We start from the raw sequence: 252,377 nt of genomic DNA on the forward strand, positions 1-252,377 counted from the left end.
TGCTCGCTGAACACTACAGGCATATGAGCTTAATGTATCCTGACGGGCTGACAGTGAACTAGCTGAGGGAGGAGGTGGCAGCCAGAGCCAGAAGGGGGAAAATAAGAGGAGGAGGAGGATGAGGACGTGGAGGAGGGTGGGAGGAAGCAGATTGCGTCACATGTTCAGTAGGAGGGGTTTGGAGCTTGTTTTGCCCAGACTAAGACTACAGACCAATCACATGAGATGTACGAGCAGCGCACTGCTGCTCCAACAACAACTTGTTTTTGCTCCTGATGCCTCTGCACAGACACAGTGTGAATTGGCTGTTCTTCAGCCGGTGAAATAAAACCACTTTTCTGTTTTTTATAAAATAATTTTACATAATCTGTCTGACAGGATCGAATATAATAAGCAGGAGGTTGCAGTGTTATTTATAATTGTGTGAAAGCACAGAGTGTCAGTAGGTTTTGCAAAGCACAAAGTGTATGTTGTCAATGCTGAACATGAAAAACAACCCCCCCCTCCAATGTAACTGAAGGAAGACTTTGTTCAGTGAAAAGATGATCGTTCATAATGTATTGTATTTGTTTTTGGAATATTTTATAGATTTTATCCAACAATAAAGAGAAAATACTTGAACCGCTTTGTGCGAGTCTTTTAATCTTTCATTGCAAGACATCATGCAGACCTGACTGTGTCTTTGGCACAAAGACACAAACGTCACATCTCTATTACAAAAACTGAACATGAAGTATTTACTATACAGACATTCCTGCCGACCTCTGCACACCAACCACGTACACACAACAGGACATTACTCAATACGCAACTGACTGCATGTGGTCTGTGGACCTGCAGGAGTATTTTGTCTTGTGTGTTGCCTCCAAGGCAACAGTCCCTTTTGAGCTCAGCCAAAATCCTTCTAACCTTTAACTGCTTAACCTCAGTAATAGTATACATGTATAAGCTAAAGCATGTCAATGATACATCATGCAAAAGGGCATTGCAGCCTGGAAAGCAGGGCTGAGGGCAAAATTTCCCGCAGCCCATAAATATATATATATATATATATTTTCCCAAATGTGTCTAGAGAGTTAAATGGATGCCAACACTTCCCTCTGGTGGTCATTTGATAGAAAAGCAGGTGTTTGTTTATGATGAGAATGACAATGCACATTCAAAAAGATCGGTCCTGCAGTGTTTGTTGGTGTTGTAATCAGGTGTTTCTGCAGCTTCATCACTAAAGCTTGGTGTCATTTTCAGAAAACCTGATCTGTCTATGAAGCCAGTACAGTAAGTATCAGTGTTTCTCACAGTAGGGGACTAAACTTCCTGTGAATCTCACTCAATTCACTGGCAACTCTCTTAGTCATGGAAATTCTGGACAGAGAGGTTTAATCTCATGTTTCACCTTTACCTCTGCAAATGCAGTGTAGATCTCTATAAAGCTGTATATGCAACATTACAGATCAATACTGGTGTAAAAAAAAAGGAAAACCTTCAAAGCCTTTTACTTATGTAAAAACAGCAATATTATACCAGAACAATATCATCAAAAGCACTGCTCTTCTCCTCTGCCTCCTTTTCCCCCTCCCTCACCCTCAACTAGGTTGCGTGGAGGAAGAGCTCCTGTTAAAAAGGAGTTCTTCCTTCCCACTGTCGCAAAGTGCTATCAAATAGTGAATCAATGGGCTTCTCTATAATCTATAGCAGGGTCTTCACCTTACATTGTACAGATCCTTGAGAAGACTTCAAACATCAAAAGTTTTTCAATTTCAATTTTCAAAGAAAAATTAGTTGCATTATTTTTATTAGGTATTTTCAAGAGAAGAAAAGCTAAAATGACTGGAACCGAAAAGTCTCACAAATGAGAAACAATTACACAGCCTGTCATTCCATTAAACCTGAATATGAGTACTTTACTATAAAGCGAGTTCTCAGCCTCCTTTGTTCCCTGTCAGAGAAGCATCTTTTTGCTTGGGATCAAATATAATTACGCGTCACTCCATGAAGTGCCCCTTTAATGGCTTGTTGATTTATTACTTTCGGTATTCATCTGTTTCCATATTAGTTGAACTATAACGACAGAAGACAACACATGGAAAAAAAGAAAAGCAACATATGTTCTATATATGGCAACAGACTCAAGCTTAATTTTAGCCTCTAGCCCTGGATGGGATCGAAGGACAAAACATCACGGCATACAAACAGATAAAACCCACGATATTCTGCTACATTCTTCCCTCTCTCAGCAAAATTATGGGTTTGATCTCAGCCCAGGAGAGAAAGCAGTAGAGTAGATGTTGTGAGCGAGAGGCCTCTGGTGCAGGAATTCAGGGAGTGGCCACACACAAGGAGGAGCAACACGTGCAGCACTGCACACAGCCACAGCCAATACTACCATTTTAACACACCAGAACTGCACATCCATCCGTCTGTCTGTCTGTCTGTCTGTCTGTCTGTCTGTCTGTCCGTCCGTCCGTCCGTCCGCCCGCCCGCCCGCCAGCCAAACCAAAGATTTTGTGAAAGTATAACTGTGTATCTATGGCCCAGCAGAGTGCTGTGGTGTGTCAGTCTGGGTTTAATGTTTCTCTGCAGGCAGGCATCAGTCTGCTGCGGTGCAGTAAAGCCAGGCTTTGGCTCAGAAAGCCTCGGTGTACCAGGCTGACTCAGCACAAACGCGCACACACTTACACACATTTGCACAATAAACCGCCTGTTCTGCTACAAAACAATGGGATGGACCAAAGAGCGATGGGCAGATAGAGCCTGTAGCACTTCATAATTTATTTTCTTTAATGCAAAAAAAAAAAAAAAAAAATCAACAATTTATGAGAGGTATGAGGTGCACAGTGGGACTGCATCTACAGTCTTCTCTTTTATTCTCAGCGCTTAAAATGCATAATGGAAAATGACTCAACCAGCAAAAGGCTGCAAGTTGTCCAAAAAGCTGTTAATGCTTGTATGTTAATTAGTTTTTACTATCAACACAGCAAAACAGTAAGCTAATAAATAATTATTATTCAGTGACATTCAGGTATTTTTTCAGAAAGAATGCGGTGTCTAGCTGTACATTCCTCATATTGTAATTTTACAGACGTATTAGTCCTATATGTTTTCACTGACTGCACATGCTCACTCTAGCAGAATATTATTATGAAGCTAACTGACTGCTATTTTTACATCAAAGCTCATACACCAGATGATAACTTCAAAAGAAAAAAGTTCTCTATTCTACTTTGTGAATTATACTTTGTATCTAATATGTGAAAAAAGCTTTATTTTTCTCCAGGAGTCACATGGATCAGGACAATTTCAAATCATTTTATTTATACAGCACCAAATCACAACAACAGTCAAAGCGCTTTATATTGTAAGATAGACCCTACAATAATACGTACATAGAAAAACTCAACAATTATATGACCCCCTATGAGCAAGCACTTTGGTGACAGTGGCAAGGAAAAACTCATTTTGGTGGGAGGGGGGATCTGTTAATATTTTCTTGATAAATTTATTGTTTAAAGCATAAAACGCCAGGAAGCAGTGAAAACACTTTGTTTTGACTAATAAACATTCGTAAATCACGTAACTGAAAGCAAAACAGCTAACTCTTAAGAATGGATAATGGAAAATGGATAGTTCTTTTGTTTGCAAAGTGACTTAAACATCCATACATATATTCAAAGACACACAATATGCATGCTTACACATAACACTGCATATTCTTAAACATATTTTTATTTTGGGTGGGAATGTGGGGGATCAGAGTAAATAAGTGATTCGTGTGCTCTGCTTGAGCAATACTTGTTTTGATTCAGCCTTAGTGTTCAGCAGAAGGGACAGACCCAAGTAAGTAAAGTAGTTACACAGGCTGAAGACCAGCCTGCTAAAACTGTATCAAAAAGCTCTTTTATTCAGCTCTAAGGATGTAAAGTAGGTTTGTTAGTCAAAGAAAATATTAGTACAATATTACTACAGCAATTGTTAGCAACTATTAACATTTAGCTACAAGCACCATTGTGCTTACAAAATCAGAGATGTGTGTTACATTGTTAAACCTATTAATAATTATCTTTAAGCAGTTTCAGAGAGTCGGTGCTGTTGAACTAACGACTACCTTTTTTCAATAAGACCTTGATTTGGCTCAATACTTAAAGGGATACAGCTGCACATTACACATCTCTACTGCTCAGTCTAATCAGTGCAATGCATTCCACTGAGCAGGAAATGAATTATTTCTTAATGCACATGACATGACTTCATTCTCCAAACACATAAAATCTTAACTGTGGAAAGAAACATGGTCAAACTCCTGCTGTGTCATGCATGATATGGATTGGTATGGCGGTGAAAAAAAGTCAGATGGTTTCCTTTAAGTATTGTTATTTTATAATATGGTTTGTAATTAATTAGCAAATAGGATTTCTAGTATTATATATATTGTCCTAATTTAGTATAATAATCAATGATTTAAAGTTCTATAATAGACTATTAGCCAAGTCAACATTTTTATCTGTATCAAAGGTGAGCTGGCCACGACCATTTGCACCACCACAGATTTGCATTCTGAGAGCAGCATCTTAACTTTTCTAAAAGGAAAACAGTGACTGACATCATTTTGTACTTGCCATTACCTCTGCAGGCGATTTGAAAAGGTTAAGCATTTTATGCCGTTATTGTTGACTGCATTCAAGTTTTATTGACAAAGAACGCAAGACAGGTGCACAGAAAATGGTCCAAATAACTCTATAACTGCCCCCCAAAGGGTGTAATGACTTCATTTTAACGAGTATAGTCTGAAAAATACTCAACCTGCAGTCACTTTTGTCACCATCTCTCACGTGCCTACTTTATGTTGGTCGGTGACACATGCTGGTAAAAACCCCCAAACATCTGTTATATGAATGTGTCTCATCTACATGCGACCACTGGCAGACATGGTAATAGCTTCTACTCTGCCTTTAATTACCCACATTTATAATTCATTTGCAGCTAATTAAATTGAACTGAGTAGCGAGTAGCAGGCATGCATGCAGCACAGTGTCACTCTTGTTCATAGATTTTGGTTGGTTTCCAGTCAAGACCTTCTATCTTCATCATTATTACTGTCATCATGTGAAAACCATGTAACTTGATTCTTATGGATTCTTATGTTGTAAATTTGAGAAATCCTACAGCTGTTGGTTTAATTAAAATTAAAATATCATAAGTTAAGCGGAAAACAAGTCAATTTAGAGCAAATAATCAAATAAGCGAGTCGCTGACTGAAAGAACATTAACCGGAAACTATTTAATTAACCCTTGAAAATACATCTTCAAACAAAATTAGCCCAAATTTGCTTGATAATTTGATTTTTTATTTTATTATTTTATAATTAAAAATGAAATAAAACAGCTGACTTGTGAGTTTGTAGTCTTGTAATCATGTTTGAACCTCAGGGCTTTCATGTTGTAGCAACAGTATTGATCAGGGCTTAAAGTAGTTTATGTTGGTTTATATTAACTAACCTCAAAAGGACTTCTGTCCGTGGTATTAACACAAAACTAATGAGATCTTATACTTAGACCGTGGTAACAGTATGTCAAGTTTAATTTACTTCATTGTGAGTGTAAGTCATACATTTAAAAAAAAAAAAAGTAAAACATAATTATACTTAATGACACAACTCTTAAAAAATCTAAATTTACACAATATCCAGTTACTACAACCAATACAGTTAGTAGAGACAAAAAGCAAATATTTCCATTTTAACCCTGGAGAACCCATGGGGTCAGATCTGACCCCATGGGTTCTCCAGGGTTAAATGTAAAACAAGTATAAGTATAATCACCTACAATTAACGTAAATCGTTGGGTAAATGTAAAACATCATAAACTGAAAATCCAACAAAAAAGCTGTATTTCTTGATTTTTGTTTGTCGAAATGTAAATACTTTCTGGCAGGAGTCTTAGTGACTGACCGGGTCACTAACTTCTCCTTATTTCCCGCTTTTCAATTAGCTGGTCCACATGGTCTGAGGTCAAAACCTTTCCAAAAATGCCCTGTTACAAATCACCACAATCTGTGCTCTGTCTTACAGTCAGTATGTACTGGTAGTCTAGAAAAACAACATACCAGCAGCTAATTTGTTTCCCCGTGAAAAATGAATGGGGGTCTATTTATTGGGACGATACCCTTTCAAATGAATTTCTACTTAAACACGAAAGGTCATGTTGCATCTTGGGCCTATGCTTGAATCAGCGCACTGTCCAGAGGACCTTGGCGAATAAGCAAACAAAGCGGAGTTTATCCTTCAGGGACATGAGGTTTGTAGACACATTCACATCGGTCTTCATCTGGAAAGAAGTCAAAAGTGAGGCATTACCAAGCGGGTCACAAGATTTCCGCTGTCACATACGGATACACTTGTTTCATCTCAGACTGGTCACCTGATTAGGTTTTAATGCTTTCCTGTTTTTGATTTTCTGTGATCGTTCAGTGAGTCGCTTTATTCATGTCACATTTGAAACCTTATGTATGTGTGTAAATGGATTTAAACCACATTTAAAAAAGAAAGTGGGGGAACGTTTCTTGAACAATGCATTTCAAAGGTACAGGTGCAAATAAAGGACAACGGGATGAAAACATGTGGAAAACTATTAGTCAGTCAACAAACTAAAAGCAAACAAACAAACAAACTACTACATGTGATGCTGGCTTTCTCTGGTATCATCAGGTCTGCATTTCACACTAGCAACATGTTCTTCTCTGGGAACTGAAATGCACTCAGCTTTTCACAAAATTGCTCATTAATTGCATCAAATCCATAAGCACGGCTTCAAAACAAGAATTTGGCATCTTGAATGTGTCATGAGCCCAACAGAATGTGCTATTTTTATTTGTTTTAAATGTTTAAGATTCAAAAGTTGGTACATTTTCAACATTATCGCTTTAGTTTACTTGGAAATACTCTTTTAACTTGCACTTTAAAGCAGCTACAGTCATCAGCATATTAAGCTTATACTATACAAACAAATTTTGGGCCATTGTAACAAGGGCGGCTTTTTACGGCAGGATTTACAGTGAGGCATTTATTTGCCCATATAACTCTACAGCTATGACAATGACTCACACGTCAAGCCTTCTCACAGCACAAACAATCACTCCTTCTAATGACAATTGGCAGCCTTAAATACTCTCAGCTGTTAAGGACTAACCCATTATTTTACTGTCAGGTGAGTTCACCAAATTCTAACCTTCCACCAACATTCTACATCACACCATTTTATTAAATAAATATATACATGCACTTGACCATTTTCATATGATTAAATATTTTACATTTAAACTTACACCTTAACAATTATTTTAAAAACACCAACAACCCCATGCACAGAGATTCCCCCACACTCCCTTAACCCGTGGTTCTCCTGGAACCTTTAAATGGTGTCTGGATCCCTGGGGGGAAGCATTTGCCCAAACACCCTGGAGAGGGCACAGAAACAACAGGTGTGTAATCACATTTCAACGGCCACTTCTTTGCACCACCTTTACCTCTCGACTTTGCACACTTTCTCCCTAATGGTAAACCTTATTTGCTCCCAGTAACAATTCTTTCCTCCTCTCAGATGACCACCACATTTCTTGATGAGGAGCACCTGTGCAGGAACTGGAACAAAAGGCTACTTCCTAATTATTAAAATACTCAATAAATATGCAATAAACAATTAAACCTCTAGTGTGCAAATATTATTGATGTGCAAATCTATGCTTAAAGTGCAATGCTAAATAAGTGCTAGTTAAAGTGCTTTTAATAAAGTGCAAAGGTGCTCCTAAAGTGCTGTAGAAGTTATGATACAAATAATAGTAGGTAAGGGAGTCCTCTTCCTTACATCACCTGCACATTACACCTGTGGGATCTGATTGGCCATGGAAACCCACGCTATGAAGCTCCTGGTGCAGAGTTTTTGTGCTGATGTTAATGTCAGAGTTTGGAGCTATGGTGTCAGAAGAGCATTGGTGACTCTGCCCACTATGCGCCTCAGCACTCGGTGACCATGCTCTGTAACTTTACGTGGTCTGTCACTTTGTGGCTCAGTTGCTGTGGTAACTAAACACTTTAACATTCAGTAACACTACTTCAGTAAAACGTCTTATAAACACTCATCATATGTCTTTTTTTTTTTATTTTTTTTGTAAAATATAAAATACAGTAGTTACATTATGTGATTGACCAGTAGCACCTAGACTGCTTATAGGTGTAAATGTGTCTCTCTACGTTTGAGCGACATCATGTCAGAGTGCATCTCTTGTTAAAATGTAAGTTCCAGCTCTAACCACGACCTTCTAAAGGATAAGCAGGTGTTTATGTACGGATGACTACAAAATAAACCATGGAACTGCAGATTTATATTTCATTTTTGTCATTTGTGAACAAGGACTGCTAGTTTAGAGAAGTGCCAGTAAATGTAATTTGTTTTGCTTTTTTAAATGTATTTTTGCTGACCTACAGCTTCAGGCTGTTTACATAAAATCAATACTGAGTGTGAATGCTGAAGAGATTTCCAATAAAGTTGAATACTACAATCTGAGTGGTTCATCAGGTAGGGGTTCCTGCAGTTTGCCTGAACAGACAGTTAAACTGTACAGTGCGTAACAAATCTATTAGACTATAATCCAATAAAGCCACAGCTGCCCCAAATTAGCAGCACTGATAATTAGCAAAACCATGTTTATGCTTCTGTGATTATTAGTCCAGCAGTATGCATAAGGACTAAAATATATTCAGTGCTAAAGTATAACCATTGTTGTAATGCACATATTTTAATAATAATAATAATGATAGTCATGACATTTACTTGCAGTCTTGAACAGGAAAAATAGTTTTAGTGGTCGGGCGTTATGGTTGATTAATTTATGACTAATTTATTGTTCCGTCTTTTGCTGCTAAAACCTGCCTGTCCTGTTGACCCCTGAAGATGTGCTGTGGTATCAACACCAAGATGCTAGCAACAGATCCTTTAAGTCCTGTAAGTTGTGAGATGAGCCTCCGTGGATCAGACTTGTTTGTCCAGCACGTCCCACAGATGCTTGCTTGGACTGAGATTTGGGGAATTCGGAGACCAAGTCAACACCGTGATTCATCAGACCAGACAATGGTCTGATCCCCTTATATTGGGAGTCAGCTGAAAAAAATGCTACACAAAAAATCAGCTGGACCAGGAATCAATGAATCCCCTTGTACATTATAATGTTATGCTTAAAATAAGAATTGGGATGAATTGTAAAGGTGATTACCTGATGTGTTATGTAAAAAATGACATGGTCTGACTCTCATCTTTATGTCTCATGTAGCATACTTGAGACGTATACTAATACATATCTAGAAAATAGACAATAATCCTGAATGTGGGGGCTCATTTTCTTGGAAATGACAAAGAAGACTGCAGCTGTTTAGCTTGTGGTGAAGTTTTTTTTTCATCTTCTCTGCAACCAGAAATTGATTTAGGTTTGGAAATGTTTTTTTGAACCTGAGCCAAAGCTAAATGCTGTGTCATTTTGGCTGCTCATAGCCAAGAACACAGAAAAGAGATGCAGAAAGATTATTCCTCTGTCTGAACTTGCCCTGACTCGACTGTAGATTCAGATTTAAAGAATAAAAAAAAGATAAAATGATGAAATAAAAAGAAACCTAAGCTACAATCAGGAAAGGGGAACTGTATCAGATACTTCCCTATTAAATTAGTTTTAGTGACCAGTGCTAAGTGGGATAAATTAATGGCAATTATTGTTGCTCAATCGATTCAGTGCCATGTGAAGTAAATGCTTTCAAAGTGAGCAAAGATTAAGTCTGCACCTAAAAATATTTGTCCTGATACCTGATATCTTTGTTCCTTTGCTGGAGGAGACATGCCTATACAGACCTGTAGACACTGGAAGCATGATCTGGAAATATTACTGCAGTCTTCGTTTTCTACTTGTTTTTTCAAACTACTCCTTTTCAGCTATTTTGCACATATGTAAAGCTGAGTTCTTTGGCAATGCACATGAAAAATCACATATCTGACACAGGACCCGGACAACCTAAGAAACCTGATACCTGCACTGCCAGTCACACAATAGTGCTGCCTTGCATTTCTGTAATATTGATCTGACTGCTTGTTCCAACAAGGCTAATGCACCACTACCTTCACTCTCAGGTCCAAATGTCGCTTAGTGTTGACGATCAAGCACAAAAGCACCAAAACAAGGGGTAAACGCAGAAGTCCTTTGGTCATATTTGTATGATACTGGCCAGCAGGCAGGTGAAACGTCCAAAGAGTCCTCGTAAAAACCTGATGCTGACACAGGGGATGTGTGCAAATTGAGGGATGTCAACCTCTGACGCACTACCTGGGAAAATATATGACCACATTAGCAACAACCTCCTTCTCCTAAGGGTAAAGGTTTCTGGACAGCAGCCATGTCTTAATTGCCTCGTTTTAAAAAGCTCTTAACCTGTGTCTTCTACTGATGTAATATCTCAATCTCAGTCACAAAAGGGACTCCTGTTTCAGTCTATATCAGGGTGCGACTTTGTGCTCTAATGGTTAACTGAACATCAGTCCTATGCTACAACCCCTCCCCAAAACAATGCAACACTAGCAAAAAACCAGGAAGTGTTTCTGCTATCTGATTTGTTCTATACAGTGGATAAGTGACATTAAATAACATCTTCATTATTTATTAATCTGGTGATTGTTTTCCAAATTTAATGACATAAGATGGTATGAAAAAGTGATAATGCCAAACTTTCCTTCAGCCTAAGGTGATTTATTACAACCTACTATGAGCCACCAATCCAACATTTTTCACCTCAAAAAATGAATTATACCAGCGATAAAAATGCCATGATAGCATAATATCACAAAATTGTTTAATAGCAACTGTGGACAAAGTAAGCAACTTAAAATTCAACCTACAGTTAGTTTTGTAAGAGTGAGATGTTTTTATATTGTCATTGATGCTTAGAAACATATAATCATCTGTATGCTGATAAAAATCATATCCTTATTAGGTCTGATAAGATTCTGTGTGCACTTGTGTACCATGAGGTGAGAGGAAGCAGCCTCGACGTTATAATTTCCATTATAGCTTTAGGAACTACACTGCTCTGTTCTAAAAGCGCAGTTTCACAACATTAAATGTTCGTCTGAGACATGACCTATTGCAAGTTCCTGTTCTTATCATTTAGCGAGACGCTTACTTCTGGTTTTCTGCATACCTCATACACACAGTTTAAGTTCATTGAAAGGTTGTATGTCTATGTATGGTATAGCTGGAAATACACACACACACATGCACCTACACACACACCCCCGCACACAGAATATAGACACTGATGTTGTTCAGATATGCCTGCTTAAGAATGTCACATGTATTTGTAATTGCATATTGATGAATGATTGCTTGCTGACAATAAAAAGGGCTGTAGCGTAGGAATCAGTCGAAGTTGGCTAAGTACAGGTGAAGGCCTGGGCTGACTTCCCTCACGAGCCACAAAGCTCTTTGTCTTTGTGGCTCGCGAGGGAAGTCAGCCCGTGCAGTTATTGAGTGTCTTGTGTTCCAGCGGGGTTTGTGCCCAGATAAACCCAACAAGTTTCCTTCCTAATTTATGTAATTCTCATGCTTTTGCACTGTCAACCTTATAATTAATAACATGACAAATGATAAAGGGGGGCTTTATATTTCCAGAGCTCACATTTTTCAATCTTAAAACATTTTAGAAACATCAATCAGAGGATGCTCAAAGTCCTCCAAGAACAAGTTTTACATTGGTAGTTATTTTGAAGCATGAACCTCATTAGGTGTAATTCCAGTAGTCACCAGGACATAAGCGCTGCATGTATAGCATCACCAGTCTGATAAGAACGGGTTCAAAGGTTTGCCAGTTTGGCTCAAGATAAGGTTTTAAAAAGGATTTACTCCTTTCACTCTGCTTTTGTTTCCATGCATTTCAATTCCAGATTCTTAGAGCCACATCTCATTCCTATCATTTCTGGAATGTGTGCTTAGTTATTATTATAAGTTGACTAGGGACTCGATGTTGTACAAAAATAAAATACAGAAAGGGTCTTGAGCCAATCCTTATTTATTTTCTAGAAAAATGGGAAACAGATGCAGCAGTTTATTGAAACGTGAAAATATACATGCAAATACAGTATGAAAGGCAAAAACAGAGTTTGTGAAATTCTAACGATCATGAAAGTGAATATTTGGTATGAGCAGCTTTATTATTAGGCAGCTTTCTTGTCATTTCTTCTCATTTTCTTTTCAGCATGATACTTTTTTGCATTCATGATTTCATACATTTCGACAAGATCCCAAACACCAAAATTTCAAATTTGGATTTATCACTCCATAAGACCCGTTGTCACTGATTTTCAGTGATTTACAGTTCTTGTATAATTTTGCATACCTTAGCCTTTTCTCACTGTTTCCCTTCCTTTAAGACTGGTCTCAGGCCTGAGGCCATTTCTGATGAGGCTTTAGTAAACAGTGGCTCGATCAACTACAGGTCCTGTGTCAGTGCTTTCCTGGATTTCTTTCCTTATATTGTTTTTCTAGGTGTCCTCCGTTTTTCTAGATTCCTCAGTTTCTTTAAGGACACACTGCACATAATGCCAAGATATGCCAAGTTTCCAGCTAATAGCTTTTTGGGAAAACTGTGTTGCCTTTGATATCCTTCACAGATTCTACTAAAGAAATGGGAACAAATTGTGTTTTTATGACAGGCTGCAAGTAACAAAGTGTTTAAAGATACAATTTAAAATTGTTTCTTTGCTAAGTTGTCTGGCTAAAGGAGTGAGCCAGACAACACGGAGTGCCATTAGGTGTCAGTTTTTATGCTCGAATGACTCATGGGTCAGTGCTAAGTGGCTTAATAAAAAAAATCCCCAAAACATTAATCTGAAAATAGTCAGTTACAAAAACTGATGAGTGAAAAATGAGTGGACAGTATTTATAAAACCTTGAAAAAGATCAGAGAACTATTACTCAAGACCAGTGGAAAATATAAGAAATAAATTCAGACGTTTTTTATAATCGCTTTGTTGTTTGAATCAATTAAAGTCACACTACACAAACCAAGCCTCCGTATTTATTTGTGTTTGGATGTTCTGAGCAGACAGCTGGGACTTCCACTCAGCCTGACCCCTAGTGGTTGAACGATTTCTCAAGACCACTTTTAAAAAATAAGAAATAAAGTCTGTCTCCTTATAAGCAAAATATAAAGAAATGAGGTTTGACTCAGTGCTTTTGCACAATATTATACTAAGAAATCACAAGAAAAAAATAGCAGCTGCACAGCTAGTGATTGAATTTGTCTCATATTCAATTCTTAATTGAATTTATCACTTGAATAATCAGTCCTGTAAATGCCTCCTGTGATCTATTTACAGCTTGTTCCGACCTCTCATCCACAGTTTATCAGCCTGGCAGACCAACATGACAGACTTTGGCTACATGCTACCATGTTCTGCTTTAAACTCTACAGTTTCCTGTCCACAAAAAGGGGTTTTAATTCAGTTATGGCTCCCTGGCAACTGTATGACCCCCCCTGTTATTGCTGGAACCAGAAACTAACATCGTGATGGTCCTTGTCAGATTAGGCCAATCAATGACACACTGACCAGAGGACAGCGGAAAAAGAGAAAGAGGAAGAGGAGGAGTAGAAGGAGAAGGAGAACCGAGGGATGCGCGTGGATGTGTGTTTGTTGAGGGAGGGGGGCAGCTCCTCCCATAATTAAGTTAGTGTGCTGCGCTGGAGGTCCATGTTTACGGGGCAGACGAAGGAGTTTCCTTCACTCTGTGGAGACTGCAGGAGAAGCTCTCTCACTCTCTTCTGTCTCTGGTTATTTCTGCAACTCATCCTTCACTGCGCTGCGACTGGCTGACCTACACGAGGACAAGACGGGGGGTGAAGAAGCAGCAGCAACACCTGCCTAACCCTTCACTGCTGCCGCCATCCCTCCGTCCGTCCCCGCTTCCTGCCCAGTCTTGGACCTCGTCTCCGCCGATCTCTCCGCCACCCCCGCTGCCATCATGTGCGACTGTTTCCACCTGGCCTTTCCCAACTGGCACGCTGCCTCCTCTGGGACGAGTGGGTATCATTATCTTTACGCTCTCTGCTCTCCTCCCCCCCTTGTTTTTTCTCCGTATGACTTTGCCCGTTCTCCCCAGAGCAATTCGCCGATTGAGCAGCAGGGTTCAGTAGTGCAGTGGGAGAGATTTTGTTTGCGTGCGTGCGTGTGATGGAGAGAGGCAGTGAGCGAGTGTAAGGCGGTTGGTGCTGATGCTGAGCTGTGTTGCTGACCTGCAGTGAGTGCTGGGTGTGTCTGCAGAGCGCAGAGGAGTGTTTGAAGATGTCATCATTGAGAGGATGTCAGGCAGCTCTGCGTTTCTCTCCTGCTCTGTTTGAAGCGCAGCCTGAAAGGCAAACAGACCTGATATTTTTACCGTGGCAGTTCAGCAAATCAGGGTTAAAAATAGAAACATGACAACTTAGACTGAAATAAAAAAACGAACAAACACTGAAATGTGTACAAAAAAACATGCCCAAAATTCCCAGGAATATCTGTGATGAAAAATGAATCTGACAGCTCTGTATAATTTAATCTTGCATCCTTTTTCCTACTAAGTTTGTTACCATTTGGAGTTTAAATGAACCAGATATAAATTTGTTTGGGTCAGGGTTAGTGGGCTTGGACCATATATAGTTTATGTGCACATGTGAAATATTTTTAAATTAACATTTTGTAGGAAATAACCCTGTTACACATTTGCAACATGTATGAGTCATTCTGTGTTTTGAGTTGAGTGGATGTTTTCTGGTGCACGGACTTTCTTCTGTGCCTTACAAGCATAATTAGGGAAGGTGTTCTTACCAAGGCTGCAAAAAGTCAAACAGTGTAATGAGTTTCAGCAACATAAAAGGCTGATCAGATATTCAGGGTCAGGAGAAAACGATAAGCACGCTTATCTGAAGTTTCTATCGGCCTAATTATGAAAAATGTGTTTATTATAAACAGGAAATCTGTGTTTTTCATTAGTGGACATCCATGATTACACGGTGAAGACATTCCTTACTGTCTTGAAAAATGTTGAGCTAAGGGTTCAGCTGATGCTTGCTGTAAAAAGGAACATGAAACATGACATTACTGCTCCCCCTTTCTATTTCCCACAGTTCTCCTCATTTACTTCCATCTCTACTCTGAATTAAATCTCCCTCAAAATGATGCGAGGTTTGTTCTGCTTTGAGAAGCTTCAGGAAACGCTCAAGGTCAAAGAGAGAGAGAAATAAAAAAAGAGAGACAGTGAGGAAGTTATCCGGATAAGTGGCTGATCAACAAGACACTGGAAGCCAAAACAAACGATCCTGATCCATTATGGAGTATCACGCCTGAGTTGGACAAATTCATTTTTAATATGTGTGGACTGTTCCCATGTTTATTTTTGTTTAACAGCATGTCGTGGGAACACGGGCAGATTAGGATGCAAATTCCAGAGCTGTGACGAAACTCGCTGTAAGTTTGAAGCAGATTAATAGATTGAAAGCATGCGCTTTGGAGTCTCATGTTAATATAATCCATGCAGAAAATCTAATTCAGCTTTTTTTCCCCTCCCTTGACTAAAATCCTATTATAATTTGGATCCCAGCAAACTGCTTCCAACTAAAAGGAGCTTGTGTCTGACTGTTGCACAGGAAAAAAACAAACAAAAACGGAGCAGAATCCAAATCCACGAGCACAAATAATGAACTGTATTACTTTATATTAGTTTAGTGAAGACTTCAGGGAGCTTTTAAAACAGGAAACACAAAGTAGAGCAGAGGGTGGTTATGTAAGAGATGAGCTGAGGACAGGACAACACGATGCAGTTAGGATTTGCAATGCAATTCTACAGTTTAGATTTTTGTTTACGATCTTATTTGAATCTTTACCCACATAAACAAGAATATGTAGGTTTATATGCCATTGCATTGCGTTATTTAGTTTAAGTGCTCACACATCAGTGTTGCTTGAAAGCAGACACGCCGGCTTGAGCCCGCAGAGATCAGCCACACCCAAATCCAGCACCAAATCATGCAGGTTCTGCACCACAAACGGCTTACTCATCTATGGAGGGTGCTTTGAATCTGATAAATATAATAGAAAGTCAGATTGAAACATTAGGCTTTGCTTTCCTCTAACTTCTGATAAGTCAAACAAAAAATAAAAACTGTGCTCTCTGATTTTATTTTGACATGTTTAGTTGCAAATGTTCGGCGAACATGTGGGAAAGGAGTTTCTAAGAGTGCAGTGCCCGTAGCAGAGGCGGGAATAAAGAACATCCACCTTAAGTGGTGAATAACATAAGGAATGTATCAATCTGTCATTTCAGTCCCCCCGTAGTGTACAATGCACAAACACACCGCACACCATCCACAGTGAGTTACAGTTTTAACTGTGGATGAAAATCCAGATCGGAAATACTCCACAACACCATCACTGTGTTTCTGTATAATAACAGGACCAGGCTCTAGCCATGCTGGCACCTAAAGGCTGTATATTAAGGATGTAAGTTAAGGATGTGTATAAAGCTTACTTCTAGTGTAACACATGATGCTCACAAAGACAATTAGATTATGATGCTAAGCAAGCATCCTCTGTTTACCATCCCAGTTTTACATGTTTGTGTGCTATCATCTGTTGATTAGCACTGCAGTCAAGGTTAGAAGGCAGTCCTTCTATTAGCTGTTCAGAAAGTATCAGACCTAAACTGGTTGCCCGATGATGGATGGCACTAGATGGAAACTTCAGGTACTGCAAAACTTAAAATTAGCTGTGCCACAGCAATGGGAGCTCTTTTATGTCTTTACCCAAAAATCTGTTTACAGAGGCTTCAGTGATTAATGGATCTTTAATGTGTTTGTGCTTAAGTTTGTTTACAGAAAAGACTCAATAAGAACTTATCAAGAATCTACTTAGTAACTCTTTTAACTAATTCTTCTGATTTGTCAGTTTTTTTTTAACCCAGAGCTCTGACCAAACTGAACTTACACCTTGCAGTTTAATACTTATCACTGTTATTAATTTATTTACAATTTCTACCTGCGTAATGTGCTCTTACATAATTACAGAATTGTGATTTTTTTTGTATACATCATGCAGTGTCAATAAACAAATCTTAATCTTCAGGATCTATTTCGTAACTCTTCGATGATTAGCAATGAAACGTAAATTAAGTTTATTAAAGTACAAATGGTCTACATAGAGTTAGTGCATTACATATTCTCAAAATCTCCTTTTTTCTCTGAGTAACATGCAAAGAGTTAAATCTCTGAACCAAAGTTGTCTTGGGGGTTCTTGCAAAACAATATAGAGTGACACAACTTGAGGAAAGGTGTGACTGCGACCTTAAAGTGTCCCGCCTCCTTTGTCCGTCTTAGGCTGAAGAAATCATTTTATCCACTTCAGCAGCCACACTCACACCAGGAATGGTTAAGAGCAGTTTGGAGCTTTTCTTACTGACACAGTTTACGTTCAGGAGTTCAGCAAACAGCAGCTTAAGGTAGGTCAGCTGCTTGCTGTAACATCATGGGAAAATCTTTACTATTTTTGCCAGTCAGACCTGGTCTGAAAGAGAAGGATGTTGATGAGTGCATGAGAAGGATTCTTCTCTTTCACTCGCTATTTCAGGTAATGGTGTAGGCGGCTGTAAGGACTCTCACATTTTTATGTTTTTTAACATGTCTAGACTGTGTTGTGCTCACTCACTGAGTTCACAGAGAAAATCTTTTGAGATGAATAGATATATGTTGATAAATGTCCTCTTATGCTATTTCTAATCACATGAATCCACAATGACTTTATCAGATGTGAAAAAAAGCTGAGCTGGATTGTCTTTTCATTGCTCTTAAACTGTCTTGAAGGCTTAACCTTGAGGCAGCAACACATCCTGATGCAGTAAGAAGTTTTTAAACCATCACTCTCTTGCCCGAACTTTCTTCTAATGCACTTACACAGGCTGTGAGAGCTCTTCACATGACATACATTACTGTAATGCAGCGGGTGGGGTGTCAGTGTGATGGTGAGTTGAGAAACTGTATGGATCTACCATATACACAGGCCAAATGTTGCACATATTTCTGTTATTTTAAGTCATTCTGTTTTTCATTGATGGCTTTAAAAGAAAACTTACTACAATAATTTGTTTTTGCTTCAAATTAGACTTTTGCTTGTAAATTACGATGTGGTGTTTGCACTAATGAAGTTGACACTTTCATTATGGTTTTTTGAGCTCCAAATTTAGCCACAGTTTAGTGTTTTTTGAGTTTTTGTCCTGCAACATATCAGCTATGCCCAAATAAAACACCTAAAGCAGCTGCGCATAGACCAGCGTTATTCCTGCAATGAAAATGATTTGTTTGTCCATGTAGCATTAATTTATTCAACTTTAAGTTCTACTGACAGTACTTTTTTTTTTATCAGTATTTAGAGTTTTTTAGTCAACAATACTATAAAACTACAGAAATCATACTGTATGCCTGTGTAATTCTCCACTCGACAAGCCTTGTTTTAAATGTACAACATCCCTGAAACAAAGGAACTCTCAAAATAATGTTAACGAATGGTTTATTTAAAAAGGAATTAACTTGAATAGAGCAGGTAATAATTATAATCTGGTTAACTTGATTAATTTGGAGTCAGACTTTCCCTTTTTGGCAGCCTTGATGGGCTAAGCTGAGAGGTTGCAAAGTCCAATCTGTGGGTCAATACAGTGGATCACTTAACAGAGGCAGCAGCTCCCTGGAGGGAATTATTGCCAGGAAGAACTCTAAATAGTCTAATCATCGGCTCCAGAGTCTCCGAGCCTCAAAACAACTGCCAGCGGTCAGACTGGGTGGAAGTCTTATGCTTTGTCTTTGTGCAAATCATTTCTGTGTTTTTTTTTATTCATACAACAAAAGGATTATAAAACACAAGTGTGAGCTACTTTTACATGGTGTCGTTTTCATACTAATAGAGGACAGAGGACAAAGGACAGTGATCCCTCTTGAATCATCCCTATTTTTTTATATTTTTCATTTTTATGTCTTTATATCTGAACATTTTCAGGGGCATGTCTTTTAATTTGTCTTTTAACATGTCTTTTAAAGCCACTTAACACTGACCTATGACTTATTCAATTATGAAAAGGGACCCAACTCAAGAGATGAACCAGGCACTTTGTTACAAAAACACATCATGTTTTTCTGACACCTGTTAGAGGATATTTCAAGCTATGTTTAAGAGTAAAGGTGGTCATCCCAAATATTGAAGTTCATATGCATTAGGATTGTACACACATCTGTTTTTTCCTTTTATACTGTATTTCCAATATATGTTTATACAAGTTTCAATGTATCTCTGCAGCTATTTCACATGTTCCTATCAAAATGTAAAGAAATGAAAGGTGGCTCAAGACTTTTGCACATTACTGTATAATCTGCTACAATGAAATAAATTTCAATATTATGAATCGTGTTCAGTGCATTTTATTTGCTGTTTTTGTAAACGGAGGAGTGTGATTTTTTTGCCAGGTGCCTTTTTGCATGACATATTTGTGGTTTTGTAGTAACAGGACAGACTTTGTTTAGCTGCTGTGTGACCGGACTAAAATCACTTAATGTGATTTTCTATTTATTTAGGGATTAATATGCAAAATATTTACGCAATAAACTTGTGCATGCAGAAAATGAAGCATTAGAGGTCAACAGTTTACGTTTAAAGTATTGCAATACACAGATGTCATATCAGATACTATGTTATTGTGGTTTTTTTTTTTTTTTTGTGAACAGGACCTGGGCGACGGCTGCAAGGCCCAGAGCCTGCCACAGAGGACTCAGTAAGTGAATTTACTGTGACACAAAGTGACATGCTTGTTTTTTCTTCATTTCATTTCTTTGTTAGTTACTGTAAGTTTTGTGCTGTGACTTCATTTCATTCATTATTAATTTGAGCCATCTGCAGCTGGTGATATTGTTCACTTTAGTGCAGCTTTATATAATGATGTTGATTTTTTCAACACGAATACCGACATCTTTCCATGTGTCAGTATTCCTTCAAATTTTTGAAACTGGAGGGAAAAACTGTCACAACATAACATAACATAACATAACATAACATAACATGAGGGCATTATATTGTGTAAGTAAATGTGTCACTGTGAATGAGTGACAAGGGAGTAGGTGGTCCTACTGGGAGATCAACACTGTGGAATAATAACATTAAAGTTGTTAAATCAATAGTTCATATACTTCAGACTATAAAACTTTACATTTACAGATGTGTGTATTATGTCCTTACTGTTTTTGTCCTGTTTTTATATTTATATTTTATATTAATCCCCCTTTTCCATATTTAGCACATTTTCACCAACAAACAGCTGAAATGTTTCATTCCATAGAAGGAAATCTAATGTACATTCTCAACGTTGTCATATGTTTTTAGGATTTTGTATTATACAGTGACAACAGACTGTATGGAGTAACGCGTCTAGATCACCAAAGTGATCAACAGTTCAGTTTCTGTTTGAAGGCGGTCACATATTCCTGTGCCTTAAAACTGGATCCACCATGTTTGATTGATAGATTATGATGTTGATGTTGGAGTCCGAGCTAATAAATACTGAACATCAGTTATTTTAACTTTACAGCAAAGCAAATAGAGACAAGACTTAGTGCTAATGGAGACTTTGCACAGATAGGCAAATAACAACAACCCATTACAACTTACACTTTTTATCAGAGAAGAAATTTGTACAAATCAGTGTATAGTATTTATACAGATTGGCTGACTAATATTTGTGCTGCACTGAAAAATGATCACATCAGTCTAATATAAACAAGGCTGTCACCGATCATGGGGTAGCAGCTGAAAACCAACAACTTTTGATTAATTCTGGTTTGGATGATGGATGATGAAAATGAGAATCTACACTTCATTCACACACACACACACACACACACACACACACACACACACACACACACACACACACACACACACACACACAAAGTATTTTGCTCAAAGTGTTGGCCTGACAGACTAGCCAACGCTGCCATCTCAGGAAACACACCAATAATGTGACAGTTTTTAAATGCCAAATAGCTAAACACCCAGTCAGTGATGCTTTTGGCTAAACAAGGTGCTATCGCACTATCTGGGATGCAATTTTCCTCCATATCTTTTTTTTTTGTTGTTTATGCTGCAGGTGCATCTGCATGAGTTTTAATAAGAAAACATTTTATATGCAGCTCATGAAAATAGATGCTTTCTAGGCTTGATAATATCCAAATGAAATGATATGAAATTTCTTAGGGGTGATGATGAAAACAGGTTTGTTTTCATGTTTACTGACCTTATGTCCATGCAGATGTGTGATGAGCCATCTCAGTTCGCAGAGAGTGAGAGACCACGCCCACAAGGGTCATCTCCAGTTGAGGAGTATCCTGAGACTGAAAAATACAGTGACAGTGATAAAGAGGTACAGAGAAACACCACACATATTTTAAGTTACGTGTGCGCTTCATGTTTTAAGGTCCTACAACATCACTCGATCCCCTATGAGTAAGCACTTGGCATGAACCAAGCTCAGCCCCCCCCCCCAAGCTTTTAGCTTGTTTAGTCTTGAAAATCCAGTTAAGACAATAGAACAGAACATTGTTTACAATACAACCATGTCCAAAAAAATCAGGCTTCTCTGGCAGAAATAACTGGCTTTCTCTTAATTCTTCACCTCAGCTGGGAAATTATAACGCTGCTACTTCACTGCATGTAAACTCACAGTTATTGAATAGTCTGCGTGTAAGTCAACGGTCTATTTTTCAGGCCAAAAAATAAATGAAGTTAGAAAAACAAACTTGTGACTGAAAGAAAGAAGTTTGTGTATTCGACTCAGTTATACTCACACGGCTGCATGTCCTGAAATGACAAAAAAAAAAAAGGTGAAACTGAAGAAGACAGTTTCTGGACAGCATCCACATGAAAATGTAGAAACTGTGAAAGATAACATTGTGTTTTTATTAGTTGTTCTATTACTTACTTTCTATAACTTATTTCTCTTTACAGATTTGTGTGCTAATGTGTGGTCCAAGATGAGCTCTGCATTGTATAATATTGCAATAACTTGGCTACTCCCCTGTATAAATGAATGTACCCTCCTGATCTGAGTATTATAAGATTACTTTTTAAACCCCTTTGCTCCTCTTAAACTCCTTGTAGTGTGAAGCAGAGCATGACCCACGCCACAAAGGTGGGACTGGAAAGAAAACCAAAAAGTCTGGGCTTGGGTCCATGTTTGAAAAGCGCTCTACTCCAAAGATGAGTAAACTCAAGGTGAGACATTTCTAGCTTTTCCTCTCTGTACTGCATTTGTAAATCCTTTCAAGCTATGCAGCTGCAGAAAAAAAAATCAGTGCTAAAGATAAAATGACTGTCCTTTTTTTGCACTGGCAGGAAGCTGAGAGCCCCGAATCTGAGGTGATAGTGAAAACGGCCAAAGATGGATGTGCAGAGGGTCTCATTTATGGTGGAGGGGGAAAAGAAGGGATTTTCATTAAGGAAGTAGTGCCAGAGTCACCAGCCTCCAAAAATCTAAAACTGAAAGAAGGTAAACCTGTGGCTAAAAATTAGTCTCATTAAAATTATTATAGGTTTAAAGCTCCTTGTTAAGTCTCTATATTATTACATTACATTACTATGTATTATTACATTCTGTATTCTACTTGATTTTATGTTATGCTATTGTAGAATTTTTAATTTGCAATATTCAATTGACAATTACACTGCTCAAAAAATTAAAGGAACACTTTTAATTAGAGTAAAACATCAAGTCAGTCAAACTGCTGGGATACTGACGTGGTCAGATATGTAGCAGAGGGGCTTGTTAATCAGTTTCAGCTGCTTTGGTGCTAATGAAATCAACAACAGGTACACTAGAAGGGCAATGGTGCGACAAAACAGGAATGTTTTACAGGTTGAGGCGAGATTTTTCCTTCCTCATCTTTTCTGACTAGTTTTGTATTTGGCTGGGATCAGTGTCACTACTGGTAGCATGAGGTGATATCAGGACTATGCAGAGGCTGGAGAAATAGTCCAACTTCTCCAGGATGGGACATCAATATGTGACATTGCCAGAAGGTTTGCTGTGTCTCCCAGCACAGTCTCAAGAGCATGGAGCAGGTTCCAGGAGACAGGCAGTTACTCTAGGAGAGTCAATGGAGCCATAGAAGGCCTTTAACCTATCAGCAGGGCCTGTATCTGCTCATTTGGGATAGGAGGAACAGGATGAGCACTGCCAGAGCTACAAAATGACCTCCTGCAGGCTAAAAACAAACTTTCCAACATCTTCTAGTCGGTCCTATGCTCACTGCCCAGCACTCTGGAGCCTTATTGTCATTGCCATAGAATACCAGAATTGACTGGCCGGTGTACCATCTGTGCTTTTCACAGATGAGAGCAGGTTCACCCTGAGCACAGGTGACAGACATGAAAGCATCTGGAGAAGCCATGGAGAACATTATGCTGCCCGTAACATCATTCAACATGAATGGATTGGTGGTGGGTCACTGATGGTCTGGGGAGGCATATTCATGAAGGGATACACAGACTAGACAGGGTAGGTGACAGCCCCCTGTCTGCCATTAGGTATTGGAATGAACTTCTTGGAGTTCCTTAATGGGGTGTGCTCCTTTATGATAGAAGGATCAGGATGAGCTACAAAATGACCTCCTGTAGGCCAAAAACAGATTTACACAGGACCTTATAATAATAATGGATTGCATTTATACAGCACTTTTCGGGGCCCTTAAAGCACTTTACAATTCCACTATTCATTCACACACTGGTGGAGGCAAGCTACAGCTGCCCTGGGGCAGACTGACAGAAGCGAGGTTGCCATATCGCACCATTGGCCCCTCTGGCCATCACCAGTAGGCAGTAGGGTAAAGTGTCTTGGCCAAGGACACAACGACCGAGACTGTCTGAGGCGGGGCTCGAACCGGCAACCTTCCGATTACAAGACGAACTGCCAACTCTTGAGCCACGATTGCCCTTATGCAGGCGCAGTTGATCCTGGGTTCCTCCTTGTAGGCAACGGTACCTGGAGGATGAATGAATTGATACCATTGACTGGTTCATACGCTTATCTGACCTAAATCCAACAGGGATGTTATGTTTCGGTCCATACAATGCTACCCCGTTGTAGGAACCTGGTAATGCCTTGGTCCAGATTTGGAAGGAGATCCCCCAGGACACCATCTGTTGTCTCACTGGAAGCATTGCCTGAATTTGTCATGCATGAATTCAAGCACAAAATGACACCCAACTACAACTGGGTGTCATTTTGAGCTGCTGCAATGAAATTTTGGCAAAATGGACTAGTCTGCTTTTTGAATTCAGCCCCCTGTAAGTTGATAATTTTTATTTCAATCAAATGATGAGGCCATTCATTCCTAACACATTACAGAGTTCTTATCAGCGTCGATATCCAGCATGATTTTTTTCCTCCCATTGAGATCTTATGTGTTTTCAAAGTGTTACTATAATTTTTTTAGCACTGTATGTTAAACACAAGCAAATGTTAATGTTATTCTTTATTTGATTTTTTATTGAACACTTCAATTTTTATCAACTAGAAATGGGACTTAAAGTCTGCTCATCAAAGTCCTTTTGAAATATTTTGTCTTGTCTACACAGGTGATCAGATTTTGAGTGCCACTGTGTATTTTGACAACATGTCATATGAGGATGCCATTCAGATTCTGGAGCATGCTCAGGCATATAAACTGAAGCTTTGCTTGAAGCGCAAGCCAGAGATCACAGAGACCGAACCAGCCATCGAATCTGACGTTATACCTGTAACTATTCTCAAAGTTGTCTGCTCAAACTCTTTGTTAGTTATTTTTATTTGTTAGTAACGACTTACCTTTAATTTTTATGCTTCTTAACAGGAAGAAGACCTCCACACTCCACAGATGAGAGAACAAGGAAAAACTAAAAGACGCGGAGAAGCTCGCATTTCGTGGCCCAAGTTTTCATCCTTTGGAAAAGGGCGAAAATCACGTTTTACAAGGTCTCACAGTTCCTCAGAGGCTGAGGAACAAAGAAAGCTTGAACTCAGCCCAACAACAAGTGACACAGAGTCACCAATAAAAACTCAGGATGCTCTCAAATACAAGAAAAAGCATAAAATAAAACTACCTGGTCTGACAAAGAGAGGCCGGATAAGTTCATCTGAGGAGCAGGACACAGATGTGCAAACTGGACAGATCAGTTGTGACACTCACCACACACAAGAATCTGATATGCTTTCACCTGAGTGCCTTGAAAGCCCCTCAGGAGAAATGCCTGAAGCCTATGTGAAAAAAGATCTGAAAGTAATGAAAGATGTGCAACTTGAAGAAACCAATCTAACGGTTCGTGAAGCTCAACCTATTCAACATAAGGTGGAACTTATCAGTATAGATAGCACTTTGAAAACAGCAGATTTAACTGTGGCTCTAGCAGATCAAGAAAGCCCCTCTCATTTCAAGTCCCCTGAGGGGAAAAAAAAGAAGAAAGAAAGGTCTGAATTAAAAATGAAAATTCTGGGGAAGGATAAATCACACAAGAAAGAAGCAAAAGCAAAATCGTCACCAAAAAGGCTAAAAACACTAGGGGCAAGTTTTGACTTAGCTGATCATCCTGAAAATGAAAAATCTGACTTAATCCCAAACTTTGAGTCACACACAGAAGATCCTACTCTTTATGCTAAGGTGGAACATAATTTATCTGATGTTGCAGTTTCACAAAAATATCCACAGAAAAGTGAAGCAAAAAGGCAGAAAGGCAAAGAAATCCAAGAAAAACACGAAGACAGAAGAACAGGGGAAACTGTCAAACTGACGAAACTCAGTTTGGGTGACGTTGGTGCTGAGGAAATCACAGATGATCCTTATAAGAGACTGGCAAAAAGCAGTGATTTCAGAACCCAACTTCCCAAACGGGAAGAGATTGAGATACCAGGTATGGAGGATAAGTCTGTGAAGACGAGAGCAAAAAGAATTAAAGAACCTAAGGTAAACTATACAGGACAGAATGGAGAATTTCAAGCGGAAACTGTGCAACTGTCAATTGATGTTGACAGTGTGAAAGAGGCAGTTTCTAAATTGCCTGGATATAAGCTGCCTAAAGTTGATACATCTGGCATGCCTATTCCAGAAGAAATTACTGTGATAGATGCAAATGCTCAAAGAATATCAGTGAAAACGCCTACAAAAGTGGTAGACACCAAAACAAAGCATGGAGCAAGTCTTACAAAGTTTGACACAACTTCTTCTCTAGAAATTTCCAAGACTACAGTTAAGCTGTCACAAATCACAACCGGGCAATTAACCTCAGAGGATCTTTTAACTGAAACAACAGTAAAAACTGATAAGGAACATGAAACTAAGAAAAAACAAAGCAGCAAAGAGATTAAAACTGGGACCTATAAAAGAGAAGATATTATAATACCGGGAAAGGAAAGTTTAGAGAAAGTATCTAGTCTTCAAGCACATGTGGCTGATGAAACACGAGGAACAGAGGGTATCAACTCTGAATATGAATCAGATAAGAAATCAAAGAAGGCAAAGATGACAGTGCCTAGCTTTGGGATAGCAAAGCCAGACATAAGAATCCCCAATATTGGAATTGTCTTGCCAAAACAAAATATCTTTCAGCAAAAAGGGGACACAACAAAAGGAGAAAAAGCTGAATTCCTCCGAGAAGTAACGACATCAAAAGATGAAATTAAAAAAGAAAAGGGGCAGAGTGAAGGAGTTGTATGTGAGGTTGTGATTCCTGAACTCGATAGCATTGAATACATTGACTCAGTAGATGGTTCACCAGCCAAAAAGGACAATGGCATTAGGCTTACAGGTTTTGATGTAAATCTTGAGTCAAAAACAAACGTGGATATTTCCCTGAAAGAAATTAGAAAAGAAGCAAAAAGTGCAGAAACTGAAGAGCATGCAGTTAAATTGCCTCAATTTGGAGCTATTACTACATACATCAGTGTAAATGTGCCCGATGGAGATAAGCCTATAAACACTGATGAAGCTGAGACAAAAACTCTTGAAAGAGAGGGAAAGGGTAGCAAGTTTAAAGTGCCAAATGTTGGTATCTCCATGCCAAGGGTGAAAGGAATAAAAACGGATTCAAGTCTATCAAAGAAAGGTGTAGCTGTGACACCACCGCCTGAGACCGACGTTACACTTGGAAGTGTAGATGTTTGTATTGCAGAACGAATAATGGAGGCAGAAAAATATGACCAGGAAATAAAACATCCTCGGGCAGAAGGTGATTTTGATAGGCAAGGAGGCAAGTTCAAGATGCCAAAGTTAGGAATTGCAATGCCGAAAATAAAAGGGTCTGAATTTGACTTCAGTGTATCAGAGAAAAATGAAGATATGAAACTGTCAGAAACAAAACGGAAGGTGAAACCCTCTGATGCTGAACTAAAGAAAACCTCTGATGCCGAAATTAGAGCTCCTGAAATGAAAGTTGTAGAAAAGTATGTAGACGAATCACCATCAAAATTTAAGATGCCAACGTTCAAGCTACCTAAATTTGGATCTCCTGTGGCCAACACCAGTCATGAAGTACATGATAAATTAAAAGACATTGAAATTTGTGAAACACAGCTGAAATCAACTGAAGGTGTCAATGTTAACATTCCAACACCAAATACTGATATTGTGGGATCATCTATTGATGTGAAAACAGATGATGTCAAACCACAGACTGAAATTAAAACTAAAATCGATGTAAGTCTTGGGAGTGCAGAAGCTTTCTTTCCCCAGGAAAAGACTGGAGATGAAACCGAAGTACATGAAAGCAAGTTCAAATTGCCAAAATTTGGAATAACAATGCCAAAAGTAAAAGGACCAGAAGTTGATTTTAACTTATTGAAGGGAGATGTAGATGAAACACTTGAAGAAGCCAAAACTGATGCTGAACGTAAAAAACACTCTGCTCAAATGGAAACCGAAGATCCTGATATTGAAGATCTGACAAAGGACAATGAGAACTCACTTTCAAAATTTAAGATGCCCACATTCAAACTACCAAAATTCGGAGTTGGTATCCCAAGTGCCACAACAGAAATACCTGATTTGGACACAGGTATCAAAATAGAAGGTGCTGATATTAGTATCCCTGAAGAGGTTCTTGAAGTGAACATAGCAGCACCCAGCATTGAATTAAAAGAACATGAAGGCAAAGGAAGTAAGTTCAAATTGCCAAGTCTTGGATTTTCTGTCCCTCAAACAAAAGGACCGGACATTGATTTAAATTTTTCAAAGAAAAGCATAGATATTACTCTTCCAGAAGCTGAAGTCAAACTCCCTGATGTTGAAGTTGAAAAAAATTCTGCTGAGGTTGACATGAAAATTGAGACTAACGAAAAAAAAGAATCACCATCAAAGGTTAAGATGCCAACATTCCACTTACCAAAACTTGGCATTGGTGTCACAAGTGCAACAGCAAAAGTACCGGATATGGACAAATGTATCAAAATAGATGGTGCTGATATTAGTATCCCCGAAGAGGTTCTTGAAGTTAACATAGCAGCACCCAGCACAGAATTGAAAGAGCCTTCAATCTCCTTGAAAACCAGTGGATCTGAACATGAAGGAAAAGGAAGTAAGTTCAAATTGCCAAGTCTTGGATTTTCTGTCCATCAAGCCAAAGCGCCTGACATTGATTTAAGCTCATCAAAGCAAGACATACATATTACACTTCCAGAAGCTACAGCTGAAGTCACACTCCATGATGTTGAAGTAGAGAAACCTTCTGTTGAAACTGAAATTGAAGCTGAGACAAAAGACAAGAAAGGATCACCATCAAAGTTTAAGATGCCACCATTCCAATTACCCAAATTTGGCATTGGTATCACAAGTGCAACAGCAGAGGTACCGGATATGGACAAAGGTATCAAAATAAATGGTGCTGATATTGAGATTCCTGAAGAGGTTCTTGAAATTAACATTGCAGCACCCAGCACTGAATTCAAAGAACCTCCAATCTCCTTGGAAACCAGTGAATCTGAATATGAAGGAAAAGGAATCAAGTTCAAGCTGCCAAGTCTCGGATTGTCTGTCCCAAAAAGAAAAGGGCCTGACACTGATTTAAGCTTATCAAAGAAAGATGTAGATGTTACACTTCCAGAAGCTAAAGATAAAGTCACACTCCCTGATATGGAAGTGGAAACTGAAGCTCCTGAGTTCAAAGTTGAGACAAAAGACAAAAAAGGATCACCATCAAAGTTTAAGATGCCAACATTCAAATTACCCAAATTTGGTGCCCGTGACACAAGTGCAACAGCAGAGGTAACGGATATGGACAAAGGCATAAAAATAGATGGTGGTGATATTAGTATCCCTGAAGAGGTTCTTGAAGTTAACATAGCAGCACCCAGCACTGAATTCAAAGAACCTTCACTCACCCTGAAAACTACAGGAGCTGAACGTGAAGGCAAAGGAAGTAAGTTCAAACTGCCAAGTCTTGGATTGTCTGTCACAAAAACCAAAGTACCTGACATTGATTTGAGCTTATCGAAGACAGACGTAGATGTTACGTTTCCAGAAGCCAAAACTGAAGCCAAACTCCCTGATGTTGAAGTAGAGAAACATTCTGTTGAAATTGAAATTGAAGCTCCTGAGTTCAAAGTTGAGACAAAAGACAAAAAAGAATCACCATCAAAATTTAAGATGCCTACACTGAAATTACCCAAATTTGGCATTGGTATCCCAAGTGCCACAGCAAAAGTACCTGATTTGGACACAGGTATCAAAGTAGAAGGTGCTGATGTTAGTATACCTGAAGAGGTTCTTGAAGTTAACATAGCAGCACCCAGCACTGAATTCAAAGAACCTTCACTCACCATGAAAACTACAGGAGCTGAACGTGAAGGAAAAGGAAGTAAGTTCAAACTGCCAAGTCTTGGATTGTCTGTCCCTCAAGCCAAGGGACCTGACATTGATTTAAGTTTATCAGAGAAAGATGTAGAAGTTACACTTCCAGAAGCCAACGCTGAAGTCAGACTCCCTGATGTTGAAATTGAAAAATCTTCTGTTGAAGTGGAAATTGAAGCTCCTGAGATAAAGATTGAAACAAAGGGAAAGAAAGGATCACCATCAAAGTTTAAGATGCCAACATTCCAACTGCCAAAATTTGGAGTTGGTATCACAAGTACAACAGCAGAGGTACCGGATATGGACAAAGGCATAAAAATAGATGGTGCTGATATTGAGATTCCTGAAGAGGTTCTTGAAGTTAACATTGCAGTACCCAGCACTGAATTAAAAGAACCTTCAATCTCCTTGAAAACCAGTGGATCTGAACATGACGGAAAAGGAAGTAAGTTCAAACTGCCAAGTCTTGGATTGTCTGTCCCAAAAACAAAAGGGCCTGACATTGATTTAAGCTTATCGAAGAAAGATGTAGATGCTGCACTTCCAGAAGCTAAAGCTGAAGTCAAACTCCCTGATGTTGAAGTAGAGAAACCTTCTGTTGAAATTGAAATTGAAGCTCCTGAGTTCAAAGTTGAGACAAAAGACAAAAAAGGATCACCATCAAAATTTAAGATGCCTACATTCAAATTACCCAGATTTGGTATTGGTATCCCAAGTGGTACAGCAAAAGTACCTGATTTGGACACAGATGTTAAAGTAGAAGGAGCTGATATTAGTATACCTAAAGAGGGTCTTGAAGTTAACATAGCAGCGCCCAGCACTGAATTCAAAGAACCTTCACTCACCCTGAAAACTACAGGAGCTGAACATGAAGGCAAAGGAAGTAAGTTCAAACTGCCAAGTCTTGGATTGTCTGTCCCTCAAGCCAAAGGACCAGATATCGATTTAAGTTTATCAAAGAAAGATGTTGATGTTACACTTCCAGAAGCCAAAGCTGAAGTCAAACTCCCTGATGTTGAAGTAGAAAAACCTTGTGTTGAAGTGGAAATTGAAGCTCCTGAGATAAAGATTGAAACAAAGGGAAAGAAAGGATCACCATCAAAGTTTAAGATGCCAACATTCCAAATTCCAAAATTTGGAGTGGGTGTCACAAGTGCAACAGCAGAGGTACCGGATATGGACAAAGGCATAAAAATAGATGGTGCTGATGTTAAGATTCCTGAAGAGGTTCTTGAAGTTGGCGTTGCAGCACCCAGCACTGAATTAAAAGAACCTTCAATCTCCTTGAAAACCAGTGGATATGAACATGAAGTAAAAGGAAGTAAGTTCAAACTGCCAAGTCTTGGATTGTCTGTCCCAAAAACCAAAGGGCCTGACATTGATTTAAGCTTATCGAAGAAAGATGTAGATGCTGCACTTCCAGAAGCTAAAGCTGAAGTCAAAATCCCTGATGTTGAAGTAGAGAAACCTTCTGTTGAAGTGGAAATTGAAGCTCCTGAGTTCAAAGTTGAGACAAAAGATAAAAAAGGATCACCATCAAAGTTTAAGATGCCTACATTCAAATTACCCAAATTTGGCATTGGTATCCCAAGTGGTACAGCAAAAGTACCTGATTTGGACACGGATGTTAAAGTAGATGGTGGTGATATTAGTATCCCTGAAGAGGTTCTTGAAGTTAACATAGCAGCACCCAGCACTGAATTCAAAGAACCTTCACTCACCCTGAAAACTACAGGAGCTGAACATGAAGGCAAAGGAAGTAAGTTCAAACTGCCAAGTCTTGGATTGTCTGTCCCTCAAGCCAAAGGACCAGATATCAATTTAAGTTTATCAAAGAAAGATGTTGATGTTACACTTCCAGAATCCAAAGCTGAAGTCAAACTCCCTGATGTTGAAATTGAAAAACCTTGTGCTGAAGTGGAAATTGAAGCTCCTGAGATAAAGATTGAAACAAAGGGAAAGAAAGGATCACCATCAAAGTTTAAGATGCCAACATTCCAAATTCCAAAATTTGGAGTGGGTGTCACAAGTGCAACAGCAGAGGTACCGGATATGGACAAAGGCATAAAAATAGATGGTGCTGATATTAAGATTCCTGAAGAGGTTCTTGAAGTTGGCGTTGCAGTACCCAGCACTGAATTAAAAGAACCTTCAATCTCCTTGAAAACCAGTGGATATGAACATGAAGTAAAAGGAAGTAAGTTCACACTGCCAAGTCTTGGATTGTCTGTCCCAAAAACCAAAGGGCCTGACATTGATTTAAGCTTATCGAAGAAAGACTTGCATGTTACACTTCCAGAAGCTAAAGCTGAAGTCAAACTCCCTGATGTTGAAGTAGAGAAACCTTCTGTTGAAATTGAAATTGAAGCTCCTGAGTTCAAAGTTGAGACAAAAGACAAAAAAGGATCACCATCAAAATTTAAGATGCCTACATTCAAATTACCCAAATTTGGCATTGGTATCCCAAGTGGTACAGCAAAAGTACCTGATTTGGACACGGATGTTAAAGTAGATGGTGGTGATATTAGTATCCCTGAAGAGGTTCTTGAAGTTAACATAGCAGCACCCAGCACTGAATTCAAAGAACCTTCACTCACCCTGAAAACTACAGGAGCTGAACATGAAGGAAAAGGAAATAAGTTCAAACTGCCAAGTCTTGGATTGTCTGTCCCTCAAGCCAAAGGACCAGATATCAATTTAAGTTTATCAAAGAAAGATGTTGATGTTACACTTCCAGTAGCCAAAGCTGAAGTCAAGCTCCCTGATGTTGAAGTAGAAAAACCTTGTGTTGAAGTGGAAATTGAAGCTCCTGAGATAAAGATTGAAACAAAGGGAAAGAAAGGATCACCATCAAAGTTTAAGATGCCAACATTCCAAATTCCAAAATTTGGAGTGGGTGTCACAAGTGCAACAGCAGAGGTACCGGATATGGACAAAGGCATAAAAATAGATGGTGCTGATGTTGAGATTCCTGAAGAGGTTCTTGAAGTTAACATTGCAGCACCCAGCACTGAATTCAAAGAACCTCCAATCTCCTTGGAAACCAGTGAATCTGAATATGAAGGAAAAGGAATCAAGTTCAAGCTGCCAAGTCTCGGATTGTCTGTCCCAAAAAGAAAAGGGCCTGACACTGATTTAAGCTTATCAAAGAAAGATGTAGATGTTACACTTCCAGAAGCTAAAGATAAAGTCACACTCCCTGATATGGAAGTGGAAACTGAAGCTCCTGAGTTCAAAGTTGAGACAAAAGACAAAAAAGGATCACCATCAAAATTTAAGATGCCTACATTCAAATTACCCAAATTTGGCATTGGTATCCCAAGTGGTACAGCAAAAGTACCTGATTTGGACACGGATGTTAAAGTAGATGGTGGTGATATTAGTATCCCTGAAGAGGTTCTTGAAGTTAACATAGCAGCACCCAGCACTGAATTCAAAGAACCTCCACTCACCCTGAAAACTACAGGAGCTGAACATGAAGGAAAAGGAAATAAGTTCAAACTGCCAAGTCTTGGATTGTCTGTCCCTCAAGCCAAAGGACCAGATATCAATTTAAGTTTATCAAAGAAAGATGTTGATGTTACACTTCCAGTAGCCAAAGCTGAAGTCAAGCTCCCTGATGTTGAAGTAGAAAAACCTTGTGTTGAAGTGGAAATTGAAGCTCCTGAGATAAAGATTGAAACAAAGGGAAAGAAAGGATCACCATCAAAGTTTAAGATGCCAACATTCCAAATTCCAAAATTTGGAGTGGGTGTCACAAGTGCAACAGCAGAGGTACCGGATATGGACAAAGGCATAAAAATAGATGGTGCTGATGTTGAGATTCCTGAAGAGGTTCTTGAAGTTAACATTGCAGCACCCAGCACTGAATTAAAAGAACCTTCACTCACCCTGAAAACTACAGGAGCTGAAAGTGAAGGCAAAGGAAGTAAGTTCAAACTGCCAAGTCTTGGATTGTCTGTCACAAAAACCAAAGGGCCTGACATTGATTTAAGCTTATCGAAGAAAGATGTAGATGCTGCACTTCCAGAAGCTAAAGCTGAAGTCAAACTCCCTGATGTTGAAGTAGAGAAACCTTCTGTTGAAATTGAAGCTCCTGAGTTCAAAGTTGAGACAAAAGACAAAAAGGGATCACCATCAAAATTTAAGATGCCTACATTCAAATTACCCAAATTTGGCATTGGTATCCCAAGTGGTACAGCAAAAGTACCTGATTTGGACACGGATGTTAAAGTAGATGGTGGTGATATTAGTATCCCTGAAGAGGTTCTTGAAGTTAACATAGCAGCACCCAGCACTGAATTCAAAGAACCTTCACTCACCCTGAAAACAACAGGAGCTGAAAGTGAAGGCAAAGGAAGTAAGTTCAAACTGCCAAGTCTTGGATTGTCTGTCCCTCAAGCCAAAGGACCAGATATCGATTTAAGTTTATCAAAGAAAGATGTAGATATTACACTTCCAGAAGCCAACGCTGAAGTCAAGCTCCCTGATGTTGAAGTAGAAAAACCTTGTGTTGAAGTGGAAATTGAAGCTCCTGAGATAAAGATTGAAACAAAGGGAAAGAAAGGATCACCATCAAAGTTTAAGATGCCTACATTCCAATTGCCAAAATTTGGAGTTGGTGTCACAAGTGCAACAGCAGAGGTACCGGATATGAAGAAAGGTATTAAAATTGATGGTGTTGATATTGAGATTCCTGAAGAGGTTCTTGAAGTTGGCGTTGCAGCACCCAGCACTGAATTAAAAGAACCTTCAATCTCCTTGAAAACCAGTGGATCTGAACATGAAGGAAAAGGAAGTAAGTTCAAACTGCCAAGTCTTGGATTGTCTGTCCCAAAAACAAAAGGGCCTGACATTGATTTAAGCTTATCGAAGACAGACATAGATGTTACACTTCCAGAAGCTAAAGCTGAAATCAAACTCCCTGATGTTGAAGTAGAGAAACCTTCTGTTGAAGTGGAAATTGGAGCTCCTGAGTTCAAAGTTGAGACAAAAGATAGAAAAGGATCACCATCAAAATTTAAGATGCCTACATTCAAATTACCCAAATTTGGCATTGGTATCCCAAGTGGTACAGCAAAAGTACCTGATTTGGACACAGATGTTAAAGTAGATGGTGGTGATATTAGTATCCCTGAAGAGGTTCTTGAAGTCAACATTGCAGCACCCAGCACTGAATTCAAAGAACCTTCACTCACCCTGAAAACTGCAGGAGCTGAACATGAAGGAAAAGGAAGTAAGTTCAAACTGCCAAGTCTTGGATTGTCTGTCCCTCAAACAAAAGGGCCTGACATTGATTTAAGTTTATCAAAGAAAGATGTAGATGTTACACTTCCAGAAGCCAAAGCTGAAGTCAAGCTCCCTGATGTTGAAATTGAAAAACCTTCTGTTGAAGTTGGAATTGAAGCTCCTGAGATAAAGATTGAAACAAAGGGAAAGAAAGGATCACCATCAAAGTTTAAGATGCCAACATTCCAACTGCCAAAATTTGGAGTGGGTGTCACAAGTTCAACAGCAGAGGCACCGGATATGGAGAAAGGCATGAAAATAGATGGTGCTGATATTGAGATTCCTGAAGAGGTTCTTGAAGTTGGCGTTGCAGTACCCAGCACTGAATTAAAAGAACCTTCAATCTCCTTGAAAACCAGTGGATATGAACATGAAGTAAAAGGAAGTAAGTTCAAACTGCCAAGTCTTGGATTGTCTTTCCCTCAAACAAAAGGGCCTGACATTGATTTAAGCTTATCGAAGAAAGATGTAGATGTTACAGTTCCAAAAGCCAAAGCTGACAAAGCTGGTAAGGCCCCTGAGGAAGATATCAACATTGATGTTCCCGGAGTTGATGTCATACTACCAGAAGTCAAAACAGATGTACATCTTCCAGATACCGATCTTAAAGAATCCTCACATATTATCATAGAGGGGGGAACCGATACAAACCTTGAGGCTAAATTGAAAAAGCCAAGATTTTCATTGCCAAAATTTTCATTTTCCAAGCAAAGTGTAAAAGACCCTGAAGTCGATATCAGTCTCCCAAAAACTGATGTTATTTTTCTGCAAGGTGATATAGTCAAACAACCTGACAATGAGTTCAGTATGGAAGTAAGTGATGTGAATAAAGGAATTAAAATTGATGCAGCACCCGGCATTGACTCTGAAGGTTTAGCTGTAGATGTGAAAGCTAAAGGAGGTGAGATATCTGGAAGCAAGTTTAAAATGCCAAATCTGGCCATCTCAATGACTAAAGTTAAAAGTCCTGAAATAGATTTAAGTTTATCAAAGAAAGATGTTGATATTTCCTTACCAGAGGTAACAGCTGACATCAAACTACTCCATATTGAAGGCAAAGAAACTGAGGGTTCTACTTCATTACCGGAAACACCTACAATTGAGGCCGAAGTCAAGTCAAAACGACCAAGTTGGACATTTCCAAAATTTTCCTTTTCAAGGACAGCCGATAAGGCCCCAGCTATTGATGTCAAAATTGAAACACCCAAAGCTGAGATTATATCAAGCAAAACAGAAGTCTGTCTAGCAGAAGCTGAAATCAAAGGACCTTCAATGGAAGAACCACCTGCTGAAGAAACTGAAACAAACTTGAAAAAACCTAAATTTTCACTTCCGAGATTTTCTTTTTCAAAGTCAAGTATTAAAGAATCGGAGTTAAGTGATGAGCTTCCACAAGCTGATGTTTCTGTTTCAGAGGGAGAAATAAAAGTTAAACAACCTGAAATGGAAATTAAAGCTCCTGAGCAAGAAGCTGGGCAAGGAAGCCCATTTAAGTTCCCAAATTTAGGCATTGTACAAACAAAACCAAAAGGACCTGAAGTGGATTTAAAATCATCAATAAACAATGTTGACAGCAAACGGCCAGAAATAAAAGCAGAGGTCAAAATCTCAGAAGAAGTCAAACAATCTTCATCTAGTTTGGGAATCAAGTCTTCTGAGACAAAAGCAAAATCAAAAGATGCTGAAGGATCCCCTTTAAAAGAAAAAATTTCACCACTGAAAATGCCAAAATTTAGCAGTGCTTCCTTTGACGTTACCATGGAAGCACCCAAAACAGGAAAAGTAATTGACATTCATGGATCTAAACCTAAGGAGGATATTTCTGTCACCGACAAAGATTCGATTGTTAATATTAAAATGGATTATTCCAAAGGTATAATATCAGAATCCGAAACACCCAAGACTGAGACTGATGTTGTGGGTCTTCCATCACCAAGTAAATTCAAACTACCATCTTTTAAAATGCCCAGGCTTAGCTTCTCAAAGTCTAAACCTGAAGAGGAACAGCTTCCTGTTGAAATAGAAGATAAAGAAGCTCAACTGGAAATGGAAGTTGAAACAAAAGGAGAAAGTAAATCACCAAAAATGATTCTGACATCATTTGGTGAGATCCTAAAGACTATTGATGTTGAATTTGATGTTCCAAAAGCAGACCAAGTTGAAGAAAATCTTGTAGTCTCAAAAGAAGTTCAAGAAATAGGCGAACATGCTGGAAAGCAATTAGAAGCAAAGGAAAAAGGAGCAAGTACCATACAAGATATTTCCAAGAGTCCCGAGAGGACAGGTTGGTTTAAATTTCCTAAGTTTGGCCTGTCTTCCCCTTCAGAAGCCCCCAGTGCTCCTGAGAAATGTGAACAAAAGGATGAAAAGAGCCCAGTAGGGGGAACGGGGGACGAGGAAATTAGCCCCACCTTTTCTGTCCAATCATCGGATGCCTTCGCTGATATAAGTTCTGCAGTCACAAGTGAGCATGTTGGCCCATCCATATCTTCCCCAACAAAGGTAACTGTCAAATATTCTGATCCAAATGTTGCTACTGAGCTTGAAGAGACACACAGTAACATCTTTACTTCGGCCACGAGGACTGAACTGATCTCAGTTCAGCCTAACTTACCGGAGAAAATCACTATTCTGTCCTCTGGAATATCATCGTCATCAGAAGACACGTGCAGATTGGAATCGGGAAAACTACACGTCATTACAACAAATATACAAGCAACCCCAGAAGCACAGCATGCCCAGTTACTAACTGATATTGAAGCTGAATTAGCTGAAGGCCTTCCCTTAAAATCAGAAGCTAATGAAACTACATCATGGACTGTGGAAGGCTCAGACAGTGGCAACAGAGCGGTGTTTGAGAGGCACTTAGTGACGAAAACCTCAACTGAAAGAAGTGAAAGCAGAGAGACAATTGTTATAACCAAACAAATTACTCATGTATTTGACTCTTCTGAGCCCATCTCTGGTGAGACAGCGTCATCTATACAGCGACTGAGAGACTCTGTGCACTCTGAGAAAATGAGGTTCTTTGACGATGCTGAGAAGTGAGGCAACTGGAAATAATTCATGTGTAAAGATACTATTTCTCTTTGCCTAGACCTGAATGTCAGAGGAGACAAGTGAATGAAAACATGCTGGAAACTGGGAAAGGAAGTTAGCATGTTTAACTTACCGATCACAGAGAACAATCTGTCAGTCTTCAGGCATTACAACATGATGGTGACGTGCTGTGCTATGATGCTGACCTACAAAAAAAATATGCATTCCTGTAATTCACGCTGACAGTCTGTTGAAGATACTAACAATGTGTATAACTGTGTCCTTACTTCAAATTATAGCAAGGCCTTAGCAAATATCCTTGCTCAAGATGCAGAATGTTTGACTTTTGCTTACCAAAATCTCTAAAACTCATTTTGCAGTTTTTCACTACTGACTAATTTACTTGTGTGTGTACTTTACAAAATGATAATCACCAGTGCCGTCAACTAAAATTTCTGACTGTTTGAGACTGATGCAAAAATCAATTTATTTTACTGACATTCCAAATTGTGTTTACAGTAATTTCACTATAACGCTTACAGTATATACAAACTACAATAGCATAATGCAGTTAAGATAGAACAAAGAATATGTATGTATTGCACCAAGATACTGTTGTCGCTGTAGCTAAAATGTAAAGAGACAATAGCAATGCAAAGCTGAAATGAAAAGCGTATGATCAAACAGAGCAAATGTACTGCTAAAACTATATTTTTTATTAATACTTTGCTACTTTGAACCTAATTTGCCACACTAGAAATCTGTCTGGACTCTGTTTTCTTTCCATATCACTGTACAAAGTGGGGCTATTGAACCGGCTATATAAATAGCTTTTAATGACCTTTGGGATTTTATTGGATAACTGCTCGTGTTTTGATTCTGATAGGCTTTAACTTAACTTGTTTGCAAAGTTATAGACAATAAATGCTATTATATCCAAAACTATGTTTGTGTGTGTGTTTGTGTGTCTATAGTGAAATTAATAAAAAGCACAGTTTTCAATCTGTAGTCAATATGTTTGCACACTAGATGGAGACAAAGTTCATAACTATGGTAACATATCATCACGAATATGCTTCATGTTATATACAGATAATTCACAGTTTACTGTATGAATAAGTCCCTGTGCACAGTGTGAAACTTCTGTGTTAGCTTAACTACAGATTTCCTTGTTATGGGCTTTTTTTTTTTTTTACAGCAATTGAAATTCCTTCACAAACCTCATTTAAATATCATGAAATATACAGAACAAGAAAAAAAGCTTCTTCCACTCCAACTTTGAAAATGTAAAACGTATCAGTGTACCTTACAATTACACCATAGCGTGCCAACTATCAAGCACTCACTCGTTGTCTATGCTAACCGAATTGTTATGTGCTGCCTTCAAGAGCGTCCCGTCACTTCCTTCTTTCTTCCGGAAACGATGTTAAAATTATTGCTGGTGCAGGTTTCTCGCGTCCTGTGTTTCACAGAGAAACTGCATGTATATAAAATTAGACCCTAATCACACATTGGCCATAAATGTGTCTCACAGCATCAAAATATTCATCAACTCTAATTTAAACATAGTTTGTCAAATGGAAATATCCAACAAACTCTTGTAGGAAATTTGAAACGAATGTGTCTTGCAAGTCGTTTTTCTTTGTCATCTAAGAAACATCAACTACACCTATGTGGACATGTGTATCAATAATATGTACATCATAAAGTTGTTTCCAAATTTATTTTAAAACCATGTTCTTTTAAAAGAACTTACTGGTGTCTATCTTTCATCTAGACACTGAACCTATTTGCAGTGACTATTTAAGTCTCAGAAACATTAAACCATCTACATCAGGAATGCCAAACTTATTTTATATCCTGGGTGTCTCAAACATAATAAATATAGTAGAGAGTAAAAAAGGGTAAAAACCCTTTCTGCTATTTTATCTAATATTTAACTACTACGGCAATGCATGGCGATGGGGGACATCTGCATCAATAGGAAAAGCTGTTAAACTATAATACAGTTAAGTTCAATCTCTTTGACATTTTCCAAAAGCTTTCCAGGATTGGAGTCTTTCCCTGGCTGATTCTGGCCCGTGGGCCTTATGTTTGGCATCCCTAATTTTGATTACCCCCCCCCCCCACACACACACACCCAAAAACAAAACAAAAACAAAAAGCTACACATTCTGTGGAATGATAATAATAATTTTTAAAATACCCAAAATTCGAATTTTGGGCATTTTAAAAGTTATTATTATCATTATTATTATTATTATTAGTTAGATACAGTAGTTATTTATTGCTATTCAGTTATTTTCAGGAATGTAATAACCAAAAAATAGAAACATAAAATGTAAAGCAGAGGTGCCCACGTACTTTTTGACATAGAGTCTTGCACGAGATTCTCTCGATAGCCCGCCTTTTCCCCGACAGGCTTTGAAGGCAGCACTAGCTCCGCTTCAATGCGCAGGCTCTGAACACTTTACTGCGAGTGGTAACTTTACCACAGAGCCTTGCGTGCCCCTCCGCCTGTCGCCCACAACAGCCAGCATCATCATCGTCATCATCATCATCACCATCATCAGCAGCAGCAGCATCAGGAGCAATATCAGTGTGATGAGGCAGCTGAGGACGGAGAGCCTCCTGCTCTGAGACACTGGATCAGCCTGCAGACAGGTACGAAGCTTTCATCCGCATTTTAGCCAACTTGGACGCGTTAAGCCCCATTCATTCTTTATTTCCTTACTAGAAGTAGCTTAATTCACTTTTCCTAAAAGTAACTAAATTACTGTTTATATAACTTATCTAAAGTGCACCTCGGAGGTTTAGGAAAATCACAAAACCTGTTTTGCAGAGACTTTCTGAACTGGAGTTTGGGGTTGCGGGCAGAAAAGCGCAAATCAGCCCGTTTCCGTGTAGGACGAGCTGTTTTAATCGTGTAAAATCTACTACCTACCTGTTGTATATCATGCAGATGAACCTCTGCTCCAATACAGCACAATGTGTATATTTTAAATACCAGTTTTATTTAAATAATAATAATAATATTAATAACAATAATTAAAGCATCAGCTGAGTGCGCCTTAAAAACTAGAACAGGAAATGTGAATTAGGGCAGCAAACACTGGAGAAATCACATTGATTTCCAACTGAAACTGAGCAGTGGAGTGTTTTTAGTAAGCTGTATGAGAGAGAGAGAGAGAGAACATCACTATTTTTGACCGGGGGTTGGATTTTTCCTATTTCCTTGGGTTGTGAAAACTTGCTGGATTTCTGCAGCAAACCTGCATTTGAGGAGGTGCTGCTGCTTCTGGCTCTGATTTAATAGCAGAAATGGAAAAGGTGTTTGAAGTGAAGCTGGCGCGATGAGAGAGGAGAGCGCGGAGAAGCCATTCCACCTTAATACACCTTTATATCTGCAAAAATGAAATAGTGGAGTTCAAGTGACTGCTGCTGAACAGCCTCTGGGGAAAGACAATTTGGACAGTCTTCACCACGATGAATCTACTGATGGACATGAGCGAGAGAAATTTTTAGCCCTGACATCAGACGTATCCGTTTCACCCAAAACGTAAATGGAAATGATAAAACAGGAGACAGTGGCTCTCGTCTTTCTTAAGATGTTGGGTCTAGTCCACATTGAAATCAGGCATTTAAAATATACTAGGAGGTGGGAACATCAGGCTCCAAACCTTATTCTGTTATTTTAACGCTAATGAAGAGGATTTCTTTCTGGAGTAGAGGCTCACTGAGCCTTCCAAGTGACGAAATCTACATAACTGCTACATGAAATGCAGCATCCTACCCAATGTGGTGACGATGAGGTAGAGCCAGCCGGTAGGAGATTGAGCCATTATTAGTAGAGAATAGTAAAAAACTCCTGAAACTGAGAACAAATGCGAGACTTGGGAAAAATTACAAAATTATCCTTTTTTTAATGCAGTCTGTTGCTTTACATTTCTTTTACGGTTGTATTCATGTGCACTGGTAACAATTGTGGCAATAGTCATTATGTAATGGGGTTGTCATCCATCCATACCTGCATCCATCCATCTTTTCCCATTTTTTGTCTTGAAAGCCATAAAGGAATCTTTATTTGTGACCACCCCTATGTGCACTTACCTGATGAAAATTTGGTGGTCAGAGTTTTTTTTTAACCTTACAAAATATATTTTTCATATAAGTAACAGCAACGAAATTTCACACTGACTGACTGAGAGTGTAAAACAAAGTGACATTTTACATCCAAAAGGTCAAAGGTCAATTCTGAACAGAGACAGATGAAAACTGCATCTTGACTTTTTGGTGGAAGTACACAACCATCATGTAGTAATGATACTGTTGATGCCGCCTGCTGAATGGTGCCATTTTTACTTGACAGAATTGCAATAGCTGGTAGTGACTTTGCAAATCCACATTTTTCTAAATCCATCCATCCATCTATTTTCTGCTGCTCATCTGAGTCTGGGATGAGGGGGCAGGAGTCTAAGGAGAGAAACCCTGACCTCCCTCTCACCAGTCACCTCCTCCAGCTCATGCAGAGGAAGTCACTGAGATGTTCCCAAGCCAACCAAGAGGTATAAAATCTTCAGTGTGTCCCTAGGTCTGCCCTGGAGCCTCTTCCTGGAGAGGTCATGCTGGAACACCTTGTGTAGGAGGCATCCAAGAGGCATCCTAGTCAGATGTGCTAACCCACCTCAACTGGCTCCTTTTGATGTGGAACAGTAGCATCTCTACTCTTGAGTCCCTTCAGAATGAACTCCTCACCATATCGCTAAAGGATAGCCTAGCCAGCTTTCGGAGGAAACTGTTCCACTTGTATGCACTTGTATCTACAGTTTCATTCTTTGAGTCACGACCCAGAGCTCTTGACCGTAGTTGAGAGTAGGAACGTAGATCGACTGGTAAATCGAACTTTCTTTTCACGCTAAGCTCTCACTTCACCACAACGAAGCGGTTCATCGCCTACATTGATTGAGACATGGCACAATGACACTCATGAACAAGACCCACCTGGGGTAGCAACTTATTCTTGACCCAGAGTGGATGGTCCACCCTTTTCCTACTAAAATTCATGGCTTCAGACTCTGAAGTGCTAATTCTTATTCCTGTTGCAGCAAACTACACCAGTGGAAGTTGCCAACTGATAAAGGCAACAGAGTCACATCATCTGCAAAAAGTAGAAAAGAGATCCTGCAACCACCAAAGGGGAGACCCTCTCTTACATAGCCTAGAAACTTTGTCTATAAACATTACGAACAGAATCAGTGACAAAGGGCAGCCCTGGAGGAGTCCAACACAAACAAGAATGATCCCGAACTGTTGTTGCCAGTATGGACCAAACTCTCACTGTGGTTGTACAGCAACCTAATGGGCTGTAACAATGGGTCAGATACCCCATCCTTCCAAAGTAGCCCCACAGGATCCCCAGGAGAATTCGCTCTCCAAGTCCACAATGTGCATGTAGACTGGTTGGGCAAATTCCCATCAACCTTTAATATCCTTCAGACGATAAAGAGCTGGTAAAGGATTTTTCTACACCTAGGGAATTCTGGACTAATTCCTTTAAGTAAATGATCTGGATAAATCTTAGACCTTTATGATTTTTGTGGCAAGAATTAAACTTGCACCCCACTCAAGACAATTATTATTTCCAGTAATGACGTAATAGTAAAAAAATACCTTAATTCTTTCATTTAAACAGTCTAACCAGCTATCCAGAAACATTTAGATTTACTGTCATCTATGATGAGGAAATGCACTAAATAGATTTTTTGCTTGACTCGTGATAATAGTGACTTTTTTGCATAATCAAAAGGTTTTCTTATATTTCTGTTTATTAGTAAGGCAACATATCACTGCAGCTCCATCTCCAACAGAGGCAGTAAAATCAGAACATATTAATACTGCTTAATTTTATAGATTAAAACTTTCTTGTATTTAAATAATGTAAATCACATCAAATATTTAGAAACAAACTTTAATTTTAGCCCTAATTGTTTCTTAATACTTGTTTTTTTTTCTTTTGTTGCATAAATTGAAAAGCATCTTAACATTTCATGTCTCTGCTGAGGCAGAAGTGAGGTAGCTTCCTGTGAACAAAGACATTAACACATGGATAATCCTGTTCAGACCTAATGACTCAAATAAGAAATAATTATTCCGCTACCAAAAAAAAGGCATGACTGAAGCGTCACGCCTGGCAGCAGCATTTAAATTCTTGTGTCTGTTACGCTTCACATCCCTGCAGAGTGAGTGCACTTCTCAGAAACAAGATCAGACTGAAATCATGCGCAGAGCTCCACAGGCCTCTCCAGTTGATACCTAGAGAGCAACACAGCTTTTTTTTTTTTTTTTTAACATAAGACTGACTGGAGTGACCGCACAGATTCCCTCCAGAGGAACAATAGGAGCCTCAGAGGAGGAATAAAGGCTGCATTGTCTCTTCACGGAAACGATGATGAAGGGCAGCAGCAATTCCAGGTTTAACAGAGAAGTCTCACAAACTGCACAACCCCGTCCTGATGGTGGTAATTGCTGCATAACAGCACACATGAATACCCCCAAATCAGCCCTCAGCCTTGTGTGCAAAGTGCACTACTCAGACAATCAGAGGAATAAAATCTCAATCGCTTGTCCCCATGGCAACAGGAACTGCCGGTCTGATTGTATGGAAAGTGGTGTTTCTGATAACTTATCACACGTAAAGTCTGCCTTTCACCACCAACCAGAACGCTGTACTTGGATGTTATTAAATGGATAAGGAGTGATGTCTTAATATCTCCATAAAAATAGAATCAGGCTTGCATTATAGTCTGTAATCAGGTGTTTCAACTTAACAAAATTATAGATGAAGGTGAAGGGTGGTATAATTTTGCATTGTGGTCTGCTGCTCATAACAGCGGTTAAACCAGATATAACATATGTATAAGTATCAAATTCCAGCTTTCGGAGCTTGATTGTAAGTTTTAGCTCGTTGCTCGTCTGGCTACAGCTTTTCTGGTTTGGTTCATGCTCACTGCACTCAAAGCACCAATTTTGCTGTGGCCTTTGCCATCCTGGTGTTTTGAAACCAGAAGTATTGAGCGAGGGGTGGATCTGACTCAGTAACCAGGTGACACTGCGCACTCTTATGTTATTGACTTTTCAAAGTAGCCTAACCTGCTTTGCCATCTGTTCTGTTCTAAATGGGGCCATTAAAACAAAGAGAGCATCATATGGTAAGAAAGAATTGAACACATGAAAACATGTTGGTAGCTGGTTGATGCAGTTATAAGTAGTAGTGTTGAAGCGGTGTGTGGTGAATACTAAACATCTGTCTTCTTTTCTCCTGTTTTTGGACCATACCTCCAAAAAGTTCTGCCGAAGCCCTCGTTAACCTCCTAACATCCTAACGTTTTATTGAGAAGACGACGAGATGGGAAGTCATTTTTTTGTTGAACCCTTGCAGGGGAAGAAAATACTTCTTTTACACCCCTCTTACAAAATAAGGAACTAACTGTTCTATCTTGAAATAGTTTACACCGCTGAATCACAAGGCTTACATTCAAACTATGCCACTGCAGCAGAACTTTCACTCGTAGTGTTTTTGGCCCAACAGTTGTGAAGTATTGGTAGGCCAAAATATTTATAATGGAATATATTGGGTAGTTTCTTGCAGTAGAGTTACTAATACTTGCAATATTGCAAGTATAAAAACACAGGTATACTCTAAACAAACCTGGCTTATCAGAGTTATTACTCCTTGACTCCATGACAGTGAAGAAAAAGAAACTCACCTCAGGGTTAGGTGAGAGAGCTGGTTTAATGAACTGGTAAAGTACACTGGATAAATATTAAACACCTGCTTTTCAGAGCTACCTTTTCCTTCACTTAAACACATTATTTATTGTTTTTAAGTAATAGATGTTTATCTTGTGTTCTATTAATTGAAGCAGAATAGCTGTACCATGTTATTATGGGGAGCATATTAAAATTTTATCATCATACTTATATCACAAGTTACTCCTACACCTGGTGTCCTAGTGTTAATCAAATTTAATTAGACACACTATATAGATAAAAGTACTTGGCCACCTACACATTAAACTTACAAGAGCTGCACAGTGATGGAAACCCATGTCATGAAGCTCCCAGCACACAGTTTTTGTGCTGATGTTAATGTCAGAGGAGGTTTGGAATACTCTGAAGTGCTGTCAGCCTTCGAGTGTTGAGATGACAGAGTGTTGGCAACTGTTACGTATTAAGCACCTCTGTGACTTTACATGGTCTGACATGAGTTGCTGAGGTTCCTAAACACCTGCACTTTGCAATAATACCACTAAGAGCTGATTGTAGAATATCAGAGAGGGGAAACAATTATTAACTGACCCAGAAATGTAACTTTGTTCATCTAGTCAAGAAACATTTCCTCACTCATCCAAGTGACTTCTTCATACTTAGCTGACTGCACCTTTACCCACCTTATCAGCAGTAAATTTGCATAATGACCAAAACTAGCATGATGGGCTGTGACGTCAGTGACTTGATCAGTTATATAAAAATTGTCATGACTATAGATTAATGGCCATTAGTGCCATTCAAAGAGAGTCAGGGAATGGCTGCAGTCACAGCACTGTAAGACGGTAAAAGATGTATCCTTAGGTTCCCGGCTCTGTTCAGAGATGATCTTTCCCTTTTCACATGAATGGATCCCTTGACCTCCTGCTCGAACTGGGAACTGGTCTTTAGGTATAAATAGAGTCGTTGCCTGACAAGGTATCTCTTCTGTGTTGTGCCATCTGCTTAGCCAGAGTTTGTTTAATCCTCCAATCCCCCTAGCACTTGATAGCATACATTATATTACTGTTTGTACCCCGGGAACCCAATCCTTGGGGTGCACATATTTTTGGTGTTTCTGTTTTAGGGTTAGAAAGCCACAGAGATGCGTTGTATTGAAAAAAGTGCATCTCAGCTTTTCTAATATGCCTGACTCATAAGTGGTCACTAAAGGCTTTTGTTTAGGTGGCAACAGTTGTCCTTGTTCTCTTCTGGCTTGCCTGGAACATTCTTTAGGTGCCTTGCCAGCTTTGATGACTACCCAGCTGGGATACCCACATTTACAAAGGGCCTTTTTGATATGATGCTCTTTCGCTTCCTTGGCTTCCGTTTGTGTGGCGATGGTGTTTGCTCTGTTTTGTAGTGTCCTGATGAAACCCAGTTTGCTCTTCGGTGGATTACGAGAGTCAAACCCTAACTCCTAATACAGTTACATTCGTTCACGGCACACATCAACTTTCAAATATCCTGCAATAGTGATGGGAACTTCACAGTCTAAGAAAGCTAACCTTTTATTTTCTTATCCTCCTTCATATATACTAAGTCAAGTTCCTGGTGAACTTGAAGTGTTAATCAGTGAATTGTGGTTAGGGAATGATGCTAGCTTTGGTCATTATTCAAATGTACTGTTTATAAAGCTGGAGAAAGCTGCAGTCAGTTGAAACTGAGGAAGTCATTTGCATGCGTGACGAAATGCCACTGAAAACGCTACATGAAACCTCTATAGCCGTTGTTTTAGAAATAAAACATGTTGTTACTAGTTTACCAGAAATACGGAAAGTACATCAGACTGTATTGGATAGTGTTATACACGTTACACATCGAGTTGCTAGTCAGCCGTTGCTGTCAGCCTTCATTGTTGAGCATTTGTTAATCACCACTGCCTGACTTTTTTTTAGCGTTTGTGACCATTAACACTAATTGCCCATTACTGTTAGCCAGTTAGTGCCAGCAATAGGGGCGACTCAACCTAGAACAAACTTCTGTATCACCAGAAACACTGTTAGTCCTATTAGTCCTATAAATAATCTCCTAAGCTAAAATTCGACATAAGTAACTATCGTGAAAAATGCCATTTTAACGCAGAGGGTGCAAGTAAAATCAGAGAACCTTGAACAGATAGTGTGTCACATAACCCAGCTTAAGACAAAAAAAGGAAGGAAAGAGCAGAGAAACAAAGTGAAGACAGTTTATTGACTTGTGATTTTCTCCAGGATGACTGAGGTGATGAATTCTCTGGAGCCGGGGACAGAGGACTTCAGCGGGGGAGGAGCAGGAGGAGATCAGGCCACAGTATCCTTTGCATTGTGTGTGCGAATGTGTGCAATTAGACAATTTCAAACAAGTCTCGTTTCATTTGAGCAGAAAGCAGAAAGCATACAGCGGTGAGTCACAGAAGTGATGAGCAACCATAAAATGCTGGTTGATATGACAAAGGTCATTAGCTGGACTCAGTGCTGCTTTGAACAAATGGTAAATGGCGTATCCAACAAATGGACAGCTAAATTATTGACTATATAATATTAACAGTTTAAGTAACACCTTTTGTCATAATGTGTTTCATTAACTATTACTTGTGGTTAGATTTATGGCTGAGTCAGTGAATACATGTTATTAGCTCCTCCCTGTGTTATTTAAATTACTAGCCATATTAGCAGCATAGCTAATAACAATGTTTGTTTGATCCACATTGAAATATCTGAAAAGTAATACATGAAATCCCACGAAGAAGTTACACACTAAATATGAACTTCAAACATAATAATAAAAATGTTTCCAGTTTGCATTATGACAAAATATAATAAATGCCAATAACTAATTGAAATTACCAGATGTTAACATGTTATTATTCTATGTGCTAGCCCAGTGCAGCCAGTGCTTTAAGCTTTTCATAACTAAAAAGCTTAAAGCACATATATTTGTTGTTTTTGTGTTTTCCCTTGTCCTTTTTTTGCCAACGGAAAACAATGTAGACTCATTCATCTTCTAGGTTTTTCCCCCCAGTAACTTGTAGTGTCATTACACCCTTTCAAATACCTAGAGAATGGCTAATTTATTCCACTGGAAATAAAAAAAAAAAAAAAAAGAGGCGCCACCTTTTTTGTTTCAAGTTCAGACGCTGTCATCAAGACGTCACCTTTTGGTTTGTTGACCATTTTGGAACCACGTTGTTTTTGTATGTAGTTGTTTTTCTTTTTGATCTTTTTATTTTTAAGTTAAGTCATAGGAGAGGTTAGACCTGAGAAGTTGTCATTTAAGGCCAGCACTAGCTAACTAGCTGTGTTAGCTAGCTAGAGCATTATTAAACGGCATGCTGACAATGGATAAATAAAGCATGTTTAAAATTATCAACTCTTTAGACTGTCTTTTAGCAAAACTCAACTGAACAAGAAAAAACAACATCCATACCCCTAATTATTCATCACTTTAGGCCTTAATATCATTTAAATGCATTTAGTTGTCAGAAAGGGGGGAGATTAGCTGTAAACCCGTTTCAGACACTCATCTCCGTTAATCTGATGATGAATGTGTTGAGTTCACGTGTGGATGAGCACCCTGGTCAGCTTTCCATTCTGGACCTGCAAACATTAATCCTTCACTTTCCGCACAACACAAGCCTGAATGAACGCTGTTAAGTTTGAGGTTAGGTGGTTAGGTGCAAACAGGATTGCAACTGCACATGTTGCATTCCTTCTGAATTTCTATAAATTGCCCAGATCGCTAGAAGACTGACTGTCTTTGAAGCCTTTTGAAATAAAAAAAGAAACAACAATTTTTTTTGGCAGAAGATATCTGCTGTGCTAGTTCTGGTTAAAAATAAACTAAACAGTTTATAAGTTATAGCTTAATAATTTTGTCTGATGCATTTCCTAAGAACTCTCTAAGTATAGGATTAAAGTATCAAGAGTAGATCAAGTAAAATATAGCCATGACACATTTATGTAAAAAATAGCCTGTATCTGAATGACTGAAGGCCAACACTTGAATAGACTAACAGCTGTTCAGTGGCATTTGAGAAACTGCAGTTTTGGCAGTTTTGCATTGCAAGTGGAAGAAAACCTCAAAGACCTGCTGGCTCTTTAGAAGAACCAGTGTTACAATGTTACAGGGTTGCTTTTCTATTCGTGCATTGGCGTTACCAGGTAACCAATTCCTTGTTTTCTCTAAGCCAGACGACCAGTCAGAGCAGACTGACCTTCATCATGTTTTTTATGTTAAATCCAAGCATGTACCTTTGAAACTTCAACTGAGTGTCATGTAAAGACTTTACACGAAGTCTGTCTCAAATCTTCCATCTGATGCAGACAGTTTCTGTTTTTTTAATCCAATTTTTACCGCATTATTGTTCTTTCACATGTGGTACCCACAGTGACCTTTTCATCCCCACAAATATGAAGCCCTCGTTTTAACCTTACATAAACTTTAAACAGATCTTCCCAGATACCCATGAAAGGTATCCAAAGTTGTCCAAGAGGCTTCCCTCTATAGTCGTGGAGCCAACAGATGGAAGTGAGGTGGAGAGTGGAGAACTCCGCTGGCCCCCGGATGACCCGAGCTCTGCAGACGCCCAGACTGAGAGAAAGCGTACGGATGAGCAAACTGAAGGTGAAAAGGAAAGAGAAACTAACATTGCCTTGGCTTTTTGGCACAGTTAGATTCGAAGTGGTCTGATAAGAAGTTGTGTAAATAAAAGTCACATGCACGTAATTAGAAGACCAGAAGGTATTTGGCTGTTGGCAAAAGTGTACATATACTGAAACTTCACTTAAAGAAAAGTACCACTACAACAAATTGAAATGACTCCAAGTCAAAATGAAAGTTGTCATTTAATATCCTACTCAGGTCAATCATAGTGTGACAGCAGTATTTTTACACCTTACTGAGGTGCCAAAAGTACAAATACACCAAATATATACAAGTTAAAGATTCTTCAACTTATATATAGCACTGAAGGGCATATAGCCCTACAAGCAGCTGAGACATGTGAGTTATTTGCATAGTTTCCCCTGACTTGCCTTAAGAAATGAACATCAGTTGCTTATAGCATCACTATAAAAGGTTACTTCCTGTAATGGCTTCCTGTCATTGGTTCTTTATGCTAAGTGTACACTTTGCAGTCATTCCTACTTCATGAGCAGAACAAAAATGAGTAAACACTCAAGAGCAGACATGCAGTGATATGCGCCACCATAATATCGTGATTATATGCATCAGTGAGGTGAAAAACGAATGCCGTTATCGACTCTGTCTTATCAGCGGCTCCTGGACAAAGCACGAAGTCATACAATTCAGGATAACAGCACATTTTTTCCACTTACAGCGAGTCATTTGAAGGGATAGTTTTTACCTCAGTTTATGCCACTGAGTATGGACCTACCTCTGGTTGGTTACCTCTTGTCAGTAGCACTTGATGTTGTAAAATGAAAGCAGAAGAGCAGCATTAAACCTCATGGCGATGACAAGACTACATGTGTTCCAGGCTGCTGGCGAGCGCACCATAGCGATAGTAATCCTCTCATCTAATTCTATCTTAAACCTTTAGCTTCAAATGCACAGAAACACAGAAATGAAAGTAGCCTGTTAGAAAAACTGATGAAAAATCCTCTATCTGTGTTTTTTTTTTTTCCAGATGAGGAGCAGTCCAGTGAAGGTGGAGCTGAAGAAGCTTCAGGAGTGGAAATGCAGGACTCCAACTGAACAAACTCGCTTCCTGTGATATAAACTGTTACTATGAGTGTATCCAGACTTGGAATGAATGAAAACGAGTCAGATAGAGGAGTGCAATGTGCGGATAGAAAGATCAGAGAGACAGAGTAGGAAGGGTAGAAAACAGATTCCCAAACCCCAGCTCACGGGCTTGGAGCCAGTTACTTCAGCACCTTAAGAATAAAGACACCGAAGGCGCTTTTTTGTTTTTCCCCAAATCTGTATCTTTCCATTACATCTGTAATGATGGAGCTTGTTTTGACATGTGTAAACTAAGATTTATGGGGACAAAGATGGCATGTTGAAGCATTTCGCAAGAAAAAAGTTTTGGCAATAGGTTTTAATTCGAAAATTCGCAGGTCTAAAATGACTGTTTTGACATTTCCAGCTTTGTAAATATAGATTTTGAATTAAGTTAACAAATTTCCTCTCTCTGGCTCCAAGCTCTCACCATCCAGATGCCCACGGAATCATCTGCACATGTGATCTGGACAGATGTTTCTAAATGCTGTATTAAGTATTTAGCTCATGTGTGCCATACTACTGCTAATAAAGGTAGCTACTGTATTTACATTTAGGTGCAGATTACATCACTGTTTGTTCGGTGCCGACTGCTGTAGTTTGGGTGATCTTGGTCTCACTATTAACTTTGTAATATTAGCTTTGAGTATTTGAGAATTTCACAACAGATCCATTGCTTTATTAGATGTTACAATATTCATTAAAATATTAAAGTATGTAATCACTGTCTTCTTAGTTTTAAAGGGAATGTAACTGTTGTTTTATTTAAGATATTGGAGCAATATGGTCCCAAGAAATCAAAGGCAGTCCATTTTGTTACAGACTACAGAAGTAAAAAGAACCAGTGTATTTTAGATGTGTGTTGCTTGTCACAGGCATATTTTTTAAAAATACTGGAAGCCTAAATTATTGCACAAGTAATAAACCTTTTGAAATGTTCTTTAATTTGTGGTCCCGGTGGTTTTACTGCTTATGGGGAAAATGAAGTTTACGTTACTTTCTCAAAAATATTTATGCGTTTTTGAAATGTAAGATGTTTTTGATAGATCTAGATGACCTTTTGCATCCCTGCACAAAGTCTCTCAGCTCAAAGTTAAATTGATGGAAAGAGGAAAGTAGAAGGAGGAAAAAGCACAAAAGGTTTCAACAGATATAATTGGTTGTCAGATTCAACTCTCCATCTCTCTGTGTGGATATGATGCAGGTCTCCCAAAACGAGCAAATTGCTGCTCCTTGGACTCTTGCTGTCTGGATTTTCCCCACTACATTAGCGGAGACTGCAAGCTGGCAGATGCTCTTGTAACATGGTTTACAGTCAAAAACACCTGTGAGTCTGGGCCCAACTCCCTATCAGATGACTGTATACCCATTACCTCTTCCTATTTCCACTTTATGCTCGCTGTTTTTATTTAGAACTGGCAATACCTAAAGTTCAACTAAATCCCACTTAAGGGGATGCAGTTGTTTTATAGAATTGAAGTTTTTTGTTGGTTGAGCAGCCCTAGGAAGTACACTATTAATAGTGCAGACTTACACTGGATACATTGTTACAAGAATACATTTTTGGTCATACTCATAAAAAATGGAACAACCAGCAAACAAGAACAGTCCCAAGACTGTGTATCTTGAGCAAGGCTAAAAATTCTCTCTGGATCATGCAGGAACTGACACACTGGATCAAGAAGGATAACCGGATTCTGCATAGTTTGTGATACTTTTGTTGGATACAGTGTCTCTCTTTTTTATTGTCAGTTTGAGATGTATTTCTGAAAGAAATGACCATGACCATAAATCAAAGTAAAATATGAGCATACTAGCTAGTCATTCTATCCAAAACGGTACTAGGCATGCAACAACATCAAAGCAACAAGGTGTGCAGTTCCCCGGGGACTTCCTCAGTCAATACTTACCCGGAGGTAGTCTCCAGAAATGTTCTTTTGTGTTCTACATTACTGCTGAAAAAGTCTCTAGTGCCTCAAGACAATTTAGGATCCAACAGTGCTACCTGCAGCACAACAAAAACATTTAAATGGTAGGTAGAAGACAGGAAAAATCCCCTCTAAAGCTAGGTTTAAGTTTAAGTAAACCCTGATTTAATGCCTTCGTCATGACACATACCGTGGAGAGGGAAAACTGTGGTAAATCCAGTTGCCCTCTTGCTTGATGTTGCACACATTTCTCTCTTGTGTATTTCTTTGTGGGCCTCTGCTTCCCTTTTGCAAGACGTGGCAAAACCCAAAGCAAGATCAAAAAGACCTTTGCAGTGTTGGATTTACAAAGGCTTCCTTTGACTGCTTTTTTGACACAGAGCGTTCGATGCCTGTCAGCAATTTCAGTGTTGTTCAAAACTGTGAAGCAATAAACTGGTAGGTGAAAGCCTCACATTTCTGTTTCTCAAGAAACCAGAGTGTCAAACTCTGCGAAGAACAACACCATCAAGGCTTTGCAGGTACATTGTACTTATCAACGCCTCAGTTCATCTGAACACGATAATAAAGGAGGCAAAACTAAGATAAACAAGAAGGAGAGGTGCCAAACCACAATGTGACTAAAAATTATTAAATTAAAACAGGAAATCAACAGAAACCCAACATCATGACGATATTTCACTAAGGTGCAAAAGTACGTGAATGTCAAGGATTAGCAGTAAATATGAACGTGTTAAATTCAGATGAAGGTTTAGGTCGTATATAAAACATTCACAAGAAGGAAGAATATTTTTTTGGCACCTGTATGTGCAGATGGGTACGGTAATTGGGATTTGGTCAGTCAGAATTTATCCAGCTCCTTATTTTCCCAAAAACTGACAGCAGAGGTGAATAGCGCAAATTTAGTAAGAACAGCTGCATTAGTAGCCAGAATGCCACTTTGAGACACCACTGTGGGCTCTGCTGTGGACATATTGTTGCTTTTTGCTGATTAAGAAAACACATTATTCCAAATATTAAATGAATTTTATTGCAGCTCTAAAAATCTCAATCTTGAGAGTGACTTGGAAAAAACAGTAGCTATAAAACTGCACATTGACTTTATTAAGTCATAGAAAGTTTTTGTGTAGCTCTGCAGTGTTTATTCTCTTTTTTACAGTGAAAGAAGCTCAGGTGTGTTTATTCTTCCTTGGAGCTGGAGGCTGTTCCATGAATACCCCGTTCTCATTTTAGGATCTGATTTATGTTTCTTGCCTCATAGTTATTCAAAGAATGTAGACTCAACAACTACCTTACCCACTGCTGCATTTCACATCCAGAACAGGATGCTGTTTTCATGTATTACTTATGGGACTACATCCAGTCCAAAAAATTCTGATAAAAGTCAACAGCTGACAAATAGCACGGCTCACCTTTAGACATTAAACGTTTTCAGTGCATCTCACAGGATTGTAAAGAAAGGTTGTTTATACGTTTTAATGATAGGGAAGTTTGTTTTACTGCTTACACCTTTACAGCAATGTGACCCAACAGCAGTCAGCACCTTGCTCTGACTGTGTGACAGAACACAAAAACTATTATCTTATGCCATCATAAAGGGCATAAAATATGTAATTAGAAATGTGTTAGATACATGTGTAGTTTTTTGCGAGTGAGCCATTGAGGATTAGACAAGGACATAAATGATAGCTCTGTCCTTTTTAAATTTTTTGAAACAAATTCCCGCAGCGAAACCTTTTCGCTGTCAGTTTCACAGAGTAAACAGATGAGACGTGTTAAATGAACCCCTGTGTGCTGTTTCTCATGTTTATCAAAAGTAAAACGATGCGATTTATCATCGTTTTAACCACAGACTCCTCAGCTTTCACCGATTTTGTGTGAAGGAGGACATATACAATAACACATTTTCAGTGGCTTCACACTATAACCCACTCCCACACTTTCATTTCACACATGTGGTGTTCGTGTCCCCTGGACCCACAGGTCATAAAAGTGTGGAGGTGCCGTGTCCCCACTCTGTCCTCCTCTTACATGGCCTGCTGTTAGTGTGTGTGTATGTATTGTCTTTTTGCCCCTTGTTTTCCTGCAGAAGGTTCCAGCACTGTTACATTTAAAGCACCTACGCCTGCCTGCTTCCACATTACTGCACATTTGACCCACATTTGTCTTTTAGTAACTGTTCTATATTATCTGCAAACCAGCGGTCGAACAAACATCAATAGCCTATCCAGTGCGGCTGCTTATACAATACAATACAATACAACTTTATTTATATGGCACATTTAAAACCGAAGGTACACCAGAGTGCTGACATAAGATATAAGATAAAAGGCTATAACAGATTATAGATCTAGATGGCGAAAAGATTCTTTGCTCAGTGATTTTAAAAGAGGTAGATGACAAGATCTCAGAACATGAGTCCTTATTGGATGGAGGAGGGTGGAGGGATAGTTAGGGAGAAGGCCATACAGGAAATGGTCCGGTTCAAGCTATTGTCATCTATGCATCTGATGTGAATTCTGTTCTCTAGGACCTGTACCAATAAAAAGAAGAGCTGCAGTTTGTGTGGAGGCTAGAAAGATGTGATAGATGTGTTTCAAGTGCAAGTAATACATATGCAACATACACAGGAAAACACATTGTATATGCTGACAACAGCCTCAACAGGGCTCTTTTGCACATTTGCAATAGCAATGTTATTTCTGTGTGTGTGATGGAGACATTATCAACACTTTTTGGTTAATTTAAGAATCAAAGAAAATAATCAAAGGAAAAGTTAATAACCCGATAATTTATTTAAATATAGTAAATGCACTGGTTCTTATATAGTGCTTTTCTACTCAAGCACTCAAAGCACTTTATACAACATGCTCATTCACCCATTCACACAAGCACTTCTTTCCATGCTTTCTGCCTGCTCAGCATCCTGAGTTACGGCCATCACACTCTTAGTCTGTCCAGATTCTCAGTTTGTGAGGATTTACTGGTTTTATATGAGTGCTGACTGGAGATTTTGGGCTCGTGATCAGACTCATAAAGCAATTTGAAGATGTCACCTGTGGCTCCTAAAAGCTGTGATTGCCATTTATTGTAGAGTAACTTAAAGGTGTTTTCAGCCGCTCCCTTTTTTCTCAAGGGGTTGCCATAGTAGATGGATCCACACATTTCACAGATGCCCTTCCTGAAACAACCCTCATGTTTATCCATTTATTAGCTTTGTTGTGAACTCTAATAATTTCATGCTGTTGTCCAACAACTCGATTCAGCCGGAGGATAAGATTTGCATATATTTACTTTTATGAAAATTCACATGACAGCCAAGTTCTAATCACGCGTTGTTGAACATCAGAAGCGCTGTCATTAAAAAGCTTTCTGAGTATCTGTTTCGCTTTCTTTTTGTCTTGTATACACACTCAGGCGAACAGGCAACACGAGCAGCACTCCCACATGCACTTTGACAGCTTGTTGAAGCTGATATAATGTTAAAGGTCAGGCTGGTGTCTTGATCCAGACAGCGAGATGGATGACGGGATCTCCATCTTATTTCTTCTACGGCCCCTTCTCTCTCCAGACCTGACCTTTTGGATGACAACCTCGTGAAGAGCACTTCACGGGAGCGCGCCGGGTCACTCCTGGGAAAATGAAGGGCTACAGGGAAAGAGGCTGTGAGGGCTGGAAAAAAAATGCAGCGTCAATTATCTCTCAAATGTCACAAGCTGCTTTTCAGAGGAGGGAAAACTTGCACTTTCGTCTGCTCTTAAGGATGGCTTGCACTCACAGATTGTGCCATATTTTACATATAATTCACACAAAGGTGGAAGCTTTTAACACTCGCTGTCTTTTTTTTTACAGATCGGCACAAACAAGATTTGCTGATGCAACATTTACATGCCACTTGATACAAATGTGTCTGCCTTTGTGATGAATTTCAAATACACTGTGCTACAGTTTGGGACATTTTAAAACAGACTTAAGGTTCTTTTAACCCTCTAATCCCAAGTGTATCATATCTGACTTTTTGCGACGTCTAAACCTTCAGTGTGATAAACAGCACAATAATGTTTCATGAACAAATGAAAACTCATATATGCAAAAATTTGTTAGAACAATAAATAAAAAAAAGTGGATTTTCAGGCATTTGTTTCATGGTTGAAGCTTTACAGGGTTAAAACAGCACATGTACTCAGAACACCTGCGCAGTCTTTAAGGTGTTTAGCAGTTTCCTTCTGTGGATGTAGTCTCGGTGTCATCGTGTCTCTTCAGACTGGCTCTGTGGCCCCAGCATTTCTTGCCAGACTGATTCTTATTCTTATGGTTGAACATAACTCTTTTTTAACAGAACAAGAGGTTTTTAACAAAGGACTAGTTTTCTTCAGAAAGCCTAAATTATTTCTATTTGCACACAATAACAGAATTATTTCAGAAAAAACTAAAATGACTAGGCTCAGTAGTATTGGCCCCATGAAAAATATAACACAAACCATTGCTTTCCAATGATGCACTTTAAATGGACTGGTTCTTATGGTGAATGGACTGGTTCTTATACAGCGCTTTTCTACTCTGAGCACTCAAAGCGCTTTATACAACTTGTTCATTCACCCAATCACACAAGCACTTTTCTAGGCTTTCAGTGCTTCCTAACTAACATGGATGCATCGGAGAGCAACCTGGGGTTAGTATCTCGCCCAAAGATATTTGCAGACTGGAGCAGACTGGGATCAAACCAAGAACTTTCCAGTTAGTAGGTGACCCGCTCTACTACCTGAGCTACAGCCACCTGCTTTAACCATGTAATTGTCAAAGCTTGTAAAGTCAAGGTAAAGCTAATGGTTGTTACACTCTGCAGATAACAAGCTTCAGGCTGTTAGCCAGCAAAAGGACACATAATCGACTAGTACTGGAGAGGCTCATAGTTTTGACCCTGGTAGTTTTTGGCTTCTCTGAATAAATTCTGTGTGCAAAGTAATATATATATATAAAAAAAAATAAAGCTAGGATGTTTGGAAAAGCTGTGTTAAAAAGTCCTTGTTCTGTTTAACAGCACTCTGTAATTACTTAAAAAATTCTTTTCATTCACTCAAAAAACAAAAAAAAACTGCCCCAAATATTGACTTTACCTAATTTTATTACATATAAAATTCCAGAGTTATTTTGTTACATAAATACAATCTAAAATGTTACATTTGATGGAATCTGGTCAAATGAAATTTGCTAGATTGTTATATAAGTGTTGTACTTGAACAAAAAAAGCCTTTGATTTTATATATTTCAGTTGCATTTCCCTCAGAATTATTCCTAATGTTTTTTGAGGGTGAAGAATGATGTGGGCTAGAAATACCGTCCTCATCTGTAAGTCAGTATAGATGTTTGAGCGCATTGTCATGCTGCGGCGTGCATCTCATGCCTCATGAATCACATGATAGATGGGAACAAAATGTCTGCAGCGCCTTAAACCTTCACAGCGATCAACCGCTGACAGGTGAGGAGACAGAGCTATTGTGTTTTGTTGGAAATCTTCACAGGATTTAGGAATAAACGTAATGATGGATGTTTATGTAAACGCTAGGGTCCACAGTTTTGTTGATTTTGTTAATATACATCGACCTCTCTGGCAGTTTGATGTTCATTTTCTCTGACCTGTTGCCTGTTCTTCTGTAATTTGATCCTTTCTGACTTCCTTCCACATTTTCTCCCCACTTTTGCTTTTATTTTCTTCCCTCCTCATTTCTACTTCTTGTTATATTTCCCCACTTCTGTTATTCCCTTATCCTGTCCACCCCACTTACCATTTGCTCGCTTTCCCTTTTGGCTTCCTTCTCCTATATTTTGCCACATTTCACATATTTCAATTTTACTTCAGATAAAAAACATTTATAAATAATTAAATACATAAAATATTTATCTTTTTGCCCAGATGCTAACTTTCACTCAACATAAATAAGGGTTACTTTGCTGTACGTCCTCTGGCTGTGCTCCTCTTTTATTATATTGCATTCATTCATGTTCATTTTGTAACAAAGAGTGCATAAATCATGCCAGCAGCCACTTGTAAATCTGTGTATTTAAAAGTACCTTTTAACACAGCCATTAGAGCAGCTGAGTGTTGTGAGGGAGTTGTGTTTTGATGATGTCAAAGTGTGCTGTGCCAGGACTTTCATCTCCCACTCCTGCTGGCTTCAAACGGATCTTTTAAATGTTTCCGTGATAGGCCGAGGTAACGCACACCCGCCCTCTCGCTTCAGCCCAGCGCTGTCCTCTCACAGCTCAATACGATGAGATAACAAAGTCTTTATTTATGGCTGCCAAGCCAGAAGTATCACAGACAAAAAGCTGAACTTTAATCTGGTCAATTCCATTTATCAAACATATTTTAAAAACAGCAAACGTAACTAAATGGACATACGTTAGGTTCCTTAGTTTGACTGTTAGAGTCAAATAAAAGAGTCAGATAAAAACCCAGCACACATTCAAATAGATGATGAGAGAACCAGGTGACATGATAAGATAAAGTGTTTTTGACAACACAATACCAAAAAATACAGGAGGGAAAGAATCTGTTAAAGATGAGACATTCTCCTCCGAGCAAAAGAGAGAAACTAACTAATTACAGACTACTGTGATAGAAAGCTATAACAGGTTCCCAAAAAGAACCACATGACTCCCCACAGCCCTCAGAGCAGGATATTAGTCACTATAAAGGTAATTAAATGAAAACTGTATTTTATAATTCAACTTTTACATTTAATTTAATTTATTTATCTTTTTTTTCTGAGAGTCTGCTGGGCCAGAATAGTTTTGATTAACCTAACTAGCTAATCTAGCACGGTGGAGGAAACCATAGCTCCCAGACAAAATCCATTCAAGCACAGGGATAACATAAAAACTCCGAGGAGAAGGATCCTGGCTTTGAGGTGTTCATGAATGAGGAAAAAAAAGAGGAACAAGAGAGTTCATGTTTTTGTGTTTTAGCAAAAAGCCAGTCACCTACCATCACCCCTAATGCTGATGGATTATCACATGTAGTCTGTTTAATCGAGCCAAAAGCAAATGCATTAAAAAAATCAAACGGTGGTCGTACGGAGGATTATCTGCTAGGTTATCTAAAACAAAACAATATTAACTTTTGTTTGGGTCTTTAAAAGTAGATTCATATAAAAAGACCAGCTGGCACAAAAGAAGAAGAGTATACTGTGAAGGAAGTTTAACACATGCAGGCTTTCTTTGCATTAGCTTGCTTGACCTGATGGCGATCATACAATAGATATAAAAATCTGTAAAGAACATAAAAAAGGTAACAGTAAATGCTGCACTGTTGCAAATAAGAAAAGAGATTAATGCTGCAGAACATGATTAGTCTTGGGATTTAGTTCACAGAGCGGTGAAGTAAACATTTTAATTTGAGTTAATTAGTTTAACACTGAGGGCACTCTGCTGTTTATCCAACATGACAGATGCACATTAGAGCTCTGAAAATTCAAATTGGATGCATTTAAACATTAAATGGTACTATCCCATCGACTAAAAGAGGAGACAAGAAAATTGTTTTAGTTTGTCAGCAGATGAAAGTGAAATTCATTTTATTGATTGATAGACATTCTGTGTGCTAATAGCTGCAATTCCAACAGTGTTGAAGAGACGTAGCAGCAGATTAGGGTTAGTACAAAAACATCTGTAGATTTTCTGCATCACCAACCAATTACATGTAGATACAGTAATAATGCTTTACAACTGGGCTTCCAATGTGATATTACTAAGGTATAGCTTTCTATATTAACTGTGAGAGACAGAATGTGAAAAAAAAATCCATGAATTCACATGGTAGGATTTGTAAAGAATTTATTCGTAAATTAGGGTGGAAAATAAGTATTTGGTCACCTCGAACAAGGAAAATCTCTGGCTCTCACAGACCTGTAACGTCTTCTGTAAGAAGCTTTTCTGTCCCCCACTCGTTACCTGTATGAATGGCACCTGTTTGAACTCATCATCTGTATAAAAGACACCTGTCCACAGCCTCAAACAGTCAGACTCCAAACTCCGCCATGGCCAAGACCAAAGAGCTTTCGAAGGACACCAGGAAAAGTATTGTAGACCTGCACCAGACTGGGAAGAGTGAATCTACAATAGGCAAGCAGCTTGGTGTGAAAAAATCAACTGTGGGAGCAATCATCAGAAAATGGAAGACATACAAGACCACTGATAATCTCCCTCGATCTGGGGCTCCACGCAAGATCTCATCCCGTGGGGTCAAAATGATCATGAGAACGGTGAGCAAAGATCCCAGAACCACACGGGGGGACCTGGTGAATGACCTGCAGAGAGCTGGGACCAAAGTAACAAAGGTCACCATCAGTAACACACTACAACGGCAGGGAATCAAATCCCGCAGTGCCAGACGTGTTCCGCTGCTGAAGCCAGTGCATGTCCAGGCCCGTCTGAAGTTTGCCAGAGAGCACATGGATGATACAGCAGAGGATTGGGAGAATGTCATGTGGTCAGATGAAACCAAAGTAGAACTTTTTGGTATAAACTCAACTCGTCGTGTTTGGAGGAAGAAGAATACTGAGTTGCATCCCAAGAACACCATACCTACTGTGAAGCATGGGGGTGGAAACATCATGCTATGGGGCTGTTTTTCTGCCAAGGGGACAGGACGACTGATCCGTGTTAAGGACAGAATGAATGGGGCCATGTATCGTGAGATTTTGAGCCAAAACCTCCTTCCATCAGTGAGAACTTTGAAGATGAAACGAGGCTGGGTCTTCCAACATGACAATGATCCAAAACACAACCGCCCGGGCAACAAAGGAGTGGCTCCGTAAGAAGCATTTGAAAGTCCTGGAGTGGCCTAGCCAGTCTCCAGACCTCAACCCCATAGAAAATCTGTGGCGGGAGTTGAAAGTCCGTGTTGCTCGGCGACAGCCCCAAAACATCACTGCTCTCGAGAAGATCTGCATGGAGGAATGGGCCAAAATACCAGCTACTGTGTGTGCAAACCTGGTAAAGACCTATAGTAAACGTTTGACCTCTGTTATTGCCAACAAAGGTTATGTTACAAAGTATTGAGTTGTATTTTTGTTATTGACCAAATACTTATTTTCCACCCTGATTTACGAATGAATTCTTTACAAATCCTACCATGTGGATTCATGGATTTTTTTTTCACATTCTGTCTCTCACAGTTGAAGTGTACCTCTGGTGCAAATTACTGACCTCTGTCATCATTTTAGGTGGGGGAACTTGCACAATCGGTGGCTGGCTAAATACTTTTTTGCCCCACTGTATTTAAAACATGCTGTAAATAAAAGAATGAATGAAAACATGGCTTTTCCACAGCATTAAAAAGGATCCTTAACAAAGGATATAACTGGTAAATATTAAAATTCAACACATTACGTTAAAACGTAAAGATAAATGTCTGTAAAAAATAATGTAGAAAATTCCTTCATGCTAAAATCATATGTTTTTCTGTATTTTTACTTTATTATTAACTTAACTCTCAACCGGGTTATGTGATCAGCACAAGTTACAGTGATTTATCCAGGTAATTCAGAGCCATTGTCATGACTATATCTAATTGCAGCCTCAGTACAGCTTATTAGATCATTAATCTCGCTTTGCAGTACATCCATCAGAAAGATACACTGCTGTTAGTGGATAAGAAGTACTATAAAAAACTATAATGAAACTCAAACAACATAAAAACTGAACACAGACAGCTTCTTGCTACTAAACTTTATTTTTTGTGTGTATTAGACATAAATTGCTCAAGTTGAATTTTGTAAGCACAAAAAAAGAAATTGGGTGGTTGTTACATTTACAATTTATAATCTGAATAAAATTATTGTATGTTTCTATGGTGAATGTAATTAAATCATGTAGGATCTGCATGAAATTCAAGAACCTATTTGTTCTTGTTGTGATGACATGATACAACCCAGCAAGAGGGGCTAGTTGCTTGGACTTGAGATGTTACAAGATCACGCGAGATTTCAAGCCACAGGAGTAGCATATAGCTATATAAAAAAATCTAATGTGCCTTTAAAAAAAAATCCTGCGCACTTTACTTTTAAACAGCCAACTTAAGTTTGTGCACAGAAAGGAGGAAAAATGGCAGCGCGATCTACAGCCAATGAGGAGTGGAGATAGACATGGTTCTTTTTCTTATTCCACAAAAGTGCTATAACCTGATGATAAGGGGCAGTCTGCACCCAGAGTGATTATTCACTGCTGGAAACACCACAGAGTCTTTGCAATAACAGCATGGCCAGAATGATGTTCACGGTAAGTGTATGACAACTCAAACCAGAAGCAGGGAACAAAAGCAGTGATGGTTTCTAACCTCCATTTGTAGCTTCACGTGTTTCTACAGTAGAATCAGTGTGGCAATCACTGTGAAGTGCTGAAACGCTGGTTTAGAGCTTTGCATTAATACTTAAACACTAAGTAGTAGCAACCAAAGTAGTGTAACAAATGACACTCTCCAGAGATTAATTAAGTAATGCAATGCAGTCCTTGTAAAACAACAATGTGGTGTTTAATACATCTCTTTTCTAAAGTAACATCTTCCAAAAGTAGTTATCTGCCCAACTTTATTAACTGTAAGCCAATGAAAGCACCTGTTTTATAAACACTGCTGCCTTTACTGCAAGAGTTTATGTGCTGCTTTGAATGAAGCGAACCTTTTCAAAACAAAGGTTTGGTCTCATTATTTAGAACTGAATTTGATAATGTGCCAAAAAATCATTAAGAGACAAGAGCTGTCTTTAAAAGCTGATCTGATGAAACGCGGCCTGAATTTGATGTAACACTTGGATGTGCACTGACTAAATTAAAGAGCAGCGAGATGCAGCGTGTTTGATTGTATGAAGAGCTCTTACTGTATGGACGGCAGCCAGCGAGGAGCTTCGTCTCCTGTGAGCCCTCTCATCCTTCTAGTTGGACGCCCACACAGTACAAAAACACCTCCGTACTAAACTCATCATGGCTGCCCAGCACGGCAGTGCGACTGGAAATGTTTAGCAGAAAATTGATGTAAACACTTAATTGTTAAACTTGCAATAAAAAAACATATTTTTAGGTGACTTAAAGTGGAAGATGTACGTATAGTACAATTATTTGTTCACATCTCATTTTTTATTTTGTTATTATGATTGTTATTGGATATTTGTAACAGTGGTGAACCTTCCCAGGAATGGCTGGCCTTACAAAAAATTACTCCAAGTGCATCACTACTCATTCAGGAGCTCACAAAAGATGCCAGAACAACATCCAAATAATTTCAGGCCTCACTTGACTCAGTTAAAGTCAGAGTTCATGATTAACAATAAGAAAGAGAATGATGGCAAAAATGGTGTCGATGGGAAAATTCCCAAGGCAAAAACCACTGCTGACCAAATAGATATTAATAAATATCTTGATAAACCCCAAGACCTTTGAGAAATGTTATGAGACAAAATTTCAACTTTTTAAAAGTTCTGGCTTAAAAAAAAAAACAGACTTACTGCCAATTATTACAAAGACTTGATTCCAGTTATTAGGTTTAAGCCAGTTATGTTTTTCACATACAGTTGTGGTCAAAAGTTTACATACACTTGTAAAGAATATAATATAATGGCTCTACCGAGTGTCCCGTTATTTCTAAAACTCTGATTTTCCTCTGATAGAGTGATTGGAACAGATACTTCTTTGTCACAAAAAACATTCATGAAGTTTGGTTCTTTTATGACTTCATTATGGGTTAGCAGAAAAAAGTGATCACATCACTTTATTATTATATTCTTCTTTATTATATTCTTTACAAGTGTATGTAAACTTTTGACCACGACTGTAGGGCCAGGTATGGATAACCCATTTTCCATAATAAATGAAATCATTTAAAATCTGCATTTTATAATTACTTGGATTATCTTTGTCTAATATTAACAATCAGTTTGACAATCTGTGTGGCAAATTTGCAAAAAAAAAAGAAAGAATAAAGAAAGAAAGTCCAATCAACTCCTTAATAATCACCTCCAGAATCTAAGCGAGTCAGTAACATATGAATGTCATTTCTATCATACAAAGTTAACAACAACAGATGAAACAGGCAGATAATAAGTGCTGAGAGGAGAGCGTTTAATAAAAAGGCGTTGGTTTAATGAATGTTAAGTGTTTCAGTCATTATGTCAAAAGAATGAATTAAAGAAGACAACCTCAGTGTTCCTGCCAGCTCTGCTGTCAGTCAAAATCATGCACCTGCTCATCCATTTAGAGGTTCAAAGACGAAAGACCATTTGAATCAATGTCCAGCTACCTTTTAGTACTTTTCCACCCTTAAAAGATTTATAAATAATCTCAGTGGGACTAGGTAGGGACTTTTAAGGTGAACAAAACACTGTGGCGCTTGATTAGAATTGCCAGCAGAATCTATTGAATGTAATACTGGGGCACATCAGACAGCATTATTATGCTGGCAACATTTCCCAGAGTTTTACAGTTTTAATGAATGCCCACCAGCTAATCGCTGCCGTTTACCATTTCCTGCTTTTTGATCAATAACAAAACTGGTCTCAGAAAAAAAAATATCTGAAAACCAGGTCAGGAAGGGTTTAAAAGTTTACCTCAGTTTAAATACTGGATGTTTTATTTAAAAAGAGCTTAGTCAAAATACCAGATCATGGATCTAACTGTAATTATTTAAGCACTGTGTGGCGCTTTTTTTCTCCATCTCCATCCTTTTCGAAATATAATCAGAGTAGAGTAAAAAATCATGAACCCAGCCAAACACACGTCGCAGATATTCATATTATTCATAATTACACAACCAGTTTGCCATTCAGCCCTGGTACACAGTTGTTCAGTGAAGAGCGCTTCTTCATTTGTTTGGGAATAATGTTCCACTCAAACATGCAGCACAGCACAGGGTTACTCTAGTAACCTTTTCTATGAATAGTAAATGTCACCGTAATCAATTTTAGATGGGGCGGCTCTGCAGGTGGAGCTTGAAGGGGGCAGGGACGGGGAGAGGAGGCTGATGCGAGCCGCTGGAGGAGCAAATGTGCCTCCGCCTACTGTATGCCAGATGGTTTTATAAAGGCTTCATGAGGTAAACATCCCTGTGCTGTTGAGACATTAGAAGCTCAAAAATCTGATGTGCAGAGCTGGGAGAAGGAAGGGATCCACTTTGCATCTATCAGACACATGAATGCAACATGTCTGTGGTAACATTTAATATTTTACATGGTATTAAGCCTCAAATGGGATTTGTTTTTATATTAACACTGGATAAAGCTCAAAATTAAAGTTTTACTGGTTGTGAAAGCGACATCAAAGTTAAAAAGACTGACTTGACTTGAATGAGTTAAACTAATACTAAATGCATCCATATTAACGACTTCCCTGTGAATAAAGCAGCAATCATGCCCAAGATAGCGCTGTCTCGTTGTAACATTGCCGTATATGCCATATATATTCATAACAAGGTGTTTGTCACTTTGGTAAACAGCTGTATCAGTGTCTTGATGCATGCTCAATCATCCAGGTAAGTAAATCCCAAAACGGTTCATTCTGTTCATCTGGACGTGACATTTTCAGTGGGAGAAATGTTTCACTTCATCCAAGTGACTTCTTCAGTCTCAGCTGACTGCAGGTTACATTTGCACAATTGTGCAAATGTACTGTGCAAATGCAAATGTAATGTACAACCTTATAAACAGTCCATTTGCACAATTGTGCAAATGGACTGTTTATAAGGTTGGGCAAACCTGCAGTCAGATGAGACTGAAGAAGTCACTTGGATGAGTGACGAAGTGTTTCTCCCACTGAACACGCTATATCCAGATGAACAGAATTAACCTTTTGGGAGCTGTATCAATATTGCACATATTAACAGAGAACCCAAGTGCCACTGCTTTGCATGTTGCAATTACTTTGTGCTATATGTAAATACAAGCAACTGATTCCTCCCTCCCAGATGTGCACCATATCATGTAATAAGGGGGCAGCATGTGTCTATTCCAGAACTTAAGAGGATATGTAGTCACACTTGACTTGAAGCAATACCAGAGCCCAGCTCTGTGTCCACAGGTGAAAACTACAGGATTCTTATGCGCACTAGGTGCTCATCCAACAGACACAATATCATCATGTCAACACATTCCAGCAGTTTCACAATTCAGAGAAACAGGCAACTTACTGTTTTACAATGGTGAAATTGGTGCGAAGAGGAAGCAGAATTAAAAATGACATATTTGATAGAGTTGCTTGGTTTCAGTTTAACATCATTTTGTTCAGTGGTCCTGTTGTTCACTGTGAATAAGTAAATTAAAATTCAAGTCTTCATTTGGACGCTGTCCTGTTGGCTCACTGGATGATGTTGGCACATGCCTGTGATCAGGAGTAAAATTCAGCTCACGAAATGTTTTCTAATCGCATTTCACTCTCATTCCCTCTGCCTGTGTCTGCTGCATACCATCTAATAAAGCAGCATTATCTCACATGGCAATTTCACCTGTACAGAATACACATAAATGGTGACATCGGGGAAAGTGCAATCAAGAAAGCGACTGCATTATCTTCTCTTTGGGGAGTCACAGCAAGCCAACAAAACAAAACAAATTCCTGCTGATGACACGTCTGTGTGAGGCTGACCCATTTCTTAACCTGAAGATCTCTTAGAGACTAACGCACAAGCTACTCTTGCAGTACCTTCATCTAACCCGAACAGAGTATTTTCCGTAGTGACCAGATTCTCCCAACATTGTTTGGCTTTTATGCCTGAAAACACCTCAGAGGTTCTCAACTAACAGCTTCATTAAAGTGTATCTTTAAACACAAAACCACGTAAAAAGTAAAGAGATAACTCCAGGTCTTGAGGTGACAGTGCTAACCACCACCACATCACTTTTTATGTCCAAATGTTGCATTTCTTCATGAATTCAACAAAAGTAGCGGATAAAAGTGGCCAATTAGAATTAGGGATGGGTACCGATATCGGTTCTGATATAAACGGTAGTAACCAGACCGAAAAGCAGCGCACATTTTGGTGCTTTATTTCGGTGCTTTTTTTCCCCTGAGATGTCATACACTTTGGATTCTAGCCAATCATTTTACCTTTCCAAGGATAGTAGGCGGCCCCAGGTACGTACGTTCTTTTAGAGCGGAGCTACAGCAAAAGATGCAAACTCAGCAGCCTGCAACAAGTGCTTTAAGGTGATACTGTGCAAAGGAGGTAACACCTCGAATCTGATGAAACACCTGGCGACGCATAGCGTTTTTTTTAAAAGCCAAGAAATGCGCCGTATTTGATAGCTTGCTGCGAGACCTCACACCGGGCACATCTACTGCGGGTGGGTTGCCTGTTATCGGACCCGGAGTTAGCAACATCCCCCAAAAACCCGAAGAGGAGAGTCCTGGCCCCTAGCCCTGCCAGTGTAGCAGAAATGATGACGGATGATGATGGCAGCAGCAGCTGTTCTTCTCTGCGTGAGTAGCTGTTTGTGTCTAATTTACGTTGAGTAGGCTAACCACGTTAGTAAATTAATGCATGTAAGGTGAACTAGCAAACACCGTCGTAGTTACATGCGGCTGTCTTCTTGTTTGATGGCAGATACTCCCTTCACCCTGGCCAAAAAGGCTAAAATGACCAAAGAAAAAGTGGAAAACAGCTAAACATGAGAGGTTTTTGGACAAAGTTTGTGTTTTTTCCGTTGTTTAAGCACTGCTTCCAGCCAAGAGTGATTTCAGAAGTACCCGTTTGGCACCGGTATCAGATAAAACCTAAACGATACCCATCCCTAATTAGAATCAGCAAGTGGCAGATGCACCTACAGTTGTGAATGATAAAAATTATATTTTCAATAAAATATTTCACCTAATTTTAAGGATATATGAGAAAACAAGCTAAATGCTAATACACAATGTGTTTCAGCATATATTGTTTATAAAGCTCTATTTTCATGTGGATAGTCAAAGTGCAACTCCAAACCCCTACACCACCCCCTACATGAAACATAGTCCAGTGGCTCTCTGGCCTTCTATGCTGAGCTGTGAAAAAGTCTACAAGGTGAAAACATTTTTTTCATACAGTGTTAGGTGCTTTCATCAACTCCAGTGACATACGAGGAAAGATGTTTCATGTTAATTTCATTTAAAAAAAGACATGACAGCATAAACCCTTATTGGTACTTGTCTCATGTTTTATGTAAATTCTGAAAGTTCTCTATTCTTGCCAAGTTTCATTCAAAATTAAAATGCTGTTACATCCCATCTCTTTTTAATATTACCTGTAAAGTCAACATTCCTACAAAGCGGAAGCATGCAGTGAGAAACAGACATTTACAAAGCCACCCCCCTGATGCTACGTGTCATTTTTTGCTGAAAAGTAAATACCACCTTATTGAAGTCGGGCTGTTCCTCATTTTGCTCGTTGACCCATTTGAAGCCCTGGAGATCCAGCAGGTCACACAGAGCCTCGGGGCCTCTGATCCTCAACAGTCTCTGCATTTTTGGCCCATCCACATGAGACAGTGCTGATGACACTGCATGCATTATTTAAAGTCTATCCAACTCCCAGTGTCATAGCATTTTAATCTGCAACCTTTCATAACCCTCTCTGCTGGGCTTATATTACGTTCCCCTGTTGATACCGACTGGCAGAGCTGAACAGAGGATAAGAGAGAGAAGGCCTGTTATAACATTGATGATTCTCTGCTGCTTCACCTAGTTAAATAATCAGGTCACAAATTTAAATTAGCATTTTATAACAACAGGCTAAACTAATGACATTTCCATCAGTCCCGGCTGTACTTTGTATTGGTGTAATTTAGCATGCTAATGCACTAATCTGAGATGATAAACAATTTAAACTTCCACCTATTAGCAATCATTGTGTGCACATTACCATACTAAAATCAGGATTATATTCCATATTTCTTTGAAACTCAAGGAAGCCAATAAGGACAGCAAGAAGCTGTGGAAAATCATAAATGATATGATGGGATGAGATCTCGCTCTGCTGGTGTCACACATCAACACAGATGGAATATTTATAAGTAAAGCTAAAGATATAGCCAATTATTTAAAATCTAATATGAGCAGAAGAGATCCCACCCTATCACACTCATACAGGATGCTATCATGAATAATAAGCAATGCCAGTTTAAGTTTGAGGCAGTGAATGTTGAGACAGTGGAGCGTTTATTGATGTCACTTCCTGATGATACACCCTCAGGTTCTGATAATACAGAAGGTAAACTGCTCAAACTGCTTGGAGCCAAGTTTGTGTCCCTTCCGATATGCTACGTATTTAATAGATGTTTGGCATGCAGCTTATTTCCATTGCAGAGGAAAGAATTGAAAATAATTCCTATTCCAAAAAAATAAGATGTTTTTAATAGTGTCAATTGCAGACCCATTAGTCTACTCCCTGTTCTAAGGGGTCCAACTCCGAATTGACCAGCGTATAACAACAAGATTTGCTGAACATTTTTGACTGGATAAGTAAAAATAACATGATTCTAAATGTATCTAAATTTAATCTATGCTAACTGGAAGTAGACTACGTTTAGTCAACAGTCCACAACTGAATCTTTCTGTAGCCAGATCAGTATTAGAACAGGTCACCCAGATTAAACTACTCGGTGTTACCATAAATCACCACTTTTCATGGTCACAGCACATTGACTCATTTATTAAGAAAATGGGACAGGGAATAGCTATGGCTAGGAAATGCTCTTTCTATATCACTTCTTTAATCATGAAGGATGTCATTAATGCACTATTATTATTATTATTATTAATAATAATTCATTTGGCGTATCGTTCAATCATTTGGTCAGCAGTTAATAAGACAGACCTTAACAGATTAGTGTTAAGATGATCATACTATACCAGTATCGATAAAATGCATAATAAACTTTTTTTGGCTTCCTGTACAATTGGCTAAATTACACTACGGCTTAGTTTTATTTATAAAGAAAGCAATACTGTTAAATACCCCACATTTGTTCTCTGCTCAGCTGCAGTATCCAGATGAAATAGATAATCATGCTACATGATTTGCAACAAATCGAAAAATCTGTAACTCCTCAGGTTAAAAACAACTTTTAGAAAAACTGTTATACTAAGAGCGTATTTTAAGTGGAATAAATTGCTTTATGCAATTAGAGAACTAACTATTCCTAATTAAAAAAAAAGAGAGCCAAATTATGTGGATATTTTCACATCTAATTTTGCCTCTCTCTCTCTCTCTCTATATATATATATGTGTGTGTGTGTGTGTGTGTGTGTGTGTGTGTCTGTGTATATGTATATATGATGTGCAGCACAAACTCACAGCCATTGAGGGAAAATACAAAATGCTGAGAGTAAGCTTGGATGAAACGGTGCGCAAAAATAAAGATCTTCTCCAAGAGAAAGAGCAGCAGCAAGAAAGATTGAATGAAGACAAACTTATTCTCCAGGACTTTGAGAAGAAAAATCAAAAATTGTAAGAATTTTGTAATGAAATGAAGTCCGAAACAAGTGAACTGGAAGGAGAAAAGGAAAAACTAGAAAAACGGTGCTCAGAGATGCAGCGTGCGATGAATCTGAGGGTGAGAAACAACGCAGAGTTTATTAGGGGGATGTTTTTGGAATTCAACAACTTGAGGCGCAAAAACACTGAAACTGAGGCGCAAAAGGAACAACAAGAGAAAATACATGAAGACCTGCAGTGTAAGCTTCAAGAAATCCAGAAAAGAAATCAGCAGTTAGAAGACATGCACAACAAAGCGCAAGAGAGAAACGCAGACAAATCTAATGCAGGAGGCAACATCCAAGGAACTGAAAGAAAAGCTTGACGAAAAACAACTGTCACCAGTTTAGTCTTATAATTTTATAATCATAAGATCACATGGATGCACCCACCATCACGTCAGCTCCACCCAGGATTTGGATGGTTGATCCCAGATGTCTAAACTCTAACTAACTAAACTCTATCTTCATTATCTCTGCTCCATGCAGCTTCACTGCTACACCTGTCTCCCCGTCATTCACACATTTGCATTCTGTCTTCCTTCTAGTGACTGTCATTCATCTTCTCTCCAGTGCACACCTCTACATCTCTAATTTCGCCTGCTCCACCAACCTAGAACCCTTTCAGATCCTCCCGTGCCACCTGTTCTTGGATCAATGACTTCCTAACCAACCGGACTCAATCGGTCCGACCCCCCACCACAGATCACTAAGGTCCCACACCCCCAGACTCACAAACAGCCTCTTCCCCCAGGCCATTTGGAACCCCCATACCCCACCCATGTCCAATCACCTTACCAATCTGAGCCATGGTCTAAGTAACCCTGATCACTCAGGCCACTCACACACAGACTCTATACTCAGACCAAGTCTTTTGCACTACTTCCAGGTGCTTTGTTGTCCAATATCTGTCTTTTCTATTGTGTGCCTTTCTCCTGTTGTGTATATTTCCCCAGTTTGTTATTTATTCCTGCTGTCTTACTATATATATTTTGCACTGCACTGTTGGCGTGGAGCACCCTCAATTTCATTGTACATGTACAATGACAAAATGGGCTATTCTATTCTATTCTATTCTATTCTATCTACTCTCACTACAGATCACAATGCTGTCTGCAAACATAATAGTAAATAGAAATTCCTGCCCAACATCACCTGTCTGTCCATTATAATTGCAAACAAGAAGGGGTTTAGAGCTGTAGTGAAACCTGTCTGTCACTTCTCATGCACACTTACTATCTTTCTATCTACATACATGTCCTGCACCGCGCTCACATACTTCTCTGCCACTCCTGACTTCCTAATGCAAAACCACAGTTCCTCTCTTGGTACCCAATCATTTGCTGAGTGATGACTTTCTCTAAACTTCTCCATCAACACTTTCCTCCACTGCTGGCTTGGTGCTTGCTCTCTTTCTCACTTTCCACCTTTTCTCTCTCAGTGTGTTTGTGAGGAGGGGCTTATCGCCTACAGATTCCTGTCTGGCACACTTGGTTGTCCTCATCTAATCACCTACCTGCAGTTTTTAAAGCTAGACTCTTCCACCCACTTCCTGCTACTTGTTAAATAAGTTATAATGGCAACAATGTTCATGCTTCTCAAATTTTCTACTTTTTTTGTGATTTACTTTACTTTTTGCTTACTTACCTGTCTGCTTTCTCACCAGTGGCATCCTACTCAGTAGGGTTAGGGTTAGGTTCAACAGAATTTGCATTTGTGTAGCCTTCAACCAACGCAGAGGCTGCAGAGACACACTTGTGTAGCCTTCCAAAAAACCAGCAGCAGGTCACCTGATGGTAGTGGTGCGAAGCGTAGGTTGAATGCTGTTCAGTTGAACAGTTAGACTGCACTGGAAAGGGAACCAAAATTAATCACAAAAAGGAAGAAGCACAAAGTTTAAGGACCTAAAAAGAGAAGCACAGATTACAGCTACAGCAGACAATGTTTGTATTCTGTTTAACACCAGGCTTCGCTGCATGATGAAGTTGACCATTATGAGCAGTTGCCTCTAAATAACAAAGAAATTCTTAATAAAAAGTCTTAAAAAAACCCTTCATGTCCTAAAATGTACCAGTTTTAAGAAAAATATTACCTTTTTGAATTTGATGGAAGAAAAACTTATAAAAAAAACTGTGACAGGGCACTCTGCTCAAGGCCATCTTGACCCCAGCTGAAAGAAGTAAATGTATCTTCCTCTGTCTCCCCCCCCCCCCCCCCCCCACCCCTACCTCACCCCCAGTCTATGACACCACTGCAGTTTCTTGTTCCTTTCAGCCCGCGGCAAGCTCGGCTGTCAGCTTTTCTCATTTGAACTCATGTTCATTTCCATTTCGATTCAAGTGAATATTTCAGGTCTTATTCAGCTAATTCATCCAGATCTCTATCTGACAGCAGTGTCTCATTTCCCATCAACCTACCAGCCAACCTAAGGCAGGTTTGAAAATCTGTGCGCACAAATCCTACAAGGGATGATTACCTGAGATCCTGTAAAAAACAGGTGCATGATTGACCTGAATTTGACAATAAAATCGTTTATAGCTGCAAACTCAAAGATAAATACGCTCTTATGCAGACATAGAAATTAGGGTGATTTAAAACCTTCATTTTCTGGTGCACCTTCTGCATGATATCTGCAATTGAGTTGCCATTTTCATCTAAGCAAAATAATACAGAAGGGACACTGTGTCAGGAATGTAATTCGGTGAAGTGCATGTGTGTTGAATTAACTAAAACTTTGTTAAAAAGTTGTTAAATTTCACTTTTCACTGTTGCTAATATTATGAGATGCTGTAATCAGTAACCACTTATTCCAGTTCTGAAAAGTCCTTCATAAAGGGCGCCTTCAGGTGAAGTACAATTTGTTACTAAATTAAAATAAGACTTTAAAGACCAAACTTGCAATAGAAAAACATATTAAAAGTTAATATACATAATAAGCAAACAAAGACATTTATGATTGGTATGTTAGTGGAGGTCTTTGGATGGTCAGCACCCAGAAAAGAGCCAGCAGTTCTTTTAGTTACTATTTTGAGTTTCATTTGATTAGTGCATTTCAGACCCAGAGTTTGAACCTGTGAGTTCAATGTTACCTCTGAGCTACATTTAAATAGTCTTTTTGCACAGAGTGAGAATATGCTGAAAATATTGAGCACTTTAGTGCAGATTAGTAGGAGCGAGAAGAGCTTTTTTGTGAAGCTTAAACTTTGTGGCTAGCAGGATTAGGACCAAGATGCAGGACTCAGGAGAAAAGGAATAAACTCAAAACTCAGCTTTATTGCCAGTAATTCACAGGAAACAAACTAAATCATACGCGGAGTAGAGCAGGAGTAAACAAACTGGAAACACACAAACTTAAGAGAGGACACGACAAAGGGCAAGGGGAGACGCAGACAGTATATATACAAGGTAATGAGGCTAGGAGAAAACAGGTGGGAAACACAGTGGGCAGAAATTAGGGGGTATGAGACAAAGGAAGTTAAATTCAATAAAAGGAATGCAAGAGAAAATAAATGAGGAGATAGCTTGCACTGAGACAAAGACTCTAACATATGAACTCCAGGCACAAATAACACATAGACATAAAAATACATGAAGAACATAACAAACAGAAGCCCGTCACTAATAAAGAACCAGAACACAAAGCCTTGACAAAACCCACAAAACTCAAGACATAGAAACCGTGACGATTTTGGTTGAACATCTATTCATCATGTTTTCTTGGTTAGGGGTAGAGAATTATTTGGTCCCCTTCTTTTTTTGTTAGAGAAACTATGATTAGAAGCTTTTGTTAGCGGTTCCATTTCTTGAATTGGTGTGTGCTGCTTGTCCTTTCTTATGTGGGAATAATGGGGAGTCGCAAAGTCTGTCATATCTAGGTCCCAATCAGGCTGGGGACATAACGTAAGGATCGCCACACTTGAAATGTCACTTGTAGAGGCCTACACTAGATTTAAATTGATATGTTTCATTGATAAATACTGAGAACAGTGTTGGAAAGAGCTGCGATGAAGTAATACTGCTTATTTTTGATACTGCTGTCTCTATGCAACAAAGAAGGAGGGCGATGTGTGCGTGTGTGACTCTGACAGCCCATCTCACAGCTGGGATACCCAGTCCTCAGGAGTGTGGCGTTCAAGCCGTGGGGGCGCTGGTTATTTTGGGAACCACCGAGGAGGAAGTGCTTATTTTTGCCGCCATCCAAGCCCCCCACCACCAATCACAGCCCGCCTTCCCCTCACCCTTTCCCCTGCCTCCCGCCGTCTGACAGCTCCCCTTGTTAATTTGCACAACCTCAATTAGCCTTCAGCGGTTGAGAATAAAGGAAGTGGTCAGACAAAATCCCTTTAAAGGGTCTATTCATTGTAGACAAGGAGAGTGCGTGGGGTGGGAGGGTGGTGGTGGTGGTGGTGTGTGGACGGGATAAAAATACATCTGAGACTGAACGTGTGTTTGATGTTTGCACCATGCAGCAGCGAGGCGGTTCAACCTCTAAACGGGGAACTGGTCTTTGAAATGAGACCTGTGATGTCAAACGCCACTATCATTGAAAAAATCTATTATCTATTATATATGTATATACACTATAGACACACTACCTGAAAGTATTCATTCTTCACAGAGAAAAATTATAACTCGGTGAATGAGCATTAGGTGACTTCAGGTTTACAAGCCAGGGTCCCTTGAGGATTTCACCTATTAGGGAGGGCAGGAAAGCAAGGTCAAAGTTGGATATTCATTATCAAAGTTGCAGACGTATACACTGTGCAAATTGGTGTGAGTCACACCGTCTCATCTGCATGAAGTTTTGAATAAAGAAAAAAACAAAAAACAAACAATTTTATATATTTGGAAAGTAATCAGTTTGGGACTAAAGAAAGGATGTGGAAGAACTTAGAACTTAACTCACTGCCAGTTCTGGTTCATACGATTTGTTGAAACATTTGTTCTTATGCAAAAAAATTGCCATTAATGTGAGCAATCATAATTGTAACTATGGCTTACCTTCTGTAAAATGCAAGTTGATTGATAGAACTAGTATCTAGTACATAAAGCAGCCAAATTTCAGTCTTCCTGAGTCACATATCAAACATTGGGTTGTGCCTAAACACAAATAAACTTTCATTTTAGTCATTTAGCTGCTGGTCATCCAGATCATGTTAGTCTTCAGTGTTTGAAATGAAGGCAGATGGATTTTTGTTTGGGTTCACCTCTTAACCAAGAGTCCCAGGTATTTATACCCTAATGGGGTGGTCCCCTGAGATGTGGTCCTGAGAGCTAATCATGTGAGTCATTAATCGTCACATGAGCCAATGTGTAGCTCATTACCATCACAGGGGCCAAGGTGTGAGTCCTTTATGAAACACTGTCCTACCCATATGAAGGTCACATGGGTCATGGTGTTAGTGGGAATTGAATCACATGGGAAGGGATCTTAAGACCCCAATGGATAGCTGATAGCTGGTGTCCTTGGTTCAGTAATGGTCATTCACTGTGGACGTACATGACCTTCTTTACTCATGAGTAGTAATTTATATCCTTTAATGGTCACAGAGCGCACTATTAGGAACAGCATATTAGTGTCTTAATACCATGTTGTGGCAGGGCGTGGCCTGCGGTGCCGTGCAGAGGAGGCGGACGCACCTGCACGGCACCACAGGCCACGCCCCGCCACACATGTATACTACAATCTTCTCATGATTAAATCACATCATTTTTGCAGTCCCCTAAAACATTAACCAGCAGTGGCAGCAGCAGCCTGGTAAACACAAACAGGTTGGGTCAGTGGATTCACTCTGCTGATAGCAGACTGTGACCTAACGTCTGCAGTATCAGACAGGAGCAAAGTTCAGAGTGGTTGAACTCTGCATTCTGTTCGGTGCAGGTAGAAAACAAAACAAACAAACAAACAAACAAAAAAGAGGTTACAGGTGCCTTAGCTTTTCTGTCAGCTCTTTTCTGACCATTCTACTTTGACCTCTCTCATTCACAGACGCATGCTCTGGAGCTCTGGTAATGAAAATCCCAGGAGGTCCTACAATCCGAGCCAAAGTACTGAGATCACATTTTCACCATTCTAATGTTTGATGTAAACATTAAGTGAAGCTTTTGCAGGTGTTTCTGCTTTGCACTGGTGCTTCATGATGGGCTTTAATTGCACAAATACTACTAATACTACTGTACCTAATAAAGTGCTCAGTGGATACCCACATACTGTACATCTTTCTTACATCCATGCACTTCATAGCAAGACATTGCAGGTAACAGCTTATCTCCACGTTTTAACTTCTAAAGTCTTTTTTTGCCTTCCTGAGGTGAAGCACAATCACTCACACACACACACACACACACACACACACACACACACACACACACACACACACACACACACACATCTGCACAGCAGACATCATTAAACACAAGTGACTGACAACTTGCTAATGTGTTACATAATGCATGTTCTTTGCTTTGCACTTCCATCTAAATCTGTTTTTACTGACAAGACTTTATGTTGCAACATGGAGCAACTCATGACAGGAGCTCATGTTCACATTCATTTAGTGCCTTGAAAAGACAGACGCTGTTGTGGAGTGTGTGTTTGGGGAGTGCACAGTGGTGGAGATGAAGATAGAGGTTGATAGCTTTGTGATTGGGGCATTAGTAGCCAACTGTGACCTTACTTTGTGAAGAAGACCCACAGCTGTGGATTATTTTGAGGTTGCTCTTTGTTGTATGTTTTTGGTATGACCATGCCTACAACAGTTTTGCCATAATGCTGTTTTGATGACAAATGAACAATAGAGGGACTGTTTATCACCACAAACTACTCTTTTTACTTTTTTCTTTCGTTTGTGAGCTATAAACCTCCCAAATCCCACTCGAACTAGCCGTTAAGACCTGGACTTTGAGCTACGTAATTTTTTAATGCAAATCCTGCCAGGTGAAGTAAAAAATAATGCAAATGTATGTGAGAACAAAATTAAACAGCCGAGTGTGCAATCTTTTCCAAGCTGTTTGAAAAGCCACATATCAGTCTTTTACGTCACGTCGCTGCAGCCAGTGTTGGTGATTTCCAGTACTTTCAGATGTGAATCAGCACATCAAAATAAATAAATAAATAAATATATATATATATATATATATATATATATATATATATATATATATATATATATATATATATATATTTATTTATTTAATTATTAATTTCTCAGTTATAAGAAACCCACAAAGAACACAAATATTTATGTGTAATGTGTGTCCCTGGATATTGAATTTTTAAAAAATGTTTTAGTCAGTTTGGTCTTAAAACTCAACAAGTTTTAAGAGATTTAAAAGATATTTTTGACTTTTTGCAAAATGCAAGCTGGATGCATGAAAATTTGTCTGGCACATACATGATTGAGAACACAAGAGCTTTAAAACGATGTTGGCTGAGTAAAGAAAACATTGTTTTCTCATTGACTGGCGGTATATACATATTTCAATAAAATTTACTTAATATTTTAATAGCTATGTCACTTTTCCATTAGTGTCACTATCACTGTAAATTTTACAGTGATGCACATGAGAGAAGCTTAAAATGAGCTGGCAGTTTTTCATGACATTTACTAGCAATAAATGTCATAAATGTCTGCTTTTAAGGGTTAAACCTCTTGTCTTCAGGGTTCTTGTCCTTAATGTCAAAATCTTTGTTTACAGCCACACTTTAATATTGTGGTATAACAGGAAAGCAGGTTTCATGCTGTATTTTTGTGCAGACAGTAACTAAGTGCGAGGCTTCCCCCATTTTCTTCCTCTCTCCCTTCAGGCTTCACTGGGCAGTCATAATCATCCATTATGTATTTTTCCATTAATTCTCAATATGTGTGTGCTGCCAGCAATAATCAGCCTCTGTGAGAGTTACATTCGTTTTCCATCTGATATAATGCTTAATTGAATAAAACTTTTTATGGATGCTGATTAGGACTCTGGAGACATTCTCAGGAGAGCAATGCAAAATGCCAACACCTTGGAGAAGGCTGCAAATAACAATTAGCAACGTGCACCACTGAGTTAACTCATCATGAAAGGATTACAAAAGCTTGGATTACCATTAAGAAGATCAGATGTCTATTCAGTAATTTTTAAAAAGATGTTTTTCATTCTGTTTATTTATGATGAAACAAACCTGATCAGCAGTAGGAAGTTGTATTCATAGCGTTCATAGTCTTCCTATGATACCCACTCTGACAGCTAATGCAGGCTTTCTCCACATCATTGACAGCTGTAGTTTAAGCTTAGCCAAAATGCTGACGATAGATGTTAAATTTGATGCACTAACAACGAACAACTCTGCCAGCAGTTGTAAACAAACTAGATGTAGAATATGGCAATGAATGCAAATTCATCTCCAGCACTGTCAAACAAACCCAGTGGTAAACCAACCACGGTTTTCATTGGTGCTGCATTTAAACTTAGATCTGAAATAGGCTTTAATTAGTTTAATGACCCTGTAGCATATAGTCAATTCAATTCAATTCAATTCAATTCAGTTCAGTTCAGTTCAGTTCAGTTCAGTTCAATTCAATTCAATTCAATTCAATTCAATTCAATTGTATTTATACAGCGCCAAATCACAAAAACAGTCGCCTCAAGGTGCTTTATAATGTAGGGTAGACCCTACAATAATACATACAGAGAAAAAAACCCAACAATCATATGACCCCCTATGAGCAAACACTTTGTCGACAGTGGGAAGGAAAAACTCCCTTTTAACAGGAAGGAAACTCCGGCAGAACCAGGCTCAGGGAGGGGCGGGGCCATCTGCTGTGACTGGTTGGGGTGAGAGAAGGAAGCATAAAAGATGGACGCAGCTAGTGACATCACCTGTAGGTTTCTGCAGTCTCATTTTGAACTCTCAAGATCAGATTGTGATTGAAAAGTCTTTAGCTAATGAGTGTATGGTTCAAACCACAGCTAATCCTCAATTTGTGAAGGTAGTGTGAGCAATGTTTACATAGTAAATTCACAATAGGAGCAAATAAGGACCACAGCATTACCAACTTCTAAGCTCATTTGTTTCTGACTTAATTTGAATTTAATTTCATCTGTTTCAGTACTTTTCCAGTGATCCTTTGAATAGCTTTACACTGATATGATATAGGCCTACAAAGTACCTGCAGAATTTCAGACACCGTTTAGTTTGACTTTAGTTCATATTAAATATTTAGGGACCTGGACACACGTGAAAAACAAATTTGTACTATCCCATTCTCTATAACCCATTTCTACTAATCCAGTACTGTTCATCATAGCCATCTCCTACTTTCTCTTCCTTCCTCTCTACCAGACTCTCCTCTCTTACCCTCTTCATCTCAAGCCTTCACTTTTCTCTCACATGCCCTCTTCCCGCTGTCAGTTTCCCTTTCTCTGAAGCTCATCTTCTGTGTGTATCTGTCTTTATCTTTTGTCTCCGTCTTTTCTTATTTTCCCCCAAACCTACTTTCATAAAACCATCTCTGACAGCACAAATATAAAAAAACTTACCTCACCTGCTTTCCCCCCTCATTTTTCTCTGCTTTTCCCTGTGCTGCGAGAACTGAACACCGAATGAGTCACAGAGCAGAAATCCTAACACGAAGATAAAATAAGACAAAAAAAAAATCACTGTTTTTACTGCCTTGTGTAGCTGACACTCTTTTGCCATCTGCCTGTCGCCTTTTACTTCTTTCATTATTGAATTTACTTTTTTTCTCTCCTGTTTGACATAGTGGCTCCCAAATGCTTTCAATGTCAAAATTCCAACTCCAGTGCTGTTTTTAAAACTTAGCTTTTGTCTTAAAAAAGGAGAATCCCCACTACAGCATCTCACATTTTGAACATTGAAGACAACCAAATACACCAACTTTTAGGATTTTAGTAGTTATGTTACAACCACAGGAAATACTTATATGTTAAAGGTTAATTCTGGCAGAATTCAATGAATGTGGATACAAAACAGAAAAGGAATTACACAAATAAACTTGAAGGTTAAAAAAGGAAGGGCATCACGGTGGTTAACACTGTTGCCTCACAGCAAGAAGGTCCTGATTTCAATTCCTCCATCATGTCGGGAACTTTCTGTGTGGAGTTTGCCTGTTCTCCCCGTGTTTGCGTGGGTTCTCTCCGGGTGCTCCGGCTTCTTCCCACAGTCCAAAGACATGCAGTTAGTGGGGATAGGTTAATTGGAAACTCTAAATTTCCCTCTGAAAAGCACATTACCATGACCTGAACTGCCAATATTGTCGCTATCAGTTATGATACAGCATTGGTTTTGGGTTATGTTCAGATATCTCACACAAATTACTTGATACATTTATTGCTTATTTCAGTATCTGTAAACATACAGCTACTCTTCATATGCACAGCTGCAGCTCCTCCAGCTGCTGTCTTTGTCTGTGCTGGTTGAAGCTGCAAGTAGATAGATCTAATAATAAAATGATTGCTGCATCTGTGGTTATATCTGCATTGCATGTGTTTGTGCATTTTCCACTGTGTCACAATACAAAGGATTGTTACTAATACACCACAGTAATTCATGAATTAATAAAACCAGCACAACCATGTCACTGCACACACACAAACCCCTGCGAAAAGCTAATAATAAACCATGCCTCAGATATAGTGTTTACAGCTAAAGCATAGCCATGACTGTATTCACAATTATACCAAGCATGTCTCCCAGCAGACCTTGACAACAGCAAGTTTTAGCCTAATAATGCACTGGAGCAATGCTAGCTAGAGCTAGCTTCATTAAGTTGTTCTAGCTATGTGTTCAACTACAGCGGTACGGTACTGTATCTAGATAATAACATGAATCATCATCATACTAATAATAAAAAAAGGGTTTACAAAGTGCACTGACAGATGGGCAAAAGTGGAATACTCATAGAAAAAGCGTAAACAAAGAGCCATAAGAGTCACATGAGAAACACACACACGGACACACAATGAAAATTAAAAATGAAACACCCTTAAAAAATATTTTAAATTTTTGGTATTACATAAAATAAACAAAGTAACAGATGAAAACCAGAGAGTACACACACATCAGTAACTACCTAAAATACTCACATGCCATCGCAAAAGTGGAAAGCTCGATCTCCTCAGGTAGATTTTTCCAAAGGTGAGGGCCTCCTTTAGATCTAATCCTTGACTTGGGAACAGCCAGGAGGGCGGCACCTGAGCTTGGTGCCAGACCACGACAATTTTTAAAGTGGTGAGTAAAATCTTAAAGTTGATTGTAAAGTGGGGAGATGCTGTCTCCCAGTACCTGTAATGATTAGTTATGGTGATGCATTTGTGTCTTTAGGCTCTGCGTAGGTATTTGCAGACACAGAGTTTACGGAGAACCTATGCAGACATGTGCAATCCTCCATAAATCTAACACCACCAAGCGTGATGTGGATGTTGCTGTGGTAGGTCGCTGGTTGGCTGAAAATAACCAGAACAGGAACAGGAGTACCAGCTGAGTTTACCACAATGATAAAAAAGCATGAGATACATACAGCATCCACAGACAGTGGTTGGAATGGATGCTTTAATTTGTTTTTTTATCACTCTGCTTCACTTCAGCCCTTTGTATGTTATAACTTTGCTCTTGTCCATTGCTGTCAAGGATCAACAAGATGAACAAAAGGAGCCCACAGCCAATTTGTTTCCTCCTAGTGACAATAAATGGCTACAAGATGTAAAGACAATCTGCAGAAGCTCTCCATAGTCTGTGCGTAGGACCACCGCAGGACCATGTTTCCCCCGCACGAAGCTGAGCCGCTGGAGTCTCAACCAGGTGGAGGCGAGAGTGACCTTTCATTAATGCCAGAGAGGAGGGAGTCGCAGAAGCAAGGCTGAGCAACTTTTCAATGCGTGGTTCAACCCTGAGAGCATTAATGTGGTTAAAATAAAACTCCATCATTCTTTAAAGACAATGAAAAATTTAAAAGACATTATGACTGATCATGGCTGAGATGCATAACAACCAGTCTGCCTCAGTGACTGATAAAAGAGTGAAACAGCTCTGCAGCAGTAACACTGATAGACTGACAGCTCGAAGAGAACTTAAATGCACTCGGGGTAAGTTGCACAAGAAGCCTTGTGGGCCATTTTCTTCATCATCTCATCCTGGGGAAAAACAATAAAACTACTTAAAAATGACTCAAAGAATATACCATCTGAATTTAAATATGAAAAAGAATCTAGGACAGCTCGCTCGCTCTCAATTAGCTGATCCAGCTGAACTGTGCTGAGAGTATTTTACTGAAACTGGAGTCAGTAAAAGGATGAGAGCAATAAAAGGATGCAAATGTAGAAAAGAGAAAATAATTTTTTATATTAAACTATAAGCATGTTGGTAAGAAGACAATCCTCAATTGTTTTAAAGAATGGACACATCAACGACACAGTGCAGCTTTGCTTGGTTGATTATTCTGCTTCTGCTGTCTCCAAAGAGCAGAGTTCATGCAGTGATGAGGACTCAGCAGTAATGGATGTACAGCTCTGTCAGGTGATTTTCTGTCTGCGATTGATGGGAAGAAAGCCTCAAAGCTGTCTGGGTCACCCATAAACTGCAAGTCTGACTGAACAGCATGAATGTATCTGATTTGCATTAGTCAGATTCTCAGTCTAATGTGATATTTTGTTCAGAAAGCATGACTCTGTGGTATTCCAGCACTTGCAGTGTTCAGGCTGTGCAAGCCATAAGTGTTGGTGCATTTCAATGAGCGGTAGCAGCATTAAGATTCCTCTTCACTCCAGGGCTGCCCATGGGTACAAGGTGACACCACACAGTGATGTGGGTGGTATATGTTTCTGCGCGGGTGTGTGGGTGTGTGAAACTAGCGCTGTAACACAGAGATTGCAACAGCCAACGAACTGTAAAGGAGCACACAGCAGAGCAAATCCTAGCCTTATTTACTGGAACTTAGCCCAGTGTTTCCTAAATTGGACCAGGACAGGGCAAGGGGGGCTGCAAAATTTAGCATTTAGAATTTAAACTGAGTTCATTTGATTTTCACTTTCAAACGTAACAAAAAAGAGCAGGAAATATCAAAATGTAGGATGCTCAGGACGGTACCTGGCTGTTGTTTAGATCTCATTTTTGAATAAAAAGAATAGCAGAAACATTTAGCTAAATAATATTCATACACCATCAACTAGGGGAGGGTTTTTATGACCCCTCAGGTTTCTGCTCTCACTGCAGGTTTTGCAGAGTTTGCAGGCAGAGGCTGTTTTGGGCACACCTGCGTGAGCCTCCACACACAGCTTAAATAAGCCTGCTATTAACATTCTCTCACTCCCTCTCTTTCTCACCTCCTGATTTTAGCCTTTTTCGGGGCATTTGGTCATCCCATTCATCCATCAACCATTGACGTCCTTCTACTTTTAGTCCTCACACCTTGTTTTTATCATTGTTATTTATTACCTAAATTATGGTAATTAAAATGATCATTTGTATACTAATTTGTCTTGTCTCTACTTTTTGTCACTGGCTTTGTGACAACCTAATAAACTGACAACCAAATCTGTAAATTAGATATTCATGTGATGGTGTCTGTTTTTATTGCATCAGATTCACACCAGGCCGTCATTATGCACCAAAAACAGTCCTGAACACCTGAGACCAACATCCTGAAGCAAGAAAAAGAAGTGACAACAGACCATCGGCCACTACATCTGGTGAATGTAAACCTGAGGGAGAAAGCAAAGGCCACATCGGGTTTGTCACCCCACTGACAAGGAGAATGTTGGTAAGTGTCATACCAGCAAAGAAAAAAAAAAGGGTAGATAGCACACACCAAAAGACTGATCAACAAAATATAGAAGGGACTCTGCTTCTGTGCTTCTAAAGACGTCTGCCTGGAGTGGAAGTAAAAATGTCTGCAGGGCATTGTTGAAAAACCGTTGTGACAGGCACCTGCTGGAATTCACCGACAACTTTTGTTGCCAGATCAAGACCTGAAGTTATTATTTGCAGGGTATTAAGAGAGGAAAATGTTGAGGAAACTTAAATCATCCTGTAACAGAATGATGGGGAAAGACAAACAGATATGACGATCATGAAGGATTTTGTTGAAACATGCTACTCCCTCTGTAAACACTGGATCAGGTGATGCATGATTTCTGGTGGCTAGGTCACTTATGTTTACTGTCGATGTGAAAGAAGAGCTTTAATTTCTGGCCAGAGTAAGTCAAAAGCAGTTAAATGGATGTGACAGTGACTCAGCTACAGATGGACTTTAACACAAACTAGGAGGTTTTTTTTCTTTAAAGGCAAATAAGTGGGAGACTTTAAGGTGTCTGAATCAGTCACCTGATGTCAGACCGGTGAAGCACTGAAACAGCTGCAGTAAAATATCATAAAACAATCTTCCAAAATTCAGACAGCTGATGATGATTAAATATGATTTTATTTGCAATAATGTCAACATTTGTTAAGTGTGACTCAAAAGGACCCAAACGCAGAAACAAGAAGAGGAGCTCTGTTCACAAAACTGATGAGCTAAATTCAACGAAGGAACAAATAAATATACAAAAAGCAGACTGAGATCGAGGGCAAAATGCACACAGGCAAAGACAGAAAGTCTATCATGAAAAACCTGTCCTTGATTTTAGCTGAACCTCCTTCCTCTTAGTCATTTCTAAGTTCATTCCTGTATGGCTGCTGTTTAAGTCCTTGCTCACCACTGTAATTACACCACAGCTCCAAACATGCCCAGTAAGTAAACGTTTGGTTCTCTTTGAAATGACTTTTGTGTGATGAGAACTGGTTTTTCAGCTACACCTGTACAGTTTTTAACAGATTTACATCTAAGCATTAGTACTTTTCATTCCTGAAGGAAGTGCACCAGGGTTGTAGTGAGCTCAGTAGCATGCTCATCATTTTTTTTTTTTTTCTATATTTACAGCCTTGTGCACAGTGAGATCATCCCTCAGAGTGAGAGTGTTGCAACATATTTCCAGTGTAGTTTCCTGGAGCAACTGAGGGAGAACATTCATGGTGCACACCAAAATGCCACTGTGCACATCCAGTTTAAGGACCCCTGTTTGGACACACTGGGGGGGATCCAGCAAACTGCAGATGCAAAAGTAAAATGCTGCTTAATGAGAGTTCTGCAAGTCCTGTTTTAACTTTTTGATCACATCACTGAGCCATGATAAAATGAAACTCAAGTGGAAATAATCCGCAGGACAATGACACGAAATAAAACAGCAAAGCATGAAAAAGGAAATGCAGTTACTACAATCAAAAGAAAGTCACTAGAACTGAGAAACCACAAAGAGAAACCAGAGGCAGGAAAAGGTTAGGCCAAAGAAACACAAAGAAGCTCAAAAAGAGCACAACACCATAACAATCTGTATATTTCAGCTGCTTCCAGCTGCAAATACTACACTTGGAATCAACTCCAAACCTTTAATCTGTGTCATTTAGGAAGAATAATGAAAGAACACACAAATCTGTTAATGAAAAAGCATTTTGTCGAGTTGCCCATTAAACCTGATCTTTTGTTTGTTTTTTCAATGCAATTTATTTTCCTTGACCCCAGAATTAAAGCTGAGTCTACACTTCAACTGCATCTTGGGTAACCCATTGTGTAATTTACCAGATGTTAGGCTTGACAGCTGTTTATTCTGCAGAATATCCTTTTCTTCTCATTAAAAATGTAAAAACAAAGGAGGAGAGAAAAGAACAGAAAAGAAGACACAGTAACAGCACTCCCTCAGCTTTCCCATAATCTCTTTAGCGCCACAGTTTTGGAGGAAGTACTCAGATCCTGAAATACTGCATTAACAGGTTATATGAGTCATGTGGTTTAACTATGATAGACATTCAGACACCTAATATCACACAAACGCTATCAGCTCGCACAAATCATTTACTCAAACCTAGAATCTGTTAAAAAAAATACACTAAAGCTGTGAATGAATATTTACAATTTCATTTGTAATAGAATAATAATAAAAAAAACACATTCATACATTTGTGAGAGTTAATATTTAATGCAACAAAGTAGTCGTTGCAGTAGTCGTGTCCTGAGCGGCACATAATGTATAGCTCCTAATTGAGCACCAGCAGCACTGCTGTGCTTAAAGTCGGAACAGCTGCGAGGCATTGGTGCAGGTCTCTGTACCTCAGACATCACATACACTGCTGCTGGTGAAAGCAGAGAGATGAATGATTTATGACACTGTTAATGTTTGCACATCCATGAGTAATCGAGGGTCTGCTTGATTCTGAGTGACTTAAATGTCTCATGCGTTTGTGTTCCCTCTGTTTTATTTTTTTGACACTGAAATTTACAACTAAACATGTATCCTGCAGTTTTACTCTATAATAAAAACAAACACTGTGCTGTTTGCTGCTGTCCACAGATGCAAATGAATCCTTAGTTTCAGGCTTAACCTTAGGCAGAGAAAGATAACCTGATTATCAGTGTGAAGTCATTCGACACGGGTTCCTGTTTTCTTTTATATGTGCGAAATGTTCAATGGTAATACTAGGCTAATAACAAACATCCCAATCTGTGCTCCCACATGCACATAACATGCAGTAGAATCTGTTTAGTTTCTCATAAATTAAGCAAATGTTTTATCTGCTTAATTTGTCATGGAGTACTTTGGGAACAAACTTTACCTTGCTGTGGAAGTGCAACTATCCCATTACTTTTAAGCCTCTGAAAATTGGGGACTGTGTATAAAAATGGGTGTAATTCCTAACAGTCAATGCAATACTTTTACTAAAACCTTTGCTTCTTGATTGTTTTATTTAAAATCCACTGGTGGTATACAGAATACAGAAGCAAAATGACAAGAACGAATAAGAATGAATAAATTATGGACCTACTGAATAATGCAGTTATTCTAAACTGAAAAAAACTTTTTGAATTGGATTGAACAAAACTATCGTCATACATCATAATGACACGTAATTTATTTTATTTTACTTCATTAAATCATTGTAAAATGCAGGTTCACACAGAGTCAAACAGAGAATAAGCATTGTCTATATATAATAGCACATAACACATTTATAATCTATATTTAGGCACTAGAGGAGACTTTTGGAGCCTTACGCCACATTTAGAGACATCTACCTATCATTTGCAAGTTGTTTCTGTGGTAACAACATGCAAATTAATTGACTAAACACAAACTGGGTCAGGCTTACATTTAAATGAAATGATACTAGAGTAATCAAAGTAGCGAATTTTTAACATTTGCGATACAACAAATACGACCAAATTATCAGTTTTCCTCAGTGTAAGATGAGACTTTTAGAGCTCTTCATTAGAATTTAACCTGTAACGCTCGTGGACAGCTGGACTCGCAAACACACATCCGTCACGCCACAGCTTTCTGTTTATTATGCAACACTAATCTGATGCCTGTGCTCAATAGCAGCCTTTGTGTTTCAGAGCTGCTCCTGAGATAAGCAGGTCCATGGAAATCCGTGGACTGCAAACAGCGCAGCACCATCAACAAAATTAAGGAAGTAACTGGTAATGCTCACTATGGAGAAAGGTAACATTTAAACTACCAGTACAGGATTGAAAGTGTTTTATGAAAATAATTACATATACAGGGGCATTAATGACCCTGGATAATTACATGTCTACCTCAGCCTTTCCTATTATAATATCACTGTATTAGTATGTATGTATAATGCTGAAATAACAGAAACCAAGTGTTAAATAATACTGAAATATTAGAACATTGTTTCACATGGAATCCTTGATTAAATAGTGACATTTCATCTGATAATGGTGCTTTGCATTTGAAGATATTTATGAGTTTTTCTCAGTTTTGCAAACAACACAGAACTTTTGCTCCATTTTTCATATACCATAAAAATGTAGGCACGAAGACTCAATGAATAGTTTTTGGCCTGAAACAAATATAGCACGCATTGCCCTCTAGTGGCCTGAGATCACGCTGGATTTCATTTCATTATTACTTGAGCACATTTATCTGCATGTATATCAGCGGTGACCAGGTATTTACTCTATTTTCACCTGTTGTGATATATTGCACATTTTCCCTTCTTTACATCTGTAAGAAAACAGCAAAGAAGAAAAAGTCTCAGAAATACAACACACTGGTTTCAAGAGATTCTACTGTTTTTGAAACCTATTGTTGTATTTCATTCTTCAGCACCCACTGCAACACTGACAAGGGTTACGAGCAGAAATAATGCTGCGCCATGTTAGTCTTCTAAGTAAATAAAGCTCAGTATACAAAGTGGTCGCAGCACACGGCACGCATTTCCCTACGTGCTTGATGATAAATGGTAAAGAGTTCTGAATGCTGTAAGGCTCTACTTCATTGATGTCCTTTTCTGTACAATATGAGAGCTTGCTTCATCAGCCGTAAATTATACATTTGACCATGAAACGATGCGGCGAAAACGAAACAAGCCTGCAGGGCGCTCTGGTTCCAATCTCAGCAGTAATGTGTCGGTCGCTACCGAAACGGATCTTTGAAGTGAACGACGCGACCCGATTCCTTGTTGGGAGTCGCGGTTTTTTTTTTTCTTTCTCTCACCCTCTCTGTCGCACTTTTTTCCGCTTCACTCTGCTGTGAGCCTTGTGCTTGCACTGAGCAGCGGGGGGAGGGGCGATAGTTACACTGGCAGTAGCACAGGAACAGAGCTGGAGGGAAAGAGCCAGAAAGAGAGCCAGGGACAACAACAAGAGACAACATCGTCACATTAGAAACGTAAAGTAATCACCCACAACTATTTTCATTTGTGGATGATAAAGGATTCAGAAAGTTCATTCATGCAGGGAATCCTATGTATGCAATTCCAAGCAGGAAAACACTCCCAAAAATCATCCCAGGCCTATATGACAGAGAATGTGCATCTTCTTCTTCTTTTTTTTCTTTTTTTTTTTGCATATTTTAATTTATATTTTATTGTGTTCTGGTTTGCAGTGTTTTGTGATGTTTCACTTTAAATTTGTTTAAAAGGAAAAAGCTGAAAATTTAAATAGTTAAGAGTTGAAATGTAATGAGTTGGGGTTTTTTTAAAAAATTTTTTAAAAACTTTTGTTACCTAGTGGCTACACAGGAAGTACCAATGACCGGATTTGGTGTGTGATAGTAACAGGTAAATGAAGATTTAAAAAAAAAAAAAAAATACTTGTAACTATATATATATATATATATATATATATATATATATATATATATATATATATATACACACACACACACAAATATGCTTTCTTTCAATTGTGTAATTTAAGTGATCAAGGTAGCTCTGTTTTGGATGTTTAGTTAACGCTAGCAATGTGTTTTGGAGTTTCTATGTGTTTTGTCTCTAGGGACCCCCTTAAATACGTATATATAAAAATATATAAATAAAACCACGGTTTCTTTTACATTAGTAATTCCGTTTGTTCATAATTTTATATTGTTGTTAATATTATAAATTAATTAAAGCAACAAAACAACCTAAAGAACCGGTTGGGAGTCGAAAGACCCGACTCTGTTTTAGTGAGTCGAGCTAAAAGAGTCGGTTCTCCAAAAAGAGCCCGAATTCCCATACCAGTTTCGATAGGATGGCTGGAATTCGTGCCGTTTATGGGAAAGTGACAGGCTGTCTTTTGCGCCTGCTCATTAATCCCTCGCTCCCTCCCCCCACTGGCCAGACCTGAACTAGAAAACGAAAGTAGGTGAGGCGAGAAGAAACTGCAGGATTTTCTATTACCTGTGTCAAACCGGAGGTAAGCACACCTTTTTTTTTTCTTTACTCTCTTAACTAGCTATACACGGATTAAACTCTTTAGCTATTAAATTATTTTTGTAGTTTGTTTCCACGGATTTAGACTTAAAAAAATAAAATAAAAAAAAATATATTTAGTATTACTACACGACCGATAAACTAGCAGTTTTGTACCAACAAGGTAATTCCCAAAGAGCTATTAGCTGAAAACAGGGTATATTTTATCATGGTTTGCAGCATGTCTTTGAAATATTTAGCAATCTGAACAAATGGAAGTTTTCCCAGACCTTGAAAACGATCAGTATTTCAAAGTCAAGGACCGAAGAGATGAGAGAAAATGCTGCCAAATTACAAACAACAGATTGTTCTGTGTTTTTCTACTGTAATCTATCTATATAAAATGTTAGCTCCAATATAGTTTTATGATGATCCTGATGAAAGCCACAGTGAATTGGTTTGTGAATAAACTTGTTCTATATAAAGTGCTATAAATGTGCTGTTGGGGATAAAGTAGGTGTGAATGTACAGGATTTTATTCATCAAGACACTTTCTCACAAATTACTATAATTATTATTAAAATCGAGGGATAGGAGGTAATGAAATACAAATACTTCATTACTTTATTTGAGTATTTATTACTTTTTACTTTTAGTGCCTACATTTTAACATGAACATTTGTGCTCCTGTTCTCCTCCTTACATTTTCAAAACAGACTGGTTACTTTAAGTTTAACATAATTTGTCTTTAAACATTTATTTTGTATTCTTTCTCACAGTTGGGTAGATAATGAAATAAAATGTCACACATGATGGACAAGTCCACTGAGAACCCCAGCAAGAAGAACGGCATGATTGCAAAGCTTACAAGCTTCCGGCGTGCAACATGGAAGAATCCGTCACTTGGTGGCAAGAAATTCAAATTACATGCACCCGCAAAGAACTCAGACTCTGCGGCTTCACCACAACCTCCGTCACCCAGTGAGTACTGTTGGGGTCTTCATAAAATCTGCTGTCAAATATAAGCACTGATGGCAAGCTAGATGGTCTTTCTCTTGTTTAGTCTAGAGGTCTGAGCGTCCATGTTTCATCTGACCAACCAACAGTTTTACATCGTGTCCCAGTTTATTTTAAATGACGATCATGTTCACATTTGGCTTCTTCTTTGTGCCACAGAGCTTTAACTTGCATTTCAGGACGTCACGGTGAACTGTGTTCACAAACAGTGTTTTCAGGAAGTGTTCCTGATGTCGTACAGTGTGACTGTGACAGAATCACACCTGTTTATAATGCAGTGCTCCCCAATGGCCCGATAATCACAGGGATCTATTCGTTTTGGCCTGGTGCCTCACGGCAAAAGATTTTTCCAGATTCTTTAAAGCTTTTGATGACGTAGTGTAGATGATGAGATATTCAAAGTCTTTACAACTTCACATTGAGGAACATTGTAGTGAAATTGTTCCATGTTTTTGCAGATTTGTGCACCCCTGTCTCCCTAAGATGCTCTTTATACCTGTATACCTCTATATTGTCAGTATAAACACTGGCAGTAAGAAAAAAAATGCACACTAGACCTACAAAGTTTCAGACACACATAAAATCCTAATAATATCCTCAGCAGAGGTAAAAACATCAAACAAAGCACAAAAAGACTTATAAAACTTGTCAGAATATGTCTGTTATGTTTGTTTGCTAAATGAAGGAAAGCAGAGAAGCTTTCCTCTGGGTTTTCCCTGATTTTTGTGTAGCCTGTAGAATAAAAACACAGCATAAACCATAAAACATTGTCCAATTCTTTTTGCAGTAGAGCATATCAAAATTTGTGTTACAATAAGACTTTTCAGCCTGTGCAAGAGGGTGGAAGGAGCCACTTTAATGGTCTGTCCTCTGCTGTTCTTTGAGGTGAGGGCTTGGGCTTGTTTGCCAGCCACAGGACACATGAACTCCTCTGTATGTGAGACGATCTCTCTGCCAAAAGTACGCTATGCAACAGGACAATGATCTCATGCACTGCAGCAAATCTACAACAGAATAGTGAAAGAAAACAAAAATCAATGACTTGAATTGTCCCAGAAAAAGTCAACCTGAATTGAATCCTGTGGCAGGACCTGTAGAGAGCATCATTGTAAAGAAGACTGGGGCAAAATTCCTCCACAGTGATGGGGGACTGATAATGTCATACAGGAAAAGCACCAAATCAAAACAACTCCATTTAAGACACATCATACTGGAACATAAACACACTACAGCAACATTTTACCCAGTGTTTAATTTCCGATGCTAAGCTTTTCAGCCTCTATCAAAGATACAGTTATACATTTCAGTTGTACACATTAGGTAATTTACCACAAGTCATGTGATTAACTCTAAAGCATCATCTGATTAGAAATGAGGTCAGACTGTTTTTCAAGATTCTGCCGATCAGTTTCACTTTTAGGTGCTGGCGCTGTTTCCAACATGACTTAAACTTTGCATTCTTCAGTTTGCATAATACAAAGCAATGTCAAAGCCATGGACACACAAAAGCCCACGTAAAGGAAAATAAACTTCAGATAGTTGGTTTTGAATCGCTGTGACACCACAAAGACTAATGTGTTTTTGAAACTAAAGAGTCAGTTTAGCTGTTTTACTAATGTGCTCTTCTTCCCTCTCTGTCAGGTCTGAATGCTGGCTCTGCATCCACCTCTCCGAAGAGCAACCAGGAAAAAGAGGATGATGAGTTAGATGTTTCTCCTCACAAATCCAGACCACTAACACGATCAAACACAGGTGAAACTTCTAAACTTTAATACTAGATCATTTCTCGTGCCAAATGAAACCATTGGCACTAATTTGCCAAAAAAAGGAAAAGCCTCCACCTCATGTTGTAGGGTTTCCATCAGATTGTTGCATCTGGCTCCAAACTGCATTTGTTGCATTTGAACAAGTGCATTACTGAGGCCCAGATCTGATGTTGAGTGACAAGGCCTGATTCCTTATATTTATTCCAGAGATGGTGAGTTTAGGACTGTATGCATGCTAGCCACGTCGTTTTGTCATTGTGTGCTGCACTATTAATAATAAATAAATACATTTTTATTTATATAGCACCTTTCTAGATAAAAAGATCACAAAGTGCTTCACAAAGAGATGACAAAGTATAAAACAGAAAAAGACAAAAGTTAACAAAATGCAATTCTAAAAAGATGTGTTTTTAGTTGTTTTTTAAAAGAGACCACTGAGTCCACAGATCTTAAACTCAAAAATTTCGCAAAAACTCTGTCTCCCTTGGTTTTCAGCCTTGTATGCTGAATAACAAGTAGGCCCTGATCATATGATCTCAGGGACCTCCTAAGGACATAGGTCTGTAAAAGTTCAGTGATGTAGGCTGGTGCTTGTTGATGAAGAACTTTAAAGGGCAGAACCAGAAATTTAAAATGGACTCTGAATTCAACAGGGAGCCAATTGAGCTGCATTAGCAACGGTGTCACATGAGAGTACTTAGATGTTTTGGTCAGAAGCCTTGCTGCAGCATTTTGGACAGTCTGCAGATGCTCCAGGGAGCCCTTGCTTAGTGCACAGTGAAGATGTAGTGCAATCTCTACATTGCCAGTTTGTAGGATCATTGATTATGTTTGGCCATATGCTATGGCCGGATTTAAAAGGAAAAAGATTAAGGTAACCCTAATCTATAAAATTGAGTTTTCAGGAGTCATTAAAAAAACAAACAGAGTCAGCAGACCTGATTGAGTGAGGAAGATTATTCTACAGTTTGGGCGCAACAACCTCAAAAGCACAATTATATTTGGTTTTAAAGTCAGAATTACAAGATCCCCTTAAAAGGGGCAGAAAGGTCGGCTGCAGGGATCAGGTTTCAGAAGCTTTGCTGTATAAGCAGCACCCTGTTGTTGTGTTAGTAACAGAATTTTGCAATATTCCTGAGGTCAAGGGAACAAGTTTAGGTGAGCTTTGAGATATCAGTTTCAAAATTCAGGTGTTGGTCAAAAATTATAGCAAGTTTTTTAGTTTTAGAAGTCATTTGTGAAGGGGCCGAGGTACTGACTCATCTCCTTACAAAAACTGCCTGGGCCAAGTACTAGAACCTCAGTTTTACTGCAATTGAGATGAAGTAAATTTGACTGCATCCAATTAGTAATGGCAGAGAAGCAGTCACTGCGGCAGGAAAGGCTGTTAAGGTTGTTGGGCTTGACATAAAAGTAAAACTGTGTAATCTACATAGCAGTGGTAAGAAAGTCCATTAAAACAATTAGTTAGATGGCCTAAAGAAAACTGGTCCAAGGACTGAGGCTTGGGTGCTTGAGTCTTCTCATATGAGAGGTGCAGATGAGGACATACGCTGATTCATATGAATTCTGAAGTATCTGCTCGTGTCTGTTTCCTGAATCCTGATCTGATGCCTTCAAATAACATTTTTTAACCTGGGCAATAATCCAGGCGTTAAGAGCATATTTAAAGTATGCAAAATGGCAAAATTTTGCAGTTATAGAATATTTCCAGGATGTAATTGATATCTCAACCATGTCCTCTATAGAGTAAATAAATATAAATATTCAGTCACAGTAACAATTCAGTTGTCATGATGTGCTGTGTGGCAGGCACTGACTTAAACTAGAAGCCAGAACAACAAATAACATCAAGAGAACAAAACCATGAATAACCAATAATCAAGAAATAGAAATTAAACACAAAACACAGGGTAACACCCGGGACTGTAACAGCACTGACACAGGAAAAATGGTTTCTTTACAATAAAAGCACATGTGAAATTGGCCATATTATCAAATGCTTGTATTCAATTATGTGTGACACTTTGGACACCATCAAAAACAGAAATGATGCCTGCAGTCTGTTATTGAAACTACATTAAACTGTGTGCTTTTCTGTTTCAGATCCCACTACGTCCACTTTTGATAATACTGTTAAGAGAGTGAGAGAATCTTTTTACTTTAGACGGAAAAAGGACGAGGATAAAGCCACCTCGATCGAGGAAAAAGGTGGGAAGTACAAATATTTTTTTATTTGTTGAACCCCATGTTAATATCCATGGCATAAGTTGAATTACAATTATTTTCATTGTATTTAATTATGTGTATGTAGTACATGTGCAGCATTCATTTCACTGTTTAGGAAGATTTATTTAGATGTTTAGTGTTAAATACCAAGAGAACCCCAGAGAGCCTGGGTGATTCATCTATAAAATAGTACTGGTAATCTAAAAGAAATTCAAAGATTCGTCTTTGTTTTTGTCTATCAGAGAAACCTACTTTTGAGGAATACCTTGAAATGCAAGCCTTTTGTGAGGCCACTCAGGAACTGATAGACAGGGAGAAACATCTGTTTTGGGAGACAGTGGAGGCTGAGGCCAACAAGGAAGCGGTAGAAAAGCTTGCTGCAGACCATAAAGCCCTTGAAGAGCGTGTATGGCAGATTCTGCAGAAGAGTCTTTCTCTCAGCACTGAGGAAGAGGTGTCTGCTTTGACATCTGCGGTGAAAGCCATCAACCTTGAGGAAGAGCAGGACCAGCTGTGGAGACAAAATTCTCAAACTCCACCAACCTGGAGGCCCAGCGAGTGGAAGAAACACCATGATGAAGTGCTTCAAAAATTAGTAAATGGGCGTATGGATAATCCATCAAGCCCCATTGGTGATCCAGTGAACCAGTCATCTATAGAGGCAGACATCCAGTCCATGGGCAGGCAGCTGAAGGAGGACCTGCAGTGGGTGGTGGAGGTTGTGAAGAACTGCTACCCACCAGAGATGGACATCTGTAACTTTTATGCAAGACAGTACCATCAAAATTTCAGCGCAAGACTCAAAAAGATTGACTTTGTTCTGGATGACAAGGACTGCAGCTTCCTCCTGCGATGGGTGAAGGAGTTTTATCCAGGGTAAGCCACCAGTTCAATTATTGTTTGAAGCAGCATCTTTCTGTGCATAAACATGAGGATGTCTGTCAGTGTGAGGTCCTTCATTGTTTCTTGAAAAATAAATACCTGAACAATTACAGATAGATAGTGACTAATAATACAAATATGACTGCTAATTTCTTGTTTTCTTAATGTGCTAAATAAAATGTCATTTTTGTAGACTAAACACAACTTGGGGTGTTTATAGAAACTCATGTGTTATCTGCTCTGTGTACCAGAATCCTTGAAAAACCTGAGCTGGCCAGTAATATCAATACTGAAGCGCTGGGAAACCTGCTTCCTGACGAGTTACTGAAACCTCTGGAGGAGCAGTACCTCAGCAAACAACAGGTAACACAGTGTATCTGAGGCGTGCATCCAGTTAATCAGTATGGTCATTGCAGGGCTTAATGTGAGTTGTGTAAATGCAGCATCAAAGAGTTGCTGGTTTTGACGGATATTTTTTTATACATAATATTGTAGATGTAATTAGGGATGGACCAATCCGATATACAGTATCAGTATCGGTCCGATCCTGACCTAAATTACTGGATCGGATATTGAGAAATAAAAAGTGTAATCCGATCTATTAACTATCACAAAAGCACCTCACAAAACTTGGAACATGGCGTAACCCAGCTTAGTACTTTGGCACGTTGGAGCAGTAGGCGTCACTGGTTAGAGCGGAAGTTATGTGCGAGACCTGTCAGTTGTCTGGAGTTACTTCACACTGAAAACATTTGGAGCATCGGGAGCCTCGCTATGTGCTTCCAAACCAGCATTTCATCAAACAGCAGTGTTGCAAGCGAAACAGTTTCGTGGTTCAAAAAAAAATTAAGAAAACACTTTTTTTCATATGTGTTTTAAGTTTTGTATAGAAATTACACAAAATTCAGTCTCAGGTTAAATGTGATACAAACAGCTTACACTGACATCCATCTTGATAAAAGATGAGTGTCATGAAGCCGTGTTTGCATCTGTTTGCACTGCTTTCCACTCTGGATGTCTATTTATGTTCAGCTTTAAGCATAAAAGGGTCCATTATACAACCTGTTTTTTTTTTGTTGTTGAATATAAACATTATTTTGTGCTGATGTTGCACTTCTTTTATTTCAGAACCAAAGAGTTTTTGAAATGTGCATAAAATTACATTTTAAATTACTTTTTGAATATTAATTTAAATACTTAGATTTAAAGTTTTGCTAAAAGTTTAAATAAAAAGATTAGTATTGCTGAACTGCAAAATATTTTGGGTGCAGTGTATTTTTTGCATACAAGTATAATAGAATAGCTTTAGTGTTTTCCTTTGTAAAACTTGAGTATGAACGTATAAGATATTAAAAAGACAGTTTTATCGATGATAAAATACACTTTATCAGATTCATATCAGTATCTGCAGAGATCCAAATTTATGACATCGGACATAAAAAAGTGGTATCGTGCCATCTCTAGATGTAATTATTACGGTCAGTAATTAAATCTTTACACATGAAAGCGGTTTAATAGTGGCAGCTGTGTGTTGTTGTGTGTTTAGAGCGACCTGATGATTTATATTGGCCGAGTATTGGATGAAGCAAAGAAAGAGTGGGATCAAGGAAAAGAGCCGAGAAGAGATGATGGTTGCTACGTCAGTCCTGTGGCCTATGATGTCATCCAGGTAGAGTTGCTGCAACAACTTGATATAAAAGAGGCTGAAATTGATGCTTTTATAAAAATGTATTAATATAAAGTGTTGGCCTGCTTTAAGGGTCCTTACAGTGAGTCTTGGACAGTGTTGGTCAAGTTACTTGACAAAAGTAATCAGTAACTAATTAGTAATTACTTCCCCCCAAAAGTAATCCCGTTACTTTACTGATTACTTATTTTCAAAAGTAATCAGTTACTTAGTTACTTTTAAAAAAAAAAGATTTACAACCTGAATAGGTGATAAAGCGATAGATCTTTCAGCCCAATTCTACTTTTTCTACATAATCCATCATACAAAATGTAATCAAATGGAAAAGTGTCTTTTTAAAACTTGTTTTATCAGTTTTAATCTTTTAACTTTATGCATCAAGCAAACATTAAATTATATGCAACATTCTCTGACTGGAAGAAATTTGTTTAACATTTAAACCTATTTTCTGCACATTCCAGCACATAAAATAAAATAGGTTTTTGTGTTTACACTCAGTCTTTCAAATAAATGCACATAAAACACAGCAGAAAAAAAAAAAAATAATCAAAGCCTCAGCGGTCCTGTTGCTCTATTTTCACCTGTATAGCAGGAGTGGGGCAGGTGGAGGTTTGCTCTGGTGCAGGTGTGTCGTAGCGGTCAGTGGAAGGATTTGGGAGTTCCACATTCCCATGGCAGCGTACTGTCGGTGCTTGCTCGTACGTTTAGGGGTTTTTTTCGCTGTAAAAAGAAGTTTTCTTCCCACGCAGTGAACAGCGGACGCTAATGTTTTTGTCACTTTTTACGGAATCAAACTCAAAGTAAGGTCAGTACTTCCACGCTTTGAACGCTGCACGCTCATACTCTCTCCCACCCTCCTTATATTATCCATTGTTGATCTGCACGCAGCTGTTGCCACGAACGTCGCACTCGCTTACATCATTGTCATGAGACACTCTCGCAAAAAAATCATGGTTTTAGTAATGCAGTAATGCAGCGTGCTTATGGGAAAGTAACAGTAATCAAATTACCTTTTTTGCAATAGTAAACCCTTACTTTACTTGTTACTTGAAAAAAGTAATCGGATTACAGTAACACGTTACTTGTAACGCGTTACTATACATCTCTGGTCTTGGATTGGTTGACTTCTAATTGTTGACCATGATGAGAAGCTTTGAAAACTTTGCTATGTCAGAACTGTGCAATAAAAAAATGTTGTGGTGAAATATTGACAGAACATTGTTTTGATCGTAGGAGAACAAAATGTGCAGAATGACATTTACTCTGTTATCCACTTTAGAACTTTCCAAAGAAGTGCAGACAAATATTTTCCAGCCTGCTGCACATATTAACCAAACTGAAAAAGACTTTGAGAAACTTTGAGAAAAAGACTAACAAACAAGGAAAAGACAGTCATTTATAGAAACGTATTTACTGTCAGATCAGAGTCACAGTTTCAAACCCTCCCATGGTTCTGTAGTTTAATCACTTGGGTTTGTCACTAACATTGTAAAGCACTGGGTTTGGTTCCTGGTGCTTAACTGGATCTGAAAATGATGGAAGTGCATTGCTGTGTAAAGTGCTTTGGGTACTTAAAACTGCCACTGATTTGTCAATCCATTTGTCTTCAGTTGATCAACGGCATCGTGACATCAGCACATACAACTGTAGGAGACCGACACAAGGCCCAGGAAATAACATCCAACCTGACAGACTTCATGCAGAGGTAACAAGGCTTCACAAGGCTGTCTTTTAAATATTTAAATTTGAAAATACATTTTAGTTTAATGTTTGGTAATAACAAGATAATAAAAGTGAAAGCTGTTCTTAATCTTTTGCAGGTATAAAGAGTTTCATGAAGACATCATAAGGCAGAACAAACCGCACAGCAAAGCTCTTATAAAGGCAAACCTCAGCTGTGTCGAACAGTTCAGGTTTGTTTCTGATCCAGTTAGATGGAAATTCTGATTTTATCTTCATCATAACAGGCGAATACATCACTGTGAGCTAATGTGTCCTGTGTGGTCTGTCTAAAGGGACTTCTTTGAGAAGCACGATCTGTTCCCAGAGGATGTGCAGAAAAAATGTTTGCCGGTCCTGACTGAGATGAAACAGTCTGCCCACACTTATTTATTAATCCCTGTGCACAAGGTCCTCAAAGTAAGTTCTTTATAACTGCAGATATCAATAATCCTCAGGATTAAATCCTAACATGTCTTAATCAAAGGTTTAAAAAACTGTGTTATTTGTTCCTCACACAGCCACACTACCAGAAACTGGGAACCAGTGACTGGCTGAAGAAGAACACGTTTGAGAAGCTGCTGAACAGCACTGAAGACGAGCTTCAAGAACTTCAGGGTTCGAGTCAGTCCTCTTACCAGGTAAAAGGAGGAAACTTTGTTTTGGATTGAATGGCCATTATTGCCTTCATTGCTAATGTTTAAGTAAAAGGATTATGATGTGCTCTGACTACTTATATACTTGGGCTAAATTCAGGAGCTGATTGGTCAGCTTCACCAGGAAGTGACAGTGGAATATGTCCGAAGGCTCCTGAAAGGAAAAGTCAAATTAAAGAACACCAAAAAGCAGCAGAAGGCTTACAAGACTGTGAAAGAAAATGCAGAGAAACTGCACGAGCTGTTTGCCAGAATGGTGAGACTCACCTTCACTGCACACTTTAGCTGAGACATGAATAAAACCCAAAAGTGGTCAGATTTCTGCTAAGCTGTGGAAAAAATAAGAAGTATAAGAATCAGCTCAATTTCACATTTATTTGGTTTAGAAGTTTTGATTAAAAATAATTTGATTAAAAAGATTTGTAAAATTGAAAAGGCTGTTCAGCAGAGTTGGCTAAAATGTGATCCTCCAAGGCTGGACATAATACACTCAATGGAAAACCAATGGACTCATTCCTTAGGAACAAAAGTGTGACCTATAGAAAGTGATGGACCAAATGGTCTATATGTAAGTCACATTATGAGTCAAAGGCATGATTTCTATAAAAGTCTGATAATCACTTTAGACTGCAGAAACAATGTTCAACAATGTGCTGTCCTTATTTATTATTCTGATCCCCTCACTCCCACTTTTTTCCACTTTCTGCATATAAACCCCTGTCAAAAAAAGATACATTTATAAATCTTGGGAAGATAAATGTATAAATATAAAAATGTGTAACTCAGAAATTAATATCTTACACACATTAGAGTTTTGGGAAACTTGCAGACTAAACTGACGTCACTGATTTGTCTTCACAGGGATCCACACAAGACTGGTTAAAGGAAATCCTGACCAAGATTGCAGAAGTGCTAAAACTCCAAGATATTCCTGCCATACAGATGCAAATCGTTTCACTGGGATCTGCTTATCCTGACCTCAGGTAACTTTTGAATTGACTCAGACATTATTTACTTTAATACAAAAAAACATGCAGAGTATAACTCACGCAAATGTAATGTGCTCTCGTTTTTTGGGTCTGATGCATCAACTGTAACATAAACAATAAGGACAGAACTATATCATGATAAGAGGTTTGTGAGACATTAGGTCAGGATAAACAATCGTACTTTTCAGAGAGAGCTGAGGGAAAACAGGAAGCAGACTGAGCCAAACATCTTAATTGGTTTCAGATGTTTCTTGTCAGCAGGATGAGCAACATTCATGGAAACTAATATGAGAAACTGAAAGCTAAATAAAACATGCAGGCCCGAGAGAAGCAGCAGCAGCTGTGTGTAGATGAAGTCAATAATGCTGTTAATTAGAGTGAAAGGAGAGATTTCTTCCAAATGTGGCACCAGAAACCAAACTGTCTCGTTCTTGTCTTATTTTTAACCTTAAAGGAAAAGGAGAAAGGGAATCAGGGGACATAAACACTACTGTTGATAGCACTCACATAAAGACTGACTGTGTGTCTGAAAGCATCAGCACCACAGAAGTGAGTGATTTTATGGGGAGTTATTTGGTAAAACTAGTGTATGTCACGATCCTGGGTCATTTGACCCAGCGTTTTGAATTTTAATATATTTTGATGTTTATGGTTTATGTTTAAGTTCATGTAGTTATCTTTAGCTCATCTATTTTAGGTTGCCTAGGTTGCTCAGTTCTAGTTTATTTTCTGTTAGATTCCCCTTGTGTCTTCGCTTCTTGTGTTTATGTCTCCCGTGCCCTTCATGTGTTTCAGTAATGTCTTTGTCTCCCGTCTTCTCCTCTTGTTTACATGTTTTCCCTCATGACCCTTTCCATCCGTCATGTGTTTTTCTGCAGCCATCATGTTCTGTGCTTGGTTACGGCTGCCTCATCTCCAGTTTTTTCCTATGTGTGTATTTATAGTGTTCCTTATCAGGGCCCTATTTCAGGAAGCCGGTTTAGAAAACTCAGAGTGAAAAACGATACTCAGGGTTGAGTAACCCCGAACTGTCCAACTCGGAATATTCGGTTTCAGAAAGGCTGATAACAATTAGTTCAGTCATCGCGGAGTTGCTTTAACCCCAAGTTAAGCGCGCGCACGAGGATACATAAAGCCCTGATTAGTGGAGCACAGATTAAGCGAGTCACCATGGAGACGGAGGGAAAGAAGGCGCGGTCAATGTATTTTACAGCGCTTGAGGCCGAAATTCTGATGGCAGCATATGCCGATAACATGCAAATTCAGCGGAAAAAAAGTAACACAGCCCCAGCTGCAAAAGAAAGGGAGCATGCATGGCAAAACATAGCCGACAGAGTCAATGCGTGAGTGTTAATTTAAACATTGATCTAGGGATTTCCACCCATTTAACACGTTATTTTATTATATTTTATTTTATTTTTTATTTCATACATTTTATTTTGTGACGTGATGTGAGCGCAGGTGCAACCCAACAGGCCCCAAACGTTCCTGGCAGCAAGTAAAAATGAAATATAAAAATATAGTCCAAACAGGTAAGGTGTAATTGTATTATGAGCCATAGTGCTTGGTCTGTTTGTCCGATGTAAATCAATTGCAGTTAGAGGCTACATTAATTTCCCCTCTGTAAGCACTTATTGAAATTATCTGAGCACATTACAAGTACATATTTGCTTACTCTGTATGCTCAAATGTGACCCGTTATAGCCAACAGAAAAAGAAGCGGAGGCCCGAAAAACAGGTGGGGGTCCTCCACCACCACCACTCACAGAGGCTGAGCAGTTGGCTTCCACATTTGTGATAATGTTGGCAGCATCACATATGATCTTCACAGTGCAGAGAACACAAATTAGCATCCATTACTATAATGAAATAATTTGTTAGTTTGAAATGCTACAGGGAACTATGTACCTGTACATTAATGCTGTGGAAAGACTTCCTGTTCACATAGTCTCCTTCATTTACTGAAGGAGCAATGATTGGAATGTGAGTGCCATCTGTACAGCCAATCACGCCTGGGAACCGTGAGAATAAATGTAAAATTTAAGTAGTAGTTCAAATATCACCACATCATGAATTAAGTTTTGTTCATCCTGATACCTGCAATTTTGTGGCATCCCTCTTTGATAAATCTTGTGGGTCTATGACCGGGGAACACCACAAACGAGTACAGGAGACGTTTCAGTGCAACTGTAACATTCCTGACTGCCCGACAGACGGTAGCCTTGGAAACGTGCTCAGCGTCACCAATATTATACAGAAAGCTCCCGTTTGCAAAAAACCGAAGTGCAATACAAATAATAAGTACAGAACTGAGAGCATGTCCGCGATGTGTCACATGAGCAATATTAGGCCTGAGGATGTTATTCAAATAAATTATAGATTGTGCTGAAAAACGGTAACGTTCACACAGGAAATCATCAGGAAATGATAAAATGTCCAAACGCGCTCTGATCACTCTCTCCCGGCGGAGAGCTCTGCGGAGAATTTGGGCTTCAACATCTACTGGCTCTTCAAGGAAGGAGCACGCCATGTCTGACACTTCCTACTGTCAGGTTTCCGACAAAGAGGCGGAGAAAGTCAGGGTTAGTTGAAGTAAACCTGCTAGGGGGCAGGTTAGCTTCACGGAGTGTGTCGTCATAGTAACTCGCTCGGAATTAATCTAAACTCGCTTTGTGAAACCGAAAACCCAGAGTTTTCGTTAACTCAGGGTATACTTAGTCAGAGTTTGCACTAAACCGGCTTCCTGAAATAGGGCCCAGTTCTTCATGTTGAGTCCACATGTCTTAGTCTGTCATGTGTTTTCATGTCTGCGTGTTTCATGTTGTCAAGCGTGTGCCACGTCTGCGTTATGTTTCCTTTTTTATTTTGTAGAGGTCTGGTGTCCCATGTTCATTGTGTTTAGTTTTACTTCCCCTGTGGTGTCATTATGTTCATTCTAATCAGCTGTTTCCCAAGTGTTTGCACTTCCCCTGATCACCTCCTGTGTGCATTAATCTGTGTGTTTTCATTCATTCCTCATCCAATCGTCTGTGATCCGGCCATGTCATGCCATGCCAGGTTTCCAGGGTTTCATGTTTTCATGTATTCGTACCAAGTTGTCACATTTAAGGGTTTTTTTTTTTTCACGTTTAGGATATTTTATGTTTTCTTTCTAGTTTTATCCAATTTAGGCTTTTGTTTAGCTTCAAATAGTTTTTACACTTTTATTTTTGTACTGCTCGTTCAGCCATAATAAACGCTATGTTCTCTGTTAGAATCAAGTTTTGTTTGTGCGTGTCTGCATTTTGGTCCTCACTCCACACAGTCTGCATCAGCTGACTGTGATTGTGTAAACTGGGAGATTCATGTAAATTTAGGCACATATCAGTGTCACCAATAGTAGTTTCACCTACCATGTATTTAAAACAGAAATGTTTAATTACAACAGCATTGAGCCTTGTTGTTGTGATTTGGTGCTGTATAAATAAAATGTAATTGAACTGAATTGGAAATGGACACATTTTCCACCTCCACTTTTTCAGTACTTTAAATTGGTGTGGTGACGCGTTACTGACAGCTGTTAGTGTTTGCAGGAAGGATGAGTGTCAGGGGCAGAAAACTGAAAAAGACATAACAGGTTCAATAATACAGATCAACAAATCAGCTGTTTGATTTGAGACCTGCAGTCTTGGACTACAAGTTTAAAGAAATGAATTAAACTTGTAACCTTTGTATTGACATTTTTCTTATTCACATTGTTAATATCATTTATCAATCATCAATCATTGTTAATATCATTCATGGTGCATATATATTCATATAAACTAAGCTTGGCAGAAAACATCAGTTACTTGCTTGCATCTCATGGAACTTATACATTTTCATAAACAGTAAGCAAGTCAACTCACCAGTGAACTGACAAAGTGCTCAGACTTATTATTTGACGTACTTCCACTGATAGTCTTATTTCAGAGTCTCTGGTTTTGTAATGATAAACAGCATATAAACATAATCATTAGGTCACATCTTTTTTTTTTTATAACCTTTTCTTCTTTCTGTCACCAACAGTGAAGAACATGTTTCGGCTCTGCTCAAACTCAAAACAAACCTCTCCAAAGTCGACACGAATACCATCACATCCACTGTGCTGGACACACTAAAAGAAAGCTATACTGGTGGTGAAACCCGCAGGTTTTTCTCCAATGTTGAAGTGATGAGCCCTTCATTTCCAACATGTATTACGTCATGCAGTGGATAAGATGAGTTGAATTCCAGTGCTTTCAGTCTGTCAGTAAGGATGTACTAAGTGGCTGCCATGGGCAAGCTTGATTCTAATGTTACAGGTACTATAACAAACATCACACTGTGTGTGACCACATGTGACCAGATTGCAGGAGCAGTCTTTCCTCTCTGCATTTTTGCATTTTGTGTTGTATTGTGAAATGTGCTCTTTGCATGATGCTACAGTACTTTAGAACTTAATGACTCTGTATCTTTTAATATGTTAGATTTGTCTCTAACAGACGATGTCACGATTTGTGAGGCAAACCGTGTGGAGACAAGAGATGTGGACCCAAACGCAGACAAAATAGATGCAGGAGAATGTTTAAATTGAAGACGAGCCTTTATTAGCACTTGAAAAGCAACTAGTGAGGGGAACAGTCACTAGCGAGGAGTACTAACAAAACCTACACTGGGAGAAGCTAACATGAAACCTGAAACAAAGAATGAGGAAACCTGAAAACTGGCAACACAGGTAGAGGAACGCAGGAAAAGATGAACAGGGGATGATATGCAGACGAGGAACAGAGGTTAACACACTAAATATGCACAGAAGACAACGTGAAAGCAAAACACTGAAAACAGGACACAAGACTCGCCAAAGTAAAACAGAAAACATGAGACAGTTCACAATGATCCAGACTACACACTAAGACATGGAAACGAGACAGACCTGGGAACAGAGGAAACAGAAGCAGAGACCCTATACTAAATCTATACTAAACATGAGGGTCGCAGGAAACAAAAGCTAGAGGACAGGACAGTGACAGATGATAATGAAACATGATAACACACTTGAGAAATGTATTTACATCAAAAAGTCCGTCATGTCAGTTTTGCAGCATTTGGCTGAATATGTATCCATGTACACCTCCGAATCCCCCCCTGCTGCTACTATCAGCAGTCACATCTAAACCAACACCAGTGGTCGGGTTACACTGGCAGCCAGTTTTCAGACTTTTTGTTGTGTCTCAGGGGAACTGATAATCAGCCTAAGTGTTGCTTTTTATTTACTTATTTATTATTTTTGAAAGATCATCACTTATGTGTTATTTGTTATTCCATTTTGTACAGTTAAACTTTCTCCTTATTTCTTGTCTTAGAGGTGCAGGCTTCTCTCTTAAAACATCGTCACCACGTGCTCTGCTTCACTTGGACGTAAACATAGTTTTGTACACAGAGAAATGGGGGCGAGGAAATGTGCATGTTTGTTCCGGATGCTTCTGATTTACTAACATATGCACCGTGGTGACAATAAAATAGGCTGGCATGCATGTTTCACAAATGGGATTTTGCGCTTGATTTCTGCACAGGGTAAAAATATTTCCAGGCAAATATTAGTAAATGAGGCTCATTGTCTCCCCATGTTTCACAGATAATGTGGTCGTGAAATCGGTCACATGCTCTCTCCTCCTGATTTTCTCTTCCCATGGTTCTGGTACAAGTTAATCTTGGTTTCATCTTTTGAAATATAATTTTTCGAGAACTGTGCGTCTGTTAGATGTTTTCTGGCAAAGTCTAATCTGACCTTCTTGTTCTTCAGTGTAACCTCATGTTTGCACCTTGTTGTAAACTCTGTGTATTTACAAGACACAAGATGAGAGTTTTATGTCATGGTGGACTCAGACACACAGGCTTTACACCTAAACAACATTGATGACCCTGGATAATAATAACTCTGCTGGAAGTGTTTCCTAGTCTTCTGTTACTGTATTAGATACTGCTGAAATAATAGAACCGACGTCTTGTAACAACATGGATAAATAATACTCTGATGTGCTGGAACATTGTTTCACATGTAACCTTATAGCGAAGTTTTCATTTTGATATTATCTATTAGTTTTTCTCAGTGTTGTAAATAATACTATACTATAATATAAGGTACTGATTTTAAAAAATGTACACAACCACTGAAAAAAGTCAGAATTTCTGCAGTGATTTATGTTTGTTTCTTGGTTTATGCAAGTTAGTATAGAATAAGTCTTTATTTTTGTATTTATACAAGAATAAAATAATAAATGGAAATATCGTGTTTACAGTGAAGTAATAAAGTACACAAATATTACCCTTTGTCCTGTCATATTTGTTGTGCTTGACATCAGACACAGAAACGTGACATATTTCACAGCAAAGTATATATTATGTTAATAACACACATGAGCAGATAATTATGTTAATCTGCTCATGTGTGTTATTTTGTAAAGGTAACCAGACAGATAACCATCAAAGTCAATTCATTTTTCAGATAAATGTATAATCTTATGTGTAGTATCATCATCATCATCATCATCATCATCATCATCATTATTATCATGATTATTATTATTATTATTATTATGCGCATAAAAACAGCACTTGGAAACAAATCTCGCATATTTTTATCATCTTATTTAAAAACCCAATTCTACTTTTTTTTTCAAAAAGGTATGGACAAAGACTAAACCCCTGCACGCATAACTACAGCACACACCAGTGGACCACCCTCTAGTGGACATAAATGTCCTAATGTCACGTTGGATTTGGTTTTAATGCAACTTGTGTACATTTACCTGCCAAACATAGAAACCATGTTGTAAATAATACTCAAACAGATATTCATGCGATTTTTCTCAGTTCTGTAAACAACACTTTCTTAAAAATTAAGTTTTGCTCCATTTTTCATATACCATAAAAATGTAGACACAAGACTCAATCAACAGTTTTTTCCCCGAAACAAATATAGCACCCACATTGCCCTCTAGTGGACTGAGATCACGTTGCATTTGATTTCATTACTTGAGCACAATTATCCGCATCTATATCAGCGGTGACCAGCGTGAGAGGTTACAGGTATTTTCTCTAATTTCTCCTGTTGTGATATATTGCACAGTTTCCCTTCTTTACAACTCTAAAAAACAACAGCGAAGAAAAAAAAAAGTCTCAGAAGTACAACACACTGGTTTCGAGAGATTTTATCATTTTTGACACCTATTGTTGTATTTCTTTCTTCAGTACCCGCTGCAACACTGTCAAAGGTTACGCAGCAGACATAATGCTGCGACTTCATTGTCTCACCTGTAAAGTATACATTTGACCAAAACACGCCTGTAAGGTGCTCTGACTCACAGCTCAGACTGGATGACTGGAAACTGTCCCGTTTCTGTGAACGTGACACGCTTGCTTTTGCCCCTCGTTTGTGCGCCTGCTCTTTAAACGGTTGGTGACGTATGGCTTTCATAATTAAAGTGACGTTGCCCATTATAAATGCCCTCCTACCCCGCCCCGCGTGCGCGCTCTGTCACACCCTCTGACCTTGCCAAACCTGAACTAGTAATCGAAAGCAGGTGAAGCGGGAAGAAACTGTGGAAGTTCTATCACCTGTGCGAAACCGGAGGTAAGTACATCTTTTTCTCTTTACTGTAACTAGGTACGGTTTGCATACACGGACTGAATATCAATCTTGAAAATAAAACTGCGAGAGAAATCACTCTGCTGTCTCTCTCTCTACACACACACAGACACACACATTTGTGTTCAGCGACATCTAATTTCTTATCTCAGCACGGTGTGCAGCATGTCCTTGAAATATTTAGTAATCTGGACAAATTGAAGTTTTGCGAGGCTAAAAACGATCAACAGCAGATAAAAAGTATTTGAAAGTCCAGGACCTGAGAGATGAGATTAAATGGTCCCAAATTACAAACAACATGTTGCTCTCTGTTTTTCTACCTCAATCTATCCGATATAAAATGTTATCTCTAATACAGTTTTATGATGATCCTGGTGAAAGCCACAATGAATTGCTTAGTCAATAAACTGGTTCTTTATACAGCACTTATACAGGTTTTATTATGTAAGATTTTGTTCATTGAGGCACTTTCTCACAAATTACTATAACTATCATTACAATCCAGATAAGAAGTAACAAAATAGAAATGCTTCATTACTTTACTTGAATATTTATTACATTTTCACATTTGGGTAGATAATGGAATAACATGTCACAAATGATGGACAAGTCCACTGAGAACCCCAGCAATGACACGGTGTCCACTAAGAGCAACGGATCCATCAAGAGCGATGAGAAGACGTCGACTGATGGTGGCATAAATGTGGGCATGATGGGGAAGTTTAGAAGGAGCCTCCGGCTTCCAACACGGAAGAATCCTCCATCACCTGGTGACAAGGAATCCAAGTTATCACCAGAATCAGATGAACCTGCAAAGAAGTTGGATTCTGCGGCTTCACCACAACCTCCGTCACCCAGTGAGTACCGTTGGGGTTTTCATAAAATCTCCTGTCAAATGTAAACACAGATGGCAAGCTAGATGGTGTCTCTCTTGTTTAGGCCAGAGGACTGAGATGCTGAGACGTCTCCCTAAGATGCTCTTTTCATACCCAATCATGTTACTGAACTGTGGGCATTAAACTAACCAGTTGCAAAATTTTCCTCCAGCTGTTTCTTGTTAGCACCACTTACTTTGCCGCCTTTTCCAACTTTAGGACATGTTGCTCACATTTGATATGTCTTTTATGTTCTATGCCTAAAATCTTAATTTACAGTATGAGTGTTTCCCAGCTTTCTGACAGTGCGGGTTGCATATATTTCCCTAGAGGACCCACGTGAGTCATTCCTCTGAGATGTGGGTGCTATTGTACACACAGTATGTGCAGTAAAGCAAAAAAATAAATCTATCAAGCTGACTGAAGGCAGGCACCATTACATTTAGAAAATGTAGGTGCAGAAATGTGTCCCCCTGTCCAAGACATTAACGGTGATGTTTGATTTTAGGAGACATGCATTCACAAAGCTCCACCAGCTCACTCTGTTTACTTTACAGTATTGTAATTGTAATGTATATATTCATGTAGTTTTCTTTTCTTCTTTTTAAATGTCCTACGGCAAATTTGTAGTGCAGTAAAAATCAGATAAAGATGACAGATTTACTTTGACACAAACATTATGTAGGAGCAGGTAATGGATAATAGATATTTATCTGTAATAACTGGACATGATTAACTTTAGATAATTATACAATATTATACTATTTCTAAAAAAGACTTTGTATTGTCACTGATTTCTACAAATGATTCAAGTTTGATTCACAACATCCTGATTCATTTTGATTCAATTCAATTTTGACAGAAATATTAGAATTATGATCATCTGACTTGGATATGTACTGTCAAAAGAACCCTCTAAACCTTGTAGGGGCGATCATGGCTCAAGAGTTGGCAGTTCGTCTTGTAATCGGAAGGTTGCCGGTTCGAGCCCCAGCTCCGACAGTCTCGGCTGTTGTGTCCTTGGGCAAGACACTTCACCCGTTGCCTACTGGTGGTGGTCAGAGGGCCCGGTGTTGAGCTCATTTTTGGTGAAAAAAGCGTCAGACATCACCATACACCGTACACAGCTGTAGACTGGTGTATAATAAGAAAGCGAATAAGGCAGAAAACTGGTATTGAAGTACTCTGAGAAGGATCCATGCTTTGTGTTCCCTCTTTTGTGGAATCTTATCTGTTTTGTGGAATCTTATCTGTTTTGTGGAATCGGTTTACCTGTGCTTTAATCGTTTGAAGTTTTATCTGTTTTGTGGAGTTTTATCTGTTTTGTGGTTGTTGAAATGGTTTTGAGAGCTTTTAGTTGAGACTCTGACATACGTGGCAAAATACATTTATATTTAAAAATTGATTTAAGGATTCAATAATGAATCAGTATCGGATTATTTAAATTCAAATTGCTTTGAGTTTGGATATCGTTTTTTTACCCACCCATATTTCTAACTAACTTTCTTTAAAGATATAATGCATTTATGGTTAACTTGTAAAACATGATATTTGTATACAAACTAATGTCATATTTACTTGACCATATATATCATCGCCTATGTACCTTTACGTTGTCAGTACAAACACTGGCATTGAGAAACAATGCACACACTAAAAATCATAGTTTTAAGCTTTTTGTCAATTTCTGACAAATAAACACATTTTAAGTTGGTATTGAAGATCTCAGTGGATGTAAAGCAAATTTTAATGAGTAGTTAAGATGACCTCAGTCTACAGTTTCAGAATTCATTCCAAACTTTTCAAGCTACTATGTTTGCAGACAGAATGATGTGCACACATGCACTATGAAAGACATAATTTCCTTAGAAAAATAAAACGAAACACAAGAAGACCGTTAAACTTGTTGGAACATGTCTGTTTGCTAAATGAAGGAGCGTCTGGGTCATACATAAGCAGACAAGTTTTCCTCTGGGTTTTCCTTGAGTTAACATTAACTAGTGCTGGTAAAAACTCACCTCAAACTTTAAATACAAAGAAATGGAAGATGTAAAAATATTGCTCTTTTCCCCAGAAGTTTAATGTCTATTATATTTCATAAAGATATATTTATTTTTCCCCACATTAACAGCAAAATACTAGACTTTTTTTCAGCCTGTGCAAGAGGGTGGAAGAAGCCACTTTACTGGTCTGTCCTCTTCTTCAGGTTATCCTTTGAGGCGAGGGCTTTGGTTTGCCTGCTACAGGATACATGAACTACTTTGTATACCAAAGTGTTTTACAGTCAAATGTGCCCAAAGTACGCCATGCAAAAGGACAATGATCTCGTGCACCGCAGCAAATCTACAACAGAATGGTGAAAAAAAGAAGAAGCAAAGAATCAATGTTTTGGCTCGTCCCAGAAAAAGTTCATAGCTCAACCTGAATTGAATCCTGTGGCAGGACATTAATTGCTGTGACACCACAAAGACGAAACTAGGGACTAAAGAGTCAGTTTAAAAGAGAAAGCAGCTTTTACAAATGTCCTCTTCTCCCCTCTCTGTCAGGTCTGAGTCCTGGCTCTGCATCCACCTCTCCGAAGAGCAACCAGGAAAAAGAGGATGATGAGTCAGATGTTTCTTCTCACAAATCCAGACCACTAACACCATCAAACACAGGTGAAACTTCTTAATTTTAATACTAGATCAATGATCCTGCATACTGGATATGTAGAGATTTACTTTCACATACAAATCCATCCATCCATCCATGCACCCATCCTTTTTTGCTTATTCGGGGCCAGGTTGCGGGGGCAGCATCCTTAGCAGAGAAGCCCAGACCTCCCTCTCCCCAGCCACCTCCTCTTGCTTGTCTGGGGGAACACCAAGGCGTTCCCAGGCCAGCCAAGAGATGGAGGAGCCTCCTCCTGGTCCGACATGCCCGGAACACCTCATCCAGGAGGTGCCCAGGAGGCATCCTTGTCAGATGCCCAAACCACATCAACTGGCTTCTTTTGATGTGGAGGAGCAGCGGCTCTACTCTGAGCGCCTCCTGGATGGTTGAATGGCTTACATTATATCTAAGGGAGAGGCCAGCCATCCTTTGGAGAGAGCTCCTTTGTATCTGCAACCTTGTTCTTTTAGTGACTGTTGACCATAAGTGAGGGTGGGGACGAAGATCGACTGGTAAATCGAAAGTTTCGCTTTTACGCTCAGTTTTCTCTTCATGAACTCCAGGAAGGCCTGGTACTCTGAACTGTCATTCAGCACATAGAGGCTGACGACAGTTAGGACACGTTTCCTGACCCGAAGGCACAGGGAACATCCTTGCTCCAGGGCGGAGCCCCGGTAACCCTATCCTGGGAAGGGTAAACTGTTCCCTGGGTCTTCTCATATGGGTTTTTGAATTGCTCTTTATCTGGTGCCTCACCCCTACCAGGGGACAAAAGCCCCCCAACATCATAGCCCCTGGGATCTCTGGAATACACAAACCCCTCCACCAGGGTATAGATCATTTATGCATGGATTGTTACCCTTACTATAAAAACTCCAAATGTCATCTGTTTAAAAATCGCTATTATCAGCTTTCATGTTTAAGATCATGCAGTCATGAAAGAACAAACCAAAGTAGCTAAAATCTGCACACTTGCAAATGATTTTTTTTCTCTGTAAAATGTTCTCTTGTCTGTGGAAAGTGGAGAAAACAAAAGACCAGAAATCAGGCCTGTAGTTTGTTATTCAAACTATATTAAACTGTTTGCTTTTCTTTCTTAGATCCCAGTATGCCGAAGTTTGAAAATACATTAAATAGACTGAGAGAATCCATTCGTTGGAGACGGAAAAAGGAAGTGGATACACTCCCCTCTGAAGACTTGAAGGAAGAAAAAGGTGGGAAGTACAAATACTTTTTACTGTACCTGTTTTTAATTTTCAGTGCTTTATTTAAGTATTCCTTTTAACTTTTACTTTTTAATGCAAATATATCTCCTTTCTACTCCTTACGTTTTCAAACCAGACTTGCCAGGTGTAATGTATTTGAATTTTTTTTTTGGATTTGTGTTTTTATTTCCTGTCACTGTGCACCTTTAAACATCAAGCTGATGCCAAATTGCAACCTCATCCCACATAGCAAAATTGGTATGGCTTAGATCTGGCCCACAGAATGTGCTTACACATGGCCCACATACCGCAAAGAATGACGACCCTTTGGTGGCCCAGATTTGGTTTGCCAGATGTAGCCCACACATGGGCCAGCACAAGGCCAGTTGCAGACACACTGCTGGCCCAGAACAGTTTCAGCTCTGGCCCCGGATGTCAGCCTAATGTGTACCTTAATCAAGCCATGTAATAACAACAGGTGCCAGAACATGCAAAACAGTGCAAAAGTAACATCACAAAACTCTGTTCAGACAGTGAATCGACTGACTCTTATACAGCGCTTTTCTAGTCTCCTAGATTACTCAAAGTGCTCTATACAACATGCCACATTTATCAAACACTTCCTCTAAACTGAGTGCTTCCTATTTACATTCATACACATTCACACTCTTGACATGCAGACTGGAGGAGCCAGGGATCGAACCACTAAGCTTGCGATCAGTAGGTGACCTGCTCTACCTCCTGAGTTACAGTCACCCACTGTCAAAGATGTGTAAACCGTCACTAGGTTTTGGATAAAGTGTACCCTCACAAACCTGTCACACCTGCATTTGAAACGTTAGTTACCATAGCAGTATAGTATTGCAACATGCCATTTGGGTCTTCTAACTAAAATGGGAAAATAGGAACATAAATAGTACCATCATTGCCAGACCTTGCCCACATCTGGTTGACATACACCCTGCCATGACTCCAGTCAGTCAGAAGTGCCAGCTTGATGCCAGATCCAGGCCAGACCTGTTTTCTGTGGGCCTGGGCCACATAAACCAAACCACAATCAAGCCAGATGTGGCATGCCATCACATAAACAGTGCCATCTATGCCAGGCCTGGCCCATATCTGGATGACATATGTCTTATGCCAGGAGTCAGCAGTGCCGGTTTGATACCAGATCCAGGCCAGACCTGGTATGTGGGATTGGGCAGAACAATAACACATAAAAGACAATCTTATTAGAGTGTCCATCGCCAATCTTTATTGCATACAAATCACACTTAGTGGGTAAAGTGACCCCAAACAATCCAAAACAGCATTTTTGGTGCAGATGTTCATGACTAATAGTTGTGGTACTTCAGGATCTAGTTAGCGCTACAGACACAAATGAGCATCAAGCAAACAGTTTCTGAGAAGTTCATCGCACAATGTGCGAACACAAGCCAGTGCACAAGCCCTAGATAACTGGAGAGAGTTGCATCAGGAAGGTCATCTGGCATCAAATCTTTGCCAAATCAACCTGTTATAAGAAAATTCTGCTGTTACCAGCAGTGCTCTGCTTTACTCTCTGTCAGGTCTTGGCGACGGCTCTTCAGCCACCTGTCTGGAGAATGAAGAGAAAAAGGAGGATGAAGAGTCAGATGTTTCTTCTCTCAAATCCAAACCACCGACACCATCAAAGACAGGTATTAACTTTAATACTAGATCAATGATCCTATATACTGGCAATATTTAAATATTAAACTTCTACTAACATTTTTTAGTATTTACCTTAACATAGTCTTTGTTGACTAAAGTTTGAAAACGTATGAACAAAGTATGTGAACATTAACATTCCAATGCCAAATAAACCATGAGCACTAATCTGCTGCTGGAAAAGCCTCCACCTCTGGTTCAAGGCTTTCCATCAGATTGTTGCATCTGGCTATTATCTGTTGGATAAGCATGAAGAAAACCATTTAAGAGCAGTACTAGTAATGCCAACTCAGTTGTCTAGTCTGTAGCATTAATACTATTAAAGGCTGCTGAAAACTCAACCAGAAGTAAAATTGAATGTTGACCAAGTAAAGCTGCTATTTGTATTTAGTAGTGAAACATTAACATTTATGAGTGATTGTTTTGCACCCTCCTTTTCCCTGGGAAGCTGAAAAATAAAATAAGGAAAAATATTCATCACTGAATCCTGATCTGATGCCTTCAAACAACATTTTTAACCTGGGCAAGAATCAGTTAAGTTAAAAACATATTTAATGTATGATAACAGAATAACTTTGCCTCAGCAAAATGGCAAATTTTTTGCACATGTAGAATATTTCCAGGATTTAATGCTATCTTAACCATGCAGTGCAGAAAGTAAACCCACATATAAATATCGAGTCATAGTACCAAGGAAAAATGGGTTTCCTTAGAATAAAAGCACATGTGAAATTAGCTATATTAATAAATGCCTGCATTCGTTTATATAGGACACTTTCAACTTACACTTTTCTGATGGCTGGCTGACCAGCATATATTAACAACTAAATGTACATCATTAATGCACGGATTGTTACCCCTGTCCTTACTATAAAACTCTCAATGTCTTCTGTTAAAAACCCCCATTATCAGCTTTCATAGTAAAAATTATACAGTCATGAAAGAATAAACCAAAGTGGCTAAAATCTGCACACTTGCAAATGATTTTATCTCTATAAAATGTTCCCTAAAACATTTGCTGCAGTGCCCTGGTCATTAAAGTGGACAACAAGAACAACATTTTTTTTGGGCACTGACTTCACAACAAAAAGCACTGCTGATGCTTGGGTGTGATTTTTTATTTACAGTGAGACTCAATGAAAACAAAAGCAGAGTATGGCAGGAATAAACTTACAAAACCTGAACAGAGAGAAACTAACAAAAGAACACGAGGAACAAAGGAAACGTAACAAAAACCTGAAACTGAGAACTAGGAGCCTGAGATATGAAACATCAAGGAAGAAACACAGAGGCAACATGGAGGATGACACACAGGAGAAAATTGACAACCAAACCAGCAATGAACAAGGAAGACGCAGGGCTTAAATACACAAGTAGAAAAAAAAGAGGATGGGGAACAGGTGAGAACACAGCTGGGACGAATCTGACATGACGAGACACGAGGACGCAAAACTCAATACACTGAACACATGACAAGGGACTATCACAATAAAACAGGAAGCAAGAGACGTTCATGATGACACAGACAAGACAATGAGACATAGAAACATGAGGCGAGGCAAGATGAGGCGCGGAACCAGAACAGAAACCAGGAACAGTAAATATAATACAACAGAAAACCACAATTCAAAGAGTAAAACTTAAACCAAAAACACAAACACTGGCAGGAGAAAACAAAAGACCAGAAATCAGGCCTGCAGTCTGTTATTCAAACTACATTAAACTGTGTGCTTTTCTTTTTTAGATCCCAGTATGCCGGGGTTTGATAATACATTATATAGACTGAGAGAGTCCTTTCCTTGGAGACGGAAAAAGGAAGTGGATACACTCCCTTCTGAAGACTTGAAGGAAGAAAAAGGTGGGAAGTACAAATAATTTTTACTGTACCTGTTTTTAATTTTCAGTGCTTTATTTAAGTATTCCTTTTAACTTTTACTTTTTAATGCAAATATATCTCCTTTCTACTCCTTATGTTTTCAAATCAGACTTGCCAGATGTAATGTATTTGAGGCTTTTTTTTTTTTTTTTTTTTTTCCTTTTTTGTGTCCCGTTTGGATCTTTAACCATCAGAATTGTTGTCTTAAGGCCAAGAAAGATGCCAAGTGGATTTATTTTACCAAGTGGATCATCATGGCCTTGCCATATTGGTCCATTTGATTGACCTTTATTATAATTATGAATTTATTTTATTTTCAGTTGCTACAAACGGGACAGACATGACTGGGGGATAGGACAGGGAGAAAGAATGAAAGAAAGAGAGGGAGAGAAAGAAAACCAAAGGGGAGAAGAGACGGTGAGAAGGGGGGGAAGAAAGAAAAAAAACAAAACACCTGGGTCACCTGTATGGAGAAAAAAAACAGAAGAGAAAGCAAACAACAAAGAGCAACATAATAAAAAAAAACGGCACCATCACAATAAACTAGCTAGCAGTAGATATCAGTAGATACTAAATAATAAACGATATTCTGCAGCACGCAAGATAGACAGCGCACAATGTGCTTTGAGGCAGCAGCCAAGAAAGCTGTAGTCCGTGTCTGTGAATACCCGTGTGTACACCTGTGTGCATACCTGTGTGGATCAGCATGCTTGCATTCCAAAGGTTTCTCCATGTAACGATCTGCTAGGGAGTGTGGGGAGCCACAGCCCCGTCCTCCAGGGTATGAAGCAGGTATGGAGGAGATCAAAACTCCAGACATCCAGAGGCCCCCAGAACACAAGAGACCAAGGAAGCCTCTCCTCTGTGAGGCTTTTTTTTAGCATGTGTGTTTTATTTCCTGTCACTGTGCACCTTTAAACATCAAACTGATGCAAACTCATTGGGCAGAACAATAACATATGAATGACAATCTTATTAGAGTGTCCATCGCCAATCTTTATTGTATGCAAATCACACTTAGTGGGTAAAGTGACCCCAAACAATCCAAAACAGCATTTTTGGTGCAGATGTTTATGACTAATAGTTGTGGTACTTCAGGATCTAGTTAGCGCTACAGACACAAATGAGCATCAAGCAAACAGTTTCTGAGAAGTTCATCGCACAATGTGTGAACACAAGCCAGTGTACTGCAGGTCCCAGCCCAAGAAAACTGGAGAGAGTTGCATCAGGAAGGTCATCTGGCATCAAATCTTTGTCAAATCAACCTGTTATAAGAAAATTCTGCTGTTACCAGCAGTGCTCTGTTTGCCTCTCTGTCAGGTCTTGGCGACGACTCTTCAGCCACCTGTCTGAAGAATGAAGAGAAAAAAGAGGAAGATGAGTCAGATGTTTCTTCTCTCAAATCCACACCATCAAAGACAGGTATTAACTTTAATACTAGATCAATGATCCTATAAACTGGCAATATTTAATTATTAAACTTCTACTAACATTTTTTAGTATTTACCTTAACATAGTCTTTGTTGACTAGAGTTTGAAAACGTATGAACAAAGTATGTGAACATTAACATTGCAATGCCAAATAAACCATGGGCACTAATCTGCTGCTGGAAAAGCCTCCACCTCTGGTTCAAGGCTTTCCATCAGATTGTTGCATCTGGCTACAAGCTGCATTTGTTGCCATCCAGGTACAAGTTCATTATTGAGGTTCGGAGCTGGTGTTGAGTGACAAGACCTGATTGCTTCTATTCATTCCAAAGATGTTGTGGTCAGGCCTTTGTACATGCTAGCCAGGTTGTTTTGTCAAGAGCTGCTCCAGGCTCAGAAATGAGCCTTTTAAATCAAATAACAGAGCCAGCCAAACTGATTGAGTGAGGAAGGCTGCTCCACAGTTTGGGCCCAACAACGACAAAAGCACAATCACCTCTGGTTTTAAAATTAGATTTTAGTTTTAGAAGTTATTAGTGAAGGGGCCAATGTACTGGCTTATCTCGTTAGAGAAACTGCCTGGGCCAAGTACTAGAACCTTAGTTTTACTGAAATTGCAATAAAGTAAATTTTAATACATCCAAGTAGTAATGACAGAGAATCATTGATTGTTAACATTGTTTGGTCTGACATAAAAGTAAAACTGTTTGTCATCAGCATAGCAGTGGTAGGAAAGTCCATTAAAACAATGAAGTAGATGGCCCATTAAGATTATACAATCATAAAAGAACAAACTAAAATGTTCTCTGCAGTGGTCATTATAGTGGACAACAAAACAGCACTGCTGATGCTTGTCTGTGCAAAGTGGAGAAAACAAAAGACCAGAAATCGTGTCTGCAGTCTGTCATTAAAACTACATTAAACTGTGTGCTTTGCTTTTTTAGATCCCAGTATGCCGAGGTTTGATAATACATTTAATAGACTGAGAGAATCCATTCGTTGGAGACGGAAACAGGAAGTGGATACACTCCCCTCTGAAGACTTGAAGGAAGAAAAAGGTAGGAAGTACAAATACTTTTTAGTGTATTTATTTTTAATTTTCATTGCTTTAAGTATTCCTTTTAACTTTTTTGTTTTTACTTTTTAATGCTTTTAGTGTAAATATATCTCCTTTCTACTCCTTACATTTTCAAAACAGACTTGCTAGGTGCAATACATTTGATGTGCGTTTTTATTTCCTGTCATTGTGCACCTTTAAACATCAAGCCGATGCCAAATTTCAACCTCATTGGGCAGAACAATAACATATGAAAGACAATCTTATTAGAGTGTCCATCGCCAATCTTTATTGCATACAAATCACACTTAGTGGGTAAAGTGACCCCAAACAATCCAAAACAGCATTTTTGGTGCAGATGTTCATGACTAATAGTTGTGGTACTTCAGGATCTAGTTAGCGCTACAGACACAAATGAGCATCAAGCAAACAGTTTCTGAGAAGTTCATCACACAATGTGTGAGCACAAGCCAGTGTACTGCAGGTCCCAGCCCAAGAAAACTGGAGAGAGTTGCATCAGGAAGGTCATCTGGCATCAAATCTTTGCCAAATCAACCTGTTATAAGAAAATTCTGCTGTTACCAGCAGTGCTCTGCTTTACTCTCTGTCAGGTCTTGGCGACGACTCTTCAGCCACCTGTCTGGAGAATGAAGAGAAAAAAGAGGATGAAGAGTCAGATGTTTCTTCTCTCAAATCCAAACCACCGACACCATCAAAGACAGGTATTAACTTTAATACTAGATCAATGATCCTATATACCAGCAATATTTAAATATTAAACTTCTACTAACATTTTTTAGTATTTACCTTAACATAGTCTTTGTTGACTAAAATTTGAAAATGTATGAACAAAGTATGTGGACATTAACTTTCTCATGCTAAACCATGAGCACTAATCTGCTGCTGGAAAAGCCTCCACCTCTGGTTCAAGGCTTTCCATCAGATTGTTGCATCTGGGTGCAAACTGCAGGTACGAGTGCATTTTTGAAGACCACAGTTGATTTTGAGTGACAAGGCCTGATTGTGTTTATTCATTCCAAAGATGTTGTGATCAGGTCTCTGTACATGCTAGCCAGGTTGTTTTGTCAAGAGCTGCTCCAGGCTCAGGAATGAACCTTTTAAATCAAATAACAGAGTTAGCAGACCTGATTGAGTGAGGAAGGCTGTTCCACAGTTTGGGTGCAACAACCTCAAAAGCACAATCACCTCTGGTTTTATAATCGAGCGAGGGACAGTAAGAAGGCCCTGGTTAGGGGATCGGAAAGGTCACATGCAGTGATCAGGTTTCAGAAGCTCTGCTGTGTAAGCTGTGGCCTGTCCATGCAGAGGATTATCTGTTAGTAATGGAATTTTGCAATATTCCTGAAGTGAAGGAAACAAGTTTGGGTGAGCTTTGAGACGTGAATTTCAAAATTCAGGTGTTGGTCAAAAATGATACTGTGGAGGTAAGCATCAACGACACAGAGCTCTCAGTTCTCACTCCTTCTTTATTCGTCTCCAACATCAACTGCGCATATCGCGTCACAAAACACAGGAACACACTTCCTATACACAGGGTGTGAGTGGAGCCCTCTAGTGGTCCACCACACATGCCCCCCCCGAACACCCAGCAGAACTAGTCCAGGACCCGGGGCTTAAGCAAACGGCCGGAACGGCTGAACTGGGGGGGGTGGGGAACTGACAGAGGGCAACCCAGCCCGGGAGTGAGGCTGGCACTGGCGGTCAGAAAAAGCTGCAGACGACTCGGACTCCGGTGATTTTGGGTCGCTCCTGGGGGAAAAAACAGAATCCATCAGCCCGGTGGCAGGTGGGCGGCCGCGGCGAGGGGCCTGGGCCGGGACCACCTGATCCTCTTGCATAACATGTGCAGGCTTAAGTCTGTCAACAGAGACAACTTCCTGGCGACCGCAAAGTCCAAAATGAAATGTTTGTTGTCTGGTTTAAGAACCCTGTATGGCCCGTCATATGGTGGACGCAGCGGAGTCCTATGGGCATCGTGCCTGACGAAAACGAAACGAGCAGAGTCCAACGAACTCGGAACAAAAGTGTCAGGCAGGCAGTGGTGCACAGGACCAGGAACAGGAAATGAGTCTCTTGGGGGGCAAAAAGGCAACAAAGAGGCATCGAAACATGGGGGAGGGCTCTCAGGTAAGAATTCCCCGGGGACCCGGAGAGGCTGGCCGAGGACCAGTTCAGCCGGGGAAACCCCGAGGTCTTCTTTAACCGCGCTACGCAATCCCAGCAAAACCCACGGAAGACGGTCGACCCAGTCGCCACTTGTTAAGGAAGCCCGGAGCGCGGCCTTAAGTGACCGGTGAAACCGTTCGCACATCCCATTAGCTTGCGGGTGGTATGCTGTGGTGCGGTGGACCTTGACTCCCAGGCCGTCAGCCATAGCAGGCCAAAGCTCGGAAACAAACTGGGGGCCCCTGTCCGAGGTAATGTCAGCAGGGGGGCCGAAACGTGAAACCCACGTTGACAAAAATGCCCTGGCCACCGTCGCCGCTGTTGTGGACGCCAGGGGTACCGCCTCTGGCCACCTGGTTGTGCGGTCCACCACAGTCAAAAGGTGCGTGAAACCCTGTGACTGCAGCAAGGGACCAACCAGGTCCACATGAACGTGATCGAAACACCTACCCGGGACACGGAAGGGTTCGAGGGGTGCCTGTGTGTGCCGGTGGATTTTCGAGCGTTTGCATGGGATACAAACCACCACCCATTCTTTCACCGTCTTGCGAAGGCCCGGCCAAACAAACCTGGCGCTGACCAGCTTGACCAAGGCCCGGACGCCGGGATGAGAGAGGGCATGCACCAAGTCAAAAACACGACGACGCCACGAAAGGGGAACCACCGGGCGGGGGCGGCCGGTGGATACGTCGCAAAGAAGGTGCGGACCGCCGTCCCACACCGGGGTGTCCTCCAGCACGAGGCCCGTTTTTGTTGACTGAAGGGCAAGGACGTCCGGGTCAGCACGTTGCTCGGCGGCCATGGCAGCGTAGTCGATGCCAACATACACCAGAGAAACCAACACACGTGAGAGACAGTCAGCGACGTGATTGGACTTACCAGCCACATATTGAATGTCTGTGGTAAACTCTGAAATGGCCGCCAACTGGCGCTGCTGGCGTGCGCTCCATGGGTCAGAGACCTTGGACATCGCAAATGTCAAAGGCTTGTGGTCAACGTACGCAGTAAAGTTGCGACCCTCGAGGAAAAAACGAAAATGTCGTGTCGCGAGGTGCAGGGCCAGCAACTCCCTGTCAAAAACACTGTACTTGCGTTCAGCATCCCGGAGCGTACGGCTGAAAAAGGCGAGCGGTTGCCAGAGACCTGAAACCCGCTGTTCCAACACCCCACCCACTGCCACGTCAGAGGCGTCGGTGGTCAACGCGATCTCCGCCGACGGAAGCGGGTGAGCCAGCAGGGCGGCGTCAGCCAGCGCAGACTTGGCTGCGGAAAACGCACGGACGCGTTCCGGCAGCCAGTCAACCGGATCTTTGGCTGTTTTACCTTTTAAGGCAGCATAGAGTGGCTGTAGCAGGTGGGCAGCTCTGGGGAGAAAGCGGTTGTAAAAATTTATCATCCCCAAGAACTCCTGCAACGCTTTAACCGACGTGGGACGCGGAAAAGCCGAAACGGCCTGGACTCTGTTGGGCAACGGAACCACACCTTCAGCGGAAATGCGGTGCCCGAGGAAATCCAGAACAGGCAACCCAAACTGGCACTTGGAAGGGTTGATGATCAGGCCGTGCGCTGCCAAACGCTGGAAAACCTGGCGCAGATGGGACTCGTGCTGGCTCGCTGAGCAGCTGGCCACCAATATATCGTCCAGATAAACAAAAACGAACGGCAGCCCACGCAAAACGGAGTCCATCAGCCGCTGAAAGGTCTGGGCGGCACCTTTCAGGCCAAACGGCATGCGCAAAACTCGAACAAGCCGAAGGGGGTAATGACAGCGGTTTTAGGAACGTCTTCGGCGCGCACGGGAACCTGGTGATACCCCTGCACCAAGTCAATTTTAGAAAAAATCGACATTCCGGCGAGATTGGCAGAAAAATCCTGAATGTGGGGGATGGGGTAACGGTCATTCTCCGTGGCATTATTTAAACGGCGGAAATCCCCGCATGGCCGCCACCGACCGTCCAATTTGGGCACCATGTGAAGCGGAGAGGCCCATGCACTGTTCGAACGCTGTACAATGCCAAGGCGCTCCATGGCTGCAAACTCTTCCCGAGCGACAGACAGTTTCGCGGGGTCGAGGCGGCGCGCGCGAACACCGGGGGCCCGACCGTGGGAATATAATGCTCAACCCCATGCTTCGTTACCGTGCTAGAGAAATTAGGGACAGACAGCGATGGAAACTCTAAAAGAAAACGCTGAAAAGCATCCCCGGAGGTCACTACATTAGCCCGAATCAGGGGCTCGGCGGCCCGAGTAAAACAGGGTAGCGAAGAAAACGAGAGAGCATCGATTAAACGTCTGTTAGCAACATCGACAAGCAGTCCATGAGCACACAGGAAATCAGCACCTAAAATAGGTACAGAGCTAGCGGCAACAACAAAGTTCCACTGGAAATTCCGGCCATGAAAACAAACAGTCACCAACCTTTCCCCAAACGTTTTGATGGGAGAGCCATTAGCTGCAATGAGCTGCGGCCCACAGTTCGCTGCTAGTCCATCGGCAGCGGTAGTGGGAAGGAGGCTCTTCTGGGAGCCGGAGTCCACGAGAAAACGTCTCCCGGAGCGCGAGTCCTCTATGAAGAGCAGCCTTTCTGTATTGCCAGCGGTCGCGGCTGCTACGGCGCGCTGGCGGGTCCGTTTCCCTGGGCCGTGAAAGCGCAAGGCGGCAGGCAGCGACGCGCTCTGTCGCCAAAACGCTGATGGTAGAAACAGATGCTCTTTCCGCGGTGCCGGCATGTAGCAATCCCTACCGTCAGCAAGGGGGCAGATGCTCCGGGGGAGGCAGGTGGAGGCGTGGAAGGTGCCGCCGGCGTGTCCGTAGCCAGGGCGTGAACGTTGAAAGTGCGGCTAGCCAGGAGAATGCGATCCGCTTCTTCAGCCAGGGAGCGATAATCCTTCGCAGGCAGAAGCGGAGAGTTCGCGAGGACAGCTCTCACGGCGGCCGGTAGTTGGCGGAGGAAGAGGTGGGCGAAGAGGAAACCACCGTCATCCGGCCCGAGCAACGATAGCATGTTCTCCATGAGCTCGAGAGTGGTACCGCCACCCAAGCCTGACAGGTTGAGGAGCTTTTCGGCTCATTCAGCGTCGGAGAGGGCATAGCGCCGAAGAAGCAACTCTTTGAGGGTGGCGTATTTCCCTTGGGCGGGTGGGTCCCGGAGGAGCGCCATCGCGCGACGGGTGGCCAGCGGGTCGAGCGAGGCCACCACATGGTGATACTTCGTGTCGTCAGCCGAGATGCCGCGAAGGGCGAACTGAGCCTCCACGTGTACAAACCATGACGGGGGTTCATGGAGCCAAAAGTCCGGCAGTTTCAGCGCCACAGCGAACGTAGCTGCAACAGGAGGCGGAGGTCTGGCGGCCGCTGATGCATCCATAGCGGAGTCTGCGTTATCTGCAGCCCGTTGCATGCTCGAGTCAGGGGTCACCAATGTGGAGGTAAGCATCAACGACACAGAGCTCTCAGTTCTCACTCCTTCTTTATTCGTCTCCAACATCAACTGCGCATATCGCGTCACAAAACACAGGAACACACTTCCTATACACTGGGTGTGAGTGGAGCCCTCTAGTGGTCCACCACGATTATCCTTGATCCTGCTCTTACGTTAGATAGTCATGTTAAATCTCTTGTTCGGTCCTGCTTTTATCATTTAAGAAATATCTCTAAATTGAGCTCCATAATTTCCTATACCGAACTCGAGATTGTTATTCATGCTTTTATTTCATCACGATTGGACTATTGCAATTCCCTGTTTACTTGTTTAAACAAAGGTTCCTTGGAGCGTCTGCAGATCGTTCAGAATGCTGCAGCAAGACTTCTGACGAAAGGTTCTAAATATTCACATATAACACCGTTGCTTAAGCAGTTACATTGGCTTCCTGTCGAATCTAGAGTCCATTTTAAGATTTTGGTTTTAACTTTTAAAGCTCTTCGACAACAAGCACCACCATATATTATTGAACTTTTGCAGCCCTATGCCCCTAGTAGGTCTCTGAGGTCGAGTAGTCAGGGCCTACTTGTCATTCAGTATACGAGACTGAAAACTAGGGGTGATAGAGCTTTTGCTACTGTGGCCGCTCGACTTTGGAACTCCCTTCCTCAGGACCTACGATCCGTTGATTCATTGATTACTTTTAAAAAACAGCTAAAAACTTATCTTTTTAAAATTGCTTTTTGTTAACTTTGTTTGTTTTTTGCCTTTTAATCTGTTATATCTGTAAAGCACTTTGTGATGTCTATCTAGAAATGTGCTATATAAATAAAATTTTACTTACTTACTTACTTTACACAATACCAAGGTTTTTAGTTTTAGAAGGGGCCGATGTACTGACTTATCTCCTTAGAGAAACTGCCTGGGCTAAGTACTAGAACCTCAGCTTTACTGAAATTGCGATGAAGTAATGTAACAGATGCATGGCAGACCCGACCACATATTGCACACCTTTAACACTTTTCTTAATTACGGTTGTTGTAACTACACACACGGCTGCAGCTTTTCAGCTGCCAGCCACACACACCAACAACCACCACATCAGTACTCAGTTCATCCCTCTTAAGCAGGTGAGGCGCAATTGCTGATGCAGCTCCAGTGTGTCAGCCTCCCTGCAGCGGCGCCACAGACCTAACCTTGCCACAAGTAAATTTGAATCCATCCAAGTAGTAATGACAGAGAATCATTGATTGTTAACGTTGTTGGGTCTGATGTAAAAGTAAAACTGTTTGTCATCAGCATAGCAGTGGTAGGAAAGTCCATTAAAACAATGAAGTAGATGGCCCATTAAGATTATACAATCATAAAAGAACAAACTAAAATGTTCTCTGCAGTGGTCATTATAGTGGACAACAAAACAACAACAATTTCTTGGGAACTGAGTTCAAAACAAAAAGCACTGCTGATGCTTGTCTGTGGAAAGTGGAGAAAACAAAAGATCAGAAATCGTGTCTGCAGTCTGTCATTAAAACTACATTAAACTGTGTGCTTTGCTTTTTTAGATCCCAGTATGCCGAGGTTTGATAATACATTTAATAGACTGAGAGAATCCATTCGTTGGAGACGGAAAAAGGAAGTGGATACACTCCCCTCTGAAGACTTGACGGAAGAAAAAGGTAGGAAGTACAAATACTTTTTAGTGTATTTATTTTTAATTTTCATTGCTTTAAGTATTCCTTTTAACTTTTTGTTTTTACTTTTTAATGCTTTTAGTGTAAATATATCTCCTTTCTACTTACATTTTCAAAACAGACTTGCTAGGTGCAATGCATTTGATGTGCGTTTTTATTTCCTGTCACTGTGCACCTTTAAACATCAAGCCGATGCCAAATTTCAACCTCATTGGGCAGAACAATAACATATGAAAGACAATCTTATTAGAGTGTCCATCGCCAATCTTTATTGCATACAAATCACACTTAGTGGGTAAAGTGACCCCAAACAATCCAAAAAAAGCATTTTTGGTGCAGATGTTCATGACTAATAGTTGTGGTACTTCAGGATCTAGTTAGCGCTACAGACACAAATGAGCATCAAGCAAACAGTTTCTGAGAAGTTCATCGCACAATGTGCGAACACAAGCCAGTGTACTGCAGTCCAGCCCAAGAAAACTGGAGAGAGTTGCATCAGGAAGGTCATCTGGCATCAAATCTTTGCCAAATCAACCTGTTATAAGAAAATTCTGCTGTTACCAGCAGTGCTCTGCTTTACTCTCTGTCAGGTCTTGGCGACGACTCTTCAGCCACCTGTCTGGAGAATGAAGAGAAAAAGGAGGATGAAGAGTCAGATGTTTCTTCTCTCAAATCCAAACCACCGACACCATCAAAGACAGGTATTAACTTTAATACTAGATCAATGATCCTATATACCGGCAATATTTAATTATTAAACTTCTACTAACATTTTTTAGTATTTATCTCAACATAGTCTTTGTTGACTAGAGTTTGAAAATGTATGAATAAAGTATGTGGACATTAAGTTTCTCATGCTAAACCATGGGCACTAATCTGCTGCTGGAAAAGCCTCCACCTCTGGTTCAAGGCTTTCCATCAGATTGTTGCATCTGTGTGCAAACTGCAGGTACGAGTGCATTTTTGAAGACCACAGTTGATTTTGAGTGACAAGGCCTGATTGTGTTTATTCATTCCAAAGATGTTGTGATCAGGTCTCTGTACATGCTAGCCAGGTTGTTTTGTCAAGAGCTGCTCCAGGCTCAGGAATGAACCTTTTAAATCAAATAACAGAGTTAGCAGACCTGATTGAGTGAGGAAGGCTGTTCCACAGTTTGGGTGCAACAACCTCAAAATCACAATCACCTCTGGTTTTATAATCGAGCGAGGGACAGTAAGAAGGCCCTGGTTAGGGGATCGGAAAGGTCACATGCAGTGATCAGGTTTCAGAAGCTCTGCTGTATAAGCAGTGGCCTGTCCATGCAGAGGATTATCTGTTAGTAATGGAATTTTGCAATATTCCTGAGGTCAAGGAAACAAGTTTGGGTGAGCTTTGAGATGTGAATTTCAAAATTCAGGTGTTGGTCAAAAATTATACCAAGGTTTTTAGTTTTAGAAGGGGCCGATGTACTGACTTATCTCCTTAGAGAAACTGGCTGGGCCAAGTACTAGAACCTCAGTTTTACTGAAATTGCGATGAAGTAATGTAACAGATGCATGGCAGACCCGACCACATATTGCACACCTTTAACAGTTTTTTCTTAATTACGGTTGTTGTAACTACACACACGGCTGCAGCTTTTCAGCTGCCATGTCACGATCTGGTTACAGGGACTCAAACGCAGAGCGGTTAGGTGTCTCCAAGGTGTAGTTTATTTACAGTGCCAGTGCAATATATGTACAGTGAAGGGATCCAAAACTCCGGGGAATCACAGGGTAGCTCTCTCACACTCGCTCACGTCTTCTTTGCTCACACTCACACACGTTCACACGGCAGGGAGGTCGCAGGCCCGGGGGGGGGGGGGGGTCTGAGGCAGAAGAGAAGGAAAGTCACCAACTAATCACAAATCACGAATTATGAAGCACAAGTCCACAGGAGCTGTGAGAACACTAACGTCAGTAGTACAATCATCCAGCGACGAGAGGATCTGTGTTCCAGCCTCAAATTGTGCTCCCGGTGATGACAGGTGATTGTTGTCAGGTGTGTGTGTGGGCCAAGGGCGGGAGCCCACAGTGAGCTCCGCCCAGGCAGAGAGGGAGAGAACAGAAACAGCAAATGTAGCCTTGTGGGGCCGACCGGGCAGGCACGGAGACCATGACAGTACCCCCCCCTCAACGGGAGCCTCCCGGCGACCCACCAGGCTTACCTGGATGCCTGCGGTGGAAGTCCCGGAGCATGGCCCTATCCAGGACAGCAGCTCGAGGCACCCAGGAGCGTTCCTCTATCCCGTAGCCCTCCCAGTCAACCAAGTACTGAAAACCCTGACCCCGGCGCCGGGAGTCCATGATGCGGGTGATATTGTAGACCAGCTGACCATCCACGAGCCGGGGGGGGCGGCGGGGCCCTGGAGGGAGGGCACAACGGGCTGGAGAGCACCGGCTTGACCTGAGACACATGGAAGACATTGTGAATGCGCATGTTGTGCGGCAGCTTGAGGCGGACAGACACAGGGTTCACAATGGCTTCAACGGGAAAAGGGCCAATAAACTGAGGGGACAGCTTCTTCGACTCAGTCCGTAGCGGCACAAAACGGGTAGCCAGCCATACCTGTTGACCGATGGTGTACTCGGGGGCCGGTGTCCGGCGACGGTCAGCGAGGGTCTTGTTCCGCTCCTTAGTACGGAGTAGGGCAGCCTGAGTCGCCCGCCAGGCACGACGGCACCCGTGGAGGTGAGCCTGTACTGAAGGAACGGAGTGCTCACCTTCGATGGCCGGGAGCAAAGGCGGTTGATAGCCCAGGGAGGCTTCGAAGGGAGACTTGCCCGTGGCGGAGGATGTGTGGCTGTTGTGGGCGTATTCGATCCATGGAAGCTGTTCAGTCCAGGTCGATTGGTTGTGCGAAGCGACACAGCGGAGGGCAGCTTCCAGCTCCTGGTTGGCCCGCTCCGATTGCCCGTTACTCTGTGGATGGAAACCGGAAGAAAGACTGACCTTGGCCCCCAGTGCGGAGCAGAACTCCCTCCAAACACGGGACGTGAATTGTGGCCCTCTATCTGAGACGATGTCCTCGGGGATCCCGTGAAGACGGAACACATGGGAGGTGAGGAGCTGGGCCGTCTCCAAGGCAGAGGGGAGCTTCGGGAGGGCGACGAAGTGTGCAGCTTTGGAGAAACGATCGATAACGGTAAGTATGGCGGTGTTACCAGCGGAGGACGGCAGGCCCGTGACAAAGTCCAAAGAAACATGGGACCACGGTCGGGCTGGTGTAGGGAGAGGCTGCAGAAGACCCGGTGGAGGGCGGTTCGAAAGCTTATTCCGGGCGCAGGTCGAACAGGCTGCTACGTACTCCTTGGCGTCCCTAGCCATAGCAGGCCACCAGAAGTAGCGTCGGAGGAACGAGCAGGTGCGGAGGACCCCAGGATGGCATGAAAAGCGGGCGGTGTGAGCCCACTCGAGAACCTGAGAGCGGACGGCTGAAGGAACGAAGAGGCGACCAGGTGGGCCAGTGCCAGGATCCGGTTCGGTCTCCTGTGCCTCTTGGATGAGCCTCTCGATCTCCCAGGAGATGGCTCCAATTACGCAGGCGGCCGGGAGGACAGGCTCGGGGTCCGAGTCCTCCCCAGTGATGGAGAATTGCCTGGACAAGGCGTCTGGCTTTACGTTCCGTGTTCCTGGCCTGTAGGTGATAGTGAAGTCAAAACGAGCGAAAAACAGCGCCCACCTGGCTTGCCGGGAATTGAGACGTCTAGCCGAGCGCAGGTACTCCAGATTCTTGTGATCCATCCAGACGATGAATGGTTGTGCTGCTCCCTCCAACCAATGTCTCCACTCCTCCAGGGCCAGCTTGACGGCCAGAAGCTCCCGGTCCCCGATGTCATAGTTACTCTCTGCTGGAGAGAGACGGCGAGAATAAAAGGCACACGGGTGCAGCTTACCGTCCGTCTGTTGAGACAGAACTGCCCCAACCCCGGAGTCCGACGCGTCCACCTCCACAACGAACTGCCGTGTAAGGTCCGGTTGCCGGAGTATGGGAGCAGTGGTGAACCTGTCCTTGAGCAGGGCGAAGGCTCGCTGAGCGGCAGAATCCCACTGGAAGGGAACTTTGGGAGAGGTGAGTTTAGTAAGAGGGAGAGCGATCCTGCTGAAATCGCGAATGAACCGTCTGTAAAAGTTGGCGAATCCCAAAAAACGTTGCACTTGGCGGCGATCAGGAGGAGTAGGCCATTCCACCACAGCCCGCACTTTCTCCGGATCAGTCCGCAAGTCCCCCTTCTCGATAATGTGGCCCAGAAAACTCACTGAAGTCACGTGGAAGTCGCACTTCTCCCCCTTCACAAAGAGCCGGTTCTCCAGAAGGCGTAGCAGGACCTGCCGGACATGGACTTGGTGCTCCTCGAGTGTCTTAGAAAAGATCAGGATGTCATCTAAGTACACAAACACACAACGGTTAACAAAATCACGAAGGACATCATTAACCATCGCCTGAAACACTGCGGGGGCGTTAGTCAACCCAAACGGCATCACGAGATACTCAAAGTGGCCCCGATGCGTATTGAACGCGGTCTTCCACTCATCCCCCTCTCTGATGCGCACCAGGTGGTAAGCGTTGCGCAGATCCAGCTTGGTAAAGATGGTCATGCCCTGAAACAGTTCAAAGGCCGAGGAAAGCAACGGCAAAGGGTACTTGTTTTTAATAGTGATCTGGTTAAGGCCCCGAAAGTCAATACACGGCCGCAGCGAACCATCCTTCTTATCCACGAAAAAAACCCCAGCCGCGACAGGGGAAGAGGAGGGGCGAATCAACCCTGCCGCCAGCGACTCCGTGATGTAGCGCTCCATAGCATCCCTCTCAGGCCGGGAGAGGCTGTACAGGCGGCTAGACGGCTGCGGAGCTCCAGGAAGAAGATCGACGGCACAATCGTACGGGCGGTGCGGGGGAAGGGACCGCGCACGATCCTTACAAAAAACATCCCGCAGATCATGATAAACCCGCGGAACCATCGAGAGGCCCGGGGCGTCCGACGGCGAGGCCGTGGGCGGGAGCGGAACGGGGGAAGCCGCAGCCCGGAGGCAGTTCATGTGGCAGGCCACACTCCAAGCCAGTACGGCACCCTTCTCCCAGTCGATATGCGGGTTGTGGAGAACAAGCCAGGGGTGACCCAGAACCAGCGGAGTGAGAGGAGCCTTAAACGAAAAAAAACAAATCCTTTCTGTGTGATTGCCCGAGAGAGATAATGAAAGGAATTCAGAAACATGAGTGATGTCAGGCAGGCGCTGACCCGATAGTGCGTGAACGCGGAGAGGGCGTGACAGAGGCTCCAAGGCGATGTTCAGTTTGGCGGCGAGTGAGGTGTCAATAAAGTTCTGCTCAGCCCCAGAGTCAATGAGAACGGAGAGAGAATGAGAAACAGTCCGAACACGCAGTGTAGCCGGCAAAAGAAGTCTGAGGAGAGGGCTTTCACTCGACAGATCGCCCACCAGCACCCTCACGATCACTGGTGAGCGCGCCCTTTTGCCAGCGTTGGGCAGGAGGAGACAGAGTGGCCTTTACGGCTGCAATAAACGCACTCACCGGAGGCAAGGCGGCGCTGGCGCTCCGCGGGCGACAGCCGTGAGCGCCCAAGCTGCATGGGTTCTTCCCCATCCCCGGTGTCGGCGTCACACGACCCATGGGCAGCAGTAGAGGTCCCACAAAAATCCACCGGGGCATGCCCCGAACGCGCGCGCGCGCTCCGATGTGTGCGCGCCTGATCGTCCACCCGCATACACAAAGCCAAAAGCGCATCTAGGGAGGAAGGCAGTTCACGGAGCATCAGTTCATTCCTTATTTCCTCATTAATATTAGTGAGCAATGCACTTTTAAGGGCCTCTTCCCCCCATTTCGCCTGTTCAGCCAAGGTAGAAAAGTCAATAGAAAAATCAGCCATGCTGCGTTTACCTTGTTTAAGCGCAAGCAAGCGCTGGCCGGCGGTGGCAGTTGTGGCTTTCCTGTCAAACACACCTTTAAACTTAGTAAGAAAGTCAGAAAAGGTGAGGCAGAAGAGAAGGAAAGTCACCAACTAATCACAAATCACGAATTATGAAGCACAAGTCCACAGGAGCTGTGAGAACACTAACGTCAGTAGTACAATCATCCAGCGACGAGAGGATCTGTGTTCCAGCCTCAAATTGTGCTCCCGGTGATGACAGGTGATTGTTGTCAGGTGTGTGTGTGGGCCAAGGGCGGGAGCCCACAGTGAGCTCCGCCCAGGCAGAGAGGGAGAGAACAGAAACAGCAAATGTAGCCTTGTGGGGCTGACCGGGCAGGCACGGAGACCATGACATGCCAGCCACACACACCAACAACCACCACATCAGTACTCAGTTCATTCCTCTTAAGCAGGTGAGGCGTAATTGCTGATGCAGCTCCAGCGTGTCAGCCTCCCTGCAGTGGCGCCACAGACCACGCCCTGCCACAAGTAAATTTGAATCCATCCAAGTAGTAATGACAGAGAAGCATTGATTGTTAACGTTGTTGGGTCTGATGTAAAAGTAAAACTGTTTGTCATCAGCATAGCAGTGGTAGGAAAGTCCATTAAAACAATGAAGTAGATGGCCCATTAAGATTATACAATCATAAAAGAACAAACTAAAATGTTCTCTGCAGTGGTCATTATAGTGGACAACAAAACAGCACTGCTGATGCTTGTCTGTGCAAAGTGGAGAAAACAAAAGACCAGAAATCGTGTCTGCAGTCTGTCATTAAAACTACATTAAACTGTGTGCTTTGCTTTTTTAGATCCCAGCATGCCGAGGTTTGATAATACATTTAATAGACTGAGAGAGTCCTTTCCTTGGAGACGGAAAAAGGAAGTGGATACACTCCCCTCTGAAGACTTGGCGGAAAAAGGTAGGAAGTACAAATACTTTTTAGTGTATTTATTTTTAATTTGCAGTGCTTTAATTATTCCTTTTAACATTTTGCTTTTACTTTTTAATGCTTTTAGTGTAAATATATCTCCTTTCTACTCCTTACATTTTCAAAACAGACTTGCTAGGTGCAATACATTTGATGTGCGTTTTTATTTCCTGTCATTGTGCATCTTTAAACATCAAACTGATGCCAAATTTCAACCTCATTGGGCAGAACAATAACACATAAAAGACAATCTTATTAGAGTGTCCATCGCCAATCTTTATTGCATACAAATCACACTTAGTGGGTAAAGTGACCCCAAACAATCCAAAACAGCATTTTTGGTGCAGATGTTCATGACTAATAGTTGTGGTACTTCAGGATCTAGTTAGCGCTACAGACACAAATGAGCATCAAGCAAACAGTTTCTGAGAAGTTCATCACACAATGTGTGAGCACAAGCCAGTGTACTGCAGGTCCCAGCCCAAGAAAACTGGAGAGAGTTGCATCAGGAAGGTCATCTGGCATCAAATCTTTGCCAAATCAACCTGTTATAAGAAAATTCTGCTGTTACCAGCAGTGCTCTGCTTTACTCTCTGTCAGGTCTTGGCGACGACTCTTCAGCCACCTGTCTGGAGAATGAAGAGAAAAAGGAGGATGAAGAGTCAGATGTTTCTTCTCTCAAATCCAAACCACCGACACCATCAAAGACAGGTATTAACTTTAATACTAGATCAATGATCCTATATACCGGCAATATTTAAATATTAAACTTCTACTAACATTTTTTAGTATTTATCTCAACATAGTCTTTGTTGACTAGAGTTTGAAAATGTATGAACAAAGTATGTGGACATTAAGTTTCTCATGCTAAACCATGGGCACTAATCTGCTGCTGGAAAAGCCTCCACCTCTGGTTCAAGGCTTTCCATCAGATTGTTGCATCTGGGTGCAAACTGCAGGTACGAGTGCATTTTTGAAGACCACAGTTGATTTTGAGTGACAAGGCCTGATTGTGTTTATTCATTCCAAAGATGTTGTGATCAGGTCTCTGTACATGCTAGCCAGGTTGTTTTGTCAAGAGCTGCTCCAGGCTCAGGAATGAACCTTTTAAATCAAATAACAGAGTTAGCAGACCTGATTGAGTGAGGAAGGCTGTTCCACAGTTTGGGTGCAACAACCTCAAAATCACAATCACCTCTGGTTTTATAATCGAGCGAGGGACAGTAAGAAGGCCCTGGTTAGGGGATCGGAAAGGTCACATGCAGTGATCAGGTTTCAGAAGCTCTGCTGTATAAGCAGTGGCCTGTCCATGCAGAGGATTATCTGTTAGTAATGGAATTTTGCAATATTCCTGAAGTGAAGGAAACAAGTTTGGGTGAGCTTTGAGATGTGAATTTCAAAATTCAGGTGTTGGTCAAAAATTATACCAAGGTTTTTAGTTTTAGAAGGGGCCGATGTACTGACTTATCTCCTTAGAGAAACTGGCTGGGCTAAGTACTAGAACCTCAGCTTTACTGAAATTGCGATGAAGTAATGTAACAGATGCATGGCAGACCCGACCACATATTGCACACCTTTAACAGTTTTTTCTTAATTACGGTTGTTGTAACTACACACACGGCTGCAGCTTTTCAGCTGCCAGCCACACACACCAACAACCACCACATCAGTACTCAGTTCATCCCTCTTAAGCAGGTGAGGCGTAATTGCTGATGCAGCTCCAGCGTGTCAGCCTCCCTGCAGCGGCGCCACAGACCACGCCCTGCCACAAGTAAATTTGAATCCATCCAAGTAGTAATGACAGAGAATCATTGATTGTTAACGTTGTTGGGTCTGATGTAAAAGTAAAACTGTTTGTCATCAGCATAGCAGTGGTAGGAAAGTCCATTAAAACAATGAAGTAGATGGCCCATTAAGATTATACAATCATAAAAGAACAAACTAAAATGTTCTCTGCAGTGGTCATTATAGTGGACAACAAAACAGCACTGCTGATGCTTGTCTGTGCAAAGTGGAGAAAACAAAAGACCAGAAATCGTGTCTGCAGTCTGTCATTAAAACTACATTAAACTGTGTGCTTTGCTTTTTTAGATCCCAGTATGCCGAGGTTTGATAATACATTTAATAGACTGAGAGAATCCATTCGTTGGAGACGGAAAAAGGAAGTGGATACACTCCCCTCTGAAGACTTGGCGGAAAAAGGTAGGAAGTACAAATACTTTTTAGTGTATTTATTTTTAATTTGCAGTGCTTTAATTATTCCTTTTAACATTTTGCTTTTACTTTTTAATGCTTTTAGTGTAAATATATCTCCTTTCTACTCCTTACATTTTCAAAACAGACTTGCTAGGTGCAATACATTTGATGTGCGTTTTTATTTCCTGTCATTGTGCACCTTTAAACATCAAGCCGATGCCAAATTTCAACCTCATTAGGCAGAACAATAACACATAAAAGACAATCTTATTAGAGTATCCATTGCCAATCTTTATTGCATACAAATCACAAAAGATTGAAATCATCTCTGCAGTCTGTTAATCAGACTTCATTAAACTGTGTACTTTGTTTGTTTCAGATCCCAACAATACTGCTAAGAGAAAGTTTTCTTTTAAACAGAAAAGGGACGAGGATAAACCCCCCTCGATGGATGAAAAAGGTGGGAAGTATAAATATTTTTTATTTGTTCAACCTCATTTAAATATACTTAATATGAGTTTAATTATAATTATTTTTATTATATTTAATTATGTGTATATAGTACATGTGCAGCATTCATTTCACTGTTTAGAAAGATTTGTTTCAATGTTTTGATCAGTTTTCTTTTCCAAAAAAATGAAAATAAAATTAATTTGGGAACATTGGACATACATCAAAATGGATATGTATTTAAATAGTTATAAAGGTCAGAGGTCCAAAAATCCAGTCGGAAACATGTTATAAATAAAAGTGTTTTCCACAGTAAAATTGTGGAACGAAAAAATAATAATTGCCATAAACTCTTCTTCTGACCTGTTTCATATTTAGGACTGAAAACTTGAGAAAGTATCAAAGCAGTTTAACAGAGCCTGGATGATTCATCTATAAAATAGTGCTGATAATTTAAAAAGATTTGTCTTTGTTATTGTCCACCAGTGACTTCTACTTTTGAGGAATACCTTGAAACGCAAGCCTTTTGTGAAGCCACTCAGCAACTGATAGACAGGGAGAAACATCTGTTTTGGGAGACAGCGGAGGCCAATAAGGAAGCGGTAGAAAAGCTTGCTGCAGACCATAAAGCCCTTGAAGAGCTTGTATGGCACATTCTGCAGCAGAGCTTTTCTCTCAGCACTGAGGAAGCATCAGCGTCTGCTCTGAAGTCTGCAGTGAAAGCCATCAACCTTGAGGAAGAGCAGGACCAGCTGTGGAAACAAAATCCTCAAACTCCACCGGCCTGGAGGCCCAGCGAGTGGAAGAAGCACCATGACGAAGTCGTTCAAAAATTAGTAAATGGGCGTATGGATAATCCATCGAGCCCCACTGGTGACCAGGTGAACCAGTCAACTATCCAGGCAACTATCCAGTCCATGAGCAAACAGCTGAAGGAGGACCTGCAGTGGGTGGTGGAGGTTGTGAACAACTGCTACCCACCAGAGATGGACATCTGTAACTTTTATGCAAGAGAGTACCATCAAACTTTCATGGCCAGGCTCAGAAAGATTGTGGGTTCTGTGGATGACAAGGACTGCAGTTTCCTCCTGCAATGGGTGAAGGAATCTTATCCAGAGTAAGCAATTAGTTTTTGTTTGAAGTAGCATATTATTTTTTATGCTGGGATGTCCATAATTTATTCCTGAGTAATAAATACCTGAGCAATTACACATACAGAGTGAATACAAATACATGGACAAATATTTATACACCTGTCTTTTAACTGCAAATTTTTGGTGGCTTTCATCCATCCCATCCATTCTCTTCCGCTTATCTTTGTCAGCATCACCGGGGAGTGGGGGGTGGAGCCTATCCCAGCTACCATAGTGAGGGAGGCAGGGTACATCCTGGACAGGTCGCCAGTCTATCACAGGGCTAACACATAGAGACAGACAACCATTCACACTCACATTCACGCCTATGGGCAATTTTGAATCACCAATTAATCTAACCCCACTAACTGCATGTCTTTGGACTGCGGGAGGAAGCTGAAGTATCCGGAGAGAACCCAGGTAAACATGGGGAGAACATGCAAACTCCACACAGAAAGGCCCTGGCCAGGTAGAAATGAACTCAGGATCTTCTTGCTGTGAGGCAGCAGTGCTAATCACTGTGCCACCATGCTGATTTCAGTACATTAAGCAACCATTTTACATAATTTCCCAAGTATTCTGATTCTGATTCATTTCTGGTGGCTTAATGCGCTATATTAAATTTTGATACTATTGACCATAATATTTTATCACAGCAATTAGAGCATGCTGTTTGTATTAGAGGTACTATGCTGCAGTGGTTTAAATAATATTTATCTAACAGACTTGTTCATGTCAATGTAGAGTTTTCTTCACACATTAAGGTTAATTATGGAGTTCAACAGGGTTCTTAGCTGGGACTAATTTCATTTTAAGGCATAGCATTGTCATTGCTACACAGACACACACCAATTAGTTAAAGAGAAATGCCTTAAAGACATAAAAACATGGATGACCTCTAATTTCCTGCTTCTAAAATCAGATAAAACTGAGGTTATTGTACCCGGCCCTGAAAAGCTTAGAAATAGATATTGACTTTGGATCAATTGGCCTTCAGTAACACTGTGAGGAACCTTGGAGTCATTTTTGACCAAGATATGCCCTTTAATACACATAGATCAGAAACATTCTGTCTTGGACTGATGCTGAAAAACTAATTCCTGCATTTATTACTTCTAGTATGGACTATTCCAATTCATTGTGGTCATGTTGTCCTAAAAACTCCCCGAAAACTTTCTAGTTGATCCAAAAAAGCTTCCGGAGGAGTACCTACAGGGACTAGAAAGAGAGATCATATTTCTTCCATACTGGCTTCTCTTCATCGGCTAACTGTTGAATCCAGAATCAAATTTAAAATCTTTCTTCTCACATTAAAGGTCTTCAATAATCAGATCTCATCTACTCTTAAAGACGTCTTAGTACCATATCACAGCAATAGAGCACTTAGTAGAAAGCCTTCAGCTTTCAGGCTCTTCTTCTGTGGAACCAGCTCCCAGTTGGGAATCAGAAGACAGCCACCCTACTTTTAAGATGAGGCTTAAATCTTTCATTTTTGACAAAGCATATAGGGCTAGATCAGATGACCTTGAATCATCCCTTAGTTATGCTGCAGTAGGTCTAGGCTGCTGGGGCCTTCCCCATGAGTTTCTTTTGCACTCACCTCTTTTCACTTTCCGCGTGTTTTTAAACCACTCTGCATTTAATCATGAGTTATTATTAATCTCCACCTCTCTTCCACAACATCTGATCCTGTCTTTCTCTCCGCACCCTCAAGTGGTCATAGCAGATGGCCGCCCCTCCCAGAACCTTGTCTTCCTGTAAATAGGGAGTTTTTCCTTCCTACTGTTTGATCATACAGGGTCGTTTCATTGTTGCAGTTTTCTCTGTGTTATTGTAGTGTCTTATCTTACAATATAAAGTGCTTTGAGGCAACTGATGTAGTGATTTGGCGCTATATAAGTAGAACTAAAGTGAATTAAACTGAAATAACAAATGACGTGTAGACTAAATACAACTTGGGCTGTATCTGCTCTGTGTACCAGAATCCTTGAAAAATCTGAGCTGGCCAGTAATATCAATACTGAAGCGCTGGGAAACCTGCTTCCTGACGAGTTACTGAAACCTCTGGAGGAGCAGTACCTCAGCAAACAAAAGGTAACAAAGGATTTGTTGTCATACGTTTAATTTGCTTTGCACGTTTTTAGAATGCTGTTCAAAAAAAGATATAGTTTGTTTTATTATAGCTCATAGAATATTGTAGATATAATAGTGACAACGGTGTGTTGTTGTGTGTTTAGAGTGACCTGATGATTTTTATTGACCGAGTATTGGATGAAGCAAAGAAAGAGTGGGATCAAGGAAAAGAGCTGACAAGAGATGATGGTTGCTACACCAGTCCCGTGGCCTATGATGTCATCCAGGTAGAGTTGCTGCAACAACTTGATATAAAAGAGGCTGAAATCAATACTTTTATAAAGCTTGAATAAAGATGTATCAACACAAAATGAAAGGAATCACTTGTGTTGGCTAACTTCAAGGGTCCTTATAGTGAGTTTTGCATTTTGTTTACTTCTTGTGATGGTTTGCTGTGTGGCAGGCAGGATGAAGGTCCCAAATACAGGACTCACGAAACGAAAGATTTAACTAAAGGAGGCCGGCTTATTGTGCAGTTAAAAACTAAGCACATGAAACTCAGACTGGAAAACCAAAAAAACTAGAAACTATGCCAGAAATGGAGAACTAAGATTTAATCAGGAACACAGGATAACACAGAGAGGGTAGTTAATGACACGACTACGGACAGAGGAAAACACAGGGCTTAAATACACCAGGGAGTAACGAGGGAAAGGGAAACAGGAGGAAAACAGCTAATCTGGCATAACGAGATGGACAGGAAGCAAAATTAAAAACATTAACAAAGGAAGCAAGACTGTCAAAGTAAAACAGGAAACAGGACACAGACACAGAGACGCGGACTTGACAAGAAGACACGGCTGACAGGGGAGATGCTAGACAGGAAACTAGACAAGGGACGTGTAACACATGGGAGACATGGAGGCAAAACCAAAGAACTAGAAAACTCCAAAAGATATAACCAGAACTTAACTGAAACAAAGCATATTCATAACCCTAAACATAAACACTGAGTCACCAGACTCTGGACCATGATATTTCTAATTGTTGACCATAATGAGAGGCTTTGAATAAATTGCTATATCAGAACTGTGCAATAAAAAAACTGTTGTGGTGAAATATTAACAGAACATTGTTTTGATCGTAGGAGAACAAAATGTGCAGACTGACATTTACTCTGTTATTCACTTTAAAACTTTCCAAAGAAGTGCTGACAAATATTTTCCAGCCTGCTGCACATATTAACCAAACTGAAAAAGACTTTGAGAAACTTTGAGAAAAAGATTAACAAAGAAAGAAAGGACCGTCATTATTGTTTGGGTCGTTTGTAGAAACGTATTTACTGTCAGATCAGAGTCACAGTTTCAAACCCTCCCATGGTTCTGTAGTTTAATCACTTGGGTTTGTCACTAACATTGTAAAGCACTGGGTTTGGTTCCTGGTGTTTATCTGGATCTGAAAATGATGGAAGTGCATTGCTGTGTAAAGTGCTTTGGGTACTTAAAACTGCCACTGATTTGTCAATCCATTTGTCTTCAGTTTATCTACGGCATCGTGACATCAGCGCACAAAATTGTAGACGGACACAAGGCCCAGAAAATAACATCCAACCTGACAGACTTCATGCAGAGGTAACAAGGCTTCACAAGGCTGTCTTTGAAAATACATTTTAGTTTTACGTTTGGTAATAACAAGATGATAGAAGTGAAAACTGTTTTTAATCTTCTGCAGGTATCAAAAATTTCATGAAGACGTCATTAAGCAGAACAAACCGCACAGCAAAGCTCTTATAAAGGCAAACCTCAGCTGTGTCGAACAGTTCAGGTATGTTTCTGATCCAGTTAGATGGAAATTCAGATTTTAACTTCATCATAACAGGCGAATACGTCACTGTGAGCTAATGTGTCCTGTGTGGTCTGTCTAAAGGGACTTCTTTGAGAAGCACGATCTGTTCCCAGAGGATGTGCGGGAAAACTGTTTGCAGGTCCTGACTGAGATGAAACAGTCTGCCCACACTTATTTATTAACTCCTGTGCACAAGATCCTCAAAGTAAGTTCTTTACAACTGCAGATATCAATAATCCTCAGGATTAAATCCTAACATGTTTTAATCAAAGATTTTAAAAAACTGTGTTATTTGTTCGTCACACAGCCACACTACCAGAAGGTGGGAACCAGTGACTGGCTGAAGAAGAACACGTTTGAGAAGCTGCTGAACAGCACTGAAGACGAGCTTCAAGAACTTCAGGGTTCGAGTCAGTCCTCTTACCAGGTAAAAGGAGGAAACTTTATAATGGATTATAATTATAATGGCCATTATTGCCTTCATTGTCAACTTTTTAGTAAAAGGATTATGATGCGCTCTGATTACTTATATACTTGGGCTAAATTCAGGAGCTGATTGTTCGGCTTCACCAGGAAGTGACAGTAGAATATGTCCAGAGGCTCCTGAAAGGAGAGGTAAAACTGAAGGACAGCAATCAGCAGCAGAAGGCTTACGAGACTGTGCAAGAAAATGGAGAGAAACTGCACGAGCTGTTTGCCAGAATGGTGAGACTCACCTTCACTGCACACTTTAGCTGAGACATGAATAAAACCCAAAAGTGATCAGATTTCTGCTGAGCTGTGGGAAAAAATAAGTATAAGAATAAGAATCAGCTCAATTTCACATTTATTTGGTTTGGAAGTTTTGATTAAAAGTTCTATAAAATTGAAACAAAAAAGAGCAGCTGACTAAAATGTGATCCTCCAAACCTGGATATAGATGAAATACACTCAATGGAAAACCAATGGACTCATTCCTGAAAAACAAAAGTGTGACCCATAGAAAATGATGGACCACTTTTTTCCCCACTTTTTTCCCCACTTGCTGTATATTGTTAAAAAAGATTTTTACATTACACATTTGTATCTGTAGCATATAAATTAATATTTTATACATAGATTTTACATGGAGCAAAACATGGTAGAAATGAAGAAAAACCCTCCACTTAAGGACAACTGGACTGCAGTTACAAATGTATCAAATATCTGAACATTAGTTGATGACTACGTGGTGCATAAATAAAGACAATATTCATGAAACTGAAAGAACGTATCAAATACATCATCGATCTTGGGAAACCCCAGTGTAATAACTCCAGTTATGTTGAACTCCAGTGCAGTAGCTCCAGAATGAAAAACATCATTATTGCTATATTGATTACAGTTTCGGGAAACTTGCAGACTAAACTGACGTCACTGATTTGTCTTCACAGGGATCCAAACAAGACTGGTTAAAGGAAATCCTGACCAAGATTGCAGAAGTGCTAAAACTCCAAGATATTCCTGCCATACAGATGCAAATCGTTTCACTGGGATCTGCTTATCCCGACCTCAGGTAACTTTTGAACTGAATCAGACATTATTTACTTGATACAAAAACAACTGCACTTTTTATCGATAGGTGAGGAGGAACAGCAAGTAGACTGAGCCAAACATCTCATTGGTTTCAGATGTTTCTTGTCAGCAGGATGAGCGACATTCATGGAAACTAATATGAGAAACGGAAAGCTAAATAAAACATGCAGGCCTGAGAGAAGCAGCAGCAGCTGTGTGTAGATGAAGTCAATAATGCTGTTAATTAGAGTGAAAGGAGAGATTTCTTCCAAATGTGGCACCGGAAAACAAACTGTCTCGTTCTTGTCTTATTTCTAACCTTAAAGGAAAAGGAGAAAGAGAATCAGGGGACATAATCACTGCTGTTGATAGCACTCACATAAAGACTGACTGTGTGTCTGAAAGCATCAGCACCACGGAAGTGTGTGATTTCATGGGGAGTTATTTGATAAAACTAGTGGAAACTTGGAGATTAATGTAAATCTAGGCACATATCAGTGTCACCAATAGGAGTTCCATCTATTGTTGCATTTAAAACAGAAATTGACACATTTTCCAATAGTTGGTGTGGTGATGTGACAGCTGTTAATGTTTGCAGGAAGGATGTGTGTCAGGGGCAGGAAACCGGTTACACACAGAAAAAGATAACAGGTTCAATAATACAGATCAGCAAATCAGCTGTTTGATTTGAGACCTGCAGTCTTGAACTACAAGTTTAAAGAAATGATTGAACTTGTAAGCCTTGTGTTGAAAGTTTAAAAAAAATGTTGCAGAATCTTTTTTTTTACTTATTAACATTGTTAATATCATGTGGCATTAATGGGGTGATTTTGCACATTCATGTAATCTAAGGTAGGCTGAAACATCATCATCATCATTTGTTTGCATCTTACTGTCATATATGACTTTCTTCACCTGACAGTTTTGTTTCTCAGTATCTCATTTTGTAATGACAAACAGCATATAAACATAATCTTAAAATACTTGGCATGACATCTTTTTTTTTTAACATTTTCTTCTTTCTGTCACCAACAGTGAAAAACATCTTTCAGCTCTGCTTAAACTCAAAGCAAACCTCTCCAAAGTCGACAAGAAAACTATCAAAACCACAGTGCTGGACATACTGAAAGAAAGCCATACTAATGCTGAAACCCGGGCGTTTTTCTCCAAAGTTGAAGTGACGGGCAGTTGATTTGCTTTTCAGAATATCACTGACTGAGAGTTGGGTTGCAGAGCATCGTGTATTATATTGTTTGGTAGATAAGATGAGTTGAAGTGTTTTCAGTCTGTCTGTAAAGATGTTCAAAGTGAATGCCATGGGTAATTTCCCATGTTTTTGTCTTGTTGTCTGTTAGTGTTTGACACAGTGAGTATCAGGGTTTTTTTTTTTTTCATTTAGTCATTTTTCATTTTTGGATGACCATCACTTATGTGGAATCACTTCCTCCTTGGACCTCAGACACTGTTATTCCATTTTCTACAATCAAACTTTCTCCTAAATTCTTGTCTTAGAGCTGCAGGCTTCTCTCTTAAAACATCGTCACCACGTGCTCTGCTTCACTTGGAGGCAAACATAGTTTTGTACACAGAGAAATGGGGGTGAGGAAATGTGCATGTTGGTTCCGAATGCTTTTGATTTACTAACATACAAACTGTGGTGATAACAAAATAGGCTGGCACGCAACGTTTCGCAAATTTAACAGTAATTTTTCTGTGTGGACTACTTGTGTATTAGTGTATAAGTCCGTGTATTAGTAAATGAGGCTCATTGTCTGCACCATGTTTCACAGATGATGCAGTAGTGAAAAGTTTTTCTCTCCTTCTTCTGACTTTCCCATGTTTCTGATACAAGTTAATCTTAGGTTTCATCTTTTCAAAGATGGCTTTTCGAAACCTGTGCGAGGTCTTTTAGATGTTTTCTGGCAAATCTAATCTGACCTTCTTGTTCTTCAGTGTAACCTCATGTTTGCACCTTGGTGTAAACATTGTTGTATACTGCTGAAATAATAGAAACCAAGTCTTGTAACAACATGGATAAATAATACTCGGAAGCGCTGGAATATTGTTTCACATGTAACCTTTAGGTAAATAGTGAGGTTTTCATGTTGATATTATCCAATAGTTTTGTAAGAATAGAACAGAATACTTTATGGTACTGCTTTTAAAAAATGTACACATCCACTGGAAGAAGTCAGAATTTCTGCAGTGATTTATGTTTGTTTCTTGGTTTGTGGAAGTTAGTATAGAATAATTCTTTATTCTTGCATATGTACCAGAAGATAAATGGCAATATCGTGTTTACAGTGAAGTAGTAAAACACACTGTTTAAAAATATTACCTTTGTCCTCTCATGTTTGTTGCGTTTGACATCAGACAAAGAAAAATGACACATTTCACATCAAATAAATAACATTACATGTTTGTTATTTTGTACAGGAAACCAGACATAACTGTGAAAGTCAATTAATTTCTCAGGTAAATCTATTTCTATGTGTATTATTATTATCATTATTATGTGTTTTGTATAAGTTGATTCAAATGTTTGGATTTTTTTTTTCACTTTTTGTGATTGTAGCTAAGAAAATGTAAACATTGTGTAACTGAAATTCATATTTTATAATACCAATAAAAAGCCACTATATCCACTAAGCACTATCAGCCTAATCCACTCACATTTGGTCATTTATTTGGACTGGAAATGTTTTCTTTTATTGAAGCAAATATCTGTAATGATGTGCATAAAACAGCACTTGGAAACAAATCTCAAATATTTCTATCATCTTATTTAAAAAAGACAATTCAACTTTTTTCCCCCAAAAAGGTATGGACAAAGACTCAACCCCTGCACACACAACTACAGCACACAACCCCCTCTAGTGGACATACATGTCCTGATGTCACGTTGGATTTGGTTTTATTACAACTTTTGTTTATTTACCTAACATAGAAACCGAAACAACAACATGAGAGCTTGCTTCTTCACCTCTATAGTATACATTTGTCCAGGGCTGGACTGGGACAAGAAAAATCAGCCCGGGCATTTTGGCTAGTGACCGGCCCACCAGGTATCATAGGAAGAGCCATAAAGTCTTTGAATGAAAACGAACGCTGTTGTGACAGTGATGTACAGTCTTGTTCTTATATATGTATGATTTCTATACATTTTACATCAGATAAACATTTTGGTTGTAGGATTCAGATAATTATTTATTAAAAGCCAGACATTTTAAATGAGAATAAGAAAGAAAAGTATTTCTTTGTGCCCCCCTCTCCCTGTTAATGTCCTACCTGGCCCCCTGGCAACACTTTGCTAGACCCGCCCCTGCACAGTTACCAGCTGTCAGCTACATAGAAAAGGATCCTGGTGTTATTTGTCTCTCAGAAACAGTTCATAACTTCCCTTCAACTCATTCATGTCACCTAAAAGGTAAACCTGTTTCTCCATCACCTGTTCAGCTCTGATGATTCAGTAAGGACATCTCCTGGTTTCATCTTCATGTTTCCCTCTCACCAGATATACAAACCGACATCATGACCAGCAGCTTTTACAGCTGTGGCTCCAGCAAACATCAGCTCATACTAGAAATTAATATTAAATAAATTCTAACAACAGCTGATCAAGCTTAAACGTCGACATCCGATGGTTTCCTCTTTCTGGCGCAAAGTGGGCGATAAACAAACGAGAGACTGGACTTGCGAAAGAAAAGCCGATCAGCTGATCATTGATCAGTTTCATGATTGAAGTAGCAACAGGAGAGGGAGGCGGAGAGAATGGGACAAGAAGAGACAGCTGACAGAGTAAAGACGCAGAATAAATCCAGCTTTGTGTCTATGTTTTATTTTTTTTACCGTCTAGCTGAAGTACGGGACAAATCGCGTTCCTTTTCACCATGTCACGTCGTACCATCAGATTATGCCTGTGTGTTTCGGTTCTCCATATTCCATGTTCACTTCATGTTTTGTTTTCGTACCAGCAATAAAGCTGAGGTTTTTGAGTTTCAAGTTAGTGTCTGAGTCCTGCGTTTGGATCCTCCTCTCCGCCTGCCCGCACACAGAGCCCTGACACTTATATGGCTTTCTCAGAGAAAGTAACGTTGCCCATTGTAAATGCGCCCCCATCGCGCGCCCCGGTCACACGCTCTTGCCAACCCTCAACTAAACCGAAAGCAGGTGAAGGGGGAAGAAACTGTGGAAGTTCTATCACCTGTGCGAAACCGGAGGTAAGTACATCTTTTCTCTTTACTGTAACTAGGTACGGTTTGCATACACGGACTGAATATCAATCTTGAAAATAAAACTGCGAGAGAAATCACTCTGCTGTCTCTCTCTCTACACACACACAAACACACACACACATTTGTGTTCAGCGACATCTAATTTCTTATCTCAGCATGTCCTTGAAATATTTAATAAACCAGACAAATTGAAGTTTTGCGAGGCTAAAAATGATCAACAGCAGATAAACAGTATATTTAAAGTCCAGGACCAAAGAGATGAGAGGAAATGTTCCCAAATTTAAAAAAAACAACACGTTGTTCTCTGTTTTTCTACACTATCTTTTCTAATCTATCCGATATCAAATGTTATCTGTAATATAGCTTTAGGATGATCCTGGTGAAAGCCACAATTAATTGGATCTTTATACAGTACTTATACAGGTTTTATTATGTAGGATCTAATTCACTTAATTATTATTTAAATCCAGCGATAGGAAGTAACAAAATACAAATACTTCATTACTTTGAGTATTTATTACTTTTTACTTCTTCCAAACAGACGTGTTACTTAAAATTTAACAAACTTTGTCTTTAAACATTTCTTTTGTATTCGTTCTCACATTTGGGTAGATTATGGAATAACATGTCACAAATGATGGACAAGTCCACTGAGAACCCCAGCAATGACACAGTGTCCACCAAGAGCAACGGATCCATCAAGAGCGATGAGAAGACGTCGACTGATGGTGGCATAAATGTGGGCATGATGGGGAAGTTTAGAAGGAGCCTCTGGCTTCCAACACAACCTCCGTCACCCAGTGAGTACCGTTGAGGTCTTCATAAAATCTGCTTTCAAATGTAAGCACTGATGGCAAGCTAGCCATCAGTGCTTACATTTGATGTGTCTTCTATGTTCAATGCCTAAAATCTTCATTGACATTATGAGTGTTTCCCAGCTTTTTGAGAGTGGGGGTTGCATATATTTCCCTAGAGGACCAGCATGAAAGCCTGTGTGAAGTCATTCCTCTGAGAAGTAGGTGCTATTGTACACACAGTATGTGCAGGTGGAAGGAGAAGTTGTGTGGGAAAAGTGCAGAAAGAGCAAAAAAAGAAATCTATCAAGCTGACAGAAGGCAGGCACCATTACATTTAGAAACTGTAGGTGCAGAAATGTGTCCCCCCTGTCCAAGACATTAACAGTGATGTTTGATTATAGGAGACATGCATTCACAAAGCTCCACCATGGCAGCTCATTCTGTTTACTTTTAAGCGAACAGTATTTTAATTTGTACATATTTATTTAGTTTTGTTTTGTTATTTTTAAGTGTCCTACAGGAAATTTGTAGCGCAGTAAAAATCTGATGAAGATGACAGATTTACTTTGATACAAACATTATGTAGGAGCAGGTAACGGGTAATAGATATTTATCTGTAATAACTGGACATGATTAACTTTAGCTAATTATATAATAGTATATTTCTAAATAAGACTGGGTATTGTCAGTGATTTCTACAAATGCAAGTTTATGATTATTTGTCTTGGTTATGTACTGTCAAAACCTTCTAAACTTTGTAAATTAAAAATATTTCCAAATTATGAACAGATCCTAAAGTAGTTACTTTGTATTCAGCCTGTTGCCATGACATACACAAAGTGAACTAACTTTTTCTCTACAATTAAAAATTCAGTGGGGAAAAAAAGAAAAGCGTTGGACTACACTGTACACCGCTTTAGACCGGTGCATAATAAGCAAGCCAATGAGGCAGAAAATAAAGATTTCTGGTGGGAAGTTGGTCTCAAAGTACACTGAGAAAGATCCACGCTTTGTTTTACATCTCGTTGCTGAATCTGTTTACCTGCTCTTTAACTGTTTGGAGTTTTATCTGTTTTGTGGTTGTTGAAATCAATATTTAAAAAACAGTTCCAGGATTTAATGTATTAATATCAGATTATTTAAATTAAAATCAATTTGAATTTGGAAATTGTTTTTTTAAACCCACCCGTATTTCTAATTAACTAGCAGCTCATTCTCTTTCAAATCATGAAACTTTCTTTAAAGATATAATGCATTTTAGGGTTAACTTGAAAAACATGATATTTGTATGCAAACTGAGATGTCATATTTACCTTGCCAATATATATCATCGCCTATGTACCTTTGTGTTGTCAGTACAAACACTGGCAGTAAGAAACAATGCACACAAGACTAAAAATCATAGTTTCTAAGCTTTTATGTCAATTTCTGACAAATAAACACACATTAAGTTAATATTGAAGATCTCAGTGGATGTAAGGTAAATTTTAATGAATAGTTAACATGACCTCGCTCTACAGCTTCAGAATTCATCCCAAACTTTTGCAGCTACTATGTTTTCAGACAGAATTACGTGCATACATGCACACAAACACTATCAAAGACATAATCTCCTTGGCCGAGGTAGAAAAATCAAACAAAACACAAAAAGACTGATAAACTTGTTGGAACATGTCCGTTTGCTAAATGAAGGAATGCCTGGGTCATACATAAGCAGACAAACTTTCCTCTGGTGCTGGTAAACATACAAAAAAACTCACCTCAGACTTTAAATACAAAAAAATGGAAGATGTAAACACATTGCTCTTTATCCCAGAAATTAATTATTCTATAGTCAAATGTGAAACCATCTTTTGGCCCAAAGTTTGTCATGCAATAGGACAATGATCTCATGCACTGCAGCAAATCCACAACAGAAAGGCGACAATCAATGACTTGAATCATCCCAGAAAAAGTCCAGAGCTTGAATCCTGTGGCAGGACCTGTAGAGAGCATCATTGTAAAGAAGACTGGGGCAAAATTCCTCCACAGTGATGGGGGACGGATAATGTCATACAGGAAAAGCACCAAATCAAAACAACTCCATTTAAGACACATCATAGTGGAACGTAAACACACTACAGCAAAATTTTACCCAGTGTTTAATGTTTCCAATGCTAAGCTTTTCAGCCTCTATCAAAGATACAGTTATACATTTCAGGTATACACATTAGGTAATTAAGGTAATTTACCACAAGTCATTAACTCTAAATCATCATCTGGTCAGAAATGAGGTCAGACTGTTTTTCAAGATTCTGCCGATCAGTTTCACTTTTAGGTGCTGGCGCTGTGCTGCACCAGCCTGTTCTGTTTCCAACATGACTTAAACTTTGCATTCTTCAGTTTGTATAATACAAAGCAATCTCAAAGCCATGGACACACAAACACCCACATAAGGCAAGGCAAGGCAAGTTTATTTATATACCATAATTCAACAACAAGGTGATTCAAAGTGCTTTACAGAGACATTAAAAAACAAAAACAAATAAAAAGCATGATCTAAAATTGATTAAAAATAATAAATAAATAAAAAAAACAATAGATAAAATCAGAACAGTAGATAAAATCAGTAGTTAAATGTAAGTTTTGAAATTTAAGCTTAAAAATGTGGATCTGGTGCTTTATTCAAATGCAGCTGAGAATAGGTGAGTCTTCAACATGGATTTAAATAAACTGAGTGTTTCAGCTGATCTGAGGCTTTCTGGGAGTTTGTTCCACATATATGGAGCATAAAAGCTGAATGCAGCTTCTCCGTGTCTGGTTCTGACTCTGGGAACTGATAAAAGACCGGATCCAGATGACCTGAGGGATCTGGAAGGCTCATACTGGGTCAGGAGGTCACTGATGTATTTTGGTCCTAAACCATTCAGAGCTTTATAGACCAGCATCAGAACTTTAAAGTCTATCCTCTGACGGACAGGCAGCCAGTGTAAAAAGGAAAATAAACTTCAGAGTTGGTTTTGTATCGCTGTGACACGGCAAAGACAAATATATTTTTGAAAGTAGGGACTAAACAGTCAGTTTAACAGAAAATCCAGCTTCTACTAATGTGCTCTTCTTCCCTCTCTGTCAGGTCTGAGTGCTGGTTCTGCATCCATCTCTCCGAAGAGCAACCAGAAAAAATCCAGACCACTAACACGATCAAACACAGGTGAAACTTCTAACTAACTTCTAACTAAATATGCAGAGATCCATACAGCCATCCATCCATCTTCCCCTGCTTATTTGGGCCAGGTTGTGGGGGCAGCAGCCTTAGCAGAGAAGCCCAGACCTCCCTCTCCCCAGCCACCTCCTCTTGCTTGTCCGGGGGTACACCAAGGTGTTCCCAGGCCAGCCGAGAGATAGAGGGGCCTCCTCCCAATCCGACATGTCCAGAACATCTCACCCAGGAGGTGCCCAGGAGACATCCTTGTCAGATGCCCAAACCACCTCAACTGGCTCCTTTTGATGTGGAGGAGCAGCGACTTTACTCTTAGCCCCTCCTGGATGGCTGAATGCTTTACCCTATCTCTAAGGGAGAGGCCAGCCATCCTTTGGAGAAAGCTCATTTGTATCTGCAACCTCGTTCTTTCGGTGACTACCCAAGACTGTTGACCATAAGTGAGGGTGGGGAAGAAGATAAATTGAAAGCGTTGCTTTTTACGCTCAGTTTTCTCTTCACCACAACGGACTGGTACAGCATTTGCATCATTGCAACCACAGCACCAATCTGTCTGCCGATCTCCCACTCCCCTCACTCAGCACCCTGGCATATACTTTCCCAGAAAGGCTGAGGAGTATGATCCCCCTACAGTTGGAGCACACCCTGCAGGACCCAGCCCCTGCTGGCTCCTTGGAATGCTGTCGAAGCTCTGTCTGAGGTGGGAGTTGAAGATCTTGCAGATGGGGGCCTCTTCCAGGCATTCTCAGCTCTCCCTCACTATCCTTGCCCGCCTCCTAATCCATCTCACAGCCAGGATGGTATCAGTGGACAGCTCAACTGGACACTCACCTGAGTGTCCACAACGTATGGCTGCAGATCTAATGATACAATTACAAAATCAGCCTGTGCCTTGGGTGTCCTGGTGCCACGTGCACTTATGGACATCCTTATGTTCAAACATGGTGTTTTTGTGGTTTGTGTTTTGTGGTTTGGCACAGAAGTCCAGTAACAGAACACTGCTTGGGTTCAGATCTGGCAGGCTGTTCCTCCCAATCACGCCTTTCCAGGTGTCACTGTCATTGCCCACATGAGCGTTGAAGTCTCCCAGTAAGAGAACACAGCTGGAACACCCTCATGCACCCTATTCATGAACTCCAGGAAGGCCTGGTACTTTTAACTGTCATTTGGAACACCCTGGCTCCAGAGCGGAGCCCCGGTAACCCTATGCTGGGAATCCATGCTATTCCCTGGATCTTCTTCTTATATGGGTTTTTGAATTTCTCTTTGTCTGGTGCCTCACCCAAGACCAATTTGCCATATGAGACTCTACCAGGGGACAAAAGCCCCCCAACGTTATAGCCCCTGCGATCTCTGGAACACACAAACCCCTCCACCAGAATAGCAATTGATGGAGGGGCACTCAATGGGCACTAATCTGCTGCTGGAAAAGTCCTGCTTCAAGAGCTGCTCAAGGCTCAGGAATGAGCTCTTTGTTATTAAATGCCTGTATTAATTTATATGTGACACTTTGGACTTGCATTTGTTGGCATTTGTTGCCATCCAGGTACAACAAATGCTGGTCCACAGGTGATGTTGAGTGACAAGACCTAGTTCCTTTTACTCATTCCAAAGATGTTGTGGTCAGGCCTCTGTACATGCTAGCCAGGTTGTTTTGTCAAGAGCTGCTTCGGGCTCCGGAATAAACCTTTTAAATCAAATAATAGAGTCAGTAGACCTGATTGAGGGAGGAACTGTTCCACAGTTTGGTTGCAACAACCTCAAAAGTACAATCACCTCTGGTTTAATAATTAAAGTGAGGGACAATTAGAAGACCCGGGTTAGAGGATCGGAAAGGTTGGCTGCAGTGATCAGGTTTCAGAAGCTCTGCTGTATATGCAGTGTCCTGTCCATGCAGAGGATTATGCTAGTAACAGAATTTCGCAATATTCCTGAGGTCAAGGAAACAAATTTGGGTGAGCTTTGAGATATGAGTTTCAAAATTCAGGTGTTGGTCAAAAATTATACCAAGGTTTTTAGTTTTAGAAGTCATTTGTGAAGGGGCCGATGTACTGACTTATCTCCTTAGAGAAACTGCCTGGGCCAAGTACTAGAACCTCAGGTTTACTGAAATTGCGATGAAGTAAATTTGACTACATCTAATTAGTAATGGCAGAGAAGCAGTCACTGCGGCAGGAAAGGCTGTTAAGGTTGTTGGGCTTGACATAAAAGTAAACTGTGTCATCTGCATAGCAATGGTATGAAAATCTATTAAAAAGATTACGTCGATCGCTCAGGGGTGACATATATAAAGGAAACTGGTCCAAGGACTGAGACTTGGGGTGCAGATGAGGACATACGCTGATTCATACAAATTCTGAAGTATCTGTTGGACAAGTATGAAGAAAACCATTTGAGAGCAGTACCAGTAATGCCAACTCAGTTGTGTAGTCTGTTAATAAGAGAAGTATTAATACTATTAAAGGCTGCAGATAAGTCAACCAGGAGTAAAATCAAATGTTGAGCAAGTAAAGCTGCCATCTGTGAAGGTTCTCAGTTATCCAGGTCATTGTAGTCTAAGGAGCTTGGAAAGAAAAGTGTCTGGACTTCCTTAAGTTGAAGACGTTTCACTTCTCATCCGAGAAGCTTCTTCAGTTCTGGGGTCAAATGGTGGAGAGTCCCAGATTTAAGCCCTGTGGGAGTGTCCTCCCAAGAGGGACAATGGACCCCCTAATGATCCTCTAACTAACCACACGAGCCAAGGTGTGAAGATGGATGTAGTTCAAAGTCAGCCAAGGAAATCACTCTATCATGTGATTTCCTGAGGTCGATGACAGAGATGACACAGGATGTGAGTGGGCGTTAAGGTGTCTGGAAATGGATCTCAGGGGGAAAGTGTACATGTAAAGGAAGCTTTTAAAACATGCGGTTCACAGGTCAGCAAAGATGCACAGAAAAGAAGATCAGACACCAACTAGGGAGGCTCTGAAAGACAAACGAAACAACATTGTTGTAGCCGGTGTATCGGAACTCCGGAGAGTCTTCTCCAAGCACGACATCCCAGTGTACTTCAGGCCCAGCAACACACTCAGACAAAAACTGGTTCATCCCAAAGACAAAACTCCTAAACACAAACTTAACAATGTAGTGTATGCTGTAGAGTGTAGCGAGGAATACCCAGACCGCTACACTGGAGAGACCAAACAGCCACTTCATAAACGCATGGCACAACATAGAAGAGCCACCTCAACGGGACAAGACTCGGCTGTCGATCTGCATCTAACGGACAAAGGTCACTCTTTCGAGGATGCCAATGTTCACATTTTGGACAGAGAAGACTGATGGTTTGAAAGAAGAGTGAAAGAAGCCATCTATGTCCACTGTGGCTTCTGTTCTGGACATGATTTCCTTGGCTGACTGTGAACTACACTGCCTCATGGCTTACGACACCAACTGTCTGCCATCTATAATCCAGTTCTGAGATCCCTTCCCAGACGCCTTAATGCCCACTCACATCCTGGGCCATCTGACCTCAGGAAATCACATGATAGGGTGGGGCCAGGTTTCACAATGAGCTCACCCGAAACCTTGGCTGACCCACACCCGTCTTCACACCTTGGCTCATGTGATAAGTTAGAGGCTCATTGAGGGGCGGGGGACCACCACACTCCCACAGGGCTTAAATCTGGGACTCTTCACCATTTGACCCCAGAACTGGAGAAGCTTCTCCAATGAGCAGTGTTGGGACTAACGCGTTATTTTAAGTAACGCGTTACAGTAACTACGTTATTATTGTGGTAACGAGCACGGTAACTAGTTATTATGCCAAAATCAGGAACGTGTTAGTCGTTACTGGGATTTAGATAGGCTCGTTACTCGTTACTTCGTGTGGTGGCTATCGCGGAGCTTCCACAGATTCAGTAACATTAGCAAGTGGTGGAGGCCCGCAGGTGGATGAAGGAAAAGGGAGGCAGAAGGAAAAGAGACCCGAGGCGGCCGCCGGTCCGAGTGTGAACTGAACTTCAGGTAAGAAGTTATGACCTGCAGTCTCTCTGGGTCAGATATGAACCAAGTTTAGGTGGAGTTTATTTTCGTTATTCTGAATTTTTCCGTACTGCGTGCTAGCTAGCATGACGGAGTTTCTATACAGCTGGGTGGTGCTATGAAGTTAATGATGTTGAACTTTATTTTGTTCATAAGTTATTAGAGTTGCCAAACGTCCCGTCTGGTATTCAGAGAAAATATTACGCGTTTCTTATTGAGGTGAAAAGGAACAGTTTGTCCCGTAATTCAGCTACAATGAAAAAGACACAAAGCTGGAGTTACTCTGTGTCTTTGCTGCATAGCTGCCTCTTCTTTCATTCTCCCCCCTCCCTCTCCCGTTTCTACTTCAGTCATGAAACTGATCAATGATCAGCTGATCGTCTTTTCTCTCTTGTTTGTTTATCGCCCACTTTGCGCCGAAAGAGGAAACCAGCAGCACGTTTAATCTTGATCAGCTGTTGTTAGAATTTATTAAATATTAATTTCTAGTATCAGCTGATGTTTGCTGGAGCCACAGCTGTAAAGCTGCTGGTCATGATATGGTTTGGTATATCTGGTGAGAGGGAAACATGAAGATGAAACCAGGAGATGTCCTTACTGAATCATCAGAGCTGAACAGGTGATGGAGAAACAGGTTTACCTTTTAGGTGACATGAATGAGTTGAAGTTATGAACTGTTTCTGAGAGACAAATAACACCAGGATCCTTTTTTAGGTAGCTGACAGCTGGTAACTGTGCAGGGGCGGGTCTAGCAAAGTGTTGCCAGGGGGCAGGTAGGACATTAACAGGGAGAGGGGGGCACAAAGAAATACTTTTCTTTCTTATTCTCATTTAAAATGTCTAGCTTTTAAAAAATAATTATCTGAATCTTACAACAAACGATTGATAGATTGATGCATATATACCATCAAAACAGTGTACATCACTGTCACAACAGTGTTTATTTTCATTCAAAGGCTTTATGATTTTTCCTATAATGGTGGGCCGGTCTCTAGTCAAAATGCCCGGGACGATTTTTTTTGTCCCAGTCCAGCCCTGTATGCAGCTCATCTGCAGTCTGGTGTTACCTACATCTTCCTATTCAGAAGGCAGAATTTCTGAGTTCTGAGTACAATCGAAAGCACCACGACTGCAGTTTTTGTGTTGGATGTAAAAGGCGCACATGACGCTGTGACGTAGGCTAGAATCATGGCAGCAGTCAATGACGGTCCAGGCATGGGATTTCTCTTGTGGAAATATGCACATTATCTTTTCCTTTCTATTGGTCGGTGGCACAGTGCACTTGTGGCAAGTAAGCAAGCTAGAAGACTGGCAAAGTTATGGAAGCAACACATTAACAAGAGAATTCTGAGTAAAACCAGTTACTTTCCCTAGTAACTAGTTACTTTGAAAGTAACGAGTAACTTGAAGTAACTGAGTTATTTTTGAGAGAAGTAACTAGTAATGTAACTAAGTTACTATTTTAAAGTAACTTACCCAACACTGCCAATGAGAGGTGAAACGTCTTCAAGCAACTTAAAGAAGTCCAGATGCTTGTCTTTCCAAGCTCCTTAGACTAAGTAAAGCTGCTATTTGTATTTAGTAGTGTAACATTAACATTTATTAGTGATTATATTCATCACAGTTTCCTGAATCCTGATTTGATGCCTTCAAATAATATTTTTAACCTGGTCAATAATCTATGTGTTAAAAAAATATTTAATGTATGTAAAGTGGCACATTTTTGCAAATCTAGAATATTTCCAGGATGTAATTGCTAACTTAACCATGCACTGTAAAAATGAAACCACGTAAATGCCAATATTCATTTATATGTGACACTTTGGACTTACAGTTTTTTGATGGCTGGACAACCAGTATATTAACAACTAAATGTACCTCATTAATGCATGGATTGTTACCCCTGACCTTACTATAAAAACGCCAAATGACTGTTAAAAAGCCCTATTATCAGATTTCATATTTACAATCATGCAGTCATGAAAGAACAAACCAAAGTGGCTAAAATCTGCACAGGATTTTTTCTCGGTAAAATGTTTAATAAAATGTTCTCTGCGGTGGTCATTATAGTGGACAAAAAAACAACAATAATTTTTTGGGCACTGAGTTCATAACAAAAAGCACTGCTGATGTTTGTCTGTGGAAAGGGGAGAAAACCTGCAGTCTGTTATTCAAACTACATTAAAATGTTTGCTTTTCTTTTTTAGAACCCCGTATGTCAAAGTTTGATAAAAGATTAAAGAGAATGAGCAAATCTTTTCTATGGAGATGGAAAAGGGAAGTGGATACACTCCCTTCTAAAGACTCGAAGGAGGAAAAAGGTGGGAAGTACAAATATTTTTTATTTTTTATTTGTTGAACTCCATTTTAATATAGTTGAAAGTTTCATTATAATTATTTTTCTTATTTTCTTATTATTAATTATTATGTGCATATTGTACATGTGCAGCATTCATTTCACTCATTAGTAAGATTTGTTTAAACGTTTAGTAATAAATATCAAACATTTTTTGATCAGTTTATTTTGTTTCCCAACAAAACTTATTCAGGAACATTGGACATGTATTCAAATCGTTATAAAGGTCAGAGGTCCAAAGTTGCAGTAGGAAACATGTTATAATTAAAAGTGTTTTCCACAGTAAAATTGTGGAACAAAAACAAAAAAATAATGGCTATAAACGCTTCTTCTGACCTGTTTCATCTTTAGGGGTGAAAACTTGAGAAAGTATCAAAGCAGTTTAACAGAGCCTGGGCGATTCATCTATTAAATAGTGCTGATAATTAAAAACAATTTTTCTTTGTTTTTGTCCACCAGTGAAACCTACATTTTAGGAATACCTTGAAATGCAAGCCTTTTGTGAAGCCACTCAGCAACTGATAGACAGGGAGAAACATCTGTTTTGGGAGACAGCTGAGGCTAACAAGGAAGCAGTAGAAAAGCTTGCGGCAGAGCTCGCTCCTGTTTCCCTTATTACTCCTCTGAATATCTAAGCCCTGTGTTTTTCTTTGCCCTTTGTCACATCGTACCTCCTCATGTGTGTAAATCTCCATGTGTTTCTAGTTTCAGTGTAGCTCCTCATTTGTAGTTTCTTGGTGTAAGTTTTCTTTTCCCAGTGTTTTTGTTACTATTTTCCATTTTTCTAAATTTTGGTGTTTCTTGTGAGTTTACGCTTTTAACAATTTCCCCAGCAATAAAACTGCCACCTTTAGTTCATCCTTCATGTTTGAGTTCTGCACTTGGGTCCACCTCCTTCATGCCTGCCACAGCTACACATGACAATAATGGGCAAAAAGACAACATTTTTTTTGACACTGAGTTCACAACAAAAAGCACTGCTGATGCTTGTCTGTGGAAAGTGAAGAAAACAAAAGACCAGAACTCATGTCTGCAGTCTGTTATTCAAACTTCATTAAACTGTGTGCTTTTTTCTTTCAGATCCCAATAATACTGTTAAGAGAGAGTTTTCTTTTAGACGGAAAGGACACGAGGATAGGCGCTCCTCGGTGGAAGGTGGGAAGTACAAATATTTTTTTATTTGTTGAATCCCATGTTAATATCCTTGGCATAAGTTTAATTACAATTATTTTCATGATATTTAATTATGTGTATGTAGTACATGTGCAGCATTCATTTCACTGTTTAGGAAGATTTGTTTAGATGTTTAGTGATAAATATCAAGAGAACCCCAGAGAGCCTGGGTGATTGAACTATAAAATAGTACTGGTAATCTAAAAGAAATTCAAAGATTTGTCTTTCTTTTTGTCCACCAGTGAAACCTACGTTTGAGGAATACCTTGAAATGCAAGCCTTTTGTGAGGCCACTCAGGAACTGATAGACAGGGAGAAACATCTGTTTTGGGAGACAGCTGAGGCTGAGGCTAACAAGGAAGCGGTAGAAAAGCTTGCTGCAGACCATAAAGCCCTTGAAGAGCATGTATGGCAGATTCTGCAGAAGAGTCTTTCTCTCAGCACTGAGGAAGAGGTGTCTGCTTTGACATCTGCGGTGAAAGCCATCAACCTTGAGGAAGAGCAGGACCAGCTGTGGAGACAAAATTCTCAAACTCCACCAACCTGGAGGCCCAGCGAGTGGAAGAAACACCATGATGAAGTGCTTCAAAAATTAGTAAATGGGCGTATGGATAATCCATCAAGCCCCATTGGTGATCCGGTGAACCAGTCATCTATAGAGGCAGAGATCCACTCCATGGGCAGGCAGCTGAAGGAGGACCTGCAGTGGGTGGTGGAGGTTGTGAAGAACTGCTACCCATCAGAGATGGACATCTGTAACTTTTATGCAAGACAGTACCATCAAAATTTCAGCGCAAGACTCAAACAGATTGCAGACTTTGTTCTGGATGACAAGGACTGCAGCTTCCTCCTGCGATGGGTGAAGGAGTTTTATCCAGGGTAAGCCACCAGTTCAATTATTGTTTGAAGCAGCATCTTTCTGTGCATAAACATGAGGATGTCTGTCAGTGTGAGGTCCTTCACTGATCCCTGAAGAATAAATACCTGAACAATTACAGATAGTGAATAATAATACAAATGTAACGGCTAATTTCTTGTTTTCTTAATGTGCTAAATAAAATGACATTTTTGTAGACTAAACACAGCTTGGGTTGTTTATAGAAACTCATGTGTTATCTGCTCTGTGTACCAGAATCCTTGAAAAACCTGAGCTGGCCAGTAATATCAATACTGAAGCGCTGGGAAACCTGCTTCCTGACGAGTTACTGAAACCTCTGGAGGAGCAGTACCTCAGCAAACAACAGGTAACACAGTGTATCTGAGGCGTGCATCCAGTTAATCAGTATGGTCATTGCAGGGCTTAAAGTGAGATGTGTAAATGCAGCATCAAAGAGTTGCTGGTTTTGACGGATATTTTTTTAGACATAATATTGTAGATGTAATTATTACTGTCAGTAATTAAATCTTTACACATGAAAGCAGTTTAAAAGTGACAGCTGGTGTGTTGTTGTGTGTTTAGAGCGACCTGATGATTTTTATTGGCCGAGTATTGGATGAAGCAAAGAAAGAGTGGGATCAAGGAAAGGAGCCGAAAAGAGATGATGGTTGCTACGCCAGTCCTGTGGCCTATGATGTCATCCAGGTACAGTTGCCGTAGAGTTGCTACAACTTGATATAAAAGAGGCTGAAATTGATGCTTTTATAAAAATGTGTTAATATAAAGTGAAAGGTGTCACTTGTGGTGGCCAACTTCAAGGATTCTTATAGTGAGTCATGCGTTTGTTGACTTGTAATTGTTGACTGTAGTGACTGACCTGACACACTGCATCATGTTGAGGAGTGTTTATTGCAAATCATTTGCTTGTTGACAGGTACGGCACCCACTCCACCTGCTTTCCTGCTGGTCTCCAGCTCACACACTTCTCATCTTAGGTCTCTGGCTTCATTATTTACAAAGAGAGAAACCTCATTAGTTAAATCCCTGACACCTCAAGAGGGGTCCCTCCATCCCCCTTGAGCTCACTGCTCCACTCCTCCCCTGCAGTTGAGCCAGGGACCTCACCACCGCCACATTGACCATTGACCATTGAGGCTTTGAATACATTGCTATATCAGAACTGTGCAATAAAATTGTTGTGGTGAAGTAATGACAGAACATTGTTTTGATTATAGGAGAACAAAATGTGCAAAATGACATTTACTCTGTTATCCACTTTAGAACTTTCCAAAGAAGTGCAGACAAATATTTTCCAGCCTGCTGCACATATTAACCAAACTGAAAAAGACTTTGAGAAACTTTGAGAAAAAGATTTACAAACAAGGAAGACAATTATTTTTGTTTGGGTCATTTATAGAAACTCATTTACTGTCGGATCAGAGTCACAGTTTCGAACCCTCCCATGGTTCTGTAGTTTAATCACTTGGGTTTGTCACTAACATTGTAAAGCACTGGGTTTGGTTCCTGGTGTTTAACTGGATCTGAAAATGATGGAAGTGCATTGCTGTGTAAAGTGCTTTGGGTACTTAAAACTGCCACTGATTTGTCAATCCATTTGTCTTCAGTTGATCAACGGCGTCGTGACATCAGCACATACAACTGTAGGAGACCGACACAAGGCCCAGGAAATAACATCCAACCTGACAGACTTCATGCAGAGGTAACAAGGCTTCACAAGGCTGTCTTTGAAAATACATTTTAGTTTAATGTTTGGTAATAACAAGATAATAAAAGTGAAAGCTGTTCTTAATCTTTTGCAGGTATAAAGAGTTTCATGAAGACATCATAAGGCAGAACAAACGGCACAGCAAAGCTCTTATAAAGGCAAACCTCAGCTGTGTCGAACAGTTCAGGTATGTTTGTGATCCAGTTAGATGGAAATTCAGATTTTAACTTCATCATAACAGGCGAATACGTCACTGTGAGCTAATGTGTCCTGTGTGGTCTGTCTAAAGGGACTTCTTTGAGAAGCACGATCTGTTCCCAGAGGATGTGCGGGAAAACTGTTTGCAGGTCCTGACTGAGATGAAACAGTCTGCCCACACTTATTTATTAATCCCTGTGCACAAGGTCCTCAAAGTAAGTTCTTTATAACTGCAGATATCAATAATCCTCAGGATTAAATCCTAACATGTCTTATTCAAAGGTTTAAAAAACTGTGTTATTTGTTCCTCACACAGCCACACTACCAGAAACTGGGAACCAGTGACTGGCTGAAGAAGAACACGTTTGAGAAGCTGCTGAACAGGACTGAAGAAGAGCTTCAAGAACTTCAGGGTTCGAGTCAGTCCTCTTACCAGGTAAAAGGAGGAAACTTTGTTTTGGATTGAATGGCCATTATTGCCTTCATTGCTAGTGTTTAAGTAAAAGGATTATGATGTGCTCTGACTACTTATATACTTGGGCTAAATTCAGGAGCTGATTGGTCAGCTTCACCAGGAAGTGACAGTGGAATATGTCCGGAGGCTCCTGAAAGGAGAGGTCAAACTGAAGGACAAGGATCGTCAGCTGAAGGCTTACGAGACTGTGCAAGAAAATGCAGAGAGACTGCACGAGCTGTTTGCCAGAATGGTGAGACTTGATCTTTAATGCACACTTTAACTGAGACATGAATAAAACCCAAAAGTGATCAGATTTCTGCTGAGCTCTGGAAAACATAAGAATAAGAATCAGCTGCATTTCACATTCATTTGGTTTGGAAGTTTTGATTAAAACTTCTATAAAGTTCAAAAAGGAAGTCAGAGGAGTTGGCTAAAATGTCAGCCTCCAAGGATATAGAAGAAATGGAATGGAAAACCTGACTCATTCCTTAACCCTCTCGAGGCAGGCGTTGCTGATTTGCAACAGTTAAAAACTAACAACCTGATTACCCCACATACATATTTTATGAGTTTTTTTTACTCAGAAGTACCACTGCAGGACTTGGTTGTGCATTAGCAACAAAAAGTTTAATTTGAGCCTGAGAGGGTTAAGAACAAAGGTATTGACTCATAGAAAATGACAGACCAACAGTCAATATATAAGTTAGATGATGAGTGCCCTTGTCATAAAGATTTTTAAATTACAGATTTTTATCTGTAGCTAATAAATTAATATTTTATACAAACATTTTACATGGACTAAAACATGGTAGAAATGAAGGAAAAAAAAACATTTAAGGACAACTGGACTGTAGTTACAAATGTATCAAATATCTGAACATTAGTTGATGACTACGTGGTGCATAAATAAAGACAATATTCATGAAACTGAAAGAACGTATCAAATACATCATCGATCTTGGGAAACCCCAGTGTAATAACTCCAGTTATGTTGATTACAGTTTGGGGAAACTTGCAGACTAAACTGACGTCACTGATTTGTCTTCACAGGGATCTACACAAGACTGGTTAAAGGAAATCCTGACCAAGATTGCAGAAGTGCTAAAACTCCAAGATATTCCTGCCATACAGATGCAAATCGTTTCACTGGGATCTGCTTATCCCGACCTCAGGTAACTTTTGAATTGACTCAGACATTATTTACTTTATACAAAAACAACTGCACTTTTTATCGATAGGTGAGGAGGAACAGCAAGTAGACTGAGCCAAACATCTCAGTTGGTTTCAGATGTTTCTTCTTAGCATTCATTGAAATTAAAACATGCTGGCATGAGAGAGCATTGTGTGCAGATGAAGTCAATGCTGTTAATTAGAGTGAAAAGAAAGATTTTCTTCCAAATGTGGCACCGGAAACCCAACTGTATAGACCTCTTATTTCTAACCTTAAAGGAAAAGGAGAAAGGGAATCAGGGGACATAAACACTGCTGTTGATAGCACTCACATATAGACTGTCTGTGTGACTGAAAGTACCAACACCACTGAAGTGTGTGATTTTGTGGGGAGTTATTTGGTAAAACTAGTGGAAACCTTGAATTCATGTACATCTAGGCACATATCAGTGTCACCAATACGAGTTCCAATTACTGTTGTATTTAAAACAGAAACTGACACATTTTCCACCTTCACTTTTTTCAGTAGTTTAAATAGGTGTGGTGATGTGTTACTGACGGCTATTAGGAAGAATGTGCGTCAGAGGCAGGAAACTGGTTACACACAGAAAAAGACATAACATGGCAATTAGAAACTAGTCAGGATGGGATCAGTGTCATCCATCCATCCATCCATCCAACCATCTTCTTCCGCCTATCCTGGGCCGGGTCGCAGGGACGGCAGCCTAAGCAAAGCACAGACCTCCCTCTTCCCAGCCACTTCCTCCAGCTTGTCCGGGGGAACACCAAGGCGTTCCCAGGCCAACCGAGAGATATAATCTCTCCAGCGTGTCCTGGGTCTGCCCCGGGGCCTGCCCTGGAGACATGTCTGGAACACCTCACCCAGGAGATGCCCAGCAGACATCCTTATCAGATGCCTGAACCGCCTCAACTGGCTCCTTTCAATATGGAGGAGCAGCGGCCGAACCTCTCACCCTATCTGTAAGGGAGAGGCCAGCCACCCGTCGGAGGAAGTTCATGTCCTCCACTTGTATCCGCGGTCTCGTTCTTTCAGTCACTACCCACAACTCGGGACCATAGGTGAAGGTGGGGTTGTAGATCAACCGTTAAATTGAGAGCTTCCCTTTTACACTCAGCTCTCTGCACCGCGACAGACCAGTGCAGTGTCTGCATCAATGCAGCCGCAGAACTAATCCATCTGTTGATCTCCCACTCCCTTCTCCATTCCCAGTATCTCAAGACCTCGAGATACTTAAACTCTTCTACTTGGGGCAGGAACTTGTACCGGACGTGGAGTGGACACTCCCCCCTTTTCCGGCTGACCTCAGATTTGGAAGTGCTGATTCTCATTCCCACTGCTTTGCACTCGGCTGCGAACTGTTCCAGTGAGAGGGCATTACCTGATAAAGCCAACAGAACCACATCATCTGTGAAAAGCAGAGATGAGATTTTGAGACTACCCAGGTGAAATCCTTCCGCCACTTGGCTATGCTTAGAAATTCTGTCCCATAAAAATTATGAACAGAATCATTGACAAAGGGCAGCCCTGGCAGAGCCCATCACCCACCGACAACGAGTCGATTATGCCGGCAGGCGGACCAAGCTCTTGCCACGGTTGTATAAGGATCGAATGGCCCGTAGGGCAGTGGGCCAAACACCCTATACTCCTGGAGTACCTCCCACAGGACACTCCAAGGGACACGGTCGAATGCTTTCTCCAAGTCCACAAAATACATGTAGACTGGTTGTGCAAACTCCCATTCACCCTTAAGTATCATTAAGAGGATAAAGAGCTGGTCCTGTATTCCACGATCAGGACGGAAACCGCATTGTTCCTCCTGTATCTGATGTTTGACGAATGGACGGACTCTCCTTTCCAGCACCCTACCATTGACTTTCCCAGGGAGGCTGAGGAGTGTGATCCCCCTGTAGTTGGAACACACCCTCCGGTCCCCTTTCTTAAAGATGGGAACCACCATCCCAGTATGCCAATCCAAAGGTACTGCCATTCCTCCCAATCATGCCCCTCCAGGTCTCATTTTCATTGCCCACATGAGCATTGAAGTCTCCCAGTAGGACAACAGAGTCCCCAGGCAAGCATCATAAACATAATCATGAAATACATGATACACTTTTTTTAAACTTTTTTTTTCTTCTTTGTGTCACCAACAGTGAAAAACATGTCTCGGCTCTGCTCAAACTCAAAGCAAACCTCTCCAAAGCCGACAAGAAAACTATCAAAACCACAGTGCTGGACATACTGAAAGAAAGCCATACTAATGCTGAAACCCAGACGTTTTTCTCCAAAGTTGAAGTGATGAGCCGTTCATATCCTTTATGTATCTCATCATGCTGTGGATAAGATGAGTTGAATTCTAGTGCTTTCAGTCTGTCTGTAAAGATGTACAAAGTGGCTGTCATGGACAAGCCTGATTGTAATGTTACATGTACCATGCTAATAACAAACATCCCACTGTGTGTGTCCTCATGTGACCAGATTGCAGAAGACAGTCTTTCCTCTCTGCATTTTTGCATTTTGTGTTGTATTGTGACTCTCTCTTAAAACATCGTCACCATGTGGTCTGCTTCACTTGGAGGTAAACATAGTTTCATACAGAGATAAATGGGGCAGAGGAAATATGAATGTTTGTTTCGAATGCTTTTGATTGACTAATATATGCACTGTGGTGACAACAAAAAAGGCTGGCATGCACGTTTCACAAATGTGACGGTAATTTTGCATTTGATTTTTGCGCAGGGTAAAAATATTTCGTTTGTCTCCAAAGTTGAAGTGATGAGCTGTTCATTTGCTTTTCAGAATATCACTGACTGAGAGTTGGGTAGCAGAGTGTATTATATTGTGTGATAGATAAGATGGAGTGAATTCTAGTGTTTTCAGTCTGTCTGTAAAGATGTTCAAGTGAATGCCATGGACAGTTCTCCATGTATTTGTCTTGTTGTCTGTTAGTGTTTGACACAGCGAGTATCAGCAAGTTTTTTTTTTTTCATTTAGTCATTTTTCATTTTTGGATGACCATCACTTATGTGGAAACACTTCCTCCTTGGACCTCAGACACTGTTATTCCATTTTCTACAGTACAGAAATGTGCATGTATGCTAGTAAATCAAATGCTTTTGATTTACTAGCATATGCGCATTGGTGACATCAGAATAGTCTGGCACGCAACGTTTCACAAATCTAACAGTAATTTTTCGTGTGGACTTGTTTATGTATTAGTACATGAGGCCCATTGTCTCCACCATGTTTCACAGATAATGTGGTAGTGAAATGGATCACAAGCTGTTTCTCTCCTTCTCTTGACTTTCTCTTCCCATGTTTCTTAAGTTACAAGTTACAAGTTAATCTTGGTTTCAACTTTTCAAAGATGGCTTTTCAAAACCTGTGCGAGGTCTTTTAGATGTTTTCTGGCAAATCTAATCTGACCTTCTTGTTCTTCAGTTTAACCTCATGTTTGCACCTTGTTTTAAACCCTGTATATTTACAGGGTATATTTACTGTTATCATCCACTTTAGTTTTCTTCTTTGGTCTTTCAGACCTTTCAGTCATTCTTCTTATGAATAAATCAGATTGTTGATTCGGCCGTTTCTAGTCAAGTTTTTCCTGTCTCAGATGGGTTTATTTTGATTTTTGGGTCTAATCACACCCTCTTTCACTGGCATTAACATCTCTTTAGACCTCATGACTACATTCCAGTGAAATAATATAAACTCCAGATCTTTAGTCTGCTTAAACTGTCATGGAAAAATCATGGAACAGACCTCACCTAATCATGAAAATACTTTATAATCAACTGTATAGTACAGGTAGCGTGCATTTAAACAAACAGTGTAAATTTGATTGAACTTAACCATCTTCATATGTAATTTATTTTTAATCAAATCATTTTGTAATTTTACAAAGAGTCAAACAGAGCATAAGCATGGTGTTACACTTTAATTTGCATTTAAGCACGAAAGAAGACATTTACAGTCTTATGCAACATTTAGCGATATTTGCAAGTTCTTTCTTTGGTTAAAAAAATACAAATTAATTGACTAAACACAAACTGAGTTAGCTTAAATGTAAAACATTCGTTCATCATAATACAACAACAAGTACTATTGTTTTTATGCCATGGTGGACTCAGACACATGTACTTTGCACCACAGCGACATTTATGACCCTGGATAATAATAAATCTACAGGAAGTGCAGGGCCAGCTCAGTGTTTCCTATTTTCCTATTACTGTGTTAGATACTGCTGAAATCACAGAAACCATGTGTTGTAACAAAATGGATAAATAATACTCTGAAGCGCTGGAACATTGTTTCACATGTAACCTTTGGGTAAATAGTGAAGTTTTCATTTTGATATTATCCAGTAGTTTTGTAAGAATAGAACAGAATAGAATAGAATAAAATACTACAACATAAGTTACTGCTTTTTAAAAAAAATAATAAATACACAACCACTGAAAGAAGTCAGAATTTCTGCAATTTATGTTTCTTGGTTTGTGCAAGTTAGTACTGAATAATTCTTTATTCTTGTATATGTACCAGACGATAAATGGTAATATTGTGTTGACAGTAAAGTAACAAAACACACTGTTTAAAAATATTACCTTTGTGCTGTGATGTTTTACACACTATTGTTTGACATCAGAAAAAGAAAAATGACATATTTCACATATTTCAGTGACATGTCAATCTCAAGGAAACTAGACATATAGCCGTCAAAGTCAATTAATTTCTCAGGTAAAAATATTTTAATGTGTATTATTGTTATTATTTATTTATTTTGTATTTAGTATAAGTGGCTTAAGCTGTTTTGTTTTTTGTTTTTTTCAGTTTTTGTGATTGTAGCTAAGAAGATTTAAACATTGCTTTACTGAAATGCATATATGGTAATACCAATAAAAGGCCACTATATCCACTAAGCAATTGATTCACTGTTTTTTTAACCCTACTCCACTCACACTTAGTCACTTATTTCGATTTCAAATGTCTTCTTTTCCTGAAGCAAATATCTGTAATGATGTGCATTAAAACAGCCCTTGGAAAAAAAATATAAAGCTCAAATATTCAACTTTTTTTTTACTCAAATAGGTATGGACAAACACTCAACCACTGCACCGGCAGTGTTTGGGCTGAAACAAATACAGCACACAGCCCCCTCTAGTGGACATAAATGTCCTGATATCATGTCGGATTTGGTTTTATTACAACTTGTTTACATTTACCTGCCTCCCCAGTATATAAGTGGTAACCAGCCTGAGTCAGATATTTTCTCTAACTTCTCCTAATGTTAAATATTGTACAGGCAGTTTTCCTTCTTTACATCTTTAAGAAGGTAATAGAGAGGGAAAAAGTACAACTCATCTGTTGCAGGAGTTTTTCTATCTGTTATGATACCTCTTGTTGTATATCATTCTTAAGCAGCCAATGCAACACAGCCATAGGTGAGCTCAGACCCTTTTTAGTGGTCCCATTAAAAAAAAAAATACATCCTTAAATTTAATCACAGCACCCCTAAAAGTAACTATAGTAATAGTTGGCTCGCATATCGCCAGTTGCCAGAAAAAGAGCTACTTTATTGTTTCAGTTTGTTAAAGATTTCTATTCCTATTCTGTTTAAATTGGGTTTCAGTGTTTATTAACAGCACAGCTCCAGTTCCAGGTGACAGTAAGTTAAAAGGATGCTACCTGTCGACATCCAGCAGCAGCCTGTATTTAGTTTGAATACTGCTAGAAATTGGTATGGATCAATTTGTGCCTTTTATTAGTTTGTAAATTCTGTTTCACTGTTACTTTTAACTTTTGGGTGACCGCACAAGGTCTGAGAGAGGAGGACACAGAGGGAGAGAAAGAAGCAGGTGAGACATGTACAGCTGTAGCTTCTGTTTTGGCCACATTTGTTAATGATAATTTTACATAACTAAGCAGTTTTATACTGATATCAAAAATGGATCCCCAACTGCTATTGCAATAATGATCATCAGATTATAGTATTATGCTTTTTGTAGTTGAATGCAGTGTTTGTGCTATTATCAGTGGAACGAGGGCGTGAGGAGGATGGAGAGAGGGGGCAGAGCGATTGTAGAAGAGCAGGAAGAATCAGGAGAGTAAATGGGCAGACGGTGAGGTTAGCCGGAAATGTTTTACCAAATAAGTTGACATGCATTTCATGGATACTGTGTGCTTTCCAGCAGCACGCTTAAAAATATCTGTGGTTTTTCTTAAGAACGTACTAGCTAATATGAATAGTAGTGTTTGATGGGATTCAAATCATGGCCTAAACAAGATAGCTGAAACTGCATTGGCGTCACAGACTACAAATCTGCCCCCCACTCTTGGATTTAGGATAGATGATGATGCTCTGTGCTGAATCTGCAGAATGAAGGGAGGGTTTGTATGAATTTAAAAAAACTCTCTTACCATTTTGCTTCTTGGCAGTGAGATCTTCCACTTTGTTTATTGAATAATGATACTTTAAGTGCTTAATGATTTGGTTGACCTCCATGTGTTTAAGAGATTGAAAAAAAGCTGTGCTCTCCTCACAAGTTGTTCTTTACTTTGGAAAACTCTGGTCAAAATGATTGAGACTAAAGTTTCCACCTTAAAGCTGTTTATTATATTTAAATCTGTGATTATTTATTATGAATTATTTTTAGACACTGCAATATGTCATCAGCTATTTAAGCTGTTTTTGAAGTTGACATTCTACTGAAATTGCAAATGTGGAAAGAGCTGACTACATTTGAAAGAAGTATATTCCATTAATATTAATTTTAGAGCACTAAACCTGGCATTGTGGCTGGGGGCTGAGGCCCTCTAAAGCTTCATATCTAGATTCGCCCCTGAACACAGCCAAAGGTTATGCAAGAGAAATATTTAATGATGCGTCAGTTTGGGTCCTGAGTAAGTAAAGCTCCGTGGATAAGTGGTCCCAGTAGGGGAGACCGGGGATAGTTGTAACATTTTTGACATTTCTGTCTGTAAATTGGAGCTCATTTAAGGTAGTGGATTCAAAATGTAATGCAAAGTATTTACATGTGTCGGCTATTAAATAGTGCAGCTATTTTCTCTGCAGCACAATTACCCATTGCATGATATGGCCTCAAACACAAAGAGTGAAATGTTACAATTAACCCCATAGTCTGGGTTAGTTGTAACATATCCTGGGGTGAAATGTAACACAATGAAATAAGGGTACTAACAAAACATTAACATGTAATCTTTGTTTATTCAACACATGAATACACTATTAAAAGAGCCATTTCGTGTAGCTGTGTGGTGTGTGTGACCGAATTCAGGAAATCTAGCTATTTGAACTATACCAACCCCATAAAAAAGACAAATTATGGAATTTTCTGCAACTGAATATGTCATTTATTTTGGTTGGTCTTCCTTGAGTTTGGCCTCATTGCTCAGTGGGCTTATAACCTACAACTCTTGCACCATTTTAAACTAACAGGAAGCTGAAAAATGTAGTTGGTTAGACACCCAGCATGCCGCAATCCATTTTACTTTTATCAGGGCTTACCTTTGGTGGTGGTTTCCCAAAGTGCTTCAGAAAGATGACGAATCTGTTTCGTGCACCCACCTGAGTGATTGCCACTACCAGTACGTTCCTACTGGTTCCAGTCTCCGGGACCAGTGGTCTGCAGCATGTAGGTGTGGGAACCAACAGTGGAGGAAATGTGGGTCAAGGCAGTAACTGCATTACAAAAACAACCATTGAACCTCTCTCTGCTGAGGTCGTCGCACCCAACTTGTTTAAATAAGTTAAAAGTAATAGTGTGGTAGTTGTAACCTCGGCGTTATGGTTACAACTGACCCAGACTCCGATAGCAATGAACTAGCTAACATTACAAGCCAACTGTAAAACAGTGACTAAAGACCTTCAAATTAGCCCATAGACATACATAACAGCATTTAAGTTGATGAGTTTAAACGGCAAAGCAAGAGAATGCTATTAAAATTGAATAAAGTAGAAAACTGAATTTTTTGGCATACAAATTACTTTTTTTCGTGGTTAAATTTGGCTGTGTTTGACAAAATGTGCTAGCTTTTCACATGTGATAGCAGAACTGAATTGGGCGTGCACAGGATGAGTCACATCATTTGAAACTTAGCCCTGATTGGAGAAATTGGAAGTGTTACAACTATCCCCGGTCTCCCCTACAATTTAAATTCTGAGTCTTTTTCGTTGCTGCGCTCTTACGTACAGAATGAGCGCTTGTTGCACCACTGCAAGGTTTAAACTCTTAACCTTGAAACATGAGCTGATGGGGGCAACGCGGCTGTAGGATTTTTGTGTGTGTTCGGGGGAAATCTTCCTGTAAACTGATCAGGGTGTTGGGAAAAGTAAAAAAAATGTCGGTCAGTGGTTTCAGCTTGTGCTGCGACCGACACTCCCGCTGACTAAATGTCCGTTTAATCATTAACAAGAGGTCTCTCTGTGTGTGTGTGTTTTTTCAGTCCGTAAACCTGCTCACTGGAAGGTGATCTCTGGCTTGTCCTTGTGCCCAGAGAAGCTAGTTCGCCTGCTTCACCTTCTGCTTTTACCGCCGGCTTTTTGAAAACTTTCTCATACAGAGACACAGCTGACGGTAAAGATTTCCTGTCTGCCTTCATGCCAGCAATGCAAATTTAAGAAAGCGAAAGCACCGAATAAGCTATAAAGAGTGAAGCACAAAAACAGCGGAAGTTTTATTAACCGAGGAATCGCCCAGAGGTAAGTTGACTTTTCTTTCCCCCTCATTCGGTCATTGTTAGTAGCAAACCTTTATTATATAAAATAATATAATGTAATAAAATAAAATCACTACATATATATACTGTGAATGCATTCAGCAAGTAGCATATTTTTGGCATCTATATGCACATATAGTAAAAGAGTTGTTGGAGGGTTGACCTCTGCTTCTTAATCCACATCAGAAGTTATAGAATTTTAGTCACTGCAGTCATTTCTAGTAAATTATGAAGACATGTCAAGTCATGATCATGTAACACATAGTTAGAATTATTATTATTATAATGTCTTGAATAAAAAGTGATTGTTTTTAGTTTTTTTTCTTTATCTCATGACTCTGCAAATATCCAAATGACATTTTTGGATGTCATTTTTTGTACATTGGTCCAGAGCTACATCAAACATGTAGCATCTGTCAAAACAGTCACTGACCATTTTTTGTTCATTGACTGACTTCTTTAATATTGACCTCCTCTCCTTGGTTTTAGTTTTTTGTTGTTGTTGTTGTTTTTTAAACACAACCAGAGAGAGACTGGGGAATTTCTTTAGTTCAGCCTGTACCTGCAGATACAGCAGTTTTAATTTCATCTGCAGTGTCTTTTGGGTGCTTATGAAAACTGCTGGCTCATGTGTTATTAGTCAACAAAATTCCTCCACCCATTTATTTTTCTCAGCAGTCACAATGATTAAACACTCACACGCATGCTCACTTGTAGAGCAAAGCTACGGCACAGAGAGACATTTTGTCCTTACAACATTTTGTCCTTACAACTCGCAGTTGGGTAGTAAATGAAATGAGATGTCGCAAATGATGGAAAAGTCTACCGAGAACCCCAGCGAGGACAGAGCGTCCTTCAAGAGCAACGGGTCCATCAAGAGCGATGAGAAGTTGTCGACCGATGGCGGCACAAAGTTGGGCAGGCTGCGATCGTTTAGAAAGAGCATCCAGCATGCAACACAGAAGAGTCCTCTGTCATCTGTCAAGGGATCAAAGGTCACGTCCAAATCAGATACACCTACAAATGAGTCAGATTCTGCGGCTTCACCAACACCTCCGTCACCCAGTGAGTACCCTCATGGCTGTAATAAAATCTGCTGTGAAGCAGGTTTTGCAGACAGGTGGAATCTCAAGGTCAAAAGAAGAGCCAAAAGGATCTTACAGATAATTTACACCTCGCTATCTCTCTTAAAAAGGTCCTCTCACAAAACATGAATAATGTTATGTCCTAGCTCTTATTAATTAATGCTTGTTTACATTTTTTCCCATGAGCGCCCAGGAGAAAGATCGTGTGAAGTCATTCCCCTCAGATGTGGGTGCTATTTTAAAGAGAGTATGCAAAGGTGGAAGGAGCAGTTGTCTGGGAAAAGGGCAGAAAGGGCCAAAACGCAAATATATCTGTTTGATCAAAGTATCTTAGCAAATGTCAAACAAATGTTTCCTTGCTCAAAGAAGGACTGCAGGACCATGCATTACTGTGCAAAAGTCTATATTTTCCAAGGAAAATGGAAAATTACTCCAGAGATTTATTGGAATTTGTGCAAAAAATATGAAAATGTGGTATGTGAGGCTGGTATTTGTATTTATATTTTATATCAATTCTAATGAGCATGAAAATCAGTATTTGTTATGGCATGGCCACCTTTTACTCTCCAGCTTGGCCTGAACTCTTAGCCAAAGTTTGTTTTGTAATTTCTTTAAGTAGCCTTCAGGAAGAGTTCTCCAGGTTTCTTGATATTCAGAGCTCCTCTCTGGATGTTGGTGGCCTTTTTTCTGTTCTTTGTCAACATACATAGTACATGACTGATAGTGTTTTCTTTCTAGATGTTCATTTACTGCATTGGCGGCATTGTGTGTAGAATTTTGAGTTGAAAAATGAATGAGTCCATTGTAATCAGGCTGTAACATGGCAAGATATGGAACAAGTGAAGCACTGTGAATACTTCCTGGATTTTAAGAAAGTCTGGCTCAGTATCAGGTAGATAAATTACTTTTATCTGATTCGATGTGTGTGAAATGTCATTTAGCATATAAACCAAAAACATCATGATTCATCGATGAATATACTACACTATAGTGTACCTCCAGAAGAGTACAATCAAAGAATAATTGATTAAAGCGCAGCTATGCTCAGTAGAATACAAACAACACCAGCTTTCAGAAATGGAAAACAGCATGCTGATGTCATGTGTTGTGAGTGAGGCAATAATTACCTTTGGAGTTCATGCTTTGCTCAAAGTTCTCCTGACTTTAGCCTGAGGACATTTTAAACAGGTCACACTTTAGAAACATGAGGCTTTGCTGTAAGATGTCAACACACTGCTCCCTTTCCTGACAATAATAATAATGCAAATATAAATTCGTAATAAAATGAGAAAAATCCCACGTTTTCAGTTATTTTCTGGATTTGTGGATAAAACATATTTAGCTATTGCCCACTTCCGTTTGTTACTGCTGAACTTTTCAGTCTGTGCAAGAGGGTGGAAGAAACCACTCTACAGGTCTGTACAGGTCTGTCCACAGCTCCAAGTTACCTCAATTTGAGCCATGGTTACAGTTATCCTTCCCCTCAGGTCTGACATTTTAATAATAATTTCATCCTGCAACACGTGGAATTTGCTTGTGATTTTCCCTGTGAATAAACGTCTAATTTTACTGCACTGTGGTGATTTCTGACTGTTTGTACATGTGAGACTTTAGAAATAAAGTCCTGTCCTGGCCATCAAATCAACTAATTAGTAGGAAAGCTGTTTGAATGTAGATAATTTGGGAAATTTGACAAAAGCAATTCATTGCTTCACAGGAAAGGAGTTGCCTCTCTTTTCATGGCACCCTCTTAGAAATTTTCTGTTGACGAGGCAGAATCGGGCCTCATTTAGATCCATGTTGTCATGTTTCACTGTTAGCAAAGGTCAGGAGTTCAGAGGAGCTTCAAGCCTCCTTTTCATCTATTTTTAAAGTGAACTAAAAGCTTGTTTTAAAGCTGCTGCTGATGTGCAGTTTGTCCAAGCTTCATTTTAGAAGGAGAAGAATTAACATTAATTAACTGATTAAACATTCAAAGAGATTATTTGTGTAGATAAGAGAGTTTTCGCAGGGGGGCGTGTAGTCCTGGAGCGTCCAGGTGTGTGTGCAAATTCACCCCAAGGTCTGACCGTGCAATTCTCAGAGAAACTGCAAAAAAGATGTTTTGTCACAATGCACAAGACCACATTTGGAAAAAACCACACACAGCAAGTCAGTGCAATCACCTCATACCAACTCTCACTTGTGAATGAGGGGTTATGATTTGGGCTTGTTTTGCAGCCACATGATCCGGGCACCTTGCAGTCATTGAACTTCTGTGTAATCTGAGCCCATCTGCCCGACAGTTAAAACTTGGCTGAAGTCGGGTCATGCAACAGAACAACCATCCCAAAACATTTGGCACAAGTTATGTGATTATTTGTAAATCATTATCTCATCAGAAATCAGGTCAGGCTGTCTCCTAATGATGAAACTCATTAGGAGGCAGCTTTGTAGGCGCTAGCACTCTGAACTTTTATTTCTAACACAGCTTACAGTTTTTTGCATTCTTCAGATTGCATAATAGCATTGCCAAAGCCATGCACATACAAACACCCACATAAATGGATATAACCTTTAGTTTATATCCCTGTGACACCACAAAGAGAAATTTCTTTGTTTTATTAAACTAAGGACTCCAGAGTCAGTTTATGAGAAACTTCTGCTGCTACTGATGTGCTCTTCTTGCCTCTCTGTCAGGTCTGAGCGCCGGCTCTCCGGCCACCCCTCTGGAGAACAACCAGAAAAAAGAAGATGATGAGGCAGATGCTTCTTTTCGTATTTCCAAACCACTGACACGATCAAAGACAGGTAAAATGTTAACTTTAATACTAGATCAATGTTGCTACATACTGGCAATATTAAAATATTAAACTTCTACCTATTCTTTTTTAGTATTTACAAATTTAATACTAATAATCTACTCTAGAAAGATCAGCGTTCTATAGTTGGAAGTAATGTATTCAGGTAAAGCTGCTATTTCTTTTTACAAGTGTAACATTAACATATATGACTGATTATTCTGGCCCCTCATTTTCCTGGCAAACTGATTTCTTTTAAAGCAAAATAAATAAATGAAATAAAATAAAAAACAAGTACAAATACTACTTGATCTTAGTGATGAACCCACAAAATGATGTGAATAAAGCATTTGGTATTAACTGCATGATTAAATTCATGTGTAACACTTTGGATCCAGAATTTTATTTGCTGGTCGACCAGCATGTTTTCACATCTAAACATACATCATAAATGCACAGACGACTAGTATAAAAAGTGTCAAGTGTTTAAAAACCTCCCTCATCGACTTTCGTATTCAAGATTACTTCCTTGCAAACAAGCAAAAAACCAGTAAAATCGGTCCAGTTTCTTCCAGTTTTTTTTAAAGGACACACTCACAATATGTCACAGTTTCAGCTAGTACATCTTTGGTAATCACCTTGTTGGTGCAAAAATACTAATACAAAGAACAAGGAATAAAACAGAAAAGTACAAACAAAGAATACTTGATTGAAGGACAGCTATGGCAAGTAGAATACCAGATATACAAGTTTTCCTCAATGGAAAACAGCAACTTGATGTCATGTGAGGTGAGTGAAGCAATAGTTATCTTTAGAATTTATCTGTTGCTCAAAGTTCCCCTAGGTTTTCACCCAGACCCTTCTAAGTTGAACTGGTAAGCGCCTTATACTTTAGACATGTAAATATGAGTCTTTACTGTAAGGTGTAAACACACTGCTCTGTTTCCCAAAAATGAGTCTTATAGTCCATACAAAGGTAATAATATATGTCTATGTGAAAGAGCAAATTGTGAAAGTGCCTAAAATCTGCACATTTACAAATTGTCATTATAGTGGAGCACATAAACTTACGGCTTTTTGCTGCTGAGTTTAAAACTATGCCTGTAGAAAAGGGAGGATAACAAAACACCCTGAAATCATCAAATGAAATCATCAAACTTTTCTTTTTTTAGATCCTGGTATTTCCAAATTCAGTAATTCTTTTATGAAAAGAGGAGCATCCATTCGTCGGAGTCTGAAAATGGTTACTAAGAAGGATACTGATAAAGTCTCCACTAAGTCCATCTCTGAGGCCTCAGTGGAGGAAGACATGGAGGAGAAAGAGGAGGAGGAGGTTCTTAGAGAAGAGATCGAAGATTGCTACGTACTGCCAAGTATCCCCCTCACACCACTGTCAGGTACAGTCTCCACTACATGTTCACGTTGGTTTAAATTGACTGTGACTTCATATAACACTTTTTTGACTGTAACAATTTTTCCACCTACAAGTGAAAAGGCAGAATAGCACCGTGTCTCGAATGTCCCCTAACATGTTTTCTGTGTATACATGCCACGCTGTAGTCTGGATCTGTCTCTTTACTGTTTGTTTTCGCAACAGACAGAGCCAATGATAAGAGCTTTCTTTGTCATGTAAATAACAGAGGGTCAGTTTATCTGTAGACACAGTTTCAAATCCAGTCTCATAAATGGGACACTGGTTTAGCTGTTAAAAAACAGTGATGGTGGCATCTTCTACTCTTAAGAATAAGTTGATGGATTTAAGAGAATTAAAGTCTCTTTCTTATTTAGGGACTCTATGAAAATGATTGACAAGCTCGTTAACTATTATAATGCTGTAACACCAGCAACATCAACTTCCTTGCTTCCCTGAAAACCAGGATGGTCTCTTTTACCTGCCCTGCCCCATGGTTCCCCATGAAATGCTGTTCCCTACCACCGGCCATCGTCTTGAAAGGCTCGACAAAAGATCTGGTCCTACTGTCCACCTAGAGGCTAATAAAGATTATGTAAGGTCTTATAAAGCAGCTGTCTGTCAAGCCAGGACTCACTATTACTGTTACTGTACTATTACAGTAATTTGCTAACAACAAAATCATCCTAGACTGCTGTTCCCCACCATCAACCAACTACTTGATCCACCTCAGGTGGATAGTAGTAGTTCTTCCAAGAAAAAATTAACTTTCTCTATCAGCACCTTCAAGATTTATCCAGGCCTTTATGACTTTAATAACCTCCTGCAGTTTAACTATCTGGTGTTATCTGATTTCATGGATAGATACAGTTAGGTATCATCTGCATAGGAGTGAAAATGATATTCTAACAATACTGCCTGGGAACGATGTATAACAGATTGAGTCCCAGCACAGAACCCTGTGGAACTCCGTAATTAGCCTTTGTGAAGAAGACTGCATAAACAAATTGGAGTCTATTAGACATGATTCAGTCGACTGCAGTGCAGTATCTTTAATACCTATGGCATGCTGTAGTAAAATGTTATGGTCGAGAGTATTGAACCCTTCACTGAGGTCTAGCAGGACAAATACAGAGATGTGTCTGCTGCCAGAAACCAAGATGATGAACTTTGTCCTGCGTGTCACTTGAAGATTCAGCTTTTTAGATCCAATTAAAAAATAAAATCACTCACAAAAGATTGTCTGGAGAAAGCAGAATGTGTTGAAACAAAGTCTATCAGGCTTCTACAACAAGAACAGAGTCATATAAAAATCAAAACACAGCAGCAAAATAACACAAATTAAAGCAACATAAGGGCGAAGAGCCTTAAGCACATCCACAAAAGGCAAGGTGATAGGGTAACAGAGAGATAGAGACGTAATTTAAAGAAACAAAGAGAAAAAAGTAACGGAAAGAGAGAAAAATGAAGCAAGGGGCACAAGAGACAAAGAAAAAAAGAGAAATATAAAAGAGAGTGGCAAAATGAAGCGAAAGGGACATGGACCCCCTATTGATCCTCTACTTAATCACACGAGCCAAGGTGTGAAAGTAGAGGATCAATAGGGGTCCATGTCCCTCTTTGGGGACACTCCCATAGGGCTGAAATCTGGGACTCTCCACCATTTGACCCTTAAACTGAAGAAGCTTCTCAGATGAGAGGTGGAACGTCTTCAAGCAACTTAAAAAAGTCCCGACGCTTTTCTTTCCAAGCTCCTTAGACTACGATGACCTGGATGACTGAGAACCTTCACAGACATTTCTTTGAATTCTATCATTTTTATAATTTCTCAGTAACCTTAAAACCCATTAATCTCATGAAGAACCTTCAAAGTCATAATTTTTCACATCAAACGTGTAGAATCAATGATTACCTCCAAAGCACAGCATAGCTATGGTAATGGCATATTTAGTTAGTAAACATAGCTTACTACAGATAGCATAACTGACTACTACCTAAAAATGACTTCAGTATATAAACAAAACACTTAATATATTAATTATCTAAATATATAATAAATTACTTATTCTAAAACACATTGCCTCCAATTTAAGAAAAAAGACTTTAGACATTTAAAATTAATTCAGATATTTCAACATTATTTAATTTCATTGGTATGCAAGTGTACCAGGATACTGTACCAGCAGCTGAAATTGCAATTTGCAACAGCCTTCTTTGCTAGCCTATAGCAGGAGACCAATTCCAACTCACCATCTCCACAAAAGCTGCAGGTAGGTTTCATTACAGGGTAAAATTAAAGATCTTTGATGTTTCTGAACTTTTACTTTATTAACTTTTGCTGTTTAACTATGATATCCAGTAAAAATGAGCAGTAATCCTATTTTACAAGGATTATACCGTAAATCTAAAATTAAATTCTTTGACATCAAGCAGCATCAAGCCAGTGTAACGATGTGACACCTGATGTGATGAATTGTTCTGGATTTACTGTTTCTGAATGAGCTGCAATAAGTCTACTGAAGTTTGGCTTTTTTTTTTTTGCTGTGTTTATGTTGACTGGAGCAGCACTACACTCTGATTTCTACCATTGTGGTTTCATAATGTGACATAAATGATTACAGGAGCTCTGTTAAGCCCTTGGTGATACGATTACTTCTGCTTGCTCACAGTGATGGAGATCAACAAACTGATAGAGACGGGGGAGCTGGAGGAGGCTCACCTGAACCTGCTCGCCCTGCGGCAGGAGTTTCAGCAGCAGCCAGAGTCATGCTCCAATGGCTCAGCTATGGAGCTGGCCACGAGGGAAAAAGACCTCAACCTCCTCTATGGAACAATGAGGGAAAAGGTCAGCGACATAGTGTGCGACCCTCTCTCCGACAAAAACAAGAACCTGCTGCTCCAAATGGCCCGCGTCATCCAGGAGGAAGAGAAGAGATTAAGAGAACCAGGAGGCCTGAAAGACAGCTGGATGGACGCTTGGAGGGAATCGGTTAGTGCGGGTGTGCAGGTGAAGGTGCAGAGTGTTCACTTGGACAGAGTAGAGCAGAACTCCGCCTGGTTAGCTGTTCACTTGGGTCTGTTGGGTAAAGTCATTGTGGAGGACTTGGAGAATGTGAAGCAGGAACTGCGGTGGTCCTACCCCCCCAGTTTTAAAGTCTTCAGCACTTATGTGAGAGGTTATAACAGAGTCGTTGCGCAGCACCTGAAGAAGCTGGAGCAGCAGGTGACGGAGCTGAAGGATTTCTATGGTCTGCTGGACTGGATCATCAACAAGTACAAGAGGTGAGTGGGTAGATTGTTCAAATAGGGCTGTTGTATGTTGTGCATTATATTTCACTTTTTAGAATGATGTTAAACAGTATTTACTATTTATTGTGGTGTGATCACAAAAACTGGCATGAAGTTACTTATTGTAATGTAGTTTTGTAATGTAATTTCTAACTCTGATGCTGTACAGCTTCAAAAGCGTTCAGTCGTCTTTGTCTAACATGACATTTGTCATTAGCCTTGCAAACATAGTTTGTTGAAAGCAGCTACAAAATTGAAATTAACCCTATAAACAATCATTATGCATCATTTTAGCCAGTCACACATTGCACTGTTGACAGACCGTACTCTGCCAAGAAGATTTTATTTTGGTAACATTTGTGTGTCATTCTTACTGTACTTACTTACTTACTGCAATCATGTTAACGATCTATTAAAATTTGGCATACATCCACTTTCAAAGTCAAGTTAATGATTTATTGGTGGAAAATTGACAAAGAGCCTTAAAATTTAAAAACTATGATCTCACATGTATATGTATTGTCAACATATAGAAAATAATGTATAAAGATTTTAAATATCATGTCACATTTGACCTCTGACCTCTCCTTTAAGGCCAATTGATAGGCCAAAGTGATAATAATGCTATATAGATTTATTTAAAACTATGTTTTCTTTTTATTATTAAATTCAAGTCATTGTTTCAATAAAGCTCTAGATCTGTTGTCGAAAAAGGACAAGCAGCAAAAGTGGTCAGATGATGGGCACATTTCCTGTCATGGTTCTCTGTGTGGCAGGCAGTGATTGGACCCAAACGCAGGACTCTCAGATGGTATATTTAACTTAAAGGCAGCAGCATTTATTTGCAAAACAAACTGAAAAACACTATACACGAGCACTACAAATAAGATTAAAACTCAAACTAGGACGACTGACCTAAACTGAGAGTTCATGACACGGCATGACATAACCTGACTTGACTAAGAACTGTAAATAGCACTGAAACCAGCAGACTAGAAATGATAACTAATGAATTCAAAAGACTATATAATAATTCAAAATATAAAACACTGGGTCATCGACCCAGGACCGTGACATATCCAGTAAGTGCACAACCCATCCTACCACAAATGAAAGGAGCTTTTTTTAAAAATATGTTACATATTAAAATGCTTTTTTATTTGATGATTGCAGCCAGTAAAAAAAAATCACCAGCATTGTGTTTCCTCAGGTTTGAAACCTAGAAAACTGTGAAAAACTTGTGGTGTTGCATCTGAAAGCTGTGGGTGTTTGTTGGGCAGTGAAGGTCAGAAAAGCTCAGCTCTACAAGTCTCCATATTTCAGTAACTCTGCCTCTGCTGCTGTGATTTAGGCTATTCTTTATAGTTTTTTATGAATCTCCCATCATTACGTTAGTATGGTGAAGAGAATAAGTGAATTCAGGTGTTTTTTGGAATATACACAGAATACAGAACATGTATTCTGCATTTTGGAAAACATACTATATCAGGGAGGAACGAGAGACAGATGATATGTAATAAACTCCCCAGTCGGATTCTTTGAAGGCGTGATGTGTTATGTAAACATTATAAAAGGGAAAAGTATGTCTGAATCTCCTCCTGCAGCTGTTTTATCATCTCAGATTTACAGGGGAAACGCACCTAAAATTACATCTTCACTCTCCACATAAAAATGTGTTCACACATGGTGCAGACAGCCGTTTTAATAATACCCAACACAAAAGCAGGACTGTGAGCGTGAGTGAGGTAGGCAGTGCTGACATTATTTGTTGAATCAGGGCATGGGAAACATAAAAAAAACCTGTGCTCAGAACAACATTTGGGAGACCAAAAATAAACAGCTGATCTGATAAAAAGAAGCACAACACTCTCGAGGCCAAAATGGGAAAAATAAAACCAGGTCACGACCACATTTTTCACAGATTATGTAAAATAGGATCCTCTTCATAAAGCATAGCACAGACCATAATGTAACATGGTTTTCATAAAGCAAATACACTCATTCAATATTGCATTGCAGTGTGCAAAGGACTACTGAATGTATTTAATTGGATTTTATTTTGGATTTTTTAAAACATTTTATTTTCAACATCACAGGTAGGAAAATGTATTTTGGCCGATCTTAGTACCACAAAATGTTGTGAACTGCATCTTGTTTCACTCCAACAGTGAGAGGATCATGGGAAGTCTGTCTCTGCAGCCAGACATCCAAGATGAAAGCACTGATCTGCAGCTTGAGGAGAACTTCCTGAAACAAGTGAAAGAGAAGTACTGCAGGAGAATGCAGGTGAGGCGCTCACACTGAGCTCACAACATACAGACTTTTAAATGTGTTTCTTGTTGGAATTTCTTCCATAGATGAAATTTTAGTCTTTCATATTGTTATTCTTTGTGTAATTATGAGAATGAGTTGAATCAAAAGACCATTGAGATATTATGAAGCACACACTTCATTACTATATGTCTTTATTATGCCTCACTTTAAGAATAATGTCACGTTAAAAGATCTGCTAACTAGTTTCGTGACTTTCATGACCTAAACTGAGCTGACTTGACATGAATCAATTGTGTATAATTGATTCATTGGTTTGTGGATTACCATTTGTGTTTGCTTTAGCTGTCTTGGCTTTTATGACCTGGGTAGAACTTCTGAAGGGTTAGGGTGGATGTGTGGATAGATGGATGGATTGGTGGATGAATGGAAACCATGGAAAGAGAGGTTAGGCTGAAAACGAATGCTAGCTAGCTGGGTTAGCATAGTGAGCCCGTACACACAGACTCAGATACCAAATTATCAATTACGTAGATATAGATACCTAATTAGTGCTAGCATATACATTCAGCAAGATAGTACACTGAAAAAAAACCCACATAAAATCCATCACACTCACAAACCAGTGTGTGATGTCACAGTAGCTAAGTGGCCATCAAGTGGTTATTTATAGAAATGCAGTTTTTGCTAAATGGCTTGCACATGTGAAGGAACACAAGGTGTCTGTCGCTAGGTATTTTCTGCTGTTGTTTTCTTCTAAAATTGAATAATTTGGGGGAATATGCATTAAAAGTCTAAATATTTAAAGAGAGATTGTTTTGAAGAAATGTAGCAGTACTATCAATCTGTCTACATGCCAGATAGCCTCTCAGTAATGGTGGGATAAGTTGCAGTAAACCTCCAACATTCAATCAGATTAGAAGTTTAGTGATTAACTTGGTTACATGATGTCAGTGACTACAGGCCAGAGGTTCGTTTGGTTTTATTGCTTTCACATTCATGCCATAAAACACATTTACAGTTTGAGCACATTGATGTTGAACCAGCTACAATCTTGCCTTCAGAATAACATCAGGTCAGGTGACTTTTTAATGTGACAGAGGTCACTAACACTCATGGTAACAACCTCCCAGAGAATAAAGACCTCAGTCTGCAGCTCTGTTTCAGGAGTATTGGAGAAAGCATATCCTCTGATAATTAACCCATCTACACAGTGAAGATGTCAATCATCTGTGATGTAGTTGCAAGTTTTCAGTTCACACTCTGATGCACAGTACTGTTAAACTTCCAGTTAAAGACACATAAAACAATAAAACCTTGGTAGGAATCAAGCAGTTTCTTCAACAGATTGTTTAAAATCATTATCCAAGTTGCCTCGATCACAACTTAGTCACATAACATGAGTATACAACATAGTACAACGAAAGCCTTTGATTCATTTTCTTGAAGTGCGTCAAACCCATTGACATGGTAATAAAACAAGATCACAGATAACTGAGCACATTATCAGTGTAAGGTTTTTTACCAGTGCTTGTTATTTTCTTGATTGATTTTTATGCTACTGAAAAAACATATTCCTTGCTTATTGTATTTAACAGTTGTTGTTTTTTTACTAGTGAAAAACACAAAGATATTCACTGTACTTGCATAGAAGAAAAGAAAATACTCAAAGCATCAGTTTTGAGTGGTTACACCCAGCAAATGTTTGACTAATGGTTTCATTTCTGATATAGTTCTCAGAAGAGATGTTGCCACGGGTTGCTGAAACAGCTGTTTTGCTTGCACTTTAATGCTGACTTCCACTCTGCTTGGCTCTTCCTGCAGGAGGAACTGAGAATGATACAGGGCAGAGTCATTGAACTTGAAAATGAAGAGGTGTGGAAGGATGGCAAGGCTCCTAAAAAGGAGGACAACTTCCCCATTTCTTCATTTCCCATTGACATCCTAACGGTACTTATTGAAATATCACATAATGCACATAATGGGTACATGCTAAACACATCAAACCCATCAGATACAGATAAAATCTCACATTTATTTATTTACATTAGTGAAGATTTCTTTGCCAACAGATTTTTTTGTAATCCTCCAGGCTGCAATGTAGTGTTTTCACCATAGGGTGGCAGCACATAACTTCTGTTTCCTTACACTGTGTACCAGCTCTGTTTTTTCCTCAACAGAGCGTGAAATCGTTTGTTTTAAACTCCATCAAACTTGATGCTCAGCTGGAAAAGAAAGTGGTTTCTTCCTGCCTCGAGGAGTTGAAACAGTTCCCAAATGGGTATGGCAACACAGAGACAACACATCTATCTATCCATGTGTCATAGACATTTAACAGGCCACGTTACCACAGGAATCTCAGTGGAAAAATTTCACTCCACCCTCCTGGAAGCAAGCTGATTTTACTCTTATCTTAGTGGCTTCGAAATAAACTCCAGATTACAATTTCTTATGATGGCGTGTTGTAAACTGAGGATTATTTCTTGTGACTGAGCACAGGCATTAAAGTGAGTCACAAATATATAGATGGTTTTCTGTCTGATTACTATGACATGTAGTGCAGATGTTGTGTAAATCCATGTCTTTGATCAGTGGTGGCATTTTCAATCATTCTGGTAGAGTTTTTCTGGAACTTTGGTCGCTATTCTGACTCTTCTCATTAAAATGAAAAGTACCATGAAAATTCAAGACTCTTCATTTCTTTGGAAGTGAACAAAGTTCCAAATTCAGCAAGGGATCAACCATTTATTTCCCCCACTGTACACATGGCGAGGGTGGGATCAAAAGTATTATGGCCACAACAAGAGAACAGCGAAAACAACTGCATTAAAATAACTTGTGATAAAGAACTGAGATGAGGAAGAGGAAAGCATCCACCTAAAAAAGCAAACAAATGAAAAATCATGACGCTGACCTTTTTGCAGTGATCAGACAGTAATGTTATGTTATGTTATGTTGAGCAATACAAGAATATTCCCCTCGATTGGTCAGACAATCCTCTGAGGATCATGTGTTTGTCCCCATCCCACACAGTGTGTATAAGCAATCTCCCTCCTCCATCTTCCCCTGCAGACATTCTACCCAAAATATAGCAGAAAAGAAACAAAACATAATCAAAATAAAGGATTATACACCAGAATTAATCAGTGAAAAGGAAATAACAAGACTCCCACACAAAACACAAGCGCTGTCATGCTGAAACAGAAAAGACCTTTTATTTACTTGGAGCTGCGAAGCTGATGGAAAACTTTCTGCATCGTGCCGCTATGACTTTTCAGCCTTTCTGCAAATCCCCCTAGTGTATTTATGATTAATAAATAACCTTTCTTTACACTTTTGCACATTTTAACAACACTTCTTATGCATTCATTATTTTAAACATCACTTTTTCCTGTTATTTTTCCATCCCCCTTGGAGGGTTTCTGTTTCCTATAAAGTCTGTAACTTTGCTTTACAACAAAATGTCACAAAATGTTATTATTTTTAAACCCCTGTTATTTATCTGGCTTGTTTAACTCTGTCCGCCTCATCTTTTGACTGAAGCTTCTTCTTTCCTCTGCAGGTTTGAAAAAGCATTCAGCCAGCATTGCACCTCTCACCAGCCTTTGTGGACAGAGTATCGCATTACATACATTAACAGCTTTACTTCTTTAAAGTAAGTCACGTGACTTCCTGAAAACATCCACGAATGCCCTGCCAGAGTTAGCATGTCGTGACACGGTTATCTAGTGGGTTCACGCCACATTTTTCCCCCCCAATAAATCTGTCAGCACATTCATCTCGTGTGGATTTAGAGACAGGATGGATTTATGAGCAATTTTAATTTTAAAAAATGCATGCATTAAAAAAAAAAAGCATGCAAAATCAAAGAGAATGAAAGGTATATTACCTAAAGTCAGAAAAAGCATTACAATTTATCTCAAGAAAACCAAAGGTGTGACGAACGTGACTGCCAGTAGGTTCTGAATATGTATTACCCATCCTCTGAAAACAATATGTGTATTGTTCATTGTAACAAAGCAGTTTAATGTTTAAAGCTATAACAGAGAATCTATTCTGTCATTCTCTTTATTCAAGTTTTTGAAATGAATCAAAAAATCGAATGTGCAGACTTGAGCGGAAGTTCATGGTTGTCTTTTGCTTGGATGAGTCATCTCGCAGATATTCAGCTCTGACATATGTCTGCCGGGACAGTAATTCTGTTGTGTGTCACGACTGCTGAGTCTCACAAGTGTGGGAGTTCTTTGGATGGGACAGCAGAGGCTTTTATATGCCAGAGCAAAAAGAGATCCACTCAGACATAAATACAAGCCTTAGAGAGCACGTGATTTCAGAGAAGCAGGGCTCTGAATGTGAAACGCTGCTGTGGTATAATCGGGAGAAAGAGAAAGTACTGCGGGCACACCAGCTGCTTCTGTCACTCGCTGTGCTGGTTAGCTCAGTTTCTGCAGGGATATTTAATCAAGGTTCTAACACTTTATATTTATAGCTGCAGGCGTAGCTGCAGGTTAAACCTAGAGCCTATCCTAGCTTCCATAGGGCACGATGTGGGGTATACCCTGGACAGATTGGCTATCTGTTCAGGGAGTATTTTCATGCTTAGTTTAAGTTTTTGCTATCATTTTGGTTAGCTGGGCTTTGCTTGATTTAATTACTGCTATCTCTTTTGTTACTGATCCTGCTGTGTTCATGTTTCTCCTGTCACCGCCTGTTTCTTTCCATATATGTACATGGAAGGACTGGGAAGGGAAATAGATGTAGTGCTAAAGTCTGTCTGGGAAATCTCATCAGACCTTTTGTTATGTTTAAACTAGGAAAGCCCTTCAGTATTCCTGTTTGAAAGCTTGATTCAGTACACACACTTTTCCTGCCTGTAGTGCCAGGGAAAACACAAGGAAGTCTAGGAATATGCAGGGAACTGGAGACACATTAAGGGAAAAGACACACCGTGTCTGCCTTTGATAAAGTTAATTAAAAAAACAAACAAAAATAATAATTCACCTCCACTGTTATTGAGTTTTCTGCAGGAAGTTTAGGAGATGGCTTAATCAAAATGCCTAAACAGGCTAAAACAACAGTGAATAGCAGTGATAAAAAGACCTGATAGGACCACATTCAACATGTTACTGAAATAAAAGCATACGTCATATTGGCAGAGGTGTCCTCATTCTGCAGAGAATTCAGTCTGAGAATTCAGATCCTGGTGATATATAGAGTCTGTAAAAAGAGGGGGTTAGGATAAATGGCAAAAAAAAAACAAAAAAAAACCACAGACGGTAGAACCAAAGCCTGATCACACAATGGCTCCCTGGGCTTTCACATTATTATCATCATTGTAACCATGATTGTCATCACCGTGCTGATGCCTTAGATCCATCAGATGAGTTTAAATCTCACTGAGGTCGAAATCGAGGTCATAGTTTTCTGGAAATCTTGTAAATCCAAAGAATGACGTCACCTGGGATGTTCACACTTACAGGTACATCTGTTAGGAAGCTGAGGGGGTAGCAACTCTGTAGATAACCCTCTCAGGACACGCCAACTCTTGCAAAGTATTAAACAGGGAATGGGAAAAATAAAAAACAAAATATAAATAAAAATACACCAACCCTACCCTGTAAAAAACATGCGAGTTATTTAAATGAATTGAGATGTGAAGTGTGAAGAGAAATATATCTCACGGTTTGCCCCAAAGTGCTTCATTAAAAAACAAAAAGTGTGGAAAAATCGATTAAAAAACTGTAATTTTGAAAACACGTGTAACTTGTAGGTAGTATAAGACAGAAATAAACATGCAACATACTCAAGTAATTACTTAAAATTAATGTAAGTAAATGAGATGTGCTTCACCAGACTCACCAGTGCAGTTCTGATTGAAAATGTGGCAATATTGTCACCATCCAGCCTCATGATGATCAAGTTTTTTTATTTGTTGTTGTTTTCTCCTGCAGGAAACACATGGAGGAGTACAAAGAAACCTGTAAAGATGGGGTGAATGGCTTTCAAAAAGCGGTAGATAGTTTGATTGACAAGCTTATGCGAGACCTGGAGGATCAGTTTAAAGAAGATGTCAAGGTACGGCAATCTAGTGAATCATATGTTGTACAGGATATAAAACTGAGGAAAAGGAATCTTCCCATTTAACTTTTTTTTGTCATTTCCTTCCTCTTTGGAGCTACAGTAAAACAGGCCACCCAAACACATGAGATATCAACAAAAAGCCCAGAATCTCCTGTACTAAGTACATCAGGACTTAGTAGAATAGCTCACATAAGAAAAAAAATAACAGATGTCCATTACAGAGGACTGGTTCTCAAGAGGATATTAAGTGAAATCCCTGTTCTGGTCCTCACTGATTCATTTCTTCACAGGGACAAACATTTTCTTTTGTGGTTTCTAAAAGAGGAATTAAAAAGGAGATCCTCCTTTCTTGCAGTAATAGTCAAAAGCACTTAGGGAAAATTCACAGAGGAAGAAAAAAAAGGGCCAAACAGAACAGCAGACAACACGCCAAGTTGCACCAATATTTGGACAAAAGGATGAAGATGGTAACTTATCAGCTAGTTCACACTTTGCTAAATGCTAGTTATTTAGCAAAGTGTATCTGTGGCTGCAAGAAGGAGGAAAACCGGTAACTAAATGGTGCAGACAGCGCCACCTGGGGAGGGAGTTACACCCCAGGAGAGATTACAGTAACCAGTGCAAACGTTGTGGGCACACAGGCTCATTACTAACGAGCAGAGGTGTGGCAAATCAATTTCATAGAACAAAGTTTAGACAAAACTACAAATATACACCTGCAGAAAAGAAAACAGCAACTTAAGCAGCAGGGCTGGCAATACCAAACAATTAATTAAGACACTTTATTAACAAACATTAGTTAAAAGAACAAGGTTCAATACCAGCCAACACGACAGCAACAAAGCAACAACAAGGCTAAAGGAAGACAGCAGCAGTGTGTAGGCCTAGAACAACAGAAAGAACCACCCTTTAACAGTTACACAGCTTAAACAATTGCCAGGGGAAATGAATCCAATCTATAATACTTAAAGACAGCCTGTGAATAACAGGAATGAGTGCACATTGCCAGGGACCAGGAGGAGGCCACAGCTGCTTCTTATAACCGGCCTCTGATTAACCCCTAAGAGAGGGGTGAATGTTCATGCTGCGTTTGCTGACACCATGCATGAACCAAACATCTCCTACCAAATCTAACCAACCGCATACTTATTATTCACAACTATACTAGATGCTATGAGTGTTTAGACCAAAAACGTTTGGTATTGTGGAAAGTTTTAGTATATTCAAAGACACAAACTCATGCAGAATGACCCCCTAAGTAAGCGTAAGAGTACTTTCCTAAAATCTTTCTCCAGGTGTTATGTCTTTAAAGTGGGAGGTAACTTTCTTGAAACATTCAAAGATACAAGGAAGTATGATATAAGCTAAATCCAGATGTTTGGCTTGCATGCTGTTCAGTTCTACAGTTGTACCATTCTAATCAGCTTGGAAGTCAATATCTGGTATGATTGCTGTTATTTTCAACACAGCCTGAACTCTCACTCTCACTGTTAGCCTTTAAAAAGTCTTCAGGAATAGTTTTACAGACTTCTTGAACAATACTTAAATGCTCTTTAAGATGTTGACTTATCTTTGGTATTTTTTAACTAAAACTAAAGTGCAGACAGTTGCCTTTTTGTGTTCCTTTCTAAGTTGTTTGTTACGTGTAGCCACAACCATGGTTCATTCCTTGAGTTAGGTTTCTTTTTTATGCTTGAATGATTCATAGGTCAGTGTTAAGAGGCTCGAGGACTGGACTGAAAATGAGGGAAAACACAGATAATGGCCAAAGAAAAAGACTTTCTGAAAGCGTGGAGAAATAATACTTAATACTAGTCTGGCTCCTTCAAAACAAATTTTAGGACTTTTGCACATTACTTTGTCTGTGAAGATTCTCAGTCATCCAGGTCATCGTAGTCTAAGGAGCTTGGAAAGAAAAGTGTCTGGACTTGTTTAAGTTGCTTGAAGACGTTTCACCTCTCATCCGAGAAGCTTCTTCAGTTCTAGGGTCAAATGGTGGAGAGTCCCAGGTGGTCGCTCACGGTGGACATAAATGGCCTCTTTTACTCGTCTTTCAAACTATCTGTCCTCTTTTTCCAAAATATGAACATTGGCATCCTTGAAAGAGTGACCTTTGTCCTTTGAGGATTCCATCTGCCCTCAGAAAATCACATGGTATGCTGGGGTTAGGTTTCACAATGAGCTCACCCGAAACCTTGGCTGATTGTGACCTACACATGAGCCACACCTTGGCTCGTGTTATTAGTTGGTGGATCATTACGGGGTCCATCATCCTCTTGGGGGGACACTCCCACAGGGCTTAAATCTGGGACTCTCCACCATTTGACCCTAGAACAGAAGAAGCTTCTCGGATGAGAGGTGAAACGTCTTCAAGCAACTTAAAGGAGTCCAGACGCTTTTCTTTCCAAGCTCCTTAGATTGCACATTACTTTAGATTTTGTGATGAAGATACAGTGGGGAAAAAAAGTATTTAGTCAGCCACCGATTGTGCAAGTTCCCCCACCTAAAATGATGACAGAGGTCAGTAATTTGCACCAGAGGTACACTTCAACTGTGAGAGACAGAATGTGAAAAAAAAATCCATGAATCCACATGGTAGGATTTGTAAAGAATTTATTCGTAAATCAGGGTGGAAAATAAGTATTTGGTCACCTCAAACAAGGAAAATCTCTGGCTCTCACAGACCTGTAACGTCTTCTGTAAGAAGCGTTTCTGTCCCCCACTCGTTACCTGTATGAATGGCACCTGTTTGAACTCATCATCTGTATAAAAGACACCTGTCCACAGCCTCAAACAGTCAGACTCCAAACTCCGCCATGGCCAAGACCAAAGAGCTTTCGAAGGACACCAGGAAAAGTATTGTAGACCTGCACCAGACTGGGAAGAGTGAATCTACAATAGGCAAGCAGCTTGGTGTGAAAAAATCAACTGTGGGAGCAATCATCAGAAAATGGAAGACATACAAGACCACTGATAATCTCCCTCGATCTGGGGCTCCACGCAAGATCTCATCAAAATGATCATGAGAACGGTGAGCAAAGATCCCAGAACCACACGGGGGGACCTGGTGACTGACCTGCAGAGAACTGGGACCAAAGTAACAAAGGTCACCATCAGTAACACACTACAACGGCAGGGAATCAAATCCCGCAGTGCCAGACGTGTTCCGCTGCTGAAGCCAGTGCATGTCCAGGCCCGTCTGAAGTTTGCCAGAGAGCACATGGATGATACAGCAGAGGATTGGGAGAATGTCATGTGGTCAGATGAAACCAAAGTAGAACTTTTTGGTATAAACTCAACTCGTCGTGTTTGGAGGAAGAAGAATACTGAGTTGCATCCCAAGAACACCATACCTACTGTGAAGCATGGGGGTGGAAACATCATGCTATGGGGCTGTTTTTCTGCCAAGGGGACAGGACGACTGATCCGTGTTAAGGACAGAATGAATGGGGCCATGTATCGTGAGATTTTGAGCCAAAACCTCCTTCCATCAGTGAGAACTTTTGAAGATGAAATGAGGCTGGGTCTTCCAACATGACAATGATCCAAAACACACCGCCCGGGCAACAAAGGAGTGGCTCCGTAAGAAGCATTTGAAAGTCCTGGAGTGGCCTAGCCAGTCTCCAGACCTCAACCCCATAGAAAATCTGTGGCGGGAGTTGAAAGTCCGTGTTGCTCGGCGACAGCCCCAAAACATCACTGCTCTCGAGAAGATCTGCATGGAGGAATGGGCCAAAATACCAGCTACTGTGTGTGCAAACCTGGTGAAGACCTATAGTAAACGTTTGACCTCTGTTATTGCCAACAAAGGTTATGTTACAAAGTATTGAGTTGTATTTTTGTTATTGACCAAATACTTATTTTCCACCCTGATTTACGAATGAATTCTTTACAAATCCTACCATGTGGATTCATGGATTTTTTTTTTCACATTCTGTCTCTCACAGTTGAAGTGTACCTCTGGTGCAAATTACTGACCTCTGTCATCATTTTAGGTGGGGGAACTTGCACAGTCGGTGGCTGACTAAATACTTTTTTGCCCCACTGTAAATACGCATATAAGTAGGCTTTGAGAGGAGGTAGTTCCATTAACTGCTTCTCATTCAATATATTCCTTTTAATATGAGGTTTGAGGTTTGTTTGTTTTTTTACTTTTAGCCTATTTAGTAGAATAATCAGGTGTTAACTTGAAATGTGACTTTTTATAATCTGTCGTGAGTAAACCCCCAAAGGCATTGTGTGATTAATGGCTGTGTTATTTGTTGTTTTTCCAGTCTTACTTAAGGAGAATGATGACAAGGAAATGGCTCACCAACGATGAAGACTTTGATCAACTCTACAGCCGGACAAAGCTGCTTTCCCAGCACTGCAGTCTCATGATGCCACCACAAGCCAAGGTGAGAAGGAGGAGATGGCCTGGAAAAAAGTCAACAGGGGCAGTCCAGAGTTGACCAACTACTTTATAAAACTTAACAGCCAAATGTTTTTACTTACAGTACAGGAAAGGCCCGCCGCTTGGAATAAAGACAGGTTGCCTGCCAAAGTAAAGTCCCTTGCTAAGGCTAAGGATTTTCTGGCATTTGTCCCAGTCTGATTAGACAGTTACCATGAAGGGAATTACCTTCAACAGAAGTTTTTATGGTAATTATGGTTTTATTTGTAGGATATTAAGTGATTTAAATAGGAACAAAAGATGCAGAATATCATCTAATATCTATTGTACTTAGACGTTTTTTTAATGCTTACTATGAAATCGGGAAGTCCTGTTTATTTTAGATCGATTGTCTCGGAAGTTCCAGTTAATACATTTTGCTGTCCCATTGTTTTTCTCCGGATGCTGCAAGAGCAGGAAAAAAAAACTGAGTGTCATGAATCCTAACAGGAAAGAATGAATAGGTAGATTAAAAGGTGTCAGTTCAGATGAATTGAACCCTGGTGGTCACGATGCATTATCACCTCCAAACTAACATTTCCCGTTTTTTGCGTCCATCCTGTTATGCCACCACCTAACTCCCTCTTTCTGTGTGTGTGTGTATGTGTGTTTGTGACTCTGTTACCCTGGAGACAGGCGTTTGCAAGCAAACTGCACTACCATGTGGTGATAGAATACATCGGTCAGCTGATGAAGAGTAACTACTCGTGCAAAAATCGGAAACACGAGAAGGCCGCGACCAAGATCCGTCATCAGTGGAATAAACTCAGTGAGCTATTTGAGGACATGGTAATTAAGTCATCACTTCCCTATCAACACTAAAAGCAAATAAAAAGTAAAATACAAATTAATTGCTGTAGGTATTTGTAAGTACATGTCATGATTCAGTAAACCTTCAAACTACTTTGAATTTTAAACAGGTTTAATGAACAGGTGGAACGTTTCTAATTATTTTTAGCCAAGTAATCTAAACACTTTTAACCTCCTAAGACCTGAACTCTTTCATGGCATGCATTTGTAATTTCTCTTTGCTATTTGGGACCTGATGAATGTAAAAACAAAGAATGATGTCTAAATGGTCCTTTATTTTCATTTCACATAATATGCATCCTCTTTTGCTTTAAAATGCAAAATACTGGCCTGATCTTTGGTCCACAGATCCTTCGTTCATGTTAAAAGCAGTATAAGTGTATGTATAAGTGGCGTATTTGCCTTTGATGGCTGGTCACATTCCTCTCAATGAGCAGCATAACAGGAAATCCTCTGCTGTGTAGCCCCTTTATTTGTGTAGTCATGTGTTTTATTCAAAATTCAAAGGATGTTCAAGGTGAGCAGCAACTCCATCAGTTTTTAATGTTTTGATATTTTTTGTCTTTTACAGAAGTCAAATAATGAGTGGCTCTACCATGTAGGAGACGACTTGAGCAACATCATTGGACAGAAAAACACATCAGACATCAAGAACCATCTGCAGCCTGTAATAGAGAATTACCCAGACTTCAGGTAAGCATTTCTGCCAAATGCAACATGACGATTCACTAAAAATAAACCAGGAAAAATCCCGTTCTACCCTCTCTTAGTCTTTAGGATGCAGGCAGATTAGGGTTTTCCCATAATCCACTAGGTGACAGATAAGGAACGCTTAGGCTGGACTGGTTTCTAGCCTTTTACAGATTTGGTGTGTACAATTTAGGCCAGGTTTCTACAAAATAACCCTGTTTTATGCCAATAGTTATATCTGAATATAGAGAGCAGTGTTTTCTGCTCTGACATTTACCAAAATTTGGCTCCGGTGCTTGTTGCAGTTGAGCGTTATTAAAATTTTCCTTTACTGAGCTTTGTTAATATTGTACAAATCAACAGAAACAAAAGGACATCGCTGTTTGTCTTGGATTAATATTTAGCTGTTAGAGAGGCGTTAAAGTAGGATTTGGTGGAAGAGGAAATCCTAAAATTGAGTGCTTTGCAAGGGCAAAAGAATTGCTCAGTAATAAGTTACATAATAGCTTATTTTGTGAGTGCCGGTACATTTTTCTTTGTGTACAGGCTGTGATCAGCTGACCTGTGCTGCTTCTTTGATGGTGGTGGCAACCCCCAATCCTACTCAAGTAAATAAAAGTGAAGTAAAGTGTTTGGAAAAATGTACTTCTAAAAGTACTTTTGTTGCACCATGTTCATTCATTCATGAGCTGCTGTAGCATGAGTCAAATGGATAAACTGCACGTCAGCACCTCAGCATGCAGTCGAGTTCTATAGTCTTACTAACGACCTACTAATTTCATTCACATGTGTTGCAGCAGGGACACATAGAAACGTTTCAGGACACTGGCCCTCGAAGACACCTGGGATGCAACCTAACATTGACCACGAACACCACAGAGCCTGTTTAGCCTTCACTAAACTGTATAAAACTCCTTAGAGCTAGCTAGATGTTAGCCGCACTACAACTTTTTACATCTGTCCATGAACACATCACAGGACAAAGTGTAAGCCACTCTGGGATGTCATATTTATTTATGTATTTATTTATTTTTGGTTAAAAAAAAAATAAAAATTGGGGGGTGGGGGCAGTTTTTGCACTATAGTTCAGGACAAGCTAAGATCACGCAGTATGTAGGCTTTAGGGGTTTCCCATCTACCAGGTTTCTATTGAATTTGTTTTATAAAAGTGAAACATGTATGGAGTAAACTATAAAACAACAGCATGTCTGTGTCAGAAATTTGTGGTTGTGACACGCGAAGAAAAGCAGAAAGAAAAAAAAATCCAAAATGAAGACACAACAAAAGTGTCAGACCTTCCCCTTTGTGGTTGTTGAAGCACATAAAGGAATTCTTTATTTTTGGTGTAAAACACAGAAGTGGGCAGATTGTAGCTGAATAGGAATCCCCCCTTATCAGCTGTCAAGTAAACCTAAGTGGACTTTGACTATCATCAGGAGAATGAGGAAGTGAAGCGAATTTCAATGACTGACCCAAAGCAGAAGAGCAATGTTTAATTAGCTGTCTGTGAGATTCATATAAACCCCTCTGACATTTAGCACCAGGGATATATCTCGTCCAAGCACGACATCTGAGATGTGATTTTCTTGAAAGGAAGCCGATAAAACGGTGAATGGTATTTTTAACAGCCATCACATGATAATTACCTTTGCTCTCAATTATTGAGTTATGAATAGCTGAGTGGGACAAACTGCAGACATGTGAGGTGATCAAAATAAACAAAAGGACATGTTGGTAACAAAGATGAAATCCACAAGTCGTGGTGATTACTCAGTTTCTTTTTCTTTGCAGAAATTTGGATATTGTTTGCACTAAATTTAGATCTGACAGCTTTTTTATGATGAGACAACACACTCCACTCAGCAAACATGAACGGTAGAAAAGACAGTAGTTGTTCCAGTCTTTTGACAGATATCAGCAAGTGATGAAATGATGCCTGAAAGTGTGTTCCTGAATCAGTGTTATACACCTGAAAACAAAAGCATGAGCTCATTGGGGACAGAAAAACAGATTAGCTCAGCTAATGTATTGCTTCCTGTCCAGTGGATGGGGGATAAGTCCAGTGGACATTTCAGTGAACAGTTCCTGAATGACATTCAAAGCTCTTCTTTGGATGTTGCAAAACAGGCAGACTGGTCATGGTTTGTTGTAACAAAGTGCCTGAACATTATATTTAAAATAGGTTCTTTGCGAAGTTATGTGTTATGTGTAGACACAATGCACCTCCATTCCTTGAGTAAGGAGCATTTTTTTATAGTCAGCTGATGCATAGGTCAGTGTAAGCAGCAAAACAAATAAAATGGTTTTTCAGAAAATGGTCATGAACTCGACTGAAAACAAGTGGAAAAAAACCCGAAGAAAGAAAGAAACTGTCACGGGTCTGGGTCCGTTGGACCCAGTATGTGGAGTTTCATGTTTTTGTTATTCCATGTTTGAGGTTATTATGTTTTGGTTTTAGTTTGCATCAGGGATTGTTTTTTTGTTCTCTTGTTGTGTTGATGATGATGATTATGATGTTTATTATTTGAGTTTCATGTTTAAGGAATTGTTTTCGGTTGTATCTCACGTTTAGTTTAGTTCAGGTTCCATGTGTCATTCTGTCTGTCTCTCAGTGTCAGGTCTGCGTCTTGGTGTGGTGTTCTCATTTCCTGTTTTATTGTGAAGGTCTGGGTCTCATGTGAGTGTGTTCAGTTTTACCTTTGTCTCGTCTTGTTGATCATTCCCAGCTGTGTCCACCACCTGTGTGTAATTCCCCTGTGTTTCTCTGGGTGTATTTAAGTCATGTCCTCCGTCATTGTAGTTGCTGGTCCGTCTGTGTATTCCACCCTGCCTCATCTGCGTTTCTACCATGTCTCACCCGTGTGTTCTCCCTGCTGTCCGCCGTTAGTCTCTTCTGGTCGTTCTCGTTAAGGTTTGTGCTCTGTAGTTTAGTTGATCCCAGTATAGTTTAGTTCTAGCTCCATTTGCCGTTTGTATTTACTTTCATGTTCAATAAACCACCTTTACACCTTCACGACTGCCTGCATTTGGATCCTCCTTCATTTCCTCCACACGGCTCACCTCACTCGCCGTGACAGAAACACCCTGGAGGACTTTTGCTCAAGACACTTTTAAAAAGTTACAAGAAAGTCTAGCTCTGTTGAAGCAATATATAAAGAGATTAAGAGTGGCTAAATAGTGTTGTACATTATATAAATGTCCAAAATTAATTATGATCTTGTTCAGCTAGAGATATGCTCTTGGAGATTATCTCAGATTTTCTCCACCTGTGAGAAAACATGATCTGAGAGGACTTTAAAAAGGACATTTTGAGATGCTGTGAAAGTTTTACTTTGGTGTATATTGGCCATGGCCACAAAACTCAGCTTTTACCTTTCAGGGTTCTAGGAAATGGTTTTATCCTTCACAGTGAAAGCTTAAAATGTTTGGTGACTAATGAGAAGAGCTTGTGGAGTTTTTTTTGTTCTACTGCCCAGCTGTCAACTGTTCAGGAATCATGATCTGAGTGACCCATTTGTGGATGCCTGTGGTGATAATACCCCTGAAGTTGAGTTTTCTGGAATGCACAAGGAGTTACGGTCATTCACGATTAAAAATGCTCTGCTGTAAATGATCTGATGGTTCTTAGGTCTGCTTCACTCTCTGTTTAAAGGCATTTTAGAGTTTTGTTCCCACCAGATTGCTGCTGTAAATAAACCTCTTAACTGCTCACTGCAGGCAAAATCCAGATGTTCCAGCATTCCTATCATTTGATGCCTGTGCCCTGTTATTGTGCAATACACAGCTTATCTTAGGTAAAACTTCACAAAACATGGCAAGAAGAACTATCTAACAAGATAGATCAACATCTGTCTATCTGCCTCTCACACAGGCTGCAAACTGCAACCGTTTTAGTTTCTAAAAGAAAATTGCGTATTCCTCTCGCAACATAACAGAAAGCTGAAAACCACATAAACTTGTGCGCAGGAGACGGATGTTTTTGAGAGCTAATTGCAGCCTCTGTAACAAAAAAGCAAGCTGGAAGCACAGAGTGCAGCCTGTTGACCCTGTATAGCTGAGGCACGCTGAGTTGGGATTTACGTAATATCTCACAAAGTTTCCCCCAACTGTAGAAATGTGGGAGGAGGGCCTTAAATGATCCTGCAATGCTGTGGTTAACTTTAGACTTCATGCAATATGTGCATGGAGCATTTCCACATTCTTTCCCCTTTTTCTCTTTCTTTCGGTTCTGCTAAATGAAAACATGTGCATCTTTTTTTATTTCCCAAATGAGAAAATAAATACATTTAGCAAGAAAAGCAGATGTTTCTCTTGCCAGTTAAAACTGAACTGATGTAAAGTGTGGGAAAAAAACTGAAGTTTCAAAAAAAGGTCGATACTTAAAGAGATGATCCCTGAAACTAGAATGTTGGTTTGTGCTGTGAAGTTTGTAAGTCATAGGACCACAGCAGATACGGTTTGAGTAAGTACAGGAATTTAAACTGTATGTTCAAAAACTGTACGTGAGTGAAGAGATCATTATAACAGGTTTAACTGTACTACCAAAAAATCTAGTTGTAAAGATACCGTGGTTATTTTTCCATTAATATCCATATTGGAGTGCCTTTTTTGCTATGACATGCAGTATGATTTTTTTTTTTTTGCCCCTTTTTTGTCAGAACCTCACTGTTACAGCGCAAAGGTCTACGTGATGTGATCCTGAAAATATCCAATAAAAATAACAAACTATTGCACAATTATAAACAACTCACACATCTGCAGTTTGGAAAGGACAACACTGTTGAAGTGATTATTCCCAAGTTTAAATATTTTTTTGATGGATTTATGTATCATATGGTGTTGGCATCTGTGGATTGGCAAGGCTTTACTTCTACCCCGAAAAGGGAGGGAGTGTGTAGCTATGGACAGTTTGACTCTCTGTTGGTTTGCAGTCTAGGGTCCACATTTTTCAAGATATCTGTGTGATGTGTGAATTCTGTGTGAATTCTGTGTGATGATAGATACCAATGGCAGCTCGAGCTGATTTAATTTTTGTTAAAATTGGGTCAAGGGTACAACAAAAGTTAAAAATCAGTAAAAACTTTGCATTACCCAGAACTTCACAACAGTAAACTAGACCTTGGGAGGTTTGCTAAGCAAGTAGCTATCTTCGTAAAATCCTGGAAACTATTCTCACATTGTTAGTGACATATAGAACAGAACTAGGGGTGGCTGTGGCTCAGGCGGTAGAGCAGATCAGCTACTGATCGGAAGGTCGGTGGTTTGATCCTTGGCTTCCCCAGTCTGCATGTCAAGTATCCTTGGGCAAGATACTAACCCCAAATTGACCTCCAATGCGTTCATGTGTGAATGCGTGTGAATGCAGGTTAGTTTGCACTTGTGTATAGAAGTGCTTGTACGAGTGGGTGTGAATGATGTTGTATAGAGCGCTTTGAGTACTCCGGGAGAGTAGAAAAGCGCTATATAAGATTCATACCATGTACCGGAACTTGTCGTTAATAGTATGAGGGAGGTTGTCTGATGTCATCTTTATGGGGGAAGAAGTTAAGACTCTCACTGCATTATTAGCCAGATAGTTTTAAAGCATGTAGAAAAAGCAAAAGCTGTTGGAGCTTTGAATTCTTCAAATTCTAAAGAATTTAATAAATGTGTTATATTTTCCAGAGTCAAAAAGTTACATTGTTTGTCATGGACTTAAGTATTTAGATGACCCCCGTGTCTCAGAAAGTCACAGTTAATACACTCAACTACTCAACAGCCTACAAAAAATACTTGGTGTTTGTATTTGGTGGGTGGGGGGGGGTCAGGTAAACTGGACTTTCAATGGAATTAATATAAATTGGTTAACTAATAAATTAAAATAAATATAAATAGTATTAATAAATATGGAATTAATAAGCATTTTGATCTTGTTCTCCACTTGCAGTAAGAAGCACCTGGTTGCTGTTCTGTACTTCAGGGGGCTCATTAGGGGCCACGAACACCAGCTGATCCTCCGGCGACTCACAGCACTGAAGAGGGAAGGGAACATTGCCAGCAGTGACAGAAACCAAGTGTTATTTAGTAATATGCAGGTTACGGTCAACACAAACTGCCTGTCCAACTTCCCTTACTCCTGCTTCAGCTTTCTGATGCCAGACAACTAGGAAAACACTGCAGGTGTAACACCACAGAGTGTAATGAAGTGTGTCACCTGTGGATTGGTATTGGTGACCTGTCCAAAGCCTTATATACTTTGCACTACTGATATTTGTTATGTCACGTGTTTTTGTTTTTTTGTTTTTTTTGTTTTTTGTTTTTGGGAGGGGTTTTTTTGGGGGGGGGTTGCTTGTTTGTTTGTTTCTTGTTTATTTATGTGATAAGATACAAATAACTCGGACCAAAATGAATGTATCACTCAGACTGAACTAATTTCTCGTCAGTAAAGCAAACATGATTTGAGAGATATTTGTTAGTTCACTGTTCACTGAGTTAAAAATCTAGTTCTACTGATAGGGTTAAATTAAAGCTCACTCAATGATCTTTTCTAGAGTGTAGCAACAGGTGATTATAATGTGAACTCATATTAGTACTTTGCTTCTTGCTGGTCATGTGAGCAGTGGACTGTGTTTATACTGTTCATACTTAATGTGTTATATATAATGACAGTGTAAACTAGGAGATCGAAACTAAATTGTGTTTAATTTATGTGCATGTGTGTAAAACATTCTTCAGGATGATATGAAGCTAACAAATGACATGTTTGCCGCAGTGAGAATGTATATAAGTATATAAAAAGTATATGTATTTAAGACTTAAAGATAAATATTTGCTGGCCATGTGAGATTTGTGTTTTCCAGTAACTGGCACGTGCAGTTTTTTTGCTTAATGTTCACCAAAGAACCTGAATTTGTTTTCAACAAATTTTACAAAAAAATGAAATGAACACTACACGTGCATAAGAAATAAATTAACTTACCAATCAATCAATACTCAATATTATGTCAAGCATTCAATTCAATTTTATTTATACAGCGCCAAATCACAACAGTTGCCTCAAGGTGCTTTATATTGTAAGGTAGACCCTTCAATAATACATACAGAGAAAAACCCAACAATCATATGACCCCGTATGAGCAAGCACTTTGCTGACAGTGGAAAGGAAAAACCTTTTAACAGGAAGAAACCTCCAGCAGAGCCAGGCTCAGGGAGGGGCGGACATCTGCCGCAACCAGTTGGGGTGAGAGAAGGAGGACAGGACAAAAGACATGCTGTGGAACAGAGCCAGAGATTAAGAAGTATGATTCAGTGCAGAGAGGTCTGTTAACACATAGTGAGCAAGAAGGGTGACTAAAGAAGAAATATAAGAAGTATAATAAAATCGGTTTTAACAAAGCAAATAACTAAATCCTGCACGTTTTTTACCGCACTACTTCTTTTTCAAAGAAAACAAAATGAATATGTAAAAAATGCATTCCTATTCCCTCAAAGTTTCATTAAACTTATGCAAGCTACAGATTTTGCATAGGTGCATAGACTCCGTTAGAGGTTGGATGGCTGATAACTTTCTTCAACTCTATGAGGAGAAAACTGAAGTCCTTGTCTGTGCTCCTGAAACATTTGTACCTAGGGTTATGGAAAATGTAGCTCCTCTTGCTACATTTGCCAAACCTTCTGTCAGGAATCTTGGCGTAACTTTTGACTCAGCCCTGACTTTGGATGCTCATGTTGAATCTCTGGTTCACTCCTGTTTTTATCACTTGAGAAAAATTTCTAAGCTGAGTCACAGTGTCTCACGCTTAGAACTGGAAATTGTCATAGATGCATTTGTTTGATCTCGTTTGGACTATTGTAATCCTTTCTTCACTTGTATATGCAAGGCCTCCTCGTCCTCCTGTTTGTTTTACAGAACACCGCTGCAAGGCTTCTGACCAAGTCTCCCAAGTACTCGCAAGTCACACCCCTGCTAATCCAGCTGCATTGCTTCTTGTTACTTTATATTTTGTTTCCAGCGAGTCTTTTAATTTCTGAAAGTGGTCTTGCACAACACTTTTACCCCCTTCTGTGGGCCTTTAAAAGTTTTTCTGTGGATATTGTCTGCTTTTTCACTCATTTTCAGTCCCGTCATTGTATCTGACTATTTTCAGATGAATGTATTTTTAATACTGACCTATGAATCATTCAAGCATGATGAACCTGTGTTAATTGTATATTTAGGAACATTGTTACTATCGGCCTGTCATATAAACATGATATGTGCCAATTTGTGTAGCTGAACACAAAATGCAGAAGTTTACACATTTTGCACCAACAAAAATGATTTCTCATGTCCTTAAAAAAAATTGAGGAAACTGGGCAAGCGGAGGACAAAACAGGCTTAAAAAAACAATCTACAACAAATAATTGTTATCTGAAAGTCATGTCCCTAAGAAATAAGAGAAAATCCAGCAAAGACCTGACACAGGACCTGAGCGATTAATCTGACACTTTAGTTGATCCATCTACTGTTTGCTGAAGCTTCATGAGAGCCAACATCCAAAGAAGAACTTTGAATGTCCTTCAAGAAACCTGGACAACTATTTCTGAAGATTGCTTAGAGAAACGACAAACAAGCTGCCTAAGAGAGTTCAGGCTGTGTTGAAGAATAAAGGTGGTCATACCAAATATTGACTTTCAAGTTTGTTAGTATTGCACAAAGTCTGTTTCCATGTATGTTTGTACTTTCAGGAAACCACTTCACCTGCTTCCTGTTTGCTAGCAAAACATAATGAATTGAGGGGTGTACAATGTTATCCCTCTCCCACACCGATCACTACTTGGCAACTATTGTAATCTATGACTTCCAGCGTCCACCACTTAATGATCGTACTGTAAACAAAAAAACAAACAAACCTATAAATACATTCATGGACAATTTGCTTCTATTACAGGCAGGTCAGTCTTTTTTTGTCAAAGCACAATAAATCATCCAATGCTGTCTCATTATTGCTTATTTATGGAAGCAATAGGATGTTAATATTAATATCATTCCCTCATTTCCCAATGTACACTGCTCAAAAGGCTACAGAGTACATACATGTAAAATCACTCGCCTTGAACAGAAACTTTCACTTGACTGAGTCCTTTAATGCAAAGATTTTTTCCTTGTACTTCCATATTTTTGCCTCTCACTTGCAAAAAAGTAATCACATTGGAGCTGTTTGTACAATTTCTCTGAGGGTTCCCAGGATGTTTCTTCAAAATACTTAAATCAACACTTTTTTCACTCAAAATGTGATTAGCAGCCAATATAAATATAATGAGTCACATGAAAAAGAAGAAAAGAAAAGATATAAATTGTCAAGCACAGTGGTGGTGGGCTGAGAACTTGGGCTGTCTGTTTGACAGCTAAAGCTTGGCTGAAATGAAGTCATGCAGCAGGACAATGATCCAAATCAACAGAAGTGCTGAAAAAGAAAATGATCAGGTTAGCGCACTGGCACAGAAAAGTCCAGAGCTCATACTCATAGAAATGCACAAGTGGGGCCTTAGGAATGCTGTGCACAGAGAAATAAAGAAATGTAATGACTAATGTAGTTTGCGTTTGCAGGCATTTTTTCTTCTTCTTTAAGTGGTGCTAAAACTAAGCTACCATGCAAATATGCCAATAGCAAGTTCTTTTCCTTCCCAGTTACATGGCTAGGAATGTGAAACCAGGGTCAAGTCATGAGTCATTTATTGTCCCACTCCTTAATAAAAGGTTTAACCTCCTAAGACCCAGAAATTATCTTTTGCTTTCTGTCTGGGATTTGACTCTGGGACATTTCTTAATTTATCTATATGAATCCTGCTGCAAGATCAAGGAGGCATCATGGGCTTTCTAATGATGCCACATTTGTGGGCGATGTGCTAACAGAGCACATGAACTTTCTTTCTTTTTAAAAATGGTGGAAATTGCAGCATCCATATTATTAAGGCTACAAAGGAGGTTAAGTGATATCTTTTTTGTTGCTATTGCGGTTCTATTGCTTAAACTCAAATTCACTTTTTCAGTAAAAACGAACCTTTCAAATTAAGCCATAAAAAGTTGATTCTGTTCATCTGGACGTTGCGTTTTCAGTGGAAGAGACGTTTCATCACAGGGCCTTCTTTAATGTGGGCTGACTGCAGGTTTCCCCAGCCTTATTAGCTGTAACCTGCACAATGACTTGAACAATGGGCTGTGAGGTGAGTTTCTTGATCAAGGAACTGACCTCACAGCCCATTGTTCGTCATTGGTGATAGTTTCAGTCATTGTGCAAATGTACTGTTTATAAGGTTGGGGAAACCTGCAGTCAGCCCACATTAAAGAGGTCACTTGGATGAGTGACGAAACATCTCTTCCACTGAAAACTCAACGTCCAGATGAACAGAAACAACTTTTTGGGATTTTCTTACCTGGATGATTGAGCATGCATCAAGACCTTTCAAACACAAACAGACACCAGTTATGAGTTTGATTTCTCTATACTGTTTTTCTTTTATCCTGTCAGTTTATGTAATTAATAACATATATGCTAAATGTGCACTAAACTCTATGTCTCTTGTCTTTATCAATTCAATTTCAACCATACAGAATTTTTTTTTAGGATGAAACATGACAGCAGGGCACCGTTGACCACAACTGCTAAATTTCTGGTCCTCTGAATACATCAAACAGAAAACATGCAAACTGGATCTTAAAGGAAGATCTGAATTTACTGGTTCCTAGTTAAAGTTAGTTCAGTAAGTTGAGGGAGAGTCTTCAAAATTAGGCAGTCCATCAAAGTATAAATTGATCTAAACGATCTGATACAGCGAATAGTGACAACTTTCTTAAACAGAATGCAACAAGGCCACCATGGAAAGATGGTTCACTTCCTGAATGGCAGTTCAGCAACCAAATCCCACAACTTCAGAGTTATAGCTTACACAATACTTTGTATCCATAATGGACTTTGGATGGCGTCATTTTGCCTTTGCACAGGTTCCTCAAAAGCTGGTATGTCCTCCCCATGAACTTTCGCCTTCTTCCTCTAATGCCTGGCCTTCCTCCACATCAACGTTTGTTCCACTACCACAGCTCTAAGTAAACTATCTCACAGCCACCATATCATTCTGTGATCAACAAGACCTGGGGCCCGTTCTTCGTACCTCGCTAAGTAAGTTAGCTGGATTTGATTGTTGACGATTTCGCGTGATCCTGGATCGTTCGGTTCCCCGAAGCTCATCCGGGACTTGCTGTCATAGCAACAGAGCCGTAAGCGTAAACCTGCTCGGGAGCAGGTTTACTTTATGTAAACAGGATTAGATCGCGGCCACGCAGGTATGTCCGCTTCATTTATACGAAAGCAACAGCGATATTCCACCACTGTTTCACCATAAATAAATAACATCAATGTAACTGAAAATAATGCAGCACTTGATCCTTTTATTGATTTCACACAGATACATACAGGTCATCTCCTAAAAAAGGGAAATGTACTATTAACATTCTATTACATGTATGTGATTATTACAGATGTAATTCATATTTCAGAGTAGTAATTGTAAATTACTCCGTGTAATCAAGATGAGAGACCACGGCTATAAAAGCGAAGGTGGATTTGGGAAGTCTGTCGCAGCCATATCCTGTCCGTATACACGAGCCACCCATTGCGGAAGGTGCAAGATTGATAAGGAGAGTCCTCAGAATTCAGCGTATATTGCGGGACAGACAGGATCCTTTAGCTCAGCGCGACAGTGTGCTCATAGAGAGATATCGATTTTCCCGTGAGGGTATTATTTACTTAACCAACTTGTTGACGAGGGGGTGCAGGACCACCACCTGTCTTTTTTTGCTCTGCCCTTTTCTTTGTTGCTGTTATAAACACACAAACAGATTATTCCAGGGTCTCTTTCCAAGAGACGAAAAGCAATATAAGTGATTAAATATTACCATTCTGTAGAATATTCTTATATTTCACTTTTACTTGTTCCCATGTTCTAGTGGGTCCTGTTGTGGCTCTAATGTGAAAGGGGATATAATATAACATAATATAATATAATATAATATAATATTGGATAATATAGTGTAATATAATAAATATACCCTACCGCCTACTGGTGTTGGCCAGAGGGGCCGATGGCGCGATATGGCAGCCTGGCTTCTGTCAGTCTGCCCCAGGGCAGCTGTGGCTACAACCGTAGCTGCCTCCACCAGTGTGTGAATGTGAGAGTGACTGAATAGTGGCATTGTCATGCGCTTTGGGTGCCTTGAAAAGCGCTAGATAAATCCACTCCATTATTATTGTTATTATTAAATTACTTACGAGTTTAATTTGTCAGCAACTTTCTGCCAGCCCTCTCTCCTTGCTTTTGCAGCCTTTGCAGTGTTCCCTTGCGTTCTGATTAAACTCTGAAACTCCTGAAATCCCTCACTCAAGAGTTCTTGCTCTGCTGCCGAAAAATACCGAGCGTGCTCCTTCGACATTTTCGCCGACCAATCAGAGGGTTGCCGATCAATGTTTCTACTATCGATGCGTAGCCCCTTTTACGACACCCAGTGATCTCACATTACTTCATCCAGCTGTACTAATCGTCAACAACAGGTGTGTTCGGAGAACCGGATTCGCGAGCTCACGGTTAGCGCGATGATTTGGTCTTGGATGTGTCATTTGATCTTGGATGTAGTAAGCCACGTACGAAGAACGGGCCCCTGATGCCCATTTCAAGAGATAGAAGATAAAACATTGGCTCTTGACGGAGGCGGTCGCACTTTCTCCCTCTCCCTTATCTTTCCTGCTTGGCTTCTCATGTCTTTTGTATAGGCTCGCTTATTCTCTAACCCTAAGAGAGTCTCCCAGACTTGTTCTCTAAAAACCTAAAGAAGAATTATGGATTTGATCAACTGGTCCCATGATGAAACTGACACCCTCCTGGGCTTGGGAGAGCCCGTTTGTCCTGCAGAGACGTGTGCTGCCAGATACTCGATGGTCGGTTGCGTCGTGTGTCTGGCGACACTCTCGATGGAGGACACTGAACGAGATCTGCCGATTTGGAACCACGATAACAGAGTTCTGGCTGATTGGAGCTGGCTCGGACCCGGCTTATCGAAGAACAAGAAGCAGCTACAGCTGTTCAAAATCCCACAAGGCTGGCCGACATGATAGACAATGGGCAGAGCTGTGAGTACTCAAGACTGTGTTTATTGAACGCAATATGGATAAGATCTTGAAGAAGAACAACAGGAATTAAGAGACCTGGTGACCAGTGATTAATATAAGACCAACTGTAAAACTGGAAGCAGTTTGTTCGCACTAACCAAAACAACTGCCATCTTCATCTCATGCGGCCCCCCTGGTGCCAGCTGGATGCTCAAGGCAAAAGCTAATGGGAATAACAAAATTCTCCCTTAGAAAACAAAACTGTTGTGACTCTTCCCCCTCATTCAAGGCCACCCACGTCAACCGAAGATTGTTGACTTTTGCCTAACCGAGTGAAGGGACACTTTCTCTCGTCTGAACATGGAACACACACACATACGCATGTACACTGACACAGACCTACACCCCCCCCCCCCCCCCCCCCAAACGCCTTCGAAGCTTAGTCTTCTATGTTGTGAGATGTGATGGTTCATGTTCATGTTCTCAAACTGATCTCCCTGTTGGAGCTCAGTCTGGGGGGAGTTCTTTTTTCTCCTCGTCTTTCCTCATTTTGTGCATTTTCCATTGTTTCGGTTCGGGTCGTTGCTTGTGCGATCGACTGGCTGGTGCCTGACTTGTCACCCCAATGTGACGTTTGTGTATTGTATGTACGGTTGGCAAGGTATCATCTATCTTAATTGCCCCTTGAGGATAAATAAAGTCTCTCTGACTGATAAATCTCAGGACGTTAATCCAAACACAGATTTCTATTACCCAAATTAAACTTAGTGAAAAATGTTTTAACCTCTAACAATCTGGCAAATCAGGAGTTAATACACGGGCTGCTTTCTTACTAAGCTTATTAAATGTTCTGCATATGCAGTGAATTACGCTTTTTTGCTCCGAGCATCGTGGGGGACTTGTGAAATCATTTTCTGGGAAGGAACGAATTTCAATAGTTGGATCAAGTAGAGTAGCAGAGAGAAACATTGTGAAACTTCACGTGTGGAGGCATGTTAAATTGAGTTAATAACTCTAAGCAAGGTTTTAAAGTAAATCTTTTGCTGTCTCTGCTTTCTCTTAAGACTTCGTTTATTTTGCTTTGACACATTTAAAAACTGAAAGTGAGACAGAGAATAAATATATGCGAATTTACAGTGTGTGAAGTCTCCAGACTTTCATATAATGAGCTTGTAGGATCTAGTAAAAGGATCTAGCAAAGAAAATGATAAACTACAGACTAAACAACAAAACACAGGAAGTTCTAATCAGTGACCATGAAAAGGGGGAAAAAATAGTTTAGTTATCTAGTTTTGCAAAGACTTACAGGAATAAACAAAAACATGCAAAGAAAAAAACAAACCTATAATACGTATATTATTCGCCAAATGTTAAACCAAACTACAGCAGCTTAAATAAGTTGTTTAAACCAAATTTAAAATCTGGATGTGAAAAAAAGCTACTGACTGAGCCATCAGCTGACAGCTGCCAATGAGATGAACTTTTCTGTGTGGATAAGTTGTTTAATCATGGAGGCCATTTGGTTCAGTTACTATGTTTGCAGTCATTTTTAAGTAACCTATAATAAATAAGATATAATGGACAGATATCAGACAAATCACAACATTTATTACATCCACAGGGAGTTTTCAGATGCCATCCGGATGTTATTCACATCCTTTAATGTTTGATCATCAGTGTAACAAGATCAAAAGCCTCCCTCCTAACTTCCTGCTGTGGAGCAAACGCAGAGAGAATCGAAAGACAACGACTGCAAGATAAGATCCCTAAATACATGGTCTTGACTTGATTTTGTTGCGTCTCTGTGTGTATATGCACAGACATTGTCACGATATGCGTAGACAGATCGTTTGGATTCTTTTAAGTGAGGACCCGAATGCAGACCACAGAAGATGAAAACGGGAAGTAACTAAAAGGGCGCCATTTATTAAGGCAGAAACAACAAACTAGGAGAAACATAAATAATAAACTAAACAGAAGATCGCCTGAACTGGGAAAACTAAGCATAATAAAACTAAACCCGGATAATTAGAGAGACCTGGAAAGCAAAGCTAAACATACTGAACATGGAAAACTCGTGACTGTCAAAATAAAACAGGAAACCTAGATAGACGTGGACTGGAAATGACAGACAGACGAAGAACACGTACACTTTAAAAACATACAGAGGGGAAAAGGGGACCGGACATGAGACATGGACACAACAAAGCACTAACAGAACATGATGGTGGGAGAAACACACATGACAGAAGGAATGTGTCACATGTAAACAAGAGGAGAGGACAGGAGACAAAGACATTACTGGAACACATGAAGGGTGAGGGAGACACAAGGGGAATCTTATAAACAATGAACTACAACAGGGCAACCTATGCCAAACAGAATGAGCTTAAGACAGCTAAATGAACTTAAACATAAATCCTAAACCATCAAAATATATTCAACTCAAAGCACTGGGTCGGAACTAGAGCTGGGCGATATAAGATTTTTTCATATCACGATATGTTTTTTTCATTTATATCACGATATAAGCCAAATAACTATATTTGTAAGATTTAAATGTGCTGTTGCTCACAAGTAAAATGTGAAATAATCAGCAGCTTGTTTTGATTTAAATATTTATTTCCCATAATAAATCAAATATTGCAAAATAAAATATAAGGCAAATATTGCAAACTACACAAAAGGTAGCCGCTAAAGCGTTTAAGTTTCAAAATAGAACAAACAAAACAGACTACTAAATTGTCAATTCCACTTAGAAACAAAATATTAATTCTAAAAATAAATCTTAGTTTGTTTTACAGAAGAACAGACAAAATTGACTAACTTTTGTCAATATCAAATAAACTGAGAACTAAAAGGAAATTCTCAATCTCTCCTTGTTGTATAGCTCACCTTTTCAAACAGTTTTAACAGTTACTTTAGTCTGACAAAAGCCGAATGACGAATCAGCGCTTCCAGTCAGAGACTGAGCATGCACCGCTTTATTGTATTTCCAGACTTGCTTTCGGCACAATTTACTGTGCGCGCTACTCTGTTTTTTGTCAGACTTGAAATAGCCGAAATACCTTCACACTACAGAACTTCTATGGCTCTTCCCTTCGACAATCTCTCCGGCATTGGAACCATCATCTGTTTTCTCTTCGGTAACCTTCAGTCACGCTCTCGGTTGATTTTTCTCTAGTCGGCACACTCATTTCCTCCATTACCCGGGCGGCACGGCAGCTGGCTGCTTCCCAAACAAATACACATGTGCGGCTTGGCACTTGTGCTGTACATAACAAGTCATGTGACGTGACGCTGCGGCTGTGATTGGTTCGGCTCTGCGCTACTTAATTTGGATTGGCTGTTCTTTTTTTTCTTTTTTTTTTGTAAGAGGACAAGAGCGGTGAGGCCTATCGCAATCCGATTATTAAGTGATGACGTGACGAATCCTACTTCCGGGCCTAAAGTAGTCTGCATTTTATATGGCTTTTGTGTTGTTAACATGTTTAATGCTTTGTATTTTCTTCTATTTAATCTCAAAAAGCTCCTTAAAAAAAGTCAGTGATCACCGTTGACCTCCCTCGGCTTTTATTACCGCTAATCATTTATTTAAGCTCAGTTTTTAAAACCTTGCGATGTAACTACAGCACAGCCCATGCAGCAGTATATGAATGACTAACCTCGTATTGTGGATGGATTACCTCAGTTGCTCTCCTGGCTGAAGTTTGGTCCTTTTACAGCATCCTGCCATGCGATTACATTTGTTCCTGACCACCTGAGAACACTCACGTTAACTTTTATCGAGTGGAAAAAAAGTTAGCTTGTTTAAATTATGCTAACATAGCTGTGTCGCTAGCGGTCACGTAGCACATCATTATATACCAGCTAGCCAAACTTCAGTAACCCTACAAACGTCACTGCTGTTTAGTTTTCTGTCTTCATTTATGTTGGAAGTGATAAGAAAGCTGTACGTTTTAATTTGTTTCCAAAACCCCGCAGTCAGGACATGCTATATTGTATTTAGATGGAAGCTAGCGAGCTAACTTCCTGCTAACTTCTAACTCCGTTAAATGTCATAAATTCCCTTTTCATGGATGCCTGGATGTTAAACTCAGTTGTTACACCTGGTAGATAATGCTGATAATTTTATTAAAGATGAAAGACTTAAGACAGTGTTTTAACTCTCAGTAATGCCACAGTGATCATTTGATATGTGGACCTGCAGCAGAGTTTAGGCCCAGACACGGCTAGTGACGTCAGACTGAACAATCGGATAGTTTAATTTTTCTATCGAGAAAAAGTTATTTCGCAACACATATCGTTATTGTTCTATCGCCCAGCTCTAGTCGGAACCCATCTGTCGATATGGACTTTTTTATTCTGACGAGCTTCTGTGATTCAGAAAGACACACTCCCTCCACTACAGAGGTTTAAATGCAAATGTAGCACAAACGTTAACAAAATTTCTACATTATATGAGTCAACTACATTCTGCACAACTGCCCTAAACCTGTTTGATAAGCTGCACATTAATCAAACAGCTATGGAATGTATCCTACAAATTTAGGTCACATAAATGTTAGAAACCTGCAATTTCCAAATCTGAGAAATCTGAATTTTAGAAGTTAAATTGCTGGAGGTTTTTTGTAATTTTAGAAAAATTAGAATAGTTTGATTAGCATAAACAGGCCCTAAGTTCAAAGTTACGTGCTATTAACACCCTACTTTGAAAAGCACTGCCTGCTTTGTGGCATCTGCTTCCTCTGTCATTCTATCAATGTAGGTTTTAGGCTCTTATTTGCTCTAATGTAGGCTCTTAGCCATATTGTACCATATTAGCACTAACACACACTCATTTCACCAACTATAAAATACACCCACTCAGATCATTGTTCCGCTGTCAGAGTGGCATTGTGAAGCAGTGAACTGGCTTAATAAAGGCAATGAAATACTGAAATAGAGGCATGTCCTCAAACTCGAGCTGAACTCTTGCAGATAAGAAAGACATTCATCTTTCATACAGTGTTACAACAGCACTGGCTTGAAAACTCCTCAGCAGGACCCAAGACTTAACAGTTTATAGTTCAAAGTTTTTATTTCTGGAATTGAGAAACTGAGAAGGCTTGAAAAAACTGGTCAGACAGTCCGAGAGGGCAACTTTGGGAGAGAGGAGAATTAGTCCAGGCCAAGTTATATGTCAAAGATTGCCTAACGGTGCTAAAAAGCATCCTTACTTGAAAGAAGCAAAGATGATATGTCTGGTTTCTGTGGTAAGGTGATTCAAATGACTGGTAAGTATTTGGCCAGAATCTTCCAGATGAAATAGATCAACTTCACAGGTCAGTGGGTATTAAAGGGGTGTGCACTCAGAAGTCATGTAGTAAAGACTGGAAACCAAGAGAACGGGAACGTTAGCGCTTTGTGAACTAGAGCCATGACGAAACTTGATTATTACAGATAACAATCTGGTGGAGACTGGATGTTGACAGTCCAACCTATCAAAACTACTGACCATTGCAAGACCGCGACACAAAGACAGCACTAACAGGTGGATGGAAAATGTAATTGGTAATTTACATGCTGTTATGAGTCCCTTGCCAGTCATGTTGACCATTGACAAGTGTGCATCAGCTAGCAAACCACAGTGTATCTTCCTAATAAAGAACCCATTCAAGTATGTTTCCTTTACATCACCACTATGCCACATCACTTAGTTATGTGTTCCTCATCAAAGGATATTCAACCATAATCCAAAGCAATGGCTTTAAAATAATTTGAACGTGGCAATGGCACAAAAACAACATTTGATTTATAAAACAATAATCCCCGCAGAGGTTAAGCAAGTCTTTAACTCATCATCTAGCTATTTGACAAAACAGAACAACACCCCCTCCTCGCCCTCCTGCCCCTGTTAGAGACTGCTCTGTTTCTGTTGCAGTTGGTGATTGTATTCCTGCCTCTTGGTCTCCTTTCATAGTTTCTCTCTTTGCTGTCCATGCCAGTCTTCTAGATATACCTCTGATCACTAACCACAAACCATTGCTAGCTGCTGCTCACATATAAAAAGACCATAACAGTCAGGGGTATTTTTGTGCCAGTGTTTTCTCCACAATGTCAAGAGCCCTGTCATCCTTTAAATGTGACTCGAGCATCACTAAAACAGGCTTACAAAATGTCTGAAGTCCTGAGAGAAGCACACATAGCATTATGCACATACACATAGCACACAAAACATAGCATTATTCACTTTGTTTTAAAACATCCTGAAGATCACAGCTTATGTTCAGCTGCTTTTTATAGATTTTAGCGCTGCATTTAATGCTATCTACTCTTTTCTTTTTTCCACAAGCTAAAATAATTGGATGTACCCTCCTAATCATTAAACTGTATCATTCTTATTTAAAGTCAATAACACTGTGACCCAGCTGAAAGCAATGAGTACTGGTGCTGCTCAAGGTTGTGTTAGAGCTCCTATATTTTTGCACTTTCTAAAAATGAAGTCTTGGCTAAGCGCATGCAGAACTATTTTTAAACACTCATATGATTGTTCCAAGGTTAAGTCTGCTTCACAAGAAAACGGATATGATGATTTCCAATAAATGACAGTTTGTGGCATTGTGTTAGTTTTGAACGGAGAGAAAACCCGAGAGAAATTTGGAGTATCCGTGGTCACTCTGTTGTACAGGTTCAGCCTGATAAGTAGTTTGGTGTTTACAGTGATAGCAGATTTACTTGGAGTTTTCATGTTGACTGGGTTTGCTCTTTTGAACAACAGATATTACATTTTTTACACAGACTGTGCATATAAAGTAAATAAAATCATGCTTCTTTTTTTTGACTGTAGCACAATGGCATGGTGGTTAATGGTTACCTGACAGCAGGAAGCAGGAAGGGCCTTTTTGTGTGGAGTTTGCACATTCTGAGTACTGCAACTTCCCCTCGCAATACAAACACATGCATTTAGCATGGTTAGTTAGTTGGTGATTAACTTTTGTGTGTTAGCTCTTCGAAAGACGAAGTGGTGATCTGTTAAGGTTTTACCTTGCCTCTCACCATATGCATATCCATAGCTGGGACATGCTCCCTCAGATAAGGATAAGTGGAAGATGTCTGTGAAGGTTCTCAGTCATCCAGGTCATCGTAGTCAAAGGAGCTTGCAAAGAAAAGCGTCTGGACTTCTTTAAGTTACTTGAAGACGTTTCACCTCTCATCCGAGAAGCTTCTTCAGTTCTAAGGTCAAATGGTGGAGAGTCCCAGATTTAAACCTAGTGGGAGTAACCCCCCACAGAGGGACAAAAGGACCCCCTGATGATCCTCTAATCGCCTGAGCCAAGGTGTGAAACTGGGTGTGGGTCCCAATCAGCCAGAGTTTCGGGTGTGTTCATTGTGAAACCTGGCCCCACCTTATCATGCGAATTCCTGAGGTCAGATGGCCCAGGATGTGAGTGGGCGTTAAGGCGTCTGGGAAGGGATCTCAAAACTGGATTATAGATGGCAGAGAGTTGGTGTCGTAAACCACCGCCTCTGTTCAAAGATGGTCGCTCACAGTGAACATAGATGGCTTCTTTCACTCCTCTTTCAAGTCCTCTCTGTCCAAAATGTGAACATTGGCATCCTCGAAAGCTGTGATAGAAGCTGTGATAGAAGCCCTGATAAAGCTGTGATAAAATGTTCACATTTTGGACAGAGAGGACAGATGGTTTGAAAGAGGAGTGAAAGAAGCCATCTATGTTCACTGTGACACAATGAACACACCCGAAACTCTGGCTGATTGGGACCCACACCCAGTTTCACACCTTGGCTCAGGCGATTAGAGGATCATCAGGGGGTCCTTTTGTCCCTCTGTGGGGGGTTACTCCCACTAGGTTTATATCTGGGACTCTCCACCATTTGACCTTAGAACTGAAGAAGCTTCTCGGATGAGAGGTGAAACGTCTTCAAGTAACTTAAAGAAGTCCAGACGCTTTTCTTTGCAAGCTCCTTTGATAAGTGGAAGAGAATGGATGGATAGTGTGTGGATTTTGGTCAATATCATGGTACTGCAGATCATTATAAGCCAGCGAGCAAAGGTGGTGAAAGTCTAAAAACTGTGTAAGTTAATAGACTTATCAGTACAACTGCTAAGTTGTAAAAATGTAAGGGTGGGTTAGAGATCCTAAAATAGAATTTCTCATAGGGATAGTTTATTTGCATAAAGTAAAATTATTTCAAAGAGTTCATATTTCGTGATTAGCCCACAGAGTGTTTCAGACGAAGCACAATCTTAAGTGAGTTTAAAAGAGTAGCAGCTGTAATATCAAAGGAATCCTTAAAGCTAATGTCTACTCTGTTCAGGCTTTAATCATCTGCTTGTGGCACATTTAGGAAGCGAGCGCTTTAATATTTCACAATATTACTGGAAATATTGAGCTGGCTGAACACACATGACACTATGTATGGCAACAAAAGGCCATTACAGGCTAACATGTAAACATCACCACACAGATTATGAATAACAGAGTCAGAGGAAGACCAAGTAGCAGACCTTTAGTCTCAACAAAAGCAGTGTGATAGTTCAGTGGTTGCTTTGTTTAATAAGGACAGAAAAGAAATGAATATCATTGCTGGCCCATTATAAATACAATAGATTGTCTGAGGTGAATATATTTTATAAAGTATGAGTGCAGAAAACCAGGTAACTCTGCAGGATTCATATGCTGACTTGCAGGCCAAATGACTGCGTAAAAATGCATATTTTTAAATAAGCAATTACTTCTGTTGACCTTCATTGTCAAGTTCTTTATTTCCTTTGAGACCTTTTGCATCCATAAGATAACACATAAAGAGCAAATCTTAGTTTTTGATATGAAGTCAAGGCTTTTGTGCTACATTAAAAAAAGTGTAAATATGTTCTCAGATTGTGTTTTCTTCTTCAGAATGCAAAATGAGTGGAAATTATGGGTATGCGTATCATGGTTTCTGTGTTTTTCCTGGTTATGCTTGGACAAGAACACCTTTGACCTCCTCTAGTCGCAACATCCCAGCATTAATAACTGCAGACATCTGGAAAATGCAGCCGCAGATGAATAATAACGGGGCTATTTCCTGTAAAGTCTCCCTTGTCTTATAGCAGAACCATAGTTCCACTCTCTCTGGCTTTGGTAATTGCGGTGTCTGCCAGTTCCTGTTTCACCGGCTGCTTTCCTCCATCACAGAACTTAGAAGGCAACAGTTCTGATACTTTCACTTTTTCATTTAGCCTCATATGTTTTGCAAAGACTATTTTGTATTAACCCTGTGGTTACATGTCAAGTTGCACCAATGTCTTGTGACATTATGGGAAAGAATTTAAAATTAAGATATTATGAGCAAAAAACATGAAAATGCTTCCTCTTCTGGAAACAGGAGAGACAAAAAGCTTGTTTTACAGCATCCCAATTTATGATCTTCATGTATTCAAGTTAAAGGCCCCTACAATTATATTTAAAAAAAAAGGGGGGGGGGGTAATACTTGGAACATGAATATACTAGAGCAACAATTTCTTTATTTTACATTTGGTTTGGTTAAAGTCTGAAATGGATTCTCTATATTTTATTTCAGGAAACAATCTCAGATCAAAAGACCAGCAGATTTCTTCAAAATTTCATTTTCTCCAGTGGCCTAACTTTGTTGGCAATTTAAACATTTATATTTCCATCACGTTTGGCAAACTCCACTTTCCACTGTCAGTTCGAACTCAGAGTTAAACGGTAGGATAAATTTCTAATTTATTATCCCCAAATAGGTTGAAAGCCTGTTTTTGAAACCAGAGAAACACAAATTAAGTGTGTAATCTTTTTAAAAGCTCAAGTAGAGTTTGAAATAGGAAGCTTACTGATAAGGGGTAGTACAGTCTATATGTGCGTGAGACACAGAGAGATATCAACATCAACATGTTTTGTGTAAAAAGATACAATTCCTCTATGTGACTCCCCCGAAAACAAAAAACTAGAACTGAAATATAATAATCAGTTAAGATTTTGGGTTTTAAGGGAATCTAAACTTTACATCCAGCTATGAGTGTTTTCTAAACTTTCAAATGAAAGAATCACAGAAACCTGTGAAAAGAAAAGAAAAATGGCAAACAGTTTCTTGTAGGTACTATTGTTAGTAGCAACTATTCATCCTCTCTTTATTTTATGTATGAATGGCCATAGGGCCATACAACTTTTCCTTCTTTTTATGATTAAGACAAGCTGAAAAACCTGTAAAGATATACTTAAATGTATGACTTCCTTCACATTTTTCAAAGCGGTCCAGGGTGCCCATTTGGAGTTTTGGTTTTGTTCCTGGGCCTCAGAGTACTCAGACATTACTATCAGTGATTTAGTTGCAGTTTTTAACAGAGCTTAAATGTCTTTCATAGCCCTGAAATAAATGTATTGCTATTACTTCTTTTGTTAACAATACCAGTACGTTTAGGTCACATGTATGTAAGCTAAGCGCTGTTTGGAGGATACCTCACATTTTTGTGGCAAATAGTAGAAAATAGTGTTAAATCTGTTCAGGCCTGACACTTCTGTTTTTCTTAAGGAAGTGAAAATATTCTTTATGTTCCTCCTTTTGCCTAGATGTTTTATGAACAGTAGTTGTACAAAAGCAAGTATTATGTGTGCAAAATATATATATGTGGAATTAAGTTATTAAGCTCCTGAGTGAATGTGAGATTTTGCCTCTTAAACACATCTCACCCACTATGAGGTTTTACAGTTTCACTCTCATATCATAGGTGCAAACTCAGAGGAAGCCCATATAGGTGCAAAAACAGTAAACAGAGCAGTGTTTCTCACTGTGTGACTTTGCCAACATCCTCACATCAAATGGTATTTGCGTACTTATTTGCATCTCGTCCTCGACTCAGTTGAGTTGATCTGCTTCTGAGACTCGACTGTTAGTTGCTGCATTAAGGAAAAATGTGTTCGACATTTCCCCGCTGCTTCCCCCGCAGATCCTGCAGATCCTACAGAGTGAACGGTAAGACTGTTACTGTATCACAGCAGCAGATTTAAGTTATAGGCAGTAAAAACCACACAGGTCGAATGTGGCTAACACTTTTAACTGACAAAAATGTTACTATAAAAATCAGTTGAAGTCATTTAAATTGCAAAAGAGACACTTTGAATGTTTCTCAATTGCTGTTGCAATTTTGTATGAAATCATAGAGGGCCTTGAAGGGGAAGAACAATTGACTTAGATCTGAAAAAACACCAGAGCAAGAAAACAAAACTTGTTTTGACCTTTTGTGCCTCACTTTAGTGGTTAGCGCTCTACAGCAACAAGCGCCTCGTAGTCAGCTGGGGCCTTCATGTGGAGCGTTTGCATGTTCTTCCTGCACCTGCGTGGATTTCCTCCCAAAGTGTACGAGTGTGAGCTTGTCATTCTCTTTTTGTTAGTCCAATAATTACATCTCCCAGATCAGGATAAAGAAAGAAAGGCATCTTAAATGGACTGGTGTTTATATAGCGCAACAGAGCAAGGAGCTAAAATGTTTAGAGGAGCCTACGCAGGGGTTTGTGCGTGTATGTGTTGTTGTCATTTCTCCATCTAGACATCATAATACTTAAAGCCTTCAGGGCGCTGCATTAAAAAATACATATTATTATAGGGGGTGGCTACAAACACATTCTCCCTGTTGGGCATCCTCAAAGCTTTTATCTCTTCCTCTCAGCTTTCACCTTCCTGTCTGATCCTGCCTTGCTCCAACTCATCTCCTGGCACCTCCTCCACAATGTTGAGTAAAATCCTTTCTGCCTGACCAAGCTGTTGTTCCTTTTAATTTGAACAGAAAGTCTGTGTACTCTGTTTGCCCAACCGCCACTAATGTGGCATCAACAAAGAGGCCACTGTGTCCTTTTGAAAGGACTGTAGGACTCATACAAATTGTAGAAATGGTGTTTGATGCTATTTGTCTTAAATTAAATGGTGACATTTAGCTGGTCTATGTTCCTACTCTCATTAATGGCCAAGAGCTCTTGGTAGTGACCAAAAACATCAGACTGTGGATACAAATTCTGGAAATAACCTTTCTAAGAGGGTAGGGGGGACTTTCACTTAGAGATGGGGTGAGAATCTCAATCATTCGGAGGGACTCAGAATTGCTCCTCCTCCACATGGAAAGCAGCCACTGGTGTGGATATGTGACTAGGGAGCCTCCTAGGTGAGAGCTTTCAAGCATATCCAGCTGGGATAAGGCCCTCAGGCACACCCCTACACTGGAGAGATTCTCCTGGATGACCCAGGAACAGCTCAGCATACTACGCACCGAGACTTTCTGACCTGCAAACAATCTGGTTGAGTGTGATGATCTGGGTTGAGGTTTGGCAGTATTAGTTGTCATGGTTCTGTTTTTTTACTTTCACAAAATCACAAACTTCCACCTTTAGCTTATTTAGGAGTCTAACAAATAAGTGAGTCATACTGATTATAATATCTTTTCTTTAAAAAATAGACAAAAAAACACTGACGGTGTGCTTAAGGCTGGTCAATGTTTAATAAGGATCATCACCTTTTTACACTTTTTCTGGCCATCAGTTTTAGTTGGTTACAAAATAAAAACTAAATGGCTAAAAACATAACATTCTAGTGAGCTTTTAGTGTTGTTGTGAAATTGGCTTGCTAATGGCATAAAAATAAAAGTACAGGATCATGAAAGTCATAAAGAAAGTATGAAAGACTGTACAACATTTCCTAACAGTCGACAAAGTACCTGTTAAGAGAAGTTGGTCCAGAAGCCACATAAGACAAATGCTCCTGTCCTAGCGCTAAAAACAGCACAGCTTTCTGTGTGTGTTTGTGTGTGCGCACGCACGTGTGTGTGTGTGTGTGTGTGTGTGTGTGTGTGCGCGCGCTTGTGTGTGTGTGTGTGCTTTGGAAGGGGAGGGATTGCATGTGTGGCTCTGTGGGTCTCTCTGAAATTTCCCTACATCGTCTGAGCAGGAGGAGCTTGTCTCGTTAGGCATAAAAGCTCACAGCAGCTGCAGTTACTTTCAAAGCAGTGACTGTGAAGCTTATGTGAGTAGAATCTGAATGAATTTTTTGATATATATAATGTGGATAGTTTGTTTGGCAACAAAAATACTTTTTACAAACTTACTATGGCATATTGTTGTAATTAGAATGGATTTAATCTATTTTTAATTTCACGGTTATGCTATACACAAGGCTAAAATGTTTAGTTTATGCCAATCATATTAAAAAAATGTATATTAAAACAGTTTTTTTTTTAAATTGCAGATTTCTCAGCACCTTTCTTGGCCTGTTGGTCACGTTTTACGACCTGGAGAAGAATGCGGACACTGTCGGGTTCATCCACAACAGGCACGTCCAACAGTTCCCCTGAACAAACTTCAAGAGCTGGAGGAAAATGGTTTAAAAAGTTCTGGCGAAGCCCCACAGGTCAACCCAACGACAACGGTCCTTCCACTACTGATGGACACCAATCACCTACTGAAGAAGAGCGGCCAGTTGGTAGGTGACATACATCCAGCTGTTATTAGCTATTTCCTTTTAACCCTCTGTATCTCAACTAAATTGTGTTTTGTGTGACATATTAAAAAAAGAAAGGAAATTGATGTTATAGTTGTTCCACAAAATAGTGCTGATGTGTAAAAAACACCTCTATTACAGAAATAAGGTTCTCCATTTCTTCCAGAAATGTTAAATACCTTATTTTAGGAGAAATATGAACTGTTTGAAGATTATTTATCTTTGTTTTTGTCCACCAGTGACTCCTACTTTTGAGGAATGCCTTGAAGGACAATACCTGTTTGAAGCCACTCAACTGTTGATAGACAGGGAGAAACATCTGTTTGGAGAGAAAACAAAGGCTGATGGACTCAAAGCTCACGAGGAAGCAGTAAAAAAGCTTGCTGCAGACTATGAAGCCCTTGAAAAGCGTTTAGAGCAGACAGTGCAGCAGAGTCTTTCTCTCAGCAGTGAGGAAGAGGTGTCTGCTTTGATATCAGCAGTGAAAGCCATCAACCTTGAGGAAGAGCAGGACCAGCTGTGGAGACAAATATGCCGGATGCCACCAGCCTGGAGGCCCAAGAAGTGGAAGGAGCACCATGACAAAGTGCTTCATGAATTAGTGTATAGTCGTTTGGAGAACCCATCGAGCCCCATTGGTGATCAGGTGAACCAGTCCTCGATCCAGGCAGACATCCAGTCCATGGGCAGGCAGCTGAAGGAGGACATGCAGTGGGTGGTGGAGGTTGTGAAGAACTGCTACCCACCAGAGATGGACATCTGTAACTTTTATGCAAGACAGTACCATCAAACTTTCAGCGCAAGACTCAAAAAGATTGCAGACTTTGTTCTGGATGACAAGGACTGCAGCTTCCTCCTGCGATGGGTGAAGGAGTTTTATCCAGGGTAAGCCACCAGTTCAATTATTGTTTGAAGCAGCATCTTTCTGTGCCTAAACATGATGATGTCTGTCAGTGTGAGGTCCTTCATTGGTTTTAGAAGAATAAATACATGAGCAATTACAGATAGTGAATAATAATACAAATGTAACGGCTAATTTCTTGTTTTCTTAATGTGCTAAATAAAATGACATTTTTGTAGACTAAACACAACTTGTGGTGTTTATAGAAACTCATGTGTTATCTGCTCTGTGTACCAGAATCCTTGAAAAACCTGAGCTGGCCAGTAATATCAATACTGAAGCGCTGGGAAACCTGCTTCCTGACGAGTTACTGAAACCTCTGGAGGAGCAGTACCTCAGCAAACAACAGGTAACACAGTGTATCTGAGGCGTGCATCCAGTTAATCAGTATGGTCATTGCAGGGCTTAAAGTGAGATGTGCAAGACAAGCATCAAAGAGTTGTTGGTTTAATTTTTTTGAACATAATATTGTAGATGTAATTATTACTGTCAGTAATTAAATCTTTACACATGAAAGTGGTTTAATACTGGCAGCTGTGTGTTGTTGTGTGTTTAGAGCGACCTGATGATTTTTATTGGCCGAGTATTGGATGAAGCAAAGAAAGAGTGGGATCAAGGAAAGGAGCCGACAAGATATGATGGTTGCTACTCCAGTCTTGTGGCCTATGATGTCATCCAGGTACAGTTGCCGTAGAGTTGCTACAACTTGATATAAAAGAGGCTGAAATTGATGCTTTTATAAAAATGTATTAATATAAATTGAAAGGCGTCACTTGTGTTGGCCTGCTTTAAGGGTCCTTATCATGGGTTCGTTGACTTCTAATTGTTGACCATTACTGACCATGATTAGAGGCTTTGTATACATTGCTATGTCAGAACTGTCCAATAAAATTATTGTGGTGAAGTAATGACAGGACATTGTTTTGATCATAGGAGAACAAAATGTGCAGACAAATATTTTCCAGCCTGCTGCACATATTAACCAAACTGAAAAAGACTTTGAGAAACTTTGAGAAAAAGATTAACAAACAAACAAAGGACCGTCATTTTTGTTTGGGTCATTTATAGAAACTCATTTACTGTCAGATCAGAGTCACAGTTTCAAACCCTCCCATGGTTCTGTAGTTTAATCACTTGGGTTTGTCACTAACATTGTAAAGCACTGGGTTTGGTTCCTGGTGTTTAACTGGATCTGAAAATGATGGAAGTGCATTGCTGTGTAAAGTGCTTTGAGTACTTAAAACTGCCACTGATTTGTCAATCCATTTGTCTTCAGTTGATCAACGGCATCGTGACTTCAGCACATACAACTGTAGGAGACCGACACAAGGCCCAGGAAATAACATCCAACCTGACAGACTTCATGCAGAGGTAACAAGGCTTCACAAGGCTGTCTTTTAAATATTGTCATTTGAAAATACATTTTAGTTTTCTGTTTGGTAATAACAAGATGATAGAAGTGAAAACTGTTTTTAATCTTCTGCAGGTATCAAAAATTTCATGAAGACGTCATTAAGCAGAACAAACGGCACAGCAAAGCTCTTATAAAGGCAAACCTCAGCTGTGTCGAAAAGTTCAGGTATATTTCTGATCCAGTTAGATGGAAATTCAGATTTTAACTTCATCATAACAGGAGAATACGTCACTGTGAGCTAATGTGTCCTGTGTGGTCTGTCTAAAGGGACTTCCTTGTGGAGCACGATCTGTTCCCAGAGAATGTGCGGGAAAACTGTTTGCAGGTCCTGACTGAGATGAAACAGTCTGCCCACACTTATTTATTAACTCCTGTGCACAAGATCCTCAAAGTAAGTTCTTTACAACTGCAGATATCAATAATCCTCAGGATTAAATCCTAATATGTTTTAATCAAAGATTTTAAAACAATGTGTTATTTGTTCCTCACACAGCCACACTACCAGAAGGTGGGAACCAGTGACTGGCTGAAGAAGAACACGTTTGAGAAGCTGCTGAACAGCACTGAAGACGAGCTTCAAGAACTTCAGGGTTCGACTCAGTCCTGTCATCAGGTAGAAACATGACAGCGTGAAACTTTGCTATGAAGCCATTATTACCAACTTTTAAATCAATGGACTAAAATATGATCTTGTTACTTACATTCAGGAGCTGATTGGTCAGCTTCAGCAGGAAATGACAGTAGAATATGTCCGGAGGCTCCTGAAAGGAGAGGTCAAACTGAAGGACAAGGATCGTCAGCTGAAGGCTTACGAGACTGTGCAAGAAAATGCAGAGAGACTGCACAAGCTGTTTGCCAGAATGGTGAGACTTGATCTTTAATGCACACTTTAACTGAGACACAAATAAAATCAATCAAGCACAAACACTGATCAGCAAAACATTGTTTGACAGGGTGAAACAACCTTAGTCACAAATTCAGCTAACATCAACAACATCTGTGTAACTGAAAGAATTTAAAATTCACATATATTTACCAGTGTTAAATATCAACACTTCACCAAGTTTTTTGATTCATCATAAGCATCTGATGGAAGACAACACACTGCTCAGTAGACCATTTTAACACTTTTATTACTTCTGGAAAGGAGATGCGTCCTGCATGACACTCTGCCGCGAATCTTGAAATAACGATGTGCACTTACCAGTTTTATCACAGGGTGTCCCGCTCTAGTCTAAACAACAGTATTACACAAGCATTCAGTAGTCACATTGCATAGCATACCTATAGGTTATTGTCTGTTAGCTGCAAGACATCTTTTCTCAGCTCTGGCGAGGCTGCGACTTTTCCATAGTCCCTTCTAGTAAATTTCCACTGACAGATGGTTCCCTGTTATCAACATCTGCAGACAAGCGTGGGCGGGAGTCTCCTACATTTCTATCACTAAAAGACATGCAGTCTAAGGCCTTTAATATCTGGGCCACGTCCATTCATTACTACACTATATGATTATATGACACTTTAGTTAATATAAAGCACAGCATTGAGGCACTTCAGATAATTTCATTTTCACATTTAACACACTCGCTGGAAGTTCCAGTGCAATAGCTCCTGAAGGAAAAGCATCTTTATTTCCAAAAACAGCAGCTATATTGATTACAGTTTCGGGAAACTTGCAGACTAAACTGACGTCACTGATTTGTCTTCACAGGGATCCAAACAAGACTGGTTAAAGGAAATCCTGACCAAGATTGCAGAAGTGCTAAAACTCCAAGATATTCCTGCCATACAGATGCAAATCGTTTCACTGGGATCTGCTTATCCCGACCTCAGGTAACTTTTGAATTGACTCAGACATTATTTACTTTAATACAGAAACATACAGAGTATAACTGACACAAATGTAACGTGCTCTCGTTTTTGGGACCTGTTGTATCATAAACAACTGAAGAAGTGTAAAGAACTATATCATGATAAGAGGTTTGTGAGACATTAGGTCAGGATAAACAATCGTACTTTTCAGAGAGAGCTGAGGGAAAACAGGAAGCAGACTGAGCGAAACATTTTAATTGGTTTCAGATGTTGTGAGCAGGATGAGCTACATTCATGGGAACTAACATGAGCTAAAAGTAGCTCCACCTATTGTCACATTTTCAACAGAGGTGGGCTGAGACATTTTCCACCTCCCCTCTTCTCAGCAGTTTAAAGAGGTGTAGTAAAGTGTTAATGACAGCTGTTAGTGTTTGCAGGAAGGATGTGTGTCAGGAGCAGAAAACTGGTTACGCAAAAAGACATAACATGTCAGTGAAACACAAGTTTAGACGGGATCAGTGAAGTTATAACTTCTGCTGTTATTCGTATGTTGAAAGTAAAATATAACATTGCAGATTATATTTAGCTAAAAAAAAATGCTCAAATTTCTTTATATTTTTTCTTTTCTATATCAAATGTGGCAGCTTTCACATGACAATCCTTTTTTCACAGTCTCTGACTTTACATAGAGAAAATAATCTCTTTTTAAACTCTTTCTTCTTTCTGTCACCAACAGTGAAAAACATGTTTCAGCTCTGCTCAAACTCAAGACAAACATCTCCAAAGCCGACAGGAAAATCGTCAAAACCACTCTGTCAGACACACTGAAGGAGAGCCGTGCTGATCCTGGAACCCGGAAGTTTTTCTCCAAAGTTTAAGTGAGATGAGCCGCACATTTGCTTCTTAGAGTATCACTGACTGAGAGTTTGATTGCACAGCAGCAATATTATTGTGTATTATATTGTGTTACAGTCTATCTCTGTAAAGACATACAGAGTGAATGCCAGGGAAAAACATTGGTTCAGATGCTACTTAGACTGAAATCCCGATTATACGCAGACTCTGTGATGGTGAATGCTTGCTGTAGTCACAGTATGTTACTGTATACATAAGCTAGATGTCACATTCATGCTGGTAATTTTTGTGCATTTCATGTAAAATGTATTTTTGTAAATAAGTATGCAAGTGTGTGTTTTTACACACTTACAGACAGGTTAGTGTCATTTTATTATATGTTGTTTTGTTTAAAAACTACAATGGTGTTAAAGTCTAATATTTTCATGCCATAAATAGTATTACAGAGAATTATAAATGTCTCATGTACATAAAAAGATGTAAGTTCAGTTTTTTAATAAATGTGCAAAAACCAGCTCAATTTGTTTTTACGATTTACTCTGTGTTTAGTAGATGATCCACATGTAAACTGACTGTAGGGTTTATAGCAGGGGTAGGTAACCTTTCTGATGGCGATTGCCATTTAAAATTTCCTCAGAAGTCAGTGTGCCATATGATTGCATTAGCAATAAATTTAATAACGCTCTATATGAACAGTTACACAATATATAGAACCATTTTATAGAGTTATATTTGTTTGCAGATGTTGGCAGCTATCAGCGAATAGTTATCAGCTACTTTGAAACAAAAAAAGACACTTTTTATCCATAACAGCAAATGAACTGTACAACAGAAAATACAAATGCTATTTATGGTCTCCTCACAACAATGATAAGAAAAATAAACTAAGCCAATATGGCATGTCTGTTAATACAGAGATACACATGTTAATGTGATCTTTGGTCTCCCACTCAGAGACACAGGTCTCCGAGTGTCCAGCATTCAGACGGCTACCTGAGGACTCATGTGAGAGAAAATCTGCTCACACAGATATGTAGAGCCAAATACTGTCAATAAGCCCTCTGCAATGTTCTGAAGACAGTTAAACTTGTCAGGTAGTGATGTCCAGCAAGTGAAAATGCAAGCTCCATGAACACGCACAGCTATGGATTCCAGCTGCTTCGATGTTGCATTAACTGGCATTAACTCAGCCAGTTAAAGCGAGACAAATCCAGCTGCTCATTAAAGATTTCTGGTTTGATCAGAAAATAAAACATTGGTCCATACACCTGAAAGTCCCAAAAATGCATTGCATCTCGAGTCTACGGATCTATCCGTGTATCTCCGTGGTGCTGATGCTGTGCTGAGCGGAAAGCTCCTGAAGCTTTTGAAGTGTCGGAATGTGGAAAGCTAACAACGTCCCTCTCACCAGTAGGCTAAGTTATTTTTAGCCAATTACAAGTTGAATCTGGTATTTGGGTTTGTTAGCTAAGATGCCATCATTAAGAAGCGGCACAACTAATGTGTCTATGCAAGCTGATTTGTGATGTGCACCGCTGGCGCGGCCATTTATTTTTTGATGCACCTTCTCAGATTAATTCACTGCGTGTCGTGCCCAGGGCTGGACTGGGACAAAAAAACAGCCCGGGCATTTTGACTAGAGACGGCCAACCAGGTATTAAAGCCATAAAGCCTTTGAATGAAAACAAACGCTGTTGTGACAGTGATATACAGTGGGGCAAAAAAGTATTTAGTCAGCCACCGATTGTGCAAGTTCCCCCACCTAAAATGATGACAGAGGTCAGTAATTTGCACCAGAGGTACACTTCAACTGTGAGAGACAGAATGTGGAAAAAAAATCCATGAATCCACATGGTAGGATTTGTAAAGAATTTATTCGTAAATCAGGGTGGAAAATAAGTATTTGGTCAATAACAAAAATACAACTCAATACTTTGTAACATAACCTTTGTTGGCAATAACAGAGGTCAAACGTTTACTATAGGTCTTCACCAGGTTTGCACACACAGTAGCTGGTATTTTGGCCCATTCCTCCATGCAGATCTTCTCGAGAGCAGTGATGTTTTGGGGCTGTCGCCGAGCAACACAGACTTTCAACTCCCGCCACAGATTTTCTATGGGGTTGAGGTCTGGAGACTGGCTAGGCCACTCCAGGACTTTCAAATGCTTCTTACGGAGCCACTCCTTTGTTGCCCGGGCGGTGTGTTTTGGATCATTGTCATGTTGGAAGACCCAGCCTCGTTTCATCTTCAAAGTTCTCGCTGATGGAAGGAGGTTTTGGCTCAAAATCTCACGATGCATGGCCCCATTCATTCTGTCCTTAACACGGATCAGTCGTCCTGTCCCCTTGGCAGAAAAACAGCCCCATAGCATGATGTTTCCACCCCCATGCTTCACAGTAGGTATGGTGTTCTTGGGATGCAACTCAGTATTCTTCTTCCTCCAAACACGACGAGTTGAGTTTATACCAAAAAGTTCTACTTTGGTTTCATCTGACCACATGACATTCTCCCAATCCTCTGCTGTATCATCCATGTGCTCTCTGGCAAACTTCAGACGGGCCTGGACATGCACTGGCTTCAGCAGCGGAACACGTCTGGCACTGCGGGATTTGATTCCCTGCCGTTGTAGTGTGTTACTGATGGTGACCTTTGTTACTTTGGTCCCAGCTCTCTGCAGGTCATTCACCAGGTCCCCCCGTGTGGTTCTGGGATCTTTGCTCACCGTTCTCATGATCATTTTGACCCCACGGGATGAGATCTTGCGTGGAGCCCCAGATCGAGGGAGATTATCAGTGGTCTTGTATGTCTTCCATTTTCTGATGATTGCTCCCACAGTTGATTTTTTCACACCAAGCTGCTTGCCTATTGTAGATTCACTCTTCCCAGTCTGGTGCAGGTCTACAATACTTTTCCTGGTGTCCTTCGAAAGCTCTTTGGTCTTGGCCATGGCGGAGTTTGGAGTCTGACTGTTTGAGGCTGTGGACAGGTGTCTTTTATACAGATGATGAGTTCAAACAGGTGCCATTCATACAGGTAACGAGTGGGGGACAGAAAAGCTTCTTACAGAAGACGTTACAGGTCTGTGAGAGCCAGAGATTTTCCTTGTTTGAGGTGACCAAATACTTATTTTCCACCCTAATTTACGAATAAATTCTTTACAAATCCTACCATGTGGATTCATGGATTTTTTTTTCACATTCTGTCTCTCACAGTTGAAGTGTACCTCTGGTGCAAATTACTGACCTCTGTCATCATTTTAAGTGGGGGAACTTGCACAATCGGTGGCTGACTAAATACTTTTTTGCCCCACTGTACAGTCTTGTTGGTATATGTATGATTTCTATACATTTTATATCAGATAAAAACTTTGGTTGTAAGCTTCAGATAATTATTTAATAACAGCCAGACATTTTAAATGAGAATAAGGAAGTATTTCTTTGTGCCCCCCTTTCCCTGGCCCCCCTGGCAGAACTTTGCTAGATCCGCCCCTGCACAGTTACCAGCGTCAGCTACAAAGAAACAGATCCTGGTGTTATTTGTCTCTCAGAAACAGTTCATAACTTCCCTTCAACTCATTCATGTCACCTAAAAGGTAAACCTGTTTCTCCATCACCTGTTCAGCTCTGATGATTCAGTAAGGACATCTTCTGGTTTCATCTTCATGTTTCCCTCTCACCACATATCCAAACCGACATCATGACAAGCAGCTTCCTAGCTGAAGTCCGGAACAAACTGCGTCCCTTCTCAGCTCAACATGAAACGCGTAATAATTTCTCTGAATGCGGGACGATTCCGTCTTTTTACGGGACGGTTGGCAACTCTACTAACTAACCTTATGAATAAAATAAAGTTCACTATCAGTAACGTCATAGCACCCACCCAGCTGTATAGAAACTCCATCATGCTAGCTAGTAGCAGTACGAGTTATTGTAACTGACTGTAAAAAGTTAGCACAACGAAAATAAACTCAACCTAAACTTGGTTTATATCTAGCCCAGATAGACTGCAGGTCATAACTTCTTACCTGAAGTTCAGTTCACCTGACACTCGGACCAGCGGCTGCCTCGGGTCTCTGCTCCTCCTGCCTCCCCTCTCCCTCATCCACCTACCGGCCTCCACCACTTGCTAATGTTACTGAATCTGTGGAAGCTCCGCCATAGCCACCACCAAACAACTGAGTTATTTTTACACACCGGCCAGCATCTGGCCAATCCACCACCTTTCATTGTTTATACCATTACAAAAAAAAAAGAAAGAAAATTAATTAGCAAATGCCCGGTATGCCCGATGGCCAGTCCAGCTATGGTCGTGCCATCAGTTAACCCACAGTTGGCACGCGTGCCTAGGGTTGCCGACCCCTGGTTTATAGTATGTGGAAAAAACAGCAATAGTACTGGCAACAGACAGGGAATGGAGTTACAGTTAATGTCTATAATAAGTATCAACATATGTTAATTATAAAAATCATAAGAATGATAACTGCAGGTTACAAGTGAACATGATAGATGCTTGGCTACAAGTTGAACAGCCACAAGGAGCATTGCCCTCCATGGAGGAGAAGACTAGAAGCTAAAATCAAGGTAGCACAGAGGGAAGTTAACCATCAATAGTTCAGAAATGGTTCCAAAAATAAGTAAGTAAGTAAGTAAAGTTTATTTATATAGCACCTGTCACAGACATATGTCACAAAGTGCTTTACAAGGTAAAAACATAATACAGTCATAAAACCCTGGTCAAATTAAAAGGTTTTTGAAATAAAAATGTCTTTAGCTGCTTTTTGAAGGTCTCCACTGAGTCCAAGCCCCGTAGTAATAGGGGAAGTGCATTCCACAGTCTGGGTGCAGCAGTTTGGAAAGATCGCTCCCCTCGGTTTTTAAAATGAGTGTGGGGGACCACTAAAAGGTTTTGGTTTGATGACCTCAGGTTACGAGTGGAGGTATGTGGGGGGGGGGGGTCTCTGTAATGCTCTGAAAGTTAAAACTAGAATTTTAAAATGGAACCTGAATCTGATTGGTAGCCAGTGCAGCGACTTTAAAAAAGGGGTCATATGAGCACCCTTGTTCGAGCGGGTCAGTAGCCTCGCTGCAGTTTTGAACAACCTGTAGGCGGGCTAGCCCTTTCATGTTTAGACAAGTAAACAGGCTGTTACAGTAGTCAAGTCTTGTAGAGATAAAAGCATGTATTATCATCTCGAGTTCACTTGTTGACACGATGGATGTTTAGAAATGTTCCTCAAGTGAAAAAAGCAGGTTCCTACTATCTGATTTAAATGTCCCTCCAAAGAAAAAGCTTCATCAAAAATACAACCAGGTTTCTAAGGTTATGTTTCTGTGAGGAACCTAAGTCACCCAGTCACCGTTTAATATCGGGTATTTCACTGCCTGGTGCAATAATCAAAGTTTCTGTTTTGACCGGGTTTAGCTGTAAGCAATTATTGTTCAACCATTGTTTAATGGTGGTTAAACAGTCATTCAGATTGGAGAGCTTATGAGCTTCAGCAGGCTTAAAAGAATAATATAGCTGAATATCGTCAGGAAAAAGATGATAAGATACTTCAGGAAACTGCTGTATTATCTGACTTAAAGGAAGAATGTATATTAAAAACAGAATAGGTCCCAGCACAGAGCCCTGAGGAACTCCACAACAACTCTGTAGATTCCGACATGATCTGGTTTGCAGACACACTAAAACTCCTTTCAGATATATAAGATGAAAACCAGTCTAGAACAGAGCCAGACATCCCAACCAGGTCTCTCAGTCTGTTTATCAGGATGGTATGGTTGACTGTATCAAAGGCTGAGGTAAGGTCTAACAAGACTAGGACTGTGTATTCTCCGGAGTCTGCTGACATCATAATATCATTAGTAACTTTCAGTAGTGCTGTCTCGGTGGAGTGCAACTTACGGAACCCAGATTGAAAACGGTCATGGATGTTATATTTCTCCAAGTATGGCGTAAGGTGGACAGCTACTGCCTTCTCAAGGAGTTTTGACATAAATGGGAGTTTGGAGATAGGTCTTACATTTTGAAGTAGTGTTGGGTCCAGGTTGGGTTTTTTGAGCCTTGGTTCCACAATGGCATGTTTAAAAAAGCTGGGGAACACCCCAGTCTGAAGGGAAACATTAAAAAGGTTCACAACCCAAGGACCAATGGTGTCAAAGGCATTAATAAAAAGCTTAGTGGGGATAATGTCTGAGGGGCTTGAGGATGGCTTCATTTTGTCCACCAGGGCTGCTATTTCATCATATGTTACAGTTGTAAAAGTCGACCAGGAGTACAAAGGGAGTGCCTGACTCGGAGAACAAGAAAGCTTTGGGGAGATTTTAGCATTGATGTCATTAATCTTATCAACAAAAAATCGGAGGAGTTTATTACTATCTACTTTAGAGAGTACATCTAAAGGTATCACATCTGGGGTGACAATAGCACTAATTTTGTCAAAAAGAAACTTGGAATTTCTCTTTATTTTTGTTATGAGTCTAGAAAAATATTCTGATCTAACAGTTTTCGCCGTGTCATTTAAGGAGAGCATGAGATCTCGAAGATGGAGCCTGTGTAGTCAAGTTTGGTTTTCTTCCCTAGTCGTTCTATTTTGCGGCATATTCTCCTTAAGTTTAAGATAGACTCATTTATCCAAGGGCATGCCTTCTTTTGTAAAGCCGAGCTTGTTTTAATAGGTGCCACTTGATCCAAAATGGATGTGCATTCCCTATTAAAAGATTGATTAAGAACATTTACATCGTTTCCGGTAAAAAGTAGAGAACTGTCAAACATAATGGAGAACCTCTCAGCAGTAGTCTCAGTTATTATGCGTCTATGCGTTTTTAACTTCACAGGCGTTTGTTTAGAGCTAAAATTGAGTTCAACAAAGATACAGTTATGATCACTCAGCAAACACATTGCCAATGTTGAGGCCCAAGGAAAAAACAAGGTCCAAGGTATGGCCTTTTACATGGGTTGGACCGGAGACATGTTGGACAAAGTTAAAAGACTCAGATATAGATAAAAGTTCAGCTGCAGAGTTAGATGAGGCATCATCAATATGAATGTTAAAATCCCCAAGAATTAAAACTTTCTCCAGCTTGATAATAGAAGATAAGAAGTCCATAAAATCCTTTAAGAACTCAGTAGCAGGGCCAGGAGAGCAATAGACTAAAACACAATAAAAGATGTTCGTAGAGCCCACCTTAATTGTTTGCGACTCAAAAGAAGAATTGTTTTCAGTTTGCATACCTCTGTAGGTGAAACTGTCCTTAAAGACAACAGCAAGTCCTCCACCACAGCGACCTAAACGGGGGGCGCCCAAGTAAGAGCAGTCTGCATGACACTGTTCGTTTAGGTGAATAAACTCGCCATCCCTCTGCCATGTTTCAGTGAGAAACAGAAAGTCCAGGTTTTTCCCTGTGAAGAGCTCATTCAGAGAGAAGGATTTATTTGCGATGGAGCGGGCGTTCAAGAGCGCAATCCGATTAAAAGCTGGCAGCGCAGGTTTCCCATCAGCTTGTCGGCATGGAACTGACAGCAAACACTGTGTCCGCACGCGAGGTCTCCAGCAGCGCCACGGAACCGGCGGGACCAACCACCGGTTGTGCGATGCAGGCTGTGAGGGCGCAGCGGTGGGGAGGATCCACGCTGTAGTGGCTGCAAGTACATGTTTCCAATCAAATCCGGAAGGGTAACTGGCAGCAGAAACCGGGGATGTGTACCTGGATGCCGGCCCTACAGCCTCTTTTCCTCGATTTCGTCTTGGAATTGCTTAGGGCACGTTTCGAGTCTCTGTGTAGACTGCTGCCCTCTGTAACCCAGGCCTGGATAAATGTTAGTTTGACTTAGTAAAAGATATCCTGCAGTGAGTATCCACACAGCAGCAGATAGGAGGTCAGTCATTTAAAGTATGCAACATAAGCACCAGAAAGCACAATATGAAACCAAAGTACGTGATGGCAAAGGTTTCTGTTGAATGTCAATAAAGTAATAGTCATAGTTGATTTTTTTCTGTATTAAAACAAAGTGATCTAAAGAGTCTGTTCACATGTATGAATAAACCTTTAATAATTAACTGATAGCAAACCAAGTTAAAGGATCACTTACTTTTGTGGCCCTGACTCCGTTAGTGTGTTATTCTGGTCCTGAATGCTGCTGTAACAACAAGATATTATATTGCAAGGTTATATCATCTGGCAGAAAGAAAAAATATTTTGTTACTTGTTCAGCTTTTGCAAAATCCCCGATATGTTTTCATCAACTTTTTTTTTTCTTTTGGTCTGTCACAGCAGTCAACTCAATGTTTCACTGAGTCACCAAACAAAAGCAACAGTCTTAATTTGTCAGTGCCATCCAAAACATACTACACACATTTCGACTGTCTGACCTCCAACCCATCTGGTTAAGTGTGGTGGTCTGGGTTGAGGGTTGGCAGTATTAGTTGTCATGGTTCTATGTTTTTACTAGAGATGGACCGATCCGATATTACGTATCGGTATCGGTCCGATACTGACCTAAATTACTGGATCGGATATCGGAGAAAAATAACAAAATGTAATCCGATCCATTAAATATCACGAAAGCACCTCACAAAACTTGCAACACGCCATAACTCGCCTCAGAACGTTAGCACGTTGGAGCAGTATGCATCACGTGATAGAGCGGCTGTGGCATGCGGGACCTGTCGGTGGTCTGGATAGCATTTGGAGCTTCACTAGCAACCCGGCATTTCATCTCCGACAAAGTTATCCCGAGAGAAGTAAAGCAAGTGTGTAAGTCCATCTCTGAATGTTTGTAAAGCATTCCTGCTTAAGCTTAACGAGCGACTGCCTCTCGCTCTCCGGCTGCTACTTCAATCATGAAACTGCTTAACGATCAGCTGATCGGCTTTTCTGTCGCGACTCCGTCTCTCTTGTTTGCTTTTGGCCCACTTTGCACCAGAAAGAGGAAACCAGCGGCTAAACAACAGCAGCACGTTTAAGCTTGATCAGCTGTTGTTAGAATTTATTTAATATTACTTTCTACTCGAGGATCTTTTTCTACGCAGCTGACGGCTGTAACTGTGCAGGGGCGGATCTAGCAAAGTTTAGCCAGGGGGGCCGATAGGGCATGAACAGGGAAAAGGGGGCACAAAGACATACTTTTCTTTCTTATTCTCATTTAAAATGTCTCGCTTTTAATTATTTAATATTTATCTGAATCTTACACCCAAAGTTTTAATCTGATGTAAAATGTATAGAAGTCCATTACTGCATATAGTAACTGTTAAGTCTAATATACCCTAGTAAGCTATAGTACTTTTTCCTTTGGGAAGGTACCATCTGTGCAGTCTGCAATTTTGTTGAAGAAAGATGTTGAATCTATTTAATATTTCTTGAAAAAGAATTGATTTCTGTGCATTTTTTTTCACACTGCATCAAATTAAGGTTGATTACGTCGATTAAGCATCATGAGGTGGAGCGTGAGGGGTGGTTCCCTATTTTTTATTTATTTATTTTTGTTGTTGCTGGGAGTTGGAACCCTGTTAGTTAGGTTGCTTAATATTTATGCTAAGTACTCTTTAAAATACCAGAATAGGGAGGATGGTGTAGGTTTAAGTTTATCAGATTGATCAGTATTGCTGAACTATGAAATATTTTTTTTTGCATACAGGTATAACAGAATAGCTTTAGTGTAGTTGTTGTTTTAAACTTGAGTATGAACTTATACAAAATGCAGCAAGGTATTTAAAAAACAGTTTTGTTGATTAAAAAACACTATATCGGATTCATATCGGTATCGGCAGATATCCAAATTTATGATATCGGTATCGGTATCGGACATAAAAAAGTGGTATCGTGCCATCTCTAGTTTTTACTTTCACAAAATCACAAACTTCCACCTTTAGCTTATTTAGGAGTCTAACAAATAAGTGAGTCATACTGATTATAATATCTTTTCTTTAAAAATCAAGCAAAGAAAGAAAAAGAAAGGTTGTTGTGGAAATTTTAACAATAACCTGCAACACACTCAGTGAGCTCTCAAACAAAGAGCATTCCACAGCACATCACATATCCCTGTACCTTCAGTCCAGCTCATCCTTGACCCCCGCCCACTCTAAGAAAAGTTATGACCACCGTCACCTCCAGGATGTCTGCAGATATTCAAGTCTACAATGGGTCCACCGTGAAGGTGCAATAAAACTTGGGGCCTACTTGTGATGATATTCTACATGCATGCATACTATACTAAAGTGAGGAAGTGAAATTACTATTACTAATGTGAAATGGTTACAGTATGTGATTAATACATCAGAAAAGAAATCTGCCACGACACGGTCTACTTAATGCTCATCACACGTGTTTATTGATGATAATTGCCGCTAAAGTTCTGATGGCTCCAAATTCAGTAAATGACTAAACCTGAACACAACATCACCGTTTTACACTTTTTATGGCCATCAGTTTTGGTTGGTAACAAAATAAAAACTAAATTTTCAAAAACATAACATTCTAGTGAGCTTTTAGTGTTGTTGCACAACTGACCTGACCATGAAAATAAAAGTAAAAGGATCATTGAAAGTATGAAAGACTGCACAATATTTCAGTCTACAAAGTCCCTGTTTAGAGAAGTTGACCCAGAAGCCAAGAATGCTGCTGTCCTGGCGCTAAAAACAGCACAGCTTTCTGTGTGTGTGTGTGCGCGCACATGTGTACGTGACTGTGTGCTTTAGAAGGGGAGGGATGGCATGTGTGGCTCTGTGGGTCTCTCTGAAATTTCCCTACATCTTTAAAACAGATTTAAGAAAGTTTTTCCTCATTTCAGCTATCCTCTTCATCTCCACAGCTCAACAGAATGCCTTACATTTGTTCCCCACACAGCCACACTACCAGAAGGTGAGAACCAGTGACTGGCTGAAGAAGAACACGTTTGAGAAGCTGCTGAACAGCACTGAAGATGAGCTTCAAGAACTTCAGGGTTCGACTTAATCCTGTCATCAGGTAGAAACATGACAGCGTGAAACTTTGCTATGAAGCCATTATTACCAACTTTTAAATCAATGGACTAAAATATGATCTTGTTACTTACATTCAGGAGCTGATTGGTCAGCTTCAGCAGGAAATGACAGTAGAATATGTCCGGAGGCTCCTGAAAGGAGAGGTCAAACTGAAGGACAAGGATCGTCAGCTGAAGGCTTACATGACTGTGAAAGAAAATGCAGAGAGACTGCACGAGCTGTTTGCCAGAATGGTGAGACTTGATCTTTAATGCACACTTTAACTGAGACACAAATAAAATCAATCAAGCACAAACACTGATCAGCATAACATTGTTTGACAGGGTGAAACAACCTTAGTCACAAATTCAACTAACAATAATAAAAGAACCATTGACGGGCTATATTAAAGTTTTGAAATTTATCCTCTTACTTTGGTTTTACTTTCAAAATGAAGTGAAGAAAAAGAAAAATCAGTAAGAAATAGAAAAAAGACATTTGTCAATAGATATTGGATCTGGAATGGTGAGAGGACAAGGAGTTACAATTATGAGACAGGGATTATAATATTATTAAATGGAACAAGATCCTTTGCCACTTGCAGTACAAGATTTTTGGTAAGAATTGGAGCAAAATTCCAGTTTGTTTAACTGAAATAATTTAGATTCACATTTACTGCCCAGCTAGCTGGAAGTTCCAGTGCAATAGCTCCTGAAGGAAACGCATCATTATTTCCAAAAACAGCAGCTATGCTGATTACAGTTTGGGGAAACTTGCAGACTAAACTGACGTCACTGATTTGTCTTCACAGGGATCCAAACAAGACTGGTTAAAGGAAATCCTGACCAAGATTGCAGAAGTGCTAAAACTCCAAGATATTCCTGCCATACAGATGCAAATCGTTTCACTGGGATCTGCTTATCCTGACCTCAGGTAACTTTTGAATTGACTCAGACATTATTTATTTTAATACAAAAACATACAGAGTATAACTCACGCAAATGTAATGTGCTCTCGTTTTTTGGGCCTGATGTATCATAAACAACTGAAGAAGTGTAAAGAACTATATCATGATAAGAGGTTTGTGAGACATTAGGTCAGGATAGGCAATCGTGCTTTTCAGAGAGAGCTTTTAGAAAACAGGAAGCAGACTGAGTGAAACATCTTAATTGGTATCAGATATATCTTGTGAGCAGGATGAGCTACATTCATGGGAACTAACATGAGCTAAAAGTAGATGTGCTGCCTTTCTGTTTTACATTACCAGTCTCACTGATAGTGCACTGAAACAGAGAACTAAATAAAACATGCAGGCATGAGAGAAGCAGCAGCAGCTTTGTGTAGATGAAGTCAATAATGCTGTTAATTAGAGTTAAATGAAAGATTTCTTCCACCGGAAAACCAAACTGTCTAGTTTTGGTTTTATTTCTAACCTTAAAGAAAAAGGAAGAAGGGAACCAGGAGACATAAACACTGCTCTTGATAGCACTCATATATGTTTATGCTGAATAAGAGTTTTATGGAAGAGTTATTTGGTAAAAATAGTTCATATTTGGAGAGTCACATGCATTTGAGGCACAGATCCATTTCAGTAAGAGCTCCTATTGTCAGATTTCCAACAGAGGTGGACTGAGACCTTTTCCATCTCCCCTCTTCTCAGCAATTCAAAGAGGTGTGGTGATGTGCTAATGACAGCTGCTAGAGTTTGCAGGAAGGATGTGTGTCAGGGGCAGAAAACTGGCTACACACAGAAAAAGACATAACATGTCAATGAAAACAAGTCTTGACGGGATCAGTGAAGTTATAACATATTTCTGTTTTTCTTATGTTGAAAGTGAAATAAAACATTGCAGATTATATTTAGCTAAAAAAAAATGCTCAAACTCAGTTCTTTATATTTTTTTCTTTTCCATATCAAATGTGGCAGCTTTCACATGACAATCCTTTTTTCACAGTCTCTGACTTTACATCACTTTTTTAAAACTCTTTCTTCTTTCTGTCACCAACAGTGAAAAACATGTTTCGGCTCTGCTCAAACTCAAGACAAACCTCTCCAAAGCCGACAGGAAAATCGTCAAAACCACTCTGTCAGACACACTGAAGGAGAGCCGTGCTGATCCTGGAACCCGGAAGTTTTTCTCCAAAGTTAAAGTGAGATGAGCCGCACATTTGCTTCTTAGAGTATCACTGACTGAGAGTTTGGTTGCACAGCAGCAATATTATCGTGTATTATATTGTGTGTAGCCCGGGTGGGAATTTGGGAGTAGATACTCGTAATTCCCATGGACTTAAGAGCCACAGTAACATAAGGTGTTCACAGTTAATATTATGTGATGTAACTGTACCCTGAATGTAATTTGCCCTGTAATATGTCACAAGGTAAATACAGGTAATTAGAGCAATGAAACTGTTATGTTGATCATAAAGTATTATTTTATGGTATGTAACTCTGAGGAGAGTTAAAATATTGTTCAGAGTTCTAATTTTCTGGAGGCCCGTGAAGGTAGCATAGAATGGGACCTGTTCTATGCTACCTTGTTGCAATGGAAGAGGAGAAGAGAACGGGATGGAGAGATGCACGAGGTCAGCTGAACCAAAGTGAGAGACTCAGCTAGTTTTACTGAGGTTAACTAGCACAAAAGAGTGTATGACTAGAAAGTTAACAGTGTGAGAACTTCGCAACAGAGTGTGGGTGAAGTGACTTTTTGTTTCAACGGTCACACCACCGTGAAAAAACTGTGTTTCCAGCTACGACCGCCGAGGCTAGGACTGCTTGGCTGCGCCCTGTAGCAGAGACAGCATCGGGTCCGCAGGGAGAGCGGAGAGTGGATTTAGTTGGGGGCTGGTGAACGGCAACCTACCGAGCAACTGAACTGTAAGTCGGACTTTCGTGCTCTTACTGGGGAGAAGAGGATTTTTCTCCATCGTCCGCCGTGAGCAGCAAACAAGCCTGCAACAAGTGTGAATGTGAGTGTGTGTGGGGCCCATGTGTGAATATTGTGTATTTAGTGGATTTATATAGCATATTTTCGAGTGTGTATTAGTGAGTCACTTACCAAGAGGTGATAATTTGTGTTGTTTAACATAATTTCAAAGGGAATTATTTCATTTACACAGCATGTTTCATTTGTTTATGGAGCTGGATATCATTTGAGTTGAGTTAAGAAAAGGGTGTGTTGTACATTACTTTTCCAGCCCATACATTCACTAAACGTTTGGTTTGTGTTAAAGAGTTGTCTGGGGTTGATTCTTTTACTACTGGTTAAGTCTAACTTGCAGGCAAAGGTTTACTGATAGTTTCCCTGATTCCTGTCTATACCAGAACCATTTGTGGTATCTAGGCTGTAACGAACCTAACACCCCGCCTACGGGGTACAAACTGAGGTAAGTGGATTTAGACTCAGTATCACGGGTGGGGTGCTACATGTGTTACAGTCTATCTCTGTAAAGACATACAGAGTGAATGCCAGGGAAAAACCTTCAGATGCTACTTAGACTGAAATCGCTATTATACGCAGACTCTGTGATGGTGAATGCTCGCTGTAGTCACTGTATGTTACTGTATGCATAAGCTAGATGTCACATTCATGCTGGTAATTTTTTTGCATTTCTTGTAAAATGCATGTTTGTAAATAAGTATGCAAGTGTGTGTTTTTACACACTTACAAACAGGTTAGTGTCATTCTATTATATGTCGTTTTGTTTAAAAACTAAAACAGTGTTAAAGTCTAGTATTTGTTGTGTTTCATGCCATAAATGGTATTACAGAGAATTATACATGTCTGATGTACATAAATAGATGTAAGTTCACTTTTTTTTTAATAAATGTGCAAAAACCAGCTCAATTTGTTTTTACTGTTTACTCCGTGTTTAGTAGATGATCCACATGTAAACTAACTGGTTTATAGTATGTGGAAAAAACAGCAATAGTACTGGCAACAGACAAGGAATTAAGTTATAGCTTATCTCTATATTAAGTATTATTGTCATGGTCCTGGGTCAGTGACCCAGTGTTTTTGGTTGTTGTACTTTTACTTTTGATAGTTTTATGTATTATGACTGTTGTGTTTTGTAGGGCTGCTCAATTAATCGAATTTTAATCACGATTACGATCTGGGCTTTCAACGATCATTAAAAATGACTGAGCCGATTATCAGCTCCTCCCTCGTGCTTTACTCTCGCGCTGCTCCGTGTGGCAAATCGAGCGTACCTCTCTGCATTTCGAACAAGCGTCACAACAATTAAGAGGACCCGAGGGATGCTCGGAAAGCTAAGCAGAAGTTATTTGGAGAGGAGAGTGACTGCTGTTGGTTGAAAAGAGAGGTAAAAAAAAAAAAAAAAACTTCAGTGGTGTGGAAACATTATGGGTTTGCGGAGTCAGACGTGGATCAAGTAGCTGCACTACAGAGCAACACTGTAAAGTTCACTAAACATAGATGTTTACATTTTTCATTTATTTCTTATATTGCAAACATTTGCACTGTTATCAGTATTTGCACACTGTTTTATATTATTTTTTAAAGTCATTATTCAATACATTGTTATTGTTAACCCTTTAAAGCCGGTCAGAGCAGCACACTCCGTTTTGTGTAACTATTTTTAAATCCCTGTAGAACCTGAACCCTGTAAGCTAGCGCAATAAAGTTTTTTGCATATGAAACCAGAGGAGTTGTACTTACATCTTATGCCATCAGCTTGTCCTAGGTCACGGTTTCCTTCCACATATAGCTTTGCAAAAATTGCATAAAAAGCGCTTGTAGCAACAAAAACATAATACTCCAGAAACACGCTGTCATCCGATCAGCTGTTCGTAACACTTCCCACATTGAAACAGACATCACCGCTAACTATCGCATGTCCGCCATTTCCTGCCCGAAACCGGAAGTGACGTCATTTTCGCAGAAAATGTAGTTTTTTTACTTGTAGGCCTTAAAAGCCCATACTGGTGTTTTTATAAGTCATGTTTGACTTTTCTGAATAGTTTCTGGGATACTTAGAACTCGAATTGCACTGCTGGAAATAGTTTATTTTGATGCACATGCTGTTTTCTTTGCAAATTTGCATCATAGGATTGTTTTTTTGTTTTTCCTGCAGTATATAAAAATTGCTGTATCTCCAAAATAAAACTATGAAGACACTCAAAATAAATTTCCTGTTGTTGTAAACTATTTTTTGCAACTTTTTTGTATTTAAAGTTTTGAGGGATAAACCTTTTAAATTTCTCCAAGTAGAAATATATGTAAAAAAAACAAAAACGATTTTCAATTTTTTTGTAGTTTATTTCACTTTTTTGCAATTAATGTAGTTACTATGGACTTAATACATACATATTATTAAAATATGGGCTATAACAGTTGGATTGATGTATAGCAACTTGAAATGCTCCCACAAATGGCACTACAACATGTAAAAAATAATATAAGCTCTGGCAGACTTGGTTCGATGGTAGGTCTTAAAGGGTTAAATAAATATCGTCAAATAATCGAGATCTCAATTTCAGTGAAAATAATCATGATTATCATTTTTGCCATAATCAAGCAGCCCTAGTGTTTTGGTTTCCCAGGGTTTAGTTGTGTTCCCTCTGTTTGGTGTCATCCATGCCTGTGTATTCCCTTTTGTGTAGTAAGGTCTCTGTGTTTAGTTCGGGTTTCTTAGTCTGTCTTTGCGTGTATGTGTTCCTGTTTTACTTTGAAGGTCCCTGTCTGATGTCAGTGTGTTCAGTTTACGTCTCCCTGCCTCGTCAGTTGTGATTTCTCCCAGGTGTGTTTCCCTCCTGTCTCCCATCCCCTGATTACTGCTGTGTGTATTTAAGCCCTGTGTGTTTTGTCTTTCTGTGTATTTCCCTGTACCTCCCTGCATATCTGTTTCTGGTTAGTTTCTGTTAGTTTTTCCCAGTTTAGGTTTTCTTAGTTTCAGGTTCATCCTCGCCATCCCTGTTGTATCCACTTTTGGTTAAATAAACTCACTTGCACCAGCGCTGCCGCATTTTGGGTCCGGCTTGCCCCGGCATCCCGTGACAATTATGATATGTTAAATGTAAAAATTCTCCTTTTAAGAGGTTCACTTATTGAACTAGTAAGGAATCATCTACATCTGATATGTCTGAGAAATTATCTTGCATGAAAACCCCCATCACACTGGAGAGGTTCTCCTGGATGGCCCGGGAACAGCTCAGTGCCCTGTACTGGAAGAGCTGGGGGGAGAGCGGTCTGGGTGTATCTGTGTAGACTGCTGCCCTCTGTCCTAATGCTAAAAACAGCACTGCTTTCTGTGTGTGTGTGTGTGTGTGTGTGTGTGACTGTGTGCTTTGGAAGGGGAGGGATTGCATATGTGGCTCTGTGGGTCTCTCTGAAATTTCCCTACATCGCCAGAGCAGGAGGAGCTTGTCTCGTTAGGCATAAAAGCTCACAGCAGCTGCAGTTACTTTCAAAGCAGTGACTGTGAAGCTTATGTGAGTAGAATCTGAATGAATTTTTTGATATATATAATGTGGATAGTTTGTTTGGCCACAAATACTTTTTACAGACTTACTTTGGCGTATTGTTGTAATTCGATTGGATGATGTCAGTAGTTTTCTTTGTGTTAGGGCTGATGTTGTTTATGTCTCATTTTTAAATGTGTTGTTCTGTAAAAAGTGTTTTGGGTTTTTTTGGGGGGGGGGGTTTGTCTTCTTTCGTGCATGAAACATTGCAGTTTTTTTGTTATTGTGTTTTTTTTTTATCATGTAGTTAAGTTACGGTGCTGGTGATAATTGTGGGATTTATAAAGCGGAAATCATTGTATTTATTTATTGAAAATTTAAAAAATAGTAATGCCTGTATTGCAGATTTATGGTTTAATCTATTTTTTTGTTATTTCACGGTCATGATGTGCACAAGGCTAAAATGATTAGTTTATGTCAATCATAGAAAAAAGTTATATTAAGACAGAGAAAGTAGGGTTTTTTTAACTTACTGATTTTTTTTTTTTATTGCAGATTTGTCAGCACCTTTCTTGGTCTTTTGGTCACTTTTTACTACCTGGAGAAGAATGCGGACCTGGTCGGGTTCATCCACAACAGGCATAACCATCTCCATTTCTTCCAGAAGTAATAAAAACCTTGTTTTAGGAGAAATGTGAACTGATTGAAAATTATTGATCTTCTTTTTTGTCCACCAGTGACTCCTACTTTTGAGGGATACCTTGAAAGACAATACCTGTTTGAAGCCACTCAACAACTGATCAAGAGGGAGAAACATCTGTTTGGAGAGAAAACAGAGGCTGATGGACTCAAAGATCATGAGGAAGCAGTAAAAAAGCTTGCTGCAGACTATGAAGCCCTTGAAAAGCGTTTAGAGCAGACAGTGCAGCAGAGTCTTTCTCTCAGCAGTGAGGAAGAGGTGTCTGCTTTGATTTCAGCAGTGAAAGCCATCAACCTTGAGGAAGAGCAGGACCAGCTGTGGAGACAAAGATGCCGGACGACACCAGCCTGGAGGCCCAAGAAGTGGAAGGAGCACCATGACAAAGTGCTTCATGAATTAGTGTATAGTCGTTTGGAGAACCCATCGAGCCCCATTGGTGATCAGGTGAACCAGTCGCCTATCCGAGCAGACGTCCAGTCCATGGGCAGGCAGCTGAAGGAGGACATGCAGTGGGTGGTGGAGGTTGTGAAGAACTGCTACCCACCAGAGATGGACATCTGTAACTTTTATGCAAGACAGTACCATCAAACTTTCAGCGCAAGACTCAAAAAGATTGCAGACTTTGTTCTGGATGACAAGGACTGCAGCTTCCTCCTGCGATGGGTGAAGGAGTTTTATCCAGGGTAAGCCACCAGTTCAATTATTGTTTGAAGCAGCATCTTTCTGTGCCTAAACATGATGATGTCTGTCAGTGTGAGGTCCTTCATTGGTTTTAGAAGAATAAATACCTGAGCAATTACAGATAGTGAATAATAATACAAATGTAACGGCTAATTTCTTGTTTTCTTAATGTGCTAAATAAAATGACATTTTAGTAGACTAAACACAACTTGGGTTGTTTATAGAAACTCATGTGTTATCTGCTCTGTGTACCAGAATCCTTGAAAAACCTGAGCTGGCCAGTAATATCAATACTGAAGCGCTGGGAAACCTGCTTCCTGACGAGTTACTGAAACCTCTGGAGGAGCAGTACCTCAGCAAACAACAGGTAACACAGTGTATCTGAGGCGTGCATCCAGTTAATCAGTATGGTCATTGCAGGGCTTAAAGTGAGATGTGCAAGACAAGCATCAAAGAGTTGTTGGTTTAATTTTTTTGAACATAATATTGTAGATGTAATTATTACTGTCAGTAATTAAATCTTTACACATGAAAGCGGTTTAAAACTGGCAGCTGTGTGTTGTTGTGTGTTTAGAGCGACCTGATGATTTATATTGGCCGAGTATTGGATGAAGCAAAGAAAGAGTGGGATCAAGGAAAGGAGCCGAGAAGAGATGATGGTTGCTACTCCAGTCCTGTGGCCTATGATGTCATCCAGGTACAGTTGCTGCAACAAAATAAAATGAAGGGCTGAAATCGATGCTTTTATAAAAATCTATTAATATAAATTGAAAGGCGTCACTTGTGGTGGCCAACTTCAAGGATTCTTATACTGAGTCACAGTGTTGGTCAAGTTACTTGAAAAAAGTAATCAGTAAGTAATTACTGATTATTTCCCCAAAAAGTAATCCTGTTACTTTACTGATTACTTATTTTTCAAAAGTAATTAGTTACTTAGAATTGGGCTGAAAGATCTATCGCTTTATCACCTATTCAGGTTGTAAATCATGTTTTTAAAAAGTAACTACTTTCTGCATAATCCATCATACAAAATGTGATCAAATGAAAAAGTCTCTTTTTTAAAATTTGTTTTATTAGTTTTAATCTTTTAACTTTATGCATCAAGCAAAAATTTAATTATATGCAACATTCTCTGACTGGAAGAAATTAGTTTAACATTTAAACCTATTTTCTGCACATTCCTGCACATAAGATAAAATAGGTTTTTGTGTTTACACTCAGTCTTTCAAATAGATGCAAGTAAAACACAGCAGAAAATAAATAAAATCAAAGACTAGCGGTCCTGTTGCTCTATTTTCACCTGTAAAGCAGGAGTGGCGTAGGCGGAGGTGTGCCCTGGTGCAGGTGTGCCGGAGCAGTCAGTGGAAGAATCCGCGAGTTTTTGAATTTCCCATTTCCTGGTAGCGTACTCTGTGATTGCTCGGAAGTTAGGGGGTTTTTTTCGCTGTAAAAAGAAGTTTTCTTCCCACGCAGTGAACAGCGGACACTAATGTTTTTGTCACTTTTTACGGAATCAAACGCTTTAAACGCTGCACGCTCATACTCTCTCCTGAACTCGATATATTACTGTCATTACCCGATCGGTACCCGAAACCTGATCGGTACCGCGTATGCTCAAATCTTATGTCACTTCCTCTCTTTGCCAACATTGCGACATTTAATATATTTGAGTGACACGGTTAGCGCCCAGTTAGCTCATAGCATTTCTCAACAGCTCTGCCTCATTTTTGACAGCCCGGGACATTTAAACAACGTATAATCCGTATATAAACAAATTCATGCTTTTCTCCTTAACAGAGTGCGTCCCCCGATTGAACAACAGCGCCGTAAAATACGAATGGCGCCTAATTGCAGACTTAATAATACTGACTTAGTAATATGTCACGTGAAGATTCATCAGCCAGATTAAGTGTTTACTGACAATTGACAGTGATAGCGGACATCATCCTCACTGTTCCAACAATCCTCTCTACACAGAAAAGCATAAACACACTCGACTATCACTAAATCACATAGAGCTGTTGAGAAATGCTATGAGCTAACTGGGCGCTAACCGTGTCACTCAAATACATTAACTGTCGCAATGTTGGCAAAGAGAGGAAGTGACGTAAGATTTGTGCATGCGGGGTACCGATCGGGTTTCTGGTACGGATCGGGTAGCGACAGTGACAATTATTCATTCTTGATCTGCACACAGCTGTTGCCACGATCGTGGCGCTCGCTTACGTCATTGTCATGAGACGCTCACAAAAAAATCATGGTTTTAGTAACGCAGTAACGCAGCGTGCTTACGGGAAAGTAACAGTAATCTAATTACCTTTTTAGCAATAGTAATCCCTTACTTTACTCGTTACTTGAAAAAAGTAATCGGATTACAGTAACACGCATTACTGCCCATCTCTGGTGAGTCATGCATTTGTTGACTTCTAATTGTTGACCATGATGAGAGGCTTTGGATACATTTCTATGTCAGAACTGTGCAATAAAAATTGTTGTGGTGAAAAAAATGACATAACATTGTTACTTTAACTGGATCTGAAAATGATGGAAGTGCATTGCTGTGTAAAGTGCTTTGGGAACTTAAAACTGACACTGATTTGTCAATCCATTTGTCTTCAGTTGATCAACGGCATCGTGACATCAGCACATATAACTGTAAGAGACCGACACAAGGCCCAGGAAATAACATCCAACCTGACAGACTTCATGCAGAGGTAACAAGGCTTCACAAGGCTGTCTTTTAAATATTTAAATTTGAAAATACATTTTGGTTTTCTGTTTGGTAATAACAAGATGATAAAAGTGAAAGCTGTTCTTAATCTTTTGCAGGTATGAAGAGTTTCATGAAGACATCATAAGGCAGAACAAACCGCACAGCAAAGCTTTCATAAAGGCAAACCTCAGCTGTGTCAAACAGTTCAGGTTTGTTTCTGATCCAGTTAGATGGAAATTCAGATTTTACCTTCATCATAACAGGAGAATACTTCACTGTGAGCTGATGTGTCTTGTGTGGTCTGTCTAAAGGGACTTCCTTATCATGGAGAGCCATCTATTCCCAGAGAATGTGCGGGAAAACTGTTTGCGAAGTCTGACTGAGATGAAACAGTCTGCCCACACTTATTTATTAACCCCTGTGCACAAGATCCTCAAGGTAAGTTCTTTAAAACAGATTTAGAGGCAGTTTTTCTTCATTTCAGCTATCATCTTTGGAGATCAACAAAATGCCTTACATTTGTTCCTCACACAGCCACACTACCAGAAGGTGGGAACCAGTGACTGGCTGAAGAAGAACACGTTTGAGAAGATGCTGAACAGCACTGAAGAAGAGCTTCAAGAACTTCAGGGTTTGACTCAATCCTGTCATCAGGTAGAAACATGACAGCGTGAAACTTTGCTATGAAGCCATTATTACCAACTTTTAAATCAATGGACTAAAATATGATCTTGTTACTTACATTCAGGAGCTGATTGGTCAGCTTCAGCAGGAAATGACAGTAGAATATGTCCGGAGGCTCCTGAAAGGAGAGGTCAAACTGAAGGACAAGGATCGTCAGCTGAAGGCTTACATGACTGTGAAAGAAAATGCAGAGAGACTGCACGAGCTGTTTGCCAGAATGGTGAGACTTACCTTCACTCCACACTTTAGCTGAGACACAATTAAAATCAATCAAGCACAAACACTGATCAGCATAACATTGTTTGACAGGGTGAAACAACCTTAGTCACAAATTCAACTAACAATAATAAAAGAACCATTGACGGGCTATATTAAAGTTTTGAAATTTATCCTCTTACTTTGGTTTTACTTTCAAAATGAAGTGAAGAAAAAGAAAAATCAGTAAGAAATAGAAAAAAGACATTTGTCAATAGATATTGGATCTGGAATGGTGAGAGGACAAGGAGTTACAATTATGAGACAGGGATTATAATATTATTAAATGGAACAAGATCCTTTGCCACTTGCAGTACAAGATTTTTGGTAAGAATTGGAGCAAAATTCCAGTTTGTTTAACTGAAATAATTTAGATTCACATTTACTGCCCAGCTAGCTGGAAGTTGCAGTCCAATAGCTCGTAAAGAAAAAACATCATTATTTCCAAAAACAGCAGCTATGCTGATTACAGTCTGAGGAAACTTGCAGACTAAACTGACGTCACTGATTTGTCTTCACAGGGATCCAAACAAGACTGGTTAAAGGAAATCCTGACCAAGATTGCAGAAGTGCTAAAACTCCAAGATATTCCTGCCATACAGATGCAAATTGTTTCACTGGGATCTGCTTATCCCGACCTCAGGTAAACAGGAAGCTGACTGAGTGAAACATCTTAATTGGTATCAGATATATCTTGTGAACAGGATGAGCTACATTCATGGGAACTAACATGAGCTGAAAGTAGATGTGCTGCCTTTCTGTTTTACATTACCAGTCTCACTGATAGTGCACTGAAACAGAGAACTAAATAAAACATGCAGGCATGAGAGAAGCAGCAGCAGCTTTGTGTAGATGAAGTCAATAATGCTGTTAATTAGAGTTAAATGAAAGATTTCTTCCACCGGAAAACCAAACTGTCTAGTTTTGGTTTTATTTCTAACCTTAAAGAAAAAGGAAGAAGGGAACCAGGAGACATAAACACTGCTCTTGATAGCACTCATATATGTTTATGCTGAATAAGAGTTTTATGGAAGAGTTATTTGGTAAAAATAGTTCATATTTGGAGAGTCACATGCATTTGAGGCACAGATCCATTTCAGTAAGAGCTCCTATTGTCAGATTTCCAACAGAGGTGGACTGAGACCTTTTCCATCTCCCCTCTTCTCAGCAATTCAAAGAGGTGTGGTGATGTGCTAATGACAGCTGCTAGAGTTTGCAGGAAGGATGTGTGTCAGGGGCAGAAAACTGGCTACACACAGAAAAAGACATAACATGTCAATGAAAACAAGTCTTGACGGGATCAGTGAAGTTATAACTTTTTCTGTTATTCTTATGTTGAAAGTGAAATAAAACATTGCAGATTATATTTAGCTAAAAAAAATGCTCAAACTCAGTTCTTTATATTTTTTTCTTTTCCATATCAAATGTGGCAGCTTTCACATGACAATCCTTTTTTCACAGTCTCTGACTTTACATCACTTTTTTAAAACTCTTTCTTCTTTCTGTCACCAACAGTGAAAAACATGTTTCGGCTCTGCTCAAACTCAAGACAAACCTCTCCAAAGCCGACAGGAAAATCGTCAAAACCACTCTGTCAGACACACTGAAGGAGAGCCGTGCTGATCCTGGAACCCGGAAGTTTTTCTCCAAAGTTAAAGTGAGATGAGCCGCACATTTGCTTCTTAGAGTATCACTGACTGAGAGTTTGGTTGCAGAGCAGCAATATTATCGTGTATTATATTGTGTTACAGTCTATCTCTGTAAAGACATACAGAGTGAATGCCAGGGAAAAACATT

At 39.8% G+C, this 252,377-nt stretch overlaps 7 protein-coding genes and 2 long non-coding RNA genes across 14 annotated transcripts in view; 7 read left to right on the forward strand and 2 right to left on the reverse strand.

The window, feature by feature from the left end:
• Positions 1-617, forward strand: part of si:dkey-177p2.6 (uncharacterized protein LOC568712 homolog) — a 4,828-nt gene extending 4,211 nt beyond the window's left edge. The window contains exon 2 of the mRNA XM_040042234.1: positions 1-617. This exon is cut by the window's left edge and continues 3,116 nt beyond it. The gene's annotated coding sequence lies outside the window, so the exon portion shown is untranslated.
• Positions 618-13,997: 13,380 nt separating this feature from the next.
• On the forward strand, positions 13,998-39,233 carry LOC120740046 (neuroblast differentiation-associated protein AHNAK). Its single transcript, XM_040042127.1, has 7 exons — positions 13,998-14,105; positions 19,824-19,870; positions 21,401-21,511; positions 22,249-22,362; positions 22,483-22,636; positions 24,724-24,884; positions 24,978-39,233. Exons 1-7 carry the CDS (start codon positions 14,048-14,050, stop codon positions 38,295-38,297), a joined length of 13,965 nt encoding a protein of 4,654 aa, XP_039898061.1. The 5' UTR covers positions 13,998-14,047; the 3' UTR covers positions 38,298-39,233.
• Positions 14,042-21,488, reverse strand: LOC120740047. Its single transcript, XR_005697316.1, has 3 exons — positions 21,386-21,488; positions 16,010-16,139; positions 14,042-14,431 (listed from the first exon to the last, which is right to left on the reverse strand). It is a non-coding gene; the product is annotated as an uncharacterized LOC120740047 (long non-coding RNA).
• Positions 39,234-40,730: 1,497 nt separating the features above from the next.
• On the forward strand, positions 40,731-52,766 carry LOC120740270 (protein LBH-like). The gene is made up of 4 exons (XM_040042513.1): positions 40,731-40,952; positions 48,308-48,386; positions 50,525-50,699; positions 51,724-52,766. The coding sequence occupies exons 2-4, from the start codon at positions 48,309-48,311 to the stop codon at positions 51,789-51,791; spliced, it is 321 nt and encodes a 106-aa protein (XP_039898447.1). The 5' UTR covers positions 40,731-40,952; position 48,308; the 3' UTR covers positions 51,792-52,766.
• Positions 52,767-87,570: 34,804 nt separating this feature from the next.
• Positions 87,571-96,689, reverse strand: LOC120739633. The gene is made up of 3 exons (XR_005697261.1): positions 96,576-96,689; positions 88,403-88,406; positions 87,571-87,582 (listed from the first exon to the last, which is right to left on the reverse strand). It is a non-coding gene; the product is annotated as an uncharacterized LOC120739633 (long non-coding RNA).
• On the forward strand, positions 91,702-109,246 carry LOC120739623 (tumor necrosis factor alpha-induced protein 2-like). Its single transcript, XM_040041454.1, has 14 exons — positions 91,702-91,980; positions 92,756-92,957; positions 94,635-94,745; positions 96,866-96,970; positions 97,231-97,864; positions 98,122-98,233; positions 99,417-99,539; positions 101,168-101,262; positions 101,378-101,470; positions 101,573-101,696; positions 101,798-101,917; positions 102,033-102,188; positions 102,794-102,915; positions 106,969-109,246. The coding sequence occupies exons 2-14, from the start codon at positions 92,777-92,779 to the stop codon at positions 107,156-107,158; spliced, it is 2,166 nt and encodes a 721-aa protein (XP_039897388.1). The 5' UTR covers positions 91,702-91,980; positions 92,756-92,776; the 3' UTR covers positions 107,159-109,246.
• Positions 109,247-110,445: 1,199 nt separating this feature from the next.
• LOC120739619 (tumor necrosis factor alpha-induced protein 2-like) lies at positions 110,446-242,597 on the forward strand. 3 transcript variants are annotated; one of them, XM_040041432.1, is made up of 26 exons: positions 110,448-110,554; positions 111,146-111,426; positions 113,991-114,101; positions 115,197-115,310; positions 116,870-116,980; positions 118,735-118,848; positions 120,187-120,288; positions 121,239-121,352; positions 121,963-122,073; positions 128,522-128,635; positions 129,241-129,351; positions 135,409-135,519; positions 136,129-136,239; positions 137,620-137,730; positions 138,104-138,184; positions 138,661-139,291; positions 161,674-161,785; positions 162,001-162,123; positions 163,044-163,138; positions 163,239-163,331; positions 225,765-225,888; positions 225,991-226,110; positions 226,205-226,360; positions 227,209-227,330; positions 241,136-241,362; positions 242,553-242,597. In XM_040041432.1, the coding sequence occupies exons 2-25, from the start codon at positions 111,159-111,161 to the stop codon at positions 241,284-241,286; spliced, it is 3,411 nt and encodes a 1,136-aa protein (XP_039897366.1). In that variant the 5' UTR covers positions 110,448-110,554; positions 111,146-111,158; the 3' UTR covers positions 241,287-241,362; positions 242,553-242,597. The 3 variants fall into 3 exon arrangements, with proteins under 3 accessions (XP_039897365.1, XP_039897366.1, XP_039897367.1); XM_040041431.1 differs by lacking the exons at positions 161,674-161,785; positions 162,001-162,123; positions 163,044-163,138; ... (5 more) ...; positions 241,136-241,362; positions 242,553-242,597 and adding exons at positions 141,290-141,401; positions 141,545-141,667; positions 142,920-143,011; ... (4 more) ...; positions 144,638-144,759; positions 145,794-147,560 and having other exon boundaries at positions 110,446-110,554; XM_040041433.1 differs by lacking the exons at positions 163,239-163,331; positions 241,136-241,362; positions 242,553-242,597 and adding exons at positions 225,570-225,662; positions 228,046-228,870 and having other exon boundaries at positions 110,449-110,554.
• On the forward strand, positions 173,088-203,635 carry exoc3l4 (exocyst complex component 3-like 4). Of its 4 annotated transcripts, XM_040041436.1 has the most exons (15): positions 173,088-173,352; positions 173,452-173,707; positions 174,504-174,789; positions 177,489-177,599; positions 178,762-178,986; positions 181,670-182,282; positions 184,457-184,574; positions 186,384-186,509; positions 186,740-186,840; positions 188,122-188,214; positions 190,511-190,634; positions 194,915-195,037; positions 195,709-195,861; positions 196,454-196,575; positions 202,499-203,634. In XM_040041436.1, exons 3-15 carry the CDS (start codon positions 174,525-174,527, stop codon positions 202,716-202,718), a joined length of 2,394 nt encoding a protein of 797 aa, XP_039897370.1. In that variant the 5' UTR covers positions 173,088-173,352; positions 173,452-173,707; positions 174,504-174,524; the 3' UTR covers positions 202,719-203,634. The 4 variants fall into 4 exon arrangements, with proteins under 4 accessions (XP_039897370.1, XP_039897369.1, XP_039897371.1 ...); XM_040041435.1 differs by having other exon boundaries at positions 173,088-173,707; XM_040041437.1 differs by lacking the exon at positions 202,499-203,634 and adding an exon at positions 197,119-198,915 and having other exon boundaries at positions 173,088-173,707.
• Positions 242,598-245,462: 2,865 nt separating the features above from the next.
• LOC120739625 (tumor necrosis factor alpha-induced protein 2-like) overlaps positions 245,463-252,377 on the forward strand; it is a 7,263-nt gene continuing 348 nt past the window's right edge. Inside the window, exons 1-12 of the mRNA XM_040041456.1 lie at positions 245,463-245,577; positions 246,103-246,186; positions 246,285-246,930; positions 247,184-247,295; positions 247,503-247,625; positions 249,548-249,642; positions 249,758-249,850; positions 249,953-250,079; positions 250,176-250,295; positions 250,390-250,545; positions 251,102-251,223; positions 252,096-252,377. The exon at positions 252,096-252,377 is cut by the window's right edge and continues 348 nt beyond it. Of these exons, the coding sequence (XP_039897390.1) occupies positions 246,156-246,186; positions 246,285-246,930; positions 247,184-247,295; positions 247,503-247,625; positions 249,548-249,642; positions 249,758-249,850; positions 249,953-250,079; positions 250,176-250,295; positions 250,390-250,545; positions 251,102-251,223; positions 252,096-252,246 (1,776 nt within the window). The 5' untranslated portion in view covers positions 245,463-245,577; positions 246,103-246,155 and the 3' untranslated portion in view covers positions 252,247-252,377. The remainder of the gene's footprint in view (positions 245,578-246,102; positions 246,187-246,284; positions 246,931-247,183; positions 247,296-247,502; positions 247,626-249,547; positions 249,643-249,757; positions 249,851-249,952; positions 250,080-250,175; positions 250,296-250,389; positions 250,546-251,101; positions 251,224-252,095) is intronic.

Source organism: Simochromis diagramma, unplaced genomic scaffold (genome assembly GCF_900408965.1).
Source record: "Simochromis diagramma unplaced genomic scaffold, fSimDia1.1 OVJJ01000304.1, whole genome shotgun sequence".
Taxonomy (NCBI): domain Eukaryota; kingdom Metazoa; phylum Chordata; class Actinopteri; order Cichliformes; family Cichlidae; genus Simochromis; species Simochromis diagramma.

What these genes read in the sequence shown, in the direction of transcription:
- LOC120740046 (XM_040042127.1), top strand. Translation starts at nt 14,048, where the DNA reads ATGTGCGACTGTTTCCACCTGGCCTTTCCCAACTGGCACGCTGCCTCC. An exon ending in AAATCTAAAACTGAAAGAAG is followed by an intron (nt 22,637 to 24,723) that starts GTAAACCTGTGG and finishes TTGTCTACACAG; the next exon opens with GTGATCAGATTTTGAGTGCC. An exon ending in TCGAATCTGACGTTATACCT is followed by an intron (nt 24,885 to 24,977) that starts GTAACTATTCTC and finishes GCTTCTTAACAG; the next exon opens with GAAGAAGACCTCCACACTCC.
- exoc3l4 (XM_040041435.1), top strand. Translation starts at nt 174,525, where the DNA reads ATGTCGCAAATGATGGAAAAGTCTACCGAGAACCCCAGCGAGGACAGA. An exon ending in TTGAAACAGTTCCCAAATGG is followed by an intron (nt 186,841 to 188,121) that starts GTATGGCAACAC and finishes TTTCCTCTGCAG; the next exon opens with GTTTGAAAAAGCATTCAGCC. An exon ending in TGATGCCACCACAAGCCAAG is followed by an intron (nt 195,038 to 195,708) that starts GTGAGAAGGAGG and finishes CCCTGGAGACAG; the next exon opens with GCGTTTGCAAGCAAACTGCA.
- LOC120739619 (XM_040041431.1), top strand. Translation starts at nt 111,159, where the DNA reads ATGTCACAAATGATGGACAAGTCCACTGAGAACCCCAGCAATGACACG. An exon ending in ACCGACACCATCAAAGACAG is followed by an intron (nt 116,981 to 118,734) that starts GTATTAACTTTA and finishes TTTCTTTTTTAG; the next exon opens with ATCCCAGTATGCCGGGGTTT. An exon ending in CTGTGCACAAGATCCTCAAA is followed by an intron (nt 143,431 to 143,532) that starts GTAAGTTCTTTA and finishes TTCGTCACACAG; the next exon opens with CCACACTACCAGAAGGTGGG.
- LOC120739623 (XM_040041454.1), top strand. Translation starts at nt 92,777, where the DNA reads ATGTCACACATGATGGACAAGTCCACTGAGAACCCCAGCAAGAAGAAC. An exon ending in ACGAGCTGTTTGCCAGAATG is followed by an intron (nt 102,189 to 102,793) that starts GTGAGACTCACC and finishes TTGTCTTCACAG; the next exon opens with GGATCCACACAAGACTGGTT. An exon ending in TCTGCTTATCCTGACCTCAG is followed by an intron (nt 102,916 to 106,968) that starts GTAACTTTTGAA and finishes TGTCACCAACAG; the next exon opens with TGAAGAACATGTTTCGGCTC.
- LOC120740270 (XM_040042513.1), top strand. Translation starts at nt 48,309, where the DNA reads ATGACTGAGGTGATGAATTCTCTGGAGCCGGGGACAGAGGACTTCAGC. An exon ending in CAGGAGGAGATCAGGCCACA is followed by an intron (nt 48,387 to 50,524) that starts GTATCCTTTGCA and finishes AACTTTAAACAG; the next exon opens with ATCTTCCCAGATACCCATGA. An exon ending in TACGGATGAGCAAACTGAAG is followed by an intron (nt 50,700 to 51,723) that starts GTGAAAAGGAAA and finishes TTTTTTTTCCAG; the next exon opens with ATGAGGAGCAGTCCAGTGAA.